This window comes from Podarcis cretensis (assembly GCF_951804945.1).
Source record: "Podarcis cretensis genome assembly, chromosome: 15".
Lineage (NCBI taxonomy): Eukaryota > Metazoa > Chordata > Lepidosauria > Squamata > Lacertidae > Podarcis > Podarcis cretensis.
Genome location: NC_137185.1, coordinates 34,662,208 through 34,915,681, shown reverse-complemented (window position 1 = coordinate 34,915,681; position 253,474 = coordinate 34,662,208). Strand labels below are relative to the sequence as shown.

Genomic DNA, 253,474 nt, shown 5'->3' with positions numbered 1-253,474 from the left:
TGGTGTAGTTAAGGAATCAAATAATTTTAAGAGTTGGAAGGGACCACATGGATCATCTAGCCCAACCCCCTGCAATGCAAGGGATCTTTCACCGGGGGGGGGGGGGAGTGTCACGATCCTGAAATTAAGAGACGATCCTGAGATTAAGAGACTCACACTCCACCCACTGAGCTATCCCATTGCAGTAATGGGAGCCACTTCCCTGAGAAATCATCCCAAATTACGCCTTTAATATGGGCTGGAGGTTTTATCCATGGTTACGCTGCCACGTGGATGCTTTGTCAAATCGGGCAGCTATAATAAAATAACATTTCTTACCGTTTTTGGTATAGCTTTTATGTCTACATAGGAGCCAACTCCTAAAGGCCAAGGTCCCTTCGCCCCACCCGCACCCCAATAAAATATTTGAGGGGGGAACACACACACACAAAGCTGATGGGCATTGCCATTCAAACGGTGTGCATGTGCCACGCCATATGGTCGATTATGCAGGGCAGGGCTCTTGAATAGTTTATTCAGTTGGCACTGCTATGTGTCTAAGCACCCTCTCAGAATGGTTACAGGTTCCACTTGTGCAAGAAACAGCTGGTGACCCCTTTGGTCACACCCACAACATACAGTTAAAGCACTCTGGGCCCAAGCATGTTCAGTAGCATGGATTGCTAATTCAGTGTTTCCCAACCTTGTGCCTCCAGCTGTTTTTGGACTACAATTCCCATCATCCCTTGCCACTGGTCTTGCTAGTCAGGGATGATGGGAGTTGTAGTTCATAAACAGCTGGAGGCACAAGGTTGGGAAACACTGTAACCGACAGGGTGGGGTAGGGTAATAATAATAATTATTAATTTTAATTTATACCCCGCCCTCCCCGGCCAGAGCCAGGCTCAGGGCAGCTAACACCAGTAAAATTACAATAAAAAATAAAATAATAATTTAAAAAACCAATTTAAAATACAGGTTAAAATATAATTTAATATGCAGCCTCACTTTAATAGTAGCCCATAGATCAAAACCATAAGGGGAGGAAAACATAAGGGTCAGACTGAGTCCAAACCAAAGGCCAGACGGAACAGCTCGGTCTTGCAGGCCCTGCGGAAAGATGTCAAGCCCCGCAGGGCCCTAGTCTCTTGTGACAGAGCGTTACACCAAATCGGGGCCAGTACTGAAAAGGCCCTGGCCCTAGTTGAGACCAATCTAACCACCTTGCGACTTGGGACCTCCAAGGTGTTGTCATTTGTGGACCTTAAGGTCCTCCACGGGGTGTACCAGGAAAGGAGGTCCCGTAGGTACGTGGGTCCTAGGGTAATGAAACACCAGGATGTAGATATGAAATGGAGTATCCTGGAAAAGGGCAGAAGCACTCCACACTGCAGTATAGTAATTTGTGGCAGGCATACGGTAGTAACAACAAAAGATAAAAATGCCACACATCCTCTCCCGCAGTGCTCTGAATCTTGCTTATTAATATTATACATTTGGTCTAGGGCAGAGCTTACCAAATTGTGTGTCGCAACATATTAGTGTGTCAGGTGTGTCATACGAGTGCCCGGGTCTGGAAGGGGGTTAGTTTAACCCCTGGCAGCGCCTAGGGCAGAGCTTTTTTTTTCTTTTTAAGAGACCATAGTTGGTGGTTGAGCTTTTCTTTTGGCGATCGTCCAGTTTTCCCCCACCCTAAATTTAGCTGCTTTTTGGGAAAGCACCCCTGAATTCCCCAACCCCCTTCATTCAGTTTTTAGTCATAATGTTCCGTTCATTTGCCCTGTGTGCTTCTGGTGCAACAATGAAAAAGGGAAGTTGGGATATGCAACATATTACTGCATCTTCTCTTCCCGGGGGGGGGGGGGCGCATGACTTATTTCTTTGGCCACAACAACATCACTGACAAAAGGAGGTGCATGAATCAGTTGCACATCTGCTTTTTCTGTTGCGTCTAGTTCTAATAAATTGCCGGATTCAAGAAATAAGAGCCTTTTCAAAGGCAGTACAGTGGTACCTCGGGTTACATACGCTCCAGGTTGCATACGCTTCAGGTTACAGACTCTGCTAACCCAGAAATAGTACCTCGGGTTAAGAACTTTGCTTCAGGATGAGAACAGAGATCGTGCTCCAGCGGCGCAGCAGCAGCGGGAGGTCCCATTAGCTAAAGTGGTGCTTCAGGTTAAGAACAGTTTCAGGATAAAAACGGACGAATTAAGTTCTTAACCTGAGGTACTACTGTAATATTATATGCAATAAGGCTACAGTCCTAGCCCCACTTGGCTGGGAGCAAGCTTCATTGAATTGAATGGAACAGACATGAGCAGGATTGCAGGGTAAATATTAAAAGGGGCCTTTTTTAACTTTTGGGAGGGATGTGGGTGGCGCTGTGGTCTAAATCACCGAGCCTTGGGCTTGCCAATCAGAAGGTCAGTGATTCGAATCCCCACGATGGGCTGAGCTCCTGTTTTTCGGTCCCTGCTCCTGCCAACCTCGCAGTTTGAAAGCACGCCAAAAAGTGCAAGTAGATTAATAGGTACCGCTCCGGCGGGAAGGTAAACGGCATTTCCGTGCACTGCTCTGGTTTCGGTGTTCCGTTGCGCCAGAAGCTGCTTAGTCATGCTGGCCACATGACCCGGAAAAACTGTCTGTGGACAAACGCCAGCTCCCTTGGCCAGTAAAGCGAGATGAGTGCTGCAACCCCAGAGTCGTCTGCAACTGGACTTAACTGTCAGGGGTCCTTTACCTTTAGCTTTACCTTTTTACCTTTTAAACTATTGGACAACTTATAGTGATTGTGCTGCTATGATGATGGTGATTGTTAGGATTATGATGAGGATTTTATTGTACAGCTCTCTACTTGCCTGAGAAGTAGTAATTTTCTTTTTTTTCTTTTTTTATTAATTTTTAAAGAAAATTTTCTTTTACAAATTTAAATAACACATTCGTATCCACTATAATACAAAATTCTTTTGGACTTCCCCCCGCTCCCTCCACAATCCTCATAATTTTAAATTTAGTTCACATTTCCTTTATAATTGTATTGCCAGTTAATAAATCTTTACAGCTCTTTTCCCTCCTACAATACCCTTTCTCCTCACAAAGCCTCTTTAAATCCAACTAGCGTTGTCTGTTCATCACAAATATTTTCCAGATAAATCGTAAACTTTCTCCAGTCCTGTGTGAACTTGTGATCTTTCTGGTATCTAATTTTTCCTGTCAGTTTATCTAATTCAGCAAAATCCATCAGTTTCCGTCTCCATTCTTCCAATGTTGGTAATTCTTCTTGTTTCCATTTTTGAGCCATTAAAATTCTTGCCGCAGTCACTGCATATTGAAAAAGTTTATAATCACTTCTATTAATTTCTCTTCCTGTAATTTCTAACAGAAAGGCTTCTGGTTTCTTCACAAACGTATATTTAAACATTTTTTTCAACTCATTATATATCATTTCCCAGAAGCCTTTTACTTTCTTACACTCCCACCACATATGATAAAATGTCCCTTCCCTTTCCTTACATTTCCAACATTTGTTACATGTCTTATACATTTTTGCTAATTTAACGGGAGTGATATACCATCTGTATACCATTTTCATAATGTTTTCCTTTATCGTCATGCATGCAGTGAATTTCATATTTTCCTTCCATACCTTCTCCCAATCTGCTAACTGTATATTATAACCAAAGTCCCTGGCCCAATGTATCATAACCGATTTAACTTCTTCGTCCTTTGTTTGCCATTCCAATAGCATTTTGTACATTTTTGACAATACCTTATAATCATTATGAGAAGTAGTAATTTTCAAGGGCATTCAACTTCAAGGTCCTTTTTCTTGCACTCCTTGTTGCACCCAGCTTTAATAAATTGCTGGATTCAAGAAATAAGAGCCTTTTTAAAGCCTACAAAGGCTGTATACACAATAAGGCTGTGATTCTATTCCCACTTACATGGGAGTTAGCCCCATTAAATTAAATAAGACCAACTTCTGAGTAGACACACTGTAAAAATTTAAATTAAATTTAAAGCCTTTTAAACTTTCAGGGCAGTACATAGTGCACACTATTATCAATAATTTTATTTCCGAGTTCTCCACTTCCCTAATGTAGCAGGAAGTTCAGGGGTGTTAACTAAAAGGTCCATTTTATTGTGAGAAGGTGGCACTGGAATATTACAGAGCATAGGAGCCAACTCCTAGGGGCTGTGGGGGCTTTGGCCCCCAGAACAAAATATTTGAGGGGGCTGGGCCCCCACAAAGTTGATGGGCATTCCCATTCAAATGGTGTATGTGCACTGCATCATGTGATCAGTTATGCAGGGCAGGGCTTACTTGGGCCCCCAAAACATTCTTTTCAAGTTGGCACCCTTTTACAGGGTTAATTTACTAATGTACAAGTTAAATATGGGTGCCCCTAGAGCATGCTAGTGGAATGCGGGTAGCGCTGTGGGTTAAACCACAGAGCCTAGGGCTTGCCGATCAGAAGGTCGGCGGTTCGAATCCCCGCAATGGGGTGAGCTCCCGTTGCTTGGTCCCTGCTCCTGCCAACCTAGCAGTTCGAAAGCATGTCAAAGTGCAAGTAGATAAATAGGTACCTCTCCGGGGGGAAGGTAAATGGCGTTTCTGTGTGCTGCTCTGGTTCGCCAGAAGCGGTTTAGTCATGCTGGACACGACCCGGAAGCTGTCTGCGGACAAACGCCGGCTCCCTCGGCCAATAAAGTGAGATGAGCGCCTCAACCCCAGAGTCGGTCACGACTGGACCTAATGGTCAGGGGCCCCTGTACCTTCACCTAGAGCGTGCTAGCCTCTAAAACAGGGGCAGGGAACTTTTTTCTGACAAACACACACCTTGCCCACAGAAAATAATACAAGAAGGAGGAGTAACAACAAAAGGAATTTCGCACCGCACCCAGAAGTCCAATGCCCTGTTAACATAAAGCAGGCATGGGCAAACTTGGCCCTCCAGATGTTTTTGGGACTACAACTCCCATCATCCCTGACCACTGGTCCTGTTAGCTAGGGATCATGGGATTTGTAGTCCCAAAAACATATGGAGGGCCGAGTTGCCTATGCCTGACATAAAGGATTCTTACAGTCATTTTACTCATTAAATAAATGTATTGTTCCAAAGGATCCCGTGCGTTGCTGGCCAGCCGATTGGGCAACAGCTCCTCAACTACCCCAGAACATCTTTCTTAAGAGGCATGCAGAGGCTGTGGGGGGAGGCATATTTGAGGTTCCCCATCACTGCTTAAAAGCATCATCAGTTCCTCTACAAATCATCTAGTTTTCCCCCACCCACCCACTATATTCCAATGGCCCAGTGGTTTCAGTCTACCTCCCAGTGAAGCAGTCAATGGTCATCAAAAGCAGATGAAACAAACTTTTCTAGCCACCATTGCACTTTGAGAAACATCTTTTGGCTAGGAGCTGAGTAAAAACTTAAGAGAAAAGGTTGTCTTCTCGCTGGATGGTTGTATCATTACTGAAAGTGCTTATTAGCCTAAAGAGAGTTAATCTAAGGAAACTGAATGGAAATCTAGCCATGCGACCCATAGCCCACCTCCCCCCCCCCCATTATTTTGAAAGCAATTTTTGGACTGTCCGTTAGGTGGCAGAATTGCTCCTGCGGTGTCGTGCTATTTATTTTCCAGCAAGCGAAAACAGCAAGTTTGGCACCAATCTAAGTTTTACAATATTCTCATTAGTCACTGTGGTAGTAAAACTGGGAACCTTGAAGTGACATGCCCTCAGAACTGAGGTTAGCTGGTGCCTTCAGTTTAGAGATATTGTTGTTGCAGTAAGCAAATTATAAATGGGAAGCAATGTGGGGTGGGGGGCAGAGTTTCCAACTTTCTTAGGCCCGTGGGCATGTGTGGATTTCTGACCAACTGCTGTTGGCACCACCCCTTCTGGTCACTTCTGTCTCTCTTCCCCAAACCATTCCCACCACCACCACCACCTCCCTGAAACAGAGACAAAAGAAGGAAGTGTGTGAACCTTTCACTTTCCCAAAAGATCTGGGTCAATGTCCGATCCAGTAGAATTAATCTGAGCCTTGAAAGAGGAAGTAAGAAAGAGCTTTTCCAGCCTCTGCCTTCTGACCTATGTACTTTCCGTACTGGGTCAATTTGTTGTTGATTAGTCGTTTAGTCGTGTGCGACTCTTCGTGACCCCATGGACTCCTGTCTTCCACTGCCACCCGCAGTTTGGTCAAACTCATGCTGGTAGCTTCGAGAACACTGTCCAACCACCTCGTCCTCTGTTGTCCCCTTCTCCTTGAGCCCTCCATCTTTCCCAACATCAGGGTCTTTTCCAGGGAGTCTTCTCTTCTCATGGGGTGGCCAAAGTACTGTAGCCTCAGCTTCATGATGTGTCCTTCCAGTGAGCACTCAGGGCTGATTTCCTTAAGAATACATAGGTTTGATTGAATCCATGGGACTCTCAAGAGTCTCCTCCAGCACCATAATTCAATAGCCTCAATTCTTCAGTGATCAGCCTTCTTTATGGTCCAGGTCTCACTTCCATACATCACTACTGGGAAAACCATAGCTTTAACTATACGTACCTTTGTCGGCAAGGTGATGTCTCTGCTTTTTAAGATGCTGTCTAGGTTTGTACTGGGTCAATACTACTATGCTTTTCAACACGACATTTGTAGGCCTCTAAACACTGACACAATAAATTGCAACCTGCTGATACCACTGAATTGGCAAAAGTAGTTTTTCTCTTTTGCATCCATGTCAAAATGTTGGCGTGAACCCAAAAAGCTTCATTACCAGTGTGTGTCTGAGTGAGACAAATCCCTTTATCAGAAAACAAGCTTTCATTCTTACATTAACAGCCAGTCACTTTTAGGGAAACCAACACAACACAAAACAAATGAAGATTTTACAGATTGTTGCTCTTCAGCCAGTGGACTTGAACCTACCAGCGAGTCACAGCTTTACTGAAGCCTGGTTGAAAAAGTTGTACCAGAACATTTGCTTGCTTTAAAAAATAATAATAATCAAATACGAAGAGGCAGAGCTACAGGAACAGAAGAGAGAGAGGGTGGCTGCATTCTCACGTCACATTAAACCAGGGTTTAGCAGGACTAGAGGAGGAGGAGGAAATAATTGCCATATTCTCATATCACAGTAAATCTTCCACACTGTAGGGATGATAATTTCAGCAGTTTTTCTTTGAATTGTCAATGACTCTTGGCTTGCTGCGTGCAAAGCAGGGGTTGTGGATTTATAACAAACTGGCTTGTTTAACAAGATAGCTTCATAACATGTGGTTTAATGTTAGCTTGTTTTGAAACTGACCAGACTTTAACATGTATTTTAACATTAAGCCTGTTCTCTTCCTGCTTTAACATACAGCCTGATGAAGAACTCATAAGAACTGAAATGCTTGCTTGCTAGTTTGGCTGGTCCTAAGATGCTGCCTGGGGGACGCAGGTGGCGCTGTGGGTTAAAGCCTCAGCGCCTAGGGCTTGCCGATCGAAAGGTCGGCGGTTCGAATCCCTGCGGCGGGGTGCGCTCCCGCTGCTCGGTCCCAGCGCCTGCCAACCTAGCAGTTCGAAAGCATGTCGAAGTGCAAGTAGATAAATAGGGACCGCTTACCAGCGGGAAGGTAAACGGCGTTTCTGTGTGCAGCTCTGGCTCTGGCTCTGGCTCTGGCCAGAGTAGCGATGTCACGCTGGCCACGTGACCCGGAAGTGTCTCCGGACAGCGCTGGCCCCTGGCCTCTTAAGTGAGATGGGCGCACAACCCCAGAGTCTGTCAAGACTGGCCCGTACGGGCAGGGGTACCTTTACCTTTACCTTTAAGATGCTGCCTGCCTGTGGATTTTTTATACCCACCCTTCCACCCTCCATGGACCAACACAACCGCCTTTACTCTTTTTAATTCCTATGATTCTCTGGGCAAAGGAATGACGGTTAAACCAGTATGTCTTCAGTGTCCCATGGAGCTTAATGGAGCTTTCTGCCAGATAAATGGATATAGGATTGCAGCCTAATACCTATCCAAATATCCACAGCCTTTGCAATATATTCTGACATTTCATTTTTAATTGGGAAATTTACATGAGAAAAGCTTTGCTGCCAACCTTCAGATTCTAGCAGTGACTCCACCACACTAGGAAAATGAAAGCGTTCTCTTGACAGTAGGATTAGGGGCCTGACTTGAACTACCGAGCAAATGTGTTTGGCCCCACAAGATCTCACTGGTTTTGGTGGTGGTGGTAGCAAAAAAAGGGGGGGAGGGGATTTAAAGTAGGCATGGCACAAGGCTGTGCAGAGAGATTTAAACCTCTCCACTCAATGCCCTAAAGCACCCTGTTACGTACTGAGTTGAATAGAATCCAAAAGGGAGCAGTCTGATTGGTCCTAGAACAATAGAATTCAGAATGCAGCAGTCTGATTGGTCCTAGAACAATGCAGCAGTATGATTGGTCCGCAGGAGCCACCCAATGCAGCTCCAGGTGGAAGTGAATCCGCAACCTCATTGGCCCACGGGAGAATCCCAGAATTAGCCAATCCCGTGCGGTCCATTGTGTAAATAATGTATATAAAGCAGATATTTTGGGGGAACTTTCATTCCTCACTACTATGAGCTGAATAAAGAGCATGAAATCCACACTCAACTCTGAGTATATTTCACATCCCTTTTCCCAGTCATCAATGATTTGATAGACAAGGAGGGGGCAGTAGGATCCACCCTCAGTTGATCTGCAGGGATCATCTAGGGTGGGAAGGGTGCTGTGTGTTCACATGTATCCTGCATGTGAGAGAGAGAAAATGTGGGGTGGCCACACCCAAGGTAATTGTGGCCCTCAAGCCACCAGGAAAGGTTAGCCGTCCCTGCTCTGCAGGCTTGTCTACACAGCTGCTTCCCAAGTTTCTGGCTGTGTGCCCGACTGCAGGAAGTTTCCCAGGAGAAAGGGAGGAATTTATTTCTTTCTTTTTCTTAGGGATATCCCCACTAGGGGGGAAAACTGTGTGAACGCTTCCAGTCCCAGCAGTTAATACCATCTGGAAATGCAGTTAACTGGCCCTGGAACTGTTCGCTTGGCCAAGGAGAGGCCAAGTCACATGCACACAATCACCAATGAAAGAGAGCAAAAGGGGAAAAAATGGGGGAGGGAGGAAAATTCTGAAAGTTAAAACCCAACAAATGGAAGTTATACAGTGGTGGATATTGTTGTTGTTGTTGTTGTTTAGTCGTTTAGTTGTGTCCGACTCTTTGTGACCCCATGGACCATTGCATGCCAGGCACTCCTGTCTTCCACTGCTTCCCGCAGTTTGGTCAAACCCATGCTGGTAGCTTCGAGAACACTGTCCAACCATCTCGTCCTCTGTCGTCCCCTTCTCCTTGTGCCCTCCATCTTTCCCAACATCAGGGTCTTTTCCAGTGAGTCTTCTCTTCTCATGAGGTGGCCAAATTATTGGAGCCTCAGCTTCAGGATCTGTCCTTCCAGTGAGCACTCAGGGCTGATTTCCTTCAGAATAGATAGGTTTGATCTTCTTGCAGTCCATGGGACTCTCAAGAGTCTCCTCCAGCACCAAAATTCAAAAGCATCAATTCTTCGGCAATCAGCCTTTTTTATGGTCCAGCTCTCACTTCCATACATGGAAATGTCACTGTTGGCTGAAATGTGTATGCTGATTCAAAACGTAAGGTGAAAACTAAGACACAGCGCACCCTCGATTTTTCAAGCATCAGATCTGCAGCTCCATCACTCATACAGGGCTGGGCCAGAACACTTGTCACCCAGCGAATGCAGTGCCCTTTCCCATTGTGCTGGCTGGCAACCAATGAGACTGGTGGGGCAGAAGTTAGGAAGATCAAGAGTAGGTGGAGCCAGAGCCAGTGGCAGGCAGAAGCCAACTAATTCTACTCTTGCCGCCATTATGCTCCCTGCTGAGTTCTGCAAGGAGACTAAGGAGAGGGAAGCTGATTGGCAGTGCCCTCTAGTGGACTGGATGTACATAAGCAGGTGGGAACTGGCTGAGGGCAGACAGAGGTTCGTAGGGAGGGTCTTATTTGCCCTAATAGAGCAGCCTCCTCTGCCTTGCCCTGAAGGACATCTCTCTCTTTCTCCTTCCCTCCACACCAATATCGACATCAATGAAGTTGCTAGTGATTCAGGTCCAGCAGCTCTGATGGCTTTGTGTGTGAGCCTTGTCTCAGGAAGCGTCTAGTAGAGGAGCTTGGAAGCTGCTCCTCCCATCAGCCCAAATGGGTGCACTCGGAGAATTTTTATCATTATTTTATATTCATTTGCCACTTTTCACGCAGAAGTGTCTCAAAGCGACTTAGAAATGGAGGAACAAGGAAATTTAAAACCACGCATAAGGGCAGCAATGAAACAAGGACCTAAAACGCTGATCCGAAAGGATATATATGAAAAAGGACACATCCAACCCACAGAAGGACCCTTTTCTGTCCAGCGGGCTAGAGATTTATTTATCTCCCTCAACCCTGGTCATCCAAAGCTGGCCTGTCTTATCACCTTATGTCAGATTATGCTTCCCTCTGAAAACATTCCCCCACATTTACAAAGGTATTTCATCACCCAATGCCTCCCTGCATCTCCCCTTCAAATATCAGTGGTCTGAAAGAGATGCTCAGCAGGGACAGGATTGAAGACATGGTCCAATCCTTTCATTGGCTGATGGGCAGAAAGGAACGTGCCTTCCTGGTTCCAAGGAACTACCGGGAGCTTTAAGCTCCCAGTTGTTCCTTTGAAATACCAACCTTACCTGCCCCATACCTGAAAGCAGCCTAGCATGCCCAATTCAGAGGGCTAGGGTGCCATGTTTGGTTTGAGGGCTAGTGACCCCTGCATAAATGGATGAGCTCAAAATAGAGGTCATACACTGTTATGTACTGAGTTGAATAGGATCCAAACTGCAGCAGTCTGATTGGTCCTAGAATAATAGGATCCAAAATGCAGCAGTCTGATTGGTTGGCAGGAACCACCCAATCATGCACCAGATAGAAGTGAATCCACAACCTGATTGGCTTACAGTAGAATTCTGGAATTAACCAATCATGTGCAGGCCATTGTGTAAATAATGTATATATAGCAGATACTTTGAGGGGACATTCATTCATTCCTCCTCACCACTATGAGCTGAATAAAGAGCATGAAATCCCTTTGCGACTCTGAGTATATTTCATACACATACCTAAGTGCCTCCCAAACTAATGGCTGAAGGCCTGGTGAAATAAAATCAGGCCTGGGGAGAGTATTCCATAAATGGGGAGCCACCACTTAAAAGGTCCTTTCTCATGTCGCCACCTTCTGTACCTCCCTTGTTGGGACCACACACAAAAATGCACAATAGGTATGGACTGTGGCTAATTGCATGCAGGCCACCCTGAAACCAGTGTTTACACCAGTAAATGGAGGTGTGTACACAGCCAAAGACCAGGCCTGAGTATGCACCAACATTTAAAGCACATGGCTTTCAAAGAATCACGGGAGCTGTAGTTTGTTAAGGGTGGTGGAAATTGTAGCCTAGTAAGGGGTACAGTGCGCTCACAGAACCCCGTGGCAGTATTTCTGAGATCTAAGCGCCTCCAAATGACCTGCTTATTGAGCATTCATCCTTATTTGTTTGCAGGAAGATTAGACAATGTTGGCTATTTAATGAGAATCCATTCTGATTTGTTTAGGGGGAAGAGACATGACTGTTGCATCAAAGAAAGCATTATCCCACACTTTCCAGTACATTTCCCTGTTGTTGAAGAAGGGGAGGTCAGTTTGTTGTACAGCAGCACCTAAACAACTATACAGTGGTACCTCGGGTTAAGAACTTAATTCGTTCTGGAGGTCCATTCTTAACCTGAAACTGTTCTTAACCTGAGGTACCACTAATGGGGCCTCCCGCTGCTGTTCTCATCCTGAAGCAAAGTTCTTAACCTGAAGTACTATTTCTGGGTTAGCAGAGTCTGTAACCTGAAGGTACCACTGTAATTGCACAACCTAAATTTCCAAGGATGTGACTGAACCCTGCCTGAAAACAACGGCAGTCTGGAAATGTCCTAAGTGTACATACAATCCAGCCCAAATTTCTGACATCTCAGATTCCTACCCTAGTTTGGCAGGTGCTTTGAACAGACACCTTTATTTTCATTTTTCACGCAAGGGAGAGGGCAAATTCAGAACTCGGCAGAGGAATTACATCTGGTAATCATTTTAAAACAGTTTCTCAAAATCTTAAAAGCTGCATTCAAATGGTACAGCATTGAGAAAAAGACTTCTGCTCATATTTTTCGCCCAAGAATTCTTAGAAAACTAATCGTAGGTTCCGTCCCGCAACCCAACAGAAAGAATAGTTGCCACAGAAGGAGCTGATTTACACACTGCCCACTTGCTTGTGATGCTGGAGGTGTGAGAATTAGGTTCCCGTCTGGCCTAAAGTTTCTGAAAGGCCAAGGTTTTTGTTTGGGAAAGTCTCCAGCCCCTCATAAATACCAGACAAATTTGCTGCAATGCTTACATGAAAAGGCACATTCTTCCTGCTGACAAGATGTTTTGAAAGGATTAACATTCCTAATGCTTTGCCTTCTCACACAGCTGGGGGACAGTTGAACCACAGACACAAACAGCTGCTAAGTGGCGATATTTATTCAAGCAGTATTCCTAAACAAGAACGGTTAAGAGCCCTCAGAGTTTGCTTTGCAGAGAAGGCAAAGCTCTGGGCGTATATACCTATCAAAAAGAAATCCAACATCCTGAGCAGCGCTTTCCAAGGATCGAATAATGAGAGATGATGGCCATCTGCAAGGTTTACAAAACCGTGGAGGGAAAGGAAAGCCTGGGATCTGAGTAAAGGACCGGGGGAGACACAAAATCCCCTCCCAAGCACACACACATACCAGAAAGCGGTGTGACACCACAAAGCTATGTGACTGGGTGGCCACAAGGTGGTGCTATGCACAGAAATGAATAAAGAACAGAACTCTGACACATGGACAAGTGTTTTGTACGCATTGGTTTTTTTGCTGCAGTCGAACCCAGACATTCTTTACAACCTAGGGTTGCCGTATTTCAAAAATTGAACATCCGTGCACAAAAGCTGTTGAGCCATATTTTTGCTTTTGAAGTTTTGGAGCTATTTTTCCGGAGATTCGCCAAAAATTTAAATAAACACTTCCGACATGGGTTGCCATATGCCCTGGTTTCCCCAGACATTTTAATGATTTCTGCAAATTCCGCCTGGATGCTATGTAGAAAGTTTAAATCAAGTGCAGTTGTGTAATGCCATTGGTGAGTGAAGTGCTACCTATATTTCATGTCATCTAGTCAAAGCGATAAACAATTACCTGACATTCAGAAGACATCTTAAGGCAGCCCTGTTCAGGGAAGTTTTTAATATGTGACAATTTCTGTTCACATCCTGAAGCAAAGTTCTTAACCTGAAGCACTATTTCTGGGTTATTGGAGTCTGTAACCTGAAGCGTATGTAACCTGAGGTACCACTGTAAACAGGTGAGTCTTCGGCATTCGCCGGAAGCTGTTTAATGATTTTGCCAGGTGTACTTTCCTCTGTAGGGAGAATATATAAGCTTATTATTACTGGCATCAAGGGGAGGCTTAGAGAAAAGGTGTGTGGGGATTAGTTATTTTTATTAAGGCCTCGTGTGTTTTGAACTGAGACTCCTAGGCACCCACCCAGCTAATTTATCCTAAGAAGTTGCCTAAAAACAACCTCACACACTATCTGGCAGATATTCCCAGCCTGCTGCTTGGGATCCTTTAGCAGGAGATGTCAGGGATTGACCTTGAGGCCTTCTACATGGAAAGTATGTGATTTGCCACTGATCTCCCCATTAGGGCATGGTGACCTAAAGTTTGAGAAACACAGCTGTACATGTTGAGTTAATTTTAGATACCTCCGAATCCAAGTCCTCAGGACACAACCGAAGGCTCTTTTAAAACATAAATCAATCTGTCTGTACCTACAGAGACTCGGATATACCTATACAGATTGATTTATGTTTTAAAAGAGCCTTCGGTTGTGTCCTGAGGACCACAAAAAGAAAACCTTTAAAAAAAACCACTTCCATGCCACTCTTATTATATGTTAAGGCTTAAGCTAACACCAAATGATTGCAAAACAGAAATAGGACAGTGCTTTTTATTAGGCCAACTAAAAGGTCACAAAATAGTGAACCAGCTTTTGTTTCGAGTTCTCTTTTTGCCATTGTTCCAGATAGTGATAGTTATTCACAGCTAAAATAACCTACCATTAAAATTATGGGCTGGTCATTTCTTTGTCAGAGGGCAAATGGGCAAATTTAGCAGGGGATCAAATACTTCCCCCCCCTCACTGTAGTATTAATTGCTTTCCCACTCACATACAGGATTAGTCAGTCTAGATATTCCTGCACACTTAATGATCTTCACTGTGCTTGCAATATGTGAGAAATATACGGAAGACCAGGAGCAGGAAGCCACTGAACTATCTTCACAGGAGAACTGGGCTTGAACTGTGCATATGTGTGAGTGAGAGAAAGTGTGTGCATTGAGATTTTCCTCTTCCATAAGGGCTAATGTGGACCCTTTCCCACAATCCCTGACTCTGGTCCATCCAGCTACAGCCTTGTGTTTGAGCTTTGCTAAGTACTGTGAACTGGTGTTTGGGCAAGACCCCATAGCCATTTGCTGTGTGAAAGCACAAGAACATAAGAGTCCGATGGATCAGGCCAATGGCCCACCTAGTGCAGGATCCCGTCCTCTTGGTGGCCAACGAGATGCCTGTGGGAAACCCACAAACAGGAAGCCAAGCACAAGAGCACTGTCCCCTCCCACTGTATGGTTTCCAGAAACTGGGATTTCTCCAGCTGTGGCTAGTAGCCATTGAGAACTGATATATACTCAGAGTCGAGAGTGGATTTCACGCTCTTTATTCAGCTCATAGTGGTGAGGAGGGAATGAAAGTCCCTTCAAAGTATCTGCTTTATATACATTATTTACACAATGGGCTGCACGTGATTGGCTAATTCCGGAATTCTCCTGTAGGCCAATCAGGTTGTGGATTCACTTCCATCTGGAGCTGGATTGGGTGGCTCCTGCAGACCAATCATACTGCTGCATTGTTCTAGGACCAATCAGACTGCTGCATTCTGAATCCTATTCAACTCAGTACATAACAAGTACTTTATCCTCCATTAACTTGCCTAATCCTAAACCCATCTAAATTGGTGGGCATCCCTGCCTCATGTGGCAGTGAGTTCCAAAGTTCAACTATACACAGCATTAACTATGTGCTTCTTCTTCCTGGCTCTTGATCTCACAACATCTTGATTAGACTAATAAAGGTATTATCCTCCTGTGGATTTTAGAATCTTTTGTGTAGGCCAACACAGTTGCCTTTGCTTTCTTGTGTGAACCAAATGCCGTCTGGTGGTAGCCCATTTCACAGAATCATAGGGTCAACTAGTCCAACCCCCTGCTATGCTTGCTGCTAGCAGCAAGAATGAATGTTACCTGAAATTATTTTGAAATGAAACCGGATTGCATTGTTCTTCATTTAGTTTTTGTTCATGTTAAAAAATAAAATGCAATTGACAAGAGATGGGATGAAAGAGACCCGCTGGAGGGAAGGCAAGAAGGGTATTTGCAGGCACAGAGGTCTTCATGAATAATCACGCTGTATTCTGCCTGAGGTCCTGTAGCAAAGGCGGCCTCATCTTTCCTGATGACCGCATGCAGTGTTTCTTCATTAGCAGGAAAATCATCTGCGACTCCAAACTGAATTAATACTGGAGGAAAAAAAGAAAAGGCACATTCAATTGATCAACGGAGGAGTCAAAATATTCTAATAGCAGAAAAACAGGGGTCTAGTATTCAGGATTCCCAGGAGAGAAGTGAGGTTGGGTTTAATGAGCTCTGTTGGGGCCCCAATTTGTCAATCAAGAATCGCTCTTGACAGTCGCCCCAACACCAAATGCGTTTTCTACCTGACTCTAGCCTCTGGATATGGAAGGGGTGCAGATAAACAGTGCCTAAAACATGTCTCTCCCCCGCCATACTCACCCACGCACCCCAAATAAGAAAACAGTCTATGTAACAAAGCAGCCGCTGCAGCCAGCTTGATGCTTGGGATTGAGAAGCTGCTTTCTCTGAAGGAATGCTGAACTCTCTGAGACCAGGAAAAGACTCCCTCATGTATCATTACAGTCATATTATTAGCGCTCTGATCCTTGCTCTGCACAGCTGGGATTTGGGACTCCTGTCTTGTTCTTTTCCCTGAGATCAAGGAATAGTGTGGTTTCAAGCTGTCGCTCAGTTGCTCTGTGAGAGCGCCTCTCTCACACCCACCCACCACAAAATAACCTTAGGGACAGAAATTGATTCTCCCTTCCCACCCCCTCCCCAGAGTGCTTATCAAGTTGAAGACGCAGTCAGTGCTACATGTGCTATCCCCCCCATAGCTCAAAACTTATATTTGCATCTGCAGAGGAAGGGGGCACTATTTGCAGAACCTGTCCATTATGGAAACAGTGTTAAGCAGAAAGAGGAAAAAGAAGAGGAAAAGAAGAATGATGGAGGAAGGGAGGGCAGGGAAAATAGTTATTTCAAACCTAAGGTCAGTGACCAAAATGGTTACAATGGGGTGGAAGGTTACTCCAGGCTGTTGAAGCCGATTCAAATTCACTTCTCCTTGAACTTCCTATTTTTAAGCTTCAAAAACTACAGGCCAACGTACAATGATTACTTGCTTTGTTGCAAAAATGAGTGTGGCTAGCCTTTCCTGATTAAAAATTGTGTTACACTTCAAGCTGAAAGCATCTTAGGGCCAAATCCAGAGATATAGACTGAGTACACATCATACATTTAAAGTACCCTCCTAATAATCCTGGGAACTGTAGTTTACCACTCCCAAAGCGACAGCTTCTAGCACTCTTAACAAACTACAGTTCCACTGAATCTTTTCTTTCTTTCTTTTGGTTCCATTGAAATCAAAAGAACAACTTAGCAGCAAGTAACTTATGTCCCATTAAATTCCTAAGAACCTAGAATCATAGAATCATAGAGTTGGAAGAGACCACAAGGGCCATTGAGTCCAACCCCCTGCCAAGCAGGAAACACCATCAGAGCACTCCTGACATATGGTTGTCAAGCCTCTGCTTAAAGACCTCCAAAGAAGGAGACTCCACCACACTCCTTGGCAGCAAATTCCACTGTCGAACAGCTCTTACTGTCAGGAAGTTCTTTCTAATGTTTAGGTGGAATCTTCTTTCTTGTAGTTTGGATCCATTGCTCCGTGTCCGCTTCTCTGGAGCAGCAGAAAACAACCTTTCTCCCTCCTCTATGTGACATCCTTTTATATAATTGAACATGGCTATCATATCACCCCTTAACCTCCTCTTCTCCAGGCTAAACATGCCCAGCTCCCTTAGCCGTTCCTCATAAGGCATCGTTTCCAGGCCTTTGACCATTTTGGTTGCCCTCCTCTGGACACGTTCCAGTTTGTCAGTGTCCTTCTTGAACAGTGGTGCCCAGAACTGGACACAGTACTCCAAGTGAGGTCTAACCAGAGCAGAATACAGTGGCACTATTACTTCCCTTGATCTAGATGCTATACTCCTATTGATGCAGCCCAGAATTGCATTGGCTTTTTTAGCTGCCGCGTCACACTGTTGGCTCATGTCAAGTTTGTGGTCAACCAAGACTCCTAGATCCTTTTCACATGTACTGCTCTCAAGCCAGGTGTCACCCATCTTGTATTTGTGCCTCTCATTTTTTTGCCCAAGTGCAATACTTTACATTTCTCCCTGTTAAAATTCATCTTGTTTGTTTTGGCCCAGTTCTCTAATCTGTCAAGGTCGTTTTGAAGCGTAATCCTGTCCTCTGGGGTGTTAGCCACCCCTCCCAGTTTGGTGTCATCTGCAAATTTAATCAGGATGCCTTGAGTCCATCATCCAAGTCGTTGATAAAGATTTTGAATAAGACCGGGCCCAAGACAGAACCCTGTGGCACCCCACTAGTCACTCTTCTCCAGGATGAAGAGGAACCATTGATGAGCACCCTTTGGGTTCGGTCAGTCAGCCAGTTACAAATCCATTGAGTGGTAGCATAGTCAAGACCGCATTTTACCAGCTTCTTTACAAAAATATCATGGGGCACCTTGTCAAATGCCTTGCTGAAATCAAGGTAGGCTACATCCACTGCGTTCCCTTCATCTACCAGGGTTGTAATTCTGTCAAAAAATGAGATCAGGTTAGTCTGACATGACTTATTTTCCAGAAATCCATGCTGACTCTTGGTGATCACAGCATTCCTTTCTAGGTGCTCACAGACTGTTTGCCCCAGGCTCCCTCCTTCATGCAATCCACAGGATTCCCCAAGAGAATCCAGTTTTTAAACCAGTTTACATCTGTAAGTTGATTAAGTAGCGTCTGGGTGAACTCGGGAGAAACTGGTACGGGAAAAGGCTGCTGTGGTGCAATTGTGATGCGGTGCAAGAACTGGGATTTTCAGTACTGGCATTTAATATAGCAGGTGCAACAGAGTACCAGAAGATCCAAATGAAGCCCATGGAAAGGGATAAACGAAGCAAAACCAAGCTTCCTGGTATTGTGCACAAACAGAACAGAGATAGAACTGTCACTGGCGTTGGGGAAGAGGGCAATAGCAGAGCCAGTGTGGTGTAATGGTTGGAGTGTCAGACTAGGACAGGGGTCGGCAACGTGCGGTCCGTGGGCTGGATGCGGCCCACGAAGACTGTTTTACCGGCCCACGAGCCGTCCCCGAACCAAGCCGCTCTCTTGGCGAGTCCAGATACCTGAAATCCCATCTGCGCATGTCCAGACGCCGAAAACCGCTTCTGCGCAGGCGCAATTTTCGGCATCCAGGCATGCGTAGAAGCAATTTCCAGTGCTGCGGACATGCACAGACGCGATTTTTTGAATTTGATATCCTGCTTTATCACTACCCTAAGGAGTCTCAAAGCAGCTAATAATCTCCTTTTCCCTTCCTCCCTCACAACAAACACTCTGTGAGGAGAGTGAGGCTGAGAGACTTCAGAGAAGTGTGACTAGCCCAAGGTCACCCAGCAGCTGCATGTGGAGGAGCGAGGAAGCGAACCCAGTTCACCAGATTACAAGTCCACTGCTCTTAACCACTACACCACACTGGCTCTCCAGCGTCGCACTGCGTCAGTCCAGCCCACAGACGATCTCCATGGGAGTGATCCGGCCCGTGGCCGGTAAACCTTGCCGACCCCTGGGCTAGGACCTGGGAGACCAGGGTTCAAATCCCCACTCGGCCATGACCTTGGGTCAGTCTCTGCCTCACAGCTGAACCTACCTCACAAGGTTGCTGTATGGATTAAATGAGGATGGGAGAACCATGTATGCCATTTCGAGCTCCTTGCGAAGAAAGGTGGAATATAAGTGCAATATGTAAATAAATACCTGACATCAAGACAGTTGTCTGAAGAAAGACATGAGTGGCAGCAGCCAAGCTGGGCCTCTAATCACTGCCCAATTAATCCAACCCAGATGTTTGTATGTGCTCTGCTCCAAAACTGGTCTGTAGGGTGGGTGCTTCCAGAAAGGATGTCTTACGCCTTTGCCCTGCTACTAACACTGAAGTGGCACAAGCACTATGCACCAGAAGAAAGTCTCAGTGGGTCTGATCCGTTTGGCATGGACTTAAGGGAATTTGTTCCTTTGTTCTAGGGCAATACGAAGGTTCACTTGCCTGCCCGACTAAGATTGATACCAGTTTCAAATTACGTTTGGAAGTCACCTTAAACACCTAAACAGTAGAAAGGCAAGGTATACATTAAAAATATGTATACATTATGAACGTACGTGTGTGTGTGTGTTTGTGTAAGGCTTGTCAGGAGAGGATAATTTGGCCAGCAGGGGGTAGTGGTGCATGTCTGAAAATGCATGTAGCCTATAATACCTGAAAATGTATATTTGAAAAAAAACAACCATAGAATTGTAGGGTTGGAAGGGACCCCTGAGGGTCATCTAGTCCAACTCCCTCCTATGCAGGAATCCCAGCTACGGCATTCATGAGAGCATACAAATGCAAATACAAACAATAAATATTCAAAAATGAAAATATTTAACATTTCAAAAGTGTTGGAAAGCAAATACATTTCTGTTTCTGCAAAAAAACGGGGGGGGGAGCAAAAGTCTGACTCTTTGTACTTTATTATTAATGCAGAAAAGCTAAAGCATCAACTACTAAGCCTATAAATCAGGAAAACATAATACGGCCCAAGAACAACACTGCACTGCCCTTCCAGTGTGATCATTATTTTGTGAACCCTTTGGCACAATCCCCAAGTTCTCATGCCCGGCCATAAAGAAGCCTAAGGCTGCAGTTCTCTTCCTCGGTGTGTGCAAGGGGGGGTGCTGCTGCTGTGACCCTCCAGCCACTGTTGGACTCCAGTTCCCATCAGCCCCAACCAGCAGGATAAGTGGTCAAGGATGATGGGAGTTGTAGTACAACAACGGCTGGAGGACTGCAAATTCCCTAACCTGGACCATACACCTTCACCCCTGCTTCCATTTCTTCTCATTTTCCTGTTTCTCCCATGTTGATTGATAGATTGCTATTATCTCACGACAGGGACCTTGCCCTCTTGTATTTTGTACAGTACCATACATAGCAACAGCAATATACGTATCAGATGTGGGAAAACTTTGGCCGATGTTGCTGAACTACAACTCCCATCCCCCTGGTCATGGGCTATGCTTGCTGAGGCTCATGGGAGTTGTATTTGGCAACATCAGGAGGACCAAAGGTTCTCCACACCTGATATAAATCATCGTAAACTTTTCCAAAATTCCTCCACTGATCCATTTCCTTCCTATGAGTTGATTGGCTTTTCCACTGCCGTTGTTTCCCAAACTGCTGCATCCTCTTCTACTGCTTTTTAAGAGCTAGTGATTATGTCCAGGGCCTGGCCCAGAAAATCATTGCAGCTGTAAAATAGATACATTGCCAAAGCTTTGTCTCTTGCTATTCCACCACTTGGCAACTACATTGAAAAAAAATCACTTCCTGAACTCTCATCTATAGCAGCAATCATAGACAAACATATATAGGACTCCTCTGTATGCATAGCACAGTATCCAACTAAATTCTACTCAGAACAGACCCATTGAAATGAATGAACTTGGTAGTCATGGCCATTCACTTCAATGGGTCTCCTCTGATTGGACATAGAATTGGATATAATCCTCCGCCATTTTGTATTCAGTATGGATTATTACTAATCAATACTTTTAAAACAAGAAAGTTCCACCAAATGTGAAACAAGTCTGATCTTAACTGGCTGCAAGGAGTAAATATCACTGAACTCTTATAGCTAACTAACAGCTTGAGTGTATGCATGTTTATCAGTCAAGGACAAATACCACTGATGCAAAACTTTTATGTTTGAACTTGAAACCGTTTCTAGATTCAAAGCACACAAATTAAATGAATAAATTTAATTATTAAAAAGATTTGTAGAATATTTGCGCGCCCACTTTTTAATTTTGTAAAAAATATTTAGAAGGCATTTTCCAGATAAAGTTCACAACGTAAAGCATCACTTTTTTAAAAAATCAAATCCCAACATGTTATTGTTCTAAACTGCAAGCTCTGTAGAGAGCTTTGATACCGAGGGGTGTGGGGCAGATCATAGAATCAAAGAACCGAGAGTTGGAAGGGACAACAAGGGGTCATCTAGTCCAACCCCTGCAAGGCAGGAATCCTTTTGCTCAACATGGGGCTCGAACCCACAACTCATGCTCTACCAGCTGACCTACCAACATTAAAAATAAGCAAACAAAAAATGTAAGATGAGCCTCCTGGATCAGTCAACTGGTCCATGTGGTCTAGCAACCTATTCTCACAGTGGCTGATCCGATGCCTATGTAAAGCCTGCAAACTGGACCTGAGCCCAACTGCACTCTCTCTACTTGTGATTTCCAGCAACTAGCATTGAGTGGCATTCTGCCTCTGACAGCAGAGATAGAACATAGACATCCCCCTCCTCCTTAGTTTGTCTTATCCTCTTTTAAAGCTACCCAAGTTTGCACCCATCACCACTTATTGCAGGAGCAAGTTCCAGCATTTAACTATAGGCTGCATTGAAAAAGTACTTTATTCTGTCTAGCCAGATTTTCAAACATAAAAATAAAGCAATTAAACATAATTTCATGACCATAATTCCAAACATTTAGACTCAGTGCCCTGCCCAGAAGCTATTTTCATTTGAGTTTATACCTCATGCCTTGTATGAATATCTGTCCATCTAGCCCAATATTGTCTCCAGAGATGCAAACATTCACATCACCTAGGACCGAAATATATATGTCAGAAATCGAACCTATTTGCATGCACAGCATGTGCTCTGTTAAGCTGTGATACCTCCCCAGCTCTTAACAGGCTCTAAAAGCGTTGAGTACTTTTTCACTTTACTCTCCAGGTGAAGACAGACATGACTTCCAGAGTGTTGTAGAAATGGTTTAAAGACACTTTGGGCACTATAGAAATAATGTTTTAGGTAGCAGTCCTTCCATAGAAAGTAAAAGTTAAAATATACAGTCATGGCCTAAGAGCCTGTACAACCTTGGGTCTGAGTGGGCACTCCTCACCCCGAATATTTCCGAGATGGGTTGAAAAGGCAAGGCTAGAACAAGGCCACTGCCAAAATGAAGTAAATGCATAGTCAGCTAATTCCTGCCATCATTATTCAGCAAAATGTTACACCTGGAGCATGATAAGCTGGGATACCATGTTTGCTTTCTTTTGCCAATTGGAAAACTGTTTCACTATTTGTCTTGGACACTGTGCTGCAATTTCACACGTGGCAAAAATACCAATAAATCTTTGTGGCTTCAGTGTTCTTTGTGCATAAAAAAGGCAAAAGAAGAAGAAAAGAGATTATTGTGTAACAACAACCTGTTGACACACCAAAGTAAACCTGTGACAAAGTAGAAAAACTCTGAAATGTAATCTGGAGGAGTAAATGTATACAATTTAGCTCTAAATGGCAGTGAGGCTCATCTTTAGGCCTGAATCTTCAGCGAGAGCCACTTAAATGAGGTGGCTCAGAGGACCTACATGGGAATGCAAACAGCAGCGAGTGAAACAGCACACACAATAAAGAGCAATCGAATTCCAAGTGGCTGTGTGAGCCAGCTCACCTAAGCAGAAATTAGTTTTGGAATGGAGTGAATCCATGTGTATTATAGCTGGCCACATCCTGAGCGGCTTTTCACAGGCCACTGCATGTACCCCGACAGGGCTGTCCTAAGCATATGTGGTGCCAGGGTGAAAAGATCTGCCTGGCGCCGGCCCCCCCCAGGTTGCCCAGTCCCAAGCACACAGGAGGGTGGAACCGGCCAGCTGCCTCAGCATCTCGCTGGCTCGGTCGCCCCCGAACTCACAGCGCAGAGCTGCCTGCAGAAGAGCCCGCTGTGGCGCTCCAACCAACGGGCGAGCTCTTCCCCGAACTCAGCTCTTGGGCCCTAGACTCTCAACCTGGTGCCTCTGAGAGCCCGGTGCCCCGCACCCCTAGCGTCTATGGGTAAGACGGCCCTGTGCCCCGATCACTGTTCAACATGTGCTTGTGTAAGTATTTAATGTCCACGCACCTCATCACCAAATTCTGACACCAAATTCACATGATAAAAGTGCTTGTGTCGCTGCTTGCATAGATGTCTATGACACAGGCTTAGCTTTCCTGTGTGCAGGGGTAAAATATTTTGCTTGTGCGAAGTCAAGCCTCCCAAGCAGGACCACAAAGGTTACCATTTGGCCAACACATGCACAAATCCAGATGGGTAGCAGATAACATGGAATTCGCCTACATGTTGTGGTACATTAACAGATTTAATAGTTTTTCAATACGACTGCTTTTCCAAGGGTTTTGTCTCAATGTCTGGCTTTTGAAGAAAAATAAATAGAAAAATAAAATTAATCTACTGTACTAAGGCTATAAATCTTAGGGAACTCTTAGGGAAAAGCTTCAGAGAACTAATCATGCATAGGATTGGGTGGTACATCTTTTCTAAACGGCACAATCCTGAGAAAGCTTCAGATGCCTAAACACACAATTCCTCAACTGTGATGATTAAGCTGGAAAAGAAAGCTGTGATATTTTTAATAGCTCAGTACTACAACACTTAAAATACCTGCGATTTTTCAATATCTGCTGGACTTGCATGTTTTCAAGGGCTGGAGTGGTAGGCTGTGTCCATGTACACCTTTTCAGACCCCTTGTTTGCTTTCTAACTACTGCTCCTGTGAAACCTTAATTTAAAAAAACCTTGCTTCTACACTGCACATAGAGAGCAACATTGTACAGTACCCTTAAAGCACATTTGACACACATTCTTTTCCTTAAAGAATTCTGGAAACTTTAGTTTACCCCTCACAGTTATAATTCCCAGAAACCATTAAACTACAGTGCCCAGAATTATTGGAGGGGTTTGGGGTTTTTTTTATGTGTTTTGGGTGTGCTTTAAAGGTACAGCGTATTCACAGCCTCCAGTGCACTTTTTGCTGAGAGCAAGGTGGCTGTTCCATAACTCCTATAGTAGTGCTGGCCCCAGGTTTTGGGTGGGGGTGTGCTTTGAGCAAGATGCCTCCACCAATGTATTATTTGTTAACACTGCCTTTTAATTGCTAGTACTGCTACACACTGTCTGTCAGTTATATAATTCTGAATATATGATTGCACTGGAGATGTGTATCACATCTGATTATGGTTCATTTTAACTAGCTGATATCAGCTGATATGCTTTAATGACTATTCATTTTACAATGCATTTAAAATGCTATTATCTATATCATCAAAATGAATTACCGGTATCTATTTTGATTGTCAACTTCAAGTTTTGAAATGAATTAGAATGTTACTGTAATTGGATAGATAGAGAGGAAGGAACAATAGTTCTCCCTCAAAAGAGAAATGTGTTTTCAGCCAGTTTGGGCACATTTATGTGGAAAAGTAGCATGCACATACACACACACACACATATAAGCTGCCCTCTTTTGGGGCAGAGCCCTTTACTCCTTGCTGCTGTCCCTGCTGCCCATTTACTTGGGCTGCATGCATTGCATACATTTCAAACCTCTTCAAACAATTCTGGGAAGTGTAGCTGGGAATTATGGTTCTATGAGAGGTAAACTAGTTTCCAGAATTATTGGAGGGGTGCTATAAATGTATGGTGCAACCGCAGCCTTGTTCTCTTACTGTGGGCCTAGTCTTTGGGGAAGGACCATAGTTCAGTGGTACATAATGTGCCTTGTATGCGCTGAAGGTCTCACTCTCTGCCCCTGGATGAAATCCTGGAGAGCAGCTACCAGTCATTCAGGAGTGCCAAATTGAATAAAATATGGGGGAGGGCCCAGGTAAGTCCCGCCCTGCACAATCACATGACATGGTGCACACACACCATTTGAATGGCAATGCCCATCAATTTTGGGGGGGGGGAGCCCCTCAAATATTTTATGGGGGGGGGCTGAAGGGACCTTTGCCCCTAGGAGTTGGCTCCTATGCAGTCAGTGCAGACAACCCTGAGCTAGATGGATTAATGGTCTGACTTACCATAAGGCTAATACACATGGCTGTCAAGAGACCAAGAGGCGAGTGTCCACTGGCCATGCATGCTGAGGCTGATGGGAGTTGTATTTTAGCAACATCTGGAAGACCACAGGTTCCCCATAACTACTCTAACGGAAGCAAGAAAGCTGAGGAAATCCGATTAAAATCATAGGTGCTGGAGGTTTAAAGTTGGGGCGCCTCTCAATAATCAATGCAGGTGTGGCAGGAGGCAGTTGCTAGCACCAAACACACAAGTAGCCTTTAAGAGTCTGAAGAGATACATCAAAGCAAGGGAAGAGATAAAAAAAATATTATGTGAGTTTGGAGAGCAAGGAGAGGGAGACAACACTTGTGCATGCTCTAGGAAGAATCTCATGTTCTTGTATCTGTCACCTGTAAAACTCTGCCCATTTTGACTTTGGGGAATGTCTTTTAAAAATCTGGTTTCCAACACATACCCTGCAGCAGAATTATTCTAGTTAGTTTTAGCCCACTCCCACAAGTCTCTAGAAGTAAAAGGTTGGATATATTTTCTTGATTCTAATGCACATGCAAGAAGCACAAATGCCAGCAGACTGTGTCCCTACCACCTTCCTCTGTGAAGTGCGTAACACGTTGGGGAATGTGCTTGAGAGTTTCAGGTATAAGTACTGTACTGCCAGATACATTGCGGGATTATGTCTGCAATTCAGAGCACATGTACTTGGCAAGGAAGCCTCACATTGAGACTTCAAGTCTTGTAGAAACATGCAGATGATCAGGCTGCCAAGCACCTATCCTATGCAAACTTAGCTCGGAGTAAGTCCCACTGAAAGCCGTTGTGGGACTTGCAGAACAAAAGCCCCTCCCTTTACTGGGAAGCAGGGCTGCAAGCTTAACCCTTACTGACAAGGGAGTAAAATCCCATTTAATTCCATAGCATTTACTTTTGAGTAAGCACGGTCAGGACCGTGCCGCAAAACTCTCTAAACTAAATGGGAGTAAAGCGTGTTTAGGATTGCGCCTTACTTCTGAAAACAACCAAGCCCAGGATGGGGCTGCAAACATTTTTTCCCCTTTTTAACTAAAGTCCCCTGGTTATGGCTCATTTAAATACTCAGCAGAGAAGAGCCTTCATCATATATATTTTTTGTGAAGGGGGCGGCTTTTTCCCCCTGCAGGAAGAGGGGCGTTCACAAAAACACAGGGGGCTCCAATTCCCTCCCCCCTTTTTTTTGAACCCCGCTTTATTTTGCACGTCCCCTGAAACCCCCCCTATAGTAGTTCAAAACCAAATAAAATAAAATTTTTGAGGGAAGGGAAGAAGGACGTGCGTTCGTAGGAGTGGGTCAGGGTAACCCGAGTGAAGCCGAGCTGGGGGGTCCCTGGGCGAAAGTGATCGCGCGGGGGCGTGTGAAGCGGGTGGGTGGGTGTACTTGCCGTCACTTTGGGGGGGGGGCGTAACCCTCCCCCTCCTCCACCGCTGGCTGGGGGGGGGTGTCAATTTGCAGCGGGAGCTCCTCCTCCCTCCCTTCCCCTTCTCCTCCTCCTCCCTCCCGGCCCCTCGCTCTCGCATTCCCGACCCTCCCCGGGTGGGCTAGGCAGGGGACCCCGCCAGCGGCTGCGTCGGAGCAACTCTCGGGATCCTTTTCCTTCCCCTCTCTCCCCCTACGCCGCCTCCGGGGTGCCGCCTCCCCCTCGACCTCCTCCTTTTCCCGCCTATCCCGTTCCCTCGACTCCGAAAGAAGGAGAGAAAGAAAGAAAGAGGGAGGAGGAGGAGAAGAGGAGCTCTTCGGCGCCTTCCTCTCTTCCGGAGAGTGTCAAAACTTTCTTCGGGCGGCGGCGGCGGCGGCGGCGGGACGGGGCTGCGTCGAGAGGCCGGGCTGAGGCAGGCGGGGTGCGGGGAGCGGCCCCCCGCCGCACCGGGACCCCGCCGCACCATGCCTCAGCTGCAACCGGCCGGCGGAGGAGGAGGAGGCGGCGGCGGCGGCGACGACCTGGGCGCCCCGGACGAGCTCATCCCTTTCCAGGATGAAGGCGACGAGCAGGACAAGGGCTCCGGGGGCCGCGGCTCGGCGCACGGAGACTTGGACGAGCTCAAGTCGTCGCTCGTGCACGAGTCCGAGAACCGCGGCGGCGGCGGCGGCGGCAGCGCCTCCGGCTCCGATTCTGAGGTAAAAAGTTGATGGCGGAGGGAAGGCGGGGGCGACAAAAGAGAGCGAATGTGGGGAGGGTGGGGGGGGGGAGAGAGAGGCTGCTGTTTTGAGGCGGGGGGGGCGGGAGAGTGGAGAGGGGGGGGGCTTCGTCCCGGGCAAACGCCTCAACCCGCCCCGCTTTGTGCCTTTTCCCCCCCCACAGGCGGAGAGGCCGCCTCAACAGCCCCGGGAAAGTTTCCAGAAGCCGCGGGACTCTCCAGCCGAAGGTAGAGGAACCCTCTTTAAATATCTATCTCTATATAATATATATATATATTTGCTTTCCCCCCCCCTCCCCAACCTCGATAGGAGGGGGCGGGGGGAGGCAGCGTTGTGGGGCGGCGGCGGGGGTCGGAGGAGAAGGGGAGATGGCGCTCTCTCCTCAGAGGACGGAGGACCCGCGGCGGCGACTCCTCGTTTCCCCCCCCCCCCGCCTTCACTTTTCTGGAATGAGGAGGAGGAGGAGCTTCCCTTGGCCGCGCCGTCCCGTCTCCTCGCTGGCTTTTGTTGCTGCCCCCTTTTGGCCCTGATCCTGTGTCGACTCGAAAGAGGCCCTGAATCGCGAGTCGAGATTTGAAATCAGGGCGACGCGCTTTTTTTTGTATGTGTGTCGCTGCTTCTCTCCCCACCCCACCCCCCGCCGTCCTGAAGTTCTCTTGCTCGCAAGTTGAGCTGCCATGAAATTTAACGAGGCATCTCTTGCGTTTGAGTAAACACCGCCTATCATCTGACTCTGAAGAGCTGCGATCCTGCTTACCGGCGGGGAGAGAGGTTTCCAGTTAGCGGGATTTACTTTGGATTCCACAGATAACAGCCGCTGAGTTGTATGGAGATGAGTCCGTAAAGGAAGTAGGTGCAAGATTGCACCCAGGGATATTTGAATTAATGGGATTTATAGGGGACTGATCGGCTTTGGTATGCTGGTGTTGGGACCACTGTTAGCCAGCATTAAGTGGCAGAGCTGCTCTGGAGTTAGACCTGTTGAAGTCCTTGCCTTTGGGGAAACACACAAATAGAAGATCTTGTGGTACTTCTCAAGATTATTGTGACGTATGTTATACCACAGGAGGACTGCAGTCCTATCAATACTTGCTGGGAATAAGCCCCGTTTATGTACAATGGGGCTTACTTCCGAGTAAACATATAAGAGTGTGCAGTAAGCCTATCATTCTTTGAGCTTCCTATAACAGATTAGCCAGATCTGTTGCTTTACTTCTGAATAAACAGATTTAGGGTTAGTGTGAGGTACAGCAGAACTTTATGCAAAACTTTATGCAGAAGTGAGCCCTACAGAATTCAAGTAAACATGGGATTGCAGGTTTCCTTTGGGTTTAGGAGGATATACTTCCATATAGATACAGAAACTCGAAGTTTTATGAAAGGAAAAAAAAAGATTGGAGATATTGGATTGGGGGAGTAGGAATATGTACACCAATATTTGTACTTACCAAATAACATTTTGGTTACTCAGCCTTTTTTAATAGTCACAACCCATAGACAATTTAAGATTGCAATCCAAAGCATATTTTTTTGGAAGCGTTATTCCACTGAAAACAATGGTTCTTACTTCTGAATAAGAAAACATAGATTGGGTTTTGACCAAAATTAAAAACCCAACCTAAGCATCTTTACTCAGAAATAAGTCCCATTTAATTCAGTGGGAATTACTCCCTTGTTGATGCCTTAAATCATTTTTGTTATGCTTTATATTCTTTCAGCCACCCTTTTGGGATGTCATCTCTCTTTGGTTCTTCCACTTTAGTTTAATTGCATACCTGTGAGTGCAGTAGAAGTTGTAATCCACATTAGTGTTTGCTTGTATCTAAGAAAACAGTTATTCTTGAAAGATTTAACCTGTAATGCAGTGGTGTAATTTTATCTACTTGATAGTACAGATTTTAAAAAATATTAACATTGACACATATCTTCCTGATTTCATTGTGACTTAATAATGTAAGTCAGCTTTGCAATTGTCTTCTAGTAACCTTTCGTACGCAGCAGGTTTTCAGTACCCTGCATTCCATTTTAGTATTTTATGACCTAAAAATAAAACAGCAACAACCACCCCATTACTTTTTGTAATGCTTCCTTGCTTGGTCATCTGGAGGTCATGTTTACTAACCACAGAAACCCAGCTGTTACCAAGTATGAAGTAGGTGCCTAATATCACATGCAGAAGTATACGTATACTTTTGTTCTTACTTGGGAGTTTTGTTTTGCCCCCAAGTAAAAACAAAACTGTACATCAGTTGCATGGGCATAAATTCAGTTGCAGGTAAACACTGTCAATTCAAGTAAGACCTGAGTGCTATATTGACTGCAAATTAGAGCACATATACATAAGATGCCTTAGTTGGTTTGTAAATTTCACATCTTATTTCTTTCTGTTCTGTAATTCTAGTTAACCCTACCTTCCTTAATCCCTAGGGCTGCATTTTGAAACAAACTGTGTTTGCAGCCTTTACTCTGAGTGCATTTAGCTAAGTGTCTTTTTCTTCCCTAGTAATCAGAAGACAGCAAGATGGAGGCTTCTTTAAAGGGACTCACTATCCAGGTTATCCCTTCTTGATGATCCCAGAGCTAGGAAGCCCCTACCTGCCCAGTGGAGCCTTGTCCCCAGGTGGTGCTCGCACAGTAAGTGCTTTGTTTTGGTTTGAGATATTGGTGTGATTAAAGTTTTCCTTCCTCTTCTATAAGGGCAAATTGTGATAGATGGTGTTCCTTTATGCCCCTTTGCCCCACTGAAGAGTTCTGCATTACTGCTGATATCACAGAATAATAAACATCATTTGAGGGGAACTCTTGTTGCATGGAATGTTAAAGATATCTCTTTTCCAGTGAGGAAGTTTGGAGATAGGCAATCTCCTGAATAATTTCTCTGCTCATTTTCAACTTAATGATTTACAGTGCTGAAGAGTATTCATCTGTTTGAGTAGAAGATAAAATTTGTTTTAATGGGTTTTATCCTTTCTCTCCCTACCCCACCCAATTTCACTGTTTAAATGAGTGTGTAGGCTGTTGCTACAGAGAGTTGATAGGCTCAAGAAATGTGCGAATTTCATAATCTTTCTTCAGTTTTTCTGTGGAGTTCATTTATTTGTGATCAGAGTTCTGGGGAGGGAAAGGTGTGGGCGTGTGTCCATTTAGAATTCAGTTGAAAGGATTAGATCTAAGAGAAGTTACCCTTGGCATTGTTGAAGTAAATAATATCAGCGAATGACATTTAAAGTCTATTTAGGTACTGATAGGCTTAGAGAGGAAGTTTGTTATTACTGGAGTGCAAATAAGAGATGTTAATTTTATCTGCTATGAAATCAGCTAACTTAAAAGCATTATTCTATAGCACTCATTTTTAAACTGCTTTCCAAAGAAACCTTGTTTAGTTTAGGCATGCTATCTTGGGGAACTTATGCTATCACTGTGCATCACACACATTGTGCACCAACAGAGGAGTTTTGCTTATGTTTTGGGATGCACTCTCGGTTCTTGCATCCTAACAGTGATTCTCAACAGACCTGTGTAAAATATGTGTGTTTCTTAGAACAAGCCATCTAGAATCCCCTGCTGTGTATCCAGGTGTTCTAAACTGGATGCATGGAGGTTCTTGTTTAGACTAGTTCATGGTGGGTGGCCAAAGATGCTTAATGAATATGATCTGCTGAGGCAGTGTCTGGAAGTGAGTACCTGCACTTGTTATATGACCACATAAAAACTTTGAATGGCATAAGAATCTCTTGATTGCTTTGCTGTTTATGACAACTTGGTAGCACAAGCATAAGGGGTGTTTCAACATGCTTATATTTATTTAACAAAAGTTATAGCTACTTTCTTAGTGAAACAATCTCTAGTTGTGCTTATTGGAGGTAAAGTTTCTCCAACAGGATTTAAAGGCCTGCCTATTGCGAGAAGGGTTTAAGAAGTGCCTTGTATAACTAAGCTTCAGTCCTCCTAATATCAATCAATAACAACTTATAACTACAGATAATGATGAGCAGGGTATTCTAAGGCTTTATGCAGATATAACTCTGCTGATCATTGATAGACCAAGAGTGAGCTGGTTTGCAAGTTATTTTTAAAGCTAATCCTAGTCGTTGTTATTATTATTACATTTATTACACTCTGTTCACCAGAAGGTCCTAGGGCGGGATACAGCATTAAAAACAGTTTAAAACAAATTAACTACAGACGTAATGCTACATCATGGTACATTCTGATAGATGGAAAATAGGAATTTGTATGCAAGAAAGGAAGTGACTTTACTATGTTTAAGATTAACTGTAACATCAGCCTTTTCAATCTGGCATCCTCCAAATGTTTTGGATTAAACTCCCATCAACCCCAGTTATCATGGTGAGAGTGTCAGGATGATAGGAATTGTAGACCAAAGCATCTGGAGGGGCAGCAAGTGAACAACTATCTGATCAATACAAGAAACCAAACCCTTATCAATTTCAATGTAATATTACCAATTCAAAATAAACAATCAAAGCACCAAAATCTAGGTGCTGCTTGAAACATAGCAATAGTCACACAAAGAGTAACCATCAGTGTTCCAGAGGACTGTTTGGTCACTTTTGAGTAATAACTTTGATGATAAATAACTTTGAAGCATGTAGGATATTTCCTTGAAAGAACAGAAGTGAAATATTGCACTGATAGCTGTTATCAATTTTAATTAAAGTTGCAAGTCATTGATTCTGTGAATTTCAAAAGCTGTTTTCATTCCTTATATTTGAGCTTTAGTTTTTATATCATGCATAATTTCATGTAAGACAAAATGAATCAATATAAATGCTTCAGAAATAGAAAAAGAATGGGCTATATTTATCTAGAGCTGTTCAGCAGTAGAATAAACTCCCATGAGAGGTAGTGGACTCTCCTTCCTTGGAGGTTTTTAATCAGACGTTGGATGGTCACCTGTCATTTATGACCTAGTTGAGATTCCTGCATTGCAGGGGTTGGACTAGATGACCCTCAGGGATCCCTTCCAGCTCTACAGTTCTATGATTCTATGGGTCATAAACTCATTATTAATGCTTTCTTCCTCTAAAAGAAGCTACTTTCCTTAAAGCTTGTGTTGCACACAGTTATAACTACAGTGTTCCACTGAAGTTGATTTATATAGCAAATTTGCATATTTTTTGAACTTGATGCAATTACTGTTTTATTTCTGTCCTGTAGAAACTTGCTTAACAAAAGGCCAAAAAATGAAACCAAGAAGCCCCATCAAAACAGCTCTGTAAGCATATCTTTAACAAAAACAACAAATAATTTTGTGGCATCTTAAAGAATAGTAAATTTATTATAATACTTTATAAGAATATATTATAAAGAATTTTATCCTTATTAAAGTGCCACATGACTTGGCTGTTTTTGCTAAAAGATTTCTTTAGTGAGTGGTTAAAAGAGAAAATCTCCGCCATATTTTGAATTGTCCCCTCCCTACTTTTGGAGGGGTAGGGAAGTAAGTTTTGCAATGACTTAACATTTGAGTGTAAATTTTGATTGGAAAGGAACAAACAAAAGGATTACTACACAGTGGCAAATTTAACTGCAACCTTTCTTTTCTTGTTTGCACTGCTTTTCTCATTTAAGCAGGGGACTTAAGACTTTTAAAAGCTGTTAATGGGCTGACATTGTGTGTCCTCACTGACATTAAAAGAAGTGATTAAGGAAATTGACCAAGCGTTAGACAGCAAATTGAATCCCCCTAAGCACAAACCCAAATGTCCCAACTCCAGTTCCAAACTCTGCAAATGCCATAACCCTCAGGAGCTCATTGTGTATTATGGCCATTGGGGATTCCCTGCCTGCGTCCTTAAACAAAAACCTATTATTATTCTGAATTGTGCAATGAACACCTTATCTGTGATATGTTCTCCCATCAAAGATCACCAGCCTTACAGCTTCATTCTGAAGAGTAAGAAATTCCATTTAGACTAATCCATAAATCCATGTAACAAGTATCTGAAAAAGTGTGCATGCACACGAAAGCTCATACCAATAACAAACTTAGTTGGTCTCTAAGGTGCTACTAGAAGGATTTTTTTTATTATTTTGTTTCTTGAGATGTTGGTAGTGCCAGAAAGTTTTAAAATAATAAGGCTGTCACTCAATTAAAGAAACCTCAGTAGCTTAATCATGAGTATGAGTTGAATAAATGAATTGATTGATTTTATTTGCATACATTTCTTATGAGTAGAAGCAGTAGCTCTGGGGCAAAAAGTATAGTACCTAAACCTGCAACTTATGCACATTTAACTGGTACCCATTCAGCTGAACACACAAGGCAAATTGGAAAGAAGGAAAGAAAAGGGATGGGTGTCCAGGAAAAAGACTTTGACAGTTCCATCTGTGACTGAACCCAATGTGTTTTGACTACATGCAGTTTTGGGTTTAGGCGTAAACACTGGAATGTGACCCCCCCCCCATGTATGTATACTGTACACTGTACTTTTCTTTGTTTCAATAAGATGTAGGCATGTGTTATAGCAAGCAATAATCCCAGAAGCATGCCCCTGTGTGTAAGAGAAGGGGGAATGCTTTTAAGATGGTGGCAGGTATCCACAGATTTTAAGTACAGTACTCATATTGAATATAATTTTATGCCCAAGTCATCCAGGAATTTTTTAGCTGATTGATTTGTTATCCAGGAATTTTTTAGCTGATTGATTTGTTATAACACCTAATCAATTGAACTTTGTGTCCCTAATAATGAACAGATGCTGGAAACCTATAGTAATTTTGCCAGCTTTGTATGAGTATTAATGGGAAACACTGTGTTAATTTGTAGCACTGTACTGCATTTTTACATTATTGTTAACAGCTAAATGGCTTGGGAGCAGGCTTACTCCCACAAGAACTTGCCCATATATTAATATCTTGTACTTGGCTCTTGCCTAGTATGCTCCTGCCTTTCAGAGATAAGGCGGGTAGCCAGAGTGATTTGGGTCTTTTCTGTGGTGGCATGGCAGCCAGACTTTGAACTTCTTCCCCAGTTTCATGCATCAGATGCTACCGCTATTTTTGTTCTTTTGTTTGCTGGTAGTTGATCATGATTTTATTTGTATAGCTATTGTAATTGTTTTAATGGAAATGTGTTAGCCTTCTAAGAGACACATCTCCATGTAGAACAGTGGGATAAAAATACAATAAATGTGATAGAAGCTTGAACATCAGGATACTTAGCAGGGATAAAAAGAGCCTTAGACTTTCTTCCCTGGGTGTTCCATTTTTGTGGATAAATTAAGTTTTGTGCCATATTTTTAATGGAGATATTGGTGAAAATATGTAGGCAGTCTTACTTGATTGCTCACTGGGAAGTTATAAAATATACAGTATGGAAAAATGTCTATTCAGAAGTGAGTCATGTTAAGTTGTCTGGGGCTTATCCTAGTAGGAAAGTGGGTTAGGATTGCCATTTACATCATTTAAATACAGGTAGCCTAGTGTGTTTAATTATTCTTGCTGTTTTATTGTGGTTCTGCACCTCCTTCGTACACTGCAATGCAAAATTTGTTGCTGCAGGTCCAATAATATAAGATCAATTCTCTACAATTTTGGTAGCTCATGTTGGAAAGAAGTACCTGCTTTATTAGTCAAACGTCAAAGAAACCACTCTTCAGTACTGTAAGGCTTTGTTCCTGCTGTACCATAAAGTCTCTAAACTACCTACCTACCTTATTTTCTTAGTTGAAAATTGAAAATTGAAGGAGGTCTGGCTGCCTTGATTGCCATAAAGGAGTATGTCTGGTTAGCCTTGTTGATACAATAGAGACAGCTTCTACTGTCACTAACATGAGTGAATCTGCTGCCTCATGAATGTCCTGGTACCAGCATGTACAACCATTATATTCCCTGCATTAAAGAAATAAAGAAAACATTCATACCAAAATTTAAAATGCTGGTTTCATCTAGAAAAGGAAATAAAGGCAGGAGCATTGATTTTGAAGGGAATGAAACCCAGCAAGTTGTTGGGCAGTCACATTTGTGATCTAGCAGTCTCTAAAGCAGTGGTTCTCAAACATTTTTCTCTGGGCCACTTTCAAAATTAAAAAATTGCTCATGTCACATTGAATTTTTTATTGATAAGAAATACATTTTAAAATGAAAAGAAAAAACTTCTCATTGCAGATCAAACACATACGCTGAGGAACTTTTCATCTCCTGTCTATGTGAACCTGAGACTCAGATAGCTAGCCACATATTGTCTACAAACTTTATTTTTGGGAGGTTTGCGTGGGCCTTCTACTGGTGTCAGATTAAACGAGTCTTCAGCTCTCTGTTTGAACGGTGATTCTGGATCACAACTAGGATTGCTGTCAGTATCACTTGATGATTTTCATCTCATTCTGAAAATATATTTATCCATAGTCTGCAAACAAAAGAAATCGTTTTGATATTGTAGTTTACTAAAATATACTACACTGATTTTTTTAAATGTTTCTTTGATTGTCCTTGAATCTTCCTGTCACACTTGCCACCCTATCCTGCTACACCAGTGAGAACCACTACATCTAGTATTAAAGAAATTTCATGAGATTGGTTCTGATTGTGTCCATTAACATTTAGACTTTTCGTTCTGCAAGTATTTGAGCATTATATGCCTTATGGAGAAAACAAAACTGTTGTATAAGTTATAAATATTAAGGCTGCAATTCTGTTCAGTATGTAATATATGTTGAACATACCTTCATTTTCACAAAATTTATAATAATTTGGCATAGATTAGAGCCAGAAGCACATGACAAAGGACTCTGAAGATGTTGGCTAGGGGTTGGGGAGCTATCCCTCAGTAGTTGGAAACTGCTTGACTAAAATTCCAGCTTGACAATAAGCATGGATTCCTCTGTTTGTTTTGCTCCTGCTCTCATCTATGAATAGAAGTTAATGTCCAAACTGAGAGATCAAATGGTTATTTGATTTTGCAATGTCCCTTACCTTCAATTAGAAGACGAAACTCACTTTAAAGAAAATTACATTAAGCATGTAAGAGCTTTACCCCTCTGGTCATTGGAAGTTCTGCAGAGCCTTTCTGTGAGTTGAAAATCAAAATACAAAGATTTATAGGAAGTGCAAATTCAGCTGATTTACTTTACCAAAAAATACATAAATCCCTAATATCCATAAAACCATATCAATATAACTAATACTGGAGAAAACTACTCAGCAGCATGATACAAACTCCCAGCAGACATAACACACACTATTAAAACAACCAATGAGGTTCACATAGCCCCTTCACTGAAATCTTTTCAAAGCCAGGTAAAAACATATCTTTCCCCAAAGCTTGCATTGGGCTGCCAAAGCTTCTTGCGACTGCTGTGAGGTGCGATTTTGTATATATTTTTATGAATTGCATGTGTATTGTTATGAATGTATCAGTATAATCATATACAGTGGTACCTCGGGTTACATACGCTTCACTTTACATACGCTTCAGGTTACAGACTCCGCTAACCCAGAAATAGTGCTTCAGGTTAAGAACTTTGCTTCAGGATAAGGACAGAAATCGTGCTCCAGGCGGCGGGGCAACAGCAGGAGGCCCCATTGGCTAAAATGGTGCTTCAGGTTAAGAAAGTTTCAGGTTAAGAACCGACCTCCGGAATGAATTAAGGACTTGACCCGAGGTACCACTTTATGTTTTAAAATATGTTGTAAGTCGCTTGGAGAACTCTGCAGCAGACTAACAAGTCTAATGAAGAATAATCACTTGCACAGTGTCACACTCATCGTTCGTTTACACAACCACTACAACATTCATTGTCTCCTACAATAATTCTACCAGCCAAGCATTCATAGCAAAACAAGCCACACTGAACAGTATTACAACCACATATACTTAAACTCATATCCTTCCTATACAGGATCACTGCCAAGCATAGGAGCCAAATCCCAGGGGCCGAGGGGTCTTTGTCCCCCAATAAAATATTTGAGGGGGCCACAACCTCCCCCCCAGTTGATGGCATTGCCATTCAAATGGTGTGTGTGCACTGTGTCATATGCAGGGTGGGGCTTACCTGAGCTCCCCAATATTTAATCAAGTTGGCACCCCTGCTGCCAAGCCTACAAGAGTAGCAAAATGTACACATCTCTGAAAACTCTAATGGCTTCATATTCTGCATCCACTGACCTATCAGTTTACCCTGTTAAAGGGTGCACAGATAGCAGTTGCTTGTGTAGGATTGGAAGGACAGAATTCTGAGGATTTTATCCCCAAAGATACCAGATAAAAGAAAAACTTTTAGGGTAGATTTAGTGATAGTGCAATGTGTGGCACTGGTACGTAGCTGGAGCCCACTAGAATGTCCTTTGCAAATGACAAAGTTTTTTTTTTGAGCAACTGTAATAGAAGAACTTGGAATTGATCCATGTTTTAAGTCCCTTGCTGTGCTTTGAGGAGCTGATTTTGCTGGCTGCTTTATTTTAATTTATTCTGCTCTTTTGAGTGCCTCGCGTTGGGAAAGGGTTTAGAAGGTTAGATAGAAGCCTAAGTGCTTTGTCTCCGGGGAAGCCTTCTCTTTTTTCCTGGTAAAAAGTCTGTTTCTTATTTAGAGTTATTGTTTTGTTACATTCTTATTCTTTCTGTAACTGCTTCAGGCATTAGATAAACCCCAAGTTCTGCGTAGCATTTAAAAAAATGTTTTTTGGGATGAGTTGCAGCTGCTTTCTTACCTAATAAATGCAGAATGAGGGTGCTCTGGGAAAGTTCTTCTGTTGTAACTTAAGACTCTGATTTGGATGCATGGATGTCGGTTTGTGTGGAAGGAACCTCTACTACTAGTAAAACAGATAGTTTAACATTGTTTCTAACAACTTTCTAAAGGTTCTGTATCAGTACCATAATGCTGGCTTACTACTCCTTTCTTGATAAATATTTATTTGCAGCATAGCAATGCAAATTGTGCAATCGAAGCTTTCCACAATAATGTGGGATTTTGGTGCTTTAGTGTTCTGGTTTCCTTTACGTCAAATAAATAAACCAGGCTCTCAAATTGTGAGGTGTGCTTCTTTGCGGAGATGCATGCTCATGAAGTCAGCACTTTCCTCACTAGCCAAGTCAAGCATGGTGCTAATCTTCTCCTTCCACAGACCCAATAACTAAAATAGGCGCTGTGAACAAACAGGGCTGTGCTATATTAGGCTTCCTGAATCTCATCCAGGCCATGTACTTGCTTCCTGCCAGCTGGGAGTGAGAGACACTTAAGCCTTCCTAAAGGGGATGATTATTTCACAGTATCAGTTGTGGAAAGTTGTGAGGGGATGCTGTCTGAATAGACCAATGGGGAGAGAAGTTCAGTCTGGGAGGAGCAGGAGGTGAACTCAAAAGAACTGGACAGTTGTTAACTTTCTGTAGTCAAGTTAGCTGGAGAGGTCAGTAGAAGTAAATGTGGAAAGGTGTGGGAGAAGTCTGTACCCAACGTATGGGGCAGTAGTGTGGCACCTCCAAACTGCAGGCCTGATGGGGGCCCTAATTTGACTTGTAAGGCAATTTCCCCTAGCCATGCACACCCACTCACACCTGATTTCATCAGATATATGTCGTGGATTATTACTACTACATCTACATCATTTATATTCCACCTTTCCTCCAAGGAGCTAAAGGTGGCATACAATTTACTATGGATAAGGTAAATATATAGTTGCAAAGAAACATTCAGGAACTTTAAAATGAGCTCCGATTGCTCCTCAACAAATGGTGTTCCTGATTGTTCATTTCAAATTGGGTGCCAAATGTAAGCCCTGCTGGGATTGGAAGCTTCTAAACAGAGCTTTTGAGTGGAGCAGTTCCCTTCCAAAGGCATTTCTTGAAGTCAGTGCTAATCAATTTATTGGCACTGACTCAAAGTTCTACTCGGATCAGCTGATATTTTTCTTTGCAGTGTGGCCTGCAAAGGGGGAATGGGTCACATGACACCAGGTGGTGTCAACATATTAGCTCCACCCACCGGTTTGAGTGGTTTGCCAGAACAGCAAATGTTATGGGACTTGCAGAACTGAGAAGTGAAAATGGATTGACCTGTTCCACTCATCATTTAGACAGTATTGAAAGGTTATGGACATTTGTCAGAGATGGCAGAATCAACTGATGAATTTCTCTGTGTTACTTCTTTCTTGACTACATAGCTCTTTCTATATAGCAGAAGGAAACATTGCTGGAATAGCGTTCTTTGGAATTGCCTTAAAATGCAAACAATCTGTTAGTTAAAATTATGCTCTCTTTTGGACAAGTGCTTGAAAGGTGGTGGTCTCTTTGAGGCACTGTTGGATGAACTTGAATATTTTATTCTGGGTTCAGATCTGGTTTGGGGATCAAAACTGCCTTGGTTGGTTTGCTGAACAATTTCACTGGGAAAGAGAAAATGATTGTGACTAGGGGTGTCATATGTCCGGAAGTGTAGATTTCCTTAAAAATCGCTCAAAAACTTCATTTTTTCTTTAGATTTTGCAAAAAAAGCTGAACAACTCAACAACTTTTGTGTCTGGATTTTCACTTTTTGAAATATGGCAACCCTAATTGTGACTCTTTTTTTTTTTAAAAAATGTATTTTTATTGAAGATTTCTTGGTTTACAAAAGTACTTGCAATGTCTCTTTTTTAAAGTTACATTTTCTACAGATCTGTTTCATCCTAATTGTGACTCTTGACTGTGAGGGCAGTTCAAACAATTTCTTCAACACTAGTTTGTGGGGGAAACAATCAGGAATTGGGTGTGTGGTGCCAACAGTATGCTGATCACCTTTTCATTGTTATCAGAATTGGGAGAGTCTGTTCAGGTGCTGGACCAATTCATAAATGCAGTAGTGGGTTGGGTGAGGAAGGAAATGGTTCCTATTTACCTTTCTCTCTGTTCACAATTTGTTCTATTAATAGCAGTTTTAATAAATGCAGATGATGCTCACAGCTAGTAATATACTAGTAATTCTCCCCATCTTCTGAAACCTTAGTTCACATGTAGTTTTGTCAAGGGAGTTCAGTACATATTTTCCTGTAACTCAAATTGGGTTGTGGATGTGCATAGCCAATGGTAATAATAAACTACCGTATTTATTTTATTGTTTTCTACAACCCTCACTCAACCTCTTTGCTTCTGTAAACTTCACTGACGTAGGATTATGACTAATATAATCCCATGTGGGCTATAGTTGGGAAAGGGTGTGGAGAGTTACATATTGTTCAAAGTCATATTTGCAATCCTTTTCTGTACTACTCTACATAGGAACATGTAGCTGCCTTATTCCAAGTCAGATCATTGGTCCATCTAGCTCAGTATTGCTTACACTTGCTGGTAGTAGCTCTCTAGAATTTCCCAGCCCTACCTGGAAATGCTGGAGATTGAATTTGGAACCTTCTGCATGCAAAGCAAATGTTCTGCCACTGAGCTACAGTGGCTACAAGAGCATAGTTCTAGGAGATATTAGAATCTATATAATGGAAATGTTTTTCTAGTGCTATGTGTAAACCTGCCATGCAGAATAAGTCTGCAGATGTTTTACTGTATTTTTTGCCCTATAGGACCCATAGGACGCATCTAGATATTTTTTTCTGGGGGGGGAGAATAAAGGGGGAAAATTCCCCCCCCCCAGGCACGGGGCTGGGGCCGGGGGAAGCCCAAGCTTCCCCCGACCCCAGCCCCCAGAACAGGAGCGATGCCGAAGCTGAGCGCAGCTTCGGCATTGCTCTGGGAGCTTGCGGGGCTGGGGGCGGGGGAAACCCAGGCTTCCCCCGACCCCAGCCCCCAGAACGGGAGCCAGAGCGATGCCGAAGCTGAGCGCAGCTTCGGCATCGCTCTGGGAGCTTGCGCAACCTTCGGGAGCCTGGCGCGGCTTCGCGCTGGGCTCCAGGGGGTTGCGCGGAGCTGCGCGGAGCCCGGGAGCGCAGGCAGCTCTGCGCAACCGTCAGGAGCCCGGCGTGGCTTCGCGCCGGGCTCCCTAGGGCTGCGCAGAGCTTTCTGAAGCCTGGAGAGGAAGAGGGGTCAGTGCGCACCGACCCCTATCGCTCACCAGGCTTCAGCAAAAGCCTGTATTCGCCCCATAGGACGCACACACGTTTCCTCTTCATTTTTGGAGGGGGAAAAGTGCGTCCTATAGGGCGAAAAATACGATATGTCTGCTTACTTACACATGCTTACACTAGTGATTTGTGGTATTATATATTGATAACTTAAAAGGTAAAAAATCCAACAAACTAGGTTATAGCTTAAAAACCTTCCTACTTGGTCACCTGGAAGTTTGTTTTTTACTTGCCACAGGAGATCTGAGAAATGGTGATTTACATAATGTGAAACCTGTCAGGGTTTGCAGGAATCAGGTTCTGGCTGTGCTTGCTTTATGGGCATCAGGTACAGGCCGGCAAGCGCAGTCAGCTGATGAGATGCGCTGCAGCTGGGAGTGAGCTCAGAAGGACTATATAAGGCCTGCATTTCCTCCTTGGCCTTTGCCATAGCAGCGTGGTCTTCTTCTTATTTATTTTTTTAAATAATATTTATTCAACTTTTAAAGATTACAAAGAGAAAAAACAAAAAAGAAAAAAGAAAATACAAGAAAATACAGAAAAAGTGCAAGCAATTAAAAAAAAAACACAGATCAAACCTTTACATAACTTTCTTTCCTTTGCTTATTTCCTTGACCTCCTCACACCTCCCTTTTTTGTATTCTAGTTCAATTAGATACTTCAGCAAATCCTTTCCAGCTTTGTTTTTATCCTATTAATTTATCTTAATATACTGTAATTTTACATTCTTGTCTTTCACCAATTAACAAATCCATTTTTACCTAATCCTTTATATCATTTCTGCTAAAAGCACATTACTTCATTCCAACATCCTTCTAACATTCCTTAATTTTGCAATGTTTCTGTAGATAAACTTTAAATTTTTTCCAATCTTCTTCCACCGACTCTTCACCTTGGTCTCGGATTCTGCCAGTCATTTCCGCCAGTTCCATATAGTCCATCACTTTCATCTGCCATTCTTCCCGGGTGGGTAAATCTTGTGTCTTCCAATACTTCGCGATGAGTATTCTTGCTGCTGTTGTTGCATACATAAAGAAAGTTCTGTCCTTCTTTGGCAGCAATTGGCCGACCATGCCCAGGAGAAAGGCCTCTGGTTTCTTCTGAAAGGTATATTTAAGTACCCCATCAAAATTCCACCTTGCCCAAATCTTGCAGGATAAGGATACTCATACGACCCTGAAAGTGGCAAGGTTCCTGGTCGCTGTCCTTACCGAAAAGCGACGCCAAGGGGCACTACAAGCTAACTAAGGCGTAGTATGCCATTCTATTCTATAGTATTTTATTGTTATAGTGGTACTTTAGTGGCTGTTTTCCCCACGTGCACAAGTTGTTATTTATGTGTCGTTTTTACCTGTATGGGCCTATGGCTGTAAATAAAATTACTTACTTACTTACTAAGTACCTTTTTCATTTCATCTCCCACATAGCAGCGTGGTCTTCTGCCAAGCCCCAGGTCTAGGTCCTGCAGTCCAGTTATGGTGCATGCTGATCTCCTCTTGTCCATGACCTCTGTGGGACTTGTTCCTGACTGCAGACCTGCCAGTTGGACTGCCTCTGCTACCAGCACCACCGCCCATACCCTTGTTCTGGCGTACTGGCCCTGGACTCTTGCTGCTCACTCCCTGGATCATGACAATTTATAAGTCTGGTACAAATGCTAGTTTTTTTGCTTATATGGCTTTCAGAGAAAATATCAGAATTCATTTTGAAGTTCTGCAGACTCTAATATCATCAGTGGTCCAGTTAGCACATAACGGTCAGGGGTGGACTTCTGTCTTCCAAATTTCTGTGGCACTTTGTGTGAGGTCAAAATTCAGTGCCCCCCTGCCTCTTGCCTTCTGTTCTGCTCAATTCACTACGTCATAGTTGCGGTGCCCTGTAGCACCTCCCTAAGCTTGGCGCCCAGTGCCCTAAATCAACCTCTGTAATGGTAAGCCATGGTCTAAAACAAACCATGACTTGAATCAGCCCTGTGTAGAATTGATAGGGTCTGCTGTTGCTCATGGCACACGCCTCCCCGCAATTCTATTCCTGTTTGCCTGCCTGAACCATCACTTTGATTTGTGTATTCCTGGCCAAGAGATATGAATGTTACTGCTTACTGCTCATCTTCTCCAAGTCGGGGGAGCATATCTTCTGCTTGCTCACAGAGCTGTTTGACCTTGCCGATAGTCTTTGAGGTTTTTCAAAGCATCCCAAAAAGTACCAGAGTCAGATTAACTGTATAAAAACTTATCTGACTGAAGACTAAAAACTAGCTAAACAAAAGACAAAAAAACTAGCCCTGTGCTGGATCATGTTCCTTTATTGTACCTGCCCCTCTCTTTCCTGTGCTGCACTGAGAGTGAAGGAACGCAAACACTGGCTTAACTTTATGTGCAAACCAGTACTCATGATTTCATTTCTTTTCAAGCAAACCACAAGTAGTAGTCAAGGTTTGTTCTTGGCTTGCCACTTGTGGTTTGTTTAGGGAGAAATCACAAGCACTGGTTTGCTTGTAATGCTAAGCTAGTGATCTGGTTTGTTTCCTCATGGCACAGGGAGAAAAGGGGTGAATGCAATAAAGGCGCTCGCATTAGCGCACTGCTTGTTCATGGGAAACCATGGTTTTGACTTGCCATTGCATACAAACCAGGCCAGTGTTGCTTAAGAGTACAGTGGTACCATGGTGACTTTATAGACTGAAGAGCTTAATAGAAAAATCCTCCTTTGGGAATCATATCTGAAAGCAGCATTTGTTGTTGATGGAGGGTTAGTGTGTGATGCTTAGGAGCTCAGGTGTTTGGCAGTGTGGAAATATTGTGTTACTCACACTATATTCTCCAAATCTCTCTCCATTGTTCTGATATTTCCTCCTCTTGCAACTAAAGTAGATTAGCTTACTTATCTTGCGGCAGTGAGGTTAACAGAACAATCTCTCTTTTGGAATGAACATAGCTCTGCCAAGTGATGAATAACATGGGCATCACCTGTTATTATCTTAAGTTGAGAACAATATAGATCTGGCTTTCAGAGAACAGGTTGAGACTAGACAAGAGTAGCTGTTGGGGTAACTAGCCCTGAGTATGTGTTGTTAGTGGTGCATACCTTTCCCCCCCCTTCTGGCTGATCTTTTTCCTGTTTTAAGAGAACTTGAGAATATTGATGTTTAGAAACAAGGTTTTGGGGGAAGTAAAATAAATGTTATTTTGCTTTATATCCCACTTTTTGAGTAGAGTCCTCGAAGTGGCTCACAACATTTATAAAACAAATACATTTAAAGCCATACAATTAAAACAAAAAGCAGTCCAGTTGGAGCAGAAGCATGCTCCTAGTGCTGTCTTTGCTTGCCTACCTCTCCCTCCTGGAATCTGTCTTGTATTTGTCACAGACAGCTTGAGTAAGCTGGATACTTGTGTAACTATTAATGTACCAATTTGCAAGTTTAGCAGGACGCCATTGTTGTTCAGCAGAAAACAATCAAAATAAGGTGGAGCAACTCTTTATCGTACTTGGAGCCAGCCATTTAAATTGTCACCTTTACATTCTGTCCCCATCAGACCATAAGATATCTTGCATTTCTTGTGGTGAATATTTTTGATAGAATGGTGCATCAGAAAGTCTTTTATAAGTTACAAAAAAAGTCTTTAAAGTTCTTAAAACTTCTCTATACAAGACAATTTTCCTGTATGGTTTTCTCTTTCCCATAGGAAATAGCATGAACACAAGATCATGTTTGATTTTTCTAAATTTATTTTTATTGGCTTTTATTTGCAAATTATATGAACTTAGTTGCATAACAACATAACTTACAACAACAGAGAAAAATAAAAATAAAACTAAAGTCTTAAGTTTTGTAAACTGGATCATGAGAAAGTGCTGGAGCAGTTATGATATGATATGCTGTAGCATATTACATTTAGGTTGGTGACCACAGGTAAGCAGTAGTTTAAGCCTTCAGTAATTTGGTTTTACATATTTTAATTTCCATCCTATAATTGTCGACTGCACATAGTTGAACTAAACAGAAATAAGGAAGGGATAGAAAAAAAGGAAAAGCAGGGGAGGGTAGGATGACTTATACATACCATCAAATATTATATACTGCAGGTACTGCCGTTCTATATGCTTCATTGTTTACATAATTAATAAAATTTTATCAAACAGCATAGAAATTGTCAGGTTTCTTTTGTCCTCTTGCCACTTTTTGGTTTTGTGTCATAAGTTATTAGGGGTTTGAATGGGTACTCCCATCAGTACCTTATGCCTGTGAGTGCTGGGATGTTAATTTTAAGTTCACGTCTGTGTTGTAGCATTCTTGCACAGAGCTCTTTGTGGAGGTTTATCACACTGAATTTTCTATGACTTTTTCTGTTATTCTGAACTTTCGAAATATGTCATTTTTAACTACCTTTTGAAATTCTTGTAAAGAAGGTGAAAACTTCTGCTGATACTTTTTAGATGTTTCTTGCTATTTAACATTTGTTTGCTGTTACATTATGCTAGTTGGTTAAAAATTTACCTTGAACGTTTGGCTAAAGAAGACCTACAAGATGTTATCCCCCAATTCTATTTCAGCTTACAGCAACAAAGTGCTTTCATTGTACCTCACGTTAAGCGGCCTCATTAGAGGAGTGTTGTGCATGTGTGTTGTTCTGTGCAGCTGGTTTAGATTATTTAACTCAGCCATTGTTTCTCTCCTGGCCTGACTTTGGTAGCAGGGAAAGAAGAACTGGAGAATACAATTACTCATTTTGGAACTCAAAAGAGCCATTTATTGTTTCTGGAGTATCCTGAAACAAGTGTATAAAATGGACTAATCATTCCAGCAGTCCAGAAATGAGAATTTGTCAGTCTCATCTTAAGAGAGAGGAATTATATTGGGGTGTAAAAGGAGTTCTCTGCCATCTTCTAGGCTTCTCTTATTACCCTGGTGGCAAGGGAAGAGATGACATTTCAGTAGATCCCTCACTGCCAAGATAACTTTCAGGTCAGTTAATGGAACCGATCAGTGATTAATAAAGACACAATTCTATTGGTGAAATCTCTGAGTAATTTTTTTGGGAACACTACTGTGGGCTAGTCAGTCCTTCAAAGCCTAACAGAATTAGTGTGAAAGAGGCTCACTTGTCACATCTAGGTGAATTTGCAATAATAACTTGCCTACATAGTATTGTGATACTGTGTAATGTTTGGGTGGTTCCTGCCTTTTCCATAGGCCTTTCTTGCATCTTTACCATTTTTGACTCCTTGCTTTTACCTTGAGAACAGCACAGCTTTTGCAAAAGGCTCTGAGAGTCTTTTAAATAAAAATAGTAGTTATAAGCTGGGTAGACAATAAGGCAGTTATGTGACTTTTTCACCCATGACCCACTCTTCTGGGTCCCACTCAATGCACATTCTCAAAATGCCAGTTGATCAAGTGATTTGGGTGCTGGTTGAGGGCTTTACTTCAGTTTTGTATCTGAAGCCTGCTAGTAGAATATCAATAGAGTTGCATGAAAATTGTTTATAGGGCTTGGAAACCAGATCAATAGGTTTCAATCCTATGCCGTTTTAAAATGTGTGGGTTTTTTTGGGGGGGGGGTTATTGGGTTGCTGTTTTTATATTGATTATATATTTTGTGGTTTTATATTCTGATTTTGTTCTGTGAACTGCCCTGAGATCTTCAGGTATAGGATGTTATATGAATTCAATCAAAAAACAAACAAACAAACAAACAAACTTCATTTGAAATAGCAGACAGGTTTTCTACTAAGAACAGAAATCTATCTATTCATAAATAGAAATCCACAGCAATGCTGGAAAAGCTAGACCACTTTCAATATAACTTATTTGTTCTTATAACTGAAGTGGGGGAAGATACCCCCATGCTATTTCTGTCTCTGTTTTTAATGAAAATGGTAGGAATTTTACAAAATATATTCCTGTAATTATTTTAAGGTGGCTACCAACAGAATTTAAGTCAGGATAAAAATATGAATCTTCATTCTTCCAACTCCTTGTCCAGCACTCTTTCTGCTAAACCACAGTGATGCAGCTCTTTCTCATAAGAGTATGTTGTAGAAGGGAAATAAGAGTTGAGAACTAAATATTGTGAGAAATAAACAGAATCATATGATTGTAGAGTTGGAAGGGAGCCTGAGGATCATCTAATTCAAACCCCTGCAATACAGGAATATGCAGCTGTCCCATATGGGGAGTGATCTTGAAACCTTGGCGTTATCAGCACCACATTCTAACCAACTGAGCTAGCCCGTGAATTCTGTATGTCAAATGCTGATGAATGAGTTTGGATGGAATTACTGATCCAAGAAATATTTCTGTTTATAGTGATGGAAAGTCTTTTATTGTTCTGGGGGCGGGAGGCAGGGAGAGAACCCTTTAAACCTAATATCTCACACAAATGCACCAATTAAAATTGAATTATTCTGTATTTTTATATCTAAAAAGTAACAGGGAGGGATTGCATGTGAGTGAAAGATAACAAAATTTCACTTCAGCACTTACTGGAATGGAGGCATAATCACAGTGCTCTAATACAGCCTTATACAGGTGGTTTTACTCAGCTGCCAGGTTGAGCACACACCTTATTGCTGTCTTTAGAGTGAAGGGATATTTTTCTTAATAATTTCTACTTTCTTTGATACAGAATTCTTAAAGAGCTATTACATGATTAGTAAACTGTTTATGGTTCCACATGTTCATTCCCTGTCACTTCCTTTTGGTTTATCTAACAAACTGAAGACAGAGTAACAATCATGGACTCCTGAAGGCATTTTTGGCTGGTGGGATTTCCATTTGCTGGGCAAGGCTCTTCCAACTGATTGTATCTAGTTTGGCTTGGATAGTGACAATGTCTGAATAGGCATGAATAGAGCCATTCAAGTTGATGGACAAGAGCTGAAAGCTGCACACAAAAGCCACTGGGCAGTCACTAGAACTAGCAGCTTCAGCATTAGGCCTTAGCAAGGCAAGGATGATAAACAACAAAGAACAGTGAACAAGCTTTACTGGGGCTTTGAGTTGATGCCATTTCCCCACACCCAGAAAAGGCAATGGACATGGCAGGTAGCTGATGATGTAATCACTTGTGGATGCAGAAGCTGAGGTGTGTGTGTGTGTGTGAGCGCGCACAGGACGCGGTGGGGGACAGAATGGGAAAACTTGATGTCTTGTAAAGTGGCTGATAATATTTAATCAAAGCAGCTGCCAGTAGCATTCTGTGGCTAATGCTGATTAGTGTTTGCCTGACATATCACTAAAAAGTGACTTAAAAGAGATTTGATTTTTGATGAGAGATGATTCTCACATGTCTGAAAGTCTAAATGTGGACTTGTCTGAGTGTACAAATAACTCTAAAATTTGTACCCTCTCACAAGGGTACACAGTTTAAGTATGATAGTATATAGTTGCTTGTTTTGCTGTCTGTGGCTGTCTCACCATCTGACATTCCTTAATCTGTTTTCTGTAGTTTGCAGGAATGAAGCTATTTATAATCTGCCTCCCTGAGGAAAGGGAGTTGAAGTCTCTCTCCGCACCCCCCCGCCATAATATTTTACTGAGTTTTCAGAACGTAATTATGCTGTAACAATTTATTCAAGATAGAAGATCGCTTGTTCTTACTTGTCAAGCATGTTACTACAGAAAGGAACAAAATTCTTCATTGGACATGCAAAATTGACACTGTTGCCCAGTTCATACAAGAACAATCCATGTGTCTGGATGCTTCCATCTCCTCATTCCTTCCCTTCCTTGCTTGTACATCCAGCTTTGGTTGAGATTTCCTAAGCTATACTTTCTTGTAAAAGCCAAATTGAGAAACTGTTGTTTAAATATTCCCTCCAAATCAGAATTTGATTGTTTGGATGTCATTAGAAACTGCAGTTTAACTTTGATTAGTTTTTTTTCTTGAAACATAAAATGCTTTTTGCGCTGCCCGGGAATCGAACCCAGGTTGTAAGAATGGGAATCTTGCATGATACCACTACACCAGCAGCGCTGATGGAAACTGCAGTTTAAAGAGTCAGGACATCTTTGCCAAAACCAGGCACAGAGGCAGAGAAGAGAAGGGACAGGGCAAATGGAGAAGCAACAAGCACATGACTTGCTCCTAATAAAACTCTTTTTTTAGGCCAAGGCTGTTGCAGCTGAAGCAGGCATTTGTGCCCTTATTCCTTTGTTGTTCTTGTTCTATATATTTATCTGAATTACATTAGTTTGCCATTCACAATGTGTGAGGAGGGAAAAGAAAACCACACTATATGCCTGTATTTCAGCCTGATGTTCAGCCTGGTATGTTTGCACATAGAGTGGTACCTTGGGTTACAGACGCTTCAGGTTACAGACTCCACAAACCCAGAAATAGTACCTCGGGTTAAGAACTCTGCTTCAGGATAAGAACAGAAATCGTGCTCCAGCAGCGCGACAGCAGCAGGAGGCCCCATTGGCTAAATTGGTGCTTCAGGTTAAGAACAGACCTCTGGAACGAATTAAGTACTTAACCCAAGGTACCACTGCACTATAGTTCAGAGTTGCTGAACATTTTTCAGCGGACAGTGGCAATAGTAGGTGGACCAACAGATGTAACTTTTGTACAATAAACTACATTAAAGGTAAAGGTAAAGGTACCCCTGCCCATACGGGCCAGTCTTGACAGACTCTGGGGTTGTGCGCCCATCTCACTTAAGAGGCCAGGGGCCAGCGCTGTCCGGAGACACTTCCGGGTCACGTGGCCAACGTGACATCGCTGCTCTGGCGAGCCAGAGTCGCACACGGAAACGCCGTTTACCTTCCCGCTGGTAAGCGGTCCCTATTTATCTACTTGCACCCGGAGGTACTTTCGAACTGCTAGGTTGGCAGGCGCTGGGACCGAGCAGCGGGAGCGCACCCCGCCGCAGGGATTCGAAAAGCCGACCTTTCGATCGGCAAGTCCTAGGCGCTGAGGCTTTAACCCACAGCGCCACCTGCGTCCCTATAAACTACATTACAACTATGCAAAAGTCAAATACCCCAGTGTGTGTGTGTGTGTGTGTGTGAAGCAAGAAGTGTTAACACTGTTAAAAAATGCATTCCACTGAGCAAAAGGCACTCAATGAAGGTGTAGAGTGAGGGCGAGTAAGAGATGTGGTCTATGGAAAGTCCACAGAGATGCCTGGAGGGCTGCATTCAGCCCTCTAGATTTGATGTTTCCCAACCCTGCCATAGTTTCCATAAGTATGCAGAAGAAAACCATTTTAGTCCTCCCCTAGTGCTGATGAGAGCAACAGACAGCAATCCCTGGTTTGAACACAATACTAAGCTATGGTTTGTGGTTTGCTGATCCTGTTAATTCTGGGATAGGAGCAAACTAGGAGTGATCTTCATGTTTATGGAAAGCCATTAATTATGGGTTGGTTACTGACTGAGATGTACAAACTGGGCAATAGGTGAACTCAGGTAGACATTCTTGAAGGAGTTTATTAGTTCCTTGTTATCAAGGGCTATGTAATAGTAGAAAATTAACATGTGAAATTTAATGCTTTGAGTAAATGTTTGAGTTTTGCCTTTTCTTTTTTAACTGAAAAACTTGCATGTATCGGCGAATGTAACCTTGCATGTAACCTTCAGTAATTCTGCAACAGAAGCAGCTTTCAAGGTTCTGTGGGACCTGTTGGTGGATGATGACAACTGAGGGTTCATTTTGCAAGAAGTCCTTAAAACCTATTTCTCTGCCCACACTAATGGAATGAATATGAAACGGGTGCTTGAACATGTAGGTGGGTGCTTGAAAAAAATGTAGGTTTCATACTAACAGTTATTTCACATTTTTTTCTCATACTCTGTACTATTACTTCAGCAAATGTTTAAATGTCTGGATTTCCCTGAAACATGGGAACACATTTCCAATCATTTTCTAATTCCTACAACCCTATTTATGTAGGGAAGCACAGCAACTTGCAATTTACATGTGTATGTATATCTGAAGTAAATTATGGATTAGCTGCCTTGCGTCTGCTGCATGCCTGTGAGTCCTTTTAGCTTTTAGATGGTAAACAGATTCTCTAAATCTACAGTACTGCCTGTGAGCCAAAGGAAATTGTTGATGTAAATGCTTGAGGAAGCAGGAGCAAAGGATTATTTCACTATATGACAAGATACCATTGTCTCGTTTTTTCCTTGAGATAGGATCAGACTGGAGCAGCTTCCCTGTCACCAGAGAGGAGTTTTACCAAATACAGTGGTACCTTGGGTTACATACGCTTCAGGTTACAGACTCCGCTAACCCAGAAATTGTACCTCGGGTTAAGAACTTTGCTTCAGGATGAGAACAGAAATCATGCTTTGGTGGCGTGGCGGCTGTGAGAGGCTCCACTAGCTAAAGTGGTGCTTCAGGTTAAAAACAGTTTCAAGTTAAGAACGGACCTCTGGAACAAATTAAGTACTTAACCCCTGTACATTGTAAGTTAGCAGCTATGATCCCCAGTCTCAAGGTTGATGCTTGTTTGGAGACCTTGAACATTCTTGCATTCTTGCCTATTCTCTTTTCCTGCCCCAATCTGTACCTCCAAGTGTAGCATCTTCAGTTTGGGTGTAATTTAAAAATAAAGTACTATGAAAGAGAAATAATAGTGAGGGGGCAGAGGAGGCTTCAAACTAGGAAAATAGCAAGTACAAGAAAGGAAGAACAGCAGAGCATAGATTGACCCTGGACCCAGACTGCTTCCTTATCAATTAGGAGTTTCCTTTCACATCACACACAAGCAGTGAATTTCTTTCTAATCATAGCTGAGCCTTTCCCATTGTGTTTTGGCAAAGAGAGACAGTGGATTGTGAATGGCTATGGATTTCTTATGCACCTGATTGTGAGAGACCAATGAGACTTACCTACTTAAATCATTTTTTATTTTGCTAATTGGTCAGTCTAAACTAAAGTAGTTTAGATCTCCCAAAATGTAATATTGTGCAAATTCAAGATTGAGTGTCACACAGCTTTCCCCAAAAATTACTTTAGAACATTGGATGAACTGTAGCTTAAGACTATGTGTGAGATCAGCTTTTTCTGGGCTAAGGGTCATAACCCTCCAAGAGCTGAATGTAAAAGTGGGTGTGGCTGGAGTGTAAAAGTAAGTACAGTGGTGCCTCGCAAGACGAAATTAATCCGTTCTGCGAGTCTCTTCGTCTAGCGGTTTTTTCGTCTTGCGAAGCAAGCCCATTGACGGCTTAGCGGATTAGCACGTTTAGCGGCTTTTATCGGCTTATCGGATAAGCGGCTTAGAAAAAGGGGGGGGAAAGGGAAAAAAAACCCGCAGGAACTCGCAAGACATTTTCGTCTTGCGAAGCAAGCCCATAGGAAATTCGTTTTGCGAAGCACCTCCAAAACAGAAAACTCTTTCGTCTAGCGAGTTTTCCGTCTTGCGAGGCATTCGTCTTGCGGGGCACCACTGTATGGCCAATATTAATCTTTTGAATCACAGTATGATTCCTATGAGAGCAGTACGTTTTTTTAAAAAGTAAAAATTTGGGGGGTCAGGGAGCAAGCTATAGAAAGCCTCTTGAGAAGCCTCTTATATATCTATATCCAGCAGTTATCTTTTATATTTCCAGAAAGAGAAACAGTCATTTGTTTGCTTTGAGTGCAAAATAGATTATATATTGCACTATAGAGGTATGCAGGGGGACGCAGGTGGCGCTGTGGGTTAAAGCCTCAGCGCCTAGGGCTTGCCGATCGAAAGGTCGGCGGTTCGAATCCCTGCGGCGGGGTGCGCTCCCGCTGCTCGGTCCCAGCGCCTGCCAACCTAGCAGTTTGAAAGCACCTCCGGGTGCAAGTAGATAAATAGGGACCGCTTACCAGCGGGAAGGTAAACGGCGTTTCCGTGTGCGGCTCTGGCTCGCCAGAGCAGCGATGTCACGCTGGCCACGTGACCCGGAAGTGTCTCCGGACAGCACTGGCCCCTGGCCTCTTAAGTGAGATGGGCGCACAACCCCAGAGTCTGTCAAGACTGGCCCGTACGGGCAGGGGTACCTTTACCTTTACCTTTTATGGAGGTATGCAACCTATTAAGGACAGGGTTACATTCCTTCTAAAGAACCAAGTATGCAGTTTTGGGATTCTCCTGGATCTTGCCCAGGGGTCAGCAACCTTTTTCAGCTGTGGGCCAGTCCACCATCCCTCAGACCATGGGGGGGCCGGACTATATTTTTTTTGGGGGGGGGGGATGAATGAATTCCTATGCCCCACAAATGACCCAAGAGATGCATTTTAAATAAAAGGACACATTCCACGCATGCAAAAACATGCTGATTCCTGGACCATTCGCGGGCCGGATTGAGAAGGTTGCCTACCCCTGATCTTGCCCATCTCTGGATGCACAGGTGCCAGAGCCTCTTACCAGCTTTGACTTCAAGCCATGGATTGTGAAGTTGTCTTGTTTCAATGAACTGTAGCTAAGATCAAACTCATTTTAGGGTTGGGGCGCCCTGATAAAATGAAGACAATCTGAAATGGAAGTGGAAGCTTATGGCTTTCATTATTATGGCCATGCTGGGATGTGGAAAGAGAAGAACATGAACACCTAAGGCTTCTTGTGGCTTATCCTCATAATGCTTAAACTTGATTTAATGCACAGACACAGCCTATTAGATATGTGGTGAATAAAGAAGAAATAGACTGTAGTATATGAACTTTAGAGGCCTCTAAACAGACTCTGAAAGAGCCTGTGAAAATCCAGTAGCTTTTCTGGATTTGGGGTCACTTTTTCCCCACTTTTCTTCCACTAGGTTGGAATCAGTCATTTTATAAGTGGAAGAGGCTTTTGTTAGTGGAAGGGTAAGGTAAAGGTAAAGGTACCCCTGCCCGTACGGGCCAGTCTTGACAGACTCTGGGGTTGTGCGCCCATCTCACTTAAGAGGCCAGGGGCCAGTGCTGTCCGGAGACACTTCCGGGTCACGTGGCCAGCGTGACATCGCTGCTCTGGTGAGCCAGAGCCGCACACGGAAATGCCGTTTACCTTCCCGCTGGTAAGCGGTCCCTATTTATCTACTTGCACCCGGGGGTGCTTTCGAACTGCTAGGTTGGCAGGCGCTGGGACCGAGCAGCGGGAGCGCACCCCGCCGCGGGGATTCGAACCGCCGACCTTTCGATCGGCAAGCCCTAGGCGCTGAGGCTTTTACCCACAGCGCCACCCGCGTCCCTTTGTGGAAGGGTACTTGGGTCTTATTTATTTACATTACTATTTGTACCCCACACCTTCAGTCAAAAATAAATCCCAGGAATAATAATAATGCAGTAGTCAAATAGTAATAGTTAAATAGCAAACAAAGACATTTAATAGGATCATCAGTTTCAGTAAATTTAAACCCCAGTTTTTCTTGTCACCCTGATAGTATTAAAACAAATGTGTACAGTTAATGAACACATTTTGACATTTAAATATTTCATTGAAGTTCATTATTGCAATACAATTGGACATAAACACATAACAGCACAATTAGTTCCATAGAAGTTAGTGGAACTACACAGATATTTTTGGGACCACTTGTGATATTTTGAATGTGACCTGTAATTTCTTTTTTGTTCTGAGCTTAGGGATGTATGCACTGTATATGTTTTCAAACTTCATAACTGTTCTAGTAAGTAAATTAATTCACCTACCAGATTTTTAAAATGACATTACCGCTTTGTTTTTTTTTTAAAAAAAAGCTGTACTATAGTAGTCTTAAAGGTGTTTTTCTCTGTGTGCCTAGACTCAACTTGCCTATTCTATAAATATGTCAGCTCTTTAATGACTCAGTTATATGGTGTAAAAAGTTATGTTTGGAATGTACTTAGTAGTGTGAGATTGAGAGCAGTTTGAAGTGCCAAAAGCTGACATTCTGATAAATTGAGGTCCTGATAATTTGAGGCAATTAAAATATTATATTGAGCCAAATTTTATATCTGTGCAATCTACTATCTCTACAAGTTAAAGTCTGCTTCACCTGGACACAGTGGCATAATTTCCTCATTGCATTCAGTGTAACAGTTACATTATTGATGTTGTAAAACAGTCATTTGCTAGTAATTTTTGTTTAAATGGTTGCCACTGTAGCAAGAGCTGTCTTGACAGTAGAACATCGCTTGGTGGGTTGGTAGGCTTTGTTTCAGGAGAGGTATTGTAGTAGAGACTGGAGCACCATTTGTGAGGGATGCTGTACGTACATCTTCCACTGAAAAAGGTAGTTGGACTAGAGGACCTCTGTGATACTGTCAGCTGTGATTCTTCAAAATATTTGGTTACTTCATATTGGTGTCTATTTATTGTATAGCCTTTAACTGTATAAAATGTGGATTTCACATCTGTGTAATTAGTTTTAATGCTATAGAATGTGCAACTATGTGAAATGATAGACAAACTCTCAATGAAAGCAAATCTAAAATACATGTCCCACTTAATCCAGTTTGCAAGTGTCTTTAGTGTAAGTTACCTGATACTCAGGAAGCAGAGACAATATATTCAGCAAAAGCCTTGCATTTAAGGTGCAGATGTTGTTTTTGAAATGCAAATTTCATCAGCTGGGGGGGGCAGCACTGATAATTCACTGGGTCAGAAGAGTCATGGAGATGGAAAGCAGGCTTGGATAGGAAATTTAACTCTTACTTTGTCTTATGAGACCTAACTTTCTGGCCAAGCTACACAATAGTGCAAGTTTCCTTCCAATGCAAATACTAGCTTCAGAATAGAGGTTTCAGTCTTTTCAGAAGATTTTCAGTCTTGATATAAGAATGATATGTAATAGGGATTTTTTTTTTTACAAAAGCAATCAATGTTTGTTTATTTGGAGCCATTTATGTTTTGCTTTATTTATATTCTGTTCCATAGTTCATTTTATTGGCATTTCTGTTGGTAAGGTACATGTTGTCTGAATTTTGATTTGTTTTTAATGTGATTATTTAAAACATAATATTGGTATATTAAAATGGTAAATACTTTGACTGTCCCTTTCCATTGCTTTATTGAAATCATGAGAGAGTGTATAGCTTTGTGAGCAAAGCTTGGACAAATCTTTGTACTATGATTTATTTATTTTTTAATACCCCTGAGGAAAAACAACTGTTCAAAATGCATTGGGCTTTCAATAAATAAACCTTTCTACTATCCTCCTGAAGGCTTCTCCTGTCCTTTCTTTCCCTGCGGTTGTTGCCTCCTCTCTTTTTTCTTTGGCCCCCCCATCATCAGGTGTATAAGAAATTCATAGATATTCAGCCTCCATCATTTGGGTTTGCCAAAACTCATTGGAGACAATGGCCTCGGCTAGAATTGGGAAGGAATTCATTTCTTCTGACTGATAGGAAAAGAATATCCTGATGTTTAAGAAAGTAGTCTACGGTCAATATCTAGCTCTGCCATTAAATCTGATACTGGAGAACAGAGGCCATAATTGTGACTGCTCACAATAACCCTCTTTCTGGCCTCCTTCTGTTCGCCTCATTCATATACTCTACGCTGTTCTTCATTTCACAGGCCCAATACCTCCTCTGCCCCCTCCCCCCCAGCCTCAATGTATCTGGCTTCAAGTTTTGTCCCTTGAATCCCATTCACATGCACCATCTTCCTGCTTTGTCAGGAAGGAGAGTATGGAATGTACAAGGCTAATAATGTAAGTTTTTTCTACCCAGTTGTGGTTAACCCTCCCTCCCAGCTGCACAGCTGCTGAGTGGGAAAGACCCACTTCATTGACACTGCCCACATGATTGCTACCCCATCCCAGAAAGCATCCCCCCCATACATGTCATTTATGAATGGTGTGTTAAAAGTGTCTCTGGGTTCCCCAACCCCAAGTTTCTTTCTTTCTCACTTTGGGGTTTTAAACCCCAAGTTTCTTTCTCACTTTGCCCAACCACTGTAAGAAGTTCCCCTTTTAATACAAAAAGTGGTCTTAAGGAAGTCATTTAAAGAGCTGTATTAACTACAACACCCCACATCTTGTCTGTCCCCCCCCCAAAAAAATGCCAAAGTTTTGAGCTGGTTTTTCTGCTTCAAGCCTCTGGTTTTGTGCCACAACAAACAAGTGTGTAGAGACAGGTCAAACTGAGGATTGTAATTAATGCAATTCCCCCAAAACAGCATTGTCAAATTGCCTCCAAATCTGTGCTCACATTTTGTGCTAGTTTTGAGGCACAACCCACAGGTTTCTGACAGCACTCACAACCATGCAACAGACATCTTTCGCTGCCTCCCAAACCCCCAACCTTGTCATATCTCTTCCAAACCTTTGGAAGTTTTGTGCTGCAAATATTGGGTATATGGTGGTATTGCAACAGGATAAATCAGTGATTCCGAAACACCTCCGGCTTTGTTCCATAAATTCCTCTCCAGTGCCCCCTTTACACTGTAAAAAGGATTATTCAGAATAGCAGTTTGCACGACCCTCCAAGGAAGATAATAAAACAATAAAATTCAAAACAGTTACAATTAATTGCACATTTATCAAATTAAAACTATTTAGCTCAATTAAGTCAACAAAAATTATGAAATTGATCTGGTGATACCAGTTTTTCAAAGGGATAGCTATTTACACTTCCAGTGATCCCTGCCACTTCCTTGCCTCTTAAAGGTAAAGGTACCCCTGCCCGTACGGGCCAGTCTTGACAGACTCTGGGGTTGTGCGCCCATCTCACTTAAGAGGCCAGGGGCCAGCGCTGTCCGGAGACACTTCCGGGTCACGTGGCCAGCGTGACATCGCTGCTCTGGCCAGAGCCAGAGTCGCACACGGAAACGCCGTTTACCTTTACGCTGGTAAGCGGTCCCTATTTATCTACTTGCACCTGGAGGTGCTTTCGAACTGCTAGGTTGGCAGGCGCTGGGACCGAGCAGCGGGAGCGCACCCCGCTGCAGGGATTCGAACCGCCGACCTTTCGATCGGCAAGCCCTAGGCGCTGAGGCTTTAACCCACAGCGCCACCTGCGTCCCCCTTGCCTCTTAGCACCACCCAAGTTAATCCTGATGCCCCTCAGGGGGTGGTACCACCCACTTTGAGAATTACTGAGTTAAGCGAACAAAGAAGTAGCAAGTGGTTAGCTTTTATATTAATTATTATTATTATTATTATTATTATTAGCGGCAGGAGGAGGAGGAGCAGCATTATATCACCATCAATTTTACTTTTACGGCCAGGGAGGAGGAAATTTGTGGTATTATTTAATGGAGCTTATTGGAAACACTCATTGCTTTGCGGGTGTTAGTGTTTTGATAATACTTTACTACCTGATAACACCTTAAGGGCAGCTTTTTAGTTGCTGGTTCCAGAATTAGTGAAATTTTAAGTATCTAGCTCAGAGACTGACAGGACATGCTGACTAAGTGCAAACTATTGAATGACTAAAGACTAAAGTTCATTTGGAGTTAGGTGGTGTTTAGGACCTTTGTATTAATGGACTAGCTTGAGCAATAAAGGGCTTGACTTTAGGCAGTTACTTGCATATGCTGTGATTTTACAGAAACAGGAAAAAATGCAGAATGTGATACTGGGTCCAGAGTTTACCTTCTGGAGCATCAATTGTTCTTTTTTCAACTGCTTTTAATGTTTTTTAAAGAAAATGTTTTGTTTTTTAAAAATTTGTTTTAACATGTTGATGTTTGCTGCCCTCTGCTCCTTTGAGAGGAAGGGTAGGATAGAAATTTAATTATTATAATTAAAAGAACCTCATAAATGTAATTATTATAATTAAAAGAACCTCATAAATTTATACACCACTTGTAGAAAACCTCAAAGCAGTTTACAAAAAGAATAAAACAGTAGGATCATTAGTTGGAACAATTAAAACATTCATATAAAATTAAAGCTAGCAATAAACTAGCAGTACATCAGCATTCTAAATATCTGAGTAGGCTTGTCCAAACAACAGTGTTTTCAGGAGGCACCAAAGAGTGCAATGAAGGTGCCTCCCTGCAGCGGCGGAGCAAGTCAATCGGGCGCCTGGGGCTGCGCGCAGGGCCAGCCAGCCACAGGGACGGGGCCAGCTGAGGCAGGACACTCCGCAGGGCCTCCGAGGAGTCTGCCTGCCTCCTCCCACTCAGCCGCCCTAAAGCTGAGGGGGAGGCAGCGGGTGGACTGTTTGGGGCATCACGGAGCCCAAGCTACCACATCACGAAGCCCAAGCTACCACATCACTCCCAGGAGAGACATGTGGCTCGGGCATGCTGCAGGCTCCACGGTGAGTGCCGCCTGGTGTTTTGTCACCCGCCTCAGTGGTGACACCCAGGGCTGCCTGCCCCCACCGAACCCCCCTTCCTCCGCCTCTGCCTCCCTGATGTCAGTAGACAGGGAGTTCCAAAGTGTAGGTGCCACCACACTAAAATATTGACTTTTTATAAATGCAAAATGGATATTTTGTGGCACTTTTAACAGTGCCAGTTCTGTAGACTGACATGCTCAAGAGATGGATGGGGTAAGGTGATCTTGCAGGTAGACTGGAAAGGGGTTGCAGAATAAGATCCCCAGTGTCTGGGAATGGGGCTTCAGTGTGCTACATATTCTTACTGCTTCTCATGACTAGCAAAATCAGAAGAAATGTGCAAAATGAATCAAGCAATTAGTTAGAAATTGCTTGCATAAATTGCTACAAAATTCTGATTTCTTGGGTCACAAATCGGATTTCTAGATTCAGATTTTTTTTTTTTAAAAAAAAAAGCCCTGGTTTTTTTAGAGCCCTGGTTGTATCCATTGATTGAAGGATTAGCACAACTGAATAGATTTTGAAGAGGCTATAGGAGCATTCTTTACAGCAGAGACTAGTTACATTATGTTACTTGAGAATAGAAAACATAACCAAGTTTCCTTTCCGCTGTCCTGATAAGTATTCGATCATCGCCACATGTTGTAGCTGATGACTTCAGGCTTAGAAAACCTTGTCTCCTTATATGAAGCTCTTGTGCTTTAGTCCTTGACATTTTACAGAGAAAATCAGTCTTACTGATTAACAATATACCACACATTTAGACAGCTGTAGCTAAACATCTGGATGAGATTATTTGGTTTGGGAAGGAGTGGGGGGACTGGGGCAGTGATTTATAGAATGTTTCTTTGGCTGTAAATCCCAGCTGTAATTGGGACTTCTCGGTCCTTAATTGTTTGCAGCAAAGAGTGAAACTCAATGGTTCCCAATTCATAGCAGGGTCCAGAAACCCAGCCGGTAGGGAGCAGGCTCAGGCTTGTTGCTAGGTTACTGTTGCCTTTTGTTTTGGTCCCAGCTCAATCGTGTATTTAAGGCCATGTATACATTTCTCTGCATTGTTAATGTAATTTGTTCAGGCAGTAAACCGCCAAGTGCAGTTGAAGGAATCTGATATTCAGAAACACCAGAGGCCAGGTTTTTGTGGGCAGGTTGTGGTTTGAGGCCTAGAAAAGGATGAAAGATTTGAGGTAGGTCATTGTGATCATATGCTGTATATATCAGCAAGCAGGCCTCCATACATTGTGATGGTGTCTCAGTTATTGTGAAACTCTGCAAAATGGTTTGGCAACCTTGATGTATTGTTTTGGCCTTGGAAGGATTTCAGACCTGCTTTAGGGGCTATAATACAGGCTTTTCTTAATAGGAGAGAAAATATTTTCTCTGCATTAAAAAGGGTGGAACTTCAATAAAAGTTCTGCACTGATAGTTACAAATGCTAAAGTTGTACAATTTTTTTTTTTTTTTGAAAATTCTGGTCTGTTCTGAGCTGTTTCTTTCTTAGTGCAAAAACACTTGGAATATTCCTTGGAATACTCAGAAGTTTTTAAAATAGAATTGTAGGCTCTGAAGGGAAGTTATCAAGCACAACCCACTTCTTAGTGCAGGAATGCATAGGGCTTTCCATCCTTTGCTTATAGCAATGTTTTCTTTTAATTTATAAATGAACATGCTGCTTCTTTCTTAGGGAGTCCCCAGAGTATTAAAAAACAATTAACTTGTTTTTAGATGGCACCATTTTGATAGGCACAGGATCATCCAAATTCGCATTTTTAGGTAATAATTGTGCTATCTAGATGCTGTTAATCAGATTGATGAAGTTTTCCTCTGTGGTAAGTAAAGCACAGAGAGTTAGTCCAGTAAAAATGTTAAATTAAAATAAAATTGCAGAAGAAAATGTTTTTTGAAAGACCAATCAGAATAGCAAAAGAACCTGCCTATTAAAAGTTGTAATATACAGCTCGATGCATTCACCTGAGTTCTTTTTGGAAATAATTGAAAAGTAAGACATGGCATTGGCCTGGCTTGTGCTTTACTTTTATGTCACAGTTAAACTAAATTGTGATGCAGTGTGCTGCATAAAATTATACAGTGGTACCTCTGGTTACAAATGCCTCGAGTTACATTTTTTTGGGGTTACGAACGTTTTTAACCTGGAAGTGAGTGTTCCGAGCTCTTGGAGGCCTTGTCGCTGACGAGAGCCAAGCCCGGACATCCGCAGGGCCTATGGAGGCTCCGCAACTGGGCTCCAGCAGTGGGAGCACTCAGAGGCCTCCGTGAATGCCAGGCCCCGACATCTGCAGGATGCCCAGCAGGTCACATCCCAGCCCCAAAGTTAGGGAAGGAAAACTTACCTAACGATGACCAAGAACAGTGAAGCTGTTAAGAAAACAAAGATGAGCCTGGGCCGAAAAGCCCTTTACTAACCCTTGCCCCACCCCCAGCTGTAGCAAGATGGGTGGCACCTAGCCAGGTAAGCCCTGTGGGATGGGGGGGGGGGCAGAAAATTTTGGGATTCTGCAGGGGATTTGGGGATTTGTTTATGTGAGTCTGCCCTGTGTCTTTGTCTCTGCTTTGCTCCTTCGTTTGGGGAACTTCTGGGGGGACTCTGCCTTTTGCCATTGTTTTGGGGGTCATGTGGAGCCCAGTTCAGCTACTGGTTGATTGTGTGACTGCAGAAATGGATAAAAGCCCCCCATCCAAACAATGACTATCATCAGTGCATGTAAGGGGGGGGGAGTTAATTTTTTTTCATCTACAATGCTGTCTTATTTATTTTATAGCACTGTGGGTTAAACCACAGAGCCTAGGACTTGCCGATCAGAAGGTCAGTGGTTCGAATCCTCGTGACGGGGTGAGCTCCCGTTGTTCAGTCCCTGCTCCTGCCAACCTAGCAGTTCGAAAGCACCTCAAAGTGCAAGTAGATAAATAAGTACCGCTCCGGCGGGAAGGTAAATGGCGTTTCCGTGCACTGCTCTGATTTGCCAGAAGCGACTTTGTCATGCTGGCCACATGACCCGGAAGCTGTACGCCGGCTTCCTCGGCCAATAAAGCGAGATGAACGCCGCAACCCCAGAGTCAGTCACGACTGGACCTAATGGTCAGGGGTCCCTTTACCTTACATTGTTTATTGCCTTCATTTTATGGATCAATGGTCTCTTTAGACAGTAAAATTCGTGTTAAATTGCTGTTTTAGGGGTATTTTTCATCATCTGGAATGGATCAATCCACTTTTCTATTACTTTCAATGGGAAAGTACGCTTCAAGTTAAGAACGGACTTCCAGAACCAATTAAGTACTTAACTTGTACTTAAATTAAGTACTTAACTTGAGGTACCACCACATGGTGTGGTGAAAGCAGATAGAGAGAAGCTTTTCTCCCTCTCAGTCATCCAGTGAAGCTGAATGTGAAAAGGTTCAGAACAGTGCGTGGTTAAATCATAGAATTCCTTGTCACAAGATATGGCTACCAATGTGGATAGTTTTAGATGGGCCTTAGAGAAATTAATGGAGGATGAGGCTATCAGTGACTACTAGTTACTATGGTTGTGAGCTACCTGCAATAGGATTCCTCAGTGTACCAGTTGTTGATGTACATCAGTAGGGACAGTGCTGTTGTGCTTAAGACCTGTGTGCTAGCTTCCCATTGGCATTTGGTTGACTGCTATGAGAACAGGATGCTGAAGTAGAGGGCCTTTTGTCTGATCCAGCAGGGCTTATGTTCTTAGAACAGGCTGCGAGGGAGTCCATTTTGTTAGATCTTTACAATGATAACAACACATTGATATTGGATGCCACCCATAGATCTGTCAATTTCTTCTGCAATAATAGCCCTTTTAGATTTGGTTATTATTGCAATAGATTGTGGGTCTACTTTGGAGTATCTTGCTTTTTGAAAAACATTTTACAGGATTACATGTTTTATGCTTTCAGATGGATTCACATATGGCTGGAAAACCATGTTCAAATAGTGCTCATCACTGGTTTCTCATTAAACAGGAGAGGTGGTTTTTTTTTAATTGGGGTGATTCAGGACTCTCTTAGCAGTTTAGACCAAGAGTGGGAAATATTTTTTTTTTGGCCCAGGAGGCCACATTCCTTCATAGGGACCCTTCCAGGAACTATATACCTATGAAGAGTGGGTCCAGAGGGAAAAGTGGGTGGAGAAATGGAAGATATGCTTATCTTTGTAGAGTAGGCCACATTCCAGCTACACAAAAGTCAGATTTCTCCATTCTCCACCCAGACAAGCAAGAGGCATTATAATTCACCCGTTTAAGCTACTGAAGGAGGTTGTGGAACAGAGCTGGTGAGGGGTGTGGCCTAGGGAGTGTCCCCAGGGTCATTTAGATTTTGTTCCTGAGCCTGTGGTTCCTCCCCACAGGTTAGATCAGAGGACAAAGGGAATCCTTAGCACATTTTCAAGTAACACAAAACTAGAAGTAAGTAGAAGTAAGTAATAACATTTAAATTGAACTTGATAGAATGGAAAACTGAGCGGAAACTAATAAAACAGAATTCAGCTGAGATAAGTGTAAAGTTCTGCATTTTAGTGCAGGTGGCAGGGGGAAGCACTGCTATAAGATGGAGAATACCTGGGTTGACAGTAGTACATTGTTATATTTTTTTGCTATGCCTAATAAAGGATAGCTATTATTATATTTATATTTATACCCTGCCATTTCCTCTGACCGGACTAAATGCAGTTTACAGATGAAAACAAGAATCTGTAAAAACATAGAAAAAACTATAACTAAAAACAATTAAACATTAATAGAATAAAAACTACCGTATATACACATGTAATGTCTGCTTAATCTGTTTAGGTGTAAAGGTTTTTGGGATTCTAGTTGATCATAAGCTGAGTATGATTCAGTAGTGCGATGTGGCTGAAAAAAAGGCTAATGCAGCAACAACAATTTATTAATACCCCGCCCATCTGGCTGGGTTTCCCCAGCCACTCTGGGCGGCTTATAGCATATATAAAAACATAATTTTAGGCTAAAGGCTGCCTTCATAGAACCACATTTTCCATGCCATGAGACGCAACCTTTCCATTTCATTCTGCACTACTTAAAGCTAATGTGGAATACTGTCAAAACAAAATAAAAAAAATTCCTTCCACTAGCACCTTGGAGACCAACTAAGTTTGTTATTGGTATGATCTTTTGTGTACATGCACACTTCTTCAGATACACTGAAACAGAAGTCACCAGACCCTTATACTGTGTTTTGCTTTGGGTGCTGTGCTTTAAGAATGTAAATTTGGAAAGGGTTTAGGTGGGGAAGGCAACGGTGGTCAGCAATATTGAAAACAAATCTTATTAAAAAATAATTAAAGGAGCTAGATATGTATGGTTAGTCTGAATAAGAAAATACAGAGGTGAGATGTGGTGGCATTCTTCAGATACACAAAGGGCTGTCACATAAAGAAGGCAAAGACTTGTTCTCTGCTGTTCCAGGGGACAGGGCTTGATCTAATGGGCTTTAGGGAGAAATGTCTTCATGGTAAAAGCAGCACAGCAATGAAATCAATTAGCTGGAGGCAGGCAGACCCTTTTGGGAGGTCCTGAAGTAGAGGACAACTCTCTCTTGGAGATATTCTAGCTCTGGATTTTAAGGGGTTAGGGCTCAATGGCCTACAAGACCCCTTCCAACTCTGTGTGGTTGATTCTGTGATCTGGCTGCAAAAATATTTTGTGTAAAACTGAAATAACTTTACTTGGATTAAATAATGTTACCCTTCAAGATGGGGAACCATCAATAGCTAAAGAAACTTAGAACATGATTTTGTGGCATTAGTGTTCACATAAACGAAACATTGATTTGTGTTCTTATCTTCCTATATACATAAAAATGTAAAATGTTGTCATGCTCTGCAGCTCATGTGGCCACCAATAGGTGGCCATGCCAACTGCAGCTTGAGGAACAGCAGGACAGCCCATCCAAGTTGTTTAATGGAGGGGTTGTAAAGCACCCCCTCTTCTTTTAAATGTGTTTGCAGCAAGGTTCAAGGAAGGGTGAAGAGCCCAGCAGTTTAGAAAGTTGTTGTATGAAACACCTCCCCTCCTGTTAAACGCTGCTGCAGGAAGGTTTAACTGGGCAGGGGAAACAGCTTAGCAAGCTGTTCTGTGAAGCTTACCCCCGAAAACATTGCTGCAGCCAAGTTTAATGGAAGAAGGAGAGGTGAGGTGTTAATGGAGTGGGGGTTGGTCATATTTTTGAGGAGTAATACACCCACCCACCCACTCACCACACCCACACCCCTACAGCTCTCTGGATCTGAGAAAAAGCAGCTTTTCAAGAAAGTGGCAAGCTGTCAAGAGCTGCCTGTACTTGAATATGGAACTTATAGATCTGTATCCTAATGCCCTGTGTAGTCAGCCACTACATAGGTGGAATAGTTCTTGTGTGGTGAAGTGGTTTTATAGCAGAGGTGGCTAGCCTATGGCTTTCCAGATGTTGCTGAACTACAACTCCCACAGGGCACAGCCAGCATGGCCTGTGGTCAGATCATAGGTTTTGTAGTTCAGAAACAATCAACCCTGTTTTATAAGGTCTGCAGTGCATCTCCCCTGACCTGGAAGAAATGCAAAGGCTTCCAAGGAGCCTGGGTCTTCACATGTGCAAAATAATATCTACGGTGCCTGGTTCCTGGCTCTTACCTAGCTGCTGTCTAAGGCCTAGCAGTGGTATGTATTTATTTCTGCTTGTGTACCATGATGCCTTTTCTTCATAAAACAAAAAGGAATGCAGTCACCTTCCCTCTTTATGTGAATGACATTTCCCCAGGCTTTGAATGAGGAGGTGGGGCAATCTATATCTTGGATGGGAGGGCTGTACTCTTATTGTCCCCTTATCTCAGGAGGATCTTGTGACTGGAATGGCAAGAATCCTACTGCCTAAAACAGACTACAGGATTGGAAATGGTGGTTTATGAAGCTGCCCACAGCTCTGCACATTCTCTCAGCTGGGGTGAGGTGGAGGGAGGCTCTTTCTGTTGCTCCTGTTTCACTGGTAGTAAATGTCATTTGCTTCTCGAGAGGTTGCAGAGAGCTTAACAGTGTCATGGGATCATGAAGTCTTACTGGGTCTATGATACTGGCATGAATGTTTCTCTGCAAAATCCTCTGAAAGGAAATAATAGAGTTTCCCTACTGCCGGTGCTGTCTGTGAAATTGTGAATTTCACAGACAACTACAAGCTCTCCTCTTTTGAGGAGAGAGGATAAGGATTATTAAAGGCTTTGGAAAGGGGGCAATGTAGACATATGTATGGTCTAAAATAGGGAAGAGGGGGAGATAAGTAAAGGACATGGGGGGGGGGTAAATTTTAATTGCCGCTTAAGATTTGTTTCCTGATTAATCAAGAAAAGTGACAGCTTTGCTAAAGTCTAGCAAATATTTTAGGACTTGGCACTTCTAAAGAGCTTTGTATTTTGCAGGCTGCAAAGGCATACTAGGTAAACATGCACCAGTAGCTTGTTAAAGTATATGTTATGTTTTTTTCAGAAGTCTTCAACCCTTTCATTGGGTTTTACAGTATATGTGTGCGTGTTTAATTTTAATTGTTTTAATGTCTTAAATACAAACATATGATTAAAAACGTGATCCGTGGTCCCTGGGAGAAAGCTTTGTGTAGGATTAAAAAATGCTGACATTTGAAGCTTCGGACCTAATCTCTGGTGTACTGTAGTCTCTTGAATATCTGCATGAAACCTGAACTGAAATTGCTGCTTTTTGGAAGTCTGATCCAAAATTCCAGAGTGCTATCTTTAATGGCTCAAAGCAAGAGTAGGAAACATGTGGCCTTCTAAATGTTGCTGGGCTACAACTCCCAACATCCCTGGTTGTTGGGCAAGCTGTCTGAGGGTGATGGCCATCACTGGGCCACTGGTTCCCCATCCCTAGAGGGTATGGGCCCAGGCTATTAAAAGGAATATATGAATTCATATAGGTTCTTCCCCTACCCCTCTGCAGGAGACATGTTTTGCGTGCAATCACTGTTTGGAGTTAAAGAACTCCGTATGGCATCGGTCAGACATTCTTCATGGCATGTGCCAAAGCACCCTCTCCTTCCTAATTAATTTTTTAAAAATTGAGGCTTTTGCTTTGACTGGTTGTTTGAATGTGGGCTTCCTGGTTTTCTTTTGGTTTGGGGGTTTGCCTGCTCTCTCCTTTTGTCTGTTTTACTTCCTTTGGTGTGTATGTGTAGGTGTTCTGCCTGTTGTGTGTGTGTGTTGGGGCTGTTCTTAGTATCACCAGTTTTTCTTCTGTGAAATAGGTATTTTGTGGTGCCCACAAGCATTTCTTAGATTTTCAAATGAGCCACAAGGCCTAAGAGGGTTCTAGAACCCTGGTTTGGAAGATAAGTTTAACATCTAATAGAAAAATAGCTTCCCCCAGCTACTGCACCTTCATTGTGTAATTCCCTCCCCATGGAAATTTCCTGAGTTTGCTATAAACACATTTTTATTCTCCCAAGATTTCTTAAAACTAAGATTCTTTTTGTTTCAATATGAACTAAAATGTTGGAAATGTTTTGGTATTGTATATTAGAATCCATATTTTATCACTCTTCATACTTCCTTTGTGAGATGCTTTAGATGTTTGTAAAACAGCCTAAAAATTTAAATATTTTTTTTTTTCATTTTTTAAGAAAGCTTTTCTCAAGGCACAAAAAATGCTTTCTACCAGGGTCTAGGGTCCCACAAACACTTATTGCTATTGATGATACCAGGTTTGGTTTTAACACATAACATGGATGACACGCAGGTAATATCATACCAGAGTAAAATCTTCAGATTATTCTGTCCACGCTACACTGGCATTCTCCTGTGATGAGACAATTCTGACAGTGTCTCTGTAGTTCTCTAGGACTAGTTCAGTGCTAATTCTCTGCTTTAATTGACTCCATTAAACTTTACCATCGAATGTGCTGTGCTACCAAGACGAGGCCTGCAGAGCTTGGAGTAGTAGCTCAATTGTGTGTAAGTGGCTGTGAAGAGCCCTCTGTGCACTGTATGAATAGGCCACATATCCATGGAAACCAGAGCAGGCTGGCTGGTTGACCTTTGACCCACTTGTTGCCACCATCCTGTTCAACCTTGGTATGCCTGGATTTGAAGCTCCAGTGTTCTGCCTCTTCCCTTTTCCCATGGGTTGAGAGGCCCTGTTGCCTTTCAGAGGCTTCCTGCAGCTCTGTCTATGGCCACAACATCAGTTTTTTCCAGTCCTTCCCCCAGTGAGTGTATCTTCTCCACATAGGTCATACAGCCCTTTCATTGCACATAAGAGACAAGCTTTTCACTTCACCCAGCAGATTTGATATTAAATTTAATAGCTGACCTAATTTTACCATGCAGCAGGGATAGTTGCTGTGAAACCTTTAGAGGGTTTTTGTTTTGCCTTAGAAGTTAACAGTCATTTGCAGAGAGGGCAAACACTTTCTCCCATTTGAGGCAAGTGCAATTATGCATGCTATACTGTCTTTGAGGTGGGAAGGAAAATCTAAAAATAAGGGCCTATGCTGTTCATAATGGAAAACTGAGGGAGAGATGCACACACTTCTTTTCTTCAGGGTCTAAATATGAACAACCACAGAGGCCCAAGGATTCCGTCTATTTGCTGTTGTTAAGGAATGTAAGCGACTCTGCGGGTTTATAACCTGGAATTTTGCATTTCCTCACACATAACCCAATTTGGAAAGTTTTTCTTTTGTTGTTATGCTTTTGGAATTCACAGCTCTAAAACATTTTCATTCCTAGGGTTAATAGTCCCGAGGCAGAGTGTCCTGCTAGAACTCTTGCAGCTGTTAGGATGCAGACCTGTGATCTGTCACGTTACATCAACAAACAAACTGCAGTTTAAACTTTAGCTTGTATCCCTCAAGGAGCAAATATGCTCTGCTGAATTATGCCACCCTCTCCAAATGCTTTATTTAATTGTTAAGGGTGGGGGTGAAAACCTGGTGACCCAGCAGCTAATACTGTAGCTATGTAAACAGGCAAAGAAAGTGCCTCTTGTGGGTGTGGGGGGTTGGGTAGTGTAAAGGCACTGAGGACACGTTTTAGGCTAGCTGCTTAAAAACATAATAGCTTAATTTGCAAAGCTATTGAATTCCTAATCACTTCTTTGTCCCTACTAGTGCACTGGAAATTTATAGGAATTTGGTTGCAAAATTATGGCTGTCATTTTAGAAAATAGTATACCAACTTTGCTTTTTCTGAAACTGTTTGTGTACTATTGGTTGTATCCAGCTAACTTACACTTGTGGTGTTGTTGTTGTTTAGTCGTTTAGTCGTGTCCGACTCTTCGTGACCCCATGGACCAGAGAACGCCAGGCACTCCTGTCCTCCACTGCCCCCCACAGCTTGGTCAGACTCATGCTGGTAACCTCGAAAACACTATCCAACCATCTCGTCCTCTGTCGCCCCCTTCTCCTTGTGCCCTCCATCTTTCCCAACATCAGGGTCTTCTCCAGGGAGTCTTCTCTTCTCATGAGGTGGCCAAAGTACTGGAGCCTCAGCTTCACAATCTGTCCTTCCAGTGAGCACTCAGGGCTGATTTCCTTACACTTGTGGTAGACCCATTGAAATTAATAGACCCAAGTTAGACACATCTATTAATGTCAGCAGATCTATTGACCGTTGTGTGACCATTGTTCAATACAACCCAGTATCTTTTGCCATGTTGGTTTGCATTTGTCCTTTGTTTTTGGTATTAGAAAGGAGAATGATTTTAACTTGAAACCATACTGATTTATTGCAACATGCTCTATGTAGATCATTTAAAAATTTCTATCAGAACAGAATGATGCTGTGAAAATTTAGACTGGTGCCAAGCATTGAGATCATGTGACCCATTTATTATTATATCAGCAGTACTGGCTGCCTGTTCATTTTCAAGTGCAATTCAAAGTTCTCCTTAACAACCTTTTAAAGTACTTAACAACCTAGAACCAGGCTACTTGAAGGACCACTTCCTTCTATGTGAACATGCCCACCTTCGTAAGATTGATGATGATGACATCATGTGCTTGCCACTGCTTTCCAAGGCATAGTTGGTTGCATTGCAAAAAAGGGCTTTCACTGTGGTAGCACCTCATATGTAAAACACCTTGACTTTTCTCTTTGTGTTCAGCTGGCATTTGAAGACATTTCTTTTCCAGTTCAGTTCAAGTTTATTGTTGTTTAATTGTGATTTCTTTATTTTTTTAGCTCTGGCTTTCTGGGTTTATATTAAAAGTCATTTTTCGGTGCGAGTGCATGCATTTGTATTTTAATTGACTGGATTTACTCTCTCTCTCTATATATATATATATAAAATAATTTTTATTGAATGATTTTATGTTACAAAAAACAATACAGCCAGACTACCACCAAATATAATTAAGAAATAAAAATTACATACATCGATATTCAGTTTGTTATTTGTTGTTTACCATCTTATTTCCTCCCAAACATTACATACAACAACACATATATGTGCAGACACGCACACCCGCACACCCGCACACAAAATGATAATAATGAAAGTATGTGCAGACACCCACACACCCACACCCGCACACAAAATGATAATAATGAAAGTAAATATTTTTCCACTTTTATCTTCCAAAATCTTTTCTTCAACTTTGACTTCCTGTCAAGTTCCTTTGCATATGTTTTATCTTACATTTGAATGTACACAAAACAATAAACCTTTCTGTATAATTTTTCTAATACATTCTGAAAACATAATAAATCCTTAATTGTTATCCACCTCCTTTTAGTTCCTTTATCACTCGAATGCTTTATGATTTACTGTATTTTTTGCCCTATAGGACGTACTTTTCCCCCTCCAAAAATGAAGGGGAAATCTGGGTGCGTCCTATGGGGTGAATGCAGGCTTCAGGAAGACACCCACAGCCTAGGCAGCCCTGCGGGAGTTCCCGCAGGGCTGTCTAGGCTGCGAATAGCAGCCTGCCACCCGGCTCAAGGAGTGCCCTGAAGAAGAGCGCCCCTCGCGCCGGGCAGACATCCGCAGCATGGGGAGCCCTTTATTCCTTTATTTCCCCTCCAAAAAACTGGGTGCGTCCTATGGGATGGAGCGTCCTATGGGACGAAAAATACGGTACTTTTTATATGTTGTGTTTTTAGCTGTTTTGAATGCTCCATTTGGAGAAGAAAATGCTGGTTATAAATTTTATTATAAAGAGTGTTAATCCCCACTATTTCTGCTGTTGACTTGTTAAAGACATGGGTGCTTCTACACAAGACTTTTGGCATGGAATTGCCAAGGTTTGTTCACTCATTTTTAATGGGGCATCCACATAACATCACCATCCAGTCATTATCCTTCTGCGTTTCCTGTGCTTTTTCCATCTTTTCTTGGACTGTATAAAGTCTGGGTTTTTGTTTAGAAGACTGGAAGCTAGCGTGATTTCTCTTGGTATCTATAGCCTTAGTGTGATTTTGTTTAATTGTTATAAAGGGTTGGGATTTCAACATATGTATTTGACATTATCAAGAAATGAACCTATTGCCACTCAGCACATCTTCACACTTACTGGTTCTTAGTTTGAAAGAGTTAGCTTTCCTGTTGGTGCCATGTCATCAGCAAGTAATTTTTACCAATTTTTCAAATTACATGCTTTCCTGGCAATATTTAAAATATATTGAAACATTTATGTAACACCCCTTGAAAGAGTGTGCTAGTGCTAATTTGAAAGATGATTTAAAAAAATCATTTGCAGAGGTGAATCTCTTTCCTCTGCCTAGTCAAATAAATAGAAACCATGATGTATAGAAAGGATGTATCCATAATTGAATGGTGAGGATAAAACGCCAAGGACATTTGGACAAGTGGTAGGCGTTTCTCCCCCAACAGCCATTTTTGGAGATGCAACCTCTCTCCCCCCCCCCGCCCCAATTCATCCCCCCCAGCAACCAATTGAGATATTTTAGCAGCCAGTGATGTTGTTTTCTCTAGTGAATTAAACCAGTCCTATCTACACTTCTGATTTGAGGGCAGTTCTCACAGAAATACCTTTCTTGGTGAAACTTGTTATATTAACTTCCACTGAATTGGTTTTCAGCCCTTCCCTCTAAACAATTACATCTGGAAAAGTGATTCCATATTTCACTCATGTACAGGGATGTTGGGCAACTAAATCAAACAAATCTGGCAAGAATTTGGGCAGATTAATTTAGTATTCCTGAAAAAAAAGCTCAGCTTCCTCCAAAGTCTTCAAGCATTATTGTTGCTGTTTGTTTTTTCATACAGCGCTTCATAGATGTGCATCTAAGTTAGGACTTGCAATCTAGATTTGATTTGGGCAAGGGGGACAGTGGGGGGGAGGGGAAGCAGGGGTAAACAGGGAAACCTAATGTAATTATTTCTATTATACATACATATTTCTTACATTATATCAGCCAGGTTACATCACTTGATCTTACTCTGCAGCAAAAATGGCTATTATAATTTAGAATAGCACTAAAAATAGATGAGGCGTGGAAACTGGGAAGACCCAGCAAGACCCCATAGGAACTGCCACCATCTTCACTCACTAAGGGGAGTCAGTAGCAATTTAGTAATCCAGTTATCCTCATCAGCCAACATTCAGAATACTGCAAGCCCCAGGCACATCTTATCCTGAAAACAGTGTAATTGAGTACATGTTTCTTTCAGGAGACTGGCAGTGCAGGTTTCTACCCTGCTTTCTAAATATTTCATTGTTCCCTCTACTTCCAAACAGAACACTGTCTTTAGGTCCTGGAGAGCCTATAAGTATCACTTGTGATATACAGGAAGCTGTATTTGGGATGATAAACTGTCTGAAATAGTTTGCCCCCCTGTGCAACTCCCTGCAGTTACCCTGAAGGATGGACAATCCTCTGCCCCAATGATTTTTGTTGAATCGGCCAGTAGGAGGAGGTTTTTCTCTGCCCCCACTACTCAAGTGAAGTACATTTATTTTCACAGAGAACTGGCTTTTATAGAGAGGTTTTTTTTCAACAATTCCAAAATCTATAGTATTGCCCAACTGTGAAGACAGATATGAGAGAAATATTAAAATTGTTTGCAAAAAAATAATAATACTAAATGTCATACAATATGAGATGTGTGAATGGTGCTTGTGAGTGCCTGGTCTACACAGAGAGGAACATATATAATCAGATCCGAATACCCTAGATTAGGGTGTTTAAAACTAGAGTAAAATTTGCTCATGTCCAGATAACATCTACGCCATGTGTGTAGCAAGGGCAGGAAATCTGGTCATTAACGTTTGTAATTGGTTGTAGCAACTCTTCTTTTGTTTTTCCTTTCCTCCACCTCCTGGTTTGCTGCAGGCTTCTTTGCCAAGAGAAGAGACTGCTGACATGCAGTGACTACAGCAGTCCTGGGCAAGCCAAGGCCTGTTGTCTGCACCCCATTGTTCCTGCCTAGGATTGCAGGACCACTGGATTGTTGTTTGAATTGATGAATGTTAATCCCCAGCTGAGGGGAAGCTATTTGGCAAATGGCAGGTTAATGTGCAGACAGCAGGGTGCATTGTACTGTGTGTGTGGCACAACAGCATGTGGGAGAGAAATGGTTAAAATCCTTTTCATTCCCCCACTTGCAGAGGAGGAGGGAAGGTAACAAGCAACCAGGGCTTGTTCTAATCTCTCTGGAATGTAACCATTTTGAAACTTTTATAGCTTCAATATGCCATTAACTCTTCTTTTTTTTATACACACATGGCTGTACAGTGAACGTCTGTTTGAGGCACAGTCTTGCACTTAGAGGGGTGCTCAGTTTTCCACACTGTACCATTAGCTTACTCTCTTTCCTTGTATATTTTTCAGAGTGTTTCCCCACCCCCACATGCTGCCCTCTTAAATTGTTTAAAATGAGAAGGAGCCTTTATACAACCTTCATAGAGGCACCCCCGCCTCATTCGCCAGCAGCTTCTCTGCTTACCAAATGGATTAGAAAGCCCCCTTTGTGACCAAGAGTGTTGAAGGGTGGAGCATAAAATAAACCAGCTGGAAAACGACAACACAGAGAACTTTTAATTGGGTAGAACTTTCTGCACGTCTTCTGTGGGTATTTTGGGTTTCATGGCTTCTCCGCTCTTGCCGGTGCTTCCTAGAAAGCTGACTCACCAAATGGGGTGGTGCACACTGTGTCCTAGTAGTTATGGGTGGTGTGAGTGTCTTTGAAAATGACTCTGCAGTAAACGGCGAGTGAGCTCACATCGCCACTCAATGTTTGGAAACAGATTGGAGCTGTACAGCAGCCAGATCCAGGGACTTCCCCAATCTAACCAGATGCTTTGATCTTCGGGCTTGGAGAGCAGATCAAAGGCAGTCATTTAGGAAACTACTTCTACTGTACTCAGAGCCCAGAGTGTACTGTAGGTCATTGCGCTAGCTAGTTGGGGGTCATGGGGCCAGCTGCATACCAAACATACTCCTTGTACAGATGACAGCCCTGGCTCCCTGCCTTTTCCACAATTGGCTGTTATAGGAGCCTTGAAGAATAGGATCTGATTACTGATCCTCAGCCCAGTTTTATGTAAAGGGCAAGAATTCAGCACTAGCTGTATGAAATCTCGCAGTAACATTTTATCACCACAGTTTTCCAGTGAGCAAATGCATCGTTTCCTTCTCTCACTTCATTGTCCTCCTAATGCAGGAGTGGGGAACTTGACCCTCCAGATGTAGCTGGACTTCAGCTCACATCAGCCCCAGCTGGCACGGCCATGGCCAGGGATGCTGGGAATTTTAGTCCAGCAAACATATGTAGGGCTACGGATTCTCCACTCCGTCAAAAAGTAATGGCCTAAAGTATTTGCTCCTTTCATTCTGCCTAACTGTTATGGACTGTACTCGCTTTTTAAAAAGAGCATTAAGATTAAAAAGAGCATTAACAATAGACAAAAATACAATAAGAGCATATAAATCAAACTTAAACAATTGAAAAACCATTTCCAGAAATACCAAATTAGTAGTAGAAGAAGGGCAACTTGGAAAATATACTCTGTAATACTAACAATAATAGTATGTGATTTGAGCCACCGTGTGTTGAGAACTTTCTTTAACCACACACAACTTGAGGTAGGGATTCGGTACATGGATACATTCCACAGTTTGTGCTTTTGTGTGCAGAGAATTATATATATACAAAAACTGCTGGAACAACTGGGTTAAAGCATAAGATGTACAAGTAGTGTCTGTGCCCATGTTGAATTTCCATACTCTACATGGGAATGTATGTAGGATTAAAATTGAGTTATGGTTTAACATTCACAATATACCTTCTTAAGGCGAGTGAGTGAGTAAACAGCACATAGCAAGTAAGCTTTTGAAGGACTATGGGATAATATTTGGAGGCTGCCAAATTATATGTATTTACTTTTTATGATTGTACAGCCAGACATCTAGCTTCTGTAAATCACTGCAGTGAGTGAATTAGGAGAACATACATACAGTTGTGGAGACTATCTCCTTAAACCAGAGCTTTCCAAATTTTCACGTTGGTGACACACTTTTTGGACATGCGTCACTTCGCGACACAGTAATTCACTTTTACCAGCAAACCGGAGATTAAACTAACTCCTTTTCAGCCCCAAGAGGAGTGAGGGGAGCATTCACGCAACACACCTACACACTGCAGCCGACACACTAATGTGTCACGACACACAGTTTGGAAAGCTCTGCCTTAAACTTTTGCAAACCAGTGCTTACAAGTGTCAATGGTGCCAATTTTATATGAATAAGGTCTAATTAATGCAGTAGCCTGCATTGTCTTTTTCCTGAGGGAAGACAGGTTTTGTAAAATGTGAACAGTACTCTTTAAATATTTTCCAGAGTTTTCTGTCTCGGGAAACGTTCCTCTTGGCTCACAGGTGGCAGCGGCTGCTGTTACAGTTGTCTTTTCCTTCTCTCAGGGCAAGGGCCCTCGCTTGTATGTTTCATTCACTTGTGCTACGGAGTTGTTAGTTTTGGCTATATTCTGCTTTGAGTTTGGAGGCTCAGTTTTACAGTTTAAATGTAAAAGGTTGAAGGGAAACAGTTCTGCATTGTGGGCAAGACTGGTCTGTCACAGTGGACTGTTTGTATGTTTTATAGGAATGAGATAAGCTCTCTTCCTGTTCCATGTCAAACGTACACAAATCCTGCTTCCTTTGTCCAAAGGTGCTTGGTATATTGGTTGCCTTCCAATTTTTTGTTCTCAATCTCCAAAGCAAGGGTGTGTGGGGGGAGAATTCAGAATCTTCTGTGTTCGGAAACCTTTGGCAATTGCTCTTTATTTTTAAATGTTTGCTCTGTTCCTGCAGAGGAATGTGAATCTGGCCTGGATATGGTGCAAATGTTAGCAAATAAAGCAGCCTTCCATAGGAGCTCAACGCTGCTGTGGAGGTGTTAACTATATCTTCACTACATCTCAGAAGTACAGAGAGGTCTTTGTCCACTACAAACCTTAGAAAAGCCCAATATTCACCTTTCTGGTAGGCTGCGTTAAATCAGAAAAACAGGAAGTTCCAACACATCATGCCTCCTATTAATCAGTCAGCGTAGCTATACCATTCTTTTCACGCTCAAGCACCATAACAGTCATCAAGCTTCTCAGTACACACAATAGCATTTATGGAGTAATATTGGTTGTATAATTTTGCTTGGGCTGGAGTTGAACATTGTGCATGTTCTCTCTTGATGTTATGTCATAGCCTGAAGATGGCAGGGATGCATACATCGTAAGGACAATGTCAGGAGCATTCATATGTCTCATGCGCTATAACTCAACCCAAACCAGATGTTTTTGTCAAACTCCATGGCATGTGTAATGTTGTTTGGGTCTTGGGAACATTTCACAGCCATGCATATTTAGCCTTGGACTCGCTTCCTTTTTGCAGAGGAAAATGCATATTTCTGCATCTTCTTCCAAATTTCAGATTACAGGAACAGGGTGTATGGATAAATATTTCACCCTGCAATGTTTTTCAGTGTTTCTCCTTCTACTAAGTAACAGACATCACAGAATACAGTAGAAGAGAAGAGGAGTTTGGATTTGATATCCCGCTTTATCACTACTTGAAGGAGTCTCAAAGCAGCTAACATTCTCCTTTCCCTTCCTCCCCCACAACAAACACTCTGTGAGGTGAGTGGGGCTGAGAGACTTCAAAGAAGTGTGACTAGCCCAAGGTCACCCAGCAGCTGCATGTGGAGGAGCGGAGACTTGAACCCGGTTCACCAGATTATGAATCTACCACTCTTAACCACTACACCACACTGGCTGAGTGATGTAAAGAACAAATGGAGAGTGTATCACCTTCTCTCTGGTGACCCTAATCAGAGTGTAATGGAATGGGTTCCCTTTGTCCGTAGCAGTTGCAAAATAATCATCCTCCCATTGCTTTCAGTACATGGCCGTTTAATACAGGAGATCCACTTTGACATAATTGAATTTCCACTTGCCCTCCTTAATATCAGATCACTTGGGGTCTGAAGTTTGAAGCTCCACTCAAGCCTTTACCTAGCTGACCTTTGCTCCCAGGGAAGCCACATTTGTCCCTCTCCCAGTCTAGGCCACTTCACTCTTCATGATACATTTTGGAGTTTTATTTTAGGTTAAGGTAAGTGGAAGGGACGTGGGTGGAGCTGTGGGTAAAACCTCAGTGCCTAGGGCTTGCCGATCGCATGGTCGGCGGTTCGAATCCCCGCTGCGGGGTGAGCTCCCATCTTTCATTCCCAGCTCCTGCCCACCTAGCAGTTCGAAAGCACCCCTAAGTGCAACTAGATAAATAGGTACCGCTTTATAGCGGGAAGGTAAACGGCGTTTCCCTGTGCTGCGCTGGTGCTGGCTCGCCAGAGCAGCTTCGTCACGCTGGCCACGTGACCCGGAAGTGTCTACGGACAGCACTGGCTCCCGGCCTCTTAAGTGAGGTGGGCGCACAACCCTAGAGTCCGACAAGACTGGCCCGTACAGGCAGGGGTACCTTTACCTTTACCTTTAAGGTAAGTGGAATAAGAATATATGGGGGAAATATTGAGAAATAACTAGAAACACATCTAGGCTACAATTAAAACTTCCCCCATCTGATTGTGGAGAGATGGAACTTCTGTTACAGCCTCTTCTACCTATGCACTGTGCTGATTCAAGATGGGAAGCCCTTGCTTCAACTCCCAGATAATCTCCTGCCCAGCCACCTGATTTTCTGGGCTTTTTTCATGGGTCAGCCCAAAGGTTATTTGTTCACCCTTTCACTAAGTTTCTGCTTCTAGGCTTGTTGCATCATTACAACTCTGTCTTTTTCCTGCTTTTGTCCCAATACACAGAGTGAAACCAGATGGATCATTAGCTTGGCCTCTGGACTTTTTATGCCTTTCCTGGCACAGTGCAGTGCATGGAGGGTTCTTGCAAGAGGGTAAAACTATTTTTTGTTTTTTGAGTGCTGGCTATCCTTTGTATAGCCCTAGATGTCTCCTAAAGCATTGTGCATATAGAAGGATATGCTGATATGTTTGTCTTTTGCAGCCCTCTCTCATTTTCTACATAGTTTCTTGCATGAAGGTGGGTACTGTTAGGGAAGAGGGGTTCAAAAGGGGTCAGAGCCACATCAGAAATTTGCTCTACCTCATTTTTCTTCTGCTAGAAAGGCCTGTGTATTTTTAATTAATTAAAAGCATTGATAAAAGGCTTAATATTTCAAAAATCTGTAAGCAGTGTATAGCCTAAAACTCAATAAAGCAGCAGTATAAAACACATAAAAGCAACTAAAGCAAATTCAGAGGAATAGTCTAGGGTGAGCTGCAGTGGTGGTGGGTGGCAACATTGGCACAACAGTAGTGATCCCTTTACTGCATTTCAAGCAAAAGTGTCTTCACAACCAAAAAAGGATAACTTGTACAGATTGTAAAATATTGCTGTTATTAATTCAACTTCTTGTTACTTGTTTCATTTCATTTTTTATCTCATGAGCCAAGCATCTCAATGGGAGAAATGATTTTACTGGAGGAAACGTAGATCTAGTTTCCCATACCTGGCCTATTTAGTCCATCCTCCTGCTCTCATTGTGGCCAGATTGCTATGGGAAACCTGCAAGCTGGACACAAACACATTAGCATTCTCTCCACTTGTGATTCCCAGCAACTGATACTGAAAGGCATACTATCTCTGGGCACTGCAAAAGTCAGCGTATATTACAAGCACAATTTGTTGTACAGGAGCACTATAAGGTATGATGAAGAAGAAGATGATGATGATGAAGATGAAGTTCTCAGGGCAGTTCACATCATAAAACCCCTATTACCCATAGAGCTAGAATTTCAGAGTGGTTTAACAGTCCTTCCACAGGATACTCTGGGAATTGTAGCCCTGTGAAGGGAATATTGGTCTACACACAACTCTCAGTGCCCTTAACTATCTACAGCTTCTATGTGTATTTGGGGAAAGCCCTGACTGCTTAAAATTATATAGCAATTTAAATGTATAGTGCGAGTGTGAATGGGCTAGGTGGCAGGAGAAATGCAGCCCATCTGATGAAGCAAAACAGCTTTTGCTTCTCTTGCATTGTTCTGTGATCGTCAAACTTAAGAAGGCCACTATCTTCTGAAAAGCTTAGGATTGAATCTGTTCCGATGGCCTGTTGTAACCGATCAGCACTTATTCATCACGTTCTACTTGCAACAGATAGTAGAAATATATGTTGGAGGAAATGTGAAGGTTTGTTTTAAGTTGAAGGGTTAATCTTCCATTTAAATTATTGGTTGTTCTGCCTCTAAATAGAGCATGCTGGGATTTCCTTCCAGCTGTTTTACATCATGAAGATTTGTGTGCTAGGGAAATTCCAGAGCACAGCTGCAACTCATCCTGTCCACATTCCCAAATCTCCACATTTCACAGGACATACTGCATTCAGCTATAGGGCATGGAATAATTTTCTTCCTCTGCTAAAAACACAAAATACCTAGTAATTCTAAGATGCATTATGTCTTACAGTTAGAGGAACTGATTGTGTGAGAGATCCAACAGTGCAAGTTAATTTAAATTGCTTTAGTATTCTTGCTAGCAAAGTGTCGGGAAAATAAAATAAAAATTCCATGTTAGCACTACATTGAAACTGGTCTAAATTAAATTTAGTGCCATGCTGTATTAAATGTCAGTGTTTTAAAAAACAAAACTGGCAGATTGTTTTACATAGTTGGTGTTAAAAAATAATCAACCAAATACTTTCTGGAAAATCACGTTTATTGTCTTTGAGATACGGATTTCTCTAATCTTAAATTCTATGGAAGCTCCAACATACACAAGAATTTGCTGGATCATTGTGTTACACTCAAAATACTTGTGCACATTGACAAGACACTATGCCTGAACTCAGAAGCCCCACTGAGTTAAATGGGACTGTATTATTCTCAAGTTAGTGGCAGTAGCTCATCTACACCAATATTGCTGGGAATACGTTTGGTTATATGCTCCCCCCTCTTTCTTCCTTTACATTTCCATCCTTATCTTGCAAATCTCTCTCTGTGTATTTGTGTGTGTGTGTTAGTCAGCATTGCTGATCAATAAATCACACATGAGCAAGAAGGTAAAAAAACAAACAAACATCAGCAGCATTTTAATTGTGAAATTGCCTTAATGTCATTGCATGTGGATTACATATTTTATACAGTGTATCTGCAACATTTTAGATGTTCTTAATATATGGAGTTGGGCCAGTCACAGTTTTTCTTTCCAGTCCAGCGTCCGTAGCTTGTGTTGGAAGAAGAAACCATATGATCTGAGCTTCCATATGCTACCAAGGTGATCTGGGAGGCAACCATGAGAGATTTCCCGTTACTATGATGCCATCTTTGTGACCTGTGAGAGGGACTAAAAGTGCATCATAACTAGTGAGGAGGTTTTTGATATGAAAAACATAATCCTGCGCTTCAAGCCTTTTTGTATCTGAACAATGCTGAAAGTTGCATTTGTTTGGTTTCTTGGGCCATGAAGTTATTGTGAAATCTGTTGTCAATTTGATTTTTTGTGGCTTTATCTTCTTTATTTCAATATCTTTCAGTATCTGCAGGTAAAGTGGCCACTTCTAGATGTACCAGCTGGAGCTACACTAAAGGATGCAAGGTCGCCCTCTCCTGCACACTTGGTAAGTGCTTGTTGCTTGGTTTTGCGTTAACCCTGCCTGGTCAGACAGTATCTATAGGAATACTCTTATGTAAACTAAAAAAAGTTGGAGTTTCTGCCTAAAGGAGTGAAAAAGAAGACTGTTGAAAATCAGAAGGTTTGTCAGATTAGAATCGCTATTGTTGTTGGATATTGACAGTATTAGGAGCTTGCACAAAGATACAGTTGTCAGGGAAAAGTTAGAGTTAGAAGTTTTCCAACAGATACAACAGAAAAGCTGAAAACACTCTTCTTCAGCATTTACTTTTCTTGAGGGAGCACCCAAATCTTGATTCTTTAGGGATAAAAGAGAAGGACTGTCAGTCTATAGAAGAGCTATTTTAAATTAAATTGTTAAGTTCTGCCACCAAATAATAATTCAAGAAATTAGAAGAAACAGAAAAGTTGTTGTTGAACTAGACATTTGGGTGAATATTTAGGATTCTTTTGCAGTCTTTAGCTGTTTTTTCAAGAGCCTGTATAGTACAAGGTACCAATGCTTAGTAAAAGTCCTTGAAAACTTATAATAAGTTGCTAAGCATTCAGGTTCCTCTTTTGTGATAATCATTTCAGTCTCTCTCTCTCTCTCTCTCCCCCCCGCCCCCCGCACTTGCCACAGAGTAAGGTAGAATAGACAGAACCTGAGTTTCCCATGTGAAAATAATTGATGACCATTTCTCAGCAATAGTTAACTTCATGTGCACAAGTATTCAAAAAGAGTGAAAACTGAGGCACTTCATTCCCAAGCCATGATACCTTGACTTAGGCTTCGGGAATTCATGAGGCAAAAACATTACTGGAAGCTTTGTTTGAATGAATGATAAAAGCCACCCCTCTATTCTCAATATAAGTGATATAAAGTACCTTTTAGTTCTCCCGCAGCCCTCTTGTGCCAAACCTCACAGACATTATTTGCTTGCTTGTATCCACTACAGTTGCAAACCTGTTGACAAATGCAGTCCATGCATTTATGTTGAGAGAGGTGTTCCCAGCTGTAGTCCGTTGCCAATTAATCTAAAATCAATAAAAAAAATTAAGCGAAACTTTTTGAGAAAATAAATATTACTGATGTTTTACTGTGGATAAAGGATGGGTACAAAACTTTCAAATTCTACCTTTAAAAAGAGGGGTTTGAAAAGTTGATGGCTTGATCCAACCAAAACAACAACACTAACACCCTTCTTGAAGGGTGAAAAGAGGCATACTCCCCATTCAGGCAACCCATAAGCTTCGCTAGTGAAGCAGTTTATTTCAAAATTCTCCAAGTCCACATTCATTGGCCTGAGTTTGTCTTGAAAGACTACTTTATCATCTTCTGCATAAATGCAATTTATATCGCAACCTGTGCCTATGTGCTATTCTCCTCCTGATCCAATAAATGATATAGATGGGGAGGCATGCAACTACTTGCTTGGTTGATTTTTTATTGGCTGTTTCCCTTTTTCTGGGAAAGTGGGATTGAACCATTTTCAGACCTTCAACTCCCTATTTACTTCAAAATGTTGTATTTGTTTTATGCACACATGTCTACCACCACTGTAGCAGACAGAACCAATAATTAATTAATTAATTAATTAATTAATTAATTAATTAATTAATATTGTATACCGCCCTTCATCCGAGGATCACAAGGCAGTTTACAATATGAAAACACAAAAATTACATACTATAGTAACAAACAAAAACAATGCCTCCCCCCCAATACAATTTTTAAAGCCGTAGGAAATAGTGTGTGGTGGGCCCAAGTGTTCAAACCATCAAATGGCTTCTGCACTTGTAATGGGCATCTGAAGCACTGGCAATGAAGATAGGCTTACTCAGGTCACCTTACAATCCCTTTTTAGTGTCAAGTGGTGGCAGATATTGTGAGCAGGACAACCACAGCAGACTGATGACAAAAAGGTACATGAATTTAATGCAATATCAATAATTTCCTTATAAATAAGCTGATTTGATCAAATCTTTCATTCATACCATTTAAATTTATTCTTTGTAACATGTAAATCTAAACATATTTTTTGCTGACAGGCTGACCTTCCTCTTTATGAGTACATATGTGGATCTGTTCGGAAGCTATGAACTTCATATATTCTGTTAATGGGGTCTCCAATATTCTTGGTTCTAATTCTACTTTTATATTCACACTGATTTGTAATCCTAGTGCTCTGCTCATTTGTTCTACATATACCAAGGAGTAAGGGCACAGAATCTCATATTTTACATTAATGGATTGGCACGTGGTAAAATTTCTAAGTGTAAAGACCTTTCCATATTTAGGATTGTGGATTGTTTTAGTTACTGAGATTGTGCACAGCCGGAACACTTCCCACACCTAAAATCACCACTTGTAATAGGTCTAATCCCGCCATGAACTAAATCTTAATGTAAAGTTTTACCTTTTACATTGGGTGATCTACGATAGCCTATGATAGGTAAAGCTTGAGAAATGTGGAACCATGTTGGCTGAGTGGGTTTCAAAAAGAGAGTTCAGAGTGGGAGTGGAAGAAGAGGGGTGTTTGTATGAAGGGGGAGAACATGTAAGTATGAAAGTTTAATGTGTATGAAAACAGAAATGTTTTCAGGAGGTTTATTCCTTGTGCCTGGCGTGCTCTGGTCCATGGGGTCACGAAGAGTTGGACACGACTAAACAACAAATTCCTTGATCGTATAATGGCATATCGGGACGCAGGTGGCGCTGTGGGTTAAAGCCTCAGCGCCTAGGGCTTGCCGATCGAAAGGTCGGCGGTTCGAATCCCTGCGGCGGGGTGCGCTCCCGCTGCTCGGTCCCAGCGCCTGCCAACCTAGCAGTTCGAAAGCACCTCCGGGTGCAAGTAGATAAATAGGGACCGCTTACCAGCGGGAAGGTAAACGGCGTTTCCGTGTGCGGCTCTGGCTCGCCAGAGCAGCGATGTCACGCTGGCCACGTGACCCGGAAGTGTCTCCGGACAGCGCTGGCCCCTGGCCTCTTAAGTGAGATGGGCGCACAACCCCAGAGTCTGTCAAGACTGGCCCGTACGGGCAGGGGTACCTTTACCTTTTTTTATAATGGCATATCACTGGCAGTTTGTGGATAAGGTGGTTTGCTTTCTTGAGTGATTTGGTCTGAAAGGGCTTTGAGGTTTTTGCTGTGGGCTTGCGTTATTGGCTCACTCCCTTGAGGGTTCTACTTTGCATTGGTTTTGAGGTTTCTGCTATGCCAGTGGTTTTCGACCAGTGTGCCTTGGTACCTTGGGTTGCCTTGAATGATAGTCAGGGGTGCTGCGGGCAACACTGGCCTCTATCCCTCTTTCCTTCCCTCCCTCCTCTTTTGCCCTCTTGCATCTCTGCCTTCCAAAGGCTTGCACAGCTGTTTTTTGCAGCAGCCCTGGCTACAAGTTCCCCAGGTGAATGGTGCCTCTGGTGTTGGCCAAGGGGTGCTGGTTGCCAGGAGCTGAGGTGGCCTTTGGAGTAAGCAAGCAGATGAGTGAGGGAGCCCAGCCAGCCTGCCAAACCTTGCTGTTGGTAATGGACAAACAAGTCCCAGGCCCTGTGGGGCAGTGTGAGGAGGCACCTCTCTTTGGGACAGGTTGCATCTCGAGAGACCAGGGGCGGCAGCTGTGGCTGCCCAGAGGACTCCCAAGGAGATGGGAGAGGAGGCTGATGAAACACTCCCAAAGGGAGGGTGTTTGAAAAAGGGTGAGAGGCTGAGAGCTCTGCAAGCAAGCGATGACATAATGGGGCTCCTGAGCCCCACAGGGGTGCTGCAGAAAAATGTAGTTGATCAAGGGAGCTGTGGACTCAAAAAGGTTGAAAACCTCTGTGCTATGCAGTTAACAGATTGTCTTTTGAACTAGGCACGCTCAACTAGGCACTTTCCCATCTTTAAAATTGGTAAATTGTTGACCCAGTATCATGAATCCATGTTTGCTTGGTGATAGGAAAGTTGGAAGCATATAGATAAATGCCACATGGCATATATGTGTGGACAAACTATTTTCATTGGCTTTACCACTACTGTCATATAGGGATTGTTTGTCTCTTTGAAAATCATATTGTTGCCTTATGCAACCTTCTTGAGAAAGCACAAGTATTCATTGTATTGAAACTGAAATTGCACAAATTCATGCTGCATACTTGCACTTGTTGTTGGCACCTGTCTGTTTTGAGACAGTGGAGTGTGCCTCTGGGTGTGAAGTTAAAACACTGTGTTAGCAGCACCAAAGTGACCTCTCTGGGGGGGGCAAGCCTGGGCAGGGTGTATGGAGGTCCTGGGTTACCCAGATGACAATACCCCACTTTCAGCCTTGCTGATGTGGTCCAAAGGAAAGCAGAGCAATATGTTGGCACCAGCTTGGCTGCAGGAGTTTGCTGGAAGGAGGCATACAAGGTGCCATCCAGCTATCTTGGGGAGTTCACTCCAGATTTTTATAGGATTTACTCCTTAGCCTTTTCTTCTCCTGAAGATGTCCCACAAGGAAGCAGGTACAGATTTTTCCTCAGGGTTCCTGAAGGCTTTTTCATGAATGAGTAATAGCTGCAAGGCAGCAGAGGTTTTCCTTCTACTAGATGGGCTACCTTCCCAGGTTGATGAGCCCCATCTGCTCCTCATTTTTCACTACAGCATGTGCAGTTACCTCCTTCTTGACCATTGGGCCCACTATTGGTCTTGTCTGCTCAATCCACTGGAGCCTGTCTTTGCATAAAGGGGAAGTCCCTAACTCACCAAGGGTTTGAGACCCTCTGGCTACCCTCACCTGATTTAGCAGGCCGGTAAAAGCCGTTTCCCAGGGTGTGGCTGCTGTTGCAGGCTGACAGTTTCTAGGAGACACAGGTGAGAGCTAAGTGCAGGGTGGGGACCAAAGGTGGACAACTACTCCGGAAGGAGCACAGTGTGCCCTCTACCAGAGGTACTACCCCTCCCCTAAAACCCTTTGCACCCTTTATCATTAGTAAAGTTGTAATAATAAAATAATCATTAGGAAATTTGTAATAATATGGAGAAACCCCCATCACAGGGAGATTTCGCAGTAGTTGTTACAGTCATGGCAGTCACCTTGAGGGGCACAATTCTGGAGTTGTGCATGTCTTTTGGCATGGATCCCGTTTCCGAGTACTGCAAGAGAATAGTTACTGAGGGATATTCATTTTGTTTTATTACAATTACTTGATTTGATTACCCTCTCTTCACTCAAAGAGCTTTAGAAACAGCTTTTAAAAATTAAAATGATAGTAAACAATGTCAGTAAAATGACTGAAATCATTAAAACAAAACAAACTAAACCTACTGCATAAAAGAAAAGTGAAACTAAATATTTAAAAACATTTGCAAATAAAAGGGCCTTTACTCAGCATTGTAAGGGCATTGTACCAGGACTGTCTTTCTGGACAGAAGCTTCCAAATCAAGATACCACCACTGAAAAGGTCCTAACTTTGGGCACCACCTGCCTTGCCTCCAAAGACAGATGAATATGGTACAGGACCTGCAAAAACCATCTCAAAACCTAGGCATGTTCATGCAGTAGAAGGTGTCTTTTAAAGTCCTGAGCTACTTTGGACTTTGAGAACCAGTACTGAACTTTGCTCAGAAATGGACAGAGTTGTTTCAAGACTGGTATATTGTGTGCTGTTCAACCAGTTTTACAGTGTGCTAGTAACTGGAAAGCAAAAGCTCTTCCATCATATTCTATACAGTTTTTGTCAAATGACCCAAATTTTACCAGGAGCAGGTTGATTTAAAGAGAATGAGTATTGCAGGTTATGATCCTCATTTTCTTTTGTAGGTGGAACATTAAAAAAATTATACTTCAGTTCATCTCCAGTTGTAAGGAACCTGTATTCTTCCCAATTTTTTGTGTCTGGTTTCATGATTTTCTCATGAAGTGATTTTAAGGTCTCGTTTTGAGTTCTACTCCTGGATTGTGCAGGAGAATTAGGGGATAATCTCCAGAGCAGGCCTGGTACAGATTAGGAAAGGTATGGACAAGTTCAAGAGGATGCCAGTGAGGTTCATGAGCAAAGTAGAGGAGACACTGAAAGCCAAGAAGGCTTGCACCTTTAAAAAGTGGAAGTCTTGTCCAAGCAAGGAGAATAAACAGGAACACAAACTATGGCAAAGTAAATTTGAATTAATAAGACAAGTGGAAAAATAATGTATGCAGTTGAACCACTAGATGACAAAGGAGTGAAAGAATTGCCAGAGGAGGCTAGCCAACATAACAAATTTTAAAAGGGAGTTGGGGGAAGCCAGGATATTACAGACTAGTGAGCATAATGTCTGCTTGAAGTACATTGTTGGAAAACATTAAAACTAGAATTATTAAGCACACAGGAGGACAAATGTTACTGTGGAAGAATCAGCATGACTTCTGCAAAATCCGGCTCATCAAACTTTTGGAATTCTTTGAGAGTATGAAGCAAATAAATAGGGCTGATCCAGGATCTGGTAGACGTTATATACTTTGACTTCCAAAAAGTTTTTTGACTGTGTCCCTTGCCAAAGCTCCTGAATAAATTTAGCAGTCATGGGATAATGGATTTGTAATTGGCTAAACAGGAAGCAGAGGACAGGAGTAAATGGACAGCTCTCACAATGGAGGGAAGTAAGCAGTGGAGTTCTCTAAAGATATATGTGGGGACTGGTAGTATTTAACTTATTCATAGATTATCTAGAGTTCGTGGCAAGATTCAGGATTGTGAAAAACTTAGTGGATTGCAAGAGGTCCAGAAGGATCTCTCCAAACTGGGTAATTTTGTCCTTTAGAAAAGAATTAGATTACTGATTTTAGCTGAATAAAACCATTCTTTGCCATTTTGAAAACTTAAACAAAAACTTAAAACATTTACTTTATATTTAATACATGACAAAATACTTTGAAATGATATAGCCCATTTTAATAGTGCACACATCCCTGCCAAGGCTGATCATGGACATTCTACCCGAGAAAAGTTCTTCTATATTATTACAGGAAGTCTGGTATGAATAAAAGTTACTTATTTCTCTTCTCAGCTGACTCTCTCTAAGGTAACAGAAGATTTTGAAATTCAAATAAATTGTGCATTAAAGTCCTGCTTTTCTCTTGTAGTCAAACAAAGTTCCTGTAGTGCAGCATCCACATCATATGCACCCGCTGACGCCACTCATCACCTACAGTAATGACCACTTCTCGCCTGGTTCACCACCTTCCCATCTCTCCCCTGAAATTGACCCTAAGACAGGTGAGTTTTAAGAACGTGTGGAAACACCTCCGCCCCAGAAAAACCCCACCCAGCATGTGGTAAATTGCCAGATAATTGTTAACTAGATAGTTATGTGAATTGAAGCAGAACAAAGTCAAAAGAAGCATGCAAGTTTATTGAACTGTACCGTGTGAAATTCCTGGGGGAAAACATGTTTATATTTTTCTAAATTCAGGTAAGGTAGGATTCCAGTTAGAAACTGAAAATTGGACTGGGGGCATCACAACTGTGTTAACATCCATTGGTTTTTTTCCATCACCAGGAATTCCACGACCACCTCACCCTTCAGAGCTGTCTCCGTATTACCCATTGTCTCCTGGTGCCATTGGGCAAATTCCTCATCCCTTGGGGTGGCTCGTACCACAGTAAGAACCACCAGTTTAAATCTATTCATTTCTTGCTCCCCTGCCCAGTAGGAACGGTTCCTCTCTGGTCTTGTGGAAATCCCTCCCCCCTTTTTTTAATGATCAGTGAGCATCTGAAATAAGTTTCTGTTGCAGTTCCATAAAACCACAATCTCTGGTTCTTAGCTCTTCATCTGCTCAAGGGACCTCTGGTCTTTGCTTTGTTAGGATGAGTCACATGCATAAGGTACTAAACCTTATAGATTAATATGATGAGCTAGATTTTCTTTATTTACTTATCACATTTGTATCCTATGCTTTCTTCACCCAGTTGAGTAATTGAGGATTTGAAGGTTCCAAAATTCCCTAGAGCTTTGGAACAGCACAGACTGGGCCAGCCCAGTCCCTTATTCATGGGGAAAAATGATTTATGATCATCAAGAGCATTTAGAGACAAAGACTACTTTGCTAAATTTTCACATGGCTAGTGGTCTTTCTATTGCCTTCTACAGGTGTTAATTTTCAAATTACTTATCTGTCAAGAAAGTCTTTATTTTACTGTCAATAAAAATGTCAGAGGTTGATGTTGGGTGAGGAGGAAGTCACTAGTTTTGTTGAATTAGAATATAATTGTTGAGTAACAAATGTAATTTTCTATATGGAAAAAAGAATAAAATATTATTATAAAAATGTTAGAAGTGACCATTAAGTGGTGTTTTTTTTTTTTTAAAAAAAATAATGGTAAGTTTTGAGTCTGTTGCATCATTTCTTCTATTTTCGATTCAAGCTTTCCCATGCTCATCCACATGTAACAAAAATGGTACTACTCATGCAAAAGAGGGAGGTATTGGCAGACTCAGGGTTACACTGAGGTTTGCAGGAATATTAAGAAAAATCTTCAGTGAGGAAAAAATCAAGGGAAGGACTCATTGGCCATGGAATATTAACTGACTAAAAGGGAAACAACCTGAAAGCTTGGGGACCAGAGAGAAGGTGGAATTAAATGGAATGGAGTAACTAGAAAGAGAGAAAGAGGCATAGCTTTATGAAAAAGGACAGAATAAACAATTTAATATGGATATTTCCTCGTTCACAGTGAGAAACTATTTTTAAATGCCCCCAAGAAAGGGTATGAGACATGTTCACTTTAAATCAGTGGATAAATCCAATATTTTGATGTAGCTGTAACTGAGCGTGTTACTCAATGGGGAGACACCATAAAGTGTTAAAAGACAGTGCCCTTATTCAGAGTTCCATGAGTATTCTATGCATGTATTCCTTTGCATGTAGGGAACAACCCCCTTCACTGAAGTGAATAGAGTATGTATCTGTGGAAGCTCTGTATGTGTATTGGGCTTCTCAAGGAGTCCTTGGCTGGAGGTGGTGATAGTTGTTTTATCAAGTGTGTTTGGAATAAATTATGTAAGTGTATATATGTGTCAATGTATATGTTCACTTACTTGGTATAATAAGTTTTGTTTCCAAAATTCAGGTTTTCAGTTAACATGTCATTTTGGCCATGGAATGTGGTTGTGGAGAGGATTGAAGTGGGGTGGGGGGCAAAATGTGTGGTTTGGAGTCTGATGATGAATAGGATCAGCAACACTAACTACATTGAGTATATGGAGAGCTATTTATTTTATTTTATTAAATTTATTAGTCACTGTTTTACCCAAGTAATTCTAAGAAACTTACAATATATAAACAAACAGTTAATGTATATAAAAGCCTTCCCTGGCCATTAATACTATATTTTCCAAGTCAAAACAACTGCCACATTATTTGCAAAAATTATATTTTTAAAAACATTGAAAGCTGTGATTCTCAATAAGAAAAACTGTTGCCTGATAGGAGATTCCATGCATATTTAGTGGTTCCATGGCTGAGTAGAATCTTGACAGGCCTCCTGGGCTTGCCGATCAGAAAGTTGGTGATTCAAATCCCCGTGATGGGGTGAGCTCCCGTTGCTCGGTCCCAGCTCCTGCTAACCTAGCAGTTTGGAAGCATGCCAAAAAGTACAAGTAGATTAATAGGTACCGTTCCGGTGGGAAGGTAAACGGTGTTTCTGTGCACTGCTCCAGTTTCGGTGTTCCGTTGCGCCAGAAGCGGCTTAGTCATGCTAGCCACATGACCCAGAAAAACTGCGGACAAATGCCGGCTCCCTCGGCCTGTAAAGCGAGATGAGCACCGCAACCCCAGAGTTGTCTGTGACTGGACTTAACTGTCAGGGGTCCTTTACCTTTACCTTTTTAATCTTAGTTTAACACACAAACATTTTCTAGATTGATACTTAAATTCATAGACAGTGCTAAAATTTTTTAATTTTGGGTAGTTTTGGATTATAAATGTATCTGGATCTGTGGCTGGCGATTGCACTGAAGAACCTGCTCTTGATTTCATTTTTCTTGTTTGTTTTAGGCAAGGACAGCCAGTGTATTCCATTCCTCCAGGTGGGTTCAGACATCCATACCCTGCCTTGGCTATGAATGCCTCAATGTCCAGGTGGGTTCAAGTAGGAGAGAGAGGCCTAATTCTCACTGAGGTGGTGAACTTATGTCTGGCACCTACCACTTTATATGGTAGGGAAGAGCTCACATGGGGACATGCTTTCTCATGAAAAAGAGTTCAGCACATAGAAAAACTCTGTGTCAAAGGACTAAGCCAGATATCTCTTGCCTTGCACCTAGTTTTCTCTGTGAAGGGTTTCCCCCCCCATGGAGGAGCATTCAGACATGTGAGCTCCCACCTACAGAAATGGTTACTTTTCCATGTGTGTGTAAATCATCTATTTTCTCCAGTAGATGCTACTGTCTGTTAGATTGCATGGGGTTGTCATGTCAGCAAAAGGACTGCATACTGAATGGGAAATAAAGCCACAGGGGATAGAGAAACTGGAACACTTTTCAGCCCATGATTCTGTGTTTATACTCAATGGCAATTTTGTACTTGTGGCATGCTGAGTACTGCATGCATTTACAGATAGATGTCTTGACTAACAGTGAGTGAGGCTTGTAAAGGAAAATGAACACATTTTTCTAATAATGAACAGAGATAAACAGAACAGAAATAAATTAGCATTCAAATATACTCAGTATGAGAAATGTATGGAGTTGTGTCGGAATAAAGGCAAAAAAAATAGAATGTACAGGTGTATATTCATTCCCTCCCCCGTTTATAGTTCAAGTGTTAGCTCTGATGAAAGTTATCTGTGATTCAGTAGGGGCAGTAATAAGTTGATTGTTTATAGTATTGCCTCCTATCTCTGCCGTTGACCTTCTGCATAATCCTTGGGTCATCAGCTTCACTGTTCTCTAGAAGCCTGGCAAGGTACCGCGAAAAAGAGAGAGAGGAAATGTTTAGGACACTCAGTATTTTTGGAAAGCAGGGCATGAGGAAATAGGAGCACGAGGATGATGTTTAGAGTCTGAAATGGTTAAGCTTAGAGGTATTTGCTTTCATCATCTCACTTGCAATTGTGCTCCAGTTTGATGTCTAGCAGGTTTTCTCCTCATATGGTTCCTCCTCCTGGTCATGGACTTCATCCCTCAGGAATCCCACATCCCACCATTGTGTCACCCATTGTAAAACAAGAGCCTACACAACCCAGCTTGAGTCCTGAAGGAAGCTCGTAAGTAATAGACTAGCCAGGTGCTGCCTGGATACTTTATTTTGTCAGGACACATGATGGGAAAGGGGCCACTATCACTGTAGTGTAATTATTATTTCTCAATGTACCTTATTTTTTTGAATTTCCACCCCTTCTCATAAGGTCACTACAACGTAGTCTAGCTGTGGAAGGCTGCTACCACTGCCATTTTTTATGCTACACTGTGGGTTTTTCCTCAAAAAAATAATATAATAATTCAGTAGTAACAGGGTCAAATTGTACGGGTCAGGGAAAGCCGGAGCAAAAAATATCTGTCTATACAAGATGTTTGAAGCAACTGACACATGGCAGAGGCATTCACATTCCAGAACACATATCCTCTCTGGAGGCCCTAATCAAGCAAAGTGGGGTGGGTGACTTGTAAAGAGAGGGCCTTTTGGTGATCGCACCCAGTCATGGAATACCCTCCCTAGAGGCTTGCCTTCTCTCTGTTATTTTTGGCAGCAGGTGAAGAGATTTTTGTTCACCCAGGCTGCTGGTTCAGTTAGTTTATATCACAGGGATAGCACCAGCAGGGTTTTGGTCTACATATGTTGCAAGAAGCAGTGTGCATGAACTGGAGCACAAGTTACTCTTCCCATGGAGGTATTGCAAAAGAACTGCATCCTTGCGAAAAGTTCTGCGCACATGCACAACATCTCTGCCCAACTCCAGCTGTAACACTTATTAACTCTTACATATGAGTACAGCCATTATGCAGCATGTATTTTTCTTTTGCATTCAAGAGCAAGAATTCTCAAAACACGACTGCTATACTTCACACAGCTTAGAGCTCCTAAATGTTACACTTGAGGGATAGGCGACTTGCTGCAAGGGTGCCATTTCCATTGCTAGCGTGCTGTCTTAATTCACAGATATGGAATAAATGGAAAGAGCATTACAATATGCATGTGATCTAACCAACTGACTGGTTTTCAGTAGAGGTATAGTCATACCTCTTGTTACGTTCGGTTCAGGTTACGTCTTTACAGGTTGTATCCCACGGTGACCTGGAAGTACCGGAAAGGGTTCCTTCCAGATTTCGCTGCTCGTGCATGGGCAGATGCTCAAAATGACATCATGCACAGAAGCAGCGAATTGCAACGCGCAGACACGGTTTGCGTTCTGCTCATGTTGCGAACGGGGCTCCGGAACGGATCCCGTTCGCAATCAGAGGTACCACTGTACTTTGCCTGTTAGAAAGAGCATTCTTCACTCCGAACGTCTTATTCTTTGTTGCCTGCACATGATTGGTAGGAGAGAGCCTGTGGGTTATGACTGGGACTATGGGACAGTAATGAAAGATATTATTATTGCAGAAAAACACCTGTTATTGTGAAGAAGGAGGAGGAGAAGAAACCCCATATAAAAAAACCATTGAATGCATTCATGTTGTACATGAAGGAGATGCGGGCCAAGGTGGTGGCAGAGTGTACACTGAAAGAGAGTGCAGCTATCAACCAGATTCTAGGAAGAAGGGTACAAAACAAATTATTGGCTTCTTCACTCGACAGCTAGGCTACTGGGCTGCATGCACAGAATTGGCTTGTAGTTTCATCCATATTCTATTGTTCTTGTGACAATGGATTCTCATGTACCGTTTTGCTGAGCTCCTGTAATGGTTTAGGATGTCCAGGAACTGTTCAGGGAACCAAGCTGTTAGAATGTTTGAAGTCCAGCTTCTTGTGGGGAAAGGCAGATTTCTGTCAGTTTGGCTGAGATGAAGACTTTGCATATAAGCCTTAGAGGTTTTGTGGAACAGGCCAGGACAGAGTCCCCAGGGGCAGGGAAACCACCGCAAGATGACTGAAGGAAGGGTGTGGAGGAGGCAGTGGACCAAAGAGAGAACCCGAAGGAAAACTGGGAGGGGGGGGGAAACCTGAGGAAAATGGCAGAGGATGCTTGGAACTGGGGCAAATGGAAGCCCTGGAGAAACTTCACAGTATAGAAAGTCTAGAGGTCCTGTAAGCTATGGGTGGAGGGATAGGGGTGCTGTGGAAAATGTTGTAAGATGGGACAATGCAGGCAGGATTCTGAAAAGTAGGGACCTGTTACAGAGACTGCATCGAAGAAAAGAGAGATCAAAGAGAATATATGACTGAAGCAATATTTCACAGAGGCCCTAGAGGCATGAGGTTTGCATTGTCAGCAGGAAATATGTGGACAAACTAGGAAGGCTGGGCACTGTGTTCCAGGGAGGCATATAGCTTCTGAAGGGCCCCTGTACCTTTAAGAGTTGCACAGAGCAGCCATTCTACCAGTTGTTGCTACACTGTTGTGATCTGATGATCCTGATGGAAAAGGGAACAAAAAAGCAGGGCGGGGGATGGCTTTTGTATATATATATTTTGGCTACAAGCTTCTAGTTAAAGATGGTTGCCTTGAGCCAAACATAGCATTTTGTTTCAAACTGTGTAGCTATGTAGAAAGGAAAGGAAAGTTTTCAGTCATGTTTTTAGAGAGGGGAGGTGGCGCCCCAAGTTTCATTAGATGACTTTCTACAGTATATTTTCTGCTAACCTCATACTTTAGTGGCATTCGCTGTCCCGCGAGGAGCAAGCCAAGTACTATGAGCTAGCCCGGAAGGAGCGACAACTTCATTCTCAACTCTATCCAACTTGGTCTGCACGAGATAACTATGTAAGTTTATAATCAGGGATGTATGTATTCTGTTACAAAAAATAAATAATTGGCTCCAGGAAATCTATGTCTACCCTTTTGTGATCATACAAATTAAGCTGCATTTCATAGATTTTGTCGTTGTTGTTGTTAAGTTGCATTTCATGGATTTTGTCACTGTTGTTGTTGCTGCTGCTGCTGCTGTTATTTGAGAGATTTTAAAAAATGGGGAGAGAGAAGTGGAACAAGGAGAAAGCAGAGGAATGATGACGATGTTAAAATAAGGAAATGGAAGTATGGGATTAGGTGGCCAATTATGGGATGGAGTAGTTGGAGAGGGGGAAGATAACCCTGATAGCCAGTGCTATTTTTCTAGAAAAAGAGGTGGCGGAACCCACCATGAACGACTCCCATGTTCTCTTATAATGGCAATGGTGCCCACCTGAGATGGGCCGGAACAGAGTTCCAGCTGAAAAAAAAAGCCTTGCTGGTAGCCACCACCTGACCTCTAAGTGTTGCTGAACACTTGCACATACGTTTCCAAGGGTTTTTATAGAGGGATTAAGCTAACTGCTTTCTAAGCATTTGTTTAATGCTTCCTTGGAACTTCACATTGAAGACTGCTATGACAAAGAACCGCCATTCAGCTGGCAGCATGCATCTTGAAGAAATTGTCCTTGTGAAGAGACAGTTTCTTCAAGATGCATGCTGCCAGTTGGATGGCGGTTCTTTGTCATAGCAGTCTTCTTCCTATTTAAGCAAAAAACAGCTGGATTTCCAAGCATAACCATAACCAAAATAAATGTAGTTATGATAGTATGTAAACCTTCTTAATGGCCTAGTATTTCTCTCTGCTATCTTCCTTTACTCCACAGTTGTTGTTTTCATTCAAGTTTACAACTCATATTAGAGAAACTTGGTAGTAGTCTTATATTCTTAACTTCCTTTCCTTTCCTTTCACAACTTTTTGTAAATTTATCCCTTTTAGGGTAAGAAAAAGAAGAGAAAAAGAGAGAAACAACCTCAGCAACAAATCCAAGAAACAGGGAGTAAGTACCAATGCCTTGCCCTTCTGTAGTCTGGCCCCAGTCCATAATGGGCATGACAATTCTAATTTTTCCCTCACTGTGAAGGGAAACTGAGAGTCTGGAATTCCTAATATTTGCTACTGCTTGTCAGTCCCCTCTCCAATCCTTCTAAAATAGAAAATGAAGTGTAAATTACTCCCATCCTAGGACAAACATTTAAGAACAAGCATTATATAGCTTCCTTCTACACACAGGGATAGCAAGATGCCAACTAGGATTATTAGAAAAGCAGATGGAGGAGGCAGGTGGAGAGGAGAAAAGAGTTAGCCATTGAGCAAGCCCCCCCCTTTGAATAATGAACAAGATATGCACTTAATATCAAATGGCTACATTTGAACTTTTGAACAGTTGCTCTCATTTTATCGGTAAGGGCTGCCACTTCCAAATAACTGAGAATCCAAAGAAACCAGATTTGAATGTGGTGCAGAAGCCGGTAATTCCAAACTTTTTAGAGTTCGTGCAAAAACTTCCAGGATCTGTACATTTTAAATTGTAGACCAGTTTTAGCTTTTGTGAGAGCAAAAACTTGTGGTGCAAGCTTGCTTTCTCCTGCTCCAGAAGGTAGAACCCAAACCAATAACTTGAAGTTACAAGAAAGGAGCTTCCGACTAAACATTGGGGAGAACTTTCTGACTTTACGAGCTGTTCAACAGTAGAATGGTCTCCCTCGGAAAGTGGTGGATTCTTCTTCCTTGGAGATATTTAAACAGAGGATGGGTGGCCATCTGTCATGGATGCTTTAGCTGAGATTACTTCATTGCAGGGGGTTGGGCTCGATGACCCTCATGGATCGCTTCCAACTCTACAATTCTATGAGATAAAGCTAAGGAAACTCACAAAATCCCTAAAACTGTCTAGCATCCTTCAAGTTGAATTCAAGGGGCTTTCAGTGTGGCCTTCTAGAGAGTCTTCTGGTGTTTTGTGGAAAGATTGCTCTGATGCAAGCCAGTCCCTACACCGGTTTGCAACACTGCCTGGGAATGCCTTCTTTCAAATACAGAAAACAGGCTTTTGTAGCAAAGGAACTTTCCCCCATCTAACCATTTGGCTACTTTTACTACCTGGCCATAGAAGTGGCATTTATCTGCCGCTGAATCTAGCATTGTCAACACAGTAATGCATTTGGAATTGAACAGCCATATGTTGCTGATGGGGCAGCCATGAGCAAGTCACTGGGCGTGTAGGATAGAAATTAACCGATAAATAACTTGCTTTTTTTTTTGGTCACTTACAGATTCTGTGGTGTCAAAGAGCAAGAAGCCTTGTGTGCCATACCTGCCAGCTGACAAATCCTGTGACAGCCCTGCATCCTCTCATGGCAGCATGTTGGATTCTCCAGCCACTCCCTCCACAGCCTTGGCATCACCTGCAGCTCCTGCTGCCACCCATTCTGAACAGGCTCAGCCTCTCTCCCTGACTACCAAGCCTGAAGCCAGAGCCCAGCTGTCTCTGCACTCTGCTTCTTTCCTGTCAAGCAAGGCTGCCTCCTCCTCTTCCTCCTCTAGCCTGACAAGCCAATCGTCACTCCTCTCGAGGCCCCTTCCATTTGCCTCCATGCCCCACACCGCCCTCCTGACATCGCCTCCTTCCTTTGCAGCCATTCCATCTCCTCAAGCTGCCTTGGCTATGTTGCAGGCCCAGCCGCTCTCGTTGGTAACCAAACCGGCTGAATGAGGAAGAATTTCCACCCCGCCTCCCTGCTGAAGCCACAGTTGAGATTACAAAGCAGACAAGCCATTATTGGTCAATATTTGACCCTTTCTGAACTCTTCCAGAAGGTGACTCTTGAGGAAGAAAGTGCTCTACTCTCAGAGTTGTTTTCAGTAGTCTATCTAAAGACCATTTTTTTATTTTTATAAAAAACAGAAACAAAAAAAACCCACAATATTTTTTTTTTATGAAACCCTGAACAGGATGGAAAAGAAAGAAAGCCAAGCCTTATGTTCCTGTCAGAGCCCCCTGGGCACATGGACTGACTTGTACAGATGGATCATCTCTCAACGGTGTTTGCATGTTTTGTTATATTGCTTTTACTATTCCCTGTTCCCTTGGCCAGGCGAAGTGTTGATTTTACCTACTTGCTCCAGCCATCCTGCAGTGCCATCATTTTTATAAAAGACTTCCAACATTTACTAGAAGACACAATACCAGATAAATACAGTGCCTTGCTGTCATGTTGAGATCTGCCCAGCCTTGGGGAGGCCCCTATATTTTTCTGGAGTGATCCATGAAAATGGCAGGACAATCCACCCTGTTTCCTTACAGAATTATTTTGTGTAGCAGGAAGTAGGGGAAAAGGCTTTGGGGAATCGCCTGTTATTTTAACGAAGGAAAATAAATCTGCATCTTAATTTGCTGTGTGCGAGTGTTCAATGAGAGAGTGACATGAACTTGGAAGAGTGTCTATCCTGTACTCCATTTGCATTCTAGGTGTAGCCTTGATTATTTTTATCCTGTGGCCCACTGGCCTTTTTCCTTCTTATTTGCTCTTCCTCTTCTAATATTCCACAACAGTTTTCTCTTCAGCATCTGCATGTCGTAGAGAGATAATGGGTATTTGTCATATCCCTTTCCAGAAGTGATGAACCCCTTCCCCCTCATTCTCAAGAACCACAACTAGGTTACATCCTTCTCCCTGTTTGCTTTGGGCACCACTGTAAATCTCCCTTTCAAAGGCTACATGAAAGGAGAAAGAATTAGTAGAGAATAGGTGCAGTACCCAGGCATGTTTTGGAAAGGTTAGGCTTACCCGTCTCAAGGGTCACTGAATAGATTTTGCCTCCTGGTATTCTTGCAGTTTTTTTTAGGAAGCACTAATGAGCCATTAAAAAAAAGCTACAGCCAGGTTTGAACCAGTATGAACAGCACTAATAGGTATTTGCATTAGTTTACATTTTATTTATGTAAATAGGAAGATAATGAGCCTGAGCGGTCACCAAGCATTTGAAAGATAATGAGGCTCCAGTAACTCCCTACCTGGCAAGGCAGCCTTCTACTGCAAAGCCATAATAGTTTACCATATATGAACTATAAATAAGCCTTAAATAATATGTGCCACATTAGGGAATTTCTCATTTCACCCCGTTTTGCTTTAACTTGCATTATGCCACACAGATTAGTTACCCCTTAACATTCTTTAGACAACAACTTTCACCATACAGACTTGAGTATTAAGCACAAAAAAGAGGATTTCCCTCATGCACACATATGCTGTTTCATTGGGTATTGGTAGATGTGCTTTATTCTAGATTGTGACTACTCTTCTATTTTATTAATCACTAAATATGGTTACTCAGTTTATGTAATGTAAAACTGTTCTCTTTCAAGAAAGAAAAAATGACTTCAATTTGAATTCCCACTCTTCTCCAACCCTAACAGTATGATCAAGTGAGTAATATATTGCATGTAAGTGCCCCTTAGTAAAATGACACATGAACACCCCAGAGCCTAAAATTTATCTCAGTTGACTACAGAAAGTGTGGGTAATTGCATCTGGCCTGGAATTGGCCCAGTTTCTGCAGGCCCTTTTGATAAGCACGTATCCATTAATTACCATTCAAAGTTCGATCCATGGAAGTCTGCAAAGGCTTATCTCGGATCTTAACAATGTAGTCCCGCAACTACAGTGCTGTAGTCTCACAACTGGACAAAAATTATTACTTGAATTCTTTAAATTAAAAAGTCATGTAGCTCGGTACCAAAGACGAATATAATTGATTGACTAGCATATAATAGTTTGTTTGCTTTAAAAGCTAGGCTGGGTTAGTTCAGTGTAGCTCTCTCTTTCTCCTTTCAGCAATGTCAAGAAGTGCTTTCTGCGAGGTTCCCAGTGGCCTTCCATCCCAAAACTCATCTGGTCCGCAGCTGCTTAACTGGAGGGCTAAAAGAAGGCTAGAATGCTTGAGAAATGAAACTTAAGATTTGGATTCAGTCTGCACAGCATTTTAACTGCAGGCTGGGCCATGAAGGATTGCAAAGCAGGAGTATTTCATATGCTGTGACTTCCTTGGGCAGAAAGCACTTCTGTTTAGAAACAGCATGTGGAAAATGTATGTAGATTGCAACATGGGGTGACTGCACATGTGTCTTTTGCGGAGTTATTGTACATGGGAAAATTGTAATTGGTCTTGAAATAGGGAGTCTGATAAGCAGACTCCAGTGCCTTGTTTTGCCATCAGAAGGCAAAGCTATTAGCCAGCTATCCATTTATACTTGGGCATCACCAGTGCAGTTGGCCAGGTGATAGTGCTTCTACAGAGAGCGTTTGCCCAGTAGAAATCTACCTCATAGACTCTGCTTTGGCTCCTTTAAGCATGAAAGCTGCTATCAGAACGTTCAAGACTGCTTGCCAGCTCTTCAGTGTTAACAGCTTACCCACTCTCTATACTCAGTACTTGCTGCATTCCGCTACCCTCAATCTGTCTCTCCAGTAACGATCCACTCTTGGACCATCAGGAAACACATAGCTCCTTGCTGTATTTGTATGTAGCAAAATATGTGTGCTTGTTATGCATGGGGAATCTGCTGACATAGTACTAGAAAGTTGTACTAGAAAGTGCTTCCCATTTAGAAAATGTGCGATGTTTTTGAAGGCTGTAGCAAGGTGAAAATCTACGATTGTGACATCCGGTAGTAAAGTATCACCTCTTCTACAGGCATTCCTGGCCAAAAGTGAGTACAGGTTTTGCGGGGAAGGGAGTAACCTTGTGGTCATTTTGCTCAAGTTTACCTGTTGTGGGTGGGAGATTTGCAGTCTTCGTGGCAGTTTTAACCCTCTGAAAATGAGCCTCACTTTTCACAACAGCCAGTTTCCTACTTGTTTGCTGTGTGTGTCCCAGTAGATACCTGTTACCTAGATAGAGGGCACATGCTGGACACACACATGAGACCTGATTGGCCATGGCATGAGTCCCATGTTCGCAGGTATGGTTCCACTTCTTTAATGTTACAAGGTTTTGCAGGATTGCGTTCTTGGCCATGTCAGGTGAATTAGCCTTACCACTTTTAATGAAATACTTTATTAGCCTGGCACTTTGGAAGGGCTGCAAATGGGCAAATATGATACTATAGCTACTTCTTTTATAAGGATATTTTTCCAAATTGCATTTCAGTGGCTTCTGCCAAGAATTTTGGTGTGCAAGCTTATGGCTGCGAGACTCTGAAACTCATTCTGTGCCAAAAGAAAGCCACTCCTGAAAGCTCTTCATGCTCCTAGAGCAAGATGAGACTTACCCAAGCCAGGATTTTGAGGTTGAAAAAGATGAGTGCTCATTGCCAGTTACACCAGGGGGAGAAAGCAGAGAGCACACTTGCATGTCAGGGCTTGTGATTTATTGCCTCAGAAAAGTACCTGATAGAAGAAAGAGCTGAAAGAGAGAGAGAAGGAAGGAAGCAGAATAACTTCGTATATCAGTAATTTGATCTTCAGTAAAAGAAGAAGAAACAAGCCAGGTCCAGAGGCAAAGGAACAAATTATCTGAATTTTCTACAGTGTCTCAGGATGCAGCTTTAAGAAGAAAACCTTGCCAAGATCATCCAGCAAGCACTACTGAAACTGTGTGCGTGTCTCCATCATTTTTATTTTTCCACAGAAAACAGGATTCGAGGGTTCCGTGTTGTTAAGCGTTCAACAATGGCCTTTTTTCTGAGAAGCACAAGTTGATTTTTATAAAGAAAAGAAAAGAAGAAGTCTTGTCTCAAGAAAACATTGGCTGTTTGGCAAGGAGCACCTGGGTCATGTGTAACCTCGCTCTGAGAACCCCAAGAGCTGCCTGCAGACAAGCAGCCTCTTGAATCAGATTTCATGGAAAATTAAGGGCATGAAGCGACCTGTCAGAATAATTAAAGTCTGACCCAGGGCCAGACAGCTTCAAACAGATGTTGGGCTTCAGCAGGAGAATATTTCTTTGTTTTACACTGCATTTTCCCATACGGAAAAGAACATCTGTTTGGATGATTTTTGCACAGCCCCTCTGCTCTCCTGGGTCTGGATTCTCCACCAGCTAAAGGGGTGCAACGGGCAAAATAGCCCCACAGCCCTGCTTTGTGCTAAGGAGCACATTGTCTGCTTCCGGAGTGGCTGGAGTAGGAAGCATGGCATGAAGTCACTTAGTTGTTAAGTTTCTCTAGTCTCACACCCTCAGAAAAGCTGCTTGGCCCACAGAGTCCCGGCATTCTTCCTCTCTTTGCTCCTTGCACTTAGAGCAGCCTGATGCTCCACCTTTGGACTGGTATTTTTCCTTCAGAAGAGGAAGTGGAAGAAAACAAATTTCCAGTCTACCAGGTACAAATGTCTTTGGGTACGTGTCCCCATATCAGATTTCCATCCAGTGCATCAGTAATAAAACATCTTTTAATTGCCCCAGTTAATTTAACTGGCTTTAAGAAGATAGTCAGGCTCGTGTTTGTCACTCCAAAATATCTGGAGGACAGCAGATTGGGTGAAGCTCTTCTAGGCACTCCCTTGACTTTAAGCTGATCACCACAGTGGCAGAGTATGGTTGCCATTTTTTTCAACCAGGCAGCCCAAACAAGTCTTTCTTACTATTTAGTAAGCTGGAAACCTACAGAGATGGATACTAAAAATGGCAGGCTGGTTATTTTTTAAAAGCTCAGAAGCAGCATCTCAATCTTAGCAGTACTACACTTTTCTCATCATGTTAATTCTATGAATCCTGGATTTTTCCTGATGATGCTGTCCACAGCTCTCATTGGAAAGAACACCTGTGGAGTTTAACTGCAACCTAACTGGTTACCATTTGATGACAAGTTGTGGAGACTTTTTTCATACCACACCCCAAGCAGGGAGCGTCCTGCCCCCCCCCCCCAATGAAGACAAATTGAGATCTACCTAGATCCTTTGCTATTTCTCTGCAGCTTCTGATATCCCAGTTGTTGCTGAATAACAAGATTTCATTCATGATTGGCTTTGCAGCTTGGGCACTGCCCCTATGAGAGTCGTCCTTCAGGCACTTTCCCTATGTTTCTGAACTGAATAGAATTCAATTCTCAGGTGAGTTGCGAGGAAACACAACACGTAATTGTTTTCATAGAGGACGAAAAAAACCAGCCAGAGCTCTGATGTCACAGCTCAGGAAGTGAATTACTAGCCAGATCCAACACACAGTAAGGAGCCTGTCTCAACAGCAGCAACCAAGAGAGAGAGAGGCCTGCGGGCCCCAGAAAACTAGTAGCAGCTGTAGCAGCCGCACATAAAATGTTCTCTTGCAAAGCCTTCCCCAAGAAGCGTCTGCTAATCTCCAACAAGGGTTTTCTAAAGCTCATACCATTTGTGTGTTTTGGTGATAACAGTCCTGTGTTCTTGCTTTTGGAATGATTGTTCTCATTAGCTTGTACTATTTATCTGACGCCTATTGCTTTTAGTATTCCTGCATTCTGCTTGTGTGTAGAGCAGCCTTCGTCAGATGTTTCGGACTACAACTCCCATTAGTCCCAGCCAGGGTTGGCTTGGGCTGTTGGGAGTTGTAGTCCAAGACATCAGGAGGGCACCTGATTGGTGAAAGCTGGTGCAGAACCTCAGGGTGTATGTGCACTAGGAACTGTCTGTGTGTGATATCTCCATGAAAGCAAATTAGGCAGGTTATGTGGCATTGAAGAGACATCCCGGATGAAGCTGTAGGATACACTTCCTGGTGATCCACTTAGGAATCTGCCTTGTATTGAGTCAGACCATTGGGACATCTAGCTTTGAATCGTCTACACTTGACTGCCATCAGCTCCCCAGGTTTTCAGGTAGGGGACTGATGGGGATTAAGCCTCAGACTTTCTCTACAGACCTATGGCTCTTCTTCAGCATTTAATGGCATTGATGGGGGGAAAGACAGCACACAATGGTTTTAGACTTGTAACGTTTGTGAAACTGGCCCTGAAATTTAGGCTGGCTCTTTTAATATGTTTACCATAGGCATCATTGTCTCTTGGCATCATAGGTTGTGTCTGTTGGCTCTCTAACAGCACAGTCCTATGTGCATGGCAACTCATAAGCATGTCCCATTGACTTCAGCAGGATCTACTCATTAGTAAACATGTACAGGATTGTTGCCTAAACCTCCCAAGAAGTTTGCTATTCTCTTAGGCATGCTAAAACATCAAGAGCAGATTAACAACATTAGTCCTCCCAAGAGGAGCCTGTGGCACTGATTGTGCTATTTATAGCATTTGAGAAGTGTGAACTACCAACCCAGTGTTTGTGAACTTGTTCATGCAGGGGATGGGATGAATAAAAAGAAAAAGAGTGTACCCCTCTGCATACAGAAGGTGCTTCCTGGTTGTGGAAGGGCTGTTTTTACACCTTGCACTACATAAGAATTGCTTGAAGAAAAAGTGAAACTAAATTCTAGGATGTGCCTTTGATAGTACAGATTCTTGCCTGTCAAATGCTTGCACAAATGGATGTGTAAGAAATACCATTACAACATTTAGTATATGCTTGTGAAAATTCTTGCTCAGGCATTTGCAGCACATTTCTGGGGCTGCGTCCTTTCTGAAAACTGTTCTTTAGATCCGTCCCATTGGCTCAGTTCAGTTGTAACGATCCTGGTCTGAAACGTCATGGTTAAGTCAGCCCAGGCACGACCCTGTTAGTTTCTTAAGCCACTGTTTCCCATGAACCAGGAAACTCTGGTTTAAGAGCTCCCTCCAAACCAGGGCATGGTTTTCCAGAATTCCTTATGAAGAGGGCTTGATTGTTAAACCGCTCTGGGAATTGTAGCTCTGGGAGGGGAATAGAGATCACCGATCAACACCCTTAACAAACTATAGCTCCCAGAATTGTTTGGGCGGGGGGAGAGCCAAAACTGTTTAAAGTGACACCACAGTGCTTTCAATGTATGCTGTGAATGTGACCTTTGTTTGACAATTGGGGGAGTACAAGATTGTCCCTATTTTCACCCGTGAAATGCGTGTATAACTATTTGCTCTTCCTGTCCCCACCCAACCCCAACCCCCCGAAATAAGCCTCTAAAAGCACTGGTCAGTTATGCGGGTTATGGCAGGTAATGTCTGCATCCTGCTGTTTGTACTGCCAAGTGCCTGTCTGCTTCTTGTTGGTATCTTTGTGGTTTGCCTGTCTCTGGTAGCCCCAAGCAGCATCAATGCTGGCAAGAGCAGGGGCGAGGGCTGGAACATTAGGCCAGCACAGCAATTTGGAGGAACAGTCTGCTGGAGCTGGGGGGTGGGGAATAATAAAAAACTGAAATGGTAAATCTCTAGCTTACCTCCAGCAGCTGTGCAGACATAACAGAAGAGGTAGTTCTCAAGTTACTTCCCCAAGCCTCTCCTAGAAACCCAATGGATTTCCCTTGGGAGTTTAATAGTCTTCGTCTGGGCTGTCAAAAGGCACACAGGCCTGCGTGGCAGTTTATTGCTCTTCTCTTCCACCCTCTCCAAGCCTTTGTTTGCGGGGGTGGGGGGAGTTGTTTTGTTTCCCTCCCTACCCCCCTTTCCCCTGCCATAATGAGCTTGTGTAGGCAGGTCCTAAAACTATTATTGTACCTCTTTGGGGATCTACTGGACATCTCATTAAGCGGCTGAGGGTAGGTGAAGCACTTTTTCAAGAGCTTGTTATCGGCCCTCTTGAGTGTGGGTAGCATCTGTGGTTCGTGATCCTGGCTTTGTGCATCTTTCTTTTGGAACGGAGGTTTGCTTCTGCCACTTTTGCTTGCATAACTAATTGTGGTCAGTGCTGGAGATGCACCCACCCACCTCCTAAGTCTCTCTTCAAATCAAACTCTTTCTCTCTCCACCCCCCCCCCTCCACTAACTGAGATGCTTAATGAGGTCCCAGGGGGACCCTGCAGAGAGAGAACTAATTAGGGACTTGGATGCAAAACCATCGAACGGTACAAGACGAAACGAGGGCTTCCTTGAACCCACCTTTTGTGACAGACCATGGGGGAGGAATGCCAGATGTCCTCCTTCCTCGTTCTGCACACTGGGGTGAGGCTGAAGCCTCCCCCCCAGCCTCCGCTGGCCTGCCCAAGCAGCTGGTGCAGAGGCAGAGGCGACGCTTAATACATTTTAATTAGCATCATTAAACTCTTTCAATTTGCTAATTGTTTCTCCTTTTGATCTTCTCTTCTGACCAAATTAACCCTCCAGGGAAGGAAAGGGATGATATGTGTGTGCTTTAGAACCGCTTCTAGCCAGGTGAAGACTTCATTATCCATTGTGATGGAGACTCCTATGGGCAAAGCTGGCTGCCAGGATGGGGTGGGGTGGGGAATTGACCATGGCGGAGGATGCAATCTGAGAGGTAGACCGCAAGATGCTTTGCACTGTTACAGGGACGCTGGGGCACACCTCAGTTTGGACATGGTAGCCACTGGAGGCAACAAAACGAATATGCTGTGCTTGTATGATGCTGCAGAATAGTTTTTTCTTCCTTGATAGGTCTAGCTAAGATGACTTAATGTTACTTGCACCGAGCTCAGTTGGTTAGAGCACCGTGATGATAACGTCAAGGTTGCAGGTTCAAACCCTGCATGGGGCCGCTGCATATTCTTGAATTGCAGGCAGTTGCAGAAGTAGATCAGCATTTCCCAAACTTTTTAATGTCTAATGTTTTACAATTTTTAGGTGTTGTAAGCTGCCCAGAGTAGCTGGGGAAACCCAGCCAGATGGGTGGGGTCTTATTGTTATTATCATTATTAACAGGAATGGAGGTATATTTAACTAGTGCGGCATTCACATGGGACTGCATCTCTCTCCTAGCCTTTAAAAAAGCCATTTAAACTAGTTCATGAACTTCCTGCCTTGGTGGCCTCCCAGAGTAGTTTGATACTTGAATGCCTGTATGAATGGGTTCCGCAGGAGGAACCAATTAATTCAGCTTCCCTGGGCAGAAATTTATAGCTTAAAGAGCTTCCAATTGTAGTCACATGGCTGCCAGGGCAGCAGGAGGAGAGGAATCTGCAAGAGGATATAGGACGGCTTCCTTGTATTCAGTGTAGTTATGGAGAAAAGCAAGAGGAAGCCAGGACAAATCAGTTCTTGCATGCAGCCCTGCAGTTTGGTGCCGAAATTAGTTATGAGAGTTGGTTCAGCACATGCTAGTTAAACATTTTGGGGGGGGGGATCAGTGCTATTTTTCTAGAAAAAGAGGTGCTGGAACTCACCACGAATGCCTCCCTTTTTCTCTTGTGATGGCAATGGCACCCACCTGAGAGGTGCTGGAACTGGTTGTCAGTGAGTTCCGGCTCCCAAAAAGCTCTGATGTGAATCCATCCACTAAAGCACTCATATTTGTTTGGCAGGTGTCAAACTGCCATGTTTCCTTGACTTTTTTTCCTCCCCTGGGACATCCACTCAAGGGCATCATCCAATTATTGAGATCCTGTTTTTTTTCAGTCTGCAGAAACATATATGTGTACACACACACACACACACACAGCAGCCGCCAATATTTTGCAAACCCTCCCACCCCTGGCAAAAGCACTTCCGGGTCACGTGGCCAGCGTAACAAAGCTGCATCTGGCAAGCCAGCACAGCACACGGAAACGCCGTTTACCTTCCCGCCAGTAAGCGGTCCCTATTTATCTACCTGCACCCGGAGGTGCTTTCGAACTGCTAGGTTGGCAGGCGCTGGGACCGAGCAGCGGGAGCGCACCCCGCCGCAGGGATTCGAACCGCCGACCTTTCGATCGGCAAGCCCTAGGCACTGAGGCTTTAACCCACAGCGCCACCTGCGTCCCCATACCCCATACCTCGGGTTACAGACTGCCAAAACCCGGAAATACCGGAATGGGTTTTGGTGGTCGCGCATGCACAGAAGCGCTAAATCGCTCTTTGCGCATGCACAGAAGTGCCAAATCGCAACCCGCTCATGCGCAGACGCGCTGCTGCGGGTTGCGGATGTGCATCCTGCATGGATCACGTTCGCAACCCGAGTGTCCACTGTACTGACATTGCCAAGATTATGGCTCAGCCGCACAAGCATCAATGGCTCATATCATTTAATGTAATATCAGTCATGCTGCCTGAGCTTACATGTATGTATACTCTGAAACAGCTCCTTCATCGTTCACCTATTCCCGGTAAAGTCTGCATGGGATTACAATCATGCAATGAAATTCTATGTTTATGCAGAAGTTAAGGGTTCAGGGGGGCTTACTTCCTGGTAAGTGTGCACAGGATTCAAGCATTAATAGTTTGTGATGTGTCTCTCTTACTGGTGCTGGTGGACCCAAGAAAAACAACAACTGATTCTTGGTAGTTCAGCATAAACCTCTAGGTGAGTCATTCAGTGTCCTAGATTGTGGTTTACAACATCATCATGCACAGTAGCCGAACAAATTGAAACTCAGCAGCGCCAAATTAGCTTCCTCTGGCTAACCAATTTCTTTCCTACAGTATAAACTCACCTGCTCTGGCTCAGTTTTCTCTATGTGGGAGCATATTCAGCAGTGTTTGCATGGAGGGAACTATTCCCAGCTCTTCATCTTTTCTGGATGAGTTCATTAGGCACAGCTGCAAAATATAATGCTAATTCTCTACATTTTATTTCCAGATGAAAAAACGGTCTCCCTTGCATACACAAAAGAAACGTGCTGATCGTAAAGGAAAAGCTGGCTTCGAAAGGAGTGTTCCCATAGCCCATAGCCACGTTCACGGAAATGAATATTTTGGGTAACCGGTTGCGGCAAACCCATTTAAAAAGCGTGGGGAAACCAAAGGCAAGGCCATTTAGGTATCATTTGTAGGGCTGTTGGAGCCGTCCCATCTAGGCTGCTGCTCCGTGCAGAAAAATCTTGGCAAAGGTTTCGGTTTGGGGGAAATCAGGATTCGCATAGCAGGCTTAAAAATCCTTGGCTGTTCAGAGACTTAGCAGAGACCGTGACATTTCACAAAACCACAAAGTCATGAGTGAAATCCTAGCAGTCTCCTGTGGCTCAAATAAGATGCGGTGGTGATTCTCTTCCTCCCTCCTTCCCTTTCCCCCCCCCCCTCAACTCATGTGGGTATGTCCTCCAAAGTATGGGAAGAGCTCCAGACGTTCATTTCTAAAGATTAAAAATGCCAAGGCTCCAATTCTGGCCAGTGCCTTTAAATCAAGCGAGGGCAACCCGCAATCCAAAGGAGTAACATTCAGCCTAATTTCATGTGTGTATCATGTATGAGTGAGGTGGGGGTGGCAGAAAGAGAAAGGAAAGGCAGCCTGCTAACTTTGGGCTCTGCCAGCTGCTGACTTTGGCCATGAACTCCAATGGTGTACATCTTGCCAACATATTACCCGCAAGGAAACTGGGCCCTCAATGGGGAAAAAACATGGTTCTGCATTCCTGTTACAAATTCTCTGCGGCAGCAAGAAAAGCTACATACCCCAGTCATGGTGACAGCTTCCTTTTTTCTCCCCCTTTCACTCAGAAAATAAAACTTTTCCAATTTAATAGAATATCTCTGTGATTCCAGAGGTGAAGGTGACCCAACCTGTCACTAGGTTATGGCCTATATTAAACGTCTCAACCGTTTTCTAGGTTGCGTTTGAGCCATTTCCTTCATTACGGTCCAACTCTGCTCTCTAGGAATCCACTCGTAAGCCTACCCTATCCGAAAGGCATTGCCTTCATGCTGAATTTGTGTGTGTTTCCCGACATTAAATTGTAGCTTGAGTGTGGAGTAATCGTGATCCAAAGTAAATTGGGGGGGGATATTTAAACTTCCCATCACAAACTGTGGTCCCAATGCAGATCACCCCGATTCCAACATTTGGGGCTCACTAGACTAAACATTGTTAGACATTTTTGCAACAGAGTTGCTATTCTCTTTCCATCTTAAAGCCATGATGTGGTGCTGCTAAAATGCCCACGTCTGGAAGCACCCCAAAGTTTGGGCCATAATTTTATGTGTTGAATTGGCCTTAATCCATGAAGAAAGGGCAAAAATATGTGTGTGTGAATCATATAAACATGCTTTTATTATTATGACACACTACACCAGCTGTAATAATTGTTAAATTGAGACAAAGTATAAATATGCCCACATTTATATTGATTATTTGTAATTAAGATAGTATATGAGAGGATTAACAACATCTGGAGGGTTATGGTCTCCCCACCCATTCCCAGCATTATTCACTCAAACAAAGGCTCAGGAGATTACATTGTTTCATCTTAGTACAATGATGCTAGTATTTAATGACTCTCCATCTAGTTATTTTCCCTTCTCTATTTTCCGCCTTAGAATAAAACCATGAGCTTTTACTATAACCAAAGAAGGGTAAATGCCCGATCCAAATGAGTTTGCAATTATTATTTTTGAATCCACTTTTAAAAACCATGTAATGTGAATTGTCTCTCTTCTTTCTAAGTTGATATCTTGTGTTAATTCCCCCGCCCCCCTGGAATACCATAGAATTCGGGGGAAGGGGGCACCAGGACAAACTTCTCAAAGATCTGACAACTCTCTGTCTCAAAAAAAGAACCCCGCCAGTTTATGGTAAAATCTAAGCTTTTCACTCATTCCCTGATTTTTAAGAACTCAGGAAGCATATAAGCCACAAGATGGCGCTCCATTACCATTGTCAGAGTAATTTTTTAGACATTCAAACAAGCTTTGATGTACATATAGCAGACGTGTATGTGCTTTAAATCTGGTACCTTCCCCGATGACTGCAGTGGACTCCAGTTGGCAAAAGCTTACACCAACAGAAACCTGTTACGTCTTAAAAGGTCTTCTTCACATGCGTTGCTGTAAGAGATTATCAGCACATTTACCCCTTTGGAAGAGCTTCTCTAAGCCCCTTGATCCATAGTAAAGGTAAAGGGACCTCTGACCATAAGTCCAGTCATGACCAACTCTGTGGTTGCGGCACTCATCTCGCTTTATTGGCCAAGGGAGCCGGTAAACAGCTTCTGGGTCATGTGGCCAGCATGACTAAGCCGCTTCTGGCAAACTAGTGCAGTGCACGGAAACGCCGTTCACCTTCCCGCCAGAGTGGTACCTACTTATCTACTTGCACTTTGATGTGCTTTTGAGCTGCTAGGTTGGCAGGAGCAGGGACTGAGCAATGGGAGCTCACCCCGTCGCAGGGATTCGAACCGCTGACCTTCTGATTGGCAAGTCCTAGGCTCTGTGGTTTAACCCACAGCACCACCCGCGTCCCCTTTGATCCATAGTACTGTACAGTTAACCGCTCCTTTCAACACTGAGGATGCTAAAAAGCACACACTGCGATTTAGCCCATTCAGGGGCAGCCAACGTGGTGCCCTCCATTATGTTGCAAACGAGAACTTCCATCACCCATGACCATTGGCCACGCTTGTCGCTTCCACTTTGTCCAGGTATCCAACTTCGTCTAAAAAAAATTGCTTCCATTCATCTTTTCAGTAGGAACCTATTCAATGGTGTTAGTATACCTTTTGGTTCTCGGGAGAGAACTACCTATTTCATTTGGAGCAAAATTTCCAATAGCTCAGCCAGGAATTCGTAGTTACACAATCAGGATTGTCCCTCACCATATCATATTCCAAGGGGGGTTGAGTTTGCAGCACTGCATCTATACACTTAAAAGATCCTCTGGTAGCTCTCTTCTTAGCTATAAATTTTGGAGAAACAGCTTGTGGGCAAAAGGTTTGATTGGCCATTGGCCATGCTAGCTTGGGGTTGATGGAAGTACATCACACTGGGCTAGCCTTTTAACAAATTTCCACGCTGCGATCTTTTTTGATCGACATCCGTTGTCCCTCTCTAAGTGGAGGCAAAGGAAAAAGCACTGTTGCCACAAAAAAGCGCTGCAACCATTCAGACCATTTGTTGTTTGTTGTTTAGTCGTTTAGTCGTGTCCGACTCTTCGTGACCCCATGGACCAGAGAACGCCAGGCACTCCTGTCCTCCACTGCCCCCCGCAGCTTGGTCAGACTCATGCTGGTAACCTCGAAAACACTATCCAACCATCTCGTCCTCTGTCGCCCCCTTCTCCTTGTGCCCTCCATCTTTCCCAACATCAGGGTCTTCTCCAGGGAGTCTTCTCTTCTCATGAGGGGGCCAAAGTACTGGAACCTCAGCTTCACAATCTGTCCTTCCAGTGAGCACTCAGGGCTGATTTCCTTCAGAATGGATACGTTTGATCTTCTTGCAGTCCATGGGACTCTCAAGAGTCTCCTCCAGCACCATAATTCAAAAGCATCAATTCTTCGGCGATCAGCCTTCTTGATGGTCCAGCTCTCACTTCCATACATCACTGCTGGGAAAACCATAGCTTTAACTATACGGACCTTTGTTGGCAAGGTGATGTCTCTACTTCTCAAGATGCTGTCTAGGCCTGTCATTGCCCTTCTCCCAAGAAGCAGGCGTCTTTTAATTTCGTGGCTGCTGTCACCATCTGCAGTGATCATGGAGCCCAAGAAAGTAAAATCTCTCACTGCCTCCATTTCTTCCCCTTCTATTTGCCAGGAGGTGATGGGACCAGTAGCTATGATCTTCGTTTTTTTGATGTTGAGCTTCAGACCATATTTTGCACTCTCCTCTTTCACCCTCAATAAAAGGTTCTTTAGAGCAAATGTGTGTGTGTGGGGGGGAGGGTGCTTATCAGACAAGAAGCCATTGCTTGTGTTCTTTAAATTAACAGCATGCCCTGGAAATTTTTACGGATTATCGTGGTACATGGTCATGCATTGCAAGCAGCCCATTTTAATTTCCTGAAACCAAATTCATTGCAAGTTGTAGAAGCTGAGTCCGCTCCATTCTCCGCATCCTCTCACTTCGCTTGCCCTAGGCCATGGGTAGGCAACCTAAGGCCCGGGGGCCGGATCCGGCCCAATCAGCTTCTAAATCCGGCCCGCGGACAGTCCAGGAATCAGCATGTTTTTACATTAGTAGAATGTGTCCTTTTATTTAAAATGCATCGCTGGGTTATTTGTGGAGCATAGGAATTCACTCATTTTTTTAAAAAAAATTCAAAATATAGTCCGGCCCCCCACAAGGTCTGAGGGACAGTGGACTGGCCCCCTGCTGAAAAAGTTTGCTGACCCCTGCCCTAGGCGCTGCTTTGGAAAAAGGCCAAGGCCAACAACTGCTGGGGGAATCCCACACGCTCGCCCTCCCCTTTCCAATCCATTTCAAGGGCAGCTTTTGAGGGTGGGGGGGGGTTGTTTTTGTTTTTAATTCAAAAAATCCGGGCTGCGTGTCACTCTACCCTTTTTTCTTTTCGTAGCTCTACTATCGGCCCGCTCCTTCGCTCCTCCTCCCAAGCGTTCGCGGCGGAGAGTCGGGGCCCCGCCCCGCCCCGGTCTCGCGAGAGCAGCGGCTTCAAGAACGCGGACAATAGGGGAGCACACCGGAAGTAGACGTCTCTCTTCCGTTTCCTTGGCCAGAAGCGGAAGGAACCCCTTCAGGCCGGCATGGCGGCGGCGTGGCTGGGCTTCCTGCTCCTATGCGGCCTGGTTGCCTTCGGCGCTCCGGCGCCGGCGGGCACAGAGGAGGGTGCCTCGGAGAAGGAAGGGATTGCTGACCCGGGTAGGTGGGGACTTTGTTTCCCGAAAGCGTCTCTCCCAGCCCCCTCGCCTTGGAGAGGCGCTGAGGGAGAGCCGCGCTCTGCACGCGCTCTTGGGCGCTCTTCTCCGAGTTATTTTGCCTCCTGCGTTTGACGGTGTTTCCACCTCTTTCTCCTCCGCGCCATTGGCCATTCCGTGGGGAACAGGTTCAGGGTCTGAATTCTGAACCCGCATTTCCCTGGAGTTAAGGCCAAGTGAAGGTGTTATGGGGGGGGCGTAGTATGGTCAGAGCAGGCCTTTTGCTTGATGGGCCTTTTACGTATAAGCTAAACAAGCTATAGCTTAGGGCCCCACTTTCTTGGGCCCCCCCAAAAAACTAAAGAAAAAAACTGGATGTACATTTCCAAAATGTAAGATAAAAAAAAACCAAATAAAATAAAACCTATGTACAGCAACAGTGTTTTGTGTTGTGTAGGCTCCTATTTGTTATGTGCAAATGGCTTTAGATACCTATTAGGTCCATAAATTACTATATACAAATTCTAAAATGGGCTGATGTTAAAGATGATAACAATGGGGTCTTGAGAGAGTAAAGGTAAAGGGACCCCTGACCATTAGGTCCAGTCGTGACCGACTCTGAGGTTGCGGTGCTCATCTCGCTTTATTGCCGCGGGAGCCGGCATACAGCTTCCGGGTCATGTGGCCAGCATGACTAAGCTGCTTCTGGTGAACCAGAGCAGCGCACTGAAATGCCATTTACCTTCCTGCCAGAGCGGTACCTATTTATCTACATGCACTTTGAGGTGCTTTCGAACTGCTAGGTTGGCAGGAGCAGGGACTGAGCAACGGGAGCTCACCCCGTCGCGGGGATTCAAACCACCGACCTGATCAGCAAGTCCTAGGCTCTGTGGTTTAACCCACAGCGCCACCCACATCCCATATAGCATATATTCAACACAAAAAACAGTGACAATTTGTTGTTGACAAAGGGCAGCTGGACGTATAAAGGGCCCCATTACCTTTAGTAGCTTAGGGCCTCATCAAACCTAAATCCGGCCCAGGGTGGGGATAGAAGTGGGGCCAAAACAGTTGGAGACCCCTGACCACAGCAGAGCTCTCCAACCATGTTTAGGGACAAGCGAGGCCATCCAGGATCAGCCATGAAGTCCATTGCCTAAAATTGCTTGTTAGTCAGTAGTTACTACTTAAAGTTGGCTACCTAGACCCTCACTGGGAAAGTAGCTTATTTCATTTGGGAAGATGGTGAGGTGCAAGTCGTTTAATGGGAGACAACAGGGCATATTAGCGATGGGGGATAATGGGCGCTGTGAAGATGAGATGAGCTTTGATGAATGCACAATTGAACTGCAGTATAGAACACTGCACTGCTCATTTTTGTAGTAGATATGCTTCAAAACATGCTTGGCAGAATGGAAAAAGACAACAGGCACACCTCGAGAGATTTAGAAAGTGGAGGTCTGAGCAGCAGGGGGCCTACCAGTTCAACTGGCGCACAGCAGTATATTTACATTTGTGTGCAAACTACATGGTGTGACATACTAAATGTTCTTTCTTTTTTTCATTTCAGGGACTCCCATTGAGAATACAGTTCCTGGACACCCCCACGGTGTTGAGTCTCATTCACAGTCTTCTCCCGATAAGGCAAAACCTGTTGATTCTGATCGACCTCCCCAACAGCCAGGTGCCCCTGGAAGCTCCAAAGGTGATGGGTCTCAAGCACAGTCTTCTCCCGATAAGGCAAAACCTGTTGATTCTGATCAACCTCCTCAACAGTCAAGTGCCCCTGGAAGCTCCAAAGGTGATGGGTCTCATGCACAGTCTTCTCCCGATAAAGCAAAATCTGTTGATTCCGATCAACCTCCCCAACAGCCAGGTGCCCCTGGAAGCTCCAAAGGTGATGGGTCTCAAGCACAGTCTTCTGATACGGCAAAACCTGTTGATTCTGATCGACCTCCCCAACAGTCAAGTGCCCCTGGAAGCTCCAAAGGTGATGGGTCTCATGCACAGTCTTCTCCCGATAAGGCAAAACCTGTTGATTCTGATCGACCTCCCCAACAGCCAGGTGCCCCTGGAAGCTCCAAAGGTGATGGGTCTCAAGCACAGTCTTCTCCCGATAAGGCAAAACCTGTTGATTCTGATCAACCTCCTCAACAGTCAAGTGCCCCTGGAAGCTCCAAAGGTGATGGGTCTCAAGCACAGTCGTCTCCCGATAAGGCAAAACCTGTTGATTCTGATCAACCTCCTCAACAGTCAAGTGCCCCTGGAAGCTCCAAAGGTGATGGGTCTCATGCACAGTCTTCTCCCGATAAGGCAAAACCTGTTGATTCTGATCAACCTCCTCAACAGTCAAGTGCCCCTGGAAGCTCCAAAGGTGATGGGTCTCAAGCACAGTCTTCACCCGATAAGGCAAAATCTGTTGATTCTGATCAACCTCCCCAACAGCCAGGTGCCCCTGAAAACTTTCAAGATGATCAGTCTGAAGAAGATCAAGAGGACGACAAAGAAGGTGGAGAGGGAGATGGGACTCTTGAAGACACCCAGCCTAAGCATGATATGGGGAACTCCCGGGCTAGTCCAACACCCAAGAATGGACCTGAAAACAGCCACTTCTTTGCCTATTTGGTGACCACAGCCATTGTTGTTGCTGCCTTATATATTGCTTACCACAATAAACGAAAGGTGGGTGTTTTAACTTTTGTGAGTGTGAGCCAGTCTTGGTGCTTGGCAGAATATGTGCAGTAGTGACAGAAGTTTGGCTAGACATAATAGTGCTGTGGTCATTAAAAGAAGGATCATTATATTTCTCAGTCAAACTTAACGTATTTTTCGCCCCATAGGACGCACTTTGCCCCCTCCAAAAATGAAGGGGAAATCTGGGTGCGTCCTATGGGGCGAATGCAGGCTTTCGCTGAAGCTTGGAGAGCGAGAGGGGTCGGTGCGCACCGACCCCTCTCGCTCTCCAGGCTTCAGGAAGCTATCCGCAAGCCTTGCAAGCCCGGCGGGAGTTCCCGCAGGGCTCCCTAGGCTGCAAATAGCAGCCTGCTGCCCGGAGCGCGGAAACAGAGCGTCCCATGCTTCGGGCAGATATCCGCAAGCCTGGGGAGCCTGCGGGAGTTCCTGCAGGGCTCCCTAGGCTGCGGATAGCAGCCTGCTGCCTGGAGCACAGGGCGCCCTCTGGAGGGCACCCCGTGCTTCCTGCAGGTGTCCACAAGCCTTGCGAGCCCGGCGGGAATTGCCGCTGGGCTCGCAAGGCTTGCGGATAGCAGCCTGTTCTGGGGTCGGGGGAAGCTCAGGCTTCCCCGCCCCAGCCCAGCGGCTGGGGGGGGGGGGAAGAATAATTTTTTTTATTCATCTCCCCCCCCCCCAAAGGGGGTGCGTCCTATGGGCCGGTGCGTCCTATAGGGCGAAAAATACAGTATTTTCAAGTGAAGGCTGGGACAAGAAGCATTCATTGACATTAGTGTGATAAGTGGGCTTTTCTAATTACAGCATATTTAATCTAACCCCCCCCCCCCCCCGCTCTCTGTGCAGGATTATGCTCCTTGGTCTGACTTTCTCCCATCTTCCTGAGTGGTGCAGAATATAAGAGTTTCCATTAAATTAGTGGGATGTGTAGGGATGGATTGCCTTCTCTTACTTTGTTTTAGAATTTGTAGCTCGTTGCACATTTCCAGGGAGGTCCTTTGGAGATGTGTTTCAGTATACTAAACTTAGCCATCACCAGTTCCAATATGCATCATGGGTGTGTAGTGGGACCACTTTCTTGGACCAATCAGAGGTGTAATTTAGGCCTGCATGATACATCGGCGGGAACCAGGGCCAGGATACATTGGTTTGTGTGTCAGCACTGTATCTTGAGTGAAACTGCTAGTGTTAGGAACGGGATAGAAAAGCTAGGAGCCAAATGGCTCCGGGGACTTGGGTTGTGGGTGCCAAAACAGAATGTCTAGTTGCCACTGCGGGGTGTGTGTGTGTGTGTGTGTGTGTCAGCAACACTTTTTATTTATTAGCTTGAGAAGCATGAATTAATATGCAATTCACCTAAGTGACACATTGTTAATATCACACTTTTAGCGGAAATTGTTGATATGTGTTTAATTTGGTGTTTACAATAAAAATATTGGTACTACAGTTTTCAAAACACACTACTCTTTATTGTTAAACTCCTTAACATATATCTTTAAGATATACAGTGGTACCTCAGGTTACAGACGCTTCAGGTTACAGACTCTGCTAACCCAGAAATAGTACCTCGGGTTAAGAACTTTGCGTCAGGATGAGAACAGAAATTGTTCAGTGGCGGCAGCGGGAAGCCCCATTAGCTAAAGCAGTACCTCAGGTTAAGTACAGTTCCAGGTTAAGAACAGACCTCCAGAACGAATTAAGTTCTTAACCCGAGGTACAACTGTACTTGGAGGCTTCAGTCCTCCTTGTTTCAGTCATTCTTGAGTGTCACCCAGGCGAAAGAAAATGGCACCCAGACTTTTTGAGGTGCTTGTAAATGGAGAATCTTTCGGCGCAAAATGTGTCTGCCTCCCTGCTAATTTTGAACCTTGGAAACCGCTGCTGCTTTTTCTTGAAACTTTGATTCAGATACTGTGTAGTGGTATAATTGCATCAATTCATATGATTTCCTGAGGTTTGTGTAATGCAGTTCCTCTTACTTTGAGCAACAAGCACCTTGCAGTGCTCTTGTTCCAGCTACATGATTGTAATGTTTAAGAAAGGTCACAGGAAATTTTGAGGGGCATAGTAAAGTCAAGTGTAAGCAGGAGTGTGTTTTGAAGTGAAACCAGAAGAATGCTTAATGTCTCTAACTTTCTGGGGTTGCTTTGTAACTTCAAATGAGATTTTTTTTTTTTTTTTGGTCAGGGATATAGAATTCTGGAAAAAATAAGAGGGAATGAAGTGGAAAGAGAGGGAAACTTATGAAAGCCATATGCAGTCAGAAATGTGTACTAGGGGGTAAGCCTGAATGTTGTTGAACTGTATTTCTCATAGCTCTGTTGGCCGTACTGGCTTGGAGTGATTGGAATAGTTGTCCAAGAACACCCAGAGGACATCCCATTGGCTTTCCCTGCTGTTGGCTATCTTCTGACCTCTTTCCTTTTCATCTTGTTTTATGCTGTGTTTTCTGTTTTAATTGTAGGTCTGCACATTTTAAAGAAACATTGGGATATAAATGTTGATAAACTAACTCTAGCTGCTGTTAATTTATCTACTTGTTTGTTCTTCCACCCATAGATTATTGCCTTTGCTCTCGAAGGGAAAAAATCGAAGTTAACCCGAAGACCCAAATCCAGTGACTATCAGCTACTGGAACCAAAGGTATGTTCTTGCCCTATAGCTTCTTAAGCAACTCCTCTGAAGTTATTGATTGGATTGGATCTCTGAGCAACTGCAGTTAAAATCTGTACAAAGGTACAATATAAGCCAGGGATGGGGAGCCCCAAACTTGGGGACCACATTCAGCCTCAGGCCACACCCCTCATTGGCTTGGCTTTGCACCATCTTTGAGTAGTTTTGCTTGGCTGGAGTGTTTCCTTGAACTCTGATAATGCCTCTTCTTTGCCTGAATATAGGATAGACTGGTGTGTGAACAAAGCTAAAATCCCCAGGTTTTGCTCTGCCATTATTTGCCTCTGGCCTCACCCACCACTGACACCTGCCTCCTGAAAGCTTGCTCAGATGAGAATGCAACCCTTGGGCTGAAAAAGGTTGCCCATCCCTGATACAAGCCAGACTTTTCTCTCCAAAGACAGCTGCAGGTGAATTTAAGGGTAAAGGAGCCAACTTATTAAAAATCTGTAGTCTCCTTTTGTTCTCTCTGTTCTTAAATAGCGTGTCTCTTTTACTGATTACCAACTGAGAATCATAGGCACATGTATATAGTTGCATGAGATACATACTGTGTTTGTGCAGTAAGTCCTAATCAACACTGAAAGGACCGAACCAGAAGCAGGAGCTTGTCAGCATCGCCCTTGAGCCAGTGCCACCAACTGGACTCATACACTTCAGCCCCGACTGGGCTAGGCGAGCTGGATAGCACTTCCAGAGACCACCTTCTGCACAGGAACAGGTCAAAGTGCTGTGGACTCACAGCTTAAGAGTTGTGAGCACCGGATTCACTTCCACAAGAAGACAGTCGTCGCACAGCAGAGTATAGCAGAGTCTAGCAGAGTATATAAACAACTCGGAGAGCAGCTCTGTAGAATATCTTCTTTATTCTATCTACAACTATAATATACAACTATATACAGAGCTAAATGAGGTCTAAGCATAAATGAATGCTGAACTGAACTGAGTGTCTGCAGCTCCTCTTAGCAGCAACCTTATCTATACACACAATCTCTAACAGTCTCTCTCCGACACACTGACTGACTGACTGATGTTAGGCTGGAGCGGAATAAGTAGAGAGCAGAACACCGCCCCTCCTCTCTGGAAAATCACCAGACTCATCAGCAGATTCTTGGATATGGGAGGGGTGAAATCTCCAAACCAGAGGCAGGAGCTGAATGCTTATTGTGCAAGTTTGGCAAAAGCTTTATGGTGGAAGCATAGAACTGCACTTGAGCTAGAGTGGGAAGAAGTTGGGTCTTGGAATAAAGGATATGCCAGGTCAAAGCATTCCATATTGAGTAAATTACAACAAATGCAGCAGGCCAAAAAAGATGCAGCATTAATCTGTAGCTTATTAAGATTTACAAGTTTATCCTTGTTCATAGATGAATGAGTCATTTGTGCTGTAATGTTAATGTGTTTAACAACCTGTGTAGGGTTGCAGGTTAGCCATCCCAGGTCTTCAGGGCATTCCTTCAAACTTGTAAGGAATCTGTTAACTTAACTTTACATACCCAACATTGTGTAATATTAAATGTCTATCTCTCTCTCTCTTTAATCTGGTGTAGAGTACCATCAGTACATTTGTAAATTGATTTAAATCTGTTTTTTCTTTCTCTCTGTGCAGATCTAAAGTAAACCCAGAAATTCTTACGTGATGCTGTGTTGAATAAAAAAAACCTTGTTCCCGTATGGGCACACACAAAACATGGAGGAAGTCTTGCCTTCCGTCATGAATGAGTACAGCCCCGAAGCCTATCAGCTCTGCTGCTGTGCCCCGGGGGAGGGAGGAGCAAGAAGTGCTTTCTCTTGTGCACGTGCACTTTGGAAATGATTATGCCTCAGTCTTTCTATCCAGTGTTTGTACACCTTTTGGCTACTTGAAGTTGAACTGTGTCCCCCCATACTGCAACAGAAGAACCCAAAGGGGATAGTGTGTGTGTGTGTGTGTGTGTGTGTGTGTGTTTACACCTCTCCAAATGATGTGGTATATGATTTCTACTGTGTCAAAGGGCTGGATTTAGGAGGCACAGCTTGGCTTCCTCGCCTCCTGGCTTCCTGGCATTTTCATTTTCATAAGAATTGACCTGGTGAGTTTGTAGTTGACTTTGATGAAGGCTGTCGACTGCTGTCCATGGTATTGAACCAGAAGTTCCCTTTGTGCTCCATTGCAGTAGCTGAGGCATGTTTTGCCACACAGACCATTTGGACGTCTTCTGTTTGTAGATGGCAATTTTGAGAAATAATTATTCAACAACAAAACTGCTAGAGATGTCAGAATACGTGAAAAGGCAGGATCATCATGCTCAGCTTGTACTTCCTAATTCTTGATTGATTTGGCATATTTCTGATTCACTAGAGACTAAACGTCAAATGATCAGGAAGCTGCTGGTATAAAAGACTTTGGGTCGGGGGTGTTCGAATCCCTTTCCTCCCCTCACTCTGTGCCAAACTTCTTAGAGAAGAATCTTGATTGATTTGTAAATCGATAGTGCCATATCCCCATTCCAAAATGTCCCAGGAGGATGGCAGTTGTGTCCGGGGCTGTTCCAATCCACCGAAGGCCACAAATAATTTAAAGATTATATACCCTTGGCCGATCATTTTCAAGGAAAATAAAACTGTAAATATTTGCTGTTAGTTGTAACAAATGCACTGTCTTAGCACTTAAGAGACCCTCGCTTCTAAAAACCAAGAATTTAATTGCTTGTTACATAAGTCTAAAAGTGTTTCTTCACTTCAGAAACCAATTTGAGGCACCGCTTCTTAATTGTGAAGGGCACTTGTGTAAAATAGATCACCAATGCACCACTGAAAATGGTAGTTCATGAGTGTGTGTATGTGTAATTGCATAGCAGTGCTGTTTTCTTTCCTAAATCTGAATTTCTGGTAATTCCACAGAGCAGGTTGTAATGCACAACAGCCTGTTCTACATAATGTGAGTTTAGGTTTGGTGGCTTTCACCACACTGCAAGTGTTCTTTTAGGCTGGTTTTATTTTTATTCACCACGAGGAAATGGAAATGAAATGTGAATGAGAAAGTAGTTTTGATGTTTGCCTGAGGTTGCATTTTGTCTTGTGTATTTCCTGTCGAAATCCTTTGCTTTCGCAAATGGAATGAAACCTGTTAAGCCACAAGTTGTCCCTCTCCGAAGGACAGTGGGGGCCCCCATCTTTTCTGCAGTTCCTTTCAACCGATTCTGCCTGCAGAAATGAAGCCACAAAAATTGCATTTTTGAATGCTCTTCTGCAGGAAACTTGCTTATCTGGTTGGGGGTGGAGGAGAGAATCTAGCCCAGCTCTTTGTCTACTGTGCAATTACAAATTTGCAGGCCATTATGAGCACAGGGGAGCCTTCACACCCGATTCTCTTCTTTCAACCCTCCAGCAGCCTGATGTCGTGCAGTTCAATTCCACCACATCATTCGGCCGCATGTGTAGACCAGACCCAAGCCACTTTGCCCATGAATCTTTGCTATCTCATGGAAGTCCATGGGCCAGCTGTAGACCATTTGGTTTTTAAGTAGCCATACAGATAAGAAACACGCAACAAATGGAGAGGATGGGTCTTGCATGTCCCCACCGCCAACTGGCCAGTAAATGACCTCTTGGTTTGCAACCAGCAGATGAAGTTCCTCTTTTGGCACATAGTGTAAATTTCTGGAGTGCAGTAGGATTTCTGGCTCCGAGCTGTTGGTGAATAAGCACTGGTGGGTGGATTTTGTCATCATTCTTGTTTCTCTAATTCTAAAAGAAAACTGGGAATGTTCCCCCACTTTCATATATTTTGTGTTATTTTTACCTCAGGCAAAAGGCTAAAGTTTTAAGCAGGTAAAAGCTTGCCTGCTATTTCTGTGTTCAATTTTTTAAAAAGCTGAACATCACTTGAATCGAGTTCTGTTGCTGGATCACATTCCTGTCAAATGTGGGGTGGGGGTGGTGGGAGAGGGGCTTTCTCTCATTGTTCTTTTCTTTTTTAGGTCACCTCCATTCCCTATTTGATCCCGTAAGTGTGTTTCTGGTTTTTGCAGCTTTTAAAAAAAAGACACTTTAGGAAAAAAAAGTTCAGGCTTGTTTTTAATCAATTTGTATTTTCCCTCCTGTGTGGTGGATTAAATAAATGGATACATGAAACCTTTTGTTTTCTTGAAACATCAATTTCTAAACTGTCATAGCTAGGTAGAGAGATTATAATGAGATCTTTCCTCCAGGCCTCTGCACTCTGTTCCAACTATCCAATTTCCCCTTCCCTTTTTTTCTAAACTGGAAAGCCCTGGGTGTTGTAACCCTTTTTCACAGGGGAGTTGCTCCAGCCCTGTGATTATTTTGGTTGCAAGGTTACAAGATCTAAGCGTCTTTGTTCTGAAAACACATCTCACACTCCTAAGTCACGCCACCTCAAATCATCCCTATGGAACCATATAATGCTATTTACTTTTAGTCATGTGAATGCAATCTCCATTAACTTTGTAGGGTGGAGAAAGCAGTTTCCTTGACAGGTGGTTCATTGGTTTGGCTTTCACCTGTTAACAAACACAAAAGCAAATGTACAACAGAGCGAAAGCTGCTGACTTCCTGGTGCCATTTAGCGCATTGACACTGTGTTCATGTTAGCTGTCAGGATCTTAGCTTCCCGGAGGGAGATCAATCTGATAACGGTCTGGAACAGGTGTAGGTTACATGGTACTCTCCAGATATTTTGGACTACAATCCCCATTACCCCTAGTCCGTGTGGCTAATGGTCAGGGATGATGGGAATTGTAGTCTGTAATGTCTGGCAGGCACTTGGTTTGCTGCTCCTACTCTAGGGTAAACAGCCAGGCCACAGCAAGTCTAGATTCCACTGTAAGGAATGAATTTGGTACCTTCTGCATGCAGAGCTTGTGCTTGCTCGCTCCCGTAAGGGAAGTCCTAGTTTGTTGACAATATGTCATCAGTGGAAAGTCCAATAATGAGGTGGATCTCACATGGCCCAAGTGATAGAGGTTATGTTAGCTTTCAGTCAACAAGAGTGCAGTCATTGCAACCCAGTCGGGTCCTGGGAAATTCCAACACAACCTAGGAAATCACATGCAGGATGATGAGTGGTCGAGGCCCCTGCTCATAACAGCTAGGATCCTTTGCTTTTTTATTTTAAAATAAAATAGTTTCAATGCTGCCTCATCCAGGGTGGCAAAGAGGGGGGTAGGGTAGAATCAAAATTGTAGTGTTGGAAGGGACCCTGAGGGTCATCCAGTCCAACCCCCTGCGATATAGGAATGCTGCCCACAGCCATCCCTGGTTGGGCTTGAACCACCGAACCACTCCTTGCACCACAGAAGGGCTATCGCTTTGCAAGAAGGAGTTCCACTGGCCTGGGATGCCTAGCCCTCAGAGTTGGTATGGATGTCCTGTATGTTCACCTCAAATGGATTTTCAGCTTTCAAGGTGTCTAGGGGCACAGAAAGAGGCAGTCTGCAACAGAAATTTGAGATAACTGATAATGGTCACTGACTGCATTGCCTGGCCAGTTTGGGCCATTCTTTTGAGATGATAAATACCTTAGTTAATTGAATCCAGGTCACAGGCCTACCCTGTTCATACACAAAATAATGCCCTTAAGATTGTATCTGAAAGATTTGTAAGTCAAATGAACCATTGGGAGAGGTTTCCCCAAGATACTTCCTTTGGCAGAGGAAATATTGGGGTCATTAAGAGTCAAGATTGCTTCAGGATTGCTCTCCTGTACTATTTCAGACATGTGGCTTATGTACTTATTTATATGTGCTTACCTTGTGCACTTAGGAACTTTAATTTTATTTATGGCACCTTAGATTTCTTGTCACACAGGTCTTCCGCCCATTTCAAATCTTTCTAGCCATTTTATTTTAAGGGCGTTAGCTTTGGTTGCCCTAGTGCTTTGTCTACTGCTCCCGTTATGTGCTGCATTTTCTTATTCATCCTTGTTAATGTTTCTTCTGTTGAAGCAAAGCGGAGCCTTCCATGCTCCGAATAAACCTGTCCTTAAATGCTTAATTTCTGCTGCCTTTTGCATTTTAAGATCTGAGGGGACTGACAGACTCTCTGCCACTTCCCCACCCTCTGCCATTGTGAGTCTTGCCTTGTGCTTCAGAGCTGCCTGCAACGTGAAATGGATAAAAGATGCTATGTGTACTTTTATTTTTAAAATAATCTTTATTAATTTAAATTACACACATACACAAAGAATTTACAATCTCATACTACAAAAAGAAAATCAAAGAAAAAACAATTAAGAACAGTGAAAAGAAAATACAGAAGGAAGAAAAAGCAGATTTATGTCCATAAAAACAACAACTTAATCTTCCTAATTAATACTTAAATAAACACTTAAACAAAAAAGACTTCTGACAAAACGAGTCTTCCAATCATTCTCATTGTACTGTTTATACTGTTGTTTTTTCCGCAGTTTTATATTCTTTAATATTGTTCCCATCTACTCCACAAACGGTATTTGTTGTGTTTACAAGTATCACTCAAGTTCTGCTAATATGGTGTGGCTGGTACAATATGATCTTATATAATCCTTAAATATTCTCTATTCTCCAAATATTTTCTGGTTCAATACTTATCTAACTCTTCCCATCAGTTTTGTTAGTTGTCATAGCTGTCAACTTTCAGATTTGAGAATAAGGAATCAGCAGCCTCACCTGTCCCTGGGACAGTCTACGGGATATCTAACAATCCAGGATAGTAGCGGGAAGCAGCGAGAAATGGCGTTGGAATAAGGGATTTTCCTGCAAAAAAAAGGGAAGGTTGAAAGCTATGCTAGTTGTAAATATTCCAACATGAGTATCTGCCAATCTGTGATTGTCGGTATTCTTTTGTTTTTCCACTTCTTCACCACAAGAATTCTTGCTGCTGTGGTGGCATACATGAACAGTGGCCATGTCTTTTTAAATTTCTAATGGTAAAATTACCACTGCTACTTGTGCTTTTAATTGACTTATGTTTTTCTCTCTCTAATCTCGATCACTGTCAGCCAGATAACTTTTCACTACTGCTTCTGCTGAACTTTGGTTTATTTTGGAAAGAAAAATAGCTTTAAATAACTTCCAGAGAGCTCTCAGGGCAAGCAATCATCTTGATTCAGCATTGCTCCACTCCTCAAAGGGCACCGGTTCCTCACCCCCAATTTTAGGCCTGTGCCAACGTCACCTACTTGCCATCGTGCAATTTGTTTTAAAGCACAGTTTCACTTTAAACGAAGAGCCAGGGCCCATTTTATCAACTTGCTTGAAGATAAGCAAACCAGGCCACCCACAGGGTGATCTGATTAGCTGGAGCCGATTAGCAAAGCTCAGACAGACTTTGTTAGGAGGGTGCAAAGTTTAGGGCACTAAAACCAGGGTGACACCGGTGCCTGCCTCCTGTTGTTGGTATAGTGGCACCATCACCTAGATATTCCTGGAAACACAAGGCAGAGCAGGAAACGGCAGCTTTAGCTGCCAACTGGTGGTTTTATTTTCCCTGTAAATAGCAGGGAGAGGATTTTTTTTCTTGTAATTGTTTATGGCAACCTTACAGAATGAAGTCTGTAGTGGATTGCAGGCATCTAGCGTTTGGAGCCCAGATAATTCTTGGATAATTTCAGCATGATCCTAGCTAGAAGCGCGTTGTCTTGACCTGATCACTGCAGAAGCTTGACCTGATCACTGCAGAAGCTTGACCTGATCACTGCAGAAGCTTTATAACTGCAAAAAAATGGGGGAAGTGCCTTTCTTACCATTGGATTAAAGGAGATACTGGGGGCGTGAGGCATAGTTTGTGCCTCGTGTCCAAAGTGTGCACAAGTTGTCTGTGCATAAGATCTCTCCATGTTCTCCGGGACACTGCAGAATCTTTAGGAGTTTTTAGGAGAGCCAAGATGGCTTTTGGATTGCTCTCCTGTACTATTTTTGGGACGCGGGTGGCGCTGTGGGTAAAAGCCTCAGCGCCTAGGGCTTGCCAATCGAAAGGTCGGCGGTTCGAATCCCCGCGGCGGGGTGAGCTCCCGTTGGTCGGTCCCAGCGCCTGCCAACCTAGCAGTTTGAAAGCACCCCCGGGTGCAAGTAAATAAATAGGGACCGCTTACTGGTGGGAAGGTAAACGGCGTTTCCGTGTGCTGTGCTGGCTTGCCAGATGCAGCTTTGTCACGCTGGCCACGTGACCTGGAAGTGTCTCCGGACAGCGCTGGCCCCCGGCCTCTTAAGTGAGTCTGTCAAGACTGGCCTGTACGGGCAGGGGTACCTTTACCTTTACCTGTACTATTTTAGACATGTGGTTTATATACTCATGTATGTGTGTTTACCTTGCACAGTTATCAACATTTATTCTGTATTTGAGACCTTAGAATTCCTATAACAAGCATCAGGATGACCAGCCATGAAATTCACTGGGTGACCTTGGGACATTTCACTGTCTCTCAGGTGAAGAATAAGATAACCAGATACACAGAGCTATTTTTCTAGAAAAAGAGGTGCCAGAACTCACCATGAACACCTCCCTTGTTCTCTTATAAAAGCAGTGGCGCCCACCTGAGAGGTGCCAGAACTGGCTCAAAAAAAAAAGCCCTGCACATATTTTTCCCTGAAGGAAAGTTAGAATATAAACAAGCAAACAAACAAACAATGCAGTTATTTTCTTAAAAAACAAAACCTTTTTCTACATTGAAATAAGGATGTAGAAACTGGAGGTCCCTCTCTGTCATCATCACTAATTCTTGCTATTTTAAAAAATGCCATTGTTTTTATTGCTTTGAGCTCAACATCGCTGTTGGAAAAGTGCAATACAAATACCATCGAATCACATTATCAAATCAAATCACAAGCTTTGAACTTCATCCTGGTTGCAGAAGGGGCTAGTGAATTTGAGAGCAGCGTACGAAACTCCCATTGTTCTGGGCGTGTTTTGTGACAGGGAATTCCATTAATGTGAGCAGTTTCTGAGCCTAAGATTACAGATTAAAACTGCCACTGCTGGAAGAAAAGGAGGGCCTTTTTCTGACTCCCCACTTCCAGCCACTCTCTGAAGACTGGAGAAGGGATCCTCATAAGAATATAAGGGGGGCGGGCAGGGGAAGTGAGGGTTTGTTTTTTGCAGTCTTCAGATGAGGACTTGACCATGAAGAAAAATAAACATAAGATTTTAGCTGCAGTTTATTCATTTTCAGCTTTGTATTTTTATTTAAAAAAGCATGCCTAGACACTCCATTGCAGTGCCCGTAACCTAGGTTTAAGGTGCCATTTAGCTCCTAGCTTTCATATCCCAGTTTCTAACACTGCTTGAGAGATTATTAGCGACCCTTTGTGAATTTTGCCTATCTTCCCAGAGAGGGCTACCTGGTGCCTGGTATGATGGCCTGGGATTTGGACTCAGAGGCTGAACCCGAGGAATCCCAGCCTGCGCAGGAGTCCCGGTCTCCAGAACCAGCTGAGCCGGGGCTGGGGCTTGAAGCTGAAGGGTCCTCACCTGTGCTGGATCCTCAGGTGCAGGCACCAGCTGAGTCTGCTCTGGCTCCTGAGGTGATGGAGAACCCATTGCCTGCAGGTGCTCCACTCTCAGCCCTGTCAGGGGAAGCTGAGGTTGCCTCTGGGTCCCGTAACCCTCCAGGCCCTCCTGAGCTGCAGAGGCTCAGGACAGAGAGGCAGAGGGAACTAAGTTCCCACAGGAGGAGTGCTCGCCTCCAGGCCAGGAGAGGCAAGTCACTTGTGGACCGGGGCTGCCCTGTGCCTCGGGGCAGATAAAAGCCAGCCAGCCCCAGTCCCAAGTTGCAGGAGCAATATTGTTGGTAGCCTGTTCCTGCCTGCACCCTGTCCTGCTCTTCTGCCAGAGTTCCTGACCTCACCCGACTCCCTGCCTTGGACCCAGCTTCAGCTTTGACGGACAGCCTCCATACCGCACCCTTGACCTCGGACCGGACTCGGACCTTGCCGCACGGATAACCCTCGGGACCAGCACACCTACTCTATTTATCCATCAGGCAAAAACTGTTTTTATTTTACCAAGCCTTTAGGTTTTCTAGATCTCAGCCTGCTATTTCCATAAGGGGTTTTATGTTATTATATTTTATGGTTTTATTGATTTGTGTGTGTAAAACACCCTTGGAATCGTTTGTGATGAAGGGTAGCATAGAAATAGACTCATTCACTCTCCGATCCATCCATCTCACTCATTTTTTATCTACGGAAGATCAATAGACATGGCTCTTTATAAGCAAAAACCAAGTCTTTATCCTAAGGAGTTTATATTAAAATTTAGATTTGGAGACGCCAAGCCAGGGTAGCACAAGTGATGAATATGAACACATGCATTCTTGCAATGTTCTTGTTGTGGCTCAAGAACAACATTATGTATCCTGCATTTTAGAATAATCAATTATCCATTTCCATCTCACTTCACCCCTAGGGCTTGGGCAGGTTGTAGCAGTTTAAAATATACAACACAATAAAACCAGCTTACTATAATGCTCCACACCCAATAAAACTACACTCGAACTTTTCTCTTAGTAAGCACATGACAAGTCTTTTAATTTTCTTGGCTGGTGGCAGAGAGCCGAGTGTGATTCAGAATCTAATTGCTAGGGCAACTAGCCAGGGGAGCTGAGTTTTCTTTCTGGTAGAGAGAGGGGCAGGGGCGCAAACTCCCTGCAACTGCCCCTTCCCTTGGTGGTGGTTGAGGTCAGGATCATTTCCCCCTTGCTGTAATGTTCTTCCTGGAAGGCTGGAGTGCAACCTTACTGTTTCCAGTAAGTATAAAATATAAAGTATAAAGTATAGTTCCCTGGTGGATGGTTTTGTGTGTGTGTGTGTGTTTTGAAATTGTTTTTATTTGATTTTACAAATATAAATTTATAACATTCCAAATGCATATACATATATAGAGATTACTCTGAATCTCGAGACTTCTCCCCATTCCGTCCATGGGTCTTATTGTCAACGTTTACAACTGCATATTATTCTATATTCTATATTTTTCAATCCATATCATCCATAGTATTGCATTGCAAGTGGGTTTCAAATCCTGCTAATGTTTCCATCTGCTTGCAGTGGTGTCCTAGATGAGTGATAAATTTCCCCCCATTCTTTTAAAAAGTTTTTGATGTCTTGGTTCCTGAGTTTTCCAGTCAGCTTTGGCATTTCAGTGCAGTCCATTAGCTTAACTTGCCATTCTTCTCTGGTAGGGACACTGTCTTCTTTCCATGGTGGGTGGTTAAAGATTTATTGAAAAACCAAAAATCTCGTACCATGGCTTATTATCAACTGTTGGAAATGAACATCACCCTTCATTACATGCTAAACAGAAGACTGTGCCTGGAGCCCTAGTGCCCATGCACACACACAGCCCACATTAAGCAGGTGTGGGAAACTGGGGGTCTTCTAGGTATTGCTGAACTGCAAATCCCATCAGCCTTGATCATTGGGCTGCACCTGCTAGGGCTGATGGGAGTTGCAGTCCATCAACATCTGGAGGACCAACAGTTCCTCACAGCTGCATTAGAGACATGCAGTAACCCAGACTGGGTGCCTAGTGTGCTGCCCCTGTTCTCTAGAATAGCATTCCTTTCAAGATAAGACAGGTGCTCACTATCTGCTTTCTGGAAACAATTGGGGACATTTTTGTTCTGACGGGTTTCCCCAACTGGATAAAATGGGTGTTTATCACAAGTATCTACCATATTTTTCCATCTATAAGACGCCCCCATGTATAAGACGCCCCCTATTTTGGGGGGATTCAGATTTAAGAAAATGGGGGGAGATGTACTCATGTATGAAACACCCCCTAATTTTTGACATTTATTTCTTAGGGAAAAAACCTAGTCTTATACAGGGAAAATACGGTACTTTGCTATGGTTTCAGTCTTGCTTAAAATATATTTGCTGCTATTGCATTTTAACTGGTTTTAATCATTTCATGTGCAAATTGCCTCAGGAGGGTTGTTCAGAAGGCAAGAATAAATCAATGATTATTAAGAGGCGTCCATCTCTCTCCTCTTTGGAGACTGTGCAGAAGAAGCTGAACCCTGAAGAAGGACAGTCGCGGCAACATGATTTTAACAAGGCGTCTCCAAAGGGAAAAACAGGGATGAGAATAGGAAACAGCTGAACGAGAATAAGAGCTGCCCCTGGTAAACAGGATAAGTTGAGGCCAGGTGAGCTGTACACCTGCTCAGTCTGCTGTCCAGGTACTCATTGTGGATGGACAACTTCAAGGGTCACTCCTGATCTCTGTTCTTACACTTCTCTTTAAACCAGACTGGGACTGGACAGCCTTTCCGGCAGAGGACTGTCCCATGGCGATATATCATGGACAGAATTGTCTCAGTAGCTAATAATAATAATAATAATAATAATAATAATAATAATAATAATAATTTTTATTTATTTATACCCTGCCCTCCCCAGCCAAGGCCGGGCTCAGAGCGGCTTACAAACAATAATAAAAACAAGAAGAATGATTACAACTTAAAAACAAAAATAAAATACAACATTAAAATAATGAAACATTAAAATATTAAAATGTAGCCTCAACGCAGGAGGAGAAGGAAAAGAAAAAAGAAAGAGAGGGAGGGAGGGAATCAAATTGGCTCCAAGCCAAAGGCCAGGCGGAACAACTCTGTCTTACAAGGCCCTGTGGAAAGAAATCAGATCCTGCAGGGCCCTGGTCTCATGAGGCAGAGCGTTCCACCAGGCCGGAGCCAGAGTTGAAAAGGCCCTGGCTCTGGTTGAAGCTAATCTAACTTCCTTAGGGCCCGGGACCACTAGGGTGTTACTATTTATGGACCTTGAGGCTCTCCGTGGGGCATACCGGGAGAGACGGTCCCGTAGGTACGAGGGTCCTAGGCCGTGAAGGGCTTTAAAGGTCAAAAGCAGCACCTTAAATCTGACCCTGTACTCCACCAGGAGCCAGTGCAGCTTGAAAAGCACTGGGTGAATATGCTCCCATGGCAGAGACCCTGTGAGGAGCCTCGCTGCAGCATTCTGCACCCGCTGGAGTTTCTGGGACAGCTTCAAGGGCAGCCCCGCATAGAGCGAATTACAGTAGTCAAGCCTGGAGATGACCGTCGCATGGATCACTGTGGCCACCTTGTTCTATACACTGACCATGAAGTCTTTTTCCAAGTGTGGATCTTTTAAGTATGCAACATAGCACCCCAGTAGGGTGATATCAATAGGGAGAAGGAAATAGATTCTGCTGAGATATATTTTCTTTTTCTAGCAGAAGCCCTAGAGGTAGGGAACCTCAAAGCAACCCAGTGCATGGAGTGTAGAATGTTGGGGTGGTGGAACGGAATGGAGTAGCCTTGAAGAAGGCATGGAACCCTGAACAGGAGCACTCCATGCTGTAATGTTTTGCTGCAGGTTCCACAGGTCTTCACCGAAGCAGAGGGAGCAGGAATTCCCTTTTCTTAGTTCTGGGACAAGTGGGGTGTTTAGGCCACCTCAGATGTTAGGCAGCAGGTTCATTAAATTAGATTTTGAAAACTGAGGGAAGAGCTGAAGGCACACATACTATAAACCTCCATCCTATCAGATGTGCTTGTGTTATCCACCCTTTGTTAGAGAGCAAAAAGGCCATTATTGCCCAGTTTGCAACAATCACACGTTTCTCATGGTGGAGCTGCTTCCTGGTTTCACAGGAGTCCTTGTCCAGACAAGAAATGCGGCTGATTCCTTATGCTTCGTTGCTGCTATGCTCCTTGGTGGAACTGGAACTGGAGGAACCTGAGGCCTGTCTTCCTTGTGAGAAGGGGTAAACCTCTCTCATCATCTTGGTGACAAAGCAGGGCATTTCTTTACCTCCTCTGTATTTCCCTTTTGCTTCCTGCAAGGCGACTGTCCTGCTAATTCGGGTCATCAAACTGGCAACTTCAAGATGGCATTCCTCTCCTTCTAGCAGGTCCAGCAAGGCCTTGAGGAACATGGATTCCCACCGATTGATGAACGAAGCGTAGCCTGAAAACACCAGGAAAAAATAACTTGAAGAGCACTGGTCTCCTTCAGCAAGGTGGTGTCTTGAAAACAAATTTCTTGGCATCAATCATGCTTCTTCTATTAGAGCTACTCTAGTACGTTTCAGCCACAACCCCACAAATCTACCCATACACATGCACACTTCAAAATCAGAAGAATCTTTATTTGCATCGGCCACTAGCCATAGCAATGAAATAAAATGTACTGAAGATAGAGGTAAAAACTTAACTATAGAAAATCCATTCTGGGGTTTTGCATCAATAATCAAATTGTAGATCTTATTCTAATTGCCCCTGCTAAAAACCTTGCAGTTTTTTTCTGTCACCTGATCATCTTGATCTGCTAAAAGAAAGGACACAGTAGCAATGGTTGAGCGACCCGGCATGGACAATAATAGAGGGGTAAGGTAAAGGACCCCTGGACAGTTAAGTCCAGTCAAAGGGGTTGCAGCACTCATCTCACTTTCAGGCTGAGGGGGCCGGCGTTTATCCACAGACAGCTTTCCGGGTCATGTGGCCAGTATGACTAAACCACTTCTGGTGCAATGGGACACTGTGACGGAAGCCAGAGCACAAGGGAACGCCGTTTACCTTCCCGCCACAATGGTACCTATTTATCCACTTGCACTGGTGTGCTTTTGAACTGCTAGGTTGGCAGGAGCTGGGACAGCTGACCTTCTGATCAGCAAGCCAAAGAGGCTCAGTGGTTTAGACCACATTAGAGGGGTAATAGAGGGGTAGTAACCTCACTCCTCCAATCTTTATAAAGAGTGCACACTTACTTGGGCATACTTGGGTGAAATTTGTTTCGATCTTGTACAGGGCCGGGTTGCTAGGCATACATAAAGAAGAGTCCTGCTGGGTCAAGCCAGTCCAACATTCTTTACTCACAGCGGCCAATCAGATGCCTTTGGGATGCTCTCAGGCAGGACCTGAGTGCAACTGCCCTCTCCATAGCTTAGTCAGTAGAGCATGAGACTCTTCATCACAGGGTATTGGGTTCGAGTCCCATGTTGGGCAAAAGATTCCTGCATTGCAAGGGGTTGGAATAGTTGACCCTCATGGTCCCTTCCAACTCTACAACTCTGTGATCCCAGCAGTTTGGTATCCAGAAGCATACCTTTAAAGCCCTATGCAGCCTAGGACCCACGTACCTACAGGACCGCCTCTCCCGATATGCCCCATGGAGGACCTTAAGGTCCATAAACAGCAACACCCTAGAGGTCCCAGGCCCTGAGGAAGTCAGATTAGCCTCAGCCAGAGCCAGGGCCTTTTCAACACTGGCTCCGGCCTGGTGGAACGCTCTGCCTCATGAGACCAGGGCCCTGCGGGATCTGATTTCTTTCCGCAGGGCCTGCAAGACAGAGCTGTTCCGCCTGGCTTTTGGTTTGGACTCAGTCTGACCCTTATGTTTCCCTCCCTTTATGTGATCTATGGGTTACTTTTAAAATGAGGCTGCATTTTAAATTGCACTTTAATCTGCATTTTAAATAGGGCTCCCCTCCTATTATGTTTTCACTAATTTTTACTGGTGTTAGCTGCCCTGAACCTGGCTCTGGCCGGGGTTTCATCAGGGGCAAAGAAACCCAGCTACCCCCCCCCCCCAGCTAGGGTTGGAGCTTTGAAGCTAGTAGCAACAGACAGCCTTCCCGTCCCCCTCTTTTTTCCTCTCTTTTTTAGTTTTTTATTGTTATTTTTCAATTTTATACATTTCATTAGTTTGACAATGCATTTAACATTTCGAAATTTGACCCCCCTCCTCTTTCTGCGGTTCCTTAAATTAATTTTTTTAAATATCTTCTGCATATCCAAATTCATTTAACTTGTTCATTTAATTATCTACTGTAAATATATACTCTTATAGAACTGCAGGTTATTACAATAAGCTTGCTAATGAGCAAATGACAGCCTTAATCTACCTGAACATGTCTAATAACTCTTTAAAGTCATTGAGGTTGATGGTCATCCTGACGTTTTGTGGGAATGAATTTCATAGCTTATGCGTGGGGAAAAGGAATTGTTTCTTTGGCTGTCCCTAGCCTTTCAACATTCCATACAGGACTTACATACCTGGACAGCAAGAATACATCACTGCCGTGTCTTGAGGAACGGAGAGATAGTGTGAGAAACACTCAGTCTGTGCTTCACCGCTGTCTGTCTGCAGCCAAACACCTTGATCAATTTCCACTCCACGGCAGGCCTAGAAAGCACAGCAAATGCAACCGCTGTATGGCTGGAACCTGAACAGGAGTTTTCTACGCTGCAACATTTTGTTGCAGCAGGTCCAGCATCCTAGCTAGTGCTTAACAAACAATACTGGACAATCTGTTATTGATAAAACAAATACAACAAACAATGGAGCTTTTTGCAATGTGTGTCATTTTGAGTGTGTGCCCTGGGTGGTGATTACAGTGGTACCTCAGGTTACATACGCTTCAGGTTACAGATTCCGCAAACCCAGAAATAGTGCTTCAGGTTAAGAACTTTGCTTCAGGATGAGAACAGCAATTGTGCTCCAGTGGCGCAGCAGCAGCGGGAGGCCCCATTATCTAAAGTGGTGCTTCAGGTTAAGAACAGTTTCAGGTTAAGAACGGACCTCTGGAACGAATTAAGTACTTAACCCGAGGTACCACTGTACTTGTAAGAGAACTGGGGTCCGTGAATATGGCCCTATTTTCATTTCTGAAATGTTTATGGCTGTGCTTTCCCCACCAGAGTTATATTTCTAGTCAGTGTTTCTGTGTGTGCTTCTAAAAGCATCCTTCTTGTCCCATGTGCCTAATCCAGAGAATAAAGCCTAGATCCTCTGTATTCTGCCTTCATTTGTTGCTTTGAGGTTTTTCCCCTATCCCAGAACACATTTATCAGAAGCATGATCCCTTTGCTGTGCAATTTTGCTGCCTTCCCATTTGTTTCCAGGCTCAGTTCAGTGCTCAAACTGCAAATGCCTTTAAGATGTGTTGCTTCATTTAACATGCAGGTTTTTTGTTTTTTGAAAGTAGCATCACTCCAGAGGGGATAATTATTGGGAGAAGGGGAAATGTAACTCTTTCCTCCCTGCTGTGGTCTTGAGAAGGATGCCTCTTCTGAAGCTGGTACAGTGGTACCTTGGTTCCCAAACTTAATCCGTTCCGGAAGTCTGTTCCAAAACCAAAGTGTTCTAAAACCAAGCCATGCTTTTCCATAGAAAGTAATGCAAAATGGATTAATTTGTTCCAGACTTTTAAAAACAACCCCTAAAACAGCAATTTAACATGGATTTTACTATCTAACAAGACCATTGATCCATAAAATGAAAGCAATAATCAATGTACTGTACTATAAAATAAATAAGACAGAATTGTAGGTGATAAAAATTAAAATTCTTATTTTTTCTGATGATAGTCATTGTTTGGTTGGGGGGCTTTTATCCATTTCTGCAGTCACACAATCAATCAGTCAATCAATCAATCAATCAATCAATCAATCAGTAGCTGAACTGGGTTCCACACAGTCACAAAAACAAGTCACAAAAATGAAGTCACAAGCCACAGTCACAAGTCAGTCCCATAAAACAAAGAACAAGTCACAGTCAAAAACTGAAAAAGCCACACAAACAAAAATGCAAAAAAAAATTAGCAAAAACAAAAGCTCCAAATATCACCTCTGTGTTGCGTAGGTGCTCAGGACTCAACAGCTGACAGACTCAACAGGAAGCCTCTGAATAGCAGCGGGGACTTATCGTAGTTTTTGCTCTATAAGACCCACTTTTTCCCTCCTAAAAAGAAAGGGGAAATGTGTGTGCGTCTTATGGAGCGAATGCAGGCTACGCAGCTATTCCAGAAGCCAGAACAGCAAGAGGGATTGCTGCTTTCACTGCGCAGAGATCCCTCTTGCTGTTCTGGCTTCTGAGATTCAGAATATTTTTTTTCTTGTTTTCCTCCTCCAAAAACTAGGTGCGTCTTGTGGTCTGGTGCATCTTATAGAGCGAAAAATACAGTAATTTAAAAATGGAACACACTCAACAGGAAGCGGAACATGTTCAGCTTCCAAAGCAAAGTTCACAAAGACCTACTTCCTGGTTTGCAGCATTCTGTTTCCAAGTTCTTCATAAACTAAGCTGTTCTAAAACTAAGGTACCACTGTATTTGCCTTTTGGAGTAAATCCCCCATGTTGACACCAGCCACGATGAGTCAAACATCCAGGAAGGTTCAGAGAATATAGGTTACACTGATACGATGAGTCCAGGAAATGCAATAAAGTTAATGCAGATAATTCCTTGATGAACAAAATGAGTTAGTCCCTGATGACAAATGGGCAAGAAAATAAACCTTTTCCTCTTCCTTTTGGCATTTGAGTCATACACTCTAGAACTGAAACCAAGCACAGTCTGAGTAGCCGTTTTTCCAGAACGCAAGGTTTTACATGGGTTAAGCACACATTTCATGTATTTTTTTAATGTGTCTCGATATACAGTGGTACCTCGGGTTAAGTACTTAATTCGTTCCGGAGGTCTGTTCTTAACCTGAAACTGTTCTTAACCTGAAGCACCACTTTAGCTAATGGGGCCTCCTGCTGCCGCTGCGCCGCCAGAGCACAATTTCTGTTCTCATCCTGAAGCAAAGTTCTTAACCTGAAGCACTATTTCTGGGTTAGCGGAGTCTGTAACCTGATGCGTATGTAACCCAAGGTACCACTGTAAGTGGAAAACACTGCTTTGCTGGAAGTGAGTGCATGGAAAGGGTGGAAAACCAAGGAACGAGAGGAGGAACAGAATGGAGTGGCTGGAAACCTGAACAAGAGCCTTGAACACCACAACATTTTGCTGTAGCAGGTCCAACATCCTAGCTAGTTTATGGTTGCTAAAACGAATACAACAGTCAGTAGAGCTTTTAGCAACATGTGCCATTTCTGTGTGTGTGTCCCAGGCAGTGATTTTTGGTAAGAGATCTGGGGTTTATGAATATGTCCCTAGTTTCATTTTTAAAAGGTTGAAGACTGTGCTTTCCCCACCACCATTATGTTGTAGCACCCTGCTTGTGGTTAACGCTTAGCTGGAATGAAATATTCAACGCAGCAATAGAGAAATTAAAATAGTAATTTATTTGTCAGACAAATAAATATGAGGCACAGTGGTATATGGTTACCAAGCTCTGGCCTGGCCTCTTGCCATTCTGGCCAGCACTTATATTTCCTTAATCCAGCCCCCTTGCTCCTCCTGTGGCTGCCTCTGTCCAATCAGCCTGGTTGAAATTCCTATTGGCTGTTTGCTAGAACCAATCACAAAAGATACACCCATTTCCTCTTGCCTTTTATGGAAAATAAAAAGCTATATATTCTTCTATCTATAAATGACAAATAAGTAGTAATATATCTTACATGTGTCTCAACAAGGAATCTTAATTACCAGCTCACCTCTTGCCCTCCTTGCCCTATTGCCTTCCAAAACAGATAATTAATCTTGAATTTTTATCTTATGCATATGTCAAGGATTGAGTTCACATCAACATTGAGAGATCTCCTTCATTTGAAGGTTTCTAAACAAAAGGCCTGACAACCATATATCAGGAGTGCTCGATTGGCGTCTTCTGTCTGGCAAGGGGCTTGGCTGGTGGCTGACTTAATTTCAGGATAGTTACAACTCTTACAACTATATGAAATAAGAATCTAGCATTTCTTAAATCCTTTGCATAATTATATTTAAACTAATATATTTAATACATAAACAACCTTTTAAAAGGAAAAGAAATCTTAAAAGGATCTTAGTTTAAGAAAGAAACAGCTTTAGAAAAGTCTTCCAAAAAATGTTCTCTTTCTGCCAGCTAGATGCTTTTTCACTGCTCTTGACCTTCTTAACCTTAGGAAGAAGATATGGCTCATTTTACTATTTATCCACCCTTAATTTGTAGGGTCAGTGTAACCTTGGCTGTCAGCCTGTAATTCCCTTTTTACGACTTTGAGAATTGTTTTCTGCTATAAATCAGGGGGGCCCCTTGTCTAGGAGTAAAACATCTTGCCAAGGTTTTTAGGCAACTGGTCTTCTGCCTGGCATGAAACAGAACATTTTTAAACTCATTCTTAAAATACAAGCCCTGATTAAACATATAAGCTTTAATAAAAATGCAAGCTTATGATTAGATGCCTCAATGTTTCAATATACCATGCTGCGGAAAAGCTGGCATGCTTACAGGACAGAGAAGATTTTCCCCGTGCTCATAATTATTGTGACCATTTAAACAGGTGAAGTCACAAGCCTGCAGCTACAGAGATTGTCTGAATTTCCCCATCATCCTCACAGATGGTTTACACACGTTGAAGTCAACACGCTTGCAGCTCCAGATGTTACCTGAATGAAGAAGATTTTGGGTTTCCCAGCCAGTTTGTGACACCTTTCAGGTTCTAATATCTGGAAAATACGCTTGAGATGAACTGGCTGTCCTTCGCAGTCATAGATAATCCCTTCTTCTCCGTGACTGGACAGAATGCTTACAAAAAACTCCCCGTGATCTGCGTGACATTCTGCAAATGATACAGCACAGAGTAAAACACTGCCACCATTCATATTATCTTATGCTCCAAACTGATACCCCACCTTTCCAGGCTAGTAATAATAATAATAATTGTTAAGTTATGGGTGAACATATCAGACAACCCAGCGATTCTTCAAACAGCTCTTGTTTATTCACAGGCCAGAACAGAACTGAACTGAAGGGTTCAGCCAGCCTGCTTATATAGAGCTCCACTAGAATGCAACAGTAACCATTTTCTGTAACTAGCCAATCACTGAACGTCACTTTCGATCCCTTATTTGCATATGTGGACCTGAACTATCTACAGTATCCCCCTGCTGGCCCAGGGTGAGAACTTCAGTACATAACAACAACAACAATTTATTTATACCCTGCCCTCCCCAGCCAGAACCAGGCTCAGGGTGGCTAACACCAATAAAATTGCAATAAAACATAATAGGGGAAAAAAACAGTTAATTAAAATATGGGTTAAAATACAATTTAAAATGCAGCCTCATTTTAGTAGTAGCCCATAAATCATGAGCGCTGCAACCCCATAGTCACCTTTGGACTTAACCGTCCAGGGGTCCTTTACCTATTTACCTTTACTATGGGGTCATGCATTTATATTAAAGGGTCTCTAAACCAGCTGGATAACTATTAAATTTTCATTTTCAGTACAAAATTCATGTACGGAAATAAAAGACCTGTTCTCACTCTCTTTTTAAAAAATCATCGGTTTACATAATGTTTTCCCTTCATGCAAAAGTTACCGACCCTTTGCAACTACGCATTATTTACATTCACATGGGCAGGCGAAGCAGGGTGGCTGGTTATGCCCACGATTTTGGCAGCTTTTGCTCACAGCTCAGCTATTGACGCCGGATGAAAAGGTTAGAGGTGGGGCATCATGTGCGAAGCGAAGCAGGGATCCAAAGTTCAAACTGATCTGCTTGACGACGAGTCTCTCGTATGAAGTTCTAAGTGCAAAAGGGGTTTTGTGCACAGACAGGCGATGGGGACGGGCTTAATCTTTACTATTGTCAATGACTAGCGATTCTTTTAGTTGTTTTAGATATTTGTAATCCACCCTTCACCAAAAAGGTCCCAGGGCGGCAGACATTAAAATTAAAACCATCATTAACCACAAGTAAAATTGAAGGTATCAAAGTTGGCCCACGATCCAGATTAAAACACACAGTAGTTTAAAACAAGAAATTCAAAAGATGGGTCTTGCTATCTTGCCAATCTGCATTTGTGACAAACCTCTCAGATGTGTTGTTCGCAAAGATTAGCAATTGGCACACAAATATATTTTTGCTGAATCTGGCAGATCAGGAAGCAGATCCTGTATTGGCATGCTCTTCTATTTCCCAAACACAATACTGTATAGGCTACACACTCCTGTTTACTCTGCATCGGTGTGCACCCATTGCTGGTTTAGGAAGTGCTGTATCGAAGACATTAGTCGCAATCCACTGTCTATCCTGTTGTGTCTTATGAAATACTGTGTTTTGATGCCTCCCCTCCCACCCCCAAACTGGCTTCAATCTGAATTGAGGAAAAGGCTTGACGTAGCTGCATATTAAGCTGGTAATGCGTGCACAGCCATAGAATCACAGCACTGGAAAGGGCATCCCTGACCCTTGCTGGGTGCAAGATCTGCAATGCAAGATGCAACTGCCGTACCCCTGACAGGTAGCCCTGAAGCCTGTGCCTCAGTACATGCAGCAAAAGAAGAGCCTGCCATCTCCCATGGCTGCTGAACAGCACTTGCTGTTAGGACGTTTCTCCTAAAGTGAAATCTTGCTCCACTCATTTATTCCAGCTCTGGAACCGCAGAGGATAAAATCTGCTGTGTATTCTGAATGACAGCCCTTCAGATATTTGAAGACCACTATTAAAGGTAAAGGGACCCCTGACCATTAGGTCCAGTCGTGGCTGACTCTGGGGTTGCGGCGCTCATCTCGCTTTATTGGCCGAGGGATCCGGCGTACAGGCTTCCGGGTCATGTGGCCAGCATGACTAAGCCGCTTCTGGCGAACCAGAGCAGCACACGGAAACGCCGTTTACCTTCCCGCCAGAGCAGTACCTATTTATCTACTTGCACTTCGTGCTTTTGAACTGCTAGGTTGGCAGGAGCAGGGACTGAGCAACGGGAGCTCACCCTGTCACGGGGATTCGAATTGTCACTTCTTCAGAGTAAACATACAGAGCTCTAAGAACCCAAGAAAAGCCTTGCTGCACGAGGTCAGTGACCCATCAGATCAGACCTCCAAGTGTCCCTATTTTTCAGAATTCTGGATTTACAGAAGCCATCCCGGTTTCTGATTTGATCCCGGAATGTCCTTAGGACACCTCTATTTTCATCAGAGAAATGTAGGAGGGTATAGAGTTATCCAACCCCCCAAACTATCTGAAGGCAGCCCTGAATAGGGAAGTTTTAAAAAAATGTTTAGTGTTTTATTATGTTTTTATATATGCTGGAAGCCGGTCCGAGTGGCTGGGGCAACCCAGACAGATGGGTGGGGTATAAAGAGTAAAAGTATTTGTATAATTATGATGGAATAGGACATCACTATTTTCATAGGAGAAATGTTGGAAGGTATGCCATCAGATCCACCCTGTTCTTACACCAGCCAACCAGATACCTATGGGAAGCTCATAATCAAGACCCAAGTGCAAGAGCTTTTTCCCCTCCTGTGGTTTCCAGAAACTGAAGCCTTCTTCTTTGGACACATTCCAGGCTGTCAAACACAACAGAAGCCAAGCCATACACATACCTTCCTCATAAAGTTCTTCTATTTTTTTAGCTGTCAAGTCAAGGTGAATTTTCACGGCATAATGGCACTTGGATAATGCTTTGAAAATCCTGTCTGCTTCCCTCCTGGCTCCCGGTCTTGAGGGGAGTTCGCTTCCCGCATTTCTTCTGTAGAATTTGTAATTGACAATGATCAGAGCCCTGTTCTTCGTTTGGCTCGCCATCCTAGGAATCACCTCCGCTGTCGCCAAACAGAAAGTGCGCACACCTGTAGATATATAGGGTATATATAATCTTTGCTCCGCTGAGCTGTACTATGACTCAGCTTGAGGGTGGGGCTATGAAAGAAAAACCACAATGAGTTTGATTAGGCAGGCTTGGTTGCGTGATATGAAGTGCCAATTAGACACATAAGGACATATGAACACAGGCCACAAATGCACTGTACATTTAAAACAGTAACATGTCACTTTAAACTGCCAGTGGTTTCCCCCAAGGAATCCTGGCAGCTCTAATGTGCTCTAATATAGCAGGGGTGACTGGCGTCTTTTGGACTGAGGGCAGCAATGTCTGCTGTCCCTCCAAGGGCTACCTGCCAGAGGTTTGCGACGCCCAAGTATGCATGTGTGGGCACGCCTATTGGCCACACCTGCGCATTCATGCACACAGAGCACACCCATTTGCCAGACATGCAAGGGCACAGCCCTCTCTTCCTCTCTTTGCCTCAGACTGGAAGATAAAGTGGGCAGGGTGGGCAGGCGCACCTGCTGGCAGGTGAGATTTGACCTGCAGCCCACAAGTCAGCTGCCTTCCACAGTACAATCACAGAATGGCACTGTGGGAAGGCACCTTGGAAGAGCTTGTGTTTGCTGCTTCCAGGCCCCAGTCTGAAGTTTGGCTTCTCCGATTTACCTTTTCTATTGTTTCCTTTTAAAATCTAGTACATCCACTGCGTACTGAATAAAGGTAAAGGTACCCCTGCCCGTACGGGCCAGTCGTGTCCGACTCTAGGGTTGTGCGCTCATCTCACTCTAGAGGCCGGGAGCCAGCGCTGTCCGAAGACACTTCCGGGCCACGTGGCCAGCGTGACGAAGCTGCTCTGGCGAGCCAGCACCAGCGCCGCACACGGAAACGCCGTTTACCTTCCCGCTAGAAAGCGGTACCTATTTATCTACTTGCACTTAAGGGTGCTTTCGAACTGCTAGGTGGGCAGGAGCTGGGACCGAATGACGGGAGCTCACCCCACCGCGGGGATTCAAACCGCCAACCTTACGATCAGCAAGTCCTAGGCACTGAGGTTTCTCCCACAGCGCCACCCGCGTACTGAATACATCACCACCAAAGAAGACTGTGCAAACAATTGCTTTGGAAGTAGAATCGGTGTCTGATTTCTCTTGCTTTTATGTTTATTGTTTCTAATTCCCTTCCTCTTTCGTAACATGGGCATTAGACTGAGAGCCATGGACGGAGACTTATCTTTTATTTTATTTTTTATTAAATTTTCTGTTTTACAATTTCAGATAAACATTTTACATACTTAAGAGATCAATGACTTCCCTTCTTCTCTTTTCAGGGTTCATTTTACATATCTTATAACCCTGCACATTTTACAAAAACTATACCAATCGGTTTTCCATTATTACATCCATCAAAACTTATTTACACTCTCAATGAATTGTGGGCCTTGTAGTTTGTTAAGGGTTGCTGGGAACTATAACTCTGTGAGGGGCAAACTGCAGCAAGCAGAATTCTTTGAGAGGGGAAAATGCGCTTTGAATGTGGTTTAAAGGTGCATACTCCGTCTCAGACCTTTTTCCAGGTATGCGCAAGTTCTTCCTTTAGGTGCAGCCACACGGCTCTTCAGCATAGCTGCTAAGACCCCCTTAGATTTATTTGCTGAATTTATACTCCAACAGAACTCAAGGCAGCATAGACAGAGTTCCCAGGCCAGTGTTCTATCCATCCTAAGATGCGTTAGCCCAGCATTCATCAACAATTCAGTTCAGAGCTATTTCTACAGTGTGTCACACCACCCAAGACTCCATTTGCGACGCAGGCCATTGGAACAGGAGATTCTTGCTAACTTTCTGAATTTGGGAATATTCAGAGGCCACGACTGCTGCAAAGGGATGAAATCCTAAGGTGGTAGGAGTGAAGTAAATCCAAAGAAGGTTTGGATAGAAGAAACAAGTCTCTTACAGACACAATAAGTTCACCAACTCTTGTGTAAATACTTACATGTGCCCAGCTTAGCTAAAGATGTTATTTTAAACCAATTTAGCTAAGCTGTTGCAATAGCCAACATAGATACTCTTAACTCCATCTGGTGTGTATTGATTTACTTTACTTCAATAAGAAATTGAGCTAAGTATAGTCATGGGCACTTAAAACTGTTAGCAAGGGAATGTTGACAGCCAAATGAGATTAGGTTCTGCCTGCTAAGGAACTTTAGGAGCAGTTGGTAAGGAGATCAAGACATCCAGTCCAAATGGAGTCCTTCACAGCCCAGAGATGAGCAGAAATCTTGTTGCAAGAAAGATGGGTGCAGGACAATTGGCCAACTTTTAAGTCTTGGCCTAACTAAGAACCAGGCATGGAGTTATAGGCTCAGTTCTAAGCTCTAAGCCAAATTAGGGCTTAGTGAGAATTTGTGGACTCCTGAAGAGACTGTGACTGCGTTGTTCCTCCTCTGGCCCTGCTGCTGGGAGCCATGGCTCAGCTTATGTGTGCTGCTTGAATACAGGCTCATGGTTTGTCTCTTCCAGAGATACCATTAGCAGTAAGCCATTGAACAATGATTGGCTGCAGCTCATGGTTTGTGCAGAGCGAGGCAAACCATAAATCAGGATTTGGACAACACATTGGATGGGATGGAAACACTCCTGTCACTGGTATCACTGCCACTTACCTGGACTGCATGCCGGTGACACTGTGGTCTAAACCACTGAGCCTTTTGGGCTTGCTGATTGGAAGGTCGGCGGATCGAATCCCTGCAACAGGGGAGCTCCCGTTGCTCTGTCCCAGCTCCTGCCTACCTAACAGTTTGAAAGCATGCCAGTGCAAGTAGATAAATAGGTATCGCTGTGGCGGGAAGGTAAATGGTGTTTCTGTGTGCTCTGGCATCCGTCACGGTGATCCGTTGTACCAGAAGCGCTTTAGTCCTGCTGGCCACATGACCCGGAAAGCTGTCTGTGGACAAACGCTGGCTCTCTCGGCTTGAAAGCGAGATGAGCACAGCAACCCCATAGTCGCCTTTGACTGGACTTAACCGTCCAGGGGTCCTTGACCTTTATTGTACCTATCTGAACTGGGCTGGGGCAGGGGAGCAACGAAGTTGGGGATGCATGGACACAATCGTGCAGAGGGAGCCGACTTGGGCCCCAGACCGTGGGTGCCCAGCAGCGTGCTCGATGTCATCGCACGCTGCTTCCGTGCTTCCACAGAGGCAGCCGGGTGTGTGTGGGGGAATAGCAGACCATTGGTGCATGTCTGTGGCCCCAGCAGAGGCCCAACAGTGGAGGCAGAGGCCCTAGCCGGTTGCTGCCATGGCACTGGAGGTAAGGTAGTGGACGGCCACGGGCAGAGGCCAGGCACCCACAGTGAAAATTTTGTGATGCTCAGGCACCTAGGGTCCCCTGGAGTTGGCACTGTGTCAGATGAGTTCTGCCAGGGCATGTGCCCTGCCTTGCCCCATCCAAGTCAGCTGTGGCAGTGTTGGGCAGGCAGCAAAGGCAATAGACCCAATTATGTTACAAATGCTGATATTGTCTTGCTTACCTTGAGCAAGAACCAACAAACGCAATAGAAATGAATATACCATATTATTCGCCCTATAGGGCACATCGGCCCATAGGGTGCACCTAGGTTTTTTTTTGGGGGGGGGGAATAAAGAAAAAAAATTATTTTCCCCCCAGGCACGGGGCTGGGGCGGGGGAAGCCCGAGCTTCCCCTGACCCCAGCCCCGAGAACAGGCTGCTGTCCACAAGCCTTGGGAGCCCGGTGGGAACTCCTGCGGGCTCCCAAGGCTTGCGGATAGCTTCCTGAAGCCTGTAGAGCGAGAGGGGTCGGTGCGCACCGACCCCTCTCGCTCTCCAAGCTTCAGCGAAAGCCTACATTCGCCCCATAGGACGCACACACAATTCCCCTTCATTTTTGGAGGGGAAAAAGTGTGTCCTATAGGGCGAAAAATATGGTAGTTTATTTACACAATATCGTTGAAAACAATTAAAATGGCTTTGCCGGTTGAAGCACCAGTACAGAAGTGCAGAAGAACAAAACAATGCCCGGTTGCCTTGACCAGCCACTTCAGGAGCACAGAGAGAGAGATGTGGGGAGACTGTCTTCTGTGGAATGAAGGCAAATGCTATGGGACCATGAGGAGATTTCACCTCTCCCATATCCAAGAATCTGCTGATGTTCTCTGCTGATTCTCCAGAGAGGAGGGGCGGTTTCTGCTCTCTACTTATTCCACTCCAGCCTCACATAAAAGTGTCAGAGAGAGAGACTGAGTGTTAGAGAGAGATCGTGTGTATAGATAAGGTTGCTGCTAAGAGCAGCTGCAGACACTCAGTGCAGTTCGGCATTTTTGTTTAGACCTCATTTAGCTCTGTATATAGTTGTGTATTATAGTTGTAGATAGAATAAAGAAGATATTCTACAGAGCTGCTCTCCGAGTCGTTTATGCTCTGCTATACTCTGCTGTGCGACGACTGTCTTCTTGTGGAAGTGAATCCGGTGCTCACAACTCTAAGCTGTGAGTCCACAGCACTTTGACCTGTTCCTGTGCACAAGGTGGTCTCTGGAAGTGCTACCCAGCTCGCCTAGCCCAGTCGGGGCTGAGTGGATGAGTCCAGTTGGTGACACTGGCTCAAGGTCGGTGCTGACAGACCAGGCAGCATGCAGTGGAGGCCTGAACTGAAAGCAAGACTGGGGCGAGAAAGCTTCAGCGTGTATGACTGAGATTTGGACTACTACAAAAGTTCAGAGACCTTAATACAGGGGTCAGCTAGGTTTATCTTGCCTTGGCTGGATGGGTCCCATGGAGATCCCTCCGTGGGCTGGATCACGCTAATCTGCCTGTGGTTTATGGCATCTGCGCATGCGCAGACACAATTTTCGGCGTCTGTGCATGTGCAGACATGATTTTTGGTGCCACGGAAGTGAGTCCCTGTGCTGCACTGCTTATGGGCTGGTCAAACGACCTCCGCAGGCTGCTTTCGACCCATGGGCCTTAGGTTACTGACCCCTGCCTTAATACTAGGGTAATTAGAAAGGTACAGGAAGCATGGGCAAGGTGCTTATCCATCTCAAGGAATGGAGACAGAGATTGGATGGGGTGTGTGGAAAGGGAAGACTAAATGCTCTGGTTCAACTTGTCCTGCACACCAGCCTACATTTTCTGGTCCTTGCACTTTTATACTGCAAGCAACACCTTAGGAAAGGTGTTTCTAAGGCGAAGGTGAATGTGTCAAAACCGTTACTTTGCTATTGCCGGGAAGTGTAAGGTTGTTAATGCTATATTTACAGGACTGAAACATTGCGTTTTTAAATGTTATGTCTGCTATTATGTTGTTGGTTTATTATATTACAGTGGTACCGCGGGTTACATACACTTCAAGTTACATACACTTCAGGTTATACACTCTGCTAACCCAGAAATAGTGCTTCAGGTTAAGAACTTTGCTTCAGGATGAGAACAGAAATCGTGCTCCGGAGGTGCGGTGGCAGCGAGAGGCCCCATTAGCTAAAGTGGTGCTTCAGGTTAAGAACGGACCTCCGGAACGAATTAAGTACGTAACCAGAGGTACCACTGTATTATGAAATTGTTCTAGCACTGGTTGGTTTTGAGATGTATTCCTGTTCTCTTTGATGTAAGCCGCTTTTGAGCCTGATTCTTTTTGTGGAAAAGCGGCATACAAATAAAACGATGATGATAGTGTTACAAGACACTCTGGCCTCCCCTATAATGTAATCCATTGAAAACAACCCATTCTTCATTATTGAGCCTGTTTATCTTCTTCTCTCTGTTGTGGACATAGGTCTTCAAGAGCGTCAAAAAGCACAAACATGAGCCAGGTGAAACATGGAGACAGTTGCACCTATTTCTATGACTTGGCAGCTGGAGAAAGTGCAGTTGTGATTGCAGAAGTGTATGTATGTTATCTAAATGTGCCATCCAGTTTGTGCCTCTTTTCGGTACACATGTGGTTTGCATGGGTGAAGCAGCTCATTTTCCCCATACCAATACAAAAACTCAAGCACTGGAAAGGAGCCCAGTAAAGTGTGTTCTCCTTCACGGAGAGCACGAATTGCGGTGGGGTTAACAAGACACCTCTCTGTTGCTGGGCGGGTTAGTATGGATGGCCACCGTCATGATTGGGCTCCTCTGGTTGTTGGGGAGAGTTTGATGTTGCCAATTATTGATTGACAGCCTTAGGTTATATATTCCCTGCATGCAGCATTGAGCTTCCTCTATTGGTTGGTGGAGGGGCATGGATTGGCTGTGCCTGCCCCTCCAATGCTGCTGCAGCAAGGGTATTCTGTTAAAGGAATCCAGGGACTCACCATGCTCTTGTCCGCACCCTTGTCAAGGGGGCTAGGGCCATGCAGGAGCCCCTGGGAGCATTTGCGAAGAGGTGAGGGTCTGGCACCCAGCTCCATTTATTCCCCAAAAATGTTTTCCCTTACTGACTTTGCAGGATTGCGGATGGGCGGGTACAGATAGTCGCAACCAATGCCTAAGCAACCACTCACATTTTGTATTTTAATAAAGTTGTGGCCAAAATTATGCCAAAAACGTTAAACAAAATTCCTGTGTGAAGTGTGAATTTATTTAAGGGTGGCTTGGGACCTTGACACGCAAAAGCAGCAAAGCATATAGTTTTGGCACCAGTTAGCATCCCCTGCTGGAGACATGAAGAACCTAGAAAAGAAGGCAGCTTTCAGATCACCAATAAGGCAGGAAGCAGGAGCAAATCTCATTTGTGTGGTAGAGACCGAAGGCTTAGTTTTTCTTTCCGGCATCGCTGGCTTTGATTTTCTTGCCTAGGCACATCAAGTCGATGTAGAGATTACGTCCCAGGACAGCAGAAGCGCAGAGAATGGCTCCGTGAAGGGCTCCTGCGAAACCAGCTAAAAGCACATCCTGACCTAGGAGAAAACAAAGACATCACGGCCACTTGTCAGTCTCTGCTCTGTCTGTCCTCTTGTTCATCACATCCCCTTGTCAACAGCCTGGAATGTACATACTTTCCGCTTGGGAGAGCATCACGGGGCTACAAAAAGGCACTTGTGTAGCCAGATGTCAGGGACTGGCTAGACGCTGACTCAGGAGAGGGTTGGGCAGTGGTTTGCAGGGACCTGTACCAGCCAGCTGGCAAGAATCAGAGGCAGAGGAAGATTCAGAGCTGGAGGGTGGAGCCCAGGATGGGTCAGAAGAAGAGGGATCAGGCAAGTGAAGGGCCCAGGGCTTCCCCAGCCTCTCCTGAATGACTGTCCCCTAGACTATGGGTAGGCAAACTAAGGCCAGATCCAGCCCAACCACCTTCCAAATCTGGCCCACAGGCGGTCTGGGGATCAGCGTGTTTTTACATGAGTAGAATGTGTGCTTTTATTTAAAATGCATCTCTGGGTTATTTGTGTGGCATAGGCATTTGTTCTCTCCCCCCCCCAATATAATCGGGGGCCCCAAAATGTCTGAGGGTCAGTGGACCGGCCCCCTGCTGAAAAAGTTTGCTGACCCCTGCCCTAGACTGGCTCCCAGAATGTTCTCCTGAATGACTGTCCCCTATTGAAAAGGAAGCAGCCAAGGAAGTTTCCACACAAATGCAGTCTCTGGCTGTGTGCCTACAACCCACTGGGGGAAGGTACATAAACTAGTGGAGGGCAGGGGTGCCCACTTGAATAAAATATTGGGTGGGCCCAATAAAATTATATAACGGAGGAAAAACTGGAGGAGAAAGAATAAGGAACAATTAGAATATGCAGCAGTAAAGGAAAACTGAAATGAACCAGGGAAAGGGGCAGGGAGGGAAGTCGCTGTGCAATGTATCATTTGTTTTCTTGATTTGTGCAGATATTGTAAAATTGAAAATGATAAGAAATAATAATAAAGTTATCTGTGTCCACTTGTCCAACCAAACCCCAAAGGCCTCAGGAATTGGGGCAAATGTAAGGAACTGGAAAGAGAATATTCAAATGCCAAGACCCACTCAGGAAACTATTCCTCCTCTGCTGGCCCACTTACTCCCTAATGCCTGCCCCACTAATGTACTTTTTGTGCTCCTGTGTCGTGTTCATGCCACTGAAAAGAACAGCAACACCCAACTCTGCTCTTGTTTTAGAATTTCACTTTTGCTGCCTTATTTTCCTCACCAATCAGCAACAAGATCCCCAAATCTTGAACACAGGCCCAGTGCGGAAAAGTTATCTATTCTATGCCCTTGAGATGAGGCAGGTTGATAATAATAATAATTTATTATTTGTACCCCGCCCATCTGGCTGGGTTTCCCCAGCCGCTCTGGGCGGCTTCCAACAAAACACTAAAATACAATTACCTATTTAACATTAAAAGCTTCCCTAAACAGGGCTGCCTTCAGATGTCTTCTAAAAGTTTGGTAGTTGTTTTTCTCTTTGACATCTGGTGGGAGGGCATTCCACAGGGCGGGTACCACTACCGAGAAGGCCCTCTGCCTGGTTCCCTGTAACTTGGCTTCTCGCAGCAAGGGAACCGCCAGAAGGCCCTCGGCACTGGACCTCAGTGTCCGGGCAGAATGATGGAGGTGGAGACGCTCCTTCAGGTATACTGGACCGAGGCCATTTAGGGCTTGAAAGGTCAGCACCAACACTTTGAATTGTGCTCGAAAACGTACTGGGAGCCAATGTAGGTCTTTCACGACTGGTGTTGTGTGGTCTTGGCGGCCACTCCCAGTCACCAGTCTAGCTGCCTCCTTCTGGATTAGTTGTATCCCCACATAGAGCGCATTGCAGTAGTTGAAAGTAGTTGAAAGAAATAAGAGTCATTATAACAGCCAACAGTTGCGGTACACTGGAAAAAGTGAGGAGGTAGCATTTACCTGTAAGGTAGAGGTTTGGGACAGGGGTCTGAGGTCGTACTGTTGCTATGAAGTCTGGCTGGAAGCGAGCCATACTGTGGTTCATGCCATACATCTCTCCTCGCGGAGAAGCTATGTAGTGCTTATTGGTGAGAGGAGTTCCTGCAGAGACACACGCAATCTGAACAGAGAAAGATCAAATGTCCAGGGAGCGTTATTACTGCTAATTCATTTTCACCTCATCAGACAAAAAAATAGAAAAGGTACTCCTCCATCTCCATTGGACTACAAGAACTATTTGCCCCGTGGAAGGAGAAGAAACCAACACCATGTTTCTGGAAGAGTCCTAATCTACATAGTAGGGACAAGAGAACATTTGACCTTGTGGGTGTTGCTGGATGCCAACTCTCGCTTTATTGCTGGCCATTGGCCGTAGCTGATGGAGGGCAGAGATTCTTCATTCCTAATCCATACCACAGTGGTACCTCGGGTTAGAGACGCTTCAGGTTACAAAGGCTTCAGGTTACAGACTCCGCTAACCCAGAAATAGTACCTCGGGTTAAGAACTTTGCTTCAGGATGAGAACAGAAATCGTGCTCCGGTGCTGTGGCGGCAGCGGGAGACCCCATTAGCAAAAGTGGTACCTCAGGTTAAGAACAGTTTCAAGTTAAGAACGGCCCTCCGGAACAAATTAAGTTCTTAACCCAAGGTACCACTAAACCCATTCTCTGAACATTGACCCTTACATAGCCAAAATGGCACCATCACCGTACAAGAGCAGGTGACAGCAGGCTTGGGGGAACTCTGTAGGGATAAATATGATAACATTTGGAATGAATTTATACAAAATGTAGTAGGCTGTTAACATTTGCATAAGCACTAGGGCAATGACACTATGATGATTTATACAAGAATGTATGGGAGTATCGTATATTGCTTTTTGTGTGTGTTTATTTTCATTTTTATATGTAATGTTGTAGTTTTTCTCCCTCTTGCTTTTCATTCTTTGTTTTCTGTATCACTTTATTTCTTTTAACTGAAATCACCTTAATAAAATATTTAAAATTATTTTTTAAAAGGTTTGCAGGAGGACAAAAAAAAAAAATTATTAAAAAAGCAGGCAGCATTAGGGGGGAGGAATGAGTGCTCAGGGCCTGTAGAATGCAAACTGAATACTGGGGTGGGGAAATGGAACGGAGCAGCTAGCCAAAGCTTGCTGGCCAGCATCCTGGCTTTGAACACTCTACATGGCAACTCTTGGTTGCAGGTCCCACCTGCCTTTCATAATGTTCGTTTATTTATTTAGTATATTCAGCTACGATTGCCTTGGCAGAAGGGCTGTACAGAAAGTGGATGACAAAATAAAATAAAATCTGCCTTGCATAAAAACCAGGATAATAATAATAATAATAATAATAATAATAATAATAATAATAATAATTTTTTATTTATACCCCGCCCTCCCCAGCCAAGGCTGGGCTCAGAGCGGCTTACAAGCAATAATAAAAACAAGATGAATGATTACAACTTAAAAACAAAAATAAAATACAACATTAAAATAATGGAACATAAAAATATTAAAATGTAGCCTCATCGCAGGAGGAGAAGGAAAACAAAAAGAGAGAGAGAGAGGGAGGGAGGGAGGGAATCAAATTGGCTCCAAGCCAAAGGCCAGACGGAACAACTCTGTCTTACAGGCCCTGCGGAAAGAAATCAGATCCTGCAGGGCCCTGGTCTCATGAGGCAGAGCGTTCCACCAGGCCGGAGCCAGAGTTGAAAAGGCCCTGGCTCTGGTTGAAGCTAATCTAACTTCCTTAGGGCCTGAGACCACTAGGGTGTTGTTATTTATGGACCTTGAGGCTCTCCATGGGGCATACCGGGAGAGGCAGTCCCGTAGGTACGAGGGTCCTAGGCCGTGAAGGGCTTTAAAGGTCAAAAGCAGCACCTTAAATCTGACCCTGTACTCCACCGGGAGCCAGTGCAGCTTGAAAAGCACTGGGTGAATATTCTCCCATGGCAGAGACCCCGTGAGGAGCCTCGCTGCAGCACTCTGCACCCGCTGGAGTTTCTGGGACAGCTTCAAGGGCAGCCCCGCGGAGAGCGAATTACAGTAGTCAAGCCTGGAGGTGACCGTCGCATGGATCACTGTGGCCAAGTCGGGGAAGCAAAATTCAGCCTAAAGACAAGCAAGCTAGCAAAACTAACATATGTTTAAAACCAGTAACTGAATATGCAATAAAACCAAGATTCTGAACAAAGCCACTTAAACCAAACTTTCACTCTCTGCCTAAAAGCAGGAAGCAAAGGGGCCAGGTGTACTTCTCTCAAGATCCTGGGTACCACAACTGCTAAGGCCCTCTCCTTTATCTCAGGCAGTGGTGGACCTGAACTCCAAGGTGGAACGAAGGTACTAGGCAGGCTGGTCTCAGACTGTTTTAATGCTTTAAAGGGGTTATTTGGACCTGAACGAACACGTAACCAGCGAAACATCAAATAAGTGGTCAGCAGGACTGAAGCAGAGTTCAGTTTACTTCTTGCTTATTAAAAGAATGTGTGGTGGTGGTTGGAGAGGAGGAAAGTCAAACCAACGCTGCTGGTTGCAACATGAGTAAGTTTCCTTTTTTGACCACGAAATACCCACAGAAAATGTTCCAGACATTAACGGGAACTCTTTTAACCACAAGGCAGTGGAAGAAGCTGTGGTTAAGCTATATGTGAAGCAAAGTTCATACCCAGGATGAGAAACAGCATCAAAGTAAGGTAATAGGTAAGATAAAGGACCCCATAATGGTTAAGTCCAGTCAAAGGCGACTATGGGGTGCGGAGCTCATTTCACTTCAGGCTGAGGGAGCCAGCGTTTGTCCACAGACAGCTTTCTGGGTTATGTGGCCAGCAGGACTAAACTGCTTCTGGCACAACGGAACTCCGTGACGGAAGCCAGAGCGCACAGAAACGCCGTTTACCTTCCTGCTGCAGTGGTACCTATTTATCTACTTGCGCTGGCGTGCTTTCGAACTGCTAGGTTGGCAGGAGCTGGGACAGAGCAACAGGAGCTCACTCCGTTGCGGGGATTTGAACCGCCGACCCAAGAGGCTCAGTGGTTTAGACCACAGTGGCACCTGCGTCCTAGCATCAAAGTAGAGCTTGCTAACTGTAAGATAAAAAGAAGGCTTACGGGAATGGAAACCACAAAGAAATGAAGTACGAGGTTGCTTATCAAACATTATGACCGGGATATAACTTCTGCATAAAAGGCGGGGCAAGCTGGGAGGGAACGGGGTTTTCAGCGGCTTATGTGAAATTATAAAAGCTGATGTTTAAGGCAGTGTTTCCCAACCTTGGGCCTCCAGCTGTTTTTGAACTACAATTCCCATCATCCCTGACCACTGGTCTTGCTAGCTAAGGATGATGGGAGTTGTAGTCCAAAAACAGCTGGAGGCCCAAGGTTGGGAAACACTGGTTTAAGGGGACATGGGTGGCGCTGTGGGTTAAACCACACAGCCTAGGACTTGCCGATCAGAAGGTCGGCGGTTTGAATCCCCGCGACAGGGTGAGCTCCCATTGTTCAGTCCCTGCTCCTGCCAACCTAGCAATTCGAAAGCAAGTCAAAGTGCAAGTAGATAAATAGGTATCGCTCTGGCGGGAAGGTAAATGGCGTTTCCATGCGCTGCTCTGGTTCGCCAGAAGCGGCTTAGTCATGCTGGCCACATGACCTGGAAGCTGTACGCTGGCTCCTTTGGCCAATAAAGTGAGATGAGCGCCGCAACCCCAGAGTCGTCCACGACTGGACCTAATGGTCAGGGGTTCCTTTACCTTAAAGGCTGATGTTGCCGTTGGATTAGGGTCTCTCTCTTCTACATCAAGAGGTAGAGAAGACACCATCCTTGTACAAGAATAAGAATCATTTGCTGACACACTAACAGTGGTCTTACCTGATCTTTTATTTGAGGGTAAACCTTCAAAACCGTGTCCATTATGTTGTCCACAAAACTGTTTTTGAAGGCCTCATACACCGCTCCCCTCTTAGAAACCTTTTCTTCCTTCCATTCCTCAAACCATTCATACTTTGCAGCTGTCAGGACAATTAGAGTGGACTTGCCTATAATGAAAGGGATATGAAGACATTCATTAGCGATGTAGTTGTCACAAAGGGGCATCTCACAATCCTATATGCACAGATTCGTAAGGTGTCAAGTGAGGATATGACTCATGCTGGGGCTTCCTGTTGTAGCACCCTGCTTGTGGTTAACGCTTAGCTGGAATGAAATATTCAACGCAGCAATAGAGAAATTAAAATAATAATTTATTTGTCAGACAAATAAATATGAGGCACAGTGGTATATGGTTACCAAGCTCTGGCCTGGCCTCTTGCCATTCTGGCCAGCACTTATATTTCCTTAATCCAGCCCCCTTGCTCCTCCTGTGGCTGCCTCCGTCCAATCAGCCTGGTTGAAATTCCTATTGGCTGTTTGCTAGAACCAATCACAAAAGATACACCCATTTCCTTCTGTCCTTTTATGGGAAACAAAAAGCTATATATTCTTCTATCTATAAATGACAAATAAGTAGTAATATATCTTACATGTGTCTCAACAAGGAACCTTAATTACCAGCTCACCTCGCCCTATTGCCCTCCAAAACAGATGGTTAATCTTAAATTTTTATCTTAAACAGATGTCAAGGATCATCATTGAAAGATCTCCTTCCTTTGGAGGTCTCTAAACAAAAGCTTGACAAATGCTCTAATGATGTTTCCTGCTTGGCTGGGGGGGCTGGGCTGGTGGCTGATGGCCCCTGTGATCTCTTCCAACTATATGAAATAAGAATCTAGCATAAGGATTTAACATTTCTTAGCTTCTAATTCCTTTGCATAATTACATTTAAGCCAATATATTTAATACATAACATAAATAACCTTTTAAAAGGAAAAGAAATCTTAAAAGGATCTCAGTTTAAGAAAGAAACAACTTTAGAAAAAGACTTCCCAAAATACTCTCTTCCTTTCTGCCAGCTAGATGCTTTTCCATTGCTCTTGACCTTTGAACCTTAGGAAAATTTGGCTCAAGTTTAATGGGAGGCACATGGTTTTATTTTACTATTTACCCACTCTTAATTATGTTTATCTCTTTTTTTTATCTTCTGTAATATGTAGGGTCAGTGTAACCTTGGCTGTCAGCCTGTAATTCCCTTTTTACGACTTTGAGAATTGTTTTCTGCTATAAATCAGGGGGCCCCCTTGTCTAGGAGGAAAAACATTTTGCCAAGGTTCTTAGGCAGCTGCTCTTCTGCCTGGCATGAACATTTGAAAATCTTTAAGCTCATTTTAAGATACAGGCCCTGATCAAAATATAAGCTTGATAAAAATGCAGGCTTATGATTAGATGCCTCACTGTGGCATCATGCCTCTTCCACCACAGGCTGAGCCAGGCTGCGTACAGCAAGGCTGCCCTCTAGGCTGCAGAACTGGCCTGAATGCTCTCAGCAGCTGTTACAGCTCTTTGAAGAGGAAACAGTTCTTGGAATCCATCTGTCTTGAGAAACAACAGAGTTTTCATCCAGGGCGAAGTCACAAAGCCGCCTTAGCAGCACCAAAGCAATTTTCCCAGGGTGTATATGGAGTTCCTGGGCTGCCCAGAGGATAAGACCCCCTTTCTCAGCCTCACTGATGTGGTCCAAAGGAAAGCAGAGCTTCAAACAAAAACATCTTGGAGGTCCCGGGCCAGAGGGAGGTTAGGCTGGCCTGAACCAGAGCCAGGGCTTTTTCGGCTGTGGCCCCGGATCTGGTGGAACGCTCTGTCACAAGAGACTAGGGCCCTGCGGGACTTGACATCTTTCCGCAGGGCCTGCAAAACAGAGCAGTTCCACCAGGCCTTTGGCCAAGGCACAGCCTGACCCCCTCCTTTGGGAACTCTAGCCCAATGGTTGCCATTAATTTGATTTTGAATTGATTTTAAAATGAATTGATTTTAGAATGCTGTGTTACTTTTATTGTTGTTAGCTGCTCTTAGCCCGGCTTCAGCTGGGGAGGGCGGGATACAAATAAAATTTTATTATTATTTATTTATTAATATGTTTGGCACCAGATTAAGGAGGCAACCAAGGCGCCATCCAACCGCCTTAGGGACTCGACTCTGAATTTGTATAGGGTTTACTCCTTAGCCTTCTTCCACAAGGTAACGGAAGTTTAGGATCAGAGTCTTCCGTCTCCTAGATGGGTTACCTTCCCAGGCTGAGGCCCATCTGTCCCTCACTTCCTCTATAGCACGTGCAGAAACTTCCTTCTTGACTGCTGGAAGCAGGCCCTACAAAACCCTTTCTTCTAGGCTGGTAATTTGTTTTTTGTTTATTTTTTAAAAATAAATTTTATTAGTATTTTCCACACAATAACACCACCACAAAAAATATCGAAAAATAACAGTACACAAAACACAAAAACCAACATTCAAAAAATTAAATAAATCCATATCTTACAAGTTAATAATATAAACACTAAAAAGAAAAACAAACATTGACTTCCACCAATCCCACAGCACCTCCTTTACCTCTCTTTGTGTCTTCCTGTTTTCCTTATCATCTCTATCCCAGCATCCAGATAAAAATCCCTCTTTCTTACCCTTTCACTTCACAAAGTTAGATTTCTGTCCTCGAACCTTGGCTTTTAAGGTATTCAATTAGACACTCCCATTCCTTTTTCACTTCACTTTTGGCTTTTTTTCTTATTACATCTGTCAATTTGGCTAATTCTAAATATTCTGAAAGCTTACAAAGCCACTCTCCTCTAGGCTGGTAGTTTGAGTAATTTCCCCCCTTGAGTAATAACGCAGACTCTGCCTCTTTATGCTGCTGTAGTGATCCAGTCCAGTATCATAGCTGTCAACTTTCAGATTTGAAAATAAGGGATCAGCAGCCTCGAAAACAAGGGATCAGCAGCCTCACCTGTCCCGGGACAGTCTACGGGATATCTAACAATCCAGGATAGCAGTAGGAAGCAGCGGGAAACGGCACCGGAATAAGGGAATTTCCCGCAAAAAAAGGGAAGGTTGACAGCTATGTCCAGTATCTGACCTCCAGCCAGAGGTGGAGCTAGCTGCTCCGGCACCCAGGGGGTGGGGCTAGCCCATAGCTGTCAACCGTCCCTTATTTGGCGGGAAACTCCCTTATCCCAGCGCCGTGTCCCTCTGCTGTCCCTTATTGATGATGTCCCTTAAATTTCCTGGGTTTCTAAGGAAGCAGCTCCTCTCCCTCCCTCCTTGCCGGCCAGGGAGGAGGGAGGCTCCAACTGTGTTGCTTGGCTGTGTTGCTCACCTAATAAGGAGTCTAAGAACGACTGCGGGGTGGAGCTTGCATGCCTTGTGCTGATCAAATCGGCCGTATTGCCTGGGGACTCGCCTATGCTCAGCGCTTCCCGGTGGTTTTCCTTGCTGCATCCCCTTTTTCGGGTTGCTGCGCTGTGGGAACCACAGCTTGAGGCTTCGTTTGGCTGCTGGCTGGGCTTTCTGCCTTTGGCTTGGCGGGGCTCAGAAGGCGAACATACCTGTGCTTGGACAATCCCTTATTTTGGCTGCTGATCCCTTATTTTCAAGGCTGCTGGTCCCTTATTTTCAAATCTGTAAGTTGACAGCTATGGGCTAGCCGCCCATGGGGGTGGGGCTAGCATCCCAGGCGGCAGGGTGGCGATGTCACCCCCTTCAGGTATGACACCCGGGGCAGGAAGGGACGTTTTATCATATGTGGTGGGATTGTAAGAAAGTTAAAAGCTTTTGGGAAATGGTATATAATGAATTGAAGAAAATGTTGAAATATACATTTATTAAGAAACCAGAAGCGTTTTTATTAGGAATTACAGGTAATGAGATAAATAGGAAAGAAAGAAAGTTATTTTTATATGCAGTAACAGCAGCAAGAATATTGTTGGCACAGAAATGGAAACAAGAGGAGCTACCCACGAAAGAAGATTGCAGAATGAAAATGATGGACTATGTGGAACTTGATAGACTAACAGGAAGGATCCGGAATCGACAGGATCAGAGATTTACAGAATATTGGAAGAAATTTACAGAGTATATGCAAAAAATAAGTGATAATCAGATAACGTTTGTAAGTTTTAAAGAAGCTCTGTGAAAAGAAATGTTAGAAATATGTTAAAAATAAGGCAAATTAAATAATAGTAGTGTAATTATAATCTAAGAAATGTGGAGAAAGTAAGTGATATGAAGGATTACCAGGCGGGTTGAGGGAAGTCAATAAGGAGCAACTGGATGTAATTAAGATGTGTTGATTGTATAACTTTGTATTGGAAAGTGAATAAAAATATTATATATATATAAAAAAGGTATGACACCCGGGGCGGACCGCACTCACCACCCACCCCTTCCTCCGCCAGTGCCTCCAGCCTGTCCTTGAGCAGGCCCTCCTGCTATCAGCTCTCGTTTCCTTGATCTGATAATCTGATCTCCAGCTCGTTCATGACCATGTCTCTGGCTCATACGCCCACCATCCTGGATCAAACCCAGACCGAAGCAAGACAGGATGGATAAAAAGAAAGTGACGCAGGGCACAGTTAAACGATGCAGCTCCCTCCCACAGGAAGCAGCGATGGCTACCAACTTGGACGGCTTTAAATGAGGTTCAGACAAATTCATCAAGGAGAAGGCCAGCCACAGCTGCTAGCCACGATGGCTGTGCTCTACCTCCGTGGCTGAGAGGCACGATAATAATAATAATAATAATAATAATAATAATAATAATAATTTTTTATTTATACTCCGCCCTTCCCGGCTCAGGGCCATAGCTGTCAACTTTTCCCTTTTCTTGCGAGGAATCCTATTCGGAATAAGGGAATTTCCCTTAAAAAAAAGGGAAACGTTGACAGCTATGCTCAGGGTGGCTAACAACAAATTTAAAACACTTAATTGATGCAACAAAAAACAGCAGAAATACAGTATAAAACGTGAATAACAATAAATTCAGAATTCAAAAATCAATTTAGGGGGGAAATCCATCCAATAAGCATTAGATGATCACCAGGGCTAGCTGGCTAAATTAGTCCTAATTGGGCCAGTGAGGAGACTAGGGGAGAATTAGCTGTGAGATCCCAGAGTGGATAATTTCCATAAAAGGGGAGGGGGAGGGAAGGAAGGGGAATAAAAGATCAGGCTAAGTTCAAACTGAAAGCCAGGTGGAATAGCTCTGTCTTACAGGCCCTGTGGAAGAAAATTAAATCCTGCAGGGCCCTAGTCTCATGGGATAGAGCATTCCACCAGGTCGGAGCCATCACTGAAAAGGCCCTGGCCCTGGGGCAGGATAGTCTGACTTCCTTAGGGCCCGGGACCTCTAAATTATGATTATTCATGGACCTTAAGGTCCTCTGCGGGGCATACCAGGAGAGGCGGTCCTGTAAATGCCCCCAAATGTCAATTGCTGGGAATACCAGATGGGAAGAGCACTGTTGTGCTCATGTCCCGCTTGCAAGCTTCCCATGGGCATCTGACTGGTCACTGTAAGAAGAGGATGCTGGTCTAGATGGACCATTGGCCAGATCCAGCAGGCCGGTCTTCTATTAGGGGCCGGAAACTGTTTTTATGCTGACGTCCACATTCCCTCAGGGCCACAGCGGTGAACAGGGACAGAATCCAAACCAGGATGACACCTCTTTTTTCTGTTTATTTCTATCCTCCCTTCAACCTTAGGAAATACACAACTATCTGACTTTTAGAAGACATCTGAAGGCAGCCCTGTTTAGGGAAGTTTTTAATGTTTGATGTTTTGTCGTGTTTTTAATATTCTGTTAGGAGCTGCCCAGAGTGGCTGGGGGGCCCAGCCAGATGGGCGGGGTATAAGTAATAGATTATTACTGTTATTACCTTTTCTTCCCTCCTGGTCACATGCATGAAATTAAGCCAAGGGCTACAACTTGCCTTCCTGGAGCCCCAAATTCCCAAATCTTCTCTCTCTCCCCCCCCCATCCCTTTTAAAAAAGAAGAAAGTTGCACCACTTGTTCAAATACCTGGGAATCTCTTTTCCCACATGGGGTCCTTTGCTGACGAGGATCCAATATACAGGAAAGGAATCTTTTCTGGAGCAGTTTCTCTTGAAGAATTAATGTAAGAAGTGAACCTATCAAGAAGGAAAACTTTGCCTGAGCTTTGATTCATAAAACTTTAATTAAAGTGTTGTGTCACTTTTGTGTTATAGTAAATATATATACCGTATATTAAAAATTATTTCTGCATTTTCCCATTACATACATTCATTTCTTTCACTGTGTTATTCCAGTTTTTCTTACCATCTCTTTTAAGGCTGGAGGCAAATATATATATATATATATATATATATATATATATATATATGGACATTTAAAGGTGGCATAGTTTCTAATATCTATGATTTCTGGCTAGCTAGGCCAAAACTTTTAGTTGCCAGTGTCTCTTTTCAAGCCCTGACTACAATCTTTCTTGAGGTAAAGGCCATATCCATTGTGCTGATCTGAGCCACGTTCTGCACCAAATTCCAAAACATTCACCTGTGAACCGATTGTAGTTTTCAATATTCATGGTCAGTTGGTTTTTTTTTAAGAAAAAAAAAGTTTCATTGAGCCAGTAGAAAAAGACGTGAACATTAAATTCAGATGCACCCAACCCAAATACACTCATGTGTATTTTGCACGCTTGAGTTCAGGGCCAATGTACAAGATTGTTTGCGGCGCTTTATCTACATACAAGAACAAAGAGAAGGGGCTGTTGGTACAGCAGGGAAAGAAACTAAATGGACATGGCGCTGTGGTTTAAACCACAGAGCCTAGGGCTTGCTGATCAGAAGGTCGGCGGTTCGAATCCCTACGACGGGGTGAGCTCCCGTTGCTCGGTCCCAGCTCCTGCCAACCTAGCAGTTCGAAAGCATGTCAAAGTGCAAGTAGATAAATAGAAGGTGGGAAGGTAAATGGTGTTTCCGTTTGCTGCTCTGGTTTGCCAGAAGCGGCTTAGTCATGCTGGCCACATGACCCGGAAGCTGTCTGCAGATAAATGCCAGCTTCCTCAGCCTATAGAGCGAGATGACCGCCGCAACTCCAGACCCATGTGTGATTGGACCTAACGGTCAGGGGTACCTTTACCTTTACCTTTACTGACAAGTTCTAATTTGAATTGTGCACTAATATTTCATGCCTTGAAATTCTGGCTGCATTCTTCACCAATTTGCCCTCTAAACACAACTTACTTTAAGAAGAGCCCTGCTGGATTAACTTGTATTGCCGTTTTTTAAAAACAAAAACAAACCACTGCAAACCAATGGTGTTCTCAGCTGCTGCCACTTACGCTTCATTGAGGTTGTTGTGTGGGTAGATGTAGTAGTTTTTGGCTTCCAATCCCAGTTCTTCCTTGGAACCTTTCAGTCCTATGAAGACACAGAATCCTCCGACGCCATGATCTATCATAGAAATCTGGTTCTGAACACCTGCCCAAAGAGGAACAATGAGATGTAAGGAGGGAGGAAGTGGGACTGGTGAAGCAGAGTTAAGAATCCAAGCAACAGCTGTTTTAGACAGGAAAACTGGAGGAAAACAACAGTCTTAAGTCAAGCAACCCCTGGGCTTACAGTATAGTATAAAAGAGGACGGAAGAAACAAAAGGCTTGAGAAGACAGACAAGAATGTCTTATTGTTTTAAGAGCGGCCCTCCAGATGGTAAATCACTACTCCCATTAGCCCTAGCTGTCTGGGGCTGATACGAGCCCAACAACAACAGAAGTCTACTATGGGAAAGCTTAGGGAAAGCAACATTTACCAGCTATGCTACATCCAGTGCTAAGAACACACACACACACAAAAATGCAAGCTCCTCCTAGCAGTTGAATCATAGGACACAATTAGTTGAGGATTGTATATTTTGATCTCTTACGTCTTTAGGATATGTAGTCTTTCTAAGAAACGAACCAAAACCCACAAAGGCAAATTGAAGTTACTGGCAGTATAATACTGGAATTACAAAACACTCTCTCTCTCTCTCTCTCTCTCTCTCTCTCTCTCTCTGTGTGTGTGTGTGTGTGCACCCACCCTGTGGTATGAAAACTGGCAAAGAAGTCTACATTTTATGCGCTCTCTCTCTCTCTCTCTCTCTCTCTCACACACACACACACACACACACACACACAAAATTACAAGTCCACCATACATCTACAATAGTGGAAGCACAAATTGTTCTGTGTCCTCTTACCTGGCAAAGCTCGCAATTCCTTTGGCAGGAGCTGTTCGTAGGTGTTAAAGATGCCAGCATCAGAAATCACAACAGGAGCATAGACATTAACAAGATCTTGACCTTGCTTTACGCTTACACCTGAAAGAGGCAAAAATGTATATAGTCCATAAAACATTTCTTTTAGATTTCTCTAAACAAGAAAAATGGAGGAATCATTTTCTGCTGGTCGCAGGGAAGTCTCAACAAACGACCATTTCTAGGTAGAAGCTAGAAACTGATGGGTAACGAGGTACTTTTTAAAAAGGTTTTTTTTGGGGGGTTGGCCTTAAATGTTGCAAGGGTTTTCATTAATTCTTACAGCAATCTTGCAAGGCAAGCCATGTTATCAGCCATATTTTGTAGATGTATTGCACTCTGGAGGATATTTATAAAAAATACAGATATTATTTCCACCAGCACGGGAGGGTCAGTGTAATTAAAAGGGAGGGTTTAAGCAGGTAAGCAGCTTATATGTCTTTAAGGAAGTTTAATGTGGGTGGGAAGAGCTTTGGCAGGATCCTTTATCCCCTTAGTTCTTAGGAAGCTCAGAGTCTCCTCTTCCCCTTTCCCCATTTGCTGAGTTTTCTTGGCACTGAAATAAATGGTGTGGAATAACGCAATCCATACGAAATTAATTTTGCAATTAATTACGTAAAATTTCATCATATCACACCGCGAGATGAATAATTTGTTGTTGTTGTTGGAAGCTGAACTGCAGCAGAAGAGAAACAGCTCTGTATTTGAGGAATATGGGGCTTAGTGTTACTTGCAAAGTGGGTCTATCTATGCCAAGCGCTTGGAGAGAACAGATAACATTATTAAGACTTAAACGCATATTTATATAGCACATTAGCATTCATATCATAATATCACCTTGTTATAATCCTTACAATAATAACCTTGTAGGACAGATCAGTATTATCCTCATGTCGGAAATGGGGAGGGTACAAAGCTGAGAAGCTTACCTGAGATAATTGAGCTAATTCATGGCAGAGTCTATATTTGAACCAGGAGCTTGACTTATAAGCCTGGTACCTTAGCCACATATCACGATGACTCTTACAGAGAGCTCTATCCCGTCCGCAACTCACCACAGGCTGTTCCTTGCGAGTTCACCAAGATGCTCTGCACAGGTGCTTTGGTGAGGACAGCCCCTCCAGCGTGTTCAATGATGGGGATGGAGTGAAATGCAATTTCACTGGAACCTCCCTGTGGGTACCAGGCACCTTCCAAGAAATGATCGACAAGGATGGCATGCAAAGGGAAGCTGCACTCTGCAGGAATCACCCCTGTAAGACAAAGCAAAAGAGCTGAAACTGTGTAAACCAAAGGTGAAAAAGATTTCTTTGCATGCAGCTTTCCTGCACATATATATATATACTCTAAATGCCAGAAGAGGTCTAATATCAGAAACTTATTTCTTATCAGCAACTTTCTCAAAACGAAACCAAGCATGTTATGGCTTCAACAGCTACTGTGCTCTTCATAGCTTCCATTAATCACAATGTTTTGCTCATCTTTGCATGTGTCAAGGTGATATGTTGACCTTGCAATCTCAGCAATAAATTGCAAGTAACTTGCATGAACATTTTTATAATCCATTTCGTCTCATCCTGTTTGCTAAATCAAACAGTTGCAATCAATCAATCAATCAATCAATCAATCAATCAAATGGTTGCAACCAAACAATCAAACCTGTGTAAGCTAAATCCAGTGGTTCTTTGAATCTATCAAGAGTGGATTGACAGAGCACATGCTTTGCATGCATGCAGAAGGTCCTAAGTTTAACCCCCAGCCTGCACCCTGGTTAAAAAAAGGATCAGACAGAAGGTGAAGTCAAAGACCTTTGCCTGAGATCTTGGAGAGGCACCAAACAGTGAGACAACACTGAGCTTGATGAACTAGCTTCCCATGTTCATTACACACGGCTGCCACTGAAAGCAGCAGCCTTGTGTCTCTTTGTCCCATCTCTGCTGGTGACATAGGGTCAATGTCAACATATGAAAGGAGGTTATCATGCTAAGCTTCTCCGCCTCTTCTACACTTCATAGGCTGTCATTTGTTGGCCCATGGAAACTCAACACAACAACAAGTAAGACTTTTGATTTTTACTGGACGGTAGAAGGGCAAGGAGGAGACCCAAGACTCTTGATATCAGCGGCTGCCGTGTTGCTATTCTCTTCATTGTCCAGTTCCACCCATGCATAGAAGAGGCTCCTTTATCATCATCATCAAACCTTTTATTGGCATCACATCCAAACACCCAAAACAAATCAATACAGAATTACCACTTCCCCAGTGGCACAAAACATTTGCTAAAAGAAAGGAGGCAGAGCAGTCTATCGTCACATCTCTAGGTCTCCAGGGAGATCAGGCGTCTGCAGTGTACTTCGACGGCAAAAAACCAAATAGAGATATTTAGCCACTAACTTGGTGAGCTCCTGATCATTCCCCAGTAATAGAAAATGTATGACCTCCAACTCTGGTTTCCATTTGGGGATGCAGAGTTGATCTAGAAATTGCTGGCGGAGATCAGCATATAATTTACAATTAAGAACCATATGTGTGAGGGTTTCCACCAGGTGGTCTTCACATGGGCAAGTTCTTTCTCCTTCCACCCTGACTGAGAACCTTTGATGACTGTATCCCACCTGATAGTCAGGATCATGCCACTTTTACTCTCACGGATGAGTGGCCTCCTGTCTCCATTACCGAAGTTATAAGTTTAATCGACCAGATGAAACTAGGAAAGGCTCCTTTATGCCTCCTTAGAAAGGGCAAAGGGACTGTCCTTATGTAACATATGCTCCTATCAGATGGCAGGGGAGGGCATCACTTACCATAGGTAGGGAAGATATAACTGAAGACTGCTCTCAGGTCTGCATTTGTTGTCAACTCAGCCACCACTTCTGAAAGGCTTCTGACTGACATTCTAAAGAAAGGAGAGATCCAGGCCAGCAGGCCAGTGCGGTTCACAAACCAGACCAAGGACATCGGGAGCATTTTCAGAATCCCCATGTGGGTGCTCCCTCTGGCAGTTTTCTGCAAGGTGGAGGGGCAGAGAAAGAAGGAAAAACAGTGAGGCACAAATCTCAGAGGCAGCAGAAGACCTCCGTCTTAATGCTAATGAACATACATAAGAAATGTTGTCTGATTTTCAACAAACAGATCTTTCAAGTCTCTTCTTGTTTTTCCCCTTCCCTGTTTCCCCTTCCCTGCTTTCTCTCTTTTATGTTTTCTTGATGTTAACTAAATAGCTATACAGTGGCACCTCGGTTTTTGAATGTCTCCATTGACAGACATTATGGTTTACTAACGTCGTAAACCCAGTGTAAATGCTTCAGTTTACAAAGATGCCTTTAAAAAATTTTTTCTTAATTGATACAGCAAGATAAGAAAAGAGAGAAAACACAAATACCAAATCACCGTATTTTTCACTCTATAGGACGCACCGGACCATAGGAGGGGGAGAACAGGGGAAAAAAATTCTCCACCTCTCTGCTCAGCGTCCCTTCAGCGAAGCGGTAGGAGAAACAGAGCCCCTTCCATTTCTCCTCCTACTTCCTTGAAGGGGCACTGCGCAGAGAGGGAAAACTGTGCAGCGCCTCTCCAGCGAAGCAAAGCCTGGGGAGCAAGAGGGATCAATGTGCACTGACCCCTCTCACTCTCCAAGCTTCAGGCGGCTATCCGCAAGCCTTCGGAGCGCAGCAGGAACTCCTACTGCGCTCCGAAGGCTTGCGGATAGCTGCCTGAAGCCCCCAGAGTGCAGCGGGAGTTTGCGCTGCACTCCCGGGGCTTCAGGCGGCTTCAGTGAAAGCAACGCGAAGCCTCCGGTGCCCAGGGGGAGCTCTCCCTTTGCGCTTAGGAGGCTTCGCGTTGCTATCGCTGAAGCCAAGGAGCCTGCATTCACTCCATAGGACGCTCACACATTTCCCCTTCATTTTTGGAGGTGAAAAAGTGCGTTTTATAGAGTGAAAAAGACAGTACACACAGAAATAGCAATAGACACAGAATTTTCTTAACAAACAATAAGACATAAATTGGTCTTAACACTAAAGACCCAACCTCCCATTTATTCCATATTTCGATTTCATACAACTTATTGCCAATACAAAGACGCCTTGGATGTCTAACATGCCACAGGGCTTCTGCCACAGGGCCTAGCTGCCAGCTGCTGAGTTTTTGGTTTTTGAACGTTTCAGAACTTGAACGGTCTTCCGGAATGGATTACATTCGAAAACTGAGGTACCACTGTACTATTATACAGTGGTGCCCCACAAGACGAATGCCTCACAAGACGGAAAACCCGCTAGACGAAAGGGTTTTCCGTTTTGGAGGTGCTTCGCAAAACGAATTTCCTATGGGCTTGCTTCGCAAGACGCAAATGTCTTGCGAGTTCCTGCAGGTTTTTCCCCCTTCCCCCCTTTTTCTAAGCCTCTAAGCCGCTTATCCGCTTATCCACTAAGCCGATAAGCCGCTAAAAGCCGCTAAAAGCCACTAAACCGCTAATAGCGCTAATCCGCTAATCCGTCAATGGGCTTGCTTCGCAAGACGAAAAAACCGCTAGACGAAGAGACTCGTGGAACGGATTATTTTCGTCTTGCGAGGCACCACTGTATAATATTTCGATCAGAAACGTTTCTTATTTGTTTCTATGTTATCTAGATCGAGAACGTAAAAGTGTTACGCACTGTTAAATTGTTAAAAAACTGAACCAAATTTAAAAGATGACGACATCAGTGTCACAAGCACAAGGACTGAGAATTTTAGCATTTCGTTCTGCTAAGCACAAGGAAGTAGCTGAAGAGCAAAACAGCAAAGTGCAGCCATGGCTGAGTGGAAGAGCACATGAAGCTTACTGGGTGATTTTAGGTACACTCACTGTCTCTCAGCTCAGCCTACCAAACAGGGTTGTTCTGAGGATAAAATGGGGAGGGGAGAACCGTTTGCAATGCCTTGAGCAACTTGGAAGAAAATATACTGTATGTCAGGGACTCAGCGGGAGCGCTGGGAGGAGAGGAGATGGAGAGCGAGGGGGAGCAATCCGAGGGCAGCGTAGGAGAGGATGACAGCAGCCCGATAGATTCCGTGAGCCTCTCCAGCGAATCGGAAGATTCACAGAAGGGGGCGCCGATGGGCAGGGCAAGGGGGGACCCAAGGGGGACACCCCAGAAACAAGGGGCCAGCGGGGACTCCCAGAGCAGCAGTTGGAAATCAGGACCAGCTTCCCCACCAGAGCGTAGTGGGGGGGAGGAGTCCCAGGTATCAGAGCCCACATATTCACCACCAGCGAGAGAAGATGCGTCAGGGGTGGCCACGCCTCCATCGGAGAGCGAGGGAACGGTCAAGAGGAAAGTTGCCGGCTGGGTGCGCGCGCCAAGTTCAAATGTACAGGCGAGCGGCACAGAAGGTAGCGCGGATAGGGAACCAGGTCCTAAAGCCCGCCGGAAGGAGGGGGAAGAATCATCAGGGTCAGCGTCAGAGGAGTCCAGAAAGGATGAAACCCTAGCGGGCAGGAGGGCCCAGAGGAGAAAGGAACTTAGGAAGAGGTGGAGCAAAGCGAGAGTCTTAAACTGGTGTGGAAGGGGCGGAGACTCAGACGGGACTTCGCCGGTCTAAGGTTGAGACGTAGAGCTGCGCACTGCGGCTTTAAAATGGAAACTGAACCTCAATAAAGACTTTTGTACATAACTACAGCCTAGCGTTGGTCCTCTGTGAGCTGGGACCTAGAGGCAGCTCTGACACTGTACTATATAAATTTACATTTATATAGTATATACATTTAAACTGGGGTTTTTTTGGTTAAAAAAAACCTTATTAGTGTAAACCAACTAAGACTTGATAGCCAGCTTAAGAGGCCTTTCACCAGAACTACTTTTAAAAGGGTTACCTTTATAAGTGCCACAAATCTGTCAATATTAGCTTCTTCGCCAGGAAATTGCTTCTTTAGGCCTTCAGTATATTTCTTCTTCCCACTGTATAGGTAATACCTCTTGCAGTTGTCAGGATCTCCCAGAATAACCGTATCAAAGGGAGAGTCCATCTGGGCCCACTGGAGCTGCCCATCCGTGAGCTGGTCAATAATCATGCGCTGGGAAGAATTCTCTTGCATTCGCCCTATGTAATGGATCCCTGGAAGAAAACCCAAGAAGTGTTATAGTGAAAGAACAACAGCAACAGATTAGCTCCTAAATTTTAGGATCTGGGAAGGGTATACTAAACTGGACCTGGTATTTGGATGAGATATTTCTCTAAACTGCTTAGAGATTTTACGGCATATAAAGGTAAAGGTAAAGGTACCCCTGCCCGTACGGGCCAGTCTTGACAGACTCTGGGGTTGTGCGCCCATCTCACTTAAGAGGCCAGGGGCCAGCGCTGTCCGGAGACACTTCCGGGTCACGTGGCCAGCGTGACATCGCTGCTCTGGCCAGAGCCAGAGCCAGAGCCGCACACGGAAACGCCGTTTACCTTCCCGCTGGTAAGCGGTCCCTATTTATCTACTTGCACCCGGAGGTGCTTTCGAACTGCTAGGTTGGCAGGCGCTGGGACCGGGCAGTGGGAGCGCACCCCGCCGCAGGGATTCGAACCGCCGACCTTTCGATCGGCAAGCCCTAGGCACTGAGGCTTTAACCCACAACGCCACCTGCGTCCCTTCTTTCGGCATATATATTTTGTTAAATAAATAAAATGAACCAGCTTAATAAAATACCAGCAAAATATCATGTAGTAATGACTACATTACTACATGAGCACTGTTCCACAGCATTTGATATTTTCATTTACATACATTCATTCAAAATAAGATGGGTTTATGAAGCAATTCTATATCCTCCCACCATGCTGATGAAGAATTCTATGAAACAGTAGTCAATATCCGGAATCACTGTTCAGTGTTGGACATCATATTTGCTGAATATGCAAAGCTTCACAGCTTGTCTTTCATCATACAAAGTCTGGTACCTCGCTTCATTTAAAGGTTTTCAGAGACTTTGAGACTAAAGATTTCATTTTGGACTTGATGGTTTGAAGGAATTCTATAAAAGATTGTCTATTGCGTATGTACATGGTCATCGTGTTTCCTAGACATTGCTGATGTTCTCTTTGCAACACAGGGGTTTGTTTGGTTACTTATTGTCCGAGTTCAAGCATACATATGCCTGGATAGCTCAGCTGGTTAGAGCACAGCACTGATAAAGCCAAGGTTGCAGGTTCGCATGGGACCGCTGCATATTCCTGCATTGCAGGGGGTTCGACTAGAATGGGTCAGTAAGGTTTATCTTGCCTGGGCCGCTGCATATTCCTGCATTGCAGGGGGTTCGACTAGAATGGGTCAGTAAGGTTTATCTTGCCTGGGCCGGATTGGCCCCGCGGAGATCTCTCCATGGGCCAGATTGTGTGCACGCCCGAGATTTCCGGCGTCTGCACAGATGCGATTTCCGGCACCGCGGAAGCAAGTCCCCATGCCGCGCTGCGCTGGTTTAGTGCAGCACGTGAGTGGTCAGCTTGGTTCAGGGGTGGCTTGTGGGCCGGTCAAACGACCTCTGTGGGTCGCTTCTGGCCCATGGGCCTTAGGTTGCTGACCCCTGGAATAGATGATCCTCAGGGTCTCTTCCAACTCTACAATTCTATGATTCCAGCCAAAAAAAACAAAAAAACATTTGGGGTGTGAAACAGGGTCAATAAGGAACACATGGTCTGGAGAAGGCTCTGAGGGCCATATTTGGCCCTCCAGACCTGAGGTACCCCAGCCCTCTGCAAGGCCTGTTTTAGTTTTAATGCTCTCATTTTTTAAAATTTAAATTATTTATGACAGTTTTTTCATTTTCATTTTCAGTTTCATTTTCCGCACGATTCCAAAACAAGGAACAGCATTAACGTACAATAAAGCAGTGTTTCATTCAAATCACAGAATGCACCTTCAAACATTTGAACTGGATGCTATAGCTACATTGCAAACCTATTGTCTGTAAAAATAGAAAATATATTAGCAATGCAACCATATCATCCAACTGAGGCACAGCACCTTTGGGTGAAGAGCTGTGTTTTTACTTTGTTTTGAAACTCCATTAAGTGATGGTGCTACTCACAGATGTGAAGGAAGAGCTGAGTTGGGGTGCCACTACTGAGAATGCCCTCTCAGGAGTCACTGCTTGCCATACAGCACTGCGATACAGCACTGTGCCAAAGGCCCCAAAGTCTAAGGAGGTATATTAAGCAGCAGGTGGTCTTTCAGGTATATGGGTCCTGAGCTGCCTTATATATCAAAACAAGCACTCTGGCTTGGTGTCACATTGACAGCCATTGCAGAGCATTCAGTGCTGTTTTTACCTGTTGCTGGGAAGATGCCCCCACAAGTCAAAGTATTCTGTGCTAGCTGCAGTTTCTGAACCAAGACCCAAAGCCAGTCCTACTGTACTCCAAGCTCTGGTAAGCTCCTGATTTGACTGCTGCAATGCATTGTACATGGGGCCGTCCTTGAAGATGATTTGAGAAAACCAACTGGTGCTAAATGCAGTGTACTGGTTCCATTCAGAGGTCATATAAAGCCAATGATGATGATGATGATGATGATGATGATATATTATTTATACCCCACCCATCTGGCTGGGTTTCCCCAGCCACTCTGGGCGGCTCCCAACAGAATATTAAAACACAATAAAACATCAAACATTAAAAACTTCCCTAAACAGGGCTGACTTCAGATGTCCTCTAAAAGTCAAATGGTTTATTACCTTGACATCTGATGGGAGGGTGTTCCACGGGGCAGGTGCCACTACCAAGAAGGCCCTCTGCCTGGTTCCCTGTAACCTCACTTCTCGCAGGGAGGGAACGGCCAGAAGGCCCTTGGAGCTGGACCTCAGTGTCCGAACAATATGGGTGGAGATGTTCCTTCAGGGATACAGGACTGAGGCCGTTTAGGGCTTTAAAAGTCACCACCAGCACTTTGAATTGTGCTTGGAAACGTACTAGGAAGTACAAGCAAGATTTAGTCCTCGTTACAAGTCCAAGGATATATACCGGTGTATATGTAGTCATAACTGCTCAGGCCCACACCCTGATTGTGTAGATCACCTTACCTACGTCAAACTCAAAACCTTTCTCGTTGAAGGTATGGCAGCAGCCCCCTGCCTTCCCATGCTGCTCCAAGACCAGCACGCGCTTCCCAGCTTTAGAGAGCATCACGGCCGTCGCCAGGCCCCCATAGCCGCTTCCAATGACAATGGCATCCAGACTGCCAGGAACTTTGTCCTTGGAGAAGCCTGGAGGAGAAAGAGAAACAAAAGGCATGAACAACTCCTATTCCCTACGGCTTCATTGTAGATAGGCTAGTTCCTATGCTGTAGCAGAAGAGGCCCTGCTCAGGTAACTGTTGCAGATGCAGCAGGTGTTTGTAAACAGCTTGGAGGCAGTGAAGAAACCATAAAAAAATTGGAAGCTGTGCTTTGGAAGTTGAATGTTTCGGAAATTGAAAGGACTTCTGGAATGGATTCTGGTCAACTTCCAAGGTACGACTGTACTGAACTAGATGTAGCACTGGTCTGATTCTGCCCATGACCGCTTCCTATTGTTCACATTTTTTTAAAAAAAAGGTTTCAAAAGCAAAAATACCCCAGATGAGCTGGAAATCTTGCAAGATTCCCCCCTCCTTAAAGTTGTGCAATGTACAAAATTATCTTAAAAAGAAAGGCACCGAGGACCTCATAATTTTGCCACCGATCTTGACTTGATTGTTAGGCAAAGGCCTTATGGATCAGCTGACAAAGGGTGAGAACAGATGACTCTGGTAAAGCAGCGTTTAGCTTTTATATATGCATGATTGATCCATATCTGAGTTCCATACGCCTTGCCTGCTGGCTGTATTTCCATTAATTTGAAGCGACAACCGAAAGGTAAAAACCACCTGCGGCACATCGTGTCTGTTTTACAAGGCACTAGCTGCAGTTAATTTAACCAGATTATATAAAACGAAGGCCTTCCCTTCCTCATTCCTATTTAGGCAGCTGCTTAAGAATGGTAGCTAGTCCACTGTTTGGGAGAGAACTATGCAGCCATTGATTTCTGATTTCTTGTTGTTGTTTAGTCGTGTCCGACTCTTCTTGACCCCATGGACCAGAGCACGCCAGGCACTCCTGTCTTCCACTGCCTCCCGCAGTTTGGTCAAACTCATGCTGGTAGCTTCAAGAACACTGTCCAACCACCTCGTCCTCTGTCGTCCCCTTCTCCTTGTGCCCTTCATCTTTCCCAACATCAGGTCTTTTCCAGGGAGTCTTGTCTTCTCATGAGGTGGCCAAAGTATTGGAGCCTCAGCTTCACGATCTGTCCTTCCAGGGAGCACTCAGGGCTGATTTCCTTCAGAATGGATAGGTTTGATCTTCTTTCAGTCCATGGGACTCTCAAGAGTCTCCTCCAACACCATAATTCAAAAGCATCAATTCTTTGGCGATCAGCCTTCTTTATGGTCCAGCTCTCACTTCCATACATCACTACTGGGAAAACCATAGCTTTAACTATACGAACCTTTGTTGGCAAGGTGATGTCTCTGCTTTTAAAGATGCTGTCTAGGTTTGTCATTGCTTTTCTCCCAAGAAGCAGACGTCTTTTAATTTCGTGACTGCTGTCACCTTCTGCAGTGATCATGGAGCCCAAGAAAGTAAAATCTCTCACTGCCTCCATTTCTTCTGATTTCTACATCACGCTAATCCAAGGGTGGAGAACATTTTTCAGCCTGAGGGCCACATTTCCTCCTCCCTTTCTCCACCCTCCACCCAGAACAAGCAAGAAGCATTCTAAGACTCCCAGGACATATTCCAGCAAGGCAAAATCCCTTGAGGTGCAAAGCAAGGACTGGAGAAAATTCTGAGGGCCAGATAAGTGGGGCTTGGAGTTGGCGCCTGATGCAGACATACGGACTAGACACACATCTGCTGACTGTGTCATTTGGCAACCATGAAAAGGGTCCTACATATCTTCCACACGAGGCCAACCAGGATCCCTCATCTCATGAAAGAGCTCAACATGCATATGTCAATACGTGTATAATGTATATCATAAAATATAAATTTAATTATACCCCTCCTTTTCCCCTGACAGGGACACAAGGCGGCATACAGATAAAAATAAGAACAGCTGAAAACATAGGGAAAAAACCCCAATAATTAAATTTTCGTAGAGCTAAAAATAAAACTCTATTAAAAACATACAGATAATTACAATAAAAACAGCCCACTCATTAAAAGCTCTCTCTCTCTTTGTGCTCACTGAGCACACAGTTGAACGCATGGCATGTTTTGTTCTTGGTGTGCAAACTGACAGTAGACAGTAGACTGAACTCTGGGGTCAATGTGATTAGTTCTCCTAAACTGGAGGGCGCGGGACAGGGAAGGAGAAGGACCAGATTCAGAGAGCAGGCAAGAGCCTGACCCCCCCCCCCCACCAAACCCCAGGGACTATTGACAGCTAGGCAGGGCTATCCATTTGTCAATCACCTGGCATCAGTCTGATGTCATTCTCCCATGTGGTATGAACAGGGTTGGGCAAGAGTTCACCAGTCGGCTGACTGGGGTGATGGTTGTATAAGCACAGGACCTTGGCCACCACCACCAGCAGGAAGTGATGACATCGACTGCAAGGCAGGGGAGTCTGGCCAAACTGGGCCTCTGAGTGCTCTGAGTGATGAAAGCTGTGGAAATGGCAAGGAGGAGGGGAGCAGGACCACCCACCATTTTAATCCCTAAGTGCTGCAGAGGTTTGGAGGTTGGCTACTGAATGCACTAGCAGGGATGCTGCTACTTCCTTCACCCTAAAGGCCGGCTCCAGAGTGCTCCCACCCCTTAAGTCGTACCTGATCACCGCAGTGGTAGTCTGGGAGAGGCCCTGGCATGCTTGGAAGGCCAGGAAACTTTTGGAAAGTGGAGGGTGCTGACAAACTGGGAGAGAAAAGGTCCAGGAGCTCATGTAAAGCAGGCCAAGGGAGGCCTGGGACCTGTAGGGACTGGAAACGTGTGGGATTTGAGACAAGGCAGGATGTCAGTCTAAGGATTTAAGGAAGGGTGTCAGATGATAAGAGGAGTGAAGGGGGATGCTTGTGGGGAAAAGTGTTGGACAGAGTTAAGGTCAAAGTGAGACATGGGGATGCGGGGGCAGGGAGGGGCAGCTGCCCCCATCAACAAAAAACAATAAAAATACATAGCTAACTGAGGTTCTTCCCCCCTCCCCACAACAAAAGGCCTGATCCCCCACCCCCGTGACAAAAAATCCTGGCTACACCTGTGCAAGGAGAGAAGTTTGCAATACAGTGGTACCTCAGGTTACATACGCTTCAGGTTACATACGCTTCAGGTTACAGACTCCGCTAACCCAGAAATAGTGCTTCAGGTTAAGAACTTTGCTTCAGGATGAGAACAGAAATCGTGCTCCAGCGGCATGGCAGCAGTGGGAGGCCCCATTAGCTAAAGTGGTGCTTCAGGTTAAGAACAGTTTCAGGTTAACAACGGACCTCTGGAACGAATTAAGTTCTTAACCCGAGGTACCACTGTAGTCAGCGCCCAGTAAGAGCAAGGATTTTTTGCACCTCTAACCCAGTTTTTTTTTTCTGGAATGCCCAGATTGATGAACTTTGGCATACAAAGCAAGACCTGAACTCAACAGGGCACTAAGCAACAGAAACCAGCAGGAGTCCTTCTCTTAGCCTGCAAGCATTACCCGAGAGTAAACCCCGTTGAAAGCGGACTTTACTCTGGAGTAAATACGCACAGGCTGGCACGGCGAGTGCAGTTCAAAACTCCCGCGCTGCCCACCCCCACTGGGCATCGTTCACGCGCCACTTGATCCCACCCACCCAGCAGCTCCCTTTGCCAGCCTGGCAGCGCCCCACGCCGGGGCTGGCTAGCTGGGGCTGGCCGGTGGCTACCTTGCTTGAGGACCTTTCTGCGCGCATCTTTGTCGGTCACCAGAGGCGCGGGCGGCCGCCTGGAATCTGCCCGGAAAGGGTTGGAAGAGGCGCTGCGGGTGCCCAGAGCTCTCCAAATGCCCAGGAGGAGGAGCGCGCCCACGAGCGCGTACACCCACATGGCAAGCGCTGCGAGGACGCCAAAGTGAGAAGCTGGCTCAAAGGACGCAGACATACAGCAGCTTCCTCCTCCTCCCTCTAGTAGGCTGGCCCCCGCGTGCTCCTGCCCCTTAAAGGCGCACTTCAGCCTTGCACTTGAACTTGGGAAGAGCGCCACAGACATCCTCCGAGCGCGCGGGAGACCTTGGAGAGCTGAGGGTCGGTGAGCTTTGCGAGCGCAGCTTTTCTCCCGATTAAAGCGCAGAGATCAGATAGATGGAATCTTTATTTGCATCAGCCACTAGCCATAGCGATAAAATAAGATGTACTGAAGATAGAGGTAAAAACTTAGAAAATTAATTTTGGGGGTTTATAGCAATAATCAAATATTAGATCTTATTCTAATTGTCCCCGCTAAAAACCTTGCAGTTTTTGCTGTCACCTGATCATCTTGATCTTCTAAATGTAAGGACATGGTAGCAATGGTTGAGAGACCCAGCATGGACAAAAGTAGAGGGGTAAGAACCTCACTCCTCAAATCTTTATAAAGAGTGCAAGCCAGAAGCACATGAGCCACAGACTCCATACTGCCATCTCCGCAGGGACATAACAATTTTTTCCAGCAGAATTTTTTGAAATCAACCAGCCGATGTCAGTATATTCAATCTTGTGAAAGTGAAAGCACACCTGTATTTGGGAATTGTTAAATGTTGCTTGAAGTGCGGAGTGTTTGAGGACCAGGACAGTCAGCGGGAATCCAAAATGCTTGTTTACAAAGCTATTGTACTACCAACCTTACTGTATGCTTGTGAAACATGGACCACTTATAAATGCTATCCCCAACGCCTCAGAAGATTCCATCAATGGTTACTCTGAAAAATGTTATGCATCACTTGGGGAGGCAGGTGAACTAATGCCAGTGTACTAGAAGTAGCAAAGATTACCAGTGTCGAAGCAATGATTCTTCAACATCAACTTCATCATGTTGTGCGGATGCCTGATTATTGTCTTCCAAAGCAACTACTCTATTCCGAACGATAAAAATGGAAAGTGTAATGCTGGTGGTCAACTAAAAGAGGTTTAAAGACTCTCTCAAGGCAAATCATAAAAAATGTAGTATAAACACTGACAACTGGGAAACACTGGCCTGGGAGTGCTCCAATGGGAGAACAGCCTTTACCAAAGGTGTCATGGGCTTTGAAGACACTCAAACTCAGGATGAAAGGGAGAACGTGCTAAGAGGAAGGCAAGCTTGGCAAACACTCACCGTGATCAACTCCTGCCCAGAAACCTGTGTCCCCGCTGTGGAAGGATGTGTGGATCCAGAACTGGCCTCCACAGTCACTTATGGACTCACTGTTAAGACCCTGTTCATGGAAGCCAATCTTACTTGGCTACGTGTGATCACCAAAGAAGGAGGAGGAGGAGGAGGCAGGGATGGAAGAAGGAAGGCCAGTGAGACAGAGGTTTATCAGGAGACAGAAACAAAAAAGGAAGGGGAGAGCAAGGGAAAGGCTGGAAAAGCTGGTCCAGAGAGGAGAAAAGTCAGCCTGGGGATTTAAGGAGGAGCAGGAGCAACAAGATTTGGACGGCTTGGGCAGCAGAATTCTGCATAGACATGAGATCGGACCAGACACACAACAGAGCACAGGGCAGAGGGCAGAGAAGGTGCTACAAGACTTTTGGGTCTCATTGTGCTACGCATTTAAAGCAGGTGTCACGCCACTTTTAGGGGCAGGTGCAGCTCGTCAACCAGGGAAGGAAAACTCTGAGCAGGGATATTGGAAGAAGAAGCTAGGGAGTAATCCTTACACAAATTCTTAAAGGTAAAGGTAAAGGGACCCCTGACCATTAGGTCCAGTCGTGACCGACTCTGGGGTTGCGGCGCCCATCTCGCTTTATTGGCCGAGGGAGCCGGCATACAGCTTCGGGGTCATGTGGCCAGCATGACTAAGCCACTTCTGGCGAACCAGAGCAGCGCATGGAAATGCCGTTCATTTACCTTCCCGCCGGAGCGGCACCTATTTATCTACTTGCACTTAGACGTGCTTTCGAACTGCTAGGTTGGCAGGAGCTGGGACCGAGCAATGGGAGCTCACCCCGTCACGGGGATTCGAACCGCCAACCTGCTGATTGGCAAGTCCTAGGCTCTGTGGTTTAACCCACAGCGCCACCCGCGTCCCACGTCCCAAATCCTTAGTGGTCCCTAAAATGGTTGGATGATGCCTTGCATGGCTCCTTCCGGCAACTCCTGCAGTGGATTCATTCATACAAACATTCATATATCACTTTCCAGTGCTTACACGCCACTGCTAACAGCTAACAACAATTCACATAACTACAATGCAATATTTTAATATTATAAAATACAATGTAAAAACAGAGACTATATCATGTAAACAGACAGCTGTGGTAGATAAAACAGGTGTCAGTTTTTTTATTTTAAGCAATTAAAAAAAAGTGTGTCTAAACAAAAAGTGCTTGTTGCTTTTGTTTTTTGCCATATGGCAAAACACCATCTGTAGAAATGGTTTTGTTTTTAGAGCTTGCATTATTTTTTCCGTACTTCATCCCACTTTAGTCTTCAGGCGCTTCGGGCTGTGCAGTAGTTTATAAATACATAAAATAAACAAAATTCAATAAAGATTGGTCCAACCGAGTCTCATGGACCAAGGAGGTCTACTATTTAGGTGGAGTTTATAGATAAGTCTTCAAAAACAAACCTTTGCCTTTCCTGCAAAGATCTCTATGCAACAAACAGAGTTCTTCACCCTCCACGTTATCCTCTGAGGCAGACTAGGCTATGCTTGTGTGTGGGACTGGTCCGAGGTAAATCGGGGAGCTTTATGGCTGAGCTAAGATTTAGAACCTGGATACCCCTCTCCAGCCCACATCTGATACTCTTAACTACCATACCACATACCAGGGTGTCTAGAAATCTCTGTAGGATGGATTAATTTTGTCTCTAATGCAGTGGTGCTCTAAGTGTGAGAGCCAGTGTGGTGTAGTGGTTAAGAGTGGTAGACTCGTAATCTGGGGAACTGGGTTCACGTCTCTGCTCCTCCACATGCAGCTGCTGGGTGACCTTGGGCCAGTCACACCTCTCTGAAGTCTCTCAGCCTCACTCACCTCACAGAGTGTTTGTTGTGGGGGAGGAAGGGAAAGGAGAATGTTAGCCGCTTTGAGACTCCTTAAGGAGAGTGATAAAGCAGGATATCAAATCCAAACTCTTCTCTTCTTCTAAAGACAGCACTTTGTGGCAGACATCCAGAGTTTGCACTCAACAAAATGTGTGGGGCAACAGGACTGCAGTTATCACATTTTGTGAATATACGTTTATCACCTAAAGAGCTCTGGCCTCAAGACTGTTAAAGGTTCCAGACTTATATAACTTGATTTATCACTGCTCTAGGGAACACAGAGCAGATCCTGAACTCCCCCCCCCCTCTTCCTTCTGAATCAGGCAGATGAAGCATCGCTATTGTTTTGCCCTCCACTCCAAGGCAGCTACTTACCGTATTTTTTGTGTGTATAACACGCCCCTGTGTATTTGGGGGGACTCAAATTTAAGAAAATGGGGGGAGATGTCCCAGAGTTGTTCAGCTTTTTTGGGGGGCGGAATGCAGAAAATCGTTAACCCGAATGCAGGAAAACGAACACCCAATTGCCGCAGCAGCAGCCAATGCACAGCAGCCATTGCTGCAGCAAACCATCAACTACCCAATTAACGCAGGAGCAGCCAATCCAAAGCAGCCCTTCAGGCAGCCAACAATCACCCACCCAATCGCTGCTGACAAGCTGCAGCTCGTGGCTGCAACCAATCACTAGCCCCCCCCCCCCAAATGCACAGCCCATGTATAAGACGAGCCCCATTTTTAAACTTTATTTTAAAGTAGAAAAACCTTGTCTTTGTTATGTACTGAAGTTCTCACCCTGGGCCAGCAGGGGCATACTGTAGATAGTTTACACTCAGGTCCACATTGCAAATAAGGAATTGAAAGTGAAGTTCAGTGATTGGATAGTTACAGAAAGTTGTTACTGTTGCTTTGTAGTTGAACGCTATATAAGCAAGCTGGCTGAACCCTTCAGCTCAGTTCTGTCCTGGCCTGTGAATAAACAAGAGCTGTTTGAAGAATCGCTGTGTCGTCTGATATGTTCACCCACAACTTAACAGTCTTATACATGGAAAAGTACGGTAATTCTCCCCCACACCACAGGTGTGTGTGTGCGATGTGGAAGATAAAATAGCTGCTATCCTGCTTTGCAGGACTATGCTGTGCTCAGAGTAAAAACTACCTGTGTGGAGTGCAAAGGGATTTAACCACCAGCAGCCAGCTTCAATCCTAAATCTGCACTCCAAATCTCCCCAGTTTTTTTATGCTGGGTACATCTTTCCACCAGCAGCATGGTCCTCCTGCGTCTCAATCGACACCCATATGCAGTTATAGACTTTCATTCTACTCCACCTTCCCTTGCTTTTTATTTTTTATATTTTGGGTAGGGTATGATCTGAAGACACATGAAGCCACCACCTTGTTGCAGCTAAAGCAGGAAAGAGTCTGGTCAGAGTGCCCTGATAGGTAACTGCCCGGGAGCCACATGCAAATCACTGCCTTGTGTTCAGGGCCGGATTTAGGTTTGATGAGGCCTTAAGCTACTGAAGGTAATGGGGCCCTTTACAGTGGTGCCTCGGGTTACATACGCTTCAGGTTACATACGCTTCAGGTTACAGACTCCGCTAACCCAGAAATATTACCTCAGGTTAAGAACTTTGCTTCAGGATGAGAACAGAAATTGTGCTCTGGCGGTGCGGCGGCAGCAGGAGGCCCCATTGGCTAAAGTTGTGCTTCAGGTTAAGAACAGTTTCAGGTTAAGTACGGACCTCCAGAACGAATTAAGTACTTAACCTGAGGTACCACTGTATATGTCCAGCTGTCCTTTGTCAACAACAAATTGTTGCTGTTTTTTGTGTTGAATATATGCTATATGTTAATTTATGGACCTAATACGTAACTAAAGCCATTTGCACATAACAAAATATGTATTTCATCAAAGTAATTGTTGAACTGAAATACAATTAAGAAGTAGCATATTAACAGTGAAATACAATTAAGAAGAAGTATATTAATAGTGAAATAATTATTAAGCTCTAACTGTATGTAGGTTTTATTGTATTTGTTTTTTGTCTTATATTTTGGAAATGTACATCCAGTTTTTTCCCCTTTACATTTTTTGGGGGCCCCCAAGAGAGTGGGGCCCTAAGCTATAGCTTGTTTAGCTTATATGTAAATCTGGCACTGCTTGTGTTCCACAATGGAAGAAAAATGCATTTTTTTAAAAAAAGAAAAGAAAAAGTACTTCAAAACAATTGCAAGACTGAGACACAGAGCTGGTCCACATGTTATATATATATTTCTATAGAAAATACATACTGTAAAACATGAAGTGTATTCTTCTACAAAACTAAGAGACAAAACATTTAACACGGTTTTTTGTCAGTGCATCTTGCCCAGTACTGTCCATCTCTGATTGAAAATGGCTTTCTGAAATAGCTGGTGATAAGAAAGAATGCTCTCTTTCTGGAGATACCAGGGGGCAAACCTATAATCTTCTGAAGGCAAAACACATTTCCTATCACTGATCTATGGTCCTGCCCCTCTCCACAAAAGGACAGCAAGGGGAAAAAAGTACTGATCTAGTTTTCATAAACCAATGAAACTATAAATCAAAGGGGGGGGATACATTTCTATATAAATACATATATTGGGCACCATGTACATTTCCATAAAAGTCTGACATGCATATTCTCTACCTAAACTAACATACAAATTGCATTGACTTTGCCATTGACATCATCTGCCCCAGTTTCTCAAGTCATTTGCTCTTTATGATCAGCAACAGAATTCTTGGTTATGTGCAAGTTATTTATACAGCCCTGAACAAAGATGATGGGCAGCATCCAGCTAAACAGATGTGCTAGTGGGAGGACTTCTGGTTGTGCAAAGGAACTTCCCTCTGCACCCTTAGCTCTAGCGAAAATGGCCGAAAGGAAAATATGTTAAATGATAAAAGTACAGAAATTGCAATACAATTTTCCCACTGGAAAGCAGGTGAGTCATAAGGGTCAGAGGCCAAGCGGACTTCTCTGTCAGGTGACTGAGCTGGCAGTTTTGGGAAAAGGTGGAAACGTTTTCTAGTCAAAAAAATCAAAATTTAGTCCAATTACCAGTGGAATATGTTTGCTGGAGGATGTTTCTTTCTTCGTGTTCGTCGATAACTAAATAAGGGTGTCTACTTGCATGAGAATTGATGCTTTTGAATTATGGTGCTGGAGGAGACTCTTGAGAGTCCCATGGACTGCAAGAAGATCAAACCTCTCCATTCTAAAGGAAATCAGCCCTGAGTGCTCACTGGAAGGACAGATCCTGAAGCTGAGGCTCCAATACTTTGGCCACCTCATGAGAAGAGAAGACGCCCTGGAAAAGACCCTGATGTTGGGAAAGATGGAGGGCACAAGGAGAAGGGGACGACAGAGGACGAGATGGTTGGACAGTGTTCTCAAAGCTACCAGCATGAGTTTGACCAAACTGCGGGAGGCAGCGGAAGACAGGAGTGCCTGGCGTGCTCTGGGGTCACAAAGAGTCGGACACGACTCAATGACTAAACAACAACAACAACAACAACTTGGTCAAAATTCCAGGGCATAATTTGTTTTGAGTTTCTGTTTTTGCAACTTTTTTTGTTGTTGTGACTGTGTGGAACCCAGTTCAGTTACTGATTGATTGTGTGACTCCAGTACATAGTTTATTGCTTTCATTTTATGGATCAATGGTCTCCTTAAATAGTAAAATTCATGTTAAATTGCTGTTTTAGGGTTTGTTTTTAAAAGTCTGAAATGTATTAATCCATTTTGCATTACTTTCTATGGGAAAGCGCGCCTTGGTTTTGGAACACTTTGGTTTTGGAACAGACTTCCGGAACGGATTAAGTTTGAGAACCAAGGTACCACTGTATTTGGGTTTAAATGTTCACTTTTCTCGCACAACGCTCTATCCCAAAGCTTAAAAATTGATGTTTTGTGAGCAGATGGCAACTGCAAGTGGAACAGAACATTTGTACCCACCCCAGTCTTAAAAAATAACAAGGTTTTGGGGCAGGGAGAGAGGAAGGAGAGAGGAAACAAAATGCTGTGCTTCATCTCTGCCTGAACACTGCTCTACATTTTCAGGCCCTTACATGTTTACACTGTGCACTGCCACAAGCGCTCTATCCCCTCAAAGAAGCAAGTGCACTGAAGCCACCCATTCTTCTCTGTTAATCCTGTTTATTTGCCTTACGTTGTCATATGTCCACGACATGAAAAGTGTGAACATGAACCAGATGGAACATGGAGTGAGTTGCATCTACTTCCACTTCCATGTGGCAGCTGGGGAAACGGCAGTTGTGAATGTGGATATTTCTACAGTTGTGGAAACTTCTGCAATTGGTTTACATTTTTAACACCCATTTTGTATTAACCTTTTCTCTAGGCTTATTTCTCTACAAGTGATCTAGCCTATGTTGCTCCCATACGTAGCATAGAATGCATCAGTACCATTTCGTAAGAGCGCTGCACCCTGGTCTTTAGCACCGTGGATATATGAAGCTGACTTAAAAACAAGTCAGATGTTACTGGTCCAGCTGCTCTGATCAAGTGGCAGCAGCATCCCAGGGTCTTTAAAAAAATGCTTTTCCTGCTCCCTGAGATCCTTTAACAGAGGATGCCAATAACTGAACCTGGAACCCGCTGCATCTAAAACATGCTTTCTACGGTACTTGATAGGGAAACCCTTCCTTGTAGAGCAGTGTTTCCCAACCTTGTGCCTCCAGCTGTTTTTGGACTACAATTCCCATCATCCCTTGCCACTGGTCTCGCTAGTCAGGGATGATGGGAGTTGTAGTTCAAAAACAGCTGGAGGCACAAGGCTGGGAAACACTGTTGTAGAGAAAGGGCAATTCAGGTCTACATCACCTGGGACACCAAATTCTCAGTCAGCCACCCAAAATATAGGGAATGGTGCCTCTAGTACAGCCTTTCTCAACCTGTGGGTCCTCAGATGTTGTTGAACTATGAACCACTGCTCTAGTAGCTTCAGCAATTCCCCTTGGCATTAAAGCCCATGTACCTACCAGTGCCACCCCAATTAGGGTGCCATGGTACCACTAAGATGCTTAAAACCGACCCGTGAGGGCTTGGAAGGTAGAGTCCTTATTTCTACCATGACAAACCTATCAGAACGGCTTAATGGACCTATGTACTAAACTGCAAACTGTTCCACAGTGACACTCATGAACCGGAACTTTCTGCAATAATGAACCAAGGTATATGGCTAATTTTGGTCCTTGTTGACATCCCCTGGAGGGGAAACGGAGAAAACAGGTAGCGGGTAGCCTACATAGCAGGAGGAGCAAATTTTCTTTCTGAGGTGGAGGTTGAAGGCTCAGTTTTTCTTCTTGGCACTGTTGGCTTTGATTTTTCCGTATAACCACATAATGTCGATGTAGAGATTACGCTTCAGGACAGCAGAAGCGCAGACAATGGCTCCATGAAGTGCTCCTGGAAACCCACCAACAAAGACATCCTGACCTGGCAGGGGAAAACAAAAGACAAGGAGGAGTCATAGAATTGTAGAGTTGGAAGGGACCACAAGGGTCATCCAATCCAAGCCCCTGCAGTGCAGGAATCTTTTGCCCAACGTGGGGCTCTAACCCACAACCCTGAGATTAAGAGTCTCATGCTCTATGGACAGAGAGCATGGGCACACAGTCATACCTCAGGTTAAAGTAGCTCCAAGTTAAGTATTTTTGGGTTGCGGTACAAGGCGACCCGGAAGATGCTCAAAACAACGTCATGCGCATGTGCGGAAGCAGTGAAGCGCGACACACGCAGACGTGCAGTTGCGTGTTACGTTTACTTCAGGATGCGAACGGGGCTCCGGAACAGATCCCGTCCGTATCCAGAGGTACCACTGTAATTGCCTCTTATCAGTCTTTACTCTTGTCTATCTTTCTCCTCATCACCAACCCACTTGTCAATAGCCAGGAATGATGTTTGGGAGAGCACCTCAGTGCAGCAAAGTGCAGCTGAAGTACCGTATTTTTTGCTCTATAAGACACACCAGACTACAAGATGCACCTAGTTTTTGGAGGAGGAAAACAAGAAAAAAAAATTATTCTGAATCTCAGAAGCCAGAGCAGCAAGAGGGATCGCTGCGCAGTGAAAGCAGCAATCCCTCTTGCTGTTCTGGCTTCTGGGATAGCCGCGCAGCCTGCATTCGCTCCATAAGACGCACACACATTTCCCCTTACTTTTTAGGAGGGAAAAAGTGAGTCTTATAGAGCAAAAAATACAGTATATTATGCAGAAGGACACTTGCAGAAACCCCTTAAGGCGCTTGTGTAGCCGGTAGGAAAAGCTAAGAAAGGGACACACAGAGAGATCGGGCATCTTTAAAAATAAGCCCAGACACCCCAAGACCTAGTTCATTCTATTTTTCTAATTGAGTTTAATATGCCATTTTCATGTTAGAACAAGATCTAACCCTTGGCAGTGGATTCCTGCTATTCCAGGGACTAGGGCGAAATCGCGCTCCAGACTGAAAGCGTCTTCAAACTTTACAAGAGGGGTTTTAAAAATTGTACTCATGGGGGGGGGGGGGAGTAATCAATGCAGCACCGCATTAGCTAAAGTTATAAAGCTGTAACTCTCGAGGTCCCCTGCACTGTAATTATGAGATACTGACGGTCTGAATCTAAGAAAACAAAGTTGGCTTAACCTCTAAACTAGGTGGCACAGGTGTCAATGGTACTAGCCTGTATCAATATCTTTCAGGATGAGAATGTGGCAAACCCGGAAGTATTTTTCTGGGTTTCGCCCTGTGTGCATGTGCAGAAGTGCTCTATGCGCTGCACGCATGCGCAGAAGCGGCACCTCTGGTTGTGAATTCCTTGGGATGCAGCCGGATCTCCAGAACGGATCCCGTTCGCAACCAGAGGTACCACTGTATAGGGATGGCATCACTACATCTGCAGTCGTAGAGGAAAGCCATTTGCATTAAACTCACCAAAGTACTTTTGCTGTGAAGCAAGGAAAAAGCGTACACTGTTTCTACAAAGAAGCAATGGCTTTGGGTACATTATAGATCAGGGGTGGGGGAATTGGATCAAGCCTGGTGGCTGCATCCATAGCTTTCCCACTCTATGAGGGCCACTTTGCTAGGTAGGTCAGGCACCAAGTACCAGGTGATTCACATTTAGAGAAATTAAGTTCAGCCCCTACTGCAAGCCCCTCTCTGCACCAGGGTTTGGCTGAACTCAATATTTCTGACTGGCAGCTCCTGAGCAAAACAAATCCCACAGGCACTTTAAGGCTCCCAGTAGTTCCTTTGCAGTTGCATCTTTTCTTGGTCCTTCCCTCATTCACATCATGTCATGTGTGGAGCAAGTGGGTGTGGCTTAGGGGAAACGGTCAACAATATCTGCTTGGGTTTATTCCCATTCTTCCTTTCCCAGTTCATTCACTCATCTGCAACCTCTAGGGCAAAAAGGCTGGAGGAAGTGAATGCCCCCAATGTAGTTTTTGTTCCTAAGCTCCAATTAGAGTGGACCTCCCCCTCTCCCGGGAGCCAGACCACACATCAATGAAAACACATGACACATAATTGGGATTAAAATGGACACTACTTTTATTAATTTCAGATGTAGGAAAACCTTGGCTTAGGCATTGGGCGTGTATCCCTCTCAGCACTCCGGTGGGGGTCTGAGGCAAGACGGGGTTAGTCATGAATATGGCGACACTGCGAAATGTGCGTTTACACAGCTGGCCCCCATTCCAAGTTGCTGATGGGAGTTCTGTGACCCACCACTGTATGTCCGTGGCCATAGACTTCCCTCACTATCCCCTTTCATGGGGACCCTGTTATCGCTGCCACAGGAGGGGTTGCGTCACCACAGCACCCCATTTATTATTGGATGATGGACTAAAGGATTCTGCCCAAGGTCTAAAACCACCACCCAAGACCGCGAACTTGTGATCTCACCACCAAGACTACCTACAACTGAAACCACAAAATCAGATGGCTGCCAACCAATCCTGAAGGCCCTGCTTCACAGCCCACAACCAATGTTAATTCCCCAGCCGGTCAGGTATACTCTGTCAGGCCTGCCTAAGGAGCAAACTGGGGCAAAGTCTGTGCTCGCCCGGTCCGTGCCTCTAGCCCCGCCACCGGCCCGCTGTGGATTGGCCGATTTAAAGCACCTAGGTTTGGTGGGAACCCAGAGGCCCCCGCGGCAAGCCCAGGGGGTGGAGCAACAGCCCAACTCTCAGTCATGGCTCCAAGATGGCGGGGCTGTGCGCTGGGCCACAAATGTCACCCGCTGTTGGGACCCGGTGAGCGGCCATTAATGAGCCTAGGTTAACCCTGCCCATCAATGGGCCTACTCTGAGTAGACAAGCCTTATTTTCCAAAGTCAAGACTAGTGCAGAAAACCATCTATTCTATGCACTCAGGATGGGACAGGCTAAAGAAGTTAAATAAGCCTAATGGTGAAGGGTTGTGGCAGGCTGGAATTGGTAAGGAAGCAGCATTTACCTGTTAGGTAGAGGTTTGGGACAGGGGTCTGAGGGCGTATTGTGGCCATGACTTCCACCTGGAGGCGGGAGATACTGTGCTCTGCACCATACATCTCTCCTTGGACAGAAGCTATGTAGTGCTTATTGGTGAGAGGAGTTCCCGCAGAGACATACTCAATCTGTTCAGAGAAAGAGACAGATCAAAATGGCCAGGGAGGTTCATTGTTATTTATTCAGTAGGATCAGGGGAAACCTTTAAAAGGGTTTCTGTTGGGAAAGGGTTAAGTGGAATAAAATAAAGAATATCATCAAAACCAGCATGGCTGGCTGGTGCTCTGAATGGGAACTTTCCACACTGCAACGTTTTGCTCCAAGTCCATCTTGACTTTTGCAATCTTCTTGCTGCTACAGTATTTTAAACTTGGTCGAGATGTTCTGGTCCCAAACTGTTCACAGTTTGGGGCCAGAACATCTCGGGAACTGTACCATCTCCTTAAGAAACCTTGGGGCTTTAAATTAAGAAGGGAAATGGAAACAGAGAGAGCGAAAGCAACAGATAGACAGAAAGTATAATGAATAGTAGAAGGCAGGCCTTGCTTCCAAGAGACTAACAAAAGGACAGACACACTCATCCTGAGCCCTAGCTGATCTTATGAGCTTGCTGAATAAGCTATCAGCAATGTCTCTAACCTCAATTGACCTCAAAAGGATGGGAGCAGCGCTATCCTTAGGCTATGCCAAATCTAGGACTTTATGTGCAAACAATTTCTAAAACACCATGCTAGAAATTATTTAAAGAGAGCTGAAAAGTTCCTTCTTTGCTGCTGTTTGCACAACTGATGGTGCAAGACAAGGAGTGCCCTTACCTTATCTTTTATTTGAGGGTAAAATTTCAGAACCGTTTCCATTATGTTGTCCACAAAACAGTTTTTGAAGGCCTCATACTCCGCTCCCCTCTTAGTAACCTTTTCCTCCTTCCATTCCTCAAACCATTCATATTTTGCAACTGCCAGGACAATTAGAGTGGACTTGCCTATAATGAAAAGGGCACAAAGCGTTTCATTAGTGATGTGGTTGCCACAAAGGGACATCTTACCAACCCAGATTATTACAGAAGATTTGTCAGGTGTCGAGGGCGCACGTTTCACAAACCTGGGCACTCTATGACACCTCATCTCATACAACCATCAGCACCCTAGGGCCTTTGGCCAGCGACCCAAGCTGTATTGACCTGAATACTGTCAGCTGGCCTGAAATTGGCTATCTGACGTTGCAGCCCAATGGAGAGGCATATAAAGTTCTTCCTCCTAGTCTGGTTTGGCTATCTGAACAAACTGTATTGTCCTCACTCAGTGGCCCAACTGTTCAGTCTGGTATCTGGCCTCTGTGACGATGACATCTTGTTTCCCTGATCTGGTATACCAGCCCATTCATGATCATATCTCAAGCCCATCACCCTACGTCAAATCCAAACCCTTTAACAAAGTAAGTCATGGGCCCAGCATGATTCTGGATCCTAAGATCCACTCTCCTTTAGATTGCTCTCTGCATTTCCAAGATGGAAGAGAACTACCCCCCCCCCAAGTTGGGGATAATCTCTTGGGGGCTGCTCACTGGCAGTGGGTGAATTCTTAACCAAGTGGTGGGCAGGACCACAAGCCAAAGCACGCGGGGCACCCTTTTTCTCTTTTCCTTCCCATCTCCTTTCATTCCAGAATTCCAGGCTAAGATTTGCATGTAGCTTTAGGGCCACGGGTTGCCCAACTCTGGGCTACAAAGCCCCCCCCTTGCTGGCTCTTCTTCATTTCCTCCCATCCCTTAAGAAACATGATGTTGCATTGCTGGTTCAAACAGCACCCATACCTGGGTATCTCTTTTCCCAGAGGGGATCCTTGGCCGATGGAGAACCAATGTATAGCAAGGGAATATTCTCTGGAGCGGTTTCTCTTGAACAATTAAAGTAACGAACGAACCTATCAAGAAAGAAGACTTACTCTGAACTTTGACTTCATAAAGTGTACAAATTATCAAACTATACTATTAATGCTGGAGATGGGAAAGAGCTTTAGCGAGTTGAAAGTGTCTACGATTTCTGCGGCTTATAACTTTTTGGCTGGCCTAAATTTTTAAGCCTTCTCTCCTGTCTCCCACAAGGGAAAGCCGGGTGGGGGCAGTGTACACTGTTGAATGCCTTTGGAAAAAAGCGTGCTGTGCTGCGATGAAAGCTACATTCCTTTGGAGTGTAAGCATAGAAAGAAAAATCTGTACCAGGCTCCAGGAGGAAACATGTCAGAACATTTGTGCTTACCATTTTCACAGCCAGTTAAAAATAAAAAATGTGTTAAACCAGGAGAAAGTTTTGAAAATTCAGTTCAAATCTACCCAACCCAAATACAGTCAAGAGAATTAGAATTTAGAGTGCCAGAGTTTAGTTCTGCATCTCCATCAAGGCCCACTCCATAAAGCCATTGTACAAGATCATTTCAGGTGCTTTTTCTACAGACAAGAACAAAGACAAGGAGCTATGGACACAGCAGCCAAGGGAGCTAAAATTTGGCTGCTAAGTGAACGTTATTGATCAACTACTGGCAAGTACCTAATTTGCATTTGTATACAGTTATGAGTTGTATATATGAACAAATAAAATAACACTCTCAAAGGCAGCTTTCACAAAGGATGGCAAACCATAAAGCCAAGTCTGTTCTTGGCTGACGAATCCTGCTGGTCTGAGGGAAGGAGCGAAGCATGATGGATCTCCACATTAATGGCAAACAAACAATTAGCTATGATTTGTCGTGATATGCAAAGTGACCCAGTTCAACTGACATTATCTCCTCCCTAAGAAGTCAAGATAGGGTGCAAACAAGCAAGTTTGTAGAAAAATGGTCCTGGTTTATAAATTCTGGGAACGAGACATTTCATAAGATTTGGCTATCTGTTTAGCGTGGTCCGGCAATTCTAGTATTATTATTTGGAAACTGAAACTTGATCTCGTATCATAAATTTTAGTGGTATTATCATTTATAATCATGCTGTTTATTTTATATTATTACCTCCTAGAACAGGCATCAACAAACTCGGCCCTCCAGATGTTTTGGGACTACAACTCCCATCATCCCTAGCAGATGTTTTGGGACTACAACTCCCATCATCCCTAGCTAACAGGACCAGTAGTCAGGGAGGATGGGAACTGTAGTCCCAAAAACATTTGGAGGGCCGAAATTGGGGATGCCTGACCTAGAAGATTTAAGATGCTCAGTACCTTAAATCCATATAATTTTGCAAAAGTACCTTAAATCCATATAATTTTGCAAAACCTGTGTTAACCAGCAGTGTGTGGAGGTGGAAAACCAGAGATGAGAAGACCCTTCCTAGATTTTTTTTTAAAAGTCCCTCTAGTCCTGCTTTCTGTTTCCCATGGTGGCAGTCAGATGTCTCCCAAAAACCAAACAGCAAGGCATGAAGGCAACAGATTTCACTTGCTGTTGCCCTCAAGCAACTGGTATTCAATGCAGCTCCCTTTAGCTTCAACAGCCAAAAGCCACTTAGAGGTTATTGAAAAAGATCTATCAGAAAAAACGACCTTCTAAAAAGTTAGCGGCCATACCACCACATTGTTGCCTGATTAATTCCATAGTTTAGCTATCCAATAAATGAAGAAGCAGTTTCTTTTGTTTCCTGCTAACTGGTTCTACTGGGTGACGGACAGAGCTGTTCCACCTGGCCTTTGCATTGGACTCAGTCTGACCCTTATGTTTTCCCTCCCCTTATGGTCTTGATTTATCGACTATTTTTAAAATGAGGCTACATTTTAAATTGCATTTTAACCTGTATTTTAAATTGAGTTTCCCCTCCCTCTCTGTCCCTCTTATGATGTTTCTACTGTGATTTTATTGGTGTTACCCGCCCTGAGCCCGGCTCTGGCCGGGGAGGATGGGGTATAATTATTATTATTATTATTATTATTATTATTATTATTAGTCCACTGACAGACTTCTCTCCTACCTACCCCTCCTTGGGTCACTTTATTCCTTCACCGCCCTCAAATAAAAAGTCCCCAAATGTTCATTTCCTCATTAGGAAACTCCTGGGTTATTTTGGTTTCATGCAGTGCTTTTTTTTCCCTGGGGGGACGCAGAGGTACGCATACCCCTAAACATTTTGTGATTCTAAGTTTGGCCTCACTGAGCATTTCAATATGAGTAGGAAAATGAGAGTACCCCTAAACATTTTTTTTATAGAAAAAAAGCACTGGTTTCATGCATACTGAAGGATGAGCCAAGGGTGAAGCCATCTTGGATATAACTTCTACAATTTCGGCCATATGACTGAGTTGAGAGAAGGTTCTCTTCACTCCATATCGCTGTGGTCAAATAAATTTCAAATTTCCCCTAACTCTTAGCTGCTTCGGTAGCAAAGTTACACCTTACGCTTCACTGAAGTTGTTGTGTCGGTAGATGTAGTAGTTCTTAGCTTCAAATCCCAGTTCTTCCTTGGAACCTTTGAGTCCGATGAATAGGCTGATTCCTGCTATGCCATGATTCATCATGGAGAGCTGGTTCTGAACACCTGCCCAAAGACCAACAGAGGGAAGTAGAATGGGGGAAGACGAGGCAGGTAAGCTCTAGAAGTAAAATTATGAATCAAAACAACACCACCCATTGGCACAGAAATGGAAGCAAGAAGAAATCCCAACGAAAGAAGAATGGCAGATGAAATTAATGGAATATGCAGAATTGGACAAAATGACAGGAAGAATTTGAAACCTGCGGGAGCAGAGATTTACAGAAGACTGGAAGAAATATATGAACTATTTGAAGAGCAATTGTAACCAACAAATTACGCTAGTAGGGCTATAAGAAGTTTTGTAAGGAGAAATATATGAAAAATTAGATAAAGAATAGAGATATTGGTTATGAGTTTTAAAGGTAACAGGGAAAGTGAGAAATGCATACTAAGAGATTAGATTGGAAAATTTTCAGACAGGATTGATGGAAGTCAAAAAATTGTATAAGATGTAAAAGTATGTTTAATTATTGTTGAAAATGGTATGTTAAAAAACTAATACAAATTTATAACAAAACAAAACAAAACAAAACAAAACAAAACAAAACAAAACAAAACAAAACAAAACAAAACAAAACAAAACAACAGCAACAAAACAGCACCATCTGGCATCTTAGATTGGGAAATTGGAGCAAAAGTAACTTTTTTAAGCCAACCTCCCTCCCTCATAGTTATATACCCTTTGGATTCCCTTACCCCACCCTCCCCTTTCCCGGTTTCAGTCCCCAAAAAGTGTTCATCAGCTCAATATCTTGTCTAGCCTGGAGATCTCACGTCCGAGGCTTTTAAATCCTTTTCAGTCCCTCTCTGCCGGCCTTTTTGATAGCCCTTAATGTTAAACCCCAGATTTCGCAAAAGCTTTGGCCCAACAGGATCCATATTCTTCCCAGCCAGCCCTCCATATTTAAAACCTCTAAGGTACCCCAACATGCTACTGTCAAGTCCAAATGTCCCCAAAATCAAATTTGTAATCCTTCGGTCTTCAGATCTCCACAAAAAGGGATCTCTTTGCTTCAGACTCAGGCTCACCAATTCGGGCCAGGCTTTCCACATCCGATTGTCGTTCTCCTTTATTGCCTTCATGACAGGCCACAAATTGCAGTTCTCATCGCAGCTTCCATTTGACATCTGGGAAGTTACAGCTCCTCCTTCCATCACTTCAGGAACAGCACATATTTCCTCTTCCATATTCTCATAACATTCGAATTTGCATGGGTATTCAGTTATATGAGCTTCCTGCTTCAAATCCTTATCAGCTCCAGCAACCTTGCTTGCTGTTGAGGCCAGAGTTCTGGCACTTGTAGTCAAAACACGAATTTCCCCTTGTAATTTTCCCAAGAGAACAAATGTCCTTTCCAGTTCAGACTGGAATTTCCCTTCTCCAGCCATTATTGTAATGTCCAAAAACCCCTCTAGGGGGATTTTAGTTTGTAGTAAATTTCAGCTCTAGTCCAAAAGCCAATTTATTTGTATCAATCCTTTCTTGTTTTGCAACAAAATTATAACAAATGTAGCCAGCAGAAGCAGCAGAAACAAAGTTCTCCTTTTCCCTCTGACAGCCAATTTGACAGCTGTCAAAGTCCTCCATATTTCATCAACAGGCTCTCTCGCGGGACACTCCCGGCTCCAGGGGGGTGAAACTTAAACTCTCTCTTTTAGTCATATATCCTCCGGTAAAATTTCTTATAGTGTCAGACCATGTGGGTTAAAGTCATTTTTTTAAAAAGAAGAAGATCCTCTTGACCTTAGATAGAAGATTCTTTGCTTTAAAATTGTCTACATAGAGGGGGGGGCGGACTTCCTTTTTAACCCTTCCCCGCTTGTTCCTAATTCAAGATAGATTTTTCCTTTAAATTCCAAATTCCATGTTACTCACGGGTTTTTAGTTTAAAGTCCAATTGTTCCAAGGAAAAGGCCAGCGCTCTCCGTCAATGGCATGCGGCTTCGCTCCGCAGAAGGAGCAGTGGACTCACAGCACCGCGCCGTACCCCGTCTCCGTTCAGAAGCCTTTAAAAAGGCTCCTTCGCGGTTTGGGGGGGCGCAAATGGTGCCCGCCGAGTCACCAAGTTCACAGGCATCCGCGCCTGTGATTTCTGAGGGTCCCCGCGTCGCCGCCGCGGGCAAGACCCGATCCTGCGGAGCCGATTCCCTCCGGAGCTCGGAGGGAATCCGCCATTAAACGATGGCGCTAACCCGGAAGTCTTAATAATAATAATAATAATAATAATAATAATAATAATAATAATATCTTTATTGTCATTGCCCCCTCTCGGGGACAACGAAAATTACTTGGCTGCTCCATCCACCCAGGTAGGGCACTCCACATAAAATCAGAACAACTATAAAAACACTAATTAAAACAATACAGTATAACACAGCAAGGAAGATTAGATGACTTTCAAAGTCCAGGTTTCCCATTCAGGGCCGAGATCGCTCTGGAGAAGAAGCTGTTCTTGAGATGGCTTGTTCTTGTCTTCATCGTCCTGTATCTCCATCCCGACGGCAGGAGCTCGAAGAGACAGTGACCAGGATGCGATGGATCTTTTACTATGTCCAGTGCCTTCCTATGGCACCTTGTGGCATAAATCTGCTCTAAGGTGGAGAGTGGGCAGCCAACAATGCTCTCTGCTGCCTTAACAACTCTGCACAACCCCATCCTGTCCTGGGTAGTACAGCTTCCGTACCACACACATAAGCCATAAGTGAGCACGCTCTCAATGGCACAGTGATAGAAGGCAAGCAGCAGTTTCTGCGGAAGATGGTTTTTCCTTAGGATTCTCAAAAAGTACAGTCTCTGCTGCGCCTTCTTCACAAGCCCCCTTGTGTTGACACTCCAGGACAGATCCGCTTGTAATTCAATACCCAAAAATCTGAACGTTGTTACCCTCTCCACGCAGACCCCATCAATCAAAAGTGGCTGGACATTGCTCTTCTGTCTCCTGAAGTCCACCACAAGCTCCTTTGTCTTCCTTGTATTTATGAGCAAGTTATTAGCTCTGCACCACTCTGTCAGCTGCTCCACCTCATCTCTATAGTACGTTTCACCCTCCCTTTCAGAGATGAGCCCAATCATGGTTGTGTCATCTGCAAATTTGACAACCCTATTACTAGGGTGAGCAGCGACACAATCGTACGTGTAGAGAATATAAAGGAGCAGACTAAGTACGCATCCCTGTGGTGTTCCTGTGTTAGTCTTAAGCGTAATAGAGGTATAAGGGCCCATCCGAACCCTCTGGGGGCGGTCTGACAGAAAGTCCAATATCCACCCACAAAGTGATAACGGAAGCCCCAGATCTTCCAGTTTAGACATCAGACGCTGTGGTAGAATGGTATTAAATGCCGAGCTGAAATCTAAAAAAAGCAGTCTGGCATAACCCCCCGCTGCTCCAAATGTGCAAGAATGGCATGGAGGGCAATCGCCCCAGCGTCCTCTGTCGATCTTTTCGTTTTATAAGCAAATTGGAATGTGTCCAATTCCTCTGGTAGGCAGGCAATGACATAATTTCGTACCAGCTTTTCAAAGCACTTCATGATTATAGGTGTGAGTGCTACTGGACGAAAGTCATTCAGATCTTCGGGGTTAGATTTTTTTGCTATTGGAACGATAGTAGAGGACTTTAGGCAGGATGGAACAATAGCCTGGGCTAGGGATCGATTTAAAATCCCAGTGAAAACTCCTGCTAGTTGATCTGCACAGTGGATCTGCAATTCAGAATTGTTCTCCAAGTGTCCTAGAGGAACACTTCATTTCAACGATTGTCTATATCTTGACTCCTATTTGGTCAAAACAATTTTTACTCCTGAAAAAGGGATAATTCCAGGAGTAGCTGTCTGAAAGGGAGGTTGACTGAGGGTAAATGGTTTTGCTTGAGCAGGTGCATAATCTCCTGCTAAAAGTTAATCACAGAATCAGGGTGGCATAGAAGGTCAAGTTAAATCTCCCATTAGCCTTAGACACCTCAAGTTAATTTTTTACAGTTGAAGAACTCGCAGGAGTTCACTAGGACTCCTGTCATCTTGTTTCAACTTTTCACCTCAAGGTCTTTTTGTCAAGGATAAACAATTGCTGCCCCAGGAACTCACGTGAAGGGGACTCAAATCCTCTTACGCGTGGCTGTTCATTCAACAAAATACAGGGTTATTTTTCACTTTTAAGAGAAAGGTATCCGCTGCTTGCACACATTACACTAATTAAACAGGTTTGTGCATCTATCAGTCTAGATATCAATATCAATATCCTTGAAATCAAATGGAACCCTTTACCCTGTATGCAAGTATTGCAAGTTGCAAAGGGCGTAGCCAAGATGTTACAAGGAGCAGATTTTCAGTGACATTTGGAAGGATATTTATGTTACAACCACCATCACCAGGAAATATGTAAAGGTAAAGGTAAAGGTAAAGGTACCCCTGACCATTAGGTCCAGTCGTGACCGACTCTGGGGTTGCAGCGCTAATCTCACTTTATTGGCCGAGGGAGCCGGCGTACAGCTTCCGGGTCATGTGGCCAGCATGACTAAGCCGCTTCTGGCGAACCAGAGCAGCACACGGAAACGCCGTTTACCTTCCCGCCGGAGCGGTACCTATTTATCTACTTGCACTTTGACGTGCTTTCGTACTGCTAGGTTGGCAGGAGCAGGGACTGAGCAACGGGAGCTCACCTCATCATGGGGATTCGAACCGCCGACCTTCTGATCAGCAAGTCCTAGGCTCTGTGATTTAACCCACAGTGCCACCCGCGTCCCTTAGGAATTATGTAGCATACCTATTAATTTGATTCACTGGAGAATAGTGTAAGTTAAAGTTTCAGATTAATGGCAAATTAATTTTTTTACTACATCAGGGTTGAGGAACCTGCAGCTTTCTGGATGTTGTTAGACTACAACTCCCATCATCCCTGATCATTGACCATGCTGACTGGGGCTATTGGGAGCCGAAGTCCTAACAGCATCTGAAGAACTGCAGGTTCTCCACCCCTTTTTGCACGGTCAGCGTGGAATTGTGTATTTTTCGTAGGCAGGGCCATGGTTGGAATGGATGGGATTGGCCAACGCTCACTAAAAACAAAAAGACAAGCAAAGAATGACAAAAGGAAACACTATTCTTCAACTATTATCAATAAAACAACTTGCAATCACAACAACTGAACCAAAGATGAATGTATGACTTACACAAGATGCTTCAGACACACCCCACAGTGTTTTAGTATTAAAATTATGGAGTGAAAAAACCTTCCTGGGCATAGGTCATTCAATACAAAGGGCGTGCTAATTAAGTCGTTCTCATGGATGACCATTAAAATTAATGGAATAACTGAAGTTCACTGATATCTGTAGGACTGCTGTAAGCATGACAACATTGGCTGTCACCCAAGCATGTATTTGACTTTGACACTTTTGAGTTTTGTAGTACTACATCTATTGATTGCCTGTAAAATATCTACCACAACAGACCATCTATGAAATGCTCAGGAAGCTTGTGGCATAATATATACAGTCATACCTTGGGATAAATGTGCTTCAAGTTAAGTATTTTCGGGTTGCGCTCAGTGGCAACCCAGAAGTAACAGAGCACGTTATTTTCAGGTTTCGCCGTGTGCGCATGCAAAGACGGTCAAAATGATGTCACATGCATGCGCGGAAGCGGCAAAACATGACCTGCGCATGTGCAGACGTGCGGACGCAGGTTGCATTCGCTTCAGCATGCGAACGGGGCTCCGGAACGGATCCCGTTCACATCCCTAGGTACCACGGTCTTTAGTACCCAGTGTTTTCTGGTGTAGCATAGGTTTCTTGGGGGTTCTTTAGATTAATGGTCCTGTCACACAAAGGTCCATTCTTGATTAATGTCCCTCATTTTAACAGCTTAATTTAGGTGGGAAAAGACCTTTGGTCTTCCATGAACTTTTACCTAGTAGGAGCTATTCCATCAGGCTTCCTGAACTGGCTGGTCTTATAAGAACCGGTGCCTCAACTTGCTTTCCTCCCTTTTCCCTCCCCATCACTTTTTCCTCATGTGTCAATCATAAGCTTATTGTAAGCCATCCTGGGTTTATGGACTGCAGCTTTCTGCCTGCCCCACTTTAGATTACTTAAAAACCTGAAGCTTTACCTGTAACTTTTGTATACAGTACTCTGCACTACCCAACATTATACAGCTCATGTTAAGCACTTGGCAGCCTTTCCACCTTTCGCTCAGGCTCATTTGTTAAAGGAAATCTTTCTGTTCAACACTGTGTTTATATCAAGAGCCTTAGGAGCAACATGTGAGTTTTCTTTCAAAGCTATTAAAATTTGCTTACAGTTTGATCCTTCCAGGGCATACTGGTACAGTAGTCTGAAAAACTCCCATGAGATTTAGAAGGATTGTGCTAGCAAAACAGAGGACTGGCCGTTTTGAAAGAAAAACCACACGTAGTATTATTAGAGCTGAAAGGAAGTCTTGGAAAAGTTGAATCCTATTAAAGCCAATGCATAAATTCATCTCATGTTTACCACATCTTTATCCCTTATGGATTGGCCCCATAATTTGAGTCCTTTGACCCAAAGCCTCTGATAGTAGGGATCAGATGGCAAGCAGGAACATGGCATTCTAGAACTTCTGTCCCACTTTTCAATTAAAACATGCTATTTTTTGGGGGGGGGGAGGCAGCAGCACAATTCTGAACAGCAGCAAATTAAAATAGTTAAAATCAGAAGATAACTGGGGGGGGGGGGAGCCTAGGAAAAATTTGGCACACCAAGGCCAAATGGCAAAACATTCTAGTATTCCTTTGTACCATTTTTGCAGTTTACTGGTATTTTCTTTTACAGGGTTCCTGGCAATCACCAATTGAACTGCAGTCAACGGAAAAGTCAGTAGTTTGTTCTTCTTCTCTGAAGTAAATGTGTATTTTGTTTGTTAAATACTGACAATAATGCCATTTGCAGCAAATAAAAAACCGTTCTTTAGAAAGTCAGCAAGTTCCATAGTGAAGGTCACAACTCTGAAGGTTGAACTATTTGCAATTTGATGTTAAATTAATTAGCAGCCACCCACCTTACCTCAGAAGGTAGGGATACCCAGAGTCAGGTATCTTTAGATACCAATAACTGGGCAGGCCCAGCTGTAAGAGGTAGCCCTTTTGATAAACTTTAGGTCCCTAAATGTTTTCGAAAAGGGGAAAGCAGTGCCCAGGGTATGCAATTCCCTCCCTACAGATGCTTTTCTTTTAGTAACAAGTTATAAGAAGCCTGCTAAAACCATTTTTGTTTCAGCAAGCTGGTTAGGCATGTAATTTTAGCATGTACATAGTTTTAGTAAGTAGAAATATTTTGTAATTACTATACAGTGGTACCTCGGGTTATGGACGCTTCAGGTTACAGACGCTTCAGGTTACAGACTCCGCTAACCCAGAAATAGTACCTCGGGTTAAGAACTTTGCTTCTGGATGAGAACAGGAATCATTCGGTGGCAGCGGGGGGCCCCATTAGCTAAAGTAGTACCTCAGGTTAAGAACAGTTTCAGGATAAGAATGGACCTCTGGAATGAATTAAGTTCTTAACCCGAGGTACCACTGTATATGTTTTGGGGTTTTTTTGTTGCTGGAATATTTAATGACTCTCTTAAACCACTCAGAAGCCTTTTGTTCTAGAAAGTGATATATAAATTTTGGTAAATAAAATCTTTTAAAACCCACAGTTTAAAATTTTGAGAAGCACTTGTAAAGGGAGGCCTGTGAAGTCTTTTAGGTGAACCCTATAGTGCCATTTCATTCCAACTTGCAATAGCTTGGTCATTTTATTACTGCATCTTTTTATGGTCTTCAGCTATATATTAGGCATTTTGGATACTTTTGGTGATAGAATACACACACAGCCCTGCAAAGCAGAGTAGATGGAGTGACCCAGGGAATGCACTGTATCCGAACTGGACCAAGGTTTTACATAGACGGCAAAATGTTAGCTATTGAAGAGCCAAATCCCGGAACCTGCAGAGAATTCCAGGAGGTTGGTATAACCATTTCAGTTTAGGCACTATCAGGTGAAAGTTGTAGAACCTATGTTTTCTAGCTGTATCAACATGGAAAAACATTCCTGTTTCAATGCTGCAGATGGATAGCTAAAAAGGAGGAAATAATGGAACAGAACATATCCGAGCAAAATTTGTCGTAGGCATAAACAGCACAAAATTGGCAAAGACACAGCTAGGTCTGAAGACTGGGCTGGATTGCACTGAAAGGACCTCTGGACAGTTTTCCAGGAATCTTCCAGGACTCTATACACATGCATAGCTTGATTTGTCATGGTTTACCACTCAAACAAACCACAAGTGGTAAACCAAAAACACAGCAAGTCTTGTTTTTCAAGCTGCCTGTCCTATTCAGCCTTTCCACCCCCCTCTTTCACAATGGAAAGCACTGGGGGAAAGGTAAAAGTAAAGGACTCCTGGATGGTTAAGTCCAGTCAAAGGTGACTATGGGGTGCGGCGCTCATCTCTGCTTGCAGGCCAAGGGAGCTTGCGCTTGTCCACAGACAGCTTTCCAGGTCATGTGGCCAGCAGGACTAAACCTCTTCTGGCACAACGGAACACCACTAAGGAAACCAGAGGGTATGAAAATGCTGTTTGCACTGAAGGCTTGGTTTAAGCTAGCCACACAAACATTTTTTAGTACAAACAAGCATTTAATTATTGGGGGAATAGAATTCAGGATAAAGGAATACAGGCCAAAAATGTATGTACAGAGGAATGTACAAAAGAGGAGCTTAGGAGTCATAGCAGACTAAAGTAAGATCTTCCACAATCTTGTAGCTAATAAGGCTAAGTAAGTAAGTAAAATATCAAGCATGATTAGGAGCTTGTTGCGCTCCCCCTTCCAATAAAACTGTAGTATACAAATTCCTCTGATCCAATCTCCCGGCTTAAAGATTCTTTTAAGAGTAGCGGTGGAGTGCTCAGATTTTGATGTATAATATATTCACACAATCCACATTACAGCCACCTGCATTTCCCCTCCCTTAGTGGTGTTGTTGGAGGAGGACGGGGAAGGAAGGCCAAACATGCTTCTCCCACAGACTTGCCACTGAGTTCCATCATAGCTTAGGAAATCAAAACGATTTCCCACCTTACATGCCATTTGGTAATAAGATCCTTATTGGAACTCCTACTCTGCTTTAGAAGAAGAGTGGAGAAATTGTGGCCCTCCAGATGTCGCTGGACTACAACTCCCATCATCCCTGAACGGCACTTGCAGGGCTTCCACATCTCTGCTTTCAAAAAAAAAAAGAACCTACATCACACGGACATATGGAAAGATAGGTAAAGGTACCCCTGACCATTAGGTCCAGTCGTGGCCGACTCTGGGGTTGCGGTGCTCATCTCGCTTTATTGGCCGAGGGAGCCGGCGTACAGCTTCCGGGTCATGTGGCCAGCATGACTAAGCCGCTTCTGGCGAACCAGAGCAGCGCACGGAAACACCGTTTACCTTCCCGCCGGAGTGGTACCTATTTATCTACTTGCACTTTGACGTGCTTTCAAACTGCTAGGTTGGCAGGAGCAGGGACCGAGCAACGGGAGCTCCCCCCGTCACGGGGATTTGAACCACCGACCTTCTGATTAGCAAGTCCTAGGCTCTGTGGTTTAACCCACAGCGCCACCCTTATGGAAAGATAGTTTTGTGTAAATGAGAAATCATTTCATGTTTGAATGGCATTGTGCTTGGAGGGTGAGGTGTGTAGGATGGAGTTTTCATTTTCAATTATGTCCTTTCTAAAACAATAAAAGAAAGAAAAAAAGAATTGACTACATTGCCATCTGTATAGCAAAAGGTGCTCTGACACAAGAAAACTCTGGGAAAGAAATGTTGACCAGCTGCGCTATATTTAGGGTACTGAAAACATTGTAGACTCTAAACAGGTGAATCACAGGGCAATACAAACCTAAAGGCTTTGTATATTTTGATCACTTACATCTTTAAAACGTGTACCTCTTAAGAAAAGAAAAGAAATTTATGAAGGTACACTACAGACAACCCCCGATTTAGGAGCACCTGAATGACGCGCAATCATGCATGTTCACATGGTGCAGAACCAGGAAGCAGCCCCCAAATGTCATAAACACAGCATGAAAAGGGATGGGGCAGAACAGGCTTATGCCTGCTCCACCGATAAGCGTGGAGGAAACTTCCACAAAAAACAAGGAGTGCCTGTATAGTTTCTGGTACTATAATCATGGAATTGCAGGACTGTGTGCAGTGCCGGATTTACATATAAGCTAAACAAGCTATAGCTTAGGGTCCCACACTTTTGGGCCCCCCAAAAAATTAAAGGAAAAACAACAACTGGATGTACATTTCCAAAATATAAGATAAAAAATAAATAAAATAAAAACTACATACAGTTAGAGCTTAATAATTATTTCACTATTAATATGCTTCTTAATTGTATTTCAGTTCAACAATTACTTTGATAAAATACATATTTTGTTATGTGCAAATGGCTTTAGATACCTATTAGGTCCATAAATTACCAAATAGCATATATTCAACACAAAAAACAGCGACAATTTGTTGTTGACAAAGGACAGCTGGACATATAAAGGGCCCCATTACCTCCAGTAGCTTAAAGGTAAAGGTAAAGGTACCCCTGCCCGTACGGGCCAGTCTTGACAGACTCTGGGGTTGTGCGCCCATCTCACTTAAGAGGCCAGGCGCCAGCGCTGTCCGGAGACACTTCCGGGTCACGTGGCCAGCGTGACATCGCTGCTCTGGCGAGCCAGAGCTGCACACGGAAACGCCGTTTACCTTCCCGCTGGTAAGCGGTCCCTATTTATCTACTTGCACCCAGAGGTGCTTTCGAACTGCTAGGTTGGCAGGCGCTGGGACCGAGCAGCGGGAGCGCACCCCGCTGCAGGGATTCGAACCGCCGACCTTTCGATCGGCTAGTCCTAGGCGCTGAGGCTTTAACCCACAGCGCCACCTGCGTCCCACTCCAGTAGCTTAGGGCCTCATAAAACCTAAATCTGGCCCTGACTGTGTGCGAATGAGAGAGCTCTAGCATGAAACCTTTGTGTTCCCAGTAGTAAAATCTCCCCCCCCCCCCATGGCTACAAACCCACCATACACCTACACAGTGGAAGCACAAATTTTTCTGTGTCCTCTTACCTGGCAAAGTCCGCAATTCCTTTGGCAGGAGCTGCTCATAGGTGTTAAAGATGCCAGCATCAGAAATCACAACAGGAGCATAGATGTTAACAAGATCTTGACCTTTCTTTACACTTACACCTGAAAATAAGACCAAAATCTGTTCAGACCGGGTAAAGTTTCTTTTTGATTGCTCTGATCAAAGAGCAGGGAGAAATCCTTTCCTGCCAATCACAGAGAAGACTCAACCAATGACAATTCATAGCTGGAAGCTGCTAAGGAGGTGAGGTGGTTTTTGTTTTTAATGTTTCTTTTTGGTGGCACCTCCAAGGGTTTCTGTTAGTTTTTACAGCAACCTTGCAAATTATGCCAATACAATCGTCCTCATTTTGCAGATGGTCTGAGGAAGAAGGGTTGGGGCGAGTGATCAATATTACAGGCAATCCTTCAACTGGCAAAAGAGGCTCAGTGAAATTAAGAGGGAGGGTTTAAGCATGTAAGCAGCTTAAACACCTTCAATGAAGTTTAATGTGAGTGGGAAGAGATTTGGTAGGATTGTTTATTGCCTTGGTTCACATGAAGGTTCAAGCGTCTCCTCTCTTTCCCTGTCCTTCACAAGAGACTTACTGACATACCTAAATTTCAGGCAAGACAAATGGCAGAGTGATGTTAATTTTTGCAAGTAAAATGCATCCTGGAAAATGCAACTGAAAGCAAGAGCATGTGGAGATTCCTTCTCTAAAGAATTCGAACCGCCGACCTTCCGATCGGTTTAAACGGTTTAACCCACAGCGCCACCCGTGTCCCCAGAGAGACTACCTTACACTGCGTTTAAAACCAAAATCGCATTTGAATAGAAACTGTTTCTCAGGCGGCTAGTCATAGTCTTTATAACCCTGTACCTTCTTCCAGAAAGCAGAAGCTGAAAGAGATCATTTCCGGGGTGTGCACTATCCTGCACTATCTCTGCAGCTTTCTTATGGTACCTGGAAGCATAGATTTGATCAAAGGTAGGGTGGCGCTGTAGGTTAAACCACAGAGCCTAGGACTTGCTGATCAGAAGGTCGGTGGTTTGAATCCCCACGACGGGGTGAGCTCCCATTTCTTGGTCCCTGCTCCTGCCAACCTAGCAGTTCGAAAGCATGTCAAAGTAGATAAATAAGTACCGCTCTGGTGGGAAGGTAAACGGCGTTTCCGTGCGCTGCACTGGTTCACCAGAAGCGGCTTAGTCATGCTGGCCACATGACCCGGAAACTGTAAGCGGCTCCCTTGGCCAATAAAGCGAGATGAGCGCTACAACCCCAGAGTCGGTCACGACTGGACCTAATGGCAGTGGCGTAGCGTGGGGGGTGCAGGGGGGGCCGGCCGCACCGGCCGCAACATCTGGGGTTAGGGCAAATCCACGGGTTAGGGGGCGCAAATCCACGGGTTAGGGGGCGCAAATTACTTGCCTTGCCCCGGGTGCTGACAACCCACGCTACGCCATTGCCTAATGGTCAGGGGTCCCTTTACCTTTACCTTTACCTTTACCTAGGGAGAGTGCACCCAATTATTCTCTTCACAGTCTTTACAACCACAGCACCTTCCATCCAGGCATGCTTCAGCTGCTGGACAAAAACACTCAAGGGGATGAAAAGCGTACTTATGCCCCCAGGCCTGTGGTCCCCTCTCCTGATGTAGCCAATCCTGAGCTTGATGGACCAGTAAAACAGCTTCCTACAACAGGGAGCTCTTGCATGGAAAAGCAAATAAGGGTAAGAGCCCCAGAATCTCTCGGTTTAGAAATCAAAGCAGTGTGATCAAGGGGTTGTACATAAGTCCTTTGGCTTCCCATTTCTTCCCCATCCATGCAGCAATTCCTTGGGCTACACGGGATGCTTAAGGCACAATGCAAAGCGCTCTGGATCTTCTTGTTATAATCCGCACAGCAATCCTCTAAATACAGATCAGTATTGTCCTCATGCTGCAGGTGGGGACAGGGAGATGTGGCAAAGGTTACCTGAGTTAGCCAGGTGAGTTCATGGCAGAAACGATAATGCACTGAAACCTGTGGTTTCCATATATTTGTTAGACTACAGCTCCCATCCCCTCTGACCATGAGCCATGCTGGCTGGTTTTGATGGTAGCTGGAGTCTAGCACCATCAGGAGGGCCACAAGTTCCTCTCCCTTGTTATACTGGGACCAGGATGGAATTTGAAATCCAGATTCTCAGCTGCTATACTAAAACAGCTCTGAGAAAGAGCTCACCGCAGGCTTTTCCTTGTGAGTTCACCAAGATGCTCTGCACAGGTGCTTTGGTGAGGACAGCCCCTCCGGCGCGTTCAATGATGGGGATGGAGTGAAATGCGATTTCACTGGAACCTCCCTGAGGGTACCAGGCACCTTCCAAGAAATGATCAACAAGGATGGCGTGCAAAGGGAAGCTTGACTTCTCCGGAATGACTCCTGTAAAACACAGAACAAGGATTATTAAATCAGAAAGCTTAAATCGTAATTGTGGTTTAGCCCCCCCACCCCCAAATCTCTTGAAGGTTTCCAAGCAAGGTCTACACAGGAATGGTCCAAGTCTACACACTCCATGTAAGTCAGCTTGGAAATTAAGTCCATTAAAATATTAGCTCACAGTGCACCACAAAATATATAATGCCATGTCTAATCAAAGATAGTCATTTGTGGCCTTAGGGCTGGGGGTATCTGCATAAGAGCTGCCTCTGTTTTATTTCCTAGAGGATATTTTTACTTCCTTACCCAAACATTACATTCACCCTATGAGGCTCTCCTCTGCCCCCGCCTATCATCTGAAGTTAGGCAAATGGGAACAGGATGGAGGCCTTTTTGGTGGTGCCCCCTGCTTTTAGGAATGCTCTTTCTAAGGAGGCTCACCTAGTACCTATTCTGATGTCATTCTCAGGCCAGTCAGGGACATTTCTATTTGCCTTGGCTTTTATTTCTTTTGCTGAAGTTTTCTGGCACATTCTGTTTGAGGGGTGGTTCAGATATACAAAGTCAGTTTATTAAGCTGATGAAGAGCATTGATTCAACATGTTTACCTGTCTCCCGCCCCCTCATCAGCTTGCTAACCATTTGCTGCATATATATAATCTCTGAAATACACTCACATTTCAAAAGGCTCCTATAGAAAATGAATAGTCTAAAACAGTTTCCTGGTTTCTATGGAACAAGAAAACCTGGTTTCAACTAACCAGGATAATGGCTGGTGTGCACAGGCCCAACACTTTTCCTCAGCTTCCAGTGTAAAAATCAAAATTAAAAATAGGATAGTACCCTGCTGAGCTTCTCCACTTCTATCACACTTCATTTGTGGCCACTCGCAGGCACAGGGAAATTAAACACAATGACATGTCTCACTTTTGATATTTATTGAATGATACCAGGGTAAGAAGAGACTATGGACCACCACTTTCAATGGCAGCCACATTGATATACTTTGCATTGTCTAGTTCCACCCACAGTTACAAGTTTAAGCCCCCTTAAAAGGGGCAAAGGGATTGCCCTTTCATATGATTAATTTACGATGCACATGCCTTCGAGGCAGCAGGGGACAGCATCACCTACCATAGGTAGGGAAGATATAAGTGAACACTGCTCTCAGGTCTGCATTTGTCGTGAACTCAGCCGCCACTTCCGACAGAGTTTTGGATATCATCCTAAAGAAAGGGGAGATCAAAGCCAGCAAGCCGGTGCAGTGAAGAAACCAAACCAAGGGCATCGGGAGCATTTTCAGAATTGCCATGTGGGCGCTCCCTTTGGCGACTCTCTGCGGGAGGGCGGGAAAGCAGGGCGGAGAGGTGGGAAGAGAGAAAAGAGATGACGTTTAATGCACACCTGAAAGACACAGCACGAGACCTCAGCAGTTACAAGCACAAGAACTGAGGACTTCGGCATTTGCTAGGAAGATAGAAGTGGTCGTAGAGCAACCGGCAAAACAGAAGCACAGCCACAGCTGAGCGGAAGAGCGCATGCTATGCAGCTAGCAAGTGGATCAGCTAGCAAGTGGTTGGAAAGACTGACCCCCCCCTGACCCTGGAGAGCTGCTGTTAGATGGAATATTTGATACTTGACTAGAAGAATCAAGAAGTGAACTTCCTTTGTTCAGAAAGCACAGTGGATATTCAGAACCAGCCAACCTAGGGATGGGTGGAGTACAAGTAGTAAACTTATTACTATTATTATTATTATTATTATTATTATTGCTCCAGGATTTAGAAGCCTCTATGTTGGGACCAAGGCTGCTTCCTTTTTGCTGCAGCTGGTAAAGGCCCTTTCGATAACCTCGGTAAATATATGCGTTATTTAAAGTTACACATTTTGTGGGGTAGATTCAGCTGAGAAAGCAAAACTGGCTTCAGCGCTGTCCTGGGATAAACACAGTCAAGAAGGTATTTGAAACCAAGTCACATAACTTGTTCTCTGTGGCAGGCAATACCCTCCGATGGTCATTTTGTGATGACCCTCCCAGAATATGTCCTCATATTTCACACTGACTCAGAACACCTGGGGATCTCGGCAGCCACCATAGCACCCACAATAAAAAATATAAGGCTGCAGTGCTGTTGAAGAAATTTAAGCTGACCCTATATGTTTTTGTTGCTTAATCTGTTGAGTCTGCATAACCTTGCAGGTAGGTAAAGACATTTTTAAAGCAAGGAATAGTCCTTTGTTCTTAGATGGTGAACATATACGTCAAAGCAGGCATCAGCTTACAAGGGCTGCTTCTCTTGTGTTGGAGAGAAGAGGGCTTGCCTCTTAAAATGCTGCTTGCTTTCTGCAATTTGTATATGCACTTGTAGTTAAAAAAATATCCTCGGTCTGATGAACCAGGGCTCCTTTTTAGTTCATCTACAGCAGATCCTTTGAACACCTACTCAGAAGTAAGCTCTGCCAGGTTCAACGGAGCTTACTTCAAGGCAAGTGTGTTGTAGATTGCATTTCAAAAGTGTCAAAAATATCAGTTAATCTAACAAACGGGTTTAAGATTTTGCAGCCATAATAAAAAAATCAAAGGTCTTTCATCAAGGCGCAATGAAAAAAATGATTACCTTGACAAGCGTCACAAATCTGTCAATATTAGCTTCTTCACCAGGAAATTGCTTCTTTAGGCCTTTGACATATTCCTTCTCCCCACTGTATAGGTAATACTTCTTGCAGCTGTCAAGATCTCCCAGGATGACAGTATCAAAGGGAGAGTCCATCTGGGCCCATTGGAGCTGCCCATCCGTGAGTTGATCAATCATCACACGTAGGATAGAGTTCTCCTGCATCTGCCCAATGTAATGGATTCCTGGAAGGCAATGGGTCAAGTGTCATAATGGAAAAGTGATAACGAAAGAGATTAGGTCCTAAATTTTAGAACCAGGGTGCATGTGTGTGCTGTGCATCTTTCAGAGTTGGCCTGCTTGGGGAGTCGGGTGGGTGGTGGAACAAGCAACTGATTTCAGTCCACAAATGATACACAACACAGCATAATTGATAACTCCGCCCTGGTAATTTGCGTTCTGCTTCCTTTGCATTTAAATTGAAATACTTTATTGTCACTTGTACAATTTATATACAGTGAGATTACATGAGCACCCCCCACTCAGCTCTCTTAGTCTTAATTCCCCTTGTTTACTGACGCACACCCACCAAACCCGAAAGTCAGTTGCCCTGTTGTTATCTTTTCAATCAGCAGCCTAACAGCCCACAGATAGAAGCTGTTCTTTACCCTGTTGGTGCGACTAATCATGCTTCTATACTTTCTGCCTGAGGGCAGGAGATCAAGAAAGTGCCGGCCAGGGTTTGAATCATCACCAGTTTTGTGCATGAGTAGGTGAAGTATTGGGAGCTCAGAGCCGCAGCGTATGAACAGGCCGCCATCTTGGAATATGAAGAATAAATGAAGGATGGGGGACAATGTAGCGATGACATAATTGTGTCCATGTGTAGCAGACAGCAAGAGACATGTAGTTTTGTCAGGAGTTGAACTGCAGCAGATGATATTTGCTGGAATCAATTCCTTTCTGGATAGGAAATGAATAAGCCAAGACTGGCAATTTCTGCGAGAGTTCTCCAACATCCCTACACGTATGCAGGGGCGTAGCAAGGGGGTGCGGTGGGGGAGGTCTGTCCTGGGTGTCACCACTGGGGGGGGTGACAAAATGCTGGGCGGCACTCACCGTGGGGCCTGGGAGTGACGCGGTAGCTTGGGCGCCCACAGGCTTCACGCTGCCCCAAACAATCTGCCCTTTGCCTCCCTCTCAGCTGTAGGGCAGCTGAGGGGGAGGAGGAAAGCAGACTCCTCGGAGGCCCCACAGTGCCCCCATGGGGGGCTGGCCCACACACGCCGCCCTAGGCGCCCGATCGGTTTGCTCTGCTGCTGGACGTATGTAGTCGTAACTGCTCAGGCCCACTCCCTGATTGTGCGGGTCACCTTACCTACGTCAAACTCGAAACCTTTCTCGTTGAAGGTATGGCAGCAGCCCCCTGCCTTCCCATGCTGCTCCAAGACCAGCACGCGTTTCCCAGCTTTAGAGAGCATCACAGCCACCCCCAGGCCCCCATAGCCGCTTCCAATAACGACAGCATCCAGGCCGTCAGGAACCTTGTCCCTGGAAAAGACTGGGAGATGGGGACAGAAGACATGAGCATCTTCCTATGGTATCATGTAGCCGGGCTAGCTATTAGGCTATAGCATAAGAACGTAAAAGCCACATAATCTGGCATGTATTATCCCTGCCCTGTTCCAAACACCACTCTCCCTGACCCCCCAACCTCCGAAGTAATCCTGTTGCTATAATCCTCGACCTACCTCTCCCACTTGCCTCTTCCCGCTGGTTATCCTAATTTGTACCACATCACAGCCAAAATTAGATTGTGTGTAGGAAGTCTCAGATCCGCCACAACAGAGAAGATTGAGATACACACACAACAAAAACAACACATACACACAAGCACCCCAGCTACCAGCAACTGCAATTTCATTAGGATAAATGATGGAATTTCGGTGTGTGGAGACACAGAAGTGTTATTTTATCAGATGTGTTTGGAGGTAACAAAGCTTAGGAGAGATATATATCAGGGGTACAACCCACTGGGAATTCTGTGCTGTGCAACTGAATTGTGCATACGCATCTGAGCACTCTAGCGCCCTTGCCCAAGTCTAGTTCATTTTGATAAGTAGACCCCCTCACTGCTGGCAAGTTAGGATCAAACAAGATGAAATGCCATTCATGGAATTGTGTGAATGAACTGGTATGGGGAGGAGGAGGATTCTGCCCTTTGCTCTGCTGCAGCCTCAGACTCCCTGTGTGTGCTATTTTCAAGGGGCAAACAACAACCCCACTTCCATTCATTTCAGTGGGAGTTTCCTTCCCAATGCAATAGCGGGAATTCAGTTGATCTTGTTTGGCACTGCAGTTGGGGCTGAACACTTTGCCCCCCATGCCAGGGTCCTGATTGGCACTGGGGCACCCAAAATTTAGCGTAATAATAATAATTATTATTATTATATTAATTTATTATTTATACCCCACCCATCTGGTTGAGTTTCCCCAGCCACTCTGGGTGGCTCCCAATTGAATATTAAAAACACAATACAGTGGTACCTCGGATTACATACGCTTCAGGTTACATACGCTTCAGGTTACAGACTCTGCTAACCCAGAAATAGTACCTCGGGTTAAGAACTTTGCTTCAGGATGAGAACAGAAATCGTGCTCCGGCGGCACAGCTGCAGCGAGAGGCCCCATTAGCTAAAGTGGTGCTTCAGGTTAAGAACAGTTTCAGGTTAAGAATGGACCTCCGGAACAAATTAAGTACTTAACCCGAGGTACCACTGTACAGCATTAAACATTACAAACTTCCCTAAACAGGGCTGCCTTCAGATGTCTTTTAAAAGTAGGTTAGTTGCTTATTTCCTTGACATCTTCCACGAGGTGGGCGCCACTACTGAGAAGGCCCTCTGCCTGGTTCTCTGTAACCTCACTTCTCGCAGGGAGGGAACCGCCAGAAGGCCCTTGGAGCTGGACCTCAGTGATGAACGATGGGGGTGGAGACACTCCTTCAAGTATACTGGACTGAGGCTGTTTCAGGCTTTAAAGGTCAGCACCAACAAATTGTGCTCAGAAATGTACTGGGAGCCAATGTAGATCTCTCAGGACCAGTGTTATATGGTCCTGGAGGCCACTCCCAGTCACCTGTCTAGCTGCCGCATATAGTTGCATATGGATCAGCCTTTAGACACTCTCTTGAGGGTTTCTAGTGGCATTCTCTTTACAACTGTCTGAGCCATATAAAACTTTAGTTAAATAAAATATATTGATCTGTAGAACTGGCACTGCTACCACTGCCACATAATATTCATTCTGCACCTATAAGAAATCAGTCTTTTAAAGGGGCAGCAACAACACTTTGGAACTCCTTGTCTATTGACATCCGGCAGAAACCTTACCTGTATTATTTTTGGTACCTGTTTTAAATATTTTTTGTTTACGCAAGCCTATCCGAGCATGCAGAAGTTACCTGTGCTTTATTCTCTTTTCAGACACTGTTGATTTTAATCAACTTTTGAATGTTTTCAAATTCCTGCTCTTTGGGTTTTTTTGAGAATTTTATTTTTTTTGTCGTCTGTTTAAAGATTCTCTTACAATCAAATGGTTATACACGTTTTGTTGGATAAATGTGGGTTTGCATTTAATCTGGAGGAACAGCTGAAAGGAAGCAGGGAGTGACAACTACCTGCAGTGCAACATGGTCTATTTTCCAAGGCACTAGGTGAAGTTAATTCAATCACATTTTATCAAATAAAGGGTTTTCCTTCCTCATTCTTCCCAGACTAGAATGGTGGCCAGGCCGCTCTTTGGCAAATAATTTTGCAGCCATTGTCATAAAGGTGGTATAGTCAGCTTTATGGGATAGCTGGTAGGAGATTTCCTCGAGCAGGGTTCTAAAACATTCAGATGAGGATGGACAGAATGCAGACTAAAGAACATGCACAGTCATACCTTGGTTCTTGAACAGCTTAGTTGACGAACAAATTGGCTCCCGAACGCCCAAAACTCGGAGGTAAGCATTCCAGTTTTTGAACATTTTTTGGAAGCCGAATGCCCAACATGGCTTCTGCGTGAGTGCAGGAAGCTCCTGCAGCCAATCAGAAGCCATGCTTGGTTTTTTGAACAGTTTCAGGAGTCAAACGGACTTCTGGAATGGATTAAGTTCAAGAACCAAGGTACCACTGTATTGATAACACTCCACAGAAGAAGTTTCTAAACCCACCTTTAAATAAAGGGTCAACTACCCCCCCCCCCCGCATAGCAGATGAAATGCTAGACTCGGATTCTATCATTCACCAAATCTTATAGCACATCAATTGTCTTACGACAGGGGTGGCCAGCTTTCAAGAGACTGCGATCTACTCCAGGCTACAGGGTTAAAATGTTGAGCTTTTTTTAAGGGGAGCCATACTTGTTGAGCTTCTTTGGGGGGGGGAGTCAGTGATCTACCAGTGATCTACCACAGATGTCCAGTGATCTACCGCTTGATCATGATCTACCTGTTGAACGTGCTGGTCTTACGGTGTTATCCCATTTGCCTTTGCAGCAACTCTGCGAGGTAGATCAGCATCATTTTGTAGTGGGGCTGATCTACCATATTGTTCAAAGCCCATCAAGAAAATCCATTACTATAAGAACTGAATTCCAAGTCTCCTTAATAGAATCCCTAGAATGTTCAGTTCTCCAATCCAACAAACGCATTAAAGAACAGAAGAGATGAAGTACCTGTCTTTTGTTAACATTCAAAGGAAATGAAATGAATCCAATCTGATTTTCTCCACTGTACTTGTGGATACTGGGCGGGGTACCTGTGTGTTCTCCCTCATGTGTTCAACCCAGTCGTAAGAGGGTTCTGTGCAGGATAGCCTTACCCCGCTGCTCATGCAATTGCCAGGCACACACCCACCCCCCTGTTGGCAGTGGCGTTGGGTAAACATGAGAAGGGTCCCTGCATGTGTATAAATGTAAAGACAATGTACACCACCTTCATGCGAGAGCAATCCTAAGCAGTGGCATAGCATGGGGGCATGGGGGGCCGTGGCACTAGGCACAGAATACCCGCATGACACGCTCCCTTGTCAAGGCTGCATGGCTGATGTCTTCTGGAGCCATGGGGAGGTGAGCAGAGCCTGGGCTGTATCTTCATGGCTGTGGTGGTACCAGCAAACAGATGGCTGCCCCTGGGTGGAACTCCTGCCAGCTGGAGCCCAGACTTTTCCTGGCCTGTGCCGGTCCTTCCCTGGGGCCTCCCTCCTGGTGTGTGTCTTTGAGCAAGGGGAGAGGAGAGGGGAGCCACACACTTGCCTGGGACCCGCCAGCAGCTGACCTTGTGCTGCGCAGCCAAGGCGAGGCAGCCAGGGAATGACTGCATTTGGTGCCTCAGCCTGCTCTCTGCCACCCTCCTCCCAGGCCAGCTGTGGCTGTGGCTCCAGCACTGCTGGGACGCCACCAACCCCACCAAGGAAAGCCAGCGGCCGCTCCCGCTGGGAGCTCGCTTAGCTGAGAGGGCGAACACAGTGACCTCCATGAAGGGCACCACAAGGATGCTGCGAAATTCACCTGTTGCCTTCTGTGCGATGTCTGCAAAGAGGTTAGGGGGCACACAATCCTTGCCTTGCCCCGGGTGCTGCCAACACACGCTATGCCACTGATGCTAAGTCAATCAGGTCCCCCCCCCTTGTTTGAAGGAGGTCTATGTTTGTATATCATAGGGTCTTCCCTCAAGTTCCCTACGCATAAAGCCATTGGGGATGTGGCTGGCAAGGGCGATCCTCCCACATGTTGGGGGAATGCACAAAGTGGGTTATTTTTGTGCTTCCCTCTTTTGCTTCCCTCTTTCCAACTCACACTTTTGCCAGAGGGAAGAGGGGCTGACTGAGAGGCAACGATGTTCTAGGAAATGACTGTGGAAACTACCAGAGACATAATATGCGCAAGATCATATTTAGCTCTTTTACAGTCTTGGCTAGATGACATCAGGGACTGCATTTCAAATTACAGTCTCAATGCCATTAAAAAAATAATAACAGCAACAAGACTAGTTTTAGCAAAATGATGGAGACCAGAAAGCTCTCCAGCCAAAATTAAAAAGTTATCAAAGAAAGAAAGAGGGCTGAAGTTAACAGCCTATAAAAGACCTGCTCAAAAGCAAACTGAACTCCAATGGGACAAGCCAATTGAAGCTAAGCATTTTAACACCCCAACTGATCCCAGCTGGAAAGTTAAACATGTGCTGTACAACAGCATCCCATACATACTTACGCAGTATTCAATGGTATCAACTCCCAGGAAAGTTTGCATAGGGCTAAAGCTCTCTCTTCCATTCAAAGGGCTCAGTGCTGGCTGAATTGAACCTCCGTTAGATGGAAAAGTAATCACTTTATTTACATCTATGTAATATACAATATTCAGTATAAAATGAATTTTCTATTACAAGACTCTAATGCAAGTGTGAAATTTGATACCGATGTTAATACATATTTTTGCAATTACATACTGCAAGCTCCTAACCTGAAATTCACCATTTTGTCAAGAAAAGAATATCTAAGGCAGTCTCCTTCATAACACAGCTGAAATTTAATTATTTCCACCTAGCAGGGTTCTATTTATTTAGGGCTCAAGTGAGTCCGAGGTACAAGTGTTAGCAGACAGAGCAAAACCAGGAAGATTTTAACAAGTTAGTTATTAAAGGGGGTGACCTTGGGCCAGTCATCGTCTCTCAACAGCAGCCTGCCTCACGAAGTTGTTGCGAGGATAAAAATGGGGAGCGGAGAACCACGGAAAGCTGCTCGGTGAAAAAACTGTATAACTTGCAGTGCTAAGGCAAGAAAAAGAAGATTCCTTGCAGCAGGTTAGCCTATTTCCCATCTAGTACTGGCACTGGCAACTTTGATTGGCAGGGTCTCCAACAGAAGTGGCTCTTTCCCATTGCATGTTTTTAAACTGAAAATACCAAAGAGGCAGAATTTGGGGACTTTGGCAAGCAAAAGACGAGATAACCATCTTCTATACTAAGCTCGACAACTCGCTAAGCTCTGAACTAAACAGCGCGCGAAGCAACAAAGGGAGGGAGAAGAAAACCTTCTTTTAAGGCTGCAGCCCCGTGCTCTCTTGCCAGCCCGGGAGCCCCACGGAACAGCGCCTTAATCCGCAGTAAACATTCCTAGGAATGCATTGATCCCTTCTCTCTGCCACCACTGGGCATCGTTCACGCGCCACTTGATCCCACCCACCCAGCAGCTCCCTTTGCCAGCCTGGCAGCGCCCCACGCCGGGGTTGGCTAGCTGGGGCTGGCCGGTGGCTACCTTGCTTGAGGACCTTTCTGCGCGCATCTTTGTCGGTCACCAGAGGCGCGGGCGGCCGCCTGGAATCTGCCCGGAAAGGGTTGGAAGAGGCGCTGCGGGTGCCCAGAGCTCTCCAAATGCCCAGGAGGAGGAGCGCGCCCACGAGCGCGTACACCCACATGGCAAGCGCAGCGAGGACGCCAAAGTGAGACCCCGGCTCAAAGAGCGCAGACATAGCACCACCAGCAGCAGCCGCCTCCTCCTTCTAGTAGGCTGGCCGCAGCGCGCTCCTGCCCCTTAAAGGCGCAGTCCAGCCTCTCCCTGGGACAAGGGAGCATCCTGCCAGGGAGTGCCGGGCATCCTCTGAAAGTGCAGCCAGGAGATCTTTAGAGAGCGGAGGGCGAGGGGTCTGGAAGAGCGGACGATGCATCAATATAAGGAGAGACCTGTCAGGGTTGCGCAAGGCCAGGGGACCTATGTGACCCTCGAGGTTCTGCTGGCCTTCAACATGGCCAATGCTCAGGGGTTATAATTATTTATTACATTTGTACACCACAATTTATCAGACAACCACAGGGTCAAAACATCAAAACACAACACTGAAACACAGAATACATATGATGGGAGTTGGTGTCCAAAAACACTGAGAGGCCATGGGTTTCCCCATCTCTGACCTGCAGATTAGCCATGAGAACGGAGCGTTTCAGCCTTTTCATGTTGGTGACGCACTTTTTAGACATGCATGCATCGTTTTGAGGTACAATAATTCAGTTGTACAAGCAAGCTGGAGGTTAAGCTTCTTGGATATTCTCTGTGTGTGCAAGAGAATAATTTGTTCCAGAAAGAGAAGAAGTTTCAAGAAGCAGAAGGCTGTGGTTGTTTTGACTATGCAGGGGCATTTTCTGTGGGTTCTTTGGACATGCACAGTGTGAAGGAATTAAGGATAACAACGGTTTTGTGTAACTTGTTGTATAACTTGTTGTGAGTCTCTGCAGAGACAGAGAGAGTCATGAACTCTTGCTGGACTCTAAGCATGCCTTGACCACAGCAGTGGTGAATGTCTGTATATAGTTGTGACCAATATGCTTTTATACCTGTCAAGTAAACTTCTATACTTGACTGAATCTTAATGGTGTCTGTTATGTACTGAAGTTCTCACCCTGGGCCAGCAGGGGATACTGTAGATAGTTATGCAAATGAAGGATCGAAAGTGACGTTCAGTGATTGGATGGATACTGTAGATAGTTATGCAAATGAAGGATCGAAAGTGACGTTCAGTGATTGGATAGTTTTAGGAAGTTGTTACAGTAACGTGGTACTGGAACTCTATATAAGCAGGCTGACTGAGCCCTTCAGTTCAGTTCTGTCCTGGCCTGTGAATAAACAAGAGCTGTTTGAAGAATCGCTGTGTCGTCTGATATGTTCACCCACAACTTAACAGTGTCCATGAGTGTTTATTGCCTACTGTGTGTACCTTCAACCCCAAAGACGCTTCCAAGGAAGGAGCTGCGCTGAGATGTAACTCTGCTGAGTATAGACACTGGCACACACACACACACACACACACAGCGAAAGTGATGCCAGATTCAATCCTTTCTAAATCATCTATCAGGGGTTGATGGATTGATCTAACAAAGCTAACCCCTTTCCATCCCAGAGAAGAGAGCCAGGAAGTTTGGGTGACACACCTACACACTGCGGCTAGCACGCTAATATGTCAGGACACACAGTTTGGAAAGCTCTGCACTAGAAGCTTCTTCAGAACCTGGGTCCAGGCAGGAAAACAGACCAGGGTATCAGCAGAGTGATGTTGGCAGCAGAGTGCCAGATAGCCATGAGCAGCTCAAAGTGAGATATTGGGGGTAAGAGGAGAAGTCTGGCTTGAACCAGAGCTCATTGGTAGCTGCTCTTCAAGGTGTTAGTCAGGTAAAGTCCTTTTTAAGTGGAGATGGCAGGGATTGAACCTGGGAACATCTGCGTGTGAAGCATATACAGCTGAACCTCGGTTGCTGAACATAATCCGTTCCAGAAGCCCGTTCGGCTTCTGAAATGTTAGATTACTGAGGCGCAGCTTCTGATTGGCTGCAGGAGCTTCCTGTACTCAAGCGGAAGCTGTGTCGGATGTTCAGCTTCCCAAAAACGTTCAAAAACCGGAACACTTACTGTTGGAGCCAAAAGGTTCCAAACGGAGGTGTTTGGGAACCGAGGTTTGACTGTACTCTGCTATTGAGCCAGTTGCTCCCCTCAGCTGTGCAACACTAAGGAACAGAGATTGTGGAGGGACACAAATCAAGCTGGTGTGTTGCTGAAGGGATCAGAGAGGGAATTTTGATGTGTACAGGGATTGAGAGACTATGGAGCAGCGCATAAGCTACTAATGACACCATTGCCCAAGAATGAATATTTTTGTTGATGTTTACTGAAAGGTTTTTTGTGATTTTATAGTAAAAGAATTCCACCCACATAACTATATGGTTTGTGTTACAGGATGTGTTCCAATAAGCTTCCATTTCCCATAGCTAATTTATGTGTCTTATGTTTTATACCATTGACGGTTATAGCTGATATAGCTGATTTGCCCATTCTGCCTTGTTTTTTTAATGAAGGAAGATTAAAATTAAAAGGCACATCAAGGCACATCAAAACAAAACATGATACCAATGCACCTTTTTTAAAAAAAGAACAACAACACACCACTCTAAAGGTATTTCAGATACACGTAAGGCTTTCAAAGAGGAAGATACTGGTTTGTTTATTTGTTTGTTTGTTGGTCGGAGACGTATGTGGGAAGGGAAGGAGTAAACCACAGGAAATTTGCATGAGACCTTTGAACTCAAGACACAGCTGCTTTCATCATGACATTTTAAAGTTTGTGCACCTAAGGTATTTGTGCTAAAACCACAATGGGGTGCATAAAACCTAAAATGTAGCGTGCAAATTCAATAAACACACTGCACACATCACTTACAGGACCCAGGGTTGCCTGCAGCCCTCAACCAAGCAGATTTAGCTGGTTCCTGCCAAACCTGGACTTGCTCCCCTGTGTAATTTTTAGAATGGTCTCCATTAGAGGAATGATTTTGTGTGTGTATGTCTCTGTGGACTTCAGGTGATTTAAACATTTGAATAAACATGGATAGGATATGGCCGAACTATATTTTGCTGGATGCATGCAAGTGCCTGTAGCTATTATGCCTGTTGCAAAAACTTGTTCAGTTTCGACTATGGTTGAACTTACATGCTTGTCAACGGCTAATACCTGTGACATCAGTGACAAAAAGCAGTACAGTCCCCACTAGAGGCAACATCTAATGAATTTAGGCTCTTCTCCATCACTATTAAAGGGAACCATTTTTTCCAGTATCAAAAGGCTTGTGTCAATTCCTTCAGTGGCCGTTTGGAGGCACCTGTGATATATGGATTTATAGAGAAACTGTGAAGTTATACCTACCCTTCTATATGCAAATATAGTATACTTCACAAAACAATAACTATTACTTTCTTTCCTCATGCTAGGGTGGGAGGTGTATTCTTATCACATGCACCAACTTCTGTGGGATTTAATTTCTAACAGGTGCCTACTGTCTGATCCAAATGTATGGACAATCTTTTTTTATTTACTTTATTTAAAACATTTATAAAACACCTTTGATGCTACCTTTGAAGGTGACTCGGAAGCAACAATTAATCCAGAATGTGGCTGCTAGGCTGATGACTGGGAGCGGATGCCGGGACCGTATAACCCTGGTCCTAAAAGATCTACATTGGCTTCCAGTACGTTTCAGAGCATAATTGAAAGTGTTGGTGCTGACCTTTAAAGCCCTAAATGGCTTTGGCCCTGTATACCTAAAGAAGTGTCTCCACCTCCATCGTTCAGCCCAGACACTGAGGTCCAGTTTCGGGGGCCTTCACTGCGAGTAATGAAGTTACAGAGAACCAGGCAAAGAGCCTTCTTGGTAGTGGCACCTGCCTTGTGGAATGCCCTCCCAGTGGATGTTGAAGAGTAAAACAACAGCATAAATTTTCATAGAAAATTTATCTGAATTTATCTGAAGGAAACCCTGTTTCAGGAAGCCTATAAAGGTTGTTGTTTTTCCTGTATTTTTGCTAGATCTGCCCAGGCTGGTTGGGGTAACCCAGTCAGATGGGTTTGGTATAAGAAATAAATAAGTCGTTGTTGTTGTTGTTGTTGTTGTTGTTGTTGTTGTTGTTATTCTATAATACCTAAGTGCCAGCTTTTGTGATTAAGAACCCTCAATTGATTCCCTCCCCCCATCTAAATCTCACTTTAAAACCATCTAATCCTGGATCCCCATGCCACATCCAGCTGTGTCTGGCTGATGAAGAAGAGGGCGCATGTCGCAGATGCCAGAGGCATGTTCTAATAACCATTCGTTATAATAGTATCTAATGATTCTAAAGAACAATACTGCAACAAAAATAATTTTCAAATAATAAATAGTATTATTTCAAATAATACTAATAATTTCCGGGACAATAATTTCACAAGGCTTGCCTTTTGGCTGATAAATGGCAGTACTATATACAGGGCCGGATTTAGGTTTGATGAGGCCCTTTATATGTCCAGCTGTCCTTCGTCAACAACAAATTGTTGCTGTTTTTTGAGTTGAATATATGCTATATGGTAATTTATGAACCTAATAGGTATGTGAAGCCATTTGCACATGCGGAATGTAGGCACCCTATATATAGAAATGAGCAAACCAGTGATATTTTAGGGAGCAGGCTAGCAGGCAGGGTCCATTACTTACATCATAGGAGCCTACACAACTCAAAACACTGATGCTGTATGCAGGTTTTATTTTATTTGTTTTTTTATCTGTTATTTTGGAAATGTACATCCAGTTTTTTTCTCTTTAATTTTTTTTAGCTATAGCTTGTTTAGCTTATAAGGGACGCGGGTGGCGCTGCGGGTTAAACCACAGAGCCCAGGACTTGCTGATCAGAAGGTTGGCGGTTCAAATCCCTGCAACGGGGTGAGCTCCCGTTGCTCGGTCCCTGCTCCTGCCAACCTAGCAGTTTGAAAGCACAATGCAAGTAGATAAATAGGTACCACTCCGGCGGGAAGGTAAACAGTGTTTCCGTGTGCTGCTCTGGTTCGCCAGAAGCAGCTTAGTCATGCTGGCCACATGACCTGGAAGCTATATGCCGGCTCCCTTGGCCAATAAAGCAAGATGAGCACCGCAACCCAGAGTCGGCCACGACTGGACCTAATGGTCAGGGGTCCCTTTACCTTTACTGTTTAGCTTATACGTAAATCCGGCACTGAAATCCTTCTGTACCTTGAGTGTTTGGTTTCTAAAAATTAGCTAATGCGTGATACAAAACAATCAGGCAAAGAGTGAAAGGTCTCTCTCCACTTTTCAATTCGGAGTCTTTTTCACTGTTCGTTTTTTACATTTAGCGAGAGACGCTTTTGTCGTGGGAGCTCACTCTTGATCATGCATAACAACCTTCCGCAGGGCTACTGGACTGGGCAATCGGGCAAGCTCAATCGTACTGAGCAGAGCGGAGCGGCAAACGATTGGTTGCTCTGTCCAATCCGAGGACGCTGGGACTACAACTCCCGGCATGCAAAGGGACGCGCAGGCGCGTTTGCCTGTGTGGGTGTTACAGGAGGGGGGGGGGTTAGCAACAGAGCACAGATTGGAGGAAAAACTGAGGCGGGGGGAGGGGGAAGCCCGTCGTTCGGTCCGGCTTGTCGGGGATGACGCCTCCGTGGGTGCGTTATTTGTGGGGGAGATGTGTGGGGGAGGGCAGGGGAAACTGCGGGGGGGGGGCGTGACGGGCGACTGCGAATGTGGGAATGAGTAGACACGTGTCACTACCTATGCAACTATGTCGCTGTATAGGGGGAAGGGGGCGTGTACGGGCTTGTGTGTGTCTGCGTGCGTTACCCTTCCTTCCCAGGTATCTGACCTTAAGGAAAAGAGTAAAAAGGGGGGGGGGGACGGCAGGACAACCGTATTGGTTTGGGGGCCATGGTGGGCGGGGATTTTTTTTGGGGGGTGGCGAGTAAAGGACTTATTAGTTTGGGGGCCACAGTGGGAGGGGCTGTTTGAAAGGGGGAGGGGAGTAAAGGGGGATCAGTTTTTTGGGGGGGGAGGGGTGGCATGGTGGGGGGGGGGGCGGTTGTCCAGTTTTGCTGAATTTAGATTGGCCTCATAGCAGCCAACTGTCTTTTTCTGAGGAGGCTTGTTGTGTTCACTGTGAGCTTAGCGGGTATATTTTGTGGTTATGCACAGGGCTATTTTTCTAGGGGGGACGCAGGGGGCGCTGTGGGTTAAAGCCTCAGCGCCTAGGACTTGCCGATCGAAAGGTCGGCGGTTCGAATCCCTGCGGCGGGGTGCGCTCCCGCTGCTCGGTCCCAGCGCCTGCCAACCTAGCAGTTCGAAAGCACCTCCGGGTGCAAGTAGATAAATAGGGACCGCTTACCAGCGGGAAGGTAAACGGCGTTTCTGTGTGCGGCTCTGGCTCACCAGAGCAGCGATGTCACGCTGGCCACGTGACCCGGAAGTGTCTCCGGACAGCGCTGGCCCCTGGCCTCTTAAGTGAGATGGGCGCACAACCCCAGAGTCTGTCAAGACTGGCCCCTACGGGCAGGGGTACCTTTACCTTTACCTATTTTTCTAGGGGGGTGGAACAAGGGGGTGCCAGAACTCCTTGTGAACACCTCCGTCGTTCTCTTAAGAATGGCAGTGGTGCCCACCTGAGAGGTGCCAGGGCTGAGTTTGGGTTGCAAAAAAAGGAAAAGAAGCCTTGGTATGCATGTCCCTCAGAAAGCCAAAGAAGCGATTGGTAACACTTTTATTTTCCTCTTCCTCCCTTCTACCAGAATTGGCCATCGAAATGGTTGGCATGGATATTCAAGTACAGTGGTACCTCGGGTTACATACGCTTTAGGTTACCGACTCTGCTAACCCAGAAATATTACCTCAGGTTAAGAACTTTGCTTCAGGATGAGAACAGAAATTGTGCTCTGGTGGCGCAGCGGCAGCAGGAGGCCCCATTAGCTAAAGTGGTGCTTCAGGTTAAGAACAGTTTCAGGTTAAGAATGGACCTCCGGAATGAATTAAGTACTTAACCCGAGGTACCACTGTGGTAGGAAGCAACCTGAAGGCCATGTGTGCACCTTCAAATTGCCTGATGCAACTGATGCTTCTCCAAGGCTTTTATTTTACCCCCTTTGCCTTCCTCCTGCCTGCTGTGCAGCACATCTTGCTACAACACAGAGGGGAAGGGGGTTGGAGAAATTGCAACTGTTCTTTTCTGTTGTTAAAAAAATGTGTGTGTGTGTTTGAAGGTAAGCTGCAGATCTCCAGATGAGAAGCTTGTACCTGCTGGTTTCTGCTTGTGCAGTTGTTAAAAGCATAGGTGCAGTAGGAGTAAAAATGTTCCCCAAAACTGTTGAATATTCATGCGGAAGCTCTTAGGTTGGAGACTGTAGCTTGCAACTTCATCTGACGGAACACTACCCTTTTTGCAGTGTTGGGAACTGCAAGTTCACCAGTATGTACTGAACCTTTGGAAAAATCTGAAAATTAGAACGTCTGTATGTATTAGGGGGGGAAACATGACATTGTGGTATGAGAGAATGAGATCTAGGAGGCTGCAGTTCAAATATCACTTCAGCTGTGAACTGGGGCTTAAGATAAGCTACCTTCTCTGGACCTTTGTCTTCATATCTGTAATATGGGGATAAAAACACTGGACTAGATGTCTTGCAAGGGCCTACTAAGATAATATACTCAAAATGAGCTTGGCATTTAGCAAACAAATATCTGAATCAGGAATGGGGAACCTCAGGATTCTCAACTCAACATCATGTGTGGTTGGGGACAAAGAGAGTTTTAGTCTAGGAGCATGGGGCAGGATGCAGGTTCCCCACGCCTGATCTAAACTTAACAATTGTCTAATATGCTTTATGTCTTGGGGTGGAAACTCTGTATTCATTTTCTTTGATAGAAAAATAGGATGCAAAAGAGCTTAGGGCAGCTTCTGTGTGGTTACCAGCTGGTCCTGTGTGCAGTCATCTGCTTTGGTTTGTGGATGTGGAGATGTTCTCTTTCATTCAGTATAAAGCAGGTACACCTGCTTTCATCTGAGTACTCTTGGAGGGTGTTTGCATGTGTGGCATCTCTCATCCACTCATACATAAATATTTCCCTTGCTTTTTGTATTCAACCACCACTCTTTTGCTCTTAAGTTGGTCCCCCAAAACCAGGTGACCAGATAGTGGTTTTTGGCCCTGCACAATTTGCACTAAATACAAAGTGTGGTTCCTTGTTCTTTAGTTTTTGTTATGTTAAACAACTGACAAGTGTTCCCCGGTACAGCTCTGCATAATAAAGCTTAACCATGTTCTCCGTTTCCTCATAGAAACCTGGGTGCCTTTGGGACTCCGAGATGATAATTCATTCTCTGGTGACTCTATGATTTCATTGTTTCCATTAGGGTATGAACCGATGCAGCACTGGCAACTACCAGAATGAAGAACAAGCGGTTTCTTTTCCAGCGTACAAAACTTTGCATGTAAGTGTAATCTCTTAACTGGCCGAGGCAAGATTTGAACTGGAGACTTCCTGGCCTGCACTGTCGGCCACTATGCTGCACCAGCTGTTCAGACAGCCAATCCCTATATAGCATCACAGTTGTAGGTGTGGTCAAGTGCCTGTAACCAACATACTTAAATCTGCAGTAATGGAATATTAATAAGGAATTTTGTTTCTGCCAGCATAGTAAGGTGTGGATTTTTCATTGCACTAGTTCTGCCTTCTGTGGTGGCTGGAGCTGATGGGAGTTGTAGTCCAAAGGATCTGGTGGGTGCCATGTTGGGGAATGCTGCGCCAGTGCAACTAATAGTTTCCTTGTAAATATGCAGATGTGGTATTTTTAAGCAGGCGCCCTTAGTAAGGTAAAGGTAAAGGTAAAGGGACCCCTGACCATTAGGTCCAGTCGTGACCGACTCTGGGGTTGCGACGCTCATCTCACTTTATTGGCCGAGAGAGCCGGCGTACAGCTTCCGGGTCATGTGGCCAGCATGACTAAGCCACTTCTGGCGAACCAGAGCAGCACCGTTTACCTTCCCGCCGGAGCGGTACCTATTTATCTACTTGCACTTTAACGTGCTTTTGAACTGCTAGGTTGGCAGGAGCATGGACCGAGCAACGGGAGCTCACCCCATCACGGGGATTTGAACCGCCGACCTTCTGATTGGCAAGTCCTAGGCTCTGTGGTTTAACCCACAGCGCCACCCACGTCCCTTGCACCCTTAGTAGTTCTTGGGAATTTTAATGGAACGTTTGAGTAGGAGGCAGCTTAGATCAGCCTATTTCTACAGGAGGCAGACAGCTATTGCTCCTTGTGGTCAGTCGTACCTTCCCCAAAACCTTGAAGGGAAGCCTCTTATAAAGCACTCGCAGCCTTTGAAACGGCAAAAACATGGATGAATTGATACACAACTGCACTGTTCACAACGTCTATAGCGCTTTTCAGTGGAAAGTCCTTTGCAATAATAAAAAAAAAGTAACCCAGCTTTCCATCCGTTGGTACTTACAAGACAACTTAGCAGCAGTATAGCATGATGCTGCTGAAAAAAGCCACATTATAAAGATTACTGCTGTGATCACAGCCAAAGACAGCCAAATGATTATCTGGTGTCCTCTGAAATAGTTTCCTGTCACCTGAACCCTATTAATGAGGTAGCTGTGTATCTCTGTCTAGGATGAGAGTTCTACAATTTAGGTGCTACCATTGAAAAGGCCCTGTCTCATGGAACAGCATAATCTTACATTTCATGTGACGGGGAGACGGATGTATGATCTAAGTGAGTGGATAGAATCATGGGAGAAGCTCTCCCAGCCCCAAACCACTTAGGACTTTAAAGGTCAAAATCAGCGCTGTGCATTGGGCGTAAATGCCTACCAGACACCGGTGCAGTTGACATAAAACTGAAATACTACACTTTATGTGGGCAGCTCCAGTTAACACTCTTGCTCCCACAGTCTGAACCAGTTGCTATTTCTAAACACTTTCCAAAGGCAGCCGCATGTGCAGTAGTCTCGTCTGAATTAATGTTATTAGGGTATGAGTGACAGCAGCCAGAGCTATATCACAGCAACACATTTGGGGGCAGTTCAGTCTAAGAAAGAAGACATCTTAAGGCAGCCCTGTTCAGGGAAGTTTTTAATGTGTGATATTTTACTGTATTTTTGGTTTCTATGGAAGCCGCCCAGAGTGGCTGGGGAGGCCCAGCCAGATGGGCGGGGTATAAATAATGAATTATTATTATTATTATTATTATTATTATTATTAGAAATAGTGGTTGGAGTCCTCATTCTCCCACCCAGCCCAGTTAGCTCTTCCATGCTAGTATGATTTCTTAGCTGCTTCCGCCATCGCTTAATTGTCTGCATGGAAATCGGCAGACAGGATGGCACCAATTCCAAAGCTGACTTTAAATTGAAGCTGGCGGTAGCAATTTGCCAAGTATCCCCGATCTCAGCCCAAAGGCATTCAGATGCATTAGCCTTGACAATATTTTGCAGAAGTCCGTCAACAGGTTAATGTGGCATTTTACATTCTGATGACTTCTCCCTCTTTCAGATTTCTGCCTTGAAGCAGAATGGACTCTTGCAGTCTCTGTCAGCAACACCCAACGGATGCAGAGAAGCAGGTATGGTTCCAGTTAGCTGAATGTTCCTCTGTGAGTTCTGTTTCTTTTCTGATGAAATGGCACACCGAAGGAGCTATAGTCATCATCCTGTCAGCAACTGGGTCATATACCTTTGATCCCACTGAGAAGATTGTTTTAATTCTTTGGGTGAGCTTAACCAAACCATCCTTTGCTAATTTAGCTCCCGTGTTAGGAATCTGATGCTCTTAAGCAATATTTTAATCCTGGATGTTATTTTGACTGGAGTGTGGGCAGGGTTATGGGCATCATTGTATTATTATTATTATTATTATTGGTATTTTATTGTAAGCTGCCATAAGGCATTGTGGAGAGGTGGAATCCAAAATTTCAAAGTAAGTAAGTGTTGCCCTTGGGTGAAACCTAGTGAATGTTACTGTTGGAGGCATTATGCCTCTGAATGACAGCTGCCAGGAATTGTTACTGCGGAGAGGCCTGTAGGAATTTGGTCCTGTTTGTGGAATTCTTATATGCAGGTCTCTTTTTATGTTATTATTTTTATGTTATGATATTTAATGAGAAAGTTGTGTACTTACAGCTTTTGATCGTAGCAGATAAGTCAAACAACTTGTTTGCTGTGAGTACAAAGCCTTCATGATAGTAATGGAGAGCAGTCACCATTGGCTGTGGGTGGGTGTGTTTGCGTCCATTGAAATGCCCGTGTTTCAGAGTTTGATTTACATAAGATCGAAAACACAGTCTCTGCAGCTTACAGTCTGAAAGACACAACTACGAAAATGAGGGGTGGAGAGCTGAGGAAGCCACAAATTCAGGCACCAGTTCTTAAAGTTACAAATGACTAGCTTGAATGGAAACAGCTGAGGAAAAGTGGCAGCTGAATGGAACTGGTCTTTCAGATCCAACGGCATGGACCCCATTTTCCATCTCTCCCTCTGTTGCTGCCTGATGGAATGGCTGCTGCTAGGTGACAGTTAAGGAAGAGCCCAGTGGAGCTGGCCTCTTGGTCAAGTCACTGGAGTTGGCCCTTGCTTCTCATCTCTTCCTCTCAGTGGTGTAGCGTGGGTTGCTAGAACCTGGGGCAGCGCAAGTGTTGCGCCTCCCTGGTGGACCGGGCAGCAAGGGGGCACATGTGGAGCCTGCACAGAGGGGGAGCAGAGCCTGTCTCCAACAGGCTCCTCACCCACTGCCTCTGTTCACCTGACCACTAGACCAACCCACCTGCCGCTGTGCCTCAGAAGCTGGGGCTCTGTACCTGTCATGGAGGAAAGACATTAGCTGCTATCCAGTGCAAGCAGATTGCCTTAGGAACATAAGAAAGTGTCTTATACAAAGTCGGACCATTGATCCATCTAGTTCATTCAGTCAAGGTTTCAGACAGGGGGTCTCTCCCAGCCCTCTCTGCATATGCCAGGGATTAACCTGGGATCTTCTGCATGCAGAGAAGATGCTCTGTGGCCTTTTCCCTGGCTTGGCCTTTTCCCTGGCTTGTCGCACAAAATAGTCAAAATTTATTGTCAGTCAAGGCAAGGACTTATTTTTTCAAAAAACAGGAGCTGCTTTTCACCTTAAAACTGCTCTTTTAGAAGCGGTTCTATGTTTTGTCTCATCTCTCTCTTTCTCTTTGTTGCTAGATATTAGTGAGGAGGTTCTGCGAGCTCGAGAAGAATGGGACAGTGTGGCAAACATCCATTCTGAAGGTATGAAAGCAACGGCAATGCCATTTCCTTTGCTGTTGGGACCAGTTAAACATGGCAATAGATTAATTTAGATGACTGTAAGAAAAGCAAGTGCTGGAGGTACTGTCAAAGAGCAGGAAACATGTCTAAGAATAGTATGTGGTGGGTGTGAAAATGTTGGATGTGATTCAGTCTGGGAATTATCAAGTTATAAAGTATTAGCTATGTATAAGTTTACTAGTGCTTCAAGTATTTTGTTCAGTCAATTAAATAAGCTGCTGCTTCCTGGTATGTTTAACGCTATGATAATGGGGGAAACTCAGTACTCATGAAAAACCTAGTATGCAAACTCAGGTGTGATTTTAACCACATTTGTTGAACAAACCAGGATCAGTCTCATAAATGAGCAAAGTAACCATGGTTTGCTTTGTATCATTGTCACATGTCCTGGGGCATGGCATCAAAACAAATGGGGATAATGGATTTGAACGTCACAAGAAACCTAACACAGATACTATAGTTAGCTGGGGTGGGTTTGGACATACAAACAAACCACAATTAAGCTAAACAAACCATGGATTTAGTGTTCTATAAAAACCATGCCTGCATGTGCACTATGCAATCATTCGTCCACCATGACATTTCTGAATGTGTGTGTTTGTGTGTGTGTGTACACATACACTTACTATATGCTTCATATTCAGATATATATATATATATATATATATATATATATATGCAATTTAATGTGGAGGGCAGGGAGAACTGCATCAGGATTAATGTTGCTTCAACCCTCTCAAATCTACTTTCAAAACTTCTGGATGGCAACAAATTTAAATGGACCAATAGCATTGTTCTTTATCAATATTTAGGTATAGATTTTTTTATTAAAAAAATAAGATGTACAGTTATTAAAGGCAGACAGAGTCAGACCCTGCGACCATGGAATATGTGAAGAGTGAATTATCCAGAGTTCATAAATTGAAATGGGCCAATGTTAAAGGTGATAACAATGGGGTCTTGAGAGAGTAAAGGTAAAGGGACCCCTGACCATTAGGTCCAGTCGTGGCTGACTCTGGGGTTGCGGCGCTCATCTCTCTTTATTGGCTGAGGGAGCTGGCGTACAGCTTCCGGGTCATGTGGCCAGCATGACTAAGCTGCTTCTGGTGAACCAGAGCAGTGCACGGAAACGCCGTTTACCTTCCCGCCGGAGTGGTACCTATTTATCTACTTGCACTTTGACGTGCTTTTGAACTGCTAGGTTGGCAGGACTTGAGAGAGTACATAAGACTATTTAACAGGAAAGCTTAAAATATAATGAACATACTTGATAAAAGCTATTTTAAAAAAGGTAAACTTCCTGGTCCATGTTGAAAAGTGTGCTGGGTTAGCTGAAATTGTGGCAGACTTTTTTTTGTTATTAAGACCAGAATTTCAGAATGGGATTCTAACCGAACCTGTGGTATGTAAACTGAAGCTCTGCTTTTTATGAAGAAAGGACTGCAGGATTAAAGTGGCTTCATTCTTTAATTGATTGTAGAATTAAAGGTTAAGATTACAGATTGCAGCCTTAATGAGATTGCGGTGAGGCTTCCTGCACAAAATCCTATCGTTTCCATAAAAGAGCAGGATCTGAAATCTGCCTCTGGCCATATTATAGGCACCATTTCAGGCTGACACTTCTCAGTGGGGGGAAACCAATTGTAGGTAACATAATTTACAAACACAACCAAGTACATGTTTGAGTCAATCTAGTCCTCTTGCTTAAACATTTATTGTGCTTTCCCCAGCTCTGATCCCAGGCATGCTTGTTAAGTACGTAAGAACCTTGCTGCATCAGACTACAGATCTATGTAGTCCAGTTCCCACATCCCAAATTCCTCTGGGAAGCTCACAAGCAGTGCAGGAGGACAGTATCCCCCTCCTGCTGCTGTTTTCCGGCAACTTCTCTGCAGAGACGCACACTGCCTCTGATCCTGGAGGCAGCTTTTCTCCTCCTGGCCCTTGATAGACTTATCCATGCATTTGTCTAATCCTCTTTTCAAAGCCATCTTAAGTTGATGGCTGTCACCACCAACTTTGTGGCGGCAAACTCCACTGTTAGCTGTGTGAAGAAGCACTTCCTTTTTATCTGTCCTTAATCTTCTACTTTTCTGCTTCCTTGGAGGACTCCAGGTTCAAATGTTATTAGGAAGGGAGAGAACTTCTCTCTCCACGCCCTGCAGAATTGCAATAACCATAAGTGGGTTCACCCTCGTATGCCAACTGGAAAAAAGTCCAACAGGGCTTAACTTTTAAGTAAATGGGCACGTAATTGGACTCTTAGATAAGTCAACTAAGTAGAGGTGAAAGAAAGCTCCTAGTGGTGATTTATTTAAGCGATGCTGCACGAATTCACTTTGGAGTTTTACCCTCTTAAAGGTCTTTTTTTCATTTCCCCACCTTTTTGATAGAGGTGTACTTGATAGATGACCCACTATTGAAACCTTTGCTTAATTTACCTTCACTTACTTTCTGTGAGAAGAGCAGGGAAGATATTTTGAAGAGGGATCACAGAGTGGTTTACAGTATAAAAACACAAAAATGCATACCCAATACCCTGTGGGTTCAGCCTGGTTGGCCTGTTGTCAGTCAAAGAGGACATTTACAGTTAACAGTTAAGGCAATAGCTCCTGCATGTTGTTTTGTGTACCTAGGCTCCCTTGCGCCCTCAGCAAGGAGATGTATCAGTGCTTCCAAAGCTGGGAGAGACCATGGCCAGAAACTCAAAAAGTTTGCTTTTTGTCGCCTTTCGCGCTCCGTCAGTGACTTCCTCTGCATCCATTGGGGTTGGGTCTGCTCTGCTCTGTCGGTGCACCTGCCTGCCTGCCTCCCTTCCCTTTTCCTCCTCCTGCAACTCTTGCCCACTGTCTCCTCTCTCTTCCCTCTGAGCTCTGATGGGCGCTCCACTTGCACTTTTAATAGCGCCACTGGCTAATTGGAGAGGGGGGTCCTGCAAGGGCTGCTGTGATGGCTCACACCAGCAACTGGATTCCTCCGCTGAGGCAGCCAGAAAGAGCCTGTGCACCTCGTCTGGCCTCCCAGAGCAGCAAAGGAATGACCTGGGGAGTTCATGCGGACTGGCAGGCAGACCTTTAAAGCACTATGCGGCCTAGGACCCACGTACCTACAGGATCACCTCTCCTGGTATGCCCCGCGGAGGACCTTAAGGTTCACAAATGACAACACTTTGGAGGTCCCAAGTCGCAAGGTGGTTAGGTTGGTCTCAACTAGGGCCAGGGCCTTTTCAGTACCGGCCCCAACTTGGTGGAACGCTCTGTCACAAGAGACTAGGGCCCTGTGGGACTTGACATCTTGTCGCAGGGCCTGCAAGGCAGAGCTGTTCCGCCTGGCCTTTCGTTTGGACTCAGTCTGATCCTTATGTTTCCCTCCCCATATGGTTTTCACTTTTAAAACGAGGCTGCATTTTAAATTGCATTTTAACCTATATTTTAAATTGTGTTTTTTTCTTTTTCTTTTTTTCTTATTATGTTTTTACTGAAATTTTATTGGTGTTAGCTGCCCTGAGCCCGGCTCTGGCCGGGTAGGGCGGGGTATACATAAAATTTATTATTATTATTATTATTATTATTAGCCATGTCGACCCAAACTGGAATGGAGCAATTTTTTGTGCCTGCATCCTTGGCAGAGGTCAACCTAACTAACCCCTAGGTACGCCCCTGCTCTCATGGTTCTCTTGCAAACTCAGCCGTTCTCAAACACATTTCAATTTTCAGTTTTATTATTTTTATAACAATAACATAATAACAACAAAACAGTAACCCTGCTCCTGTTTGTTTAATCAGCCAGAGGACTGAGAGATGAGGACTATTTTCTCCTGGCTCCTAAAGATCTGTAATGAAGGCACCAGGTGAACCTCCCAGGGGAACTTAGCTCCCTCTCACACACCCTGGCATTAAAATTGTATTGCTTGCCTTTTAAAGAAGAAACATTAAAGTTGCCCGAGACCAAAGCCTTGTTGCTTGCGTCGCTCTCAAAAGTTCTTGCTGCGGAAGTTAGAACTCTGTGGTCTTTTGCAAAGGAGAACACGCAGGCTCAGCCGAAAGCTTCCGCTTGCTGAAAATGGTAAGAGAGCGATCTAAACAACAAGGACTCCTGCTGAACGATGCTTTAGGTTGTCTCTTCTCTGCTTCCACTTTCTCTATGGTTTCAGCTCAAAGGGTGAGCATGGAGGGTGTGCACTCCTAGTTTCCCTGTCTCTGAACACAAAACGGTGCTGCGTTTGTTTCCATGCTCACTTATGTAACGCTGAACAAGTTGCACACTGTAATCTACATAAGTGTATTAAGCAGCTTGAACCGGAAATCAAAGTAATTTATCGTTATGTTGAAATTTGTAAAGTTATTTCTTTCTTTTTCCTTTGTGAAAAATGAAAGATTTTTTTAAAAAAGTTTTTTTTAAAAGGCCAGACAAAGGTGGCCTGCAAACATAGAGTAATGTGACCAGGCTGTATGCTGTACAAACCTGTGCAGCCCAGATAAGCCTGCTGTGCTAATTCGTCCTGAATTACTCTGAGCATATCTATCAGTTTTGAGGCTTCTGAAAGGTCAAGTGAATGACATCAACTGCATATTTGTGTCAAGATACGTATGCTTGATAACTATCATTATCATCTATCTATCTATCATCTATCTATCATCTATCTATCATCTCTATCTATCTATCTATCGTCTCTCTATATCTATCATCTATCTATCATCTATCTATCTATCTATCTATCTATCTATCTATCTATCTATCATCTATCTATCATCTATCTATCTATCATCTATCATCTGTCTATCTATCTATCTATCATCTATCTATCTATCTATCTATCATCTATCTATCTATCTATCTATCTATCTATCATCTGTCTATCCACATACACACATAACAGTATTTATATAAAACCTGCCTGTAAGATATTTATATATTTGTATATAAAACCTGCCTGTTGAAGCAAACGTCGAGATAAACCAAAGCTTGCAGTTTGCATTGGGCTGAAGTCTAGGCCGTAGAGTTGATTATTTTCAGGACATTAGCAAATGATTAAATCTGAAATAAGATCATAGATTTGATATGATGAGAACTTGATGATTGTGGATTCTTCCGCTGTTTCAGAAAGAATCATAATTTTGTAGAGCTGTTCTTCACTCCTGTCATTCATATCCCTCGCTAGGGCTGAACTAGACACAATTTTAACTGTGTGAATGCAATTAAAGTGCACAGTTTCTGTTACATAAATAGTAGTCCTGGGAAGCTTGAGCATCCTTGGAACAATGAAGATGGGATTGGGGAGGGGGGCAGATTGTAACTCTTTCCTTCCCTGCCACAGTCCTACAAAATCTGCCTCTCCCATTGTCAGTGGAAGCTTCCCTTGAAATGTAAATAGCAGCTTCGCTTGGACTATGTCAGGGAAAGAGTTAAACTTCGCCCACTACACTTTCAAGGCTGCTGAAGCTTTCCCACAGCTGTTAACATAACAACAACAACACACGTTAATTGCATTCATGCAATTAACATTACCCTGCCCTTTAGTTCAGCTTTCAAAGGTTTGAGACTAAAGTCCAAACACATTTTTCTCATTTGTAACTGATGCAACACCCTGATTGCTTTCATTGCCTCATTTTCTATCTTTTCCCAGTTGACAGTATCCTTTCTGAAATGAGACAACCAGACCTGCACATGGCATTTCAAATGGGATTGCCCCATTGATTTATATAAGGGCATTATGATTCTAGCAGTTGTATTTTTCATCCCTTTCCTAACGATTCCCAGTTCTGAGCTCGCACTACTACAGTACGAGCTGACATTTTGATTAAGTTATCTGCTTACAACCATAAGACCTTTTCAGACAAATCAGACCCCATCAGCATATGTGTGAATTTTAGATTTTATTTTTCTCTCTGTGTGCATTGCTTTATACTTGCATATGTTGAATCTCATCTGCCAATCTGTTGCGTCTTCACTCAACTTGAAGAGTTTGAGCCTGGATAGCTCAGTTGGTTAGACCATGGTGCTGATAACACCAAGGTTGCAGGTTCGATCCCTGTATGGACCAGCTGCATATTCCTGCGTTGCAGGGGGTTGGGCTAGATGATCCTCAGCGTCCCTTCCAACTCTACAGTTCTATGATTCTATGATTCTTTGGATGCTCTTGGCTATAACTAGGTGTTATTGGCAGACTTGGCAATGCTATTGTTTCTCCCTGGTTCCAGATCATGTATGCATGAGTAAATAAATATAACACAAATTCCAGTACAATACTTCTTAAAAATAGGTGGCTGTTGTTTTTTAAAATGTTGTTTTAATATTGTAAGGCTCCACTGGGAGGAACAGTGGGATGAACATGAATTAAACAAATGCTCTTCTCTTCTTTGTGACTGTAGGAATTGTGGAGAGGCCTCTAGGGCCAATACCCTTAATCTCTTTCAATGAAGCATTGCAATACTTCCAAACAGCAGATCTCTCAGACTGCAGGGTATGTATGTGCCAACTAGGATTGATTTAACAGCCATACTGCTTAAATATTTTAGGCATTGAAAATGCTGCATTGATGGTTCCTGTTTGGCTCTTAAAGCACTTCCGAGGTACTCTTATTCCTATTTCATTTTGTCAGGGAGAGATAGAGTTACCAGAGCCCAGGAGCTTAAATCTCCATGATTTAGCTAGTTTCCCTCCTTTCCGCCACCCCATCTCCTTTTTGCTAACAGATACAAGTGAAACTCGGAAAATTAGAATATCGTGGAAAAGTTCGTTTATTTATTAATATTAAATGAAATCAGCAAAGTGCTCCAAAATCTCCTGGTAGATGGCTGCGTTGACCCTAGACTTAATGAAGCACAGTGGACCAACACCAGCTGATGACATGGCTCCCCAAATCTCTTTTCTGATGAAAGCAGCTTTTGCATCTCATTTGGAAACCAAGGACCCAGAGACTGGAGGAAGAATGGGGAGGCACACAATGCCAGATGCCTGAAGTCCAGTGTGACATTTCCACAGTCTGTGTTGATTTGGGGAGCCATGTCATCAGCTGGTGTTGGTCCACTGTGCTTCATTGAGTCCAGGGTCAACACAGCTGTCTACCAGGAGATTTTGGAGCACTTCATGCTTCCTTCCACAGACGAGTTTCATGGGGATGCCAACTTCATTTTCCAGCAGGACTTTGGAACCTGCCCACACTTCCAAAAGTACCAAAACCTGGTTCAATGCCCATGGGATTACTGTGCTTGATTGGCCCACAAACTCGCCTGACCTAAACCCCATAGAGAATCTATGGGGCGTTGCCAAGAGAAAGATGAGAGACATGAGACCGAGCAATGCAGAAGAGCTAAAGGCTGCTATTGAAGCTTCCTGGTCTTCCATAACACCTCAGCAGTGCCACAGGCTGATAGCATCCATGCCACGCCGCATTGAGGCAGTAAAAGGGGCCCAAACCAAGCACTGAGTACATATGCATGCTTCTACTTCTCAGAGGTCCAATACTGGTCTATTTGCAATCCTTGTTTTGCTGATTTCATTTAATATTCTATTTTTCTGAGATTGTTAATTTGGGGTTTTCATCAGCTGTATGCCATGATCATCACAATTATAACAAATAAAGGCTTGACATATCTCGTTTTGCATGTCATGAGTCTATCTCATATATTAGTTTCACCTTTTCAGTTGAATTACTGAAATAAACGTCTCCGTCTGCTTTTAAAAAGGAGTAAAAGTAACTGAAAATTGAAACTAACTTCATTGTTTGAGCTGTGTTTAAAAGAGGACATTATTGACTAATATAAGCAGAAACTGTTTCCCCCTAGAGGAAGCTTTTGAAACTGTTACAAGAGCTGGGCTGGGGAATTTCCAGCTGCAAGATAAAAAGCTGTGAGACTCTGGGACTGACCTTGAATCGGTTAAGTGTTATGGCAAATGGAAAGGAAAAAATGGACTAGTCAATTCCTGAAAAAACATTAAGGTCTGGGAGGACTTGGCAGCAATCTAGGAGAGCCTCAATATCAGGCCCCCCTGCTTCTTCCGCTATTGCTTTTGTAACAGTATATTCAAAATCAAGAGGAATGTCGACAGAAGAGGCCTTAGCGGTTGCATTAAGTAAGATAAGTGATTCACTGGAACAGCTTAACAAGAAAATAGATGTGACAAATGCGAAAGTGGACGCTGTAACTATTAAAATTGACTTAAATACAGAAAGTATAAATAATCTGGGACAAAAGGTGAATATCAATACAGAAACAATCCAGAAATTGATACAGGAATCTACTTTGATACGGCAGACTGCGGAGGAAGCTAGGGAGAAAGCCGTTGCTGCTGAATGTAAAGCAACACAATTGGTGAGAGAGAGAGTCCCAGCCTTACAGAGGCAACTTGATGACCATAAGTCGACGCTTGCTATGATTGAATTTAAAGAAAAACAGATGAATTTGAGGATCAGAGCCCCCTACCTGAATTGGAGAAGGAAAGTTTGATAGACTTCTTCACACAGGAATTTGCTGATTTTGGGGACTTGGATCTGGGTCAAGAAGAGTTTAAAACTGTGAGGGCCTTCAGATTTGGAAGAGGAGGGAAAAAAGAGAAGAACAGAATAAGAGACTGTTGGCACTATCAGAAGAACCTAGAAGTACAACAGCCAAGAGTGGAAATTTTTAAAGACGTCCCGAAATACCTTTTGGATCTTAGGTCTAACTACAGAGATTTGGTTGCCCTGCTGAGAAGGAATAAAATCATCTTTAGGTGGGAGTTTCCCCAAGGTCTATTCTTCAGCTTTAAAGGAAGGAAAATAAAAATAAGATCAGTAGAAGACAAAGTAAAGTTTTTGTATAAATACGAAGAAGATCTGCAGAAGGGACTTGGAAAAGAGCTAAGAGCATTGGACAGAAGATCACCAGGTTGATGGACTATATGGAATTGGCGGAAATGACTGGCAGAATCCGAGACCAGGGAGAAGAGTCGGTGGAAGAAGATTGGAAAAAAGTTTAAAGACTATTTATAGAAATATTGTAAAATTAATGAATGTTAGAAAAATGTTGGAATGAAGTTATATGGCTTTAGTAGAAATGTTATAAGGAATTAGGTATAAATAGATTATTAGAGTATTAAAGGAAAAATAAGGTTAGAATATGTTAAGATAATTATAGGACAGAAAATAGAGGAAGATGGAAAGGAATTGCTGAAACAATTAATAGAAGTTGAATACAAAAAGGGAGGTGTGAGGAGGTCGTTGAAACAAATGAATGAAATATAAGATACTGAAATTGTATGATGTGTGTTAAACTGTTTTTGTTTTGTTTGTTTAGTTTATTGCGTTAGTGTTGTGTAATCTTTTTATATTGTATTGTATTTTCTTTTTTTTCTCGCCCCCTTTTTGTAGTGTTTAAAAGTAATAAATATTATTTAGAGAAGAATTACTGAAATAAACGAACTTTTCCACGATATTCTAATTTTCCGAGTTTCACCTGTATATAGGGCTGTAACGTGCTGGGTTCTAGGCTATAGGTTTCTGTAACAGGAGAGTTTAGATGTTTTCAAGTTATTTGTGCTTCAGAATCCCTGCCTATTGACATAAAGCAGGTCCTCTAATATATCTATATCTATATCGAGATCGAGATCGAGATCGAGATCGAGATCGAGATCGAGATCGAGATAGAGATAGAGATAGAGATAGAGATAGAGATAGAGATAGAGATAGAGATAGAGATAGAGATATAGAATTGTTGCCTATAAGTAAATTAACAGTTATTATTTCCATTAACTCAACTGAACGAAGCACGCTTAAGAGCCAAGTTAAATGGTTGAAGGATTGTATTGTTAGGTGTTTGCATCTAACCAGGCAGAGGGAACCAGGCAGAGGGCCTTCTCGGTAGTGGCACCTGCCCTCTGGAATGCCCTCCCATCAGATGGCAGACAGATAAACAACTATTTGACTTTTAGAAGGCATCTGAAGGCAGCCCTGTTCAGGAAAATTTTTAATGGTTGATGTTTTATTGGCTTTTAATATTTTGTTGTGAGCCATTCTTGAGTCAGATGGGTGGCCTATTATTATTATTATTATTATTATTATTATTATTATTATTAATAATAATAATAATATTATTATCTGATATAGGGCACTGTAGTAAAATTTACTTTCTCTAAGGGATTTAAAGCACCCACAAGGCACAAAACAAAACCATACAAACTAGTATTATTATTATTTTTTAAAATGCACCTATCTGATTCAAAACCACCCAGAAACATCACAAAAGATAAAATAGCAAAATGAGCAACAAGATAAAAATATCTAATGGTAGTAAAAAGATCTTAGGTATCACCAAACGGTCCATGAAAATAGAATTTGTCTGATGCCTAAAAGATGGCAGTGAGGAAAGCCTAGGCAGGTATGCTTAAGGAAGGAGTTCCAGAGTTTGGTTGTCATCACAGAGAAAAATCCTCTCTTTGGCACGGAAACAGGAAGTAGGTCCACTAAGGGTAATGTCAATCCACAGCCAGGTTCAAAGTGGTCCTTTTTGTTACCTAGCTCAGGGTATGAGGGAGATCAGGCCAGGATTTTGCCTATGAGAAAACTATGACATGAAATGTCGGCTGCACATAATGCATAGATTGCCTGCCAGGAGAACGCTCCTTGCCAAACTGAGTTTGGAAAAACAACAACCCTGGAAGTCAGTGAAGATCTATGATATGGTCAGTTGCAGCAGTGGTCTGTTGCCCTTTTCTCAGCAGTGTTGTTAGGGAGGACTTTGCCTATGTTACCACCACACTTTTAAATTCTTTCTAACTTTCCTTGTTTCAGAAAAAGATTCAGCCAACGGTGCGAAGGAGAGGACTGGCCGCCGTTGCCCATTTCCTTTTCGGCCCTCCCCGTCTCCACCAGCAGCTACAAAGTGAGAGGGACTTAGCCTTGGCGATAGCCCAGTGTAAGTTTTGCTTCCTGTGGCTGCGGATAGCATCTTCCCAGTAGCCGGTTTTCTGACTGTCCGCCTACTTAATATTGCCATGTCTTAAATATCTGGAAAGGGCTGGAGCTCTTGGGAAGAGCATCTGCAGAAGAAGGCCACGGGTTCAATCCTTGGCATCTCTGGGAAAGATTCCTGTGGAAAACTCTGGACAGCCACTACCAAGTTAGTGTAGACAGTACTGAGCCCTATAGAATGATGGTCTGACCTTTGTATAATGCTGTTTTATCCAGTCCTGTGAAGTTGGGCTGGGGAACCTCTCGCCCTCCAGGTGGACTCCCAGCTCCCATCATCCCTGACCATAGACCAGGCACAGGCAAACTCAGCCCTCCAGATGTTTTGGGACTACAACTCCCATCATCCCTAGCTAACAGGACCAGTGGTCAGAGATGGTAGGAGTTGTAGTCCCAAAGCATCTGGAGGGCCGAATTTGCCTATGCCTGCTATAGACCATGCTGGCTGGGGTTGATGGATGTTGGAATTTAGCAACACCTGAGAGATTCCAGGTTCTGCGCCCCTAATATAAAGTCACAGGAGACTGCTTTTATATGGCCTTTGTTTCCTCTAGCCCAGTATTCCCTGCTTTTATTGGCAATAGCTCTCCCAATGGTTTGGGCAGAGGTCTCTCTCCCTGCTGCCTGAGATACTTTCGTGACCCTACAGTCCCAACTCCCCATCTCTGGGAGAGGAGGTGGTGTCTGGGTGGGAGAGGCAATTGTCACCAGAAATGGCTCTGGGTGTCCCCACTGGTCTAGAAGCTGAAGCCCAAGAGGAGTACCTTTGGCCAGTGCCTCTTCAGCCTGTGGAGGTTGTGTTGCTGTCTTCCAACAGCCAGTTCTATTTAAATCTAGGTTGACCTGCTGCTGAAGTACAGTGGTACCTTGGTTCTCAAACTGAATCTGGTCCAAAAGCCCGTTCCAAAACTAAAGCGTTCCAAAACCAAGGCGCGCTTTCCCATAGAAAGTAATGCAAAATGGATTAATCCGTTCCAGACTTTTAAAAACAACCACTAAAGCAACCATTTGACATGAATTTTACTATGTAATGAGACCATTGATCCATAAAATGAAAGCAACAAACAATGTACTGCAGTCACACAATCAATCAGTAGCTGAACTGGGTTCCACACAGTCACAAAAAACAAAAAAAAGAGAACCGCCAAAACAAAAACTCAAAATAAGAAGCAAAAACAGATACACCTCAGCATAACACTCAAAACGGAAGTGTGGCACTCAAATCGGAAGCGTAACACTCAAAGCTGAGCACGTTCGGCTTCCAAAAAAAGTTCGCAAACCAGAGCACTTCCGGGTTTGCAGTGTTTGGGTTTCAAGTTGTTTTGAGTACCAAGGTGTCACTGTAATGTGATTGGGGCCTGCTGATATGTCTCTCCTGCCTAACATCACATGGATGCAGGCAGGCTGCTGCCTGCTTTGCCTTGACTTTTCTGCGTTGCAGGGGGTCGGACTACATGACCCTTGTCCCTTCCAGTTGATTTTGCCTTTTCAGAACCTGAACCTTGCCTTGTTTCAGATGGTCTTGCTGGAGCCTGATCTTGGTCTTAGTTGATTTTGCCTTGTTTCCTTTGCTCTTTGCACACTTCCTCACTTCGGTTAAAAATGCTCAAGGCCACTGCTTGGCGGAGAACACATCTTTATTCAAAGATGCCAAGGATTAAACTTGGGCCTTATGTATCTAGAGTCGAGACTCATTTAAGCAGAGAAAATAAGTTTATTTCCCTCAACAGGTGGCTTGGATAACAATGAAAAAGTGCACATGAGGATCCTGCAAACGATTTACAAGAAACTAACGGGGTCCCGTTTTGATTGTGCCCGTTATGGAGCCCATTGGGAAGACCTGGGATTTCAAGGTATGGAGGAAGTACATGAACAGTATTCTTCATACGAGCTTGGCATGGCATGACTTTTGCTTCTGCTGTAACATGTGGAAGAGGAACATGCATTTTTCCCCAGGAAAGATCTATGGGCCGCTCCCATCTGGCCTGCTGTACATTTATTTGCAGGGGAAGGTCAGTGAGTTCCCTGTTTGCAAGATACAGCAGAAGCCTTTAAAAAGCTGCTCACACTTCCCTTTTTTGACACTTTATTTGAAATAATCCTCATCCTAAACATCCAGCAAGAACCACTGTAACATTTCAAAAACCCTGAATATTTTGAGTTTGGGTAGTTGTCTTATAGGCCTGCTTCCACAGACATTATATACGTGATTTGTAAGGAGTTTCTTATTTAACATTCTGTTATAGTTTAATACTAACATCACATTACCTTGGAGGGAATGGGAGTTATTTTATTTATTTTAAAATGTATATATCGCTTTACAGATTGCAAATGCAAGTATTCAACAACAGATACAGGACAACAGTAAAAGCAGTCAAAACACTTTTGGGGCTTTTGAGGCTGCTTTGACTGCTGTCCTGTATCAGTTGTTGAATACGGGAAGCAGCATCAATAAAAACAAGGATGCAGCAACAGGCAATAGAATCATCTAATTAAAAACTTGGGAGAAGATTGGGGTGCCAGATGAATGTCTCTGGGAGTCATTTCCACAACCGGGGTGCCAATACTTTGTTTCCATGCGCCTTGCCTCAGAAAGTTGGGGCATTTGAAGAAAGACTTATGAATAATTTGAGTGGGCGACTTCATTCAGGGAGTAGATGGTCTTTTTTAGAAAGCTTGGTCCCCTATTGCATTCGCCTTGGAGATAAGCTGTAACTCACAGGCCAGAACGTTTCATTCGGTAATTCAGATCACCTTTTTCCTGTGGCTTTCAATTTGGAGTCATTCAGGTATGGTTACATAACGGAAATGATGTATTGGGTGCTCATGAGAGAGAGCGTCAAGCTTTCATCAGGCCACATTAATTTTAGCATTGCCTTTCTGGGTTTGCCTTGGCAATTAACAATCCTCTAATGTAGCTTTATGCATGCAATCATTCACAAATATGGCCTGTGTAAGAGCGTTTATTGCCTTGGCTTAACTGTCTCTCTGTGTATGTTTTATACTTAAGGGATGGATCCTGGCACAGACCTACGTGGGACTGGAATGCTAGGATTAATGCAAACACTATATTTTGTAATGGATTCTCGGATATTACCCGTAGCTCGAGAGATTTTCAAGTTATCCCATCACGAAACACAGGCACGTTTCCTTTTTCTGAGCTTGGGTTTTTGAAACGTTATTAAAAACCTGTGGGAGAGATAACTTTGCAAGCCTGGTCTCCTACTGGTTATAACGGAAGGCCTTTATTTTTTTACAGCCTAAATCATCAGCTTGAAAGATTCCTAGAGTGTCGGCTGCTTTTGTCTGAACTGCTTCCCAGAAAGGGCTCGGTCCTTTAACTACATCTCCTTGGACTACATGTTGGGAGATCTCATGTTCTAATAATTAGGGTATTTTAGTCTCTAAAAATTCCATCCCTGTAATGGCAAAGCACAGTTGGTCATTAGCTCTGAATTCAGCCATTTAATTTTTTCATCTCTCCTTTCCTTCTACTCTTCCCTCCCCACCCCAATATAATCTTATTCCTGTCTGCCATACTATGCACCCCCAATAATGTTTCCAGTATCCAAAAAATCTCTGGCTGAATCTTTCATGAGCCTTTGGCTGTGCTTTAGGAAGACTTGTAGATGAGAGGGATGATAAACTTGTGACGCTCCAGATCTTGTTGGATGCTTCAGCCCCAGCTGGAATGAAGACTACTCAGGGATGGTGGAGATTAAAGTCCAGCAACATCTGGCGTGCCACAGGTGTCCCACCATTGTTTTAACTATCCAGTTTAGATTTTACAACCAATACTTGGGACCTTCAGCCTGAAACCTTCTTGTTTGAACTGCTTTCTGATCCAGGATTGAGGGTATTTGCATAACATTTTGATGGGTTATGCTGCTTTCTTTGAGTGGAAGTTTGGGCATTGGCCTTGAGAATCCAGGCTAGGTCTTGATAGAAATGCAAATGGCCATATTGTATTAGTAGGTATATCCTAGATTGACCAAGGCAGAGATCTTTTTGCAGTAAAGGTGGCATTAGATTTCTTTTCTTTTTTGAAGAGGCTGGTTGATATTTGTATGTTCAGTACAACAACATTTCGCGCTGAAATGATATGGCTTGTATTTCTCTCTCCTTCCCTTCCCCCAGATAAAATTACCAATAAATTATTGGGGGAGAATAAAATAAATTTAAGCACCACCTTTTCCATTAGCTTATTGAAAGGCATTTCTGGGAAACAGGGTGGAAACTAATGCATAATAAGACGCTGAAATGTAGCTGATGCTCCCATTGTGTCTCGAGGCTTTTGCTAAAATTGGTCCCACCAGAGGCATTTGGAGGTCCAGAAAAAAGAACCATTAGCATCTCAGCTGGCAGTCTGGTAGAGCCTTTGTGAACCTGGTGCCTTCCAGACCAGCTGTGCTGATGGGAGTTTTACCTCTTTTACCTTTTCAGCCCAAAACTTCTGAAGGTCATCAGGTCAGAGAAGGGTGGTCTAGCATATCTTTTTATGTTCCTATTTGGCAGGTTAGTCAGCTACGCTCGGTGGGTTTATGATTTGGTACTCCCTGCTCTTAATAGCATTTCCCCAAATTGTCTTACCGGTACTTTTCCTATTGACGTGAAGTTAGTATTCTGCAAACAGCCTAACTGGAACCTTGCTGCTCTTTAATTTACAATAAATTATACCAGGGTACTAGAGTTTTCTTGATTTCTTTTTGGTTCTGTGATTTGGGTTTTGTGTGAGGAGTTTGCATTTTTAATACTTATGCTTCGTTAGGAAAGCAGAATTGGTTCAGGGACCCCCAGTGGAGGGAAGCAGAAGAACAATGAGGTCCTGGGACCTCTGCTGGATGATCCTGAAATTCCTCTCCCTTTTCCTCTCAAAGGCCCACCCCAGTCCCTTTCCCAGTTTCTTAGCAAGTTGAGGAAGTTCAGATAATCATGAAAGGTGAAAACATGATTTTGATCACATATCTGCTCTCCTCCAGTATACTACAACTTACTATGTTGTGAATGCAAATAGGCAAAGTCAGTAAGGGATGGCAGGGGTAAGGTTTTGGGAATGCAGTGGTATTTGCTTGTCAGAATGGTCAAGGGCATGCCGTATAGTCCAGGGCAGGCATGATTTGTTCTTGAGGACAGGAGGTGGCATTGCACACTGTTGTGTCCTTCCAACACCTTGCTGCTGCTCCCCATCATCTGCTGCCTGAAGCCGCTGTCTTACCATGCCCAATGGTACAGCTGGCCCTAAACACTGGGCAAGAATGACAGAAAGCCAAGCTCCGAAGGGTTTGATCCAGACATAGTTATGCTTAGAGTTAGAGACACTGAAAATGTAATAGACAACAATTTCAGTGGGTCTGCCGTGAGACTGACTATGTCTGGATTCAACTTTTATTGCTAATGATTGTTTTAAAAAAATAAATACTGTATGTAAATCAATAAAACTAAAGTGTGGTTCTGAAAATCAGAAGAAACAGAGCAAAGGAACAGAGTAGAAGACTTAGCCAAGCGAGGTCTTCTCCGAGGACTCGAGTTGCTTGGACCAAGAAGCAAGTTCTGAGGCTAGAACATTAAAAGGCCCCTTGAGAAGGATTGGTGCTTGGGGTCAGCTGACGGGATGTTGTAAGATGCTGTGTTCTGCACTCTAAAGGCACCACTTAGGTTGCAGTACCAGTGTGTCAGCTTTGTGGTTGAGACAGCACCAGTGAGACAGCAGCTAAGATACTAGAGCTGGGACCAGAGCCTTGCTCTGAGATGTTTTGAACAGAGAAAATGCCACAACTTCAGGTCAAATGGGTCACACTTGATTTTTTATAAAAGCAACAAATCAGATCTGCATATCCGTTGAAAGGATTCATAATCTAAAACCAGAACATGTTGCTTTAATTTGAATTCCTTCTTAAATGTAAGGTCAAGTAGAGAAACTGACCCAAATCTCTGTGTAGGGGTTTTATCCAGGCATATATAAGTGAACTAAAAATAAAAATAAAAAATGAATTTTACTTCCCATTAATTAGGGACAGGGCACACTTTTTAAAATGTATTTCCAATTCCTTTACAGAATTTCCCTTTCTGTGTGATGTCTGTCAATATTACTCGTATTGTAATCCAAGTGCTGAGGGAAGAACGTCTTTCCAGGTGAGTTCGTTGCAGATCTCTTTTATTACAGATGACATGGTAGAGCTGTGTTCAAGTTGTTGCCGCTCTTTCCCTTGGTATGGAACCAGCAACTCAAGAAGAATGAAAACATTTACATTGGCGTGGAAATTAAGTACCGCTTCCGTAAAATGTTGGGAATATATTGAATACATTTTTTTGAAAAATTCCACGAATACAATAGATCCAGGACTGTAAGCATAACTGACAGGTCAGTCAGCTAAATTGAGGGCCCACTGCAAGCTAGATCCTTATCTACTCTTACCCCATGTGAGCCAAATTTGATAGGAGGTGGGCCACCCTCCTGTCATTCAACCAATGCATCCCTGTGAGGAATCATACAGCTGATCCCTGCAGAAAGCAGGTACCACTACTCCTCAGGTGATGTTTTCCCCAGTAGGGGACGCAGGCGGCGCTGTGGTCTAAACCTCTGAGCCTCTTGGGCTTGCTGATCAGAAGGTCGGCGGTTCGAATCCCCGCAACGGGGTGAGCTCCTGTTCCTCCGTCCCAGCTCCTGCCAACCTAACAGTTAGAAAGCACACCAGTGCAAGTAGATAAATAGATACCACTGCGGCAAGAAGACAAATGGCATTTCCATGCGCTCTGGTTTCTGTCATGGTGTCCCATTGTGCCAGAAGCAGTTTAGTCATGCTGGGCACATGACCCGGAAATCTGTCTGTGGACAAACACCTGAAAGCAGAGATGAGCGCTACACCCCATAGTTGATTTCGACCTGACTTAACCATCCAGGGGTCCTTTACTTTTACCTTTCCCCCAGTGCTCTCCATCGTGAAAGAGGGGGATGGAAAAGCTGAATAGGGCATGCAGCTTGAAAAACAAGCCTTGCTATATTTTTGGTTTACCACTCGTGGTTTGTTTAAATGGTAAACCACGACAAATCATGCACTGTGTGTGTGTGAAGAGTCCTGGAAGACTTGCTCTCTGCTTTGAATGTTTTTTCCGCCTGGCCTGGTATGGCAGGGCCCTGACTGACTCCAGCTACAAAAGCTGAGGCTGTTGAACACTCTTCGGCTGGGATGTTTGGGGGTATTTTGTTGGGGTGGGGTTGTTGCTGGGTTTTTTTTTTTTTTGGTATCTTCATTTTAGATCTTGTGATTTACCGGTATGTGACAGTTGTTGTGCATTTTTTGATGTTTCATTTATTGTTTATGACTACTTTTGTTGTGTTGCATTTTTTTATGTAGTAAGACACCTTGAGCATTAGAGGCACATTCATAATTAAACCATAGTTTATGACATGGGACATGCTGATGTTTTGGAGAGGCATTTGCACCCCAAAGCCATGCATTCTTTCTTTGGAGTAAGCCTTGCTATGTTTGGCAGGGCTTACTCGCTAGTAAGGAGGCTTAGGAATGCAAATTTTCAGGGGGAGTGCATTGCTGCAAATGTGGCAAGTAGCAGGAGTCACACCACTTACTGACACTTGGTTTTTAAAGTGAATTTAAAAAGTGTCTCTTTAAAAGCAAACTAATTCAGGGCAGCTTATGGGTAGGATATTACTTTGGGGGTATAATTTTGTGGGGAATTTTATTTAGTGGTGCCTTGGGGGTTATGATAAATGAAGGCCAATGAAAGGGAAGATGGGGGAGGGAATTAATTGGGAGGGGGAATTCATTGTGCGTTTGCTTCAAAGCTTTGTTCTGCTCAGAGGGGGGAAAACATTTTACACATGCTCAGTGCCCGAGATGCCAGACTTTTTGAGAACAAAATGTGACAACCCTATTCATCCTCTTCCAAGATGTGGAAAGACTACCTCATTCCTTCCAGTCCGTACTGCAGAAATTGGTGACCGTGTTTTGCCAATTCTGGAAAAGGGGAGGAGGAAAGATTGCCAGGAGGGCACTTACAGAATTAAAAGCAGCCTAGAATTCCTTAGTACCTCCAAACCTAACACATTTATTGTTGCCTTAGCTTTTTGTAAGCCAAGATCTTATTTCTTCGGATGCATGCATTGTACCACGTGTTGAATGGGTTTCATAGTGCTTAATGTACACCTGGTATTGTAGTGACCCTTACTGTGAACCTCCAAGGTAGACCTGTATTATTATTCCCACGTGGCCATGGCTAGCACACATAATAAAAAGGTAAAGGACCCCTGGATGGTTAAGTCCAGTCAAAGGTGACTATGGGGTTGTGGCACTCATCTCTCTTTCAGGCTGAGGGAGCCGGCATTCGTTCACAGACAGCTTTCCAAGTCTTGTGGCCAGCAGGACAAAACCACTTCTCTCCCCCCCCCTTAATTTTTATTAAATTTCCCCAAATATCTTTAACACAATACAGCTTAACAATATTTCTCCTTTAAATCTATATCTTACCTGAGTTAACTTCCCTCCACCCCTCTTCAGGCTTCGCTACATTGCTCTTGCTTAAGCGTGATTACTATATATACATTCTATAAGTGTCTATAATTCCTTAATAAATTTTTGTATTATACTTTAGACATACATTCTTTATTACAATACAGCATTACATCTTGTGGTCTACCCAAATGTTTACAATAAATGTTATGAGTTTTATTTCAGTCTTGTGAGTGTCTTTATTTATGTACAGTTTTCTCGATAAGTATACCATAAATTTGGACCATTCTTTTTGGAATTTCTCATCGTCCTGCTGTCGGATTCTTCCAGTTAGCCTTGCTATTTCTGCATACTCCAATACTTTCTGTTGCCATTCTTCAGTTGTTGGGATATCCTGTTGTTTCAATCTCTGTGCGAGGAGTAGTTTTCCAGTTGTTGTGGCATACAGGAAGAATTTCTGATCCTCCTTTTTAATGTCCTCTCCAACCAGAGCACACGGAAACACTGTTTACCTTCCCGCCACAGCGGTACTTATTTATCTACTTGCATTAGTGTGCTTTTGAACTTCTAGGTTGGCAGGAGCTGGGACAGAGCAACAGGAACTCACCCTGTCATGGGGATTCGAACCACTGACCTTCTGATTGGCAAGCCTAAGAGGCTCAGTGGTTTGGACCACAGCGCCACTCGCTGGGCCATCATCTCAGGCTTTCTTTTGACATGGGTGTGTGTGAACTCCCCCTTGTTTTACCTTAAATTCCAGAGGAGTGTTGTCTTTCCCCCCCAGCAAAATGAAATGTTTCTTGGCAAGCAAAAGCATGCTCTTAGTGACGGAAATGCAAGTCTTTGCCAGCCAATATGGAGTGACATTACTGAGCCAGATCGGCCAGAAGTCTGAATTGGTATAAAGCAGCTCCTTGTGTGTCGTTTCCCCTTTTGTCTTTTCCTGTTAATACGGCCCAGTGATAGGGAAGATGACCCTGACAGTAAATTTGTTGTACTTGTCTCTTTCAGAGAGTGTAATCGAAGGCAGCAAGTCATTGCAGTGCTAAATGATTTGTACGTGGCTGTATTTTTACGCCTCTTCAACATCTGGAAAGCACAACAAAAGACTATTTCCGACTCTGGTTTTGTTCTAAAAGGTGGGCTGTTTTAGTCCTGTTCAAAAGAAAGAAAATATATAGTATAACAATTCCCTGTTCCATGCATATATGTTCCTTTATGGGAGAGCTGATTGCCATGATCAGTCTCATGTGCGGAGATAAATGTTTGTGTCATTGATTCTTGAATATGGTGCTGCAGGCAAATGCTATGTGTCAGTTTATAACTGGGCAAATAAAGCAAATGTGCTGGCATTTGTTGAATTTGCATAACTGAAGCTAGGTCTGACGCCTAATTAAAGAAATTCTAGCTGATTAATCCGGTGTTTTAATTAAATAAATAAATCTGCCTAAGTTTGCATATTCCTTATACAATTCCACAATTCTTTTTGAGGAAAAGGAAAAGGAGGTATATAAATGTAATAAATTATATGTGTGTGTGTACACACACTCTCTGCATGCGCAGAATTTCTGAGCTTTCAGTTGTACTTGCATCTTCAAGCTAGTGCATCTTCAAAGCTCCTGCCTTCTTTTAAAAATCAGGACTCCAAAATGTGATTCTTGGATTGCCAAATGCTGCACCCAGTACTGAATTCTGTGTTTGTAAGATACAATAATGAACCTGCAGAACACTCCCCTGAACATAGCTGCTTAAAGAGACTGGAAGAATTTGGAAAGCTACTTTTTACTTGGCTTCTAGACTCCTCTCCAAAATGTCATTTTCATAGCCGTGCAGGTTTGCAGTACATTTTCTCCATGTTCTTCTTCATAACTTTATAAACCTTTACCCTGATACCAGCACCAACCCTGCACTTGGCTTAAAAAGCTCAAAAGTGGCCTTTACTCACAGGGAAGGTAAGCTGGAAGTCAAAATAGCTAACCTTTTTCCAACCCAGGTGTCTTGACTTCTTCAGAGCATGTTCCTACCAGATACAGTGATACCTCGGGTTAAGAACTTAATTCATTCTGGAGGTCTGTTCTTAACCTGAAACTGTTCTTAACCTGAAGCACCACTTTAGCTAATGGGGCCTCCCGCTGCTGCTGCACTGCCAGAGCACAATTTCTGTTCTCATGCTGAAGCAAAGTTCTTAACCCGAGGTACTATTTCTGGGTTAGCGGAGTCTGTAACCTGAATCATCTGTAACCTGAAGCGTATGTAACCCGAGGTACCACTGTATCATGTCTCTCTCTCTCTCTCTCTCTCTCTCTCTCTCTCTCTCTCTCTCTCTCTTTCTCTCTTTCTCTCTTTCTCTCTTTCTCTCTTTCTATTTTTCTTTTTGCAGAAGTGGAGGCATTTGCTAAAAGAAACCCGAAGCAGCTGCTGAGACATTTGGAGACTTACATGAACGGGATTTCGCATTCAGCAGGGGAAGACGGCTTTCAGGCCAACGCTTTCACCTCGGAGGTTCTCGGTTTGAACCTGAACTCTGTGAGAGCTGACAGTAAGGAGCTGAATTTTACTGGAGTCGGTGACCTGCCAACGTCGGAGAGAGAGCAAGACAGCTGATCCGGTCCCAGGGAAATGGGGAAAGTCCTTGTACATGATAAGTCGACAAAGCCGGTTGATATGGTCTCTTAGTAGCTCTGTGGCCCGGCTGCAAAAAGGCTCACAGGGAGGGCTGAAGGTCTTGGAATGCTGCTAAAGTAGAAGTGCGGGGGCTTCAGTTTGGGCCAGAAGCGCTAAGCAAGGTATAGCGAGAGCCCCAGGGGTGGAGTCTGGGTTCAAGAGCAAACTGCTTCAGTTCTACAACGAAGCAATCTGGGCAGGATCCATTCATCCCGGTTAGTAGCACTAAAGCTGTGAAGCTGACCTTTCTTTTGTTGCGGGAGTGTAAATCTGAATTTCCAAATCCTCTCGCACACTGAAAATAAAATGTTCTTCCGGTTCCCGAGGTTTGTTAGAGCTAAGAAACCTATGTTTATGCATTGCTGAATGCGAGCTAATGTGAGCCTTGAGCTGCTGCAACCAGAGGCTACAATTCCTTCAGTTAGGATTTTTATTATTATTATTATTATTACTGGGGAACGTACGAGACACAAAGCTGTTGAATCCTTTTTACTCCCGTCAACTGGGAAGCATTGATTTCTCAGTTGATGTGCACCTGCTGTGACATATCAACCCACAGGATGTGTATGTGTGTGTGTGTGTCTTTTGTTTTTTAAATGGGATTGTCAACAGGAACCACTGAATGTGTACTGAAATTGTGAGCACCCGACTTATATGCTATTGAGGGTGCTCACAGACAACCAGCAATGACACAGTAGTTGTGTGAAAAGGTACCATATGGCGGCTGCAACTGCAAGGTGAGGCATTGTGTGGCTTTTAACCATCTGGAAAACCCAGTGGTTACTACACCTCTGTTTTCCTGGATGGCTGGCTTGGTGAGGAGGGATGGTAGCAGTGGTACTACTAGGCTTACCATATGACTGGCTAACATAGGAATGACTCTTGTAATGTGGTGGAGACGGCCACACAGAGCTTTTCAGCAGCTGACATGTGGTGCCCAGTGACTCATTTTCACCCTGCGATAATCTCCTTCGGACGTCCTGTCCGGCGTACCAGCTGTATTGTATGTAAAGTTGTAGCCCTGGCTGATACTGGGCTTTTCCATTAAACTTACTACAATCTTCAACCCTAAGCTATGTGTCTGTTTTCTTCATACCATGAAATAAAAAGAAAAAAGTAAAGGTCCTCTGGATGGTTAAAGGCGACTATGGGGTTGCGGCGCTTGTCCCGCTTTCAGGCTAAGGGTGCTGGAATTTGACCAAAGACAGCTTTCCGGGTCATGTGGCCAGCATGACTAAACTGCCTCTGGTGCAATGGAACACCGTGAGGGAAACCAGAGTGCATGGAAACGCAGTTTACCTTCCTGTCGCAGTGGTACCCATTTACCTACTTGCACTACTTGCAACTGCTAGGTTGGCAGGAGCTGGGACAGAGCAACAGGAGTTCATCCCGTCGTGGGGATTCAGACCACCGCCCTTCTGACTGGCAAGCCTAAGAGGCTCAGTGGTTTAGACCACAGCGCCACCCATGTCACCTTTGAGTTTAAATAAAGGTACTTATAGAGGCACTGTGGGCTGCCACATTGTTCACCAACTCCATCTACCCGACCTGCAACCCCCTGCCAACTTCCACCGTCCCTTTATACCTCACCCAACCCCCCCCCCCCGCGACCCCTCACAACTCTTTTGTGTCCCTCCGTCAGGATGGTGTCCAAAATATAAAAGGCCTAAAAAGACCTAGAAAGTTATTTTTGTTTCATTCAATTCCAGAGATTGGCTAGACAGATTGTTTCAATACATGGCAAAAAGATATTTCTAAATATATATTTGGCAATGGAAAAAACCGAGAATAAAATATAAAATATTGATAGATGCAAAAGAGAGAGGTTTCTCTCTGCCGGATATGAGGTTATACTATGAAACATCTTGTCTTTGTTGGTTGAAGGAATGGATGATATTGGAGAATTCACATATTTTAGACTTAGAGGTTATGATAATATTTTCAGTTGGCACGCTTATTTACAGTATGAAAAGGTGAAAGTACATCAAGGATTTACAAATCATATAATTAGGAAAAAGTTGTATAGAGTATATAAAT

General features: G+C 43.9%; 6 protein-coding genes and 2 long non-coding RNA genes across 15 annotated transcripts; 3 read left to right on the top strand and 5 right to left on the bottom strand.

Annotated features, from left to right (window-relative positions):
- Positions 1-14,867: 14,867 nt before the first annotated feature.
- Positions 14,868-27,421, bottom strand: LOC307203990. Of its 3 annotated transcripts, XR_013833425.1 has the most exons (3): positions 26,963-27,421; positions 22,730-22,841; positions 14,868-16,228 (listed from the first exon to the last, which is right to left on the bottom strand). It is a non-coding gene; the product is annotated as an uncharacterized lncRNA (long non-coding RNA). The 3 variants fall into 3 exon arrangements; XR_013833424.1 differs by lacking the exon at positions 22,730-22,841 and having other exon boundaries at positions 25,551-27,421; XR_013833426.1 differs by lacking the exon at positions 26,963-27,421 and having other exon boundaries at positions 22,730-23,283.
- Positions 27,422-27,451: 30 nt separating this feature from the next.
- On the top strand, positions 27,452-99,307 carry TCF7L1 (transcription factor 7 like 1). Its single transcript, XM_079955071.1, has 12 exons — positions 27,452-27,700; positions 27,885-27,948; positions 30,225-30,355; positions 81,943-82,026; positions 89,106-89,238; positions 89,522-89,624; positions 92,022-92,105; positions 93,088-93,231; positions 94,569-94,728; positions 95,782-95,889; positions 96,857-96,917; positions 98,191-99,307. The coding sequence occupies exons 1-12, from the start codon at positions 27,467-27,469 to the stop codon at positions 98,628-98,630; spliced, it is 1,746 nt and encodes a 581-aa protein (XP_079811197.1). The 5' UTR covers positions 27,452-27,466; the 3' UTR covers positions 98,631-99,307.
- LOC307204024 lies at positions 82,284-114,145 on the bottom strand. 2 transcript variants are annotated; one of them, XR_013833465.1, is made up of 3 exons: positions 114,109-114,145; positions 109,337-109,442; positions 82,284-83,057 (listed from the first exon to the last, which is right to left on the bottom strand). It is a non-coding gene; the product is annotated as an uncharacterized lncRNA (long non-coding RNA). The 2 variants fall into 2 exon arrangements; XR_013833466.1 differs by lacking the exon at positions 114,109-114,145 and adding an exon at positions 112,331-112,698.
- Positions 114,146-114,270: 125 nt separating this feature from the next.
- Positions 114,271-123,901, top strand: TGOLN2 (trans-golgi network protein 2). 2 transcript variants are annotated; one of them, XM_079955138.1, is made up of 5 exons: positions 114,271-114,428; positions 115,995-116,321; positions 116,415-117,106; positions 119,672-119,755; positions 121,395-123,901. In XM_079955138.1, the coding sequence occupies exons 1-5, from the start codon at positions 114,314-114,316 to the stop codon at positions 121,398-121,400; spliced, it is 1,224 nt and encodes a 407-aa protein (XP_079811264.1). In that variant the 5' UTR covers positions 114,271-114,313; the 3' UTR covers positions 121,401-123,901. The 2 variants fall into 2 exon arrangements, with proteins under 2 accessions (XP_079811264.1, XP_079811263.1); XM_079955137.1 differs by having other exon boundaries at positions 115,995-117,106.
- Positions 123,902-132,846: 8,945 nt separating this feature from the next.
- LOC307203934 (caspase-3-like) lies at positions 132,847-143,254 on the bottom strand. The gene is made up of 4 exons (XM_079955227.1): positions 143,009-143,254; positions 140,063-140,235; positions 135,807-135,936; positions 132,847-133,719 (listed from the first exon to the last, which is right to left on the bottom strand). Exons 1-4 carry the CDS (start codon positions 143,208-143,210, stop codon positions 133,439-133,441), a joined length of 786 nt encoding a protein of 261 aa, XP_079811353.1. The 5' UTR covers positions 143,211-143,254; the 3' UTR covers positions 132,847-133,438.
- A 6,540-nt stretch (positions 143,255-149,794) lies between these two features.
- Positions 149,795-177,402, bottom strand: LOC307203851 (all-trans-retinol 13,14-reductase-like). 2 transcript variants are annotated; one of them, XM_079955049.1, is made up of 11 exons: positions 177,181-177,402; positions 173,348-173,530; positions 170,161-170,402; positions 167,111-167,312; positions 165,362-165,559; positions 164,250-164,369; positions 163,353-163,491; positions 162,047-162,156; positions 155,972-156,138; positions 152,061-152,220; positions 149,795-150,135 (listed from the first exon to the last, which is right to left on the bottom strand). In XM_079955049.1, the coding sequence occupies exons 1-11, from the start codon at positions 177,392-177,394 to the stop codon at positions 149,990-149,992; spliced, it is 1,881 nt and encodes a 626-aa protein (XP_079811175.1). In that variant the 5' UTR covers positions 177,395-177,402; the 3' UTR covers positions 149,795-149,989. The 2 variants fall into 2 exon arrangements, 1 of the variants encoding a protein (XP_079811175.1); XR_013833383.1 differs by having other exon boundaries at positions 149,967-150,135; positions 152,061-152,201.
- Positions 177,403-185,333: 7,931 nt separating this feature from the next.
- LOC307203852 (all-trans-retinol 13,14-reductase-like) lies at positions 185,334-217,208 on the bottom strand. The gene is made up of 11 exons (XM_079955050.1): positions 216,968-217,208; positions 211,048-211,230; positions 209,673-209,914; positions 208,189-208,390; positions 206,860-207,057; positions 204,633-204,752; positions 193,360-193,498; positions 190,793-190,902; positions 189,796-189,962; positions 188,949-189,108; positions 185,334-185,944 (listed from the first exon to the last, which is right to left on the bottom strand). The coding sequence occupies exons 1-11, from the start codon at positions 217,179-217,181 to the stop codon at positions 185,799-185,801; spliced, it is 1,881 nt and encodes a 626-aa protein (XP_079811176.1). The 5' UTR covers positions 217,182-217,208; the 3' UTR covers positions 185,334-185,798.
- A 5,366-nt stretch (positions 217,209-222,574) lies between these two features.
- Positions 222,575-252,509, top strand: ELMOD3 (ELMO domain containing 3). Of its 3 annotated transcripts, none has more exons than XM_079955186.1 (11): positions 222,575-222,689; positions 225,422-225,499; positions 227,573-227,642; positions 229,253-229,318; positions 235,729-235,820; positions 240,129-240,252; positions 242,036-242,158; positions 243,316-243,446; positions 246,361-246,437; positions 249,785-249,912; positions 251,154-252,509. In XM_079955186.1, the coding sequence occupies exons 1-11, from the start codon at positions 222,675-222,677 to the stop codon at positions 251,375-251,377; spliced, it is 1,128 nt and encodes a 375-aa protein (XP_079811312.1). In that variant the 5' UTR covers positions 222,575-222,674; the 3' UTR covers positions 251,378-252,509. The 3 variants fall into 3 exon arrangements, with proteins under 3 accessions (XP_079811312.1, XP_079811311.1, XP_079811313.1); XM_079955185.1 differs by lacking the exon at positions 222,575-222,689 and adding an exon at positions 222,747-222,877; XM_079955187.1 differs by lacking the exon at positions 222,575-222,689 and adding an exon at positions 223,809-223,906.
- The last annotated feature ends 965 nt before the right edge of the window (positions 252,510-253,474 follow it).

Excerpts from the sequence above, each read along its gene's own strand:
- TCF7L1 (XM_079955071.1), top strand. The coding sequence starts at position 27,467 with ATGCCTCAGCTGCAACCGGCCGGCGGAGGAGGAGGAGGCGGCGGCGGC. Across the intron at positions 82,027-89,105 it reads CGCCCTCTCCTGCACACTTG|TCAAACAAAGTTCCTGTAGT; the intron begins GTAAGTGCTTGT and ends TTTCTCTTGTAG. Across the intron at positions 95,890-96,856 it reads GGTCTGCACGAGATAACTAT|GGTAAGAAAAAGAAGAGAAA; the intron begins GTAAGTTTATAA and ends TATCCCTTTTAG.
- TGOLN2 (XM_079955137.1), top strand. The coding sequence starts at position 114,314 with ATGGCGGCGGCGTGGCTGGGCTTCCTGCTCCTATGCGGCCTGGTTGCC. Across the intron at positions 114,429-115,994 it reads GGAAGGGATTGCTGACCCGG|GGACTCCCATTGAGAATACA; the intron begins GTAGGTGGGGAC and ends TTTTCATTTCAG. Across the intron at positions 117,107-119,671 it reads CTTACCACAATAAACGAAAG|ATTATTGCCTTTGCTCTCGA; the intron begins GTGGGTGTTTTA and ends TTCCACCCATAG.
- LOC307203934 (XM_079955227.1), bottom strand. The coding sequence starts at position 143,210 with ATGGCGAGCCAAACGAAGAACAGGGCTCTGATCATTGTCAATTACAAA. Across the intron at positions 140,236-143,008 it reads AGAAGAACTTTATGAGGAAG|AATGTCACGCAGATCACGGG; the intron begins GTATGTGTATGG and ends TATCATTTGCAG. Across the intron at positions 133,720-135,806 it reads GATGTATTCTTGCTGTCCAG|GCTACGCTTCGTTCATCAAT; the intron begins GTATGTAAGTCC and ends TGGTGTTTTCAG.
- LOC307203851 (XM_079955049.1), bottom strand. The coding sequence starts at position 177,394 with ATGTCTGCGTCCTTTGAGCCAGCTTCTCACTTTGGCGTCCTCGCAGCG. Across the intron at positions 165,560-167,110 it reads TTATATCTTCCCTACCTATG|GGGTGATTCCTGCAGAGTGC; the intron begins GTAAGTGATGCC and ends TTTGTCTTACAG. Across the intron at positions 150,136-152,060 it reads CCCAAACCTCTACCTTACAG|GTCAGGATGTGCTTTTAGCT; the intron begins GTAAATGCTACC and ends GTTTTCTCCTAG.
- LOC307203852 (XM_079955050.1), bottom strand. The coding sequence starts at position 217,181 with ATGTCTGCGCTCTTTGAGCCGGGGTCTCACTTTGGCGTCCTCGCTGCG. Across the intron at positions 209,915-211,047 it reads AGGTTTCGAGTTTGACGTAG|GAATCCATTACATTGGGCAG; the intron begins GTAAGGTGACCC and ends ATTGCCTTCCAG. Across the intron at positions 189,109-189,795 it reads ACCCTCAAATAAAAGATAAG|ATTGAGTATGTCTCTGCGGG; the intron begins GTAAGGGCACTC and ends TTCTCTGAACAG.
- ELMOD3 (XM_079955185.1), top strand. The coding sequence starts at position 222,806 with ATGTCGCTGTATAGGGGGAAGGGGGCGTGTACGGGCTTGTGTGTGTCT. Across the intron at positions 227,643-229,252 it reads CAACGGATGCAGAGAAGCAG|ATATTAGTGAGGAGGTTCTG; the intron begins GTATGGTTCCAG and ends CTTTGTTGCTAG. Across the intron at positions 249,913-251,153 it reads CTCTGGTTTTGTTCTAAAAG|AAGTGGAGGCATTTGCTAAA; the intron begins GTGGGCTGTTTT and ends TTCTTTTTGCAG.